The sequence below is a fragment of the Onychostruthus taczanowskii genome, unplaced genomic scaffold (genome assembly GCF_017590055.1).
Source record: "Onychostruthus taczanowskii isolate IOZ18803 unplaced genomic scaffold, ASM1759005v1 scaffold62, whole genome shotgun sequence".
Classification (NCBI taxonomy): Eukaryota; Metazoa; Chordata; class Aves; order Passeriformes; family Passeridae; genus Onychostruthus; species Onychostruthus taczanowskii.
Genome location: NW_024503901.1, coordinates 359,307 through 647,664, shown reverse-complemented (window position 1 = coordinate 647,664; position 288,358 = coordinate 359,307). Strand labels below are relative to the sequence as shown.

Below are 288,358 nucleotides of genomic sequence, written 5' to 3'. Positions count from 1 at the left end.
ATCTCACAAACTTCATGGTAAAGAAATTTCATAAAATCATTCTAACAGAACCATGTCCAGTGCTGCTGAAGGATGGTTTATTCAAATTCAAAGTTCCTAAGCCTTAATTTTCTTTGCTATTGATTTGTTCCATAACCTCACATTTTTCTATGATTTAATTGGCTCAGATTTACTTTAGATTGATATTATCTAATTCAGTGTGATTCTTCTGAAGCCTTAGTATTGTTCATGACATGAAAAGAAAAATGTTACATGAATGCATATTATTCTGTTTAGATGCTTTGCATCAGCCTGCTGCTTGTTAATGTTGCCTATAAGCAAGAATGAATGACATAAACTGTATTTGACAAAAATCTCTTCATGAATTGCTGGAAGTAGTGCTATAAATATACTAAAAATAATGACGCTGTCATTGTATTCAGGCTGACAGGCTTTGCTAAGAGGCAAAGAATGCTAACAGGGTTAGATTTGTTAAAATGTATTCTGGACATGGCATCCTATGTTTGGTTGCTTTGTTGTGCCAGCAGGATGAGCATCTGACTATCTGCAGCAGGTAAAGCCTGTGACCCCAAATATATTGATCTGCTCACGCTAATATTTATTTGGCTACTGGAATCAATATGATTTATGCCAAGTTAGTTCAGAGGACTTACTCTGTATAACACAATGCATCTATCCAGAACTGTCTACATTCATCTGTCTAAGCTTTTATCATTCACTAGCCTTCCAGACTGAAGGAAATCCTTTTTTATGTTTATTTCAAGTCTCAATTTTATCCTTTTTTCTTGCATTAAAAGTATAATATATTTCATGTTATGCAGTTTAATTAATCTTAGACAATATAAGCTTCTGAAGAGATTTTACCTAACCAGAATCCTTAATCTGCTTTGATATTTTAAATAGCACTTTTTTCACTCATTAAAAAATTAGTACTTAATTGGCTCATAAACAGCAAAACCATAATCAAGTCCTTTTTAAAAGATTTTATATTCAAAGTGCTTAAATTTTGCTTCTGCTTTCAAAGATACAGAGAGACAAAAAATGAAAAGACAATGGTTTATTCTCCTCAGAAGTTCTATTTGAATATAAAATGTTCTTTTCAGCAAGTTTAATAAATATTTGTAAGTAATGTACATATGTTTTAGGTACTGCAATAAAACTGTATATTCTGAGCACTTCACCATGATCAATCATTTCTTTACTAATTCCTACTGAGAAGTTGTCTGGGAAGCATAAACTTCTTAATTGTGTTTTGGCATATTTATTCTACAATTTTTTAGTATTTTGAGACAGAATCATTTCCTCACTGTATCATCTGAACTCTACTTATGCTCAAATAATCCTTTCTTTCTTCTAAAATTTTAGCATAGTTTTTGACATCTCCTTATCTATTTTGCTAGGATCCATTTAATGGATCCAAAGAATTCCACTTCTGTCTAAAAAAAATCTCAGTAGATTAACATACAGCTTCAGCATTTACCCATAAAAGATCTTCACTATAAAAGATGTGTTTATATTTTATTTCTTCTTTGGTAGTTCCACTCCTTCTTTGTGGGTTTTTACAAAACAATTTTTTTTCTTAAACATTTTATTTGTGGCTGTTTATGTGTGTTTTTGCTGCGAGATCTCTTTCTGTTTAATTTGATTTTTCTTCTGGATGTATGATGAAGATTTGATATATTTTTTAATCTTAGAAAAAACAAAATACTTTCTCTAACTTTAAACCAGATTTTAACAGTCTTTCCTGCAGTTTGGGGTCTCAGATTACTACTAGAACACTGTTCACTGAGATTCTAAACACCTTCCAAAGATCCCTCACTATTCTCAAGACTTTTTTTAATTCTTTCTTGAGTTTCTTACAGAAGGCTTATGAAATACAGACAACATTTTTTTTAGAGATTTAAATTTTCTTAATTGTGTTTTAATTTCTTTTGCACTCCTAACAGCTATGAATGTAATGTAATTGCACAAGTTGGAGTTTTTACCTGTGAGTCCCTTATTTAAACCTTTTATTTTTTCCTATAGGTTCACTTCTCATTTCTCTCTGCTGCTGCTACTTTGTAGTGCCAAATTTTGCTCTAATTTACAATTTATAATTACATCAAATCCTTAAGATTATGAGAAATGAGAACAGTATGAAATTACCTCTACATAGACCAGGATAGTGTCGAGGTTTTGGGTTTTTTTTCTAGTTTGAACAGTTCATTATGTACAGGTTATTTTAATATTTTTCTGCTCTACAACAATGTTTTTAAACTTTTCATCAAAATAGATAGCATGCATTTTTTATAATAGTATCTATTTAACGTTATACCATAATCCAAAAATATGACAAAAAAAGTGCACAAATGTATATTAAAAAATAAATTTAAACATGAGATATATGAGAATCAGTGGAATAGAAGAAGTTTAAGGTTTTTTTTCAAGTGTGATCAAAGATGATTGACCACTATTTATTGGTCTGCAGCTTTAGGTGTGAGAGAGAACAGAAAAAAATTGATCATTAGAAGATTGGAAGAAAAATGAAACTGTGAAGAGAAAGGACTAAATTGAATGCACTGATAAGAATTAGACAATGATGAAAATCAGGACAAGAGTAAAATAATTTCACATGAAAGTTTCTTTTAAATGATGAGAAATGCTGCAGTGTAGACCTTAACAAGGGATAAAATTCCTTCCTCGAATCTGCACTGCAGCTCTTAATGGTATATTCTCCAGCTGTCCTGTACACAGGGTTCCCACTGATATTAATAAATGCTCTTTTCATAGAACTATTCAGAATATGAATAGAAATCAAGAAGATAAAAATTTTGCTGTATAGAAGGGTTTCCTGATGTTCAGAGGCAACCTCCTGTATTTCAGTTTCTGTCTCTGCTCCTGTCACTGGGTGCTGCTGAAAAGCCCCCGGCTCCATCCTGTTTACACTTTTCCTGCTTCAGATATTTAAATACATTGATTTCTTTCCCCCCAGCCTTCTCTTTTCCAGAGTAAACAGTCACAGCTTAAAAATATAATTTAAAAAGATCTAATTAAGGAGTTTTATTAAAGAATTTATAGAACATTAGGCAAATTATTTTTATGATGTATTTAATTTGAAATTAATGCTGGTCTCAATTCAAAAAAGCTATGATATGTTAGTTAACAAAAGAATTGCATTTATGCATGTGTGGCATGTATATATATTTAGATCTGAATGAATATATAAAATTACTATTAAAATATAGCTTCATTTTAAAAAGAAAAAGAAATGCAATATTTGATTCATTACTTTTGAGGTATTTCAATCTGCATGATTCCTAGCATTTCATATATGATACAAAGTACTCAGTAATAACAGTGAAATAGAGTTTCAAATATGTATATAATTTGTATCAAAGAGCAGATAATTTTAAAAGTTATAGTTAAAAGAGTAAAACTGCATATTTGGTAGACAAAGAAGGGGAAAGGAAAGACGGAATTTTAAAAATTCAGACTACCTTAATCTAAACTAACTTTGAGTCTAAAATAGGTGAACGAGGTGGTTTTTTTTGTTGTTTGGGGATTTTTTTATCCAAACTAAGATAAAGACAATAGAAAAACAGATATTATAAAGAATCCAAAGGAATTTCTGCACAGACAAAGCAAATAGCTTATTCCAAAGCATAGTAATTAGTGAAAGGCCTTCAACTTCACATCTAACTTCAGGCAGTCTGCTTGTCTCTTTGATGTATTGATACAAGGATTTATATATAATCAATACAGAGTAGCAGGAATTTTTAGGCTGTGTTTTATCTTATCTTAAGTAGATACCTTAATTCAGAAGAATCACACATTTCAACTGTCTGTTTTCTTTCATTAACTATAAACAAACTCCTAGAACAACTAGCTATGATGCAGACTTCTCCCTTTAATTGGATAAACCCCACCCTCACTTCAGTGGGTCTTAGATTTCTGGAAGCAAAAATATGGGGTTTTTATAATTCCCTAATGAAATGTATCAATGTGCCAAATTAATCCAAAATAATGCATGAGGGGAAGTGATGCCTAGTAACCTGAACAGGAATGATTCCATTCACTCTAGGACTGATTCTGCTAATTTCTCACTAAGACAAATTGATCTGGGGATATTGAGCTGACTAGCTTGTATTTAAGTAGGCTGAAGTCCTTCGTGCAATAAACTTTCTGTGCAAAGCAATAATAAAAGCACTAATTTATTATCTTCAAGTTTCTGAATACAGTTACTTTCAAATAGTTCAATAGTTAAGCAAACAAACACACTCCCCTTCCCATGCACCCCCTTTCACGCACACCCAGGCACACACAGAGATGAGCACAGCAGATCATTAACACCTTGGAAAAGACTGAAATGCTAAATGACTCTCCTCCTGTGCAAAATATCTGGTACAACCATTCAAATATCTAGTACAAAAATTCCGTTTAATATTTAAATCATATTTAAAAGACAGCTTTTTATTTATTTTTATTTGCAGAATATTTTCATTTAATGTCTTTATTTAAAATTACTTAATTCTCACATATTGTATTTCTATGAACATTTTCTCCTAAAAATAGAAAAAAATATATTCTATATTTTCAGAATAAAACATTGGTTTATACTATTTTAAACCACAAAGATATGGAAGAATGTATTTGTCCCTCACTAAGGTGGAATAAGTATTTTAATCACAGATCATTTGCAATGAAATACTTTACATTTTTAAGATGGTTTCAATAAATTTTGATCCTCATTGCTTATTCATGGCAAACAGTAATTTTTCAGTGAATTGAAAGTATGTGTGGTATATTTACATTAGTTAAAACACCAATTAGTACTAAAATATATAGCCAGGCTGAACTACAGTAAATGATGCCCTGAATGATATTTTGCATTCTTCTTTATCATTTCATGAAATCCTAACATGATGAAGTGTTGAAATACAGAGATTTTCTCTTTGATAGTGTCTCATGTTGAAATCCATCCCGTGTCTTTTTTGTTGCAATTCTTATCTATTTTAAAATTTCATATCTTCTGCATAGTTTTCGTTAAGCTTTCTGTTACAGCAGTGAAAATCACAGATAAATGCAATTTTATACAACTTTGAATTTACACCAACAGCTGAAAGGAAAGTTGCTCCTATGCTTTAATCTGAGTTTCTTCTATATTCTTATATAGGAGAAACTATGTTTCTCTACGATCAAGAATCTCATTTGTGGCTGCTCAAAGCTGCATCCAACCTGACCTTGAACACTTTTCAGGGATGGGACACCCATAACTTCTCTGGGCAACCTGTTCCAGTGTTCCACCACCCCCACAGTAAAAAATTTCTTCCTTTTATCTAAAATATGTCAGAAATAATAAATCTAGACATATGAAATTTGAGGAAAGATTTGAAATTATTTTGACTTGAAACACATTTTATATTAATAATAACTTACAGAGTACTAAAATATGTTGATGGGCATTTCACCTTGACACTTTTTGAAAAAGTGCATGGAATTTTAAATTAAAACCAGCAAAATTAAAAATTCTTGTAATTTCCTCTTTCCTCTGATACTCAAATTGCACATGTCAAATATCTGTGCTTCATACAAATCTCTCAGACACTCTCAGAAAAAGTTTGTATTTCAGATTAAAACACAGTTTATGCAGAACACAAATACTAGTGAAGGTTTTTCGGGGCATAGGGGGAACGTCTTCTCATTGGATTTGTGTGCACAATACATTTTATCCAAACTGGAAAATTCATCCCAGGTGTGTTCTATTCATCATTCTTACTGCATCAGGCCTCAAGATTCTGTGAAAAGGATCCTGTGGACCTTGAACATGGCTCACGTGAAACAGGTGATGAAGAAGTTGAGGGAGAGAATAAAGAGCATATGGCCCAGTACAGACACCAGAAAGTACTTTTTCGTGTGATCAACAGCCTGAAAAATTGTTTAGCACCATTTAAAGGCTGTGTTTGACAAACAGGGCTGAAACAGATCTTCAAAATATCTTGTAGATCAAAATCCATTTAAGCAAATTACCCTGGCCAGTCATCTTGCTGCTGATAATTCACCCTCCATACCAGCTGAACAGGCCTAACAATGCCACTGCAAAAGTATTGTGAAAAAGGTAGCACATTTTCACAGACACAGGGGAAAATCCCCTTAGATGACGATTCCTCAGAGAGGTGTAGCAAGTTATGTACCCTTATCTACTGTGTAATATCTAAGTAGGTGAGTTCACCATCTGTCAGCATCACTTTATAAAATAAATGTTTGATCCACAAAAAAAGAAAATTTCATATGTCCTGTCTATCTGCTTCTTTTCAGCCAATGAATAAACTATGTTCCATCGGCAAAGTGTTTATGGTCATATGTTTCTTTAAACTGTGATAATTCTTTATTTTTTTCTAAATTAGACACTGTCTATTGATAATATTCAGATGTACATGGTAGGGGTATAATTAAGTTTCATGTTTACCGAGTCAAAAAATATCATTCTCCTTAACTTTTTGATTAAATTGCTGACAGGTAACGTCAGTCTGCGAGCTGGAAAAAAAAAAAAAAAAAAAAAAACAACCCTAATTTGCTGTTTGCCAAGTATCATCTATGTGATACAAATGCTATTTGATAAATCACACCCACACATTGCCATATGATACTACTAGCAATGCCTTCACAACCTTTTCTTCATCATTAGGTATTTTGGTGAAGTGAATGATTAGAACATAAGCAAGGGCATTTGTTCAAGATGCTCCAGAAAGAGCTGCAGTCTGTTCTCTTCTTTGCTGCCTATGTTAGCACTGTGCTGTAAAAAAAGAAAGATTACTAGGAAGAGTGTTACTTTTAGTCTAAATTTGTAAATGATATTTGGAATACCCTGTTAAATGACAAGATGCTATTTTAAAATACGGCATCTTAAAGAAAAAAAATCAGGTCTAAAGAGGTTTTGAGATAGTTTTTTCCAGGGGAAAAAAAAAAACCAAAACAATTGGAGGCATCTAAGGTCTTTAGCCATCCCATTTTGAAGATGGATTCAAAACACAGTTCCTTCATATAGGAAGAACATAGGACAATAAATGCAAATTATTTCAAAATGGAGTTATATATCTGGTTGGGATATATATATATATATATCTGGTTGGGATTACTGGACATAATTTCTTGTAAATTCGAGGCACTGCAGTTAGCTCTCCAATACTTTCCTTCACTGAAATTCATCTGCATTTACTTCTTTACCCAGTCTCCATTTATTAGTGATGGTATACTCCATCTATGCATTGGAATATTTCACTAGAGTGTATGTCTCATACTTTCTAGTTAAAGTTGGATGGAACTGAATCAGTATTTACAGTTGCTTATAAACAATATTCTTATTTTGACAAGTTTTCTTTAGACAATGTTTAAGCAGCAATAGCAAATAGGAAGTACAGCTTGCAGCAGGGAAAGACAGTCTTCTGGTTTCTCAAGTTTCCTGTAGATAAATACACGCCAAAAGGCTGCTCATAGTACTATTGCTGTCTTATAGGAATACTGATATAATCCTACCTTTGATAAGATTACTAAAGGGTTACTTTTCCACAAGGCAGAAAATTTTTCTTTTAGTAATATGTTTTTAATAAGTTGGAAACATGAACTTGTGCACCAGATATGTGGAATGCACTCCTACTTCTTAATAAGTTTTACAACTTAATTTAGAAAATATTCAATGTAACTTAAAAATAAGATTTCTAGTCATCTTCATTCTATTGATGTAATTTTTTCTACCATGCTATTTTTTTTATATTAAACTCATTTTTACAAATAGAAATATTTTTCCACAAAACCTATGGAAAATACCTCTGTTTACTCAATACTGCAGTGTAAGTACATTGTTTATGTCAACATGGTCCCAAACATGTCTGACAGCTAGACAGCAGAGGTTAGCAACAGTGAATGGGAATAACTTCTGAAGATTTTCAGTAGACTTCCTAGGAAGGGCTTGCTTTCTGCCACTGCAAATTTTCCCAGAGATATTGTCTGGTTAACAGTTGCATCAAAAGAGTATTTCTGCACAAACCTTGGGGCAAGTTCTGTCTCAGATTTACTAGTGAATGCAAAGAGGGTAAAAGTGCTGCTTCAAACCCCTCTGTGCACTTTCTGTACCAAGAGGGGGGTGACACCAGAAATAAGTTTTTGATCTCTCTTCAGAACACAAGGCATATCATCACCTCATTAATCTTTTTCTGGGACTCACAGCATCTAATGACTGAGAGGCTCTCTTGCTTGCTAAAGTGTGCTCAGCAAAAAAACCTTGTCCCATCAGCAAATTTGAACACAACTACAATAGAGTCAATTCCAGTGTTGGCAGGGCAATACTCTACCCCAGTAGTAACATGTCATTGGCTGTGTAAAAATATTTGCGTACAAAGTACACAACAGAGAAAAATATAATTGGGAAGAACTGCACATTGTTCTAGAAAAAGCTTCCTGGAGCAGTCTTAAAGACATCATTTGCTGGTATAAGTTTTACTAGTTGGTTTTTTTTTCAAATTGTGTATAAGATAAAATATTATTACACCTTTATGTTTTCTTAATAGAATTGTACATATTGCCTTTTTAAATATATATGGTATAGCACACTATGAAAGTAATTAGCTATAAATAGAAATTAAAATATTTATAACTATTTAGAATAAAGTAAGCCTAAGGTGATATAAGAAGAAGAAAACAGCAGTTTTCTTCTTCTGGTGAAAAAAAATTTGAGGAAATTGTATAGTATAGGCATTTTATTTTACTTCCTGAAAAAATGAGTAGGTTTGCCAGGGCCAGTGGTTTTCATTAGGAAAGAAGAGATTCCCTTTGAAAAAAAAAAAAAAAAACCCTTGAAATTGACTTTAATGTTATGACACTTCATTTCATCAATCATGAACAGAAATTCTCATCACTTGATATGGATATCTATATGGTATAGCACACTATGAAAGTAATTAGCTATAAATAGAAATTAAAATATTTATAACTATTTAGAATAAAGTAAGCCTAAGGTGATATAAGAAGAAGAAAACAGCAGTTTTCTTCTTCTGGTGAAAAAAAAATTGAGGAAATTGTATAGTATAGGCATTTTATTTTACTTCCTGAAAAAATGAGTAGGTTTGCCAGGGCCAGTGGTTTTCATTAGGAAAGAAGAGATTCCCTTTGAAAAAAAAAAAAAAACAAACCCTTGAAATTGACTTTTTATGACACTTCATTTCATCAATCATGAACAGAAATTCTCATCACTTGATATGGATATCATTATGGTAATGGAGACAAGGATATCTAGGCCATGCATCAGGAACATAAAAAACCACTGGAATGCAGGTAAGATTGAGCTCCTGTACTAGTGAGAAGAGAATGCAAGAAAGACATTTTCCTTTAAGAGTCTTCAAGATTAACAGCAGATCAATTTTTTTCATGTGAAGTATTTATGAATATAATTAACCTTTAAAATAACATTGTTTTCAAAAACCACTTGACAGTATATCTTATAATGATACACAGTTATTATCAATAGAAAAATAAAAAAACATTTTTTCAAACTGTTGCCCACTCTAAAACAATCTACAACAAAACAGTATTTTTTTCATGCTGGAAATTATGTTAATTACAAAATGCCTTGTAGCATACTTGGCACTGTAGTATCTTGATTAGCATAGTTTTTTATTCATCTAACAAGTTCCACACTGACTATTTTTCAACTTTAATTAATGGTGTCTTTGTACTTATACAGCATCCATGAAGAATTTCTTGGGTTCTATTTTGTACTCAATCCTAACTGGCAGGTTCTGCATTCTGCCATCTGTCTAGCTTTCCTGTTTGATGCAGCTTCTGAGCAGTATTTTCAGAATTGAGGACTACCTGCAAGAATGATGCTAAATACATGCATTTTACTCACTGGTTAATGAAAACTATTTTTCCTTTACAGCACAATAATAACAGGAAAATAATGATGGTAAATTAAATTCTTATAGTAATGCAAAGAGGACTATTATCATCATTAGAAACCAAGCAAGTCATATTTATTACACATGCACTACAACCGCTAATGCAAATTACCCTGTAAATTCAAAACGGATCTGTATCATAAGAGTGGATTGAATTTTTCTATTGATATTTTCTTAAACCAGAAAATTAATTATTTTGACAGCCAACTCACAATTGCAACCTAACATTCAACTACTGCTTTCCAACAGTTGAAACATGTCTGTTTATAAAACTATACGGTATAGTACAAAATACCAGATCAGGTCATACACATTAAAAATAAAAAAAAAATCAAAGGACAGATTCATTCACATCTGCAAGCCCTCAAGAATGTACAGGTCAAATGTCCCCAGAAAACTGGTGGCACAAATTCTCTATGCCAGCACCAGCAGAAGCAGCTGCTTTCTTTATAGGATGCAATCTTGCTTACATCAGCCTTCAAAGCAATCTTCTGTACCCCTGCCCAATACACCTTCTGCTCTATTCTTTGGACTTCACATTTGCTTTTCTACAGAGTCCTGCAAACTGACTCAAAGTTCAGGTAATAGATTTCCTAGGTTTAGAAATGTTAAGTTTATTTGTTTCATATTTCATCCCATCTAAGCATACTGTAACTTTCTGAAGTGAAATATGTACGGAATGTCATGTGTATTTTGCATCTTAGTTCTCCTTCACATCAAAACTTCTCACAGACCCCTGTGATGCCTTACTGCAAAAATATATAGCTGAAAAGAGTGGTTACAGCAAGTTAGAATAGCCAGAAACTATGTAAATAATCTAACAATAGATCCTTGAATTTCTGAATATAATTGCACCATGTAAGGTCAAAATATAATATTTAAATTATTTTCATATAATAATGAGTGTGGGGAAGAGAGAATCCAGGGAGGGTTTTTTTTTTTTTTTTTGGTTTGGTTTTTTTTTTTTTTTTTTTTTTGAAATGGTTCCAGGAAAAAAATAGTCTTATTTTTATACAACATGAGTCCTCATTACCTAATAATATGATTTGTATAAATGAATTAGAAATAAACTATGAAAGAGATTGAAGCTATAAAAGATGTGAGTTTTATCTTACAGTTTATTTTTTTTTATATATTTCAGATTAAAAATATTACATAGCTAAATGGTCACCCATTATTTTAAAAGCATCTGGACATAAAAAATATTTTCTGCAAGACTTGGATGTCAGGTATTTCTGAAAACCTTTATTTCACTGCTTCCCAACACTGATTCAGTCCACTTAAACCTGGCTGCATTTCAGATGCTCAGTGAAACTGTCCATGTAATGCATATAGTTTACAAATACTCTGCCAAAATAGCTAGGAAAATTTAAAGAATCTTTTTCTGTAAACCACATTTAAATTATTTGTACAAACACACAGATGGGATTTCTGCTGTCTTCTTTAGGCCACCTCCTCCAAAGATCTCTCCATTAAATCTCTATAGTTCTGCTCTTCTGGTGATCCAAAGTCAGCATTGGGATTCTCCAACCATGTGTAATTACTGCATGCTATAGCTGCACACTGAGGGGTTCTGTGTGCAGCACCACGTGAGCCGTACTAATGTCACCCTGTTGGTATAAACTGAGCTAGCTCAGCTGGCTGACAGCTGGACCTTAAGGGACAAGACTGTGCACTGGTTTTGTAATACAAATTAGGTACTAAGGAAGGAGGCTGGAGAATTTAAGTATTTCTGCCTCCAGCTTAAGCAACACTAAATCTTGGTCTTTATCTGAAAAACCATGCGAATTAACCCATTCAGCATTCATATGCTAAAAATGTGATAATACACTAAGAACTGTCAAAAGAGTAACAATTCCAATCATTACTTTATAAAAATAATTCATTTTAAGAAGTCAGGAAGAAGGACTAATCATGCAAATATCCTACCCTGAGAATCATTCTATTTATTTACACCAGTTTCTTACTATATGCCCATCTAATGCAGTGGACATGTGCGCTTGTGGTGACACAAATACTTGCAAAGCTTACCAGATAAACCATGTGTTCTCTTCAAACAGCAAAACATTTATTTATGGCTAGATTTGCTAATACATTTAGACTCAATGTTTTTAAAGGTCTTTTCCAAACAAAGTGATTCCATAATTCTCTTATGTTGCACATCCTGCTCTATTGAGATATGTCACCAGACTACGCTAAGACAAATTTTTGGAACTGCTAATTAAAATTCTACAACCACAGTGAAGCTGAGAAGGAAAGATAGATCATTACAGTTACCTTGTGGCATGCCAATACTTCATTTTGTTGACAATGTTTTTAGTTTTTAAATCCATGACATCACAAGCATTAATTAAATATCTTTCATGCAGGAAGGAAGATATTCTTCTTCTCATTATACTGATGGGTAAGCTGAAATGCAAAGCAGTTAATTCAAAGTGAAAAAGCAATAAAAGCAATAGTAAAACTCACCAGTTTTGTTTACTATCCTAAATCCTTACTATCCCAAAATACAATAACAGCTGTAAAAACCTCTTGGCTACTTCATTTTTTCTTATACCTGCATGGTAGGGTAAGGGATAGATGATCCAAACAATGTTAATCAACAACAAAGCATTCTTGACATCATGTTCAGGTTTTTCATAGCAAACTTTTCACCTGATAAAGTTAGTCCATTGCAATAGTTTGGGAAGTATCTTAAAAGACTGGGTGTTGTTTGGTTTTAAACCATCTTGATGATTCAGGAATTCAGTAGCAATGAGAAAGTTTAAAATAAGATAGTGCTATGCTCTGATCTACATATATGACAGACATAATTCTACAACACAGAAGGCTGACCTAACACTTTACTACATATGGGTGAAGTGGCATCCTGTTCCCCATAAGTTTTTCTGTTTATTTTTAACTGCTTTCCTACCAGACTAATGAGCTGAACTAGCTCAAAACGGAATCAGATAAGTGACAGTGCTTTCAAACAAAAAAAAAAAAAAAAAAAAAAAAATAGATGCAAAATGGTGATTTGTAAGGGCATTTGAAAATATAATTTTCTTGTACTTTTCACAGATACTTGGCATTCTCTAGAATGATATTGCTCCAATGTATTTTTTTTTAAATATTCTAAATGTTATGCATTCTTTTTGGCCATTTTAGTGAATAGATTTTCTGATATGTTCTTTCAAGCTGAAATTTGTTCTAGTACATATAAGCACACTGGTAGGTAAAAGTAGACTATAAAAGATAACATTCAGAATGTATTTCCCTTGACTTTCCATTAAAGCAAGTGAAGAAAGCAGACGGGAGATCTTCAGATAACATGCTATGTGAATTGAAAAGAACCTGTCCTTATTTGAAGCAACTGAGAAACTCACACAATGAAATACAGTTCAGACACATGAAATGGTCACATATGATGTCAAATCTATACTTTTAATGTTTGAATGAAACAAGATTTCTTTAAGTACAATCATGTAAAATAAAGGTGAATTTGCAGAAGCAATTGAACTGGGTCTGTTTTATAAACACAATGTTTTCTAATTAAACTAAGGATTCAGGAAGGCAACCTTGAAATGAAAAGGAATTAGGAACATACAAATACCAAGACTGGCAGTTCATTAGCTTTAACATTCTCTTTACAATAAGATTTATTTTTAACTTCTGCTTGTAGTGGATCTGAAGCCATTAGGAATGCTGCAATATAAAAAAAAACAAAAAAAAACCCAAAAAAACCCCAAAAAAACCCAAAAAAAACCAAAACCCAAAACAACTTTCTCAAAAAGCTTTGACAAACCAGAGAAAATATGATTTATAGGGGTTAAGTACTCCTTTAAAAGTTGTCTCTGGGAAAAGAGATAAAAAAAACCTCTAATGACTGTGGAGTAACAGCAATGAAGCATGTAAGGGGCAAGAGCCTGTACTAAAAATACTGCGCTGGGTTCATCTGTTGAAAGCATTCCAGAATGGTCTAAATGATGATTCATATGTTATGGGAGAAAAAAAAAAAAAAGAAATCTCAAGGTAAAAAATATTTCGAACGTAGATATGTCCATTCCAAGATGGTATAATGGCTTTATTTAATTTTGTAACTAATAGTATTTAATATCTTATTAAATGTTTTACAATAGAGAGTGAGAGTGTTCACACTAACCATACAATTTTGATGGATCTCTTTTATACAGCAGCAGATATGGTTTAACACTCCTTCACAATTTAGTCTCCCAAACTGAATGTTTGCGGCAGATTTAACTTAACTGCTCAGTCCACCAGAATCCTTAATTATCTTTAAAAATGCTTTGCCATATCTCGTTATCTGGACATGTCTCCCTATCTCCACTTTGAGCTCCTTGATCTTTCATCTGCAGAATGAGATCCAATTTAGCCTAGCAAGGATATAGCCTTTCAAAACCACATATTTTATATTCTGTGTTCTTACAAATACATTTATACTGCAGGGAACAGTTTGGAAGATCTTAGTATTTTTGTTTCTCAGATATGTTGCTGTGTAAAATAGTTCTTATTTTAATTTTTCCCTGCTAAAATATAAGGTCTGTGCTTAAATTATTGTCATGCTAACTCATTATCATGTATTCTGTAGTCTTACAGAGTATGCAGCAAAGTTTTCTGTTCTTCCAAGGATATTTTACTATTTTTATCAAAAATGTTGAAGGTCTGAATTTAGTTGCAAAGGCCACTGATTCACAGATTGTAAAATTGCTAAGTCTAGTAACAGTAGGAAAAGTGTGTTGTTGCTGTGTGTGTAAATGTCATGTCAGCGGCTGTAGGGATAAAAAGCATGAACATAACCAAAGATATCTGCATGGGTATAAAAGAAAAGAATAAGAAGACATTTGTTTTGATTTCTGCACTAGAGAACATGAATAAGTATGAAGTGCTAATATCGGTGGCTAAAACAGTATCATCCTTGGGCCAGTTTTCTTCAACATCTTTTTAACAACCCAGGCACAGGACTTGAAAGAATATTAAGTAAGTATGCCAAAGACACGAAATTGGGAGGAGCTGTCAACTAAGTCCCTTGGGGGCAGAGAGGCCCTGCAGAGAGTTCTTGACAAATAAGAGAGATGGGCAACCACCAACCACATGGAGTTGAACAAGGGCAAGTGCTGGATTCAGCACCCGGGAAGGGCAATCCTGGTATGTATAGACTAGAGAGCAAGAGGCTGGAGAGAAGCAGTGCCCTGGCAGCCAGGAGGGCCAACCCTGTCGTGGGGTGCATCAGGCACAGCACCACCCGCCCGGAAAGGGAGGGGATTGTCCTGCTCTGCTCTGCTCTGTGGCAGCCTCACCTCGAGTGCTGGGGGCAGTTTCACGTGCCATAGCAAAAAAAGACATTAAGGTATTAGAAAGTATTCAAATGAGGTCTACAAGGAAAGGACTCAAGGAAATGGCATGCAGCTGAGTCAGCGGAGGTTTAGGTCAGATATCAAGAAAAAGTTTTTTATCCAGAGGGTGGCTGGGCACTGCAAGACTCTCTCCAGGTTGTGGTCACAGCATCACGCCTGTCTGAGTTCAAGAAGCTTTTGGACATTTCTCTCAGGCATATGGTGTGATTCTCGAGGATGGTCCCATGCAGGGCTAGGAGTTGGACTTGATGATCCTGATGGGCCCCATCCAATTCAGCTGATTCTATGACTCTATGGTTCTGTTCTGGCCACTCGAGGCATATTGCTTGGTCTCAGCAGATTTTGATCTTCTAATGTTGGTGAGAATTTGTCACTAGTGATATTCTGTAGCATATACTGGGTAATGATATTTATCACATAAAACAAAATGCCTTTTCTCAACAGAAATTTGAACACATATCCTATAATCCTAAAAAAATCTTCTCCTTGAAACAACACTGTCTTATGCCCAGTATTCTTTCCAGATCTTAAGGAGAGAGAAGGCAAAAGAAGGGGACATATTACAATGAAGCACTGTCAATTTTCCGGTTCTTTAACAGTATATTTGTACTTCCACTGTTCTTTTCTACAAAATCATGGTTTTGTATAGCAAGAAATTTTCTAGCAAGACACATTTTTTGGAACTGAGCCCATCAGTCTTTGTGAAAATATATTTTAAAAAAGCACAAAACATATGAATAGGCAGTGACAAGTGAGGGAAAAAAAAAGAGAAGCAGCTCTGTGATACTAAGGTGAGAAAAGAAGGAGGAGGAGGTGCTGCAGTTGACAGAGCAGAGAATGCCCTGCAGCCCCTGGAGAAGCAGGTGGTCTCCCTGCAGTCCCTGGAGAACCATGGAGGAACACATACTGACACTGCGGCCCATGAAGGGCTCCATGCCACAGCAGGTGGATGTGCCTTGAAGGTAGCTGCAGCTTGTGAAGGCAGGACCAGAAAGCCATCATTGACTTCTTCTTTAGTGGAAGAGTATGTGCAAATATCAAACAGCTGCTAACTCTAATTATTCTCTTTCTAGATATTATCATAAGTAGGTAAGAAGACAATATAAGAATTAGAAGTCTAAATGCTTTAGCTTGAGGCTCCCATTCTCTCTGTTCCCCATTTAAAATTTAGTTTTTTATGAAATAAAATTCAATATAAAGTTCTTACGGCTTGATGTTCAGGCTTTATAGAAAATAGGGAATGCAAATAACTCTTGTCACTGTAATTATTTTTATAGAACTAAAAAAATAGAATTACTGTTTTCAAAGGACTTATGGAAATCTGTTGTAGGGGTGGTGAGACTGAAGAGTATAATTAATCTGAAAAGAGAATATCATTGAGGTACCTCAGTTGTCTACAAGTTTTTTACTAGGGACCCTAGACTTTTAAACAGGCTTAGGACACAATAGTTATCTCTGGGAATATTTTAGTATATATAGTACATACATCTTTGAGTAGCTCTATCTGTTTTATAGTTATGATTTACATTTTAAATTTTATTTGAAAAGAAATATTTGTGATTCAGATAATTTACAATTCTGAAGCATTTCTGTTGTTGACAGTTTTTGCTGTCTCCTGAGGGCAGGGAAATAGTCTTTGTACCAATACTGAAATGAACTAGCTGGAAAAAATATTTGTCCTCATTATTTTCTGTCTATTCTAACAAGCACAGCAGCAAAACCACTGCTATGAGTCTGAGTTGCTCTACCATTCATGGATGGCAAACTTGTAGTGGCTAGTATTTTATTTGCACACCTTTCTGATGCTGGTTGTTAACTGTTGTGCAGAAGGATCTGTAACCTATTTTCACAGGAGGACACTCCTGAATTGCTTCACTTGTCTCTGAAACAGAGAGCTAAGCTGGCACTCAATTTCTGAGATCTTGCTGTGCTAGCCCCAAAACAAATTTCCTTAAAATGCTTTTTACTTTAAACCAAAGCACTTCATTACTTTATGATGTAATCCATTGTTCTTAATGTTCAGGGCATTGTTTTATAACCATAATAATATATTCTAGTAAGCAAGTATAACATCTGTCTTAACTAATATACATCACTTTGCTTTGTTTCATGGATCATAACATCTACAAGGAATGTCATTTGCAAGAAATATATGGGGTGGGGTAACTGACTACAGGTTTAGGAGTCTTTCTCAAATTATTTTGCATTTAAATTTAGCTCTTATAATTTCAAGTGTGTCTTTATTAAAGCAATCAACTATTTATTACCTTTACCACAATGAAGAACAATAAACAGTGGCTGACCATCACACAAAAATTCTAATAAGAATAATGGTCTGAGACCCCAGTGTAGCACAGGGCGTCTGTAATCAAGCCAGAGTCCTCCAGACATCTTCTCAGCCTGGAGAAGAGCAGACTCTGGGTATCTGGTACAGATACTGGTACTCTCCAGTATCTGATGATAGCCTTCTAGAAGGAGGGAGATAAGCCACACAAGGGCATGTGGTGATATGAAAAGTGTCAGTGGCTTTAAAATATTGGGAATAAATTCCTTGCCAGGAGGGTTGTGAGACACTGGAACTTGTTGTGGGTGATCCATTTCTGGAAGTCTTCAAGGCCAGGTTGAATGGGTCTTTGAGCTTAGTGTGGTCTAGTGGAAGGTGTTTCTGCCAATGAAATGGGGGGTGGATTTAGGTGAATTTTAAGGTCCCTTCCAACCCAAACAATTCTATTTTTCTATGATAATATTCATACTTTGCAGTAGCAGTAAGTAGTTTAAGATAGAAATAACAGACCGTATTGATTCTGAGAAACCTCCATCCAATGAGTTTTACTGTTTTGGTCTCACATATATGTTCAATTTAGCATTATTATTTCCAGTAACAGTCTTGGCACTTAAATATCATACATACAAGAGTTTTATAATTTTTAAGATTTCTGTCATGTGGCTTCTCTCAACTTTGATGTTAATTTGCAAACTGTGAAGTAGTTACATTAAATTACTCTTCCCTAAATATAATTTTGAAACATAAAAATGGATAAATATCAAAATCGTGTGAAGACAGAGCATTTAAAAGTGATTTTAAAGTGAGAATTAGAGTTATATATTGAAAACTCAAAATTACAACATTGAAACCAATACAGGCAAACTGTAGGTATAATCTTGAAAATAGGTTTTCTTTTATGAGAGACTGTATTTTTACAAATATCATTCTTATACAAACATAGTTAAAGATAATATAATATAATAATAATTATTTATAGAGATTTTGATTGCTAATAAAATGAGAAATCTACTATGGAAATTCACCTAAGCTCATTTGCTTTTCAAAAGGTTTGTGAGAAGTGGAATGTAGGCAACAACAATGGTGAGAAACCCATTCCAAATTTACCAGCTGAATACCTTACATGACTTGATTTGATGAACTGAGAAAATTCCTAAGCATTATTAGTAAAAATATGGCTTGATCAGACAGATTTCAACAGAAGAAAGAACTTGATTTTTTGTTCATTTGTTGAATTTTGGGAGGTTGATATTGGAAGCATAATCACTACAAATACAGTGAAGCAAATATCTATTGATTCCTCAGACCCATAAAAATGTCCAATAGACGCTTGGTTTGTAAGAGGTATGTAATAAATACACACTTAATTAAATTACAGACACATACTTTTGAATGGAAAATCATAAATTTACCCTCTTGAAAATCAGGACATCAATCATAATAGAAATTCTATGAGCAATGAATGAAATTGCAAGCTGGTTTTAATTAAAAGGTAATAGTGCAAATATGTCATGTATATTTTTTCAAGATCATATTGCAGTGCTTCTGCCAAGTATAAATGCTGTCAGAAAAGCTGAAAATAAATACCTTTCATTGCACTTAGTTTAACTACAGCAGTTTTCACAGGAAGCACTTAAAGAACAAACAGTGTATCAAAGTTCCTATCAAGCCTTCTGGATTAGTTCTTGCAAGTTTATAAAATGTATGAGCCATAAAGTAATTTGGTGTGAAAAAATATGTTGAGCATATATGGTGCCCTGTCCATAATTTCTAGCTTTTAAAATAAGAAAATAACCATTATTATGAATAGGCAAATACAGCATATGCAACATCTATTCAAAGCATGCACTATAAATTCAGGTAGAAATTATGATTTGTTAAAAGGCTGATTACTGAAGAGAACAGAGCAGAGGCTGGGCTAAAGCATGTTGCTGCAATTCTTTGTCCTCATCTGGCAGAAATCTATTGAGCTGGGAGCTCATTTTAACCTTAATTTAAGTAGTGACTACGAGCACATATATTTAAATAACCTTCTCCAGATCTTTCTATTTCTTCTTTTCTTTTAGAATATGAAGAACTTATGCTACAGACTGCAGAGGCACTAAGTAGTGACTAAAGGAACTTGTCTATCAATTGTTTAAAGGTAGGTGGTTTTCCCACCATCCTTCTTCCCTTCTCCTTTGGAAAATCTAAAATGTTTTCATCAGAAACAGTAAAGCTGTCTATCAGAATATCCAATACATACTATGAATAATGTAGAATAAATATTGTTCTCAATAATATCCTTATTTTGCTCTTTTAAAACTTGACTTTTGGTGGGAAAATTTACTAATTTAATCTTGGATATTTAGACTCAGTGAAAATTAAGTTCTCCACTTTCCAAAAGTAAAGTGTTAGGAACTGATGGTTAGGATTGCTTCTTCAGCAATGTTTTAAAAGTTATTGCTAAAATATAGTAGTGAAACTTGGAGTGTAGGAAAAGTCTACTAAGCAAATTAAACAAATTAAAAGAAACTAACCTGATTTGTACAATAAGGTACAGAGACATATATATATATATACACACATAAATAAATATGAGCATTTTATTCTGTAACAAAATAATCTTGCACAATTTACGTTTTTTAAAACCGTAGAAATAAATACAAATAATATTTTCAATTACAACTGATACAACAGCAGAAAGTGCTGTTACTTACTTAGAACAAAAAAATCATATGAGAAACAAAATTCAGGCCAAAATATTTTCAGATGCAATATGGTTTCAAATAGACTTGGATACTTTCTGTTCCTTAAATTGCCAAGACCTACCTTTGCATTGTGGAAGATAAGTGAAAAAATGGCAGCTGAATAAAATTTTTCATTTGGTAGTTTGTTTGTGAGTTTAAGGTTTTGGGTTTTTTTGTTTGTGGTTTTGGCGTTTTTTTTCCTTTGTTTTATTTTGTTTCTAACACAAGATATATTTATTACTTATAATGTTAATTAACTTTATCAGGAGATATATAGGTTTTGATTTGGAAAATATATAAAATTTACAACAGTTTTTATAGAAGTTAGTGTCTAGAATGCAACATGAAACAACTTTTCAGATGTGACCAAGTAATTGTACACCTTTGTTTCTAGATACTTGGAACTAACTATATATTTGCAGCAGAATTCTTTACATTGCTTGGTGAATGTGGCAATTTTTTCCAAAATATTTTGACTTTTCTGAAGAATACTGGAAACCAAAATCTGTGACAATCAGTATCAGATCATTACAAATTAATTCACCAGGAGAAAGGACTAGATGGTAGATGAGGAGATGCATTTTTTTCAAGTCTAGATGCTAATAGTAGGGTAACTGCCCTTCAAGCAAGATGGTAGAAAGAAACATATGAGCATGTTGATCTTAAAAGTCTAATGAGAAGTCTATTTGATAAATTATGAGTGTGTTCTGGGATTCTGGAAATAATAAAAAATTGTCTTTGATCAACGGTGGGAGAAATAGTGGAGAAGTATAACGGGAAGACTCTTTTGTTTAGTGGGTTTGTCTTCTATAGACAGCACCATAAATGCTTTATAATATGGTACAAATGACAGAGCAGCCAAATGAACTATTTCTGGAAATTTTTCCCTATGTTCCAAACAAGAGAAACTTATGCAAATATTAGAAAAAAAATCAAAAAAATATTAAATTATACATTGTAAAGGCTATTAAAAATGAAAAAATTGCTGATGGGAAGCTAATAGGTGGCTAAACATGTGTTCACAGGGTACATGTCTCTGATGAAATACTCTAACTAAAAGCCATTAATTTTTTATATCATAATCTTATCCTCTTTCGTATTTTAAATGTGAATGAAAAACATAATTATAGACTCTATATGTATATATCAGATTCATCTTACATATAAAGCAAATTTTTTTTCACTGGTTTTCTTTAAATTCTGCTGACTGCATTGTGCATTTATTTGCATTCCATCTACAAAGAGTATGATTTCTCTCACCTAAGCAAATGAATTTAATCTTTAGGATACCCTTATATTAAATTGGCAGAAAAGTAATTGATTTATTCCACCTAACATTGATTCTTTTGGTAAAGATCACCTTGAGAAAACTTTTTTCTGCTAGGATTCAACTCAAGGATTGGAATAATTGAGAAGACTGGTAGGCACTGGAGCATGGAGAGCCCTTCAGCCTCTGTGGATATATACTACAGAATAAAATTATCAACTCTCTAAACTTTATTGACTATTGAGCAGAATTCTGACTATAATCTGTTTCACACATAGATACCCCTTTTCAAGACACATGATAAGATGAATCTCACCTCCTGTTCTGTGCAGGTATTTGTATTTCTATTGACTGTTTAGGATACCTAGATGAATTTCAGATGTCTAAAGTTAGGTGAGAGAAAGCCCACTCTCAATATCTAGAAATCTCTCCCTATAAACTGCAAAACACACGATGCTGGATTTCTGTAAAATTTGCCAAAGCAATGACTACAGCATTAACTGTGTGCAAAATACCTGCACACAGATATTTTCAAGATGTTCACAAGGCATTCTTGACACACGAAGATTTTAAGACACATCTTTTGTCTCTACAGTGAATAAAACTGACAAAATACATTAGTTTTTTGAATTTAACACTCTTCCTGTTACAATTATTTCACTTCACATGTCTTAATTAAAAATCATCCAATTCAGAGAAAGATTGCTAAAGCCAGATAGGTAAGAAAATCAGAAATTGGTTACTCAGATTGTGAGTAGGAAGATAGGGAAAGATTTAAAAGAGTAAGGAAACTAAACAGAAGAAGTGACAATGAGAGACATCCTGCAAGTTTCCTGAGGGGATTATGTATTATTTAATCAGTGACAAAATTATAAGAGCCTGCACATTTGATGTCTCTCCACGGGAGCACAATAGCCATTGTGCATGCTCATAATTGCCAAAGTAACATGGCAAAGAGAAGGAAGTACACAGAATAATAGAACTGAGTAATAAGACTTTTTCAATAATTGAAATTCAGGTGGTAAATTATTCAAATAACCATTTTTATACTGTAAAACAGCAGATATAGACTGTCTGGTAAACTGCATATATGTATCACCTATACTCAGAAAATGATTCTCAGAAAACTACAGGTTCTAGTTTTGATCAAAAGTTTCTGAATGTCACATAAGAAAGTATAAAAATGCAAATCGGAACATTTGGGTAAAGTACCAGGATGCAGAGATCAAGAAATTTGTCAAGGCTGAAAAAGCACAGCTGAATCCTTACAGGCTCAGCCTATGCTAACAAATCATTATGAATCAGAGTTTTGTCTATTACTGAGGGCAACTCTGTGGAAAAACCTGCATTCATACTATTAAACTATTCAATTCCTTTATGCTGCAGGACATCATGAATACATCCACAGTGCCTTTTGGGGTCATCCACAGTCCTAAGAAATGCTTTAGGAGACTGTGAATGGCATAAGATTTTCAGTGACCATTCCAGCAGACTAACACAATATGAAATAGTGTCCAGGAGCATTTTCAGGATCTTTATTTAATAATATAGATGTGACCAAAGGCTTCACTATTGATGTTTACCATTTCATTTACTTTTCAGCTCTTTACTAGAAGCTTAGGCAGCTTGCACAACTGTGCATCCAATAAACCTCTCTAGCTGGACATTCTATGATTTCTCAGTCTGATGCCCTTGAATATTAAGTGTGTATATCTTGCTCTCATTAATAACTTTCCTTCTTACAGGCTGCTTCTCTGTACACTCGGGTATATTAATTGGAAACACTTCCTATCTATTACACTGGTTCATAATCCCAGGCTTACTCGTGAGGTGTGAAGACTAAGGTATGGCTCAAGAAGGCTTCATTAGAAATGCCTGGTAGTCCACTATATGATTTTCATTTGAAGTTGCTTAGCAACCTTCCTCTGGTATCAGTCCCTGAGTACAGATTGGCAAAAGGCTCTACAAAGGAAAAACAGATAATCAAAGAACGGGAGAGATATCTGAAAGAAAAATCAGCACATAAAGGGATCCATTTATTATTTTTGTGAATTTTTCATGCCTTTTCATTTGTTCACTGATTATTAATAGAAGAGCAAAGATGCCATTGAGGTCTGGGCATCTCTGCAGCTTATGATGCCAGGAATGAATGAAGTTAAAAAAAAAAATAAGAGAGAGAGAGAAAAGTATTTGTGACATGACAGTTGTAGACTGAAGGATCTAAATGCAAAAATCCATCCACTCTTCCCTCAAATTTCCTGGTGAGCTATTTAGTTATTACTGCATGCTTTTCTCAAGCTGATAATGAAAGACTCATGGTGTTGACCACCTGAAGCAAACATTTCCTGCTTAGGCTAGATGAATAAGTGCTGGTTTCTTGTGGCTTGTAGGCAGGCATCCACAATGCTGTGCATCTGGTACCTTGGTCCATATCACTGATTATCCACGGAACTTGAGCAGTTTACCTGGTCAGATGTATGCTGACAACACTATAGGAAAGATCAGGCATTGCTGTCAGGTCTGTGAAGAGATTGTGTCCTTGTAGAAATCTGTCAGTACTGAATTCTTCCAATATGTGCTCTCAGTGAAGGCATCTATTGCATGCAGTACTTCTGACTCCCATCTTCTTATCCTGTATACAATGTGATGACAGTGAAGAAAGAGGAAACTGTGTCTATTTATCTTCCCAGGCCCACTCAGAACATCCTTGATCTGTTTTCCTTTGACAATCCCATCTATTCCTAGTTAGCCCCTCTCCTCCAGTCAGAGTCTTATATTATAGGTCTTCTTCCACCTTACAGGACAAAGCATGAAAACACTACCATCCTACATGCTACTCAGTGACAGAGCAATTTTCAGCTGCCAGCATCTGTGGACTCTTATAGCAAGAAGATAAGCATGTAAATCATCAACCACACTGTACATATAACAACTGCAATATTTATTGGCTGAACATATGTGATGTGTGAATGACCCAGCGAATTGGTTTTGGCTGTGACAGATGGGAACCGTGGTGTCCATGTGTGCTGGGTTTTGCAAACTTTCTGCTTCTGTAAGACTAGAAGCTGTGACTCTTATCTCAGAATTGTCTTAGAAAGACAACAGATTTTTGTCCATGAAAATTGAATCTTCTGCTTTCTAGATAGTTCATCTGGGGTTAGGGGTAAGACGTCTTGCTAGCAGAAAAGAAAAAATAAACGTCCAATGTTTGTGGTTTTTTAAAAGCTGGGTACTAATGGATTTGAAGAAGTAGCAACACTGAGCAGAAATATGAAGGAAATGAGTAGGAGAAGAACGTTTTAGTGCAATGCCCTGCAGCACTTTTCCTTCATGTTGTATTGTCAGCTTGATAAAGTTGAGTCACCTGAACCACTCTAGCTGAAGGCTGTCTACCCATAACACCTTCCATTCTGTAAATAGGGAAGAGGGAAGTAAGATGTCTGCCTTTAGGCAGCTATCTCATGATTAAATGCAATTTTGAAAAAGCACTAGCCTAAACTGAGATCTCTATTTTTAGGCGACTGGATCACCTCCCAACAGAAACTAATGTGGAAGTAGGAGTGGTCATTGTGAGCCAAAGGATCACCTTGCAGTCTCTCCCAATTCTCCTACAATGAATATGAGAAGAGTACTTTATAGGATCACAAAAAATATGGTTGATGTACCATGGAACCTTGGAGGAAAAGAATCCTGGGGAAAAATAACAGGGAAAAGAATCATTATGAGTTTAACAATTGGCAACTGAGAGGAACTATGAAGTCTCTGAGTCCTACTTTGATATTGCATGTAAGAAATGTTAGAAGGTGGTGTCAATTAATGCATTATAGATGCAGTACAGCCATCACATCTCTTATTATCACATTTTCATTTGCTGCATTTGGCTAGAGTCTGGAATGCTGACATTTAAAACAAATCTTTTGGGAGAAGTGCTTCGTAGTCTAAAATTAAAATTGTGCGTATGTTTCAGGAGTTCAGTTGAGAAGCAAGATATTGTCTAGCATCTAAATATGTAATTAAACAAAGACTCCTTAATTATACTATGCTCATTAACTCATACCTATAATAAATGCCCATCTTTAAATATTTATATGATTGAATTCTTGTTGCTGAATAATGTACTTCGAATGATTTCTGCTTAAAATAAAATCATTATTGTGCATATTGTGTGGATTGTAAATCTGGAGAGGTGGTAATAACTCAGTGGATTGCAGGGCTTAGGGGTCTTTTTTAAAGATGGGCAATTACAAATTATATTAGTGTAATTTTATGTCAAGATTTACGTTAATGAGGATGACTAAGAATGCTCTGCAATAGGGAACCAGGAGATTTATTTGAGGGGACTGTTCTCAATAGAATGTTACTTCAGCTTTTGGTCAAAGCAAGCCTTGTCATTGCAGACCTGCAAGCCTCAAGGCAGGTAGGTGTTCCTCCTGTCTTATTTTTCAGTATATCCAGTCTTGCTTTCAGCTACATTAAGGAGATATATTCAGTTATATATATGATATATTCAGATGATAGCAGTTAAGCTGTTACCATTCTGCTATTTTCATGACCACAGCATCAGCAGAAGACTTCATTTGCTAGTTTCTCTCTTGTTTGTGAAAGGTATAAAATATAATATGCAAGTTAGACTCATATTTGTTCTTCAGCTATAATTGCTGTTTAACAGGGTATGAGTTCTGAGCTTTTGTGCACACCCAATGCACTTAAGTCATTAGTTCTTGGTGTGGTCCAGAAATTCCCTGTGAAGCTATCTGCATAGCTGAGATAATGGACTGACCAGAGAGAAGTTCATTACTGAAATCTTAGTCATCTTCCCAAAAAGCCATTGACTAATTTGCAGAGGACCTCTCCAGGTCAGAATTTCAAACTGTCCCTAAGATTTGCCCAGGTGAAATATGCTGTCTGTACCAGTGTGTACATGCAAAATATTGACAAACACCTTGGGTGAAAAACCTGACCTTTTCAGAAACTCCAAATGGTTCCTGTACAGAAGTGACCAACCTTTTAAGAGTAAATAAGACCCCTGTAAACAGTTACTGTTGTGTGGCACAGATACAGAAATGGCCATGTGAAAATCTCTTGTGTGCAATGAGGATAAGCAGGAGATGTTTCACATGTGATTAAAGGATTGGATTGTACACATCCTGGTCATGTGGTCGTTTAGGTCAGGGAGCAGCAAAGAGCAGGGCTGCTCCCTGAGCTGAGCTGGAGCCCTGGGTGACCCTGGCAGAGGCCGTGGGCAGTCATGGCCAGAGCCAGTCCCATAGCACCTGATCTAGGCAAGCAGAGCAGGGCTGGAGGCGCTGCTGGAGAATGCAGGTGAGGCTGCTGGGGCTACTCATGCACAGTGACTGACCATCTTGTTTGAAATTCCCCATGTTACTCAATGCAAGGATCTCAATATTCAGTTTGGTTTATTTTTTTTTTTTCTTTTTTCACTTTCTTCCTTTTTCTTTTGTTTCTTTCTTTTCCCCCCTCTTTTTTCCCCCTTTTTCTTCTTATTCCTTTTCTGTGCAATACTTAAGCACTGCTGAAAAAGTGTTCTCATTTTATTTCTCTGACACCATTATTTTTTATATTTTTATTTACTGATTATGTTTTATAGTGAACATTCAATTGTTTTTCCTGGTTTTTACCATTCTTTCTGAGAATGAGGGACTTATTCTTTTTAGCTTTCCATTTTATTTTTTACTTGACAATTTTCCTCTCTCATATGATTTTAAAAATTAAATAATTTTAAATTAAGCTCTGTAAAGTATTAAGTATGTAAATAAAGTATCTCATGGATGTATGACACATGAGATAAAGTTATTTCAACTTTTGAAACATAAATTATTGGTAATATAACTAATGATATCCATAATTCATATTAATTAATACACTGAGATGAGCTTGTTACAGTCAATATTTTACAGTAAGACTCCAATAATAAATATAAATATAAATATAAATTATCTACGGTTACTAGTGTGTTGTATTATTAAGCCTGTTATAAAGTTGTGCAAATAAAGCCCACATAGAATTAGAAAACTGAATAGTAATCATGTAGCACAGCCAATTGAGAGCCATCCCTACTAAAAGGGAGATCCTGGTGTGCAGTCCATGGTTGTGCAGGAAAGCTCAGTGGGTCCTGAGCTGCCCACTACTTATAGAGTAATTTTTGATCTATAGTCATACCTGCATACCAACAAGAGGTCTGGGTCACTGTGTCCAGACAGCCCTTGCCTACCATGTCGCCATTGTCACTTGTCCAAAGTGATCAGGTTGCTCAGGTTGCCATTCATAACACCATGATGCCTTAGTGTGATCAACTGGCTGTCCTGTATGTGCCATATGAAGGCACTCAACATGACCTTTTTACACTAAGTGCCAATATAAAATAGGCCATTTTTTGTCTCACCAAATCTGCTCTCTGAAAGTTCAAATTTAGATGTTAACTTTATTCATAGTCATTCCATGCCCATTTGTTCTTGCATCAACATTTATCCCCTAACTTTAATAACCCTTATTTTTATGCTCTACCTTTTAGTACCAACTTTTCCAGCTTCATTTTACCAATTTTAAGTGCTAGTAGCCCCTGTAACTGCTACTCTTTAGCATAACTTTTATAGTCTCCTGTCAAGTCATGTGTCTCTGGGCACAAGTATATATCAGGAAGAAGATTGGCTTGAAAGCAACCCTGCATAAAGGGATCTGGGGGGCCAATTAACAGCAGGCTCAGCAGGAGCCAGCAGTGTGCCCTGCCAGCCAAGATGACAAAATGCTTCCTGGGGTGCATCAGGCAAATCATAGCCAGTCAGCCCAAAGAGGTGATTATCCATCATGCTGTATTCAGCATTGCTGTGGCCTCATTCTGAGATGCTCTGTGCACTTCTGGGCCACACAGAGTTAAGGTAGTCCAATGCATCCAGAGGAGCTGGAAGGAATTTCTTCTGAGGAGCAGCTGAGGACTTTGTTTGTATAGTTCAGAGAAAAGGAGGAGGCTGAGGGGTGACATCAATGTCTGTAGGGCTTTGCGAAGAGACGGAGAGAGAGGTGCTGGGCTGTTCTCCTTGGTATCTAGTGATAGGAAGCATTTCTTTACCAAGGAGTGGTCAAACACTGGGACAGGCTTCCTAGAGAGGTGGTTGATGCCCCAAGAGTGTCAGCATTTAAGAAGCACTTGAATAACTTAATAACTTTTATTCAGTAGTAGTAGTCAGGGAGTTGGACTGGGATAACTGTTGAAGAGACCTTTCAACTGAAATAAGATATTCTGTTCTACTCCCCTTTCTAAACCTTTGTGTAATAATTGTGATCTACTGGGAGTAGTAGGGTACTTTTTACACTTTCCCTTCATTTTTACCATATCTGTATTAATTTGGCAGAGTACAGTCATGGTCAGGGAAGTAATATTCTACTGATTAGCTTTCAGTTAATCTAGTAGAAACTCACTCTGTAAGTTCCTATACACATGACCCCACTAAATTTTGTCCCATTTATATTCCTGTATTCTGGAAGTCCATCTCATTATTTCCTTATATAATATTCAGGTCTTGTTATGTATTAATGATGTCTCCAAAGAAAGAGCTCAAAAAAGACAGAAGCATTAACTGATATTTTTTCTATTTTATTAATATGAAACAATAGAGAAATAATAAATGTTAGTAAATATAAAACTAAAAGTCTAACATTATTAGAAATAGTATTTTCCCTAAATGTAACTTTATTCTCTTTTCAATTCCTGCACTGTGTCTCCCAGTGTTACATCTATCACACAGCACTTCTAAGAAGCATATGGCTTCCACTCATTTCTTTCACTACTCTGCCTGAGGATACCGAACTATGACCCTAAGTCACTTCCTCCACTAATTTTACAATTATGAGCTACAGAGCATGAGTTAAAAAGTCACATTTGAACTAATCTCTGTTCTTATTCATGCAGACTTGGAAGTTTACGCGGGATAGATTCAGTGTAATCCTTCCTAATGGATTTGATAAATACAAGATCAAGCAGAGAGTCCCTTGAAGAAAAACCCTGCTAGGATAAACAAACTACAGGGTGTTTAAAGAACACAGTATCCTGACTGCTGCCTTGACATCCATTCCACTAACCTTTTTATGGGGTAAAGCAGCAGTCCATGATAGTGTCTGATATGGAATAGCTGAGAGCTGGCAAATAACATGTGTTTTGCAGGCAGACTCTTTTAATACATAACTGATAAAGAAGAAACATCCTTCTGTACTGTTATTCAGCCTGGGGCCTGTGTTAAAAAATTATTTCAGAAAAGTCAAGATACTAAATGTTTAAAAATGGATGAGTGGGAATCCATTTGTTGCTATTCATCACTTTTCTAATTTTCAAAAGCATTTTATGAGCGTTGGTAGTCACGTCCTTAGCACTTGCTGAAATAAAATGTCAAGAATGCTCTAGAACTGGAGTTCTTAGTGGAGTAAAATGACACTTATGAAGGTATTAATTTTATTTTTGCAAATCTTATAGAACACTTCACTAAATACTCATAAGAACTTAAAATTAATATGAATTCTCTTTAACAAAATATTTTTGTGAAATATTGATAAATTTTTTGTACTGTTTTTGAGTAAAGCTGGCAAATGCATCATTTCAAATATTAATGCATAAAACAAAAGATGCAGTTCTTCTATAGTACATGATTAATTTTTTAAAATAAAAATAAATAATGTAGTTATCATAGGTTTATGTATAATTACATTTTTAAAAATCAAAATAATGATCTATTTTCTAGGAAAATACTTTAGATAGGGTATGTTGGTTTTCCATCTTATTCTGTTACCACTGAAGTAAAATGAAAGTTCTGTAAAACATTATGTGGCATAAAAGATCTCACAAAATCAAGTATTTCAGATACACAGGACACTAGTAAATTAAAGAAGACATATAACTTTTTTTTTTTTTCCTGGGTTACACTGGCATGCCTTTAGCTATGGACTAGTGTCAAAAGAAATATTAATCAACTTCCCTGTAATAACTCATATTAAAATACTGCAGTTGGACAGGATATGTTAATTATTTTGCCTTTTGTTATTCTAAGAGTAATTTTGAATGCCATTTTGAGATGTATTTTAAATATCTGTATTGGAGTGAAAGAAATTTGCAATTTGTTGATATGATTTATTAGACTTTTTTCTTTGCATTCTACTTTCCAGTCAGATTTCTAAATCTGAAGGGACAGAATTACACACTAAGAATAGGGCTGCTCAAAAAAATCCCTTTCAAATCATGACCAAATTATTGAATCTACATGCCTATGTGTTTTGTTTTGGTTTGGGCTATGTTTTTTCTTCCTTTCAGGAGTTATATGACAGCGATGGAGGTGCTGATACCTACATGCTATCTGGTAATAAAAAGCCATAGTGTCAACAGAGCTATGGAATCTAATCTCCTGAACTTCATTGTTTGAGATGACATTGGCAGATAAAAAGTATTCTCATCTCAGACACATGTGCACTTCTAAAAGTTACATAACGTTGCTGTCTCAAGGGGCAGACCGGGAGGAAGGTCAGATGGGTCAAAGCAGCAGTCACAGTTGTGTGGCTAGTGACCAGGGAGCTGGGCTGTGGGCTCCTGTGGCTGTCACCTTCGTGCCTTTCTCTGCAGTCCTATCAATCCTGGGTTGGGCCCTCTCCTCGAATCTCACCCCAGGAATCTCTCTTTCACCAATATCTGTGTTTCTGCCTGTTTCCACCAGCACCCTGCACAGCCTCCACACATCTCTCTGCAAGCACCCTGTTATGGTTGTGTTTGAGGGTACCAGGATGAGGGAAGAGACAAGAATCTTGACCCCATGTTTCAGAAGGCTGATTTATTATATTATGATATATATTATATTAAAAATGCTATGCTAAAACTATACTAAAAAGAGTGGAGAGAAAAGATCCATCAGAAGGCTAGAAAGGACAAATAACAAAAGCTGGTGACTCTCAGAGAGTCTGAGCCAGCTGACTGTGTTTGGCCATTAATTAGAAACAACCAACATGCACCAATCACAGATGCACCTGTTGCATTCCACAGCAGCAGATAGTTATTGTTTACTTTTCTTTCCTGAGGCTCCTCAGCTTCTCAGGAGAAAAATCCTGCCAAAAGGATTTTTCAAAAAGTATCAAAGCTACACCCAGTCCCACCTGTCTTTTTCCACAAGAGTCTGTCACCATGTTCTCCCCAGCTGCCTCTCCGCAGCACGTTGCCTCATCTACCTCTTCACATACATTTCCCAAAGTGTTCCACCCCAGGGTGTCTCCTGTGTCTCCCTCTTTCCTAAATACAGGTGAGCCAGAGCACATGGGGCTCCCCTGCCTGGCTGCAGTTTGGGGTGCAATAGGATATTTACAACAGCATCAGTTGAACTCTCAGGATCTCCTCCCTTCAAAGCACTTGGCAGCACCTAGCTACCCAAATCTGCCACTTAATGTCAGATTTTACTCTCTTTTTTCCTTCCATCCTCACTTCTTTCAGAGCTCAGTCTCATACTTTGCTGCTAAGATTTAAGACTTTCTTAGTGGATGATGATTTTCATTGTTTCTACTATATGTGAAATACTGACTTTTTCCTTGTAGAAGGCAGATTTACAGCTTTTATTCACTTGTAAACTAGTTACTTCCTGATCTGAAAAGGACTGTAGTTTTTTTTTTTTTTCTCTTTTTCTTCCAAACACATAACTTTCCTTAGAGCCAGGAATTTTCTCCTTTTCAGTCAGTCCAAAAAGGTGCTTTAGAGCAAAGTATTAGCAGCCAGAGCTAGTCAGGACAGAAGGTTCTATACTGTTAAGGTTACTAGTATCACTATTTTGCAAATCCTTGAAAAAGATGTTTCGGCTGTTTTTCAGGGATAAGTTGGAGCTGGACAAACACAGTGCTAAATGGCATTTTTAAACTTTTCAAACATATTTTATGGTTTTTGTATAGATATATCTTATAAGTAAGACATTAAAAAAAGGAAAAGGGAAAATTATTAGGATTTTATTGGAGCAAACTACTAAATAGATTCTTTATATAAGGTTTCTGTTTTAGTATACATAATCACATTTTTTATGCATTTCTTGCTTATAATTTTGTGAACATCAAACTTAAATGAAATGAAAATGAAGCAAGCAGGATGTGAAATTCTCAGAAGTGCCCTTTCTTGCTCTTAATGGTTGGTTTTGTTTTATCATGATATCTGTCTTTACTTTTTGATGTTTGGCTTAGGGAAGCTGTAAATGGCTGACAGGTTCTTTTTACATTTATTTAGATTCCAGCTGGGACTTTATGTATGAATTAGCTTGAGGCCATGATAGTGAAAAAAACCACGAAATATAAAATGCTTTCTTAGCATAGGAGGCCACCTTCTACAGAGATTATGTATAAAGTCAATTAAACTGTCAACAAATATTCTGCACGTGACAAAAATTTCAAGAAACCCTTACTGTCAGATGCAGCTTCATATGCATTGTATAAAGATGTCTATCTATTAAAGAAAAATTGAAGTGTTCTGTGTGAAGCAGTTTTACAGTGCTTTTCTCTCTAAGTGCTTCCTGTCTTTCTGACTTACCTCTTTCCTGGAGAGTCTTAAGACACATGAGCACATGGACTTTTCTTCATCTTTGTGCAAAACCCTTATTATTTATATCTTGAGGATTTAGACTATGAGTTGAAGATGTTAATTTTACATTTCCAGAAGCTCACCAGCCTTAAAGAAAAGACATTTGACAAATCCTCCCTACAGAATGACTGTGATATTCTAGTTCTGGGGTTTTACTCTAAGTGAAAAAGGCAGGAAGACATCTAATTTTTAATTAGTTCTCCCCATTTGGGAGATCATCTGATTTTACTGGCAGAATTAGCAAGTGAAATCACTCAAGAGCTGCCATGTAAATGTCCCCTACCCCTGGGACTCAGTATATTAAATGAGTACAGTGTTAACCTGGAAACATTATTATTGATTTTAAATGAGAGCAGCTCTTAAATTTGGTCAAAAACATTAAGTTGAAATAATTATTTTGATTCTGTCTTTGATCACTGACAATGAAAACTAGACATGTATATCCATTTTATGCAGAAAAATTTCTGTCCCCCTCCTGCATTTTGTTAACTATAATAAATAATTAAAATTAATTCCAGACAAACTTCAGTGTTTTCTTACACAATGTTTTAACTATTTCACAAAGAACAACTTGAAGGACATATCAGAGAATAAAAAAGGCCTTAAATCTTTTCCTCCTTGGTATTTATTTTTTAACTTTTTTTGCTACCTTATACATGGCATGAAATTTTGCTGAAAGAATTTAGAAAAAATATTCTGAGGTTTTGTTAATTGGTTTATTTTTCAAGCACCATTTAATTATTCAAATTAAACTGTATTTCTATGGCAAATTTTCAACACTCAATTTAATTACAAATGAAGACCATTTCTGGAGTATCAGTATGGAAGCTCATTTACTGCAAAATTTACAATGCTTATGTAAATTCTAAATGACTGCACCCTGGAGCCATACAGACAGCTGTCACATATTTAAAGCACAGACCTCCAAAAGTTCTTGAGTAAGGACCCCAGCCTTACTAGCCTGAATAGTCCTACAGAACTGTCATTCTTATCACTCATCCTTTTACTACTTGAGAACAAACAATGCCTAGAGATGAGCAGAGATGTGAGTAACTATGCTTCTCAGCCACTATTTCATAAATTTTACTGCTAATGCAAAAGGCTTCCTTAAAAAGAATCAAGCACTTCCAGATAAATATAAGGACTGAAAACTAGTTAATGTAAAAATTCACCACTAATGATACAGTCTTTTAATGTTTTAATGTATATACATATATATATATATATACTCACATATGCATATGGATTCATACATAATCATAGGCTCATAGGACCCTTTAGGTTAGAAATTGCCTTTAAGATCATTGAGTCCAGTAAATTGTAGCAAGCATATCTGGTAGAATCACAAAAGAAACTACATTCAGGCATAACACTATACTGCAGCTTTCCTAATTCTCTTCTATCTTTTACTTCAAAAATGACACTCCTTAAATAAGGATACATTCTTACACTTTAAAACATAAATTACTGTAAAAAGACCTGCAAAAAGAGGTCTTAACTTCACAAAACCACTCTAAGTCAATGGGGAATACATCTTCTAAAATCAGATAAGTGGTATGCAAATCTAGCACAATAATGCAGAGGACTAATTTTAAATGTAAGTACTCTAAAAGGATGAATAAAAGCCGCGGCAAAAAATTTATGTATTACATTTATTATCATAAATGAAAATACAGAAAGTACAACAACTCTTCATGAAACTTTGCAGTCTTTAGAATTACAGAGAACTAGATACTTGCACCAAGGAGAAGTTTATCCAGTTTTTGACAGCCTCAGAGATACATTCCTTCCTTAGTCACCAATTATTTTAGAAATCATGTATAAGAGGAATGAGGTTGAAATAATGACAATGAAATACAAAGAAAAGAAAATAATTTTTATTTAATGCAAATTTTAAGATGACATTTTTCAAAAAACAGATTCAGCTAGAAACTGAATCATTTCTTGGACAGCTTTATTGCATATAGTCCTACAAAATTTAGGGAAGTGTTCCAAGATTTGTTGTAATAGATTTTGGTCTTCTACAACTAATACATTATTAACACCATTAATGTTAATAAAGGAAAAAAAAGAGGCAATTCTATCAAGAAAATATGTTGTTATTTTCAGTAATATCTGCATCTGCTATCAATGATTAAAATCAATTGTCACTATATACAACACTATACCTAAAAATGGAAATTTGTTTTTAAGAACTATCAAGGAGGATACGAGAACTCATGAAGAGTTGAAAGACTTTTGTTAAACAGAAGCAGAGTACTTGAAAATGCTTAGAAATCAACATAACTATATACAGCCTGCAAAAATATATTAGTAAAAGAGAAAGAGATTCAATTCTATAGTGCTTTTGATCATGCAGTCATTTCCAGCTGTAGAATACTGATGTAAATCATCATCATTTTAATATTTCTAAGGTAAGTATGTATGTATACTCAAAACCAAACTCACTGGAATCTGTGAATTTAAATTTCTGGTACTTTCTATTATTTCTTTCTATTGTTGGAAAACTGAGTAAAAAAGCAGCTCCTTTATCAAATTTTCAGATAATGCTGACTTGCAAATAAGGTCCAAAATGTCAATATTTAGATGGCTCATAATAAATGTATACTTTCTGCATATTTCACTGAAAACATAGTACCTTTTACTGCTTTTGTCAGAGCTTAAAAAAGAAACCACTTTGGCAACTACTTTGACAATAAGCTTCCCTGAATAATAATTCAGTGAATAATGTTGGAATATATAAAGAAGTGATTTATTTATATAAAGGACCATTTATTTATATATATATGTCCTGAGAATATTAATTCCAGTTATGAGAGAATCTGCCTGATTTATAGGCCAGTCAATATGTTTGTTTACAGAATAAAGGAATCATTAGAAGTAATGACTTTCTCTTAATTTTCTCATAATTTCAAAGTTTTCTTGTCTTTTTCTGTTATGATTTCTCAGAAAGTTGTGTCTTATGCCCCTTCAAAAAAAATACACAAAAAAAGTATTACCCTAACAAGATAGAGACATTTAGAAAATGTTTATGATAGAAAAATATCTCCAATTAGCTGTAACTCAACAGGTATAATCAAAGAGATATCTTGAGCAGAAGCTCTTTCAAACACTTGAAATGTACAGCAGTTTGTTAGTGTATGTTCTCCACCTGGCTACTACTGGTTATTTTGAGTTACTGATTTTCATCCAGCCACAACAACTTCTAGCAGAATTATGTTTTATGAACTATGGCTAAGTCACAGGTCTCAAATTGTTATATGCAGGCATACTGCTCCCATTTACTACAGACTAACATACGGAAACTATCTAGTGAATCTAGATTTTAAAGTATGTACAAACCTTACCATTCACAAGTGCTGTGAATAGATCATCTAAACTCACTATGTGCCTTCCTAGCTCTGAATTTCCACAGAAGTACCTTGGTGTGACCTCCTTGGGAACCTTCAAGTAAACCAGCATATGCATCCCACCGACTTAAAGTGTGGTTGCAGTGTTATTTCCAAACCATTGGCAAGACTTGAGACTTTTTGAATTTTACATAACTGCTGGCAGATAAACTGTTACCTTTTTTCTAATTTACATTATTTCTTCGCAGCCAGAGGAGTAGCCCAGGCTGTCAAACAGCTTTGTTAACTCCACACTGTACACCAACAGGGTAAAAGTAACATCCCGGACATCCCAGGAAAAAGCCTTAGATAATATATTAAAAGATGTTGGGCTAAAGCAGATGAACTCTCTTGGTTCCTTCTTTTGAAGTGGTGCTTTTATGCAATAAGAAAAATAATATTTAATGTATTAGAAGGCATACCATCAGTGTGAAAATAACTCCTATATCCTCTCAATGTTGATATGACTTTGAAATTCTGAAATGGGAGGGATAAATGAATGCTGAATTTTTAATTTCTCTCAGCTTTTCAACTGCTGCACTATTATTGTGAATTACTTTACTAGTACTGTAGAGATAATATTTTTTGAATGTCTATTACAGTTTATGAGGGGCAAATATGGTGGCAAACTTTGTTCATTGTGGTTTGAGATTTCTGTAAGGCCATTCAGAAGGCGCTGGATTCAGTACACAACTTCGAGGTTAAAGAGATTGGTTCTGCAAACGGATCAAAATGATATTCCCTGCAAACCTGCACATAAACAAAGCACAGTGATACTAGTGATTTAAAGTCAAAAAGGGATAGAAATAGATCTACCTGTCAAATCCATATTTTTGGTTTGGGCAAAGCCAAATTTATAGACCCCAAATTAAGACCGCAAAGCATCCCATTGTGTCATGCCTGTAATCAGTTTTCAGAGGAAGCATTTGTTTCAGGTTGCATCTATCAGGTACTTATGTAGTTACTACTTTAGAAAGGTCCCCAGAAAACAGCTATTTTCCAGCCTGGATACATGGATCTATGCATCAGCTTGTAATAGTCAAATCTGTATGCCAGCATGACTTCTAGGACTGTACACTATAGCTAATTTCCACAGTAGATTTTGGGAAGCATAATTGAAGTGTGTTCTCTGTCAGAAGATGTGAATGGATGAGAAGATAACAAGAGACTCATCTCTGCCACTGCAATGCAGAGAAAATATATCTATGTAATTAAAATTATCTAATTATAATCTAATGTGGATGTTTGTTTATCAGGATTAATTGTAACACACAAATGCTATTTATGGTTACAACTACACAATTAAGGACAACATAGTATAAAATTCAAATAACATACAGCATTTGCAGAACCAGCAGTGTCACCAGAAAAAACATACCAGTTGTCATATTTTATTAATCTTATGATAAATTATTGCTGCATTGTAATTAAATGAGCAAGACAGTCAGCCAACATCATTATCAGAGCTCCTGTTTTCTTTGAATCTCTTGTAACTTAGCAATCCAATTTATGAATATTACATTGTTTTATTGAATGTGAATTACTGTAGGGATAGTGGGCTTGAGTTATTCTCCAGTAATATTGTTCCAATATAGTGATGATTTATGCTAGGTATTAATTTTGTCATGTTTCATATTGCATCTATTTATGTGTAGTTCTTGGCAAGAATAACTAGCCCAATATTCCTTAGGTAACGAGCTATTAAGTTCAACAAGTGAACTTACAGTGCCCTTTGAAATATAGCATTCACATTTAGCTCTCATTCATGTCAGAGGTTAATAATTTCACAATTTAATAACTTCCATCTATCAAAGATAATCAATATTATTTTGTTTCATATGTTTTAATGAATGTAAAGTTATCTTGGTAGCTATCATTTACCAATAGAACTCAAAATTTAAAATAAATATTCTTTTCAGTATCCAATAAATTTTTAAGAATTAAAATACCACTGAAAAGGAAATGCATTGTGGAAAGATAGCCCTAATTATTTTCATTACAGAAGCTGGAGATATAATCCAACAGCAGATAAAGAATCTTAAATTCATTTTGTGTTGCAGTGCTGACCACTCTTTGGATAACTAATCATTAAAATAAAGTAGAATCTTATATTACTGATTCTTCTCAGCAAGAACAAAATTCAAGAACCTTAAATCTGTCAGGGTCATGTACACACCTTGTAAGCACTCATCTTGCATTTAGGGGCACCAGATAAAATACATTTTGTCCCAGAATATCTTCAGTATTACTATGCAGACACAGCTAAATAAACTATCAGCCTATTTTGATTTCAGAACTCAACAACAGGTCAAGTAGACACTCCAATTACTTCACTGAGAAAAAATCATTTGACTTAAAATGGGTTAACTAGTTCAAATAGAAAACTAACAGTTGCAAGAACAATTTCTTGGAGATCTGGATGTAAAAAAAGAGATTAATTACAGGTGAAATACTGAGCATATTACAACCAAGAAGAAATTAAGCAGAATTTTAAACTTTGAGGACTGTTCTACATGTTTTCCTTGTTCTCAGGTAATAGAAAAACATGGGCCACAATTCAGTTCTCTCCATTCAGAAGTAACAATGTCTAATTTGCTTATTAAATGGCAAGTAATTTCAAATTACATAATTATGTGTAGCTAAATCTATTCAATTGACATAAGGTGTCAGTTCTTACAGCAGAATCCTTTCTGGATAGGGCTCTGTAAAGGATTTATCTGAAATCAAAAGGACTGTGGGAGAAGCTACGACACCTGCATAAATAAACAAGAACAAAACGGGTCACATTAAAAAATCCCACGAATTTTTAGCAAAACCACATGATATTTTGTCTAAAACTGCATTAATATCTGGATTGCAAAGTAAACCTGTGTAATTTAATACATTTTCATGTGCATGCAGAGAACTACACCTTTATAATTCTTATACCAAACAAATTAAGATGCTATGAAGGACAGAATTAATTTATATGTGGATAGATAAGATCATTCAGTAGATTATGTATGCTTGCCTCTTTTTATCAAGATAAAGAAGTATTTAAAATCTCTCTTTTCAAATTGCATATTTATTCCACAACATCTATTGACTGGAGGACAGGGCATATGACAAACAAACAAACAAACCCAAACAAACCCAAACCCACCAGCAAAAAGTATGTTTAAAACTGAATCTACATCTACTATATCCAAATAAACTTCTGTTGAAAGGGAAACAAAACCCTTCTTGATGTGCTCTGTGTCTTCAGAAGGACTGTTAATCACATATGGAGCATACAGCCCCCCGGGGACTGGTATTGTCTGAAGGGTAATGGCACTGAACAAATACTTCTCACTACTGGCTAACTACTGGCTCATCATTAAGCACTCCAGTCAGTCTCAAATATGTAAATTTGTTTAGGAAGCTAATAGTCCACCAAAATTGACTGGGATTTCAGTCTACAATGAAAATATCTGCAAATAGATTTAAAAATGAGGAACCAAAATAATATGCTGCTGTGCCTAAATTCCTTTCCAAATTTAAATTGATTTCACACAACATTTACACTGTTTCTTTCTATTAATTGAGTATGTTAATCATACTGGAAGCATGTTTGTTATAGCAATACTTTGTGAATAATATTTTTTACTGTTTCCAAATTAGCAATTCATAAACAAAGTATATTAAGAGTAATTACATGAAACAGTTTTAGAACTACAAGAGAAGAGAATTTGCTTTTAACATAATTGAACTAGTTTTTGTCATGAAATTGGATTGATATATTTTGGAGTACACAGCTATAATTGCTTCTGCAAAAGTAAGCAAACAAACAGAAATCAAACCAAATAATCAAGCAAAAATCATTCCTTATCTGCCCAAGTGGTCTGGTGAAAGTGAGAGGAGATGCCTAACAAATGTGACTTATCTAGCTGGGAGCAAGAAAAGGGATTTGAGCTCTTAGAAAACTCAGAAGGCAGTCTTGAGTTTTCTGGTCTATACAGCTCTGGATAAATTATATTTGAGGATCATAATGGGAGACTTTTATATGACAGAAAAATGTATTATTTTTATTGTATGTTGTGTTATTAATTCAAATTTCTATACAAGCAGAGTGTATTTGGACAGCTCAAACAAGAATTGAAAAAAAACCCAAACCATAATTCTGTGCTTTTTTTTTTTTATGATTCTGAGTTATCTCAAATGCCAGGCTAACATATTGCAAACCACCATTCTCATTTTTCAATGAAAATGAAATCCTGAAAAATACTTCCAAAACTTTCTGCATAGGTTTTTAAATATAAATGAAACCATACAAATTACATTCAAATAGAAAGAAGAAAGAGTCTATAGATCTTTGTCAGTGAACTCATGCCCAACTCTAACAGAAGACATATGTTTCATGAAAAGGTTTCTTCTGTCATGTCTTCTGACACAATTTCTCCCAGTTCCTTCCACCATATTGCCAAAATACTATTGCCAAAAAGAGCATGAAGATCAAAAAGCCTTTAGAACAACAGAAGGAACATAACAATTGCCAAATGCAGTGCAGGAGAAGGGTTTATTTGCTTATTTTTTGTTTTGTTTTGGTTTTAATTTCCCTTCTTAACCATTCTTTATCTCATCATTTATATGGCCATTTCTGTAGCATCACTTTTCAGTCATAGAGGACTTTTAATTCTCAATCTCACTTGGCCAAAACTATTCCATACATGATGCACTGCAGGGCACATTACCAAGTTAGACTTTTGTCCACACAGGTAGCTTTCTATCAAGGAGGAATAATATGACATGGAAGTCTAACGAGGTTAGTCTGTGCTTCAGTCATTTCTGTTGGACACTTAACTTCATTGAATTTGAGTTTTTTGCCCAGTTATTCTTTCTAGCATCTATATAAATCCAAATAAACAGTTTATTAAATTACAAGTAAGAAAGTACTGACAAGAGAATGTAGTGGCTGTGGTGCCATCCAACTTTGAAGCACATCTGAGACTCAGACATCATATTTCTGTCTGTCCATATAATACACTTGGTTAAGAGCTATCACAGCATTTAAGAATTTCTGCAAACACAATGCACAGGCAAATCAAGAGACTTCTACAGGGTTTAAATACACCATAGAAAAAAATACTTAAAACAGTATATGAAAAAATTCCTAACAAATAGGCACTAGTAAATGAAATATGTCAAATATAAAAAAAAATAGTGTCAATAGAAGATGTGTCTTTAGGTGCCTCACGCAGCTGTAATTTGAAGGAGGGAAGGAGGAGGACAGAGGGACTGTGTTATATCTGTCATGTCACTTTGAATGGCATAGCAACTGACGACACCAAATCTTACCACTGACTGTAACACAAAGCAGAGATTTAACTTTCAAAACCACGTGATATCTGAGCACAATAGATTTTTAGTGTGTGCAGTCTGGAACTCATTTGCAACTTGCATGACCTTACGCTTACTCTATCTTATGTTCTTACCAATTTCTGTCTTCTGGCCACAGAATTATCATTTTAAAACTGCCTTAGAACCTAAACTACATTTGAAAAAGGATCTGAAGACAGTACAGGGGAACTAGAGATTATAAACTTTGCATTTTCTCTGTTAGCAGTGAACCCAAAACCACTTTAATTGCTAGAAATACTCAGAGAAGGGTCAAGTTCCAGACAATATGTGTACAGAAAACCAGATTCACTGATGGTCTATTTCCACACTAGGAAAATATATAAATATCTTGTGGAGTTTAATGTACAAAATCGTAATAACAAATAGGTATGTTTCAGCTAAATTTTCTTCCATAAATAAGTAATAAAACGCAATACATATCTAAAATACAGATAATAATTTTAAGTTTTCAAACTAAAACTCCAGCAATTGGTGATAATTTTCTTTATAGCTAAAATGAAGAGCACTAAAGGAATAATCAATACCTCTGAAAGCAGAATTGACTTCGAATGCATTTTTTAATTAACTTCTTAAATCACATTTTGCTTCTAACAACATTTTAACATAATGAAATATCATATTGTGTTTGCAGTGTTGACAAATGTAGACTATTTTTTTAATTAGCTAAAATCTTTCATTCTCATACTTGATGACAAATCTTGACACAGAAAACATAAATACAATGGACTGCAAAATTATCAGCCACAGCTTTATAACTTTTTTTTTTCCGTGTTCAAACTTTGTAGGGATCATTTGCACTAAAAGTCTAGAAGAGAATTTTATTTTTCCTAATAAGAGATGTTAAAGTATGTTTTTACAGTATGGATAATTTCAGTGAGAAAATGATGTCAAAGTTGATAAAAAAAACAAGCAACAAGTAAAACATTATGTAAAATTATGATGTATAAATATGATAATAACATAGAAGTAACATTTTATGGAAGGCTTGAATGTTTGAGAAAAAGAATCAAAGCCAGATGTTCTAATAGTTACCTGACATCTCTTAATGCCAAATACTTTTAGTGGTGTTACTGGAAAAGTTAACTGGCGACAGGTATGTTAGGAAGAGTGGCACAAAAGTGATGGACATTTATCTCTATCTGTGCCATGAAAATTTGTATTTCTATCATTGGAATTTTAGTCCCCTTAGTTGCCTGTGTTAATAGTATAGTAAGAAATCTGTACCTAAGTGTCCATAGACATGAAGATTGGCCTTAAACAGCAGTGAACTTACATAAAGGGTGGAATCTTGTTAGGGCTGCAAGCCCATGACTATGCTGCTGGCTCTAACCGTGCCCTGAGATAAAGTTAACTGAGCTGGACAAGGCACAGCATAGGAAATGGCTGGATGTGACAGATAACAGTATGAGAAGCTGAAATAAATTACAGAGAGTACCATGAGGCAGAATTACCCAAGAAATGGCCAAACTTCACAGCTAATTGGAGGGATAACTTGGGACCTTCAGGATGGCAGTTTCTCACTGGCAAGCAGTGACAAGGTGACCACGTCAGCAGTGACCTACACTGAGGCTGAGGCAACATAAGGAATGGGCACAGAAATAAACAACTGGGATAAGGATGCAGCAAAACAGGGATCAATAGGGAAGAAGTAACTGAGGCCAATTAGGAGGAGATTGGGGCGTAGAAAAGGAGGTGGCAAAAAGAGTCAAGATAAAGGAAAAGAAGTAATACAGTATGTTAATGTTGAAATTTGTGCTGCCTGGGTGTATCTTCTGGGCAGTCCTGCACTTGATCATTGCAGCCTAAACCAGGACTAAAAACAAAACCTATTCCTCTGAGCACAACAGTGGAGTCAGCCCTGCAGGAAAGACACCTTAGAGGACCACACCTGGAAAACCAAACCAACAGTGTCTCCATGTGAGTTTTTGTCCTGACAGCATCCAAATCTGTCCATCACTTCTAACAAGAAGAAAATTTTTACACAAATATTTCCACACAGAACCTGCAATTCATATTTTGGATCTTTCAGATGCAGATATGATTTGAAATAAGAACACTGGATCCACTGGAAATATGATATCAACATTTAATTATCTGGAGAGGTCAAAGCAATATTTTCTTAATTTTGATTTTTTTTTACTTGCTGGTATTCATAGTTTAGGATTCATCCAAGCACAATTAACAAGTTGTGCTTTCAATAGTACCAGAATGCTTCTTTTTTTGACTTACAAGAAGATGGAGATGGGAAAAAAAGCAAAAGGTAGACAACAGAGACTGTGCACACATATGGCATAGATTAAACTGCTAGGAAAACTTTGCCTGAGACCTGAAACACTTGGTTTCCTGTACCTGTGGAAGAACTTGAATTAGTATCTTGAATTTATTGTGATTAATGGCACCTACTCACCTTAATATTTGACAATGCATGCATACACATATACAACATTGTTGGACTGCAACTCTCTTAAATGGTGTCAGCAAGAAAGCTATAAAACTTAGGTACATGAAACACACACTAGAGAGAAGAAACAAAATTCTTTTCAGAAGTATTTGTTAAATTCCTTATTCAGTTTGCTTTTTTTTTTTTTCATGGAGCCTTTATGATCAAAAGGATGACTTTAAATATTTACTGCCTACTTTTAACAAAATACAGAATAAACTACAAAAAATATAATTTACTGAGCTGAGAATCAAGTTACAGAATCCATTGCTTCAAGAAGACTAAATATGCATTACCTTTATTATCAAGTAAATTTCATCAGAACCCAACCTTCTACTCATCCATCTCTAAATCTTATGCCTTCTTTGCAAAATTATTTTTTATAATTTTTTATTAAACTAAAATATTTTCACTTCATTTGTCTTAGATTTACACCTCTTGCTTCACAAAAGGAGCAACACATGATGAACTCTGGGCAGGAAAAACATGAACTTTCAGAAGGAAGCAGCAGAAGTCTATGGCAGTAATGATAATTTCTTTTCTTGATTACAAACAATTAAATATGGATCTAAAGAAACGAAAGCTCCCATCTCACCTTCTATCGATTAATCCTTCCTTTGTAACATTATGAATTCCAATAAGGATTTTGTTTTATAGCGCTTCAGTGTATTCAATAAAAAAGCAAGCTTATCAAACCATGAAGTATTTAAAATTTCATACAGTACAGGCCAGATTAAAAAAGGGTTACTAGGTGACCAAATTAGGGGATGCTATTTAATTATTTTAAGAGATGAAGAAGGAGGAGTTTATATGCAGGCAGATTTAAAAAAGCAAGCCCAGTATTATCTGGAATGGTTTCAGTTTTAACTATGCAGGCAAAGCCCTCACTTAGCTGTCCATTATTGGTTTCTTTTTCCAAGTTAGCATGAGTCATATTCATTAAAATTGTCATACTTCAGCAACTCTGACATTCAGAGACAGTTTTCAAATGCGTCTTTGAAACAGTCCCTTCTGTTGTTAAGATGCCATGGAAGTTACAGCCTCAACAGCACTCTACACTCAACTGATGGAGACATGGATAAGCATAGGAATGTGGCAGTGACTTTGGAACTCAGAAGCAGGCAATGCTTCACAAATTAATTCTTCTCCTTGCAAAAGTGCCTTGTGAAACACTCCAGCTTACATTTCTGGAAAGAAAATGAAATTACGTGGAAAAAAACAGAAATCAATCAAAAAAGACATGGGCTTAAATGCAAACAATGACTTTTCATTTCTTTCAGCATATTCCATCAAATTTTGTGCTTTGCATTTGTATTCTTAAATAAATATCCTAGACAGTTTATGACCCAATTTAAAAAACATGTTGCACCATTAAGTCTACTGCAATTTGGTCAAAAACTTATGGTGGGATTTTCAGCTCTGAAACTCTTTCATGAAGATGCCTAACTCATATCCATCTAGATCTACCTCAAATCCTGTAGACAACACTTTCAGTTAAATCCTTTTCTTAGCTGTTATTTTATATTTTTATTGTCTCTAGGTTTCCTGATCATCAGGATTCTTCATATTTTCAACCATTTGATATCTTTATATATACTGTAGATGTAACTAAGATGGTAATTTAACCTTAAAACTTACTGGATCTATACACCTAATACAGCGGCAGTACTAAGGCTTATAAAATTTCTTTTCTGTCTCTTCAGTGCTTTGCTTATCAGTTGTACTGAGATGGAAAACATGAGGCAAATGCAACACACTATTACTTCCCATACAGTTTAAGTTAATAAAAATTGATGCTATATTGGGATATTTTCCAAGAATTATTTACTGCCAAATGTTAATGAATACTAATTTAAATTTAATCAGGACAGGATTTCACATAAATTTCCAATTAAAAGGAATGTGTTCTTCTATTGCCAAGATATAAGTGGTGTTCAACAAAGTTTAAAATAGATCTAAAATTCAATTTTTATTTTGATACACACTTTACTAAATACTTATCAAGAGGTATGAAAGCTAGTTTATTTGAGAATGGCATATAATCCACTTAACAAAGAGATTTAATTAATAATTAAATGTTAGTTGCTTTGTGAATCAGGTATCAGTGAGCAGCTATCATTAAAGGTACAAAGCCAAATATTCACTAATATAAAAAAGCATATTTAACATTGAGAAATTTATTTCAATTTTTTTTTTTTGAAGATGAGTTATTCCTCAAAAAATAAATAAAGTATACCAGTATAATAATCTAAAGACAAATTTCAGATAACTATTGAACCTGAAATCCACATAGAACCATAAAATGGTTTTGGTTGGGATGGATGCTGATCTTTTCCCCTCTGCCATGGGTGGGGAACATTTCATTACCGCAGGTTGCTCAGAGTTCCATCTACATTTCCAATAATAGAGCATTCACAACATCTCCGGCCAGTCTGCTGTAGTGCTTTGCCACCCTTACAGAAAAAAAAAAAAAAATTAATATCTAATTAAACCTTCCTAATTTCAGTTTGAGCCCATTCCCTCCCTGTCTTGTCACTCCATGCTCTTGCAAAAAGTGTCTCTCCATCTTTCTTGTAGGCTCAGTTCTGGTACTGGAAGACCACAATTAGGTCACCCCTAATTCTTCTATTTTCCAGGCTGAACAAACTCTCAGCCCTTCCTTGTATGAGAATGCTCAATCCCTCTAATCATCTTGGCTCTCCTCTTTCATCCAGAGGTGCCTCTCTGGACTCGCTCTGATGGGTCAAAGTCTTTCTGTACTGGGGACTGCGGAGCAGGACGCAGCACTCCAGGTGGAGTCTCGCTAGAGAGGAGTAGAAGGCTCTTGACTTGCTTTTGATGCAGCTCAGGGTATCTATAGCTTTCTGATCTAAGTGCATATTGCTGGTACATTTCTCATCTCTCATCTACAACCACCACCACCCCCAAGTCCTTCTCAGCAGGGTTGCTCTCCATCAGTTCACCCCAGCCCTCACTGATACTGGGGATTCACCTGACCCAGCTGCAGCAGCTTGCACTTGATCTTCTTGAACCTTACGACATTCCCATGGGCCCGCTTGTCAAGCTTGTCCTGGTTCCTCTGGATGGCATTCCCTCCTTCAGCACCCCTCAGCTTAGCATCATCTGCAAATTTGCTGAGGGTGAATCTGATCTCACTGTCCACATCAGTGATGAAAGTATTAAATAACACTGGTTCCAGTAGGGACTCTTGAGGGACACCACTCATCTCTGATGTCCACAGGGACTCCGAGTCATTGACCATTTCTGTCTGGATGCAACTTTACAACTGGCTCCTCATCCATCGAACAGTCCACTCAACAAATCCATCTCTCTCCAATTTAGACAAGTGAATGATTTTTCACTTCTGTTTGTCTGCAATGCTTTACTGCTGAATTACTTCTGGCTCCTTTCTGCAAATCTGTCACTAGTCATCTTCAAAACTAATTTGTCATTAAAATGGCTATGTTTCAGCAGCCTTTCTCCATTTGGTCACTGGGCTACTTATAACTTCCCTGTCTTCAGTAAGTTCACAGTACCCAAGATAGCCATGGCAAGGGAGGGAATACATACTGTCAGTTTATCAGAAGCAAAAAGATAAGCAAGGAAGAGCTGAGTCATTATTAAGGGGCACCAAATATTGATGCCGGGAAGGATGAAGTGTCTACACTTTTGCTTTTGTCTGCTTTCATTAAGGAGGTTAGGGATTAATGGACATCACACTAAGACAAAATAAGGAAAAAAGTTACTTAGATACAGGTCAGATGAAATTTCATCAAGTTGGTGAACTTTTCTGCAGGGGATTTAGAAAATTGGCTAACAAAAGAGAAGAAATGATCTTCCAAAATATTAGAAAAGAGCAAAACCAATATTTTTTTTTAAAGGAAGGAAAATTTCCCTGGCAAAGTGGGTCCCATTGAGGAAGAATATGTTAGCATAAAAATATGGAATATCAAAAGGTGTTTACTGTCAACATGTACATTATGCCCTAACAAATTCATTCAGCCAGATACCTCATCTCATTAGTATGTTTGAAATATTAGGGTATTTCAGACAGTGCCTTGTGCTATTTTCTTAAATGGCCTAGAAAATTACAGTAAAGTCTGCTGCAAGGTAAGAATATAAATGGCTGGAAAAATGTACTTGGCTGCTATTCATTGCATGCAGTAGTACAAGAAAAAATGCCATGCATGTTTATGTCATATGTATTTGTCTTTCCTTAACAACTATTTAATACATTTATTATTTTATAACAGAAAATAGAGTACATTATTCAATTTGCAGACTTCAGACTGGACTGGGCTTTGGAGACCATACTAAAATTCAAAGAGACTTGAGAAACTGAAGTTGTTTGTCTTCCAAAACAACTACAAACTGAATGTTTGCTGACAATACTGCATTTTTAGCTTAAAATAATAGGAAAGATAGCCATTGTTCTCACTTAAAAACTACATCCTGATAGTCAAACTGCACATATGAATATTTGAGCAAATAAGAAAATTGCCCAAAAGTTTACCATAATGATTCTATTAATTGGTATTTTCTTCAGTCCCCTTCTTTAGATTACCAGAAATAATAAGCCTTCTCATTTTAGGTAGCAGTGCTTTGTACTGCCCATATAACTTCTACTGGACTAGTAACACATGTTCTGATGATCGCAGCATCCTAATTAGTGACTTTTGTTAATTATGCTTTCTTATTGTTATATGCTGTAGCAATCAAACTGTCAAGCTCAGGTTAGAACAAAAAACTGAAAAATATTTCAGTCCTTATTTACACACTTGCAGCTACAAGCAAAGTTGTGTCTGGATTTTACATTTAAATTTAATTTATATGTAATCTTATGGAACTGCTAAAACCTACTGGAATAAAATGAAAAAAAATATATTGACTTTGCATTAAAAGCATATTTTTAAAAACCAGAAAAATATCTGTCAGTTATAATTCACTCAAACTTGAGGAGAAATTTGAGGGGAGAAGGGGAGAAAAGAAGGAGAGTCAGAGAGAGATGAAGTAGAAAGACATCATCACCACACAGATTTTTGTGGCATCCTGCTGGTCCTTCTTCACCCCAGTCTTCTGTGGTGGGGTCATTCTTCTGTACAAAAACATTTCTCTACAGTCCAAGTCCCAGGTATCCACAGGGTAGAGATGCCATTCCCACAACCTGGGTTGGCATGTGTATCCTTCCCCACAGTTTGCGACCATATGATTTTTTTTTTGTCTGGATAAGTCTTATCTCAAGTTCCTATAGTCTGCACACTCTGGTGTGCTGCTTGCAAGTCTTCACCTTTGTTAGACGTGGAATTAAGGCCTTCCTGTTTTGCCACTAGCGCTTATCTCAAGTTCCTGATATGGTGGCTTATCTTACGGGAACTTTCCTCTTTAACATTTTTTTAAGAAATGCAACTGCATTCTTTAAGTTCTCACAACATTCTACCTCTAAAAAAATCTGTGAGCAAGGGATTAAATATGTGACATAGTTTGTCAGGTAAAATCAGAGAAAATGCAGTAGGAAAACAATTCTGCAAACAGAAATAATTATAATTATGCGAAACTTCAGATATATACTAATGTAAAAAAAATTTTAGAGTGTCCATAACCATAGAATCAAGTCTTTATGTTTTTGTACTATGAACCTAAAGCCAGGAAATTTCAAGCAATTTTTGATCTTAAATTGTAATGTTAACAGTTATTACTCATTTGGATGGAAAACTATCAAGTTGTTCAAACAATTACAATACTCTAATCTGAACCAAATAGCATTTTCTTCCAAGGGAAAAAGCCCCAACAGTATACACTTTGGGACACTCAGTTCAAATGAAAATGTGAATAGGCAGATTAAAAAAAAAATTCTCAAATATTTGATTTTTTAATTTGGTCAGACACTGAATGTAAGCAATCAAAAGATCATTTGTACACATAATCATAGACAAAGCCCCATCTTTCCTTTTCAAAAGGAAGGACAGGAGAAGTGACAAGGGCTTATTTTATTGCCTTATATTCAGTGCTGAAGAATTCTTTTGAAGAAATTCTATATTTCTGAAAAAAAAACCCCTGTAACTTCTTGCTTACTCCTTTTTAATGCATTATTTGATTGTGATAGGAGATGTGAAATAATGAAATGCATTGTAAATAAAGATTTCCTTGTCATTAAAGTTACTTTAAAATTAAAATGGCAGTCAGAGATCCCCCAAGAGCATAACTACATGTGTATTTTCTTGTAAGGATTCCTAGAAAGAACATGAAGTCAGAAGTTGTCCAGACATCCACCATTCCTTGAAAACAACAGAAAAAATCTCTAACTAAGCAATATAAAACTCTAAACTGCTCTTACTCATGTGATAACAAGGCACTTGATACAAGCAACAAATATCTTGACTGCAACTAGAAAGTTTAATATTGTGGAGAAAAAGCCAGTAGCTTCCTAATCTGGAAATAAACAATTTTTCAGAGTCTGGGAATCTGTCTACTGAGACTAGAAAATACAGGAAGCATAAGGTACTAAAAGTTTGATGCAAAATAGTAAGTCAAGTGAAAGAATATACCTCTGTGAGGGGTCTTACATACTATGAGAGATGGGGAAAAGAGGGAAATGCTTCTCCTGTTAGTGTGTGTATATTGTATTTTCAATAAAACAACAAAGAAAATCATAAGTCAGACTTATTAAAAAACTTCCAAAGTTTCTTTTAAAACAACCTGCTCACAGAGGATCCTTACAAAATATATGATAAAAGGTTTTCAATGGCAGAATTACCCCAAAATAATATTTTTTTTTTAACTTCAAAAGAACCTGTGAGCTGAAATATAAGCATTGTAAGGTCCTGTGTAGAACAGTAAACAAAATGTCCCTGAGCCTGTTCTCTGCTCTGTTTAGCCACTGGACCCAGGCCAAATGGCATGGCAACATTTACCTCCATATGGCTAAATACTCTTTTCCTCCAAAATGCTGGCTGTATTCAAAATGCCCACTGAGTATGTTCCCTGAATTATGCTGACTTCTGAATGAGGTTGAAAGATGCTGGTTTGTACAACCAAAAACCATTTTAAGGCTGTGATGTCTTATCAGTATTGACCATCTTATGCCAGTTACATTGGCTCTATTTAATTTAATTAAGTTCAATATAAATTACTACTACATGTGTAGTTGCAAAATTTTAGCAGTTTCCTTTTTATAGAGACTATTCTGCAAACCACCAGTGTCTCTATTACTGTGATTAGCCAACATATATTTGAAAGTTTTCAATTCAGATTAAAAATAAACATTGAATAAAAGATCAGCAGGAAACTGCATTTTTTTTAACAGAACATGAAAGCAAACTGATTCTAAGAGGATTCTGAATCACAGAAAAATGACAGCAACTATTATTGAATCTAGAAAAGAAAAAACACCCTATTTTCTTTGCATCACCAGAGATTGATGTAATTCATAAAAACACCACTAGAAGTGTTAGTTTTAGATCAAAACAAAACAACATAGTGATTTTTATAAGATATTCTAGCACTTAAAATATATAGTAATAGTGTCTACGTGAATCACCAAGTAGTATGGATGACTGGCCTCCAAAAGCCTAAGCATATCAGGTGGAGTGCGGCATAGGAGCAGAAAGGCGTGTGCTCTGCCAAACCTGTAGTAGATGGAGTTCAGCTGCTTCCCTTGACCATAACTTAGGAGAGAAGGCATGGCATTTTCTTCAAATAAGGGAGATTTATAGGCAACTTGGGAACTGTGGGTAAAAACTATGTATTTCACAAGAGAACTGACAACTGTTACACCCAGAGGACTTGTGGGAAATTATTTAGGAATTTAAGAAATTTAATATTCTTTAACTTCCCTACTTTTTGAAAATAATTAGTCATAACTTCATTTTCTCCAGCCTTAGTTTACATGTGAATCTTTACCCACAACAAATCCTGCAGCACTTAAATGAAATTTTCTGACCATTTAAAAACTGCTTTTAGGGTGTTTTTATAAAACTCCTTGTGATTCTGGTGAAATGGATTAAGAAATTGCTGTCCCTCAAGCTTATATAAGATAAGCAACTGCTCTTCTCAGCTCCTCCAATGCTGAATAAAATGTTCAAGTCACCACTAGGGGTAATTCATATATCATTTTTTAATCTGGCATTACTAAGGAGACACTCATCAACAACTGTGGAGAAGAAATATTTTAAAACCTGAAATAAATGCAGTTGGTCATGTCACCACACTTTCAGAAACCTAGCCTGTGCTGTGCTAGCTCGCTTTTAATTTTGAGAAATCACACCATTGAACTGTTTAACTTATTGAAGGCAAAATAATTATCAAAAGTTCAATCTCAGTTGAAAACTCACTGCAAAAAAACCCCATACATAAGTACTGACAAGTGAATCAGCTCTGGTTTGCTTTTTGTCTGGTTTTGTTATTCCTTTATGCCATTAGAAAACAATCATAGTAAATAAGTGTAGGCATATCTACAGTATTTTAAATATGATTTTGCATACTATTATGGGAGGAAAATCACCTCAACAACTTGGCTCAGAGGAATACCACAGCATTATGTGTATATATTATAAAAAATATAAGAGTTTAATTTCTCCCAACTACCATCTATTCCCAAGGTTTCTCAGTTTACTTACCAAAATAGATTCAGAATATATCTACATATCATAAAACTTGTTCAAAGGCTTTGTACACACCAAAAGTTTAAATAATAATTCTAAAGCGTTACTTATTTGCTTGAATCACTTAGCATACTGACATTTTCTGCACTGAGTTTTGATCTCTCAATGAATCTCCCATCCCATCAATTTCTTTCTCCACTTTCTTTAGCTTGAGTATTCTGTAGTTCTGTTTCACAGCATCATTTTAACACTCTCTAGCTTTGGAATGTATAATTAACCACCCACAAAATAAGCATCTTTATAGCTGAAGTGCATGTTCATTCATGAGTTTGAGAGCTCCCACATTAAAGTGAGAATTGTTGTAAAGACTATTCATTCTAGTATCATCCTTACCCAAGGCACAGTTCTCTCTTCCTTTATTTTTTTTTTTCTGTGCTTATTCTCATCAAAATGTAGTGTCTTCTGGATTAATTTATTGACAGCATAAAATTCAGTAACAAAATTATGCCTTATCCTTATAATTTGTCGAGAGGAATATCCCTTCTCTTATTGGTAACTTTCCCAGTACACATAAGCTCATCACTCTTAGACTCACTTGCTGTATCTTTTGACTTTATGGAATGCAGACACTCACACAGACTAAGACTACTCTTAACCCTAAGGGGTTTCTTTGCATGATGTTTCCTCTGTTGCTTGTTTTATCAATCAATAACCAACTAAAACTCAACTTCAGTCCTAATCCACCAGTTCTCCCTGGGCTACAACATGCAAATAGCTCCACATAAATCATGTGCCTAAAAATAAACAGTACTCCAAACCTCTGCAATGGAAAGAAGGAAAAAAAGAGGGTTAATAAAATCTTACTCATTTGGATACCTACTTCAAGCTTTTTTTCTTTTCAAGTGCTTTTGACTATTTGAAAGATTTATTAAAAGGATATATATCCCTAGGCCATTTTTCCTATAAAACATGAGCATGAGACTTCCTTAGGGACATGACTATGTGAATTTATTTCATTTGAAGAGCATTAGAAAGGCAAAAACACAAAGAGAAAGTGTCAGGAATCTGACTCATAACAGGAACATAAAGATTAACCACTTTCATCTGTTTGCCTGACTAATAGACAAAGAAAAAGCCTTGAATACTTTCAAGCAAAGTCTGTAAAGTTATTCAAGATTTGAGTGGCAATGAATAATCCAGGGAAACTACATCGGGGGTGGAAGTTGAGAAATGCTGCTTAATAAACAAAAATACAATGTGATACACAAGTGTGCAACTAACAGACAGGAAAGTCTACCTGTGATCATTATTATTTTGGCTATACTTCATGGAACACATAAGACACCGACGGAAGGCTGCAATACATCAAAATGTTTCCTTTTGACAACCTAAAAAAACAAGTGCAATTTCATAGTTCTAATCATATGTCTATGTCAATCCCAAATCAGTAGACTAAGACATATTTGACTAGTAAGCTAATTATTTTAGTCTAATTCCTATGAGTAAGGTCCCCAGAACTCGAGTAGGAGAACTAATTTTTCTTCTTCTGGATGGAGAAGCAAGCCTAGACAAATTACAGAGTTAAGTTAATATTTTTATGTACCAGAAGTTTCAACTGAAACTCAAAAGCATTTTGTTTTTCTTTCATGTGATAATCCAGAATATGTTCTTTGCCTCCCCAGCATATGTCAAAAGCATTCACTGGGAAATATGAAGATAAGATTCTGTGAAAACCTATCAAAACCAACCTGTTTAATTCTTCTACTTCATGCTCAGGAAACCAATTTATTAATTAACTATAAATACTGACAATCACTGCTTCTTCAATATAGCTTTCTCGGGGGGTAGCTCTTTTTTACTGTATATTGACAAAATAATTGTGATCGTGATATGAACTAAGATAATCAAGACAGTTTTCCAGATTTCATTTTATAATACTTAAGTGTTCATACATCTTCATGCAGGAAAAAAAGCCGGCATGCATGCCAAATTAATGCATCTCTTACTGCAAAAAAATATTTATGTACTAAAATATGAAAGGATCAAGTAATGTTAAGTATTCAGTGCTTATACATGATATATTGAAGAACCGAGATTTTAGTTATTAAAAAAAATCCAAGATTTTATTTCAGTTAGGGACACAACTGAAATAAAAACATATGAATAACAAATAACCTAAAGTATTTTCCACCTTTTTTTCTTATAATTGCTTGATAGCTTGTACTGCATGGACAGGTGATAAAAAACTCAAAATCACTTCCTTGGGTTGCACTATAATATATATTCATTGAGTGACCTCTGAAGTATATTTAGAAAATATACTTTTTTTGAATGTACTTTCATTTATTTTTATCTATTTAGGTGAAGTAAAGATAGAATATCTAACTTATCAATGGTTCACATCAAATTATCAATTTAAATATTAATGCAGATTTAAAAATTACTAAGATTTATAACATGGCAAGAAATGATGCAGTCCTCCTCAAATCAGAGTATCTGAATAGGCCTAATCAGTTAAGAGCTATTAAACACAGAAGAGATAGCATTCTATCTATCTATATATTAATTGATTAAATCTATTTTATATGAAGATACCCCCATCTTTTAGACCATGTAACTAGACACTAAGTAGCCAGTATTCACTATAGATGATTTCATGTATTTCATCATAACACATGCATTTCTACACTCAGAAATTACTGAAGTTTCATCTGTCCTATTCTAGATGAAGATTTCTAGGCATTTCTTCCTGCGGCTCTCCTAAGCAGCACATACTTAGAACAGCTCCTGGATAAAAGTGAATTGTGTCTTCTGTTTGATTTAGAATGGTTTTTGTCTCTTTTATCAGTGAATACTGAGAAAAAAGTTGAGGCACCAGGGAGTTTTCAGTCCAACTGTTGTGGTACAAATCAATATTTAAAATGCACAGTGGCAATTTTTCTTCCTTTGAAAGTAGGACTTGGTGCCCTGAATTCTTGTACTGTTAAATCCAAGATTTTATCAGTGTTAAACACAAACCCTAATATTGTTTTTTATCCAGAAGCACTACTCCACTGACAAATTCAACAAAACAGTAATATACTTCAGTCATGAAGTAAATATAACAGTAATAAAATTTTTAATTCATGTTTGACTTTATGTGCTTCCCTGGAGGAATTTTCAAGCTATAATACTTTATGAATGAGGAGTTAAAACATTCTAGCTTGAGGGAAATAAGTCCTTCAACCTTATTTATTGGTTTTACAGAGTTAGAACAACAAACTTTTAAGAGCTCATGGGTGCATGGGTAAAGCTGGCCAATGCAAAAATTCCTCGTTGAAAATACAATCTACTTCATCGTTTTCCTAGGGATAAGTCCTTTTCTAAAACATTACTTAGTAAGGCACAGGTGAATTGCAGGTATTCTGTGTATCATCTTATTGCCACCAACTTCTCATGCGTGGGGTTTACGAGCCAGGTGACGATATGCAATTTCGCTGCCATATCCCTCTCCTACATTTCACTGTAAAGCTTTTAATTCTGTAATTATGTCCCCGATGCAGTGTACGCTGTGACACCCCTCCCAAGTGGGCAGATGTTCCTAAGCAGATCTCTTATGTTGTGAAAGGAACCTCCCTTGGGTTTAGCACTGTCAGGCTGCATTAAGAGCAGGTATGAAAGGTAAGAAGCAGATGTGTTGTGCTATTTCTGTTTGGCACTGTACCTCCAGCCAATGTTTTCTACTGGTACAGCAACACTGAGCCAACAGGCTAATGAATGGAGCCTGCAGAATACATTGTTAACCTGCAACCTCATCCAGTCTGCATGCAGTCTATTAAGTCAGTACTCCTATTATTCACATTTTTGTGTTTACTGCTGCTGATACATTTGTTGTTGTACTTTATTTTGCTTCCAGTAATATACAGCTGTCTCAGAACCAAAATATCAAGGTGAGTAGACCTGCACTGGAGGGAGAAGAGGAGGAGGCTGTGAGGGCAGTGAGTGACCTGCCGACTTACTTGCACGACGAAGCTTGAAGCATCTTTTTTCCCCCTCTGTCTCTTCACGCTGACGGCCCCAGAGCACATCTGCGTCACATGCATGGGAGGGGGCGGCTTGGTGAGAGGCGCCCAGATAGACAGAAAATTGTATACTGAGGACCTTGACAGCCTCACGGGCGGGATTTTTTTTTTCCCCTCCTACGTACAGTGCATATAAAGGAGCCCCGATTTCTTTCTGTGCCAGCTCTCAGGCTTTGCCATCCCAGATAACGGCAGGCATGGGACTCCCCAGAGAAACGGGATGGGAAGGCGGGAGGTGGAGAGAGGCTTCCAGGTGACTTTTTCCTCTCTGCCTGCACTCGGTCACGGAGCTCTAAGAGACTGAGGAGGTGCCACCTGCCCCCCGCTGCGGCTGCTGCCGCCGCCGCTCCTCTCCGGGCTGTAGCTCGCTCCCCCGTTAATCAGATTAGCGCGTCGTAGCAGCCTCCCTCGCCCGCTCTTCCCTCGCAAGTGTCCGTCTCCCCTGAGAGCTGTATCTCAATTTTGCCTCTCTCTCCTCCCCTTTCCACTGATCACCGTGCAGTTCTCGTCAGCTCTGGGCATCTCTCCCTCTCTCTTTCTCCCTTTCCTGCTGCGTGTCTCTACCTCCTCTTGGCTCTGTGCATCGCTCCATCCATCCTCCCTCTCTCTCCGCACTGGTGTGTGCGCGCATCTCTCTCCGCCCGGCGGCTGCCACCCCTCGCCCTACAAGCCCAGCGCTGCCCGGAGGAGCCGCCGCTGCCGCCGCCGCTGCCGGAGCGGGGCCGCCCCGCGCTGCCGCCGCCGCCGCCACCACCGCCACCGCCCGGCCCTGCCTGGCCGCCGCGAGTCCCGCCTCAGCCCGCGCCCGTCCCCCGCCCGCCGCGGCACTATGTCCGGCTCCGGCAGGAAAGACTTCGACGTGAAGCACATCCTGCGCCTCCGCTGGAAACTGTTCAGCCACCCCTCGCCGGCGGGCGGCCCGGCGGGGGGAGGCTGCCTGCCGCCCGACAGCAGCTTCGAGCACTGGGGACCGAGCCAGAGCCGCCTGCTGAAGAGCCAGGAGAGAGGCAACGGCGTCTTCTGGAAGAAATCCGCCTCCTCCGCCTCCTCCTCGGCGGCCACCACGGCCAGCCCGCCCAACGGGACGCTGCTGCCCGCCGGCGGCCGGCCGGCCACGGGGCACGGCCCGGGACCGCCGCCGCCCCGCACCGTCTTCTACGTGGAGTCCCTGGAGGAGGTGGAGGAGGAGGCGGTGCCCGGCGGGATGGAGGTGGCCCGCGAGCCCGAGAAGCCCCTTGCGCCGCCGGAGCGGGAGGAGGCGCCGGGGGGCTGCGCCGATGGAGGCAGCCGGGCAACAGGTGACGGAGGCGGGCACAGGTAGGAGAGCGCGGCCGCTCCGGCGCCACCTGCGCGGCAGGCACGGCCGGGTCCGGGGAGTCACCGCGGGGCTTTGCGGCCCCGGCGGGCAGTGGCGGGGCGGGGGCTCAGCCGGGCCGGTGTGCTGGCGTTGTTGCTGGAGGGTGAGTGTCTGCGCGGGGGACCGTTCCTACAGTTTGAATTGGCAGGTTTTGGAGGCGCTGGGAAGGGCGGCTGGAGAGCTGCCGAGAGTCCCGGGAGAGGCCGGCCAGCCTCATGGTCAAGGTGCCGTGGACCAGGGATGCTGCCCCTGGCCTGCCCCCGGCCTTGCCCCTGCTCCTGGACTGCGGCTGCCCCTGACCTGTCCCTATCCCTCTCCTGTCCCTGTCCGCCCCTGGGCTGCCCCTGCCCGTGGGGCTGGCCCAAGAACAGGCTCCTCTCAAAGCCGGCGCTCCGCGCTGGGGATCGTCGCTACCCAACTTTCCCAGAAGTTTATTAAAACGTTAGCGGGAGGTGGTGTTGTTCTGGGTACTGGGATGACAGGTGAAAGCTCGAAAGTAAAAGCGTCCACTTTCCTGAAATTCGGTGTTATAGCCTACCTCAGAGAAAAATAAGACTCTTATAAGAGTTTTATGAGTCATCAACCGAGTGACAAATGAGAAGATGTAAGAACAAGAAAGACACATCCAGATTCTTGTGTTTCATACAAATGTGTTAAAATTGAATTGCTTTTCCTTCCCATTCCCTGCCCTCCTCATGTCCAGCTGAAACAGAAACTAAAATAATTTGAAGAAGGAAATGTAGCTAACAGATATCTTTTAGAAAAACTCTGATATAGATAGTCCTAGGGGTAAAATGCCTCATTACTTTAACTCTGCTTGCTCCTGCCTCCCCACAGTTAAGATTACTTCATTTTCATTTCCCTTGTCTTTTTTTTTTTTCCTATGAAGAGAAATGTACTGTTCTGTTTCCAAACATGAAAAGAAATAAAAGAAATTATTTGGTTTGTTAGTTTTTTTCATATTGAAAGTTAAACATATAGTATTAAATATTTTATGACATGAAGGAACAGCACTGTGCATATGTCTGAATTAGTGCAGCTGTAGATAAACATATGGATGTGTAACTTTGATTATGTTACGCCTTTCCAGAGAGCCCTAAAGCATATATTCTCTCCTTGAATCTCTTATTGTTTTGCCAGTTAGCATAGTTGATTTCATAGGAGCTACATAATTTAAACACATGGAATAGCTGCTAAGTGAGTTAGGGTACATTTTTAAAGCGAAAGCAATATGGAAGTGTTATGAACACTGGAAGTTGTTCTGAGCAACAAGAATGTGTCCTAGGATTCAATTCAAATTGTTATCAGATACACTACAAAGACAGGTAATACACCAACCCTAAAATTATATCTTCAAGGTTTTTGAAGAGGGAATGGGAAAGTTAAAAACCATTACAAATATAGTTTCATTCTATGGACTTTTCATTTAGGTGTGTCACTGATCTGAAATTCTGTAGAGATCTGCATACTAACAGAAACTTACTGAGTGGCACCACTTGATTTGTACAATCAAGTGAGTTGACTTGGTAGAAGTATGTACAAGTGTACAACAAGGAGTTGACTTGGTAGAATGTATGTAACATTATGTGACTCTGTGACATTATGTATCTGATTACTGCTCTTACTGCTCTTGATTTTCATAATCCATTTATTTCATGCTCTTCATTCATTGTTACTGAAACAGCACATCTACTCACCAGTAGCTCATAATCCTGTTGAAGAAATATGCTCAAATTTGTCCAGATTTAAAATAACTGCTTCAGGAGATGTGATTTCATTATTAGTGAAAATGCCAGCTTTTGAAGTATGAAAATGTTTAAGAGAGTTTTAGAGTCTAAGACTTGACTTTCTGTTTCTTATCAAAGAACCTTTAATTTACCTCTACAAACTTTGTATGTTATGTCAAGAGGTGGTCAAGTGCTGCAAAATGAGAATTCTGTGCTTGAAAGTTCTATGATCCAACAATATTCTGATGCCCGGGAAAGTTATGTCTCCCTTATTCTGTAGACAAAAGTTTTTTATAAATGTTTCTTTCTGCTATTGACATATATGTAGAAGTGAAAATTGCGTTTTGTTTTTTATTTTTAGTGCCTACTTTGTATCATTGTATCTCCAAAAGAGTGATGGTTGGATTCGTTTTTGGGGTTTTCGTTTGTTTGTTTCTTTTTATTAAGTTTTTTCCCAGTTGGCCTTCTCAGCTTGGTATGTGAATTTTGTACTGGTATCCTTTTTCAGCTCAACCAGATTTGTTTTTCACTCGAGTTTTAGTTACTGTTTCTACATCTAAGCTAAACACAAAGCTGGAGGATCTTAAATTCTTGGGTTTAATGTTCTTTAGATATTGTGGGATTTATTTATTGAGAGATTATGGTTGTGTAATAATAAATACATTCTACTTCACTAATTGGGTCTTTTGCATGTTTCTGCAGAACATCCTCTCATGTCAATTGCACAGTCTTTCTGTGCAAAAGTAAGGTATAAATGTGGATAGTCCTACTGTCATTAACGAGACTGAAGGGTTAGATAGGGCATGTTATAAAGTACTTACCTAATTGTTCTACTTTCCATATTGTATCTGTAAAAAAAAATGGTTTACAGTTAACAATTAGTGTTAGAACGTGGTGTGATTGCTTGAAATTGCTTGGAAACATGCATATCAAATTGGTTTAGAGCTGGCATGACAAAATTGTCAATAGATGCAGTGAGTATTTAAAGATTCTTTTTTTTGATCTTAATTTTCTAATACAAAACTGTTAGGGAAAAAAATCTATAACATGAATTTATAATTAAGATTTACAAATCAGCCTCAAAAGGCTTGGAAAATGCCAGTGCAAAGATTTGTGATACATCTGTCAGAGCCTTGAAATTTATAATGGAGATTTTACATGCTCACGATGACTCTTTTCAGATGGCTTGTTAATCAACCCCCAACATGAATGGGGTTCACTTAACAGGCAAAGAGTTAGTATTTTAACCCCTCCTTCCTGAGTGGGTGGTAGCATGTTTTGCTTGCCTCACACTGTTCAAATCCTATGAAGATGTAATTCCTCATGAGCCCTTGGCACTGTTCACCACTACACTCAGTATGTTCCTCACAAACTAGTAACAGGTTTATTTTTACAACAGCCCTATTTTACAGTGGAGGGACAAGCCAGAAAGAGAGATAAAAGAAAAAAAAATTGAATTGATTTATTTCAGTGCATATAACAGCAGCCCTATTTTACAGTGGAGGGACAAGCCAGAAAGAGACATAAAAGAAAAAAAAAATTGAATTATTTCAGTGCATATAGCACTTTTCTCCCACTACTTTCTCTGTTCTCAGTTGCACCCATAAATGATGAGCCCATCTGCAAACCAGTCCCAGACTCCTCTGGTTGTGTGTGAGAGGAGTGGAGAACACAGCATTCAATTAACAGTTGCTTTAAGAGACGGTTCCAAGAAGAATATGCCAGATATGCCTAACCCATGTAAAACAAGCACTGACAATGCAGAAGTCTATGAATGTTTCATAAAACATACAAGAATTTGAAAATATGATATTTCTGAAAGAAGATGGAAAATCTTCCCACCGTTAGATGCTTTCTAATAGTGTACCATAAAGAAAGAAACAAAAGGACTGAATACTGTGCCTTCCTCACACAACAGAGTTTCATGCCCAAATGTTGAGTTACTAGAAAAGTAATGAGGAATGCATTTTACTGTGTTTCTGTCGAGTTTTGTCAATGGAAAGTAAAAAATTCAGTAATTATGGGAATCCAAAAGGTTAATAAGTGAGAGAATGATTTTCTAATTCAAACATTAACTGAGAAATTTAGTTTGCAAGTCTCTGTGGTCAAAACTGTTTATTTAAATTAAATCACTGTGATCAGTGTAGAATCAGAAACATAAAAATGTGCATGGTTAAACTATATGATCAAAGCTTTTGTATAAGCATTTCTTTTGTATTTTTCTGTCTGAGCCCACAAATCCTGCATTTTGATGCTTTTGCCCATTAGTCTCCACTTCCAAGTCTTCCTTTTCTCCTAGCAACCGACAACCTTGTGGTTTGCATGCTGCTGTAGAATGTTATGAATTTGAAACCTATCAAGATGAGCAACATTCTCAATGCAGCTTTCTAATTTAATGAGAAAATATTTTGTCCATTTTAGAAAATGTGGATAAAGCTGTCATAAAAATTTGCTACTTGACTACTTCATGTACTACTGTAAAGTTATCTAGTCTTAGGAGAGGATTCTGGTCCCTAGTTTCTAAGTAAATGGAGCTCCCTGTTTACAGCTTTCATCTTGGCACCTGAACTTACAAGAGGAGAAGAATGAAGATGCCTTTCTCTGTCTTAGTCTACCCCGTGAGCTCTCATAACTTCAATTATTTTAACAGCTGATCATGTGACCTTTCTCAGGTGCTATCCATATTTGAACCATAGCTTCCTTCTCCTGTGATAACCAGATCCTAAAATTTGATCCTAAAGAACTCAAATTAATAGCTGCTTATGATTTTATATTACCTCATGTCGACTGCTTTGTTATGAAGGTAATTTAATTCTTGGGGTGGAATATAGATCACACAATTTTGCATTTCTAGGTTGTGGAATCAGAAGAGGATAATCAATTTGTTTTGTCATGAGCCAGTTTTCAACTTTATTATGAAACTTATAAAAATGGTTATATAACTTGTAGGCTTTTATATTTATGCTTTTAACTTCACAACAAAAGAATCAGGGTTCCTACACAACACAGGCCACAGACCTTTCTCCTCCAAAGCTCTTATTCATTCTCAGAGGATCTATGCTCTGTGCATGGGACGCAGAAACATCAGGTGATAAAAATAGTGCAAGATCACATAGAATTAGATAAGTTATAAAGAGAATCTAGGTCTAGAATTTCCTAACTTTAAAAACTGTCTTTGGTACTTGTAGAACAGCATTTCTAAAGCTTGGCTGTTTGTTTTGGTTTGGTTTTTAAAAGATAAAAGAAGAAGAACACATAAGTCACTTCATGTACTGTCACTTCTTTTGTCCAGCACTTGAATGCAGAACTGAAACTTGAGGATTCACTGTGTATCCCATTGCCACTTGAACTGATAGAATAACTGACATCAAAAGAAATATCTTAATTTTTACATTGGTAATTACAATGATGATTGTGTACTTTCTCTGCAGAAAGATTGAGGATTTCAACATTTCAACAGCAGAAGATATTGCAAGTCTTTAGAGTCTTACTCTGCATTTGGAATTCTAGTGACATTCATATATCTTTTTTGTTACCACAACAAAAGAATCAGGGTTCCTACACAACACAGGCCACAGACCTTTCTCCTCCAAAGCTCTTATTCATTGCAGTCTTCTTCTGCATTTGGAATTCTAGTGACAAGCAGATTCATATATCTTTTTTCTTGGTGCTCCGGAACTTACTGTCTTTTGTTACATATGCTTTTTTTTTTTTTTTTTTTTTTTTACAGCTGGTTTGTGGGTTTTTTAAATTGAATATGTATTGTCCTGGACCGTATTCTTGCTTTTTTTTTTTTTTTTTTTTTTTTTTTTCCCTGCTTTCCATGGTCTCAAAGGATTCCCAACTACCTTTTTCAAATCTGAGGTTCCTTACCCAGAAATCATTACTTGGTTTTACCAACTTCTCTTACCATCTGCCTCACTGATTTACTTACCAGGTTACTTTCTGTCCAGTCTTGCCTGTACCTTGTCCTGGATGCTTCCAAAAATAAAGATAAAGTCAGATTTCCTCTAGTTCATTAACATCTTCCTGGACCTCTCATTCTTGTCTTTCTCCCTAACTATCTTATATTCTTTGAATATAAGCATCATTTGAACCTTCCCTTATATCCTTAGTAATTTTTCAAGAAAATCCTAATAGAATTCCCATTCCTATGTTTTTACCTCAGCTTCCTGTTTTACTTTGTTCTCTGATTTGTTTTATCACCAGCTGCCAAGCTGATGGTAGTATTTGCTGTGTTTAATGGGTCAGCAAGACACTTCAGTTTGAGTAACTCATTCAGTCCGTGATGGGGATTTATCTCATCTCATCTCATCTCATCTCATCTCATCTCATCTCATCTCATCTTTATCTTAGATGCACATTTTTTAATAAAGTGAATTGTCTTTCTGATGTCCCTATTTCTCTTCATTGAGTGTAACAATAGTCTGAAGTGGCTTGTTCAGGTTCAAATGTTTGATTTAAATGTTTAACGTTCAATTAAATTTGGTAAAAAGAACACCATTTGAAGTCTGCATTGCAAATTCAAACTGTTCTAAAAAGATAGAATAAATGGATACAATTAATTGAACCAATTGTATTTTCACAGTGTTAGTAAAAAGCATATCACTCATCTCAATAAAAGTAAGGATGCTGCTAGAAAACATGAGACCATTAAACACACTAGGAAGCAAAGGACTTGGCTAGTTTTTTGGTTGTTGTTACCCATGTACTTTCAACATTGACAAAACCAACCATTCTTTTTTTTTCTCTGGACTAAGTTGCACTGTTTTGCAGGAATATTTAAAAAAATACAACTTTAAGATCTGGCAGTGAAAATATCAGTTGCACAGGGACTGACTGAATCAGTGAAATACCTCTAAAACTATGGACCTCTTAAGGGTAACATCAAAGAACATTACAAAAGGGAAATGCTTTCCAACCTTTTCATAGTCAAAGTAAAAGAAAGAACAGAGAATAGCCATCTTGAAAATCCAATTGATGGTGAATCATTATAGATAGGTCTGCAGAAATACTGTTGGCTTGAATATAATTTTTTTCCCTTGATAAAACCATTTCTGGAATAAAAATAGTAGGGACAGATATAAGTCTATATATGCTTGAATAAATACTATCATCTGCATTTCTCTCTTAATAGAAACATAATAAGATTTACATATATTAAAAGTGCATATATGTATGTCATTTATATAGTTCTTAATAAATAAATTAGAATTTATTCCTATATAATATTTTTTGAACAGTGAAGTTCATTTAAATATTGTACATAGAAAAAAGTTAGAGCATATTGTTGGAATGTGTTAAATTCATAAGAATGCTGCTGATACATATAGATAACCATACTCGTAACACATAATCATTGCTTTCTAGCAGCTACTTCTTATCCTTGTGACACATTTTTTTATACTCTGTTGGAAGCAGTTTAAGAATTTGCTCTTTTTCTATCTCAAGCTTGCATTTTTTAGGTGAAAATTGCTCCTGAAATGTTATGCTATAAGGTTTTGCCAGAATTTCTTAGCATACAAATTTCCTGGTGTTGTTAGAACAATTTTTTAGAATATAGAATAGATAATCTAAAGTAAACTATTTACACTAGGGAAAGAATTAGATGTTATTAAAAGTTTCAGAAAGGGAATTTATCGTGTAAAAAGTTGAGAACTGCTGCAGCTTGTTCAGGAAGACAAGTAACTTTGTAATCATCCCTAATAATACTAAAAAAAAAACCCAAAAAACCCCAAGTCCTCAAACCTCAACTTTACCAAAAATTTAATTTCATCAGTATCTAAAATTTCTGATTTTTATTTCAAAAAGTCATAACTTACCAATAATTTAAGATGAACATAGGTCCAAAATACTAAAATATTTGGACTTTTTAGTAAGAGTTTAAGTAAAGGTTATAATTTGGTTTAGATGGTTTTCCATTAGTAATTTCAATATTTTATTTCTAAATTTTTTAATATATTACTTTTAACTGTATGTACTGTATATACGGCATATACAATTATTATACTGTATTTACAGTTATTTAACTGTATATAGAGTATATACAGTATATATACTGTATGTACTACTTATACCAGGTTGAAACATTGTCATCATTTGCACTTTTAAAAAGTCTTTTAAGTGAAAACAATTTTTTGCAAAATAAAAGAAAGTAACTTGCTCCAAAATTAATGTTAAAATCTAGCTAGAAGTTTCAATACATGCTCCAAGCTTATGTCATATTGTTCTATCCATATCTTCTATTTCCAGCTGACGTCTTGAATATTTGTACTGGCTATGCTGAGGATTAGTTAGTTTTAGGCCAGTATTACAGTTCTGTAGTCCTAATGATATATATTCAAGGCATCAGAGGTGATTGTCATGAGTAGCCTGGTTTTCCAAACCACATTTGTAATCATATCTCCTGTTTCTTCACTCTTCAGTCTTTTATTGCATATCTCCCTGCCACATTTTGGCTGTCACACAGACCTTTCCTACCAATTAGGGTCCTGAATCCATTCCTTCCTTAGGCACATCTTATCTCTTGTTTTCCTTTTTCACTACTTTATGTGAAATTTCATCTGTTCTACTTGACTCATGAAAAATATTGACTTCAATTAATGAGATAAAATGGAAGATAGATGATGGTTATTTAATTCTCAGAAACGAGCCAACAGAAAAACACGGAGAGAATTAAGACTTCAATGGTTCAAGACTTAAGAGACTTAAGGTTCAAGACTTAAAGTTCAATGTGGTGTGTATTACAAAGTTTGGACTTCAGCTTATTATATTAAAATGGAAAGTTAGAAATAAAACATGTAAGATTATGTAAAATTGAAAAATAAGAGGTTTTACATTTTAGTGTTTGCCATTATCTCAAAATGTATTTGTGAGATTGAAATGTCTTGTTCAAAACTTAAAAATTATTTATTGAATGGAAACCAACAATCCTTATCACATGGGATTAACTTTATGAATTTAATAAGGCAATGATTTTCTTATTCTTTAATAAGTGGCTGGGTGTAATTCATGGAACACATCATCTGCAGCTAGTTTTTTTTTAACTGTGTCAGTCAAGTTTTCTGTTTGACTATGTTTCATCAACATTAAAATATTCAACCTTTTGTAACATTTGTATTTTCCTGTCATCTGTTTTCATCCTTTCTCCCACTCTTACCATATGGAAAAAACAGCACTGTTTTGACCTTGGTGTCTTTTTGCTGCTATGTAGATTTGCTTTGTGCAAAACTCATGAAGGAAAACAAAACCAAATCAAATAAAAAATCACAAAAGATCCATGACTCTGAATGGGTATAATCACCTGCAGCATCTTTGCCAAATGTCGTTCTAGGACGGAATCCTATTTTGCCTCCTAATTCTTTCTAGAGATTTTTCAGTGGTTTAAGTGATCCATACCTAAAAATAGTGTTAAATTATGTAAGGAGGAAAAAGTATATAGGATGCATACCTCATGCCAAATTCTGTTGTGCTATGTGATTTTGTTTGAAACTACAGTTTCTGAGATTATATTATATTCTAGCAATAAATAGAGTAGAAATATAAATAAATATAACCTATTCCCTGGGAATAGGTTCTTTCAGAGTGTAGAAGTTGTTTTACCTTCAGCAAGTGTGGAGAAAACATTATAAAAACCACTGCAACTATATTTACAGGAATGTATGGCACTTCAGATACTCAACTTTTAGTTCTTGGATGGACTTCTGATTGCCTAGAGAGAATTCTAGTGAAAGATATAACTTCTTTTCATGTTCTAGACAAGTCAGGTGCATCACCTGCCCAAGCCTTCAGGACAATCTGGTTCACCTTTTTTTTTTTTTTTTTCATATTTCTTGTTATTTCTCTATTTATAAATTGGAATGTGTAATATTAGTGTACCTCCATCCACTACTAATTTCCACATGCATTGCTATATTTTTATTCATGCAGTCAAATGAAAATAGTTTATGAATGTCCAAAAGATTAAATTTATAAAATTATTTCTGTTATAGAGTTTTGTAATGCTAATCATCATGTTGAATGCAAATCTTCTGTGTGTAATGTCTGGTGGGTCTATTTATGCTCTATTTATGTATTGAATTCTCTTCTGTCAGTTGTTTCATCAAATTTTTTCCTAGTAACTTATCCATAAAGATAACTGCTTCTTATATCAATTATCAGAAGTTCAGAACATAAAACTCCCCTTCAAAGTAGCAATAGTAAGAGTAACTCCAAAGTAAATGAGACATCAAATGAGGGAAGGAAAGAGGAGAAAAAGGGAAGAGAGAAAGTAAACAATATCAAATAAACAACTCCATATTTTCAGTTAGTGGGAACAGTTTTTTAAACTATTTTTAGTCTTCTATTGATAAACATAATGACTTCAAAATTCTGTCACATCTCAGAAGTTGTTTTTTTAATAGCAAAAGCTTCAGTTAATAATTGTTTGTTAATCAACAATGCCTTCACCAACATATTTGATGATAATTAATCCTCCTGAGTTAAGTTTTTGTGTATCTTGACTCTGGTATTTTAATTTAGAAGATTAATGACTTTTGTTTGAAAAATAATAGTCTTTGAGAGGATAGAAATTTAGATGAAAGTGAATGCTTCTGTACACTGTTCATTGGAGATGTAAATGGAATTTATAAAATTGCCATAAAAGGGATTGAAGAGGAAAGCCTTGGCATGCAAAATTAGGAACAGTAGTTGTATCTGTAGGAATTCAGATGTTTCTTTTGCACCCAGTACTTTCATTCTAGTCAATAAGGACTAAATAATGAAGTAAAGCATATGCTTTTTAAAAATAAAAATGAAAATATTCTTAAATCATTCACCCATATGTTATAGGAGAGAATTAAAATACATGGAATAATCTCGAAAGAACTAAAAGACCTCTGAAAAAATGAATATGGAATAGTGCAACTTGCTGTCCTGTCACAAAAATAATCAGTAGTGATGTGAAGTAGGATCAAATGCCTAGATAGCATTCTGCAGCAGTGTTGCACTTAGTACAAAGCAAGTAAAATATGAATGATGTATTCCATACTGCCACTAAAATTTAATCATAAGCTTAGATGAACAGACACATAGCCTGTGAAAAAAGGAATTTCTTTCCTCTGATCTGTTTGGGTAGAGCCTTAGCTCTACTGTATTATACAGAACAATCAAGAAATGCATGGATTGTTTGAAGAAATTCCAGGTAAAAAAAAGTTATTATCATTTTAGAAAACATGTTGTACCAAGAAAATCTTATCACAGGAAAGAAATGTTACTGTATTTTTTAAATACCAAACAGGTTTACTGTTGGTAGTGTGTACTCTTTAATATCTTGGATTATAAGATTATAATAAACTGGACAAACTTCTGTCAATCATGACATGTTTAGGCATGACAATCTTTTTGCCTTGAAGAAAGAAGCACATTCAATAATTTCCCACAAACTGTCAGTAAGTATCTTTCTTTGAAAAGGTTACCTGCAGATACTGACACAGATAAAAAAAAAAATCTAACCTTTTGTATGAGGACTCAAAGTTTTTTATCATTCACTTTTTACAACAGTCATTGAATATATCTTTTAGAATTTAAGTACATCCTCTCTTTAAGTTTTATGACTTCATCTGACTTGCTGTTCTGCTGGAGTACTGTGGTGTGCCAGATCTCATGACTATACATAATCAAAATCAGTACCCTTCATTTAGACATTTAGCATAATGCACAGACTAATATCTTAAAAATCTTAGTGTTTAAAGAAATTCCACTTATTGAAAGTAAATACCAGTACTATTATTTGTAGGGGGTTTGTTTTGTTTATTTGTTTTCTGGGATTTTTGGTTTGTTGTTTTTTAAGAACACTGAAGGAAAAATAAATTAATTACATGGACAAATTTATAAACTGAAACTAGCCTTTATGAGTCTGAGACCTTAAAGGTAATATCCTAAATCTCCATTAAGTAAATATTACAGTAAAATAAATTTATCCACAGTACTCATAAAAAAGAAACTTAAGTACATAATGAAAACTTGTGTATTTAGTTCATCAAACTATAACTCTTTTAATTATGTAAAATTTAGTGTGTTCCTTTTTGTGCACAAGCTTTGTTGTTATCCCCCCTAACTATCCCACTCTATGTCATATTTCTCGTTACATTATCTTAAAAATATTATGGAAAATCTAATGAGGTTAAATGCTTCCAGACAGTGAATTAGATAGAAAATAAAAACTTAAAGCAATTTTGTATCGTTCCAAGTAATGGCTAGTGCCATCTCTCTCACCACCATGAAAGTTGAAAGGCTGATTTTTCTTCAGGTGGCACTGTTTTCATGACAGGCTTCAAACGTTACTAAAACTGAGAGTTGAAATAAGATCTTTTTATGTGTAAGACTCTTAATCCTCTCATAGTAAAAGAGTCTACATCATTAAATGTGTAATGCATAAAATGAAACATTGTCTAATCAGGGAGATTTCTGACTGAAGTGTCCCATTTTCTTTGTAGTGGTGAGTGGGAATGTAGCAAAAAAGAGGCAGTGAGTAATTAGGAAAGGAAAAATTGTGAGTTATCGTACGAACTCTAATGTAAGAGGCTTACTTCAGAGGAAGAAGTTCATTGGAAGGTTTCTTTCAAAATTTTTGTCATTAAGAAATGATACAGATGTTTCTTAAATCTTTGGTCTGCTGTTGAAATCAATTCCTTTGTGTATGACAAAAAACAGTTTGAAAAGATCAGTGAAAAAAAGAAGATACAAAAGCCTAAAAAATTTTTGAGATTAATAAATCTCAAACTAAATTTGGAAACTATCTTTTTTTTTTTTTTTTTTTTTTTTTTCCCTGCAATCTAAGTGTTCTTTTACAACAGAGATGTGTCTAGGCATATGTTATTTTGCAAGGTGAAGTCAAATAACATCTCTTTTCAGGGGATTGTTTTTCTCTCTTGGCTTTTTGTGTAGTCTAAACAGAGCCACCCATGACTATTGTACTGTAAGAAAAGCTCAATATACTGCAGGATCTTTACTTAGCTTGACTTTTTATGTTCGCATATGAAAACAGAAGTTAAAGAAAACCAACCCAATCCAACAGATGGTTTGTGCATTCTGCTACAAGCAGATATAGATTCTCTCTCTAGTGTATGCATTGTCTGCTAAAAGTTTTCAAGGAAGTATGATTATGGCCTAAATTGCTCAGAAAAATGTCAGTGTCTTATTTTTTAAATTTATGTTAAATGGTGAGGAGTCTGCATATTTCAACATATGTACAGTTGTATGCTTCTATCATATACAGAATATAGATATTTGGTATCTAGATATAGTAAGACAAACCAGAAAAATGCTAATTTCTGGAAGTATTGCTGCATCTCTTTGCAAATGTCATGTTTTGACTATCTGTTGCAAACTTTGCTGTCAGGGCCACAACACTGTAATGAAACTTTTCTCTCTGTATGTTTGAGCATATTGAAATAACATGTAGATGGGTCTCACTTTCCTCACAGATTTGTATTGATCTTTTAATATATATTTTTTATTATTTAGTCCAAAATTTCGTGGAGAATACACAGGTAGTCATATTGGCCTTTTTTATCTTTTGAGAAAAAATCCACTACATTGGAGGAGAGTGTGATGGAACACAGAAAAATACAATTCCCTTTTGTGTGCAGATGAAATTTAATTGATCGAAAACTCCTTACCATTACCATAAAAGGCAATCTTTCTGTTAGAAAACAAAATCTAGCATCATATCAGAGTAAGCAGCAGTTGTAATTACTCTCTTTCCACTTTTGTAAAGGTTTTTCTCTTCAGGAACAGAGCTTTGTCTAAAAATGTCTAAAAATACACCAAACACAAACTTTATGTCATGTAAAGTAGACAATTTTAAGAATATCAAAATTCTGATATCAAAAATCTGATATAATTTAAAGATATAATTTCTGATCTGATATAATTTAAAGATAAATTATCTATCAAAACCAGATATTGGTTTTATATATGACTATTCATGTAAATATGTTACATGCCTTGTCTTTGCTCTGTGGTGTTTCAGAAAATCTTGTAAGTTTATGTGGGTTTTTTTGCCATAACCTTTGTCTTCCAATCCCTGATTTCCTTCATCTCATGCTAATTCATACAAGAATGTCTGATGAGTCCACATAGCAAATGATTACCGCAAATTAGTCCATGTAGCAAATTTCTTTAGGCTTGTTTGAAAATTAATGGAAACCGAAATGTGTTCAAAGTTGGAAAAAAAAATCCTTGTGTGTAAACTTTGATCATTCTATTCTAATTTAATTCAAATGAATGGAAGTGTCAGTCGAAAAAGATCTGATGCCTCTTTTCTGTACACAAAGCAGGGATTAACATGAATTTTCCATGAAAATATTTTTGTGATAAAATCTGTTTTATAAAAAATAGGAGTAAGGTATTGTTCCACTGCTACCATTTATTGATTAAAATTAATAATGAAGATTTTCAGAATTACTGAAACTTCCTATATGGCATATGGAAAAAACCCAGTCTCATTAAAAAAAAAAAAAGTTTTTTTCACAGATCATAATTAGATAGTTAAAAAGCCTAAAGAATATGACAAGAACTGATACTAAATTATATATTTGATTGAGCTGATGAGGACTTTTTATTGTATAATTTTTGCATTCTGGTTCATGAAATCATCAAGGTTCTGATTGCATTGTTAGAATTATGGAAAATTATTTGTCTCAAAATCTCATCAGATGGTTCAAGAGATGTTTTCAAATTTAATGGAAGAAGAAGGAAAATATATTTTATTATTAATTCTCAGATCACAGACCATGTTTTTGGGAGTTTTGCCACCACATGAATGGTTTCAAATTGAATACATTTTCTGAGCACATAAGTTCTTCCCTGTGAACAGTTCTCTGGCTTAAGTAATCTTCTGGGCTTTAGAGTCTCCTATGTTTGCGTAGACTTGCTATATGATTGAGAACAGATAACGATTTCAATAACAGTAATAAGTTTTAGATGGATGAACTTCACAGTATTCCATGCCTTTTGAAGAAAATATGCTAAATAGTCTAATATGCTAAATTAGTCTTATATTAAAGTTTATAATTTACTCTCAGCATAATATTTCAGTCTGATTTTCCATTACTGTTGATAGCTACTCAGTAAGATGTAGTGTCAAAAGGAAATGAGCCATAGTAATTTTATAGACAGGAAATAATATATTTGCTAAAAGCATAATAGGGGCAAAAAAAGTAGTATTATTCTTCTGCTAAACCTTTTCTCACACGCTATGTATTGTCCCTGCTTTATGACCTTTTCAAATGGCATTTCATTTTAAATCTCCACATTGTATTAGAAGCTAATTTCTGAGATGAAAGCAACATCACTTAGGTTTTATAATTAGAAAATTTAGGACAAATGGCACACAAACCAAAGGAACTAGATTTTTAGTAAACCTCCTCTGACTTCCATAACTTTTCTTACTGTTACTATTGTGTATTGGATTACTAGGTCAAAAAAAAACTTAACAACTTTTCCAAAATGTCTTTGCTAAAACTGCAGGCAGTAAGCTTTGGTAAACCTCTTTCAGCCTTGTTTTTCAGGTGATACATTAGTTTCTTCGATTTAATTTTACTCACCTAATAGAAAGACACCTAGTTCCATAATCATCTAGTCAATATAATGTACTTTGTATTTGAATATAGCTTGTCTTAAAAAAGAAGATGTGCATATACTGCATGTGATGAGTCCTCTGTGTGATGAGAGGGAGGCAGGATCACAGTTCTTGAGTGAGGTCGTTATTGAGGTAGAGTATTTAAATGCATTTTAGCTATTTATATTTAGATTACACATTTTGGTGTATCTGTCTGTATTCTATGGTAAGTGGAGAAAAATACATACTTTAAGCCACGGTTCAGCTGACATACATCAGATGTCTACAGTAGTATGGACTGGACTGTGCTTAAAAGTGCTTAGATTTCTGTACTACCCATTCTAAGTTTCCAAAAGATTGTCCATGAATAGAATAATGAAGTATAAACTGGGGCAAGGCAGAATCTGAATTTTACTCTTCTAATGAGCTTAAATTTCTGGGAAGGCAGCCCAAGCCTGACCATCTGCACCGAAAATTATAAAAAGAATGAATTAAAAGAGAATAAATACTCATTTAAAGGTAGAAATGAATAGTTTTTAGCTGCTTTCTTTCATATATAGATGGAGTTACTTCAAGTTACATCTAATACTCTATAAAAGAAGACATTAGGATAAAATAGTAGTAACTTAGTAACTCAGAAGGTTCTAAAAGAGATGCAAAACAAAAATTGCACAGTGCTGCTAAAGAAAATGATATAAACTACTTTATAATGAAAATTTTACAAATTAGAAAAACAAATGCAAAATAAAAATTTCAGAAGTTAAATTACTCTTGGAATTGAAAGTGTTAATTTCAGTCCAAGGCACATATTTTTAACATTACTGAACCACCTGCTGAAGCATCTATTTGAATTATTTTCAAATTTGCTTAAGAGCTGCATATAAGAATTTCATATAGAGATACTGTTGAGAGATACTGCATGAACATTTCTGAATTCAAACAGAATTTATTCAGATTGAAACTCAACTTTCCTGAGCCCCTTAGCTATTGATGGAGCTACTGGTATCGGCTAAATTATTTTTGATGTCTGGTGACTAGTAGTTCCTGATCAAATTTTGAGATTAGCCAAGACAAACTCATTGAAAGTTTTGAAATAAAGTTTCTAACTATTTCATTTTATTGGATCTCAATGGTTATATTCCTTCTTTTTTTTTTTTTTTTTCTGTTAGGAATTGACCAAAAATAAATACCCCACGAGAAAGGAATATCAGAAGAGCATATCCATAAAGCAGCAATGCAATAAAATCTGTATTTTTTTACTTTCTGGTAGATACACTTGCTGTCTTTTAAACAGAAATTATCACAAGCTCAACTCTTGTCTTAATATTTCATAACCTTAAACCTTATAAAACTTTAACTCTGATATAAAATTTTAATAGATAGCAGAAGATGCTGAATAAGAATGTTTTGAAAGGGGTTCTTTAGCACAAAGAAAAAAGTACTGAAGTAATTGTGAATATTTCATGTTGTAAGAACTAGCTTCAATGTCAACCTTCATTTTTTTGAGAAAAATATTCCACCAAAAGGTTAGTTATAACCTTTGGAAAAGGTTACTTTAGTCATACCAAGCAGGGAAGCATATGAAATGTTTGCAAGCCTTTGTGGTTTTTTATGTGTGTGTCTCAGATGTCAATTAAAAATATCATCACTTAGGCAATAGTGCACTTTGAAATAAACATTGGCAAAAGATTTATCCTTCAGAAAGTATATTAAAGGAAAACAAATAAGGGGAAAATGATTCACATGTATTTCAGATTGAAGTCTGCAAGCCCCATTTTATTGTAGGAGTTAGATAGTAACATTTGAATTTTCAGTTCTGACTGACTATACCGTTTTGCTGGGCTTCATTGGTTCCTCTAAACTTAGAAACAGAAGTAATGAATGACAACAACAGAATTTAAGGAAGTCCACCTAAAGAATCATGCCCGAGATCAAGAGTATTTGATCACAGCTGGATGGGGTAGTCCATTTATGCCAAGTTCTTACAGCCACAAGTAGGTTGCTTAAAGCTATATGTGGTGGCACTATATTAATAAATTATTGGCTAACTAATATGATTGATGGGTATCCAGTGTTTTTGTGTTTCCTATCTTCAACTCAGATATTGCTTCAAGGACTGAAATGGGGGACATTTTGTTTTGAGCTGTCATTTCTTTGCTTCCTATCCGTGCCCCAGTTGCTCTGTAGTTTACAGCACTGTCAAATATGGGTCACCTTATCACTGACTATACAAGCTGTGACAAGCATTAATGTGAAGGAGAGTTTTATTCAGAATAAAGGAAACAGCTTCTCAAATAATCTTTTCTTCTTCTTTTCTCTCCCCCTTTTTTCTCTTTTCTTCTCATTCCTCAGCATTGAGCTGTATTGCTGTCATAGCCCTGTGAAAATAATACTTTGTAAACTGCAAACATAATAAAATTGCTGGTCATGACAAATGACTCAAGTCAGTCTTTCCTATTAAGTCCATGTAATGGCTGCAGTAGGTACTGTGCTGTACTGAGGAATTGGAGTATAGCCTCTGCAGGAATTAACCGACCAATTTTTAACCAGAAATAAATCAGACAACAATGAATTGTTTTCTTCTTTAAGAGTATTCATAAAGTCTCCACTGTGCATTTTCTGTGGAGGCAAAAGTTTCCCAGATTTCTGGAACTTTGTGCAGCTTCTGTGTACTAGTTTTTCTTTTATCAGGTTTTGTTTCTAACTTCATTGCATGCAAATTTCCATGGGGACTTTGAGATAGTTTGGTTCAATAAAATGATTTAAAATTGACCCTTCATTTTATGTCTGGAAAGTGTGGACTTTAGAGACATTACCAATAACTGACAAGCATAAGACGCTGACCAAGGTGCCTGTGCCCTATTATCTTAAATGTATGGTATCTGATTCAAGTCGTGGTTATAAGAAATATTCCTTTTAAATAATATGGTGGTGGTACATTATGCATTCTAGATTACATATAGACACATGGACAAATAGATGAATTTTCCATTCCCACAGAATAAAGATAGTGAAAATCTCTCAAAATGAAACTGTGCCTTTATTTCAAAGTATTAAGAAAAGAATGGTCTTTATTATGAGAATGCTAAAACAGGAGTAAAATTAAGTTACTGTCATATTACCTTTTTGAGAAGTTAAAGACAAAAACTCACTGCCAGATCAAAGATTCCAACATCTGACTTAGTAAGTGGCTGATAAGCATATATTAACACAAGGAAAGAGGATCAAATGGTATTCTATATTTATTAAGAAAATAAAATTGTCGACACTGAATCCAGAGTTATTGTCTAAGTGGTAATAGCCAGTTTTTAGCCAGTCCAGAGTTATTGTCTAAGTGATAATAGCCAGTTTTTAGCCAATTTAGAGCCTCTTGTTTCCAATATGTGGTGATTGTTCCCCAGTCTCCTTGATTCTGCAGTTATCAACACTGAATTTAATCTACTTTTGTTGTTCAAATGTATTACTCAGTCATTTAGAAGCATGAGATCTTTCTTATGCCTCTATGATCAGGTTAGATTTGATTATCTTTAATAATTTAAAGGAAATATTTCGTATACTCATTTTTCCTGGGTAAACAATTAACAACAAACCCAGCACACAGATTGTTCAGGGATATTTCTGTGGAGATCTCTTCAGTGTGAAAAATGACCATTCATTTCAATTCTTCTCAATTCCAATCTTTTAGCTGATAATTAATTCATTAAAGATCTTCTTCTTCCTTTAAAACAAGATAGGTTCTTTCAAAGGTGCTGAGGGGAGGACTTAACCAAAGTTTTATTGAAAAAAAAAAGAATATATTGTTCATATCATATTCATATAATTGCTGATCCCTTTAGATACTAAAACTTGTAAGCTCAGGGTTTCTTCCTTGTAACCCAGGTTGAAACTGTAACTTAGGTATTCATGTGCATATGAATCATGATTCTTATTTTATTTTTATACTAATTTCTTTGTAATAGAGCTAAGACAATGACTAGATGTTTTCTTATAGTTGATGTCCCACTAAGAGGTTCTGCCCATTATTCTGATACCAAAGGTGGTTTAAGAAATGGCTTAAACCACAGCAGATTGCTGTGTATTTCACAGAAGATTTGTGGATAAATAGTGAATTATACAGACAATTTATTCTTTTCTATTTAAAAAATCCTTTTCTTTTAGCAATTTCATTTTGGGACTGCTTGTCAAATTTTGTTTCCAGTAAAAAGAAGACATCTGGTCAGAGAACCTACATGTGTCCCTCTGTGACTGAACTCTATTGTAAATAGCAAATTAGAAAAGATACATGAAAAAAACCCAAAATAAAACTGAATGAAGCATAGGCCTTTTCATATTTTTAAAACCTTGAAAATTGCATATTTTTATGCAGCTTCCTTGCAGGTATGATTCAGTCTTTTAGTGTGTGATACTGCAGTATTTCTACTATCCATTTCTTGTTCTTTGCTAGAACTATAATCTTCATTTCAAGAGAGTCTCAAAAAAAAAAAAAAAAGCAACAGGCATCTAAGGATATGAAACTAAAAGATTGTTCAGTTTTAGAGCTGTCATTCTGTCAAGCTTTTTGAAAAATGCATCAAAAATATGAGTTCATTATAACAGAAAAATAGAATGGGAAGGAATAATTTATTTCCTCTTTTTTTCTTTCATTTTCTATAATTTTCTATAATATACAAGGCTAAGTTAGACATATGATAAAGACTTAATTTTTAGTAATAGTTAATCCAAAGATTAATTTTTGTAGAAATGCATAATTATGAAATTAATTATATTTAATGTGTGTTATCAGATGTTTAGTAATGATGTTTAAAGCTCAGCAAAGAGCCTTCTGGCTTTGTTAGTACAAGGAGATAATGTGACATCTCACAGATAGATCATTTGATGCTCAGTGAAGCTCATTTGAGCTACTTAAGTTTCACCATTTATTTGGGAAAAGGATTAGCTTCCTCACTATATTTCTCATATATAACAAAGCATCTAAGAAGACAGAAGGAAGGAAAACAGGAGTAATTTAAATGCTTTTTAAATGTCCTCAGCATTTGGCTATTCTCCGCATGAAAGGTCTACTGAAGTATACTGTCGCCTAAGACAAAGGTCAAAGTTCCGAAGACAGTCCAAGCCCAGGACATACATCAGAACATCAGCATGCCTCTTCCTGACTAGGTTGGATGTCTGAACTCTCTGGGTTCTGGGACTTTTGGTTGGTTGGTTTTTATTTATTTAGCTTCTAAGTTACTCTGCAGAAAGTAATCTGCTTTAATGCTGGAATTCTGATAAATACTACTATATAATCACATTACCTCTTGAGTATTCTGGAAGCTTCTGATAGTACAGAAAAATAGTATGAGAAAGACTTTCTCCACTTTGAAGAAATCAGTTCAAGTAGTTTGATTATTAAACTTTCCATGTTGATGTTTGTGCAGTACTGTAACGATAAATAAAGAACTTGAAATATGATGGTGAATTATGCTGCTACTGAATTCTGTGCCCAAAATTTTCCTGTGAAAATTTTAGGCAAATAGAAGTCAAAAATAATTCTTCAGTAAAATGCAGACACCTACATTGTAATTTTATTTCCTTTTTAAGGAAAGTTTGAGCGTATCTCTGAATCACTTGTGAAAGATTGTCTTTATTCTTTAAACGGTTTTTAAAAAATTATTTGTGCTGACTAAAGGATTATAAAGGTCTTCATAAATTTAAGAGACTAGATTAAAAGCATAATTAGGGAGTTACGTAATCACACTTCACTTCCTGCTCACTTTTAAATGCACCTACTAGGAAAATTCAAAGTTATAGCAGACAGCTAACAGGAAGCACAGACAAATCTCTTTAACATAAATATTTTTTTGGGTTAGTTATATACAGATATGTGTGCATATATATACACGCATACATATGTGTCTATATGATCAAAATATACCTCTTTGTTTAGTGGCAACTCTGTATGGGAAATAGGCTTGGATGTTGTTACAGTAACCATTCACTTCTGCACATTAATGATCATTCCTCCCCCACCACACCGGCCTGAAAGACTGGGGAAGAGGAGATTCAATAACGCCATCCTGTCCTGTAGAGAATACCAGAAAGTTTCATCATATCCATGATGCATTACGAAAAAAACAAATCAGTTTTGGTAAAAAAAATATTTTCTAATAATTTACAGTACTACTGTACTATGCAGTACAATAGTACCATAAATTATTTCTATAATTGATAAAAAGACTATGACATTCAATGCAAAAATTCCCATAAACCTCATAGAGTTTTGAATGAAGAATTCATCTCTAGAAAGCATTACTTACTTCAAAATTGAGCATGTGTTGTTATTTCAAAATAAATTCAATGTGCTAAAATTTTATTTTAAGAATAAGATATATATATATATATATATATATATATACAGAATATTAGAAAATATGGGGTTATTTGTTGTTATGCAGTACTTGATATCAATATGTTTTACTGAATATATTAAAATCCTTTAAATCCTTTAAAATATTTATATAATTATGAATTTATGACCTTTTTAATAATTGTGATTTAAATTAAATAGTAAAATGTTTGGAAATAATGCCAATTGTTTTGACTCTCCGAAAGATACTATTTTATTAATTTTTGCCAGCCCTGCAATGCTATTGAAAGTACCATCTTGACTTCAATCTAAGAAACATTATATTACCTCTATGATAGTTCAAGTTTTAAAATTTTTCTTAATTATGTTATTGATTCTGTATTAACTGGATAAATTTAAATAAGAATGTATTTGCTTTCCTTAAGGAGATCTTTCATGAACAGTATCTTCATTACACTTGCTCTTCAATACATAGGAAAAAACTAGCACTGAAGAATCTATGATACGTTCTAAGATACTTACAAAATAGAGCTAGTGTTTTCATTCTCAAAAATTTTATTTGCAACTTTTGACTACTGAACCAAACAGACTTGAAAAAGCCAATCCAATTCCTTCATAGAAGCTTTACACAACAGTAGAGTTAAAAAAGGGGACAAATAATTAAGAGTTTAACTTTTTAAATAGCTACTAATGTTCAGAATGCTCTGTAAACAAAAGCAGAATAAGGAGTCACCAGAAAGGTCTCATAAAGATACGAGTTGGAGCCCTTATTCTATAAAGTAGGTACAGCTGTTTAAAGTTATCCGTGTTGTCAATAAGTAAGGTAAAATGTGTGTGTATTCAAGGACCAAAAGCATTGTCGATTTTCTTTATACTACTAAATAGGGAAGTGAGAGCAAAAGATGTTTCCCTCCTATGTATCTCCCCACTGTGTTCACAAAAGAGCACATAATGGCCCTTAGCCTTGCCTAAGCCTGGCTTTAGGCATCTAGTTGAGGAATAAAAGTTAGGAGTACAAGAACTTGCCATAATGGGACTAGAAAAAAGAAAAGTATTTCTAGGTAATCTAGCACATTTTCAGTCCATTACAGCAGCTAACTCAGCGTGATAAGTGGAACGTCTCCCCATTATCACCTTCAGCTTTGTGACTCCTTCAAAGGGAGGCAAGAGAAGAATTAGGGAACATATGGTAGTGCTGTAAAAGGTATGGAATCTGTCTTGATGGAGGCCAGAGGAGACTGAGAAGGTGCCCCCAGCAGACACCTCCTAGTCTATTCACTCTAAGCAATTGCTCTCAGGTCAGTATTAGGCCATGAAATGTGGTTTCCTACTTGAAGGAAATGTGCAGTAGTGGCATACTTCCATTGAGTCCAATATTATTCCAGAAAATTAGATTTGCTGTGGTATTAAATTAGTTGTATTCTTCTCTTGCCGTCTTTCCTATGTTCTACATTCACATGAGCCTGTGACATGAACATTAAAGGAAGATGCAAGTAGAATTCAATATCAGGCTGATGAAGTGACATTTAGAAAGAGCTTTGTTTTTATTACAGACAAAAAACCAAATAGGTATAGATTTTTACATTCTAATTTAAGACCATAAATCTCCTGCCCTTTAATGAGACTGTTACTGTCACTGATTGTTGCAATTTCAAATACCATTTTGAAAAATGTTTTTAGAAACTCAGAAACAATCATGTATTTTTCTACTAATTAAACTGAACAAATTTGGTGTGTCAGCCACATTTAATTGAGAGTGTTCTGCATGCGTACGGGTTCAATACTGCAAAGCTGTCATCCATTAAGATGCTTTTTCTTAGCATATTACCAGGATAAACAGTCAGTGTGCCTAACACAAACAGGAATATAAATATAAAAGAAAATTGATGGCCTTGTGCACAAGCATAAGTAAAGCATTCCAAGGAACAACACTCTAAAAAGGCACTCTTTGGAGATGTACTGAAATGTTGCAATGGTTATTGTTTAACAATAGACTGGAAAAAAAAGTATTTCTAACTTGAACAGCAGGCCTGCGAACACTTAAATGTTACTGAGTTAATAAATCTACAGTAAATGTAAGCTGCCACATATTGGAAATCCTTGAATTAGGGCTGTCCATTAATGTCTTAAAATTTTCTATGCATAGATTGAAGTGAATGAACTCTCCCTTCCCTTTTCCTGTTTTCTTTGCCTTAAGGATTGTTGATCGGTCTGTCAATCAACAAGTATTGCAGATATCCCCTCAGAATAAAATTTGTAGCTATGCTTGTTACCCTTAAGCATTAAGCTAGAATTGCACACAGTTGTACTCAGGCAGCTAAATGTCAACATGTCAGTCAGGCATTGATCCATCTAAGTCTCTTCAAACATCTCTGCTAAGACACTTCTGAAATAGCATTGCTAAGATTTCATTGAAGAGAATAAAGCACTTAAATTTTTTATCATTATTCTTTTCTTTCATGTGATTTTTTAGAGCAAGAGAGTGTACTTTGTGATTCTGATACAGAGAATATACTTTAGAAATACTCATTTGTTGATCACTCCCATGAAGTGATGCATGGGAAATCATAATATTGTCATGTGCTTGTTATACAAGACAGCTGATGGTTTGTGTGCCACCGTCTCCCAGCTATATACAAATAACTGCTGAGGATGACAGTTGTGGTACTCCCACTTAGCAGCTTTGGTGGGACCCTCTCAGCTTCAACAGAATGTCTTAAAGAACATTAATGACGTGTGAGCAATTAGGAGAATATTTGTCCTTTGGCTACCCTATCTGGCTTTTTGAGCCCTAAGCAGTGTCCGTACTTAATGAAATCAGGAATTCCTTTTTGCAGGCTTTACACAAATCCAAAGCTCAGAGCTTATATTTCATTATTTATAATTCCTGTTGCATAGCTGGATGCAGGTACTCATCAACAGAAATGCTGTTGGGTTTTTCTAATTTTATTAAATCTATTACTAAGAATGAGCAGTAGCAATGTAACTATTATACTCAAGAAATATTAAAAAATGTATGTTTTGGTTTGCATTTAACGGTCAAAACAATGCCTGCTCCAGTTCCTTCTTTGTGCAAATTTAAATATTTTTACTGTCTTTTCAGGAACAGTAAAATTTTACTTGCAACTTCTGACCACTGAACCAAACAGAATTGGAAAAGCCAGTCATTTTATTTTACTTCAGTTCCTGTGATGCAGACATTTGAATGTGGTCAAGCAATTAAGGACACATTGTTAAAAGAAAAGCCAGATAATGCATTCAGAGACCTCATAATATCCTTGCTGAAGAAAATGTCAGTAAATGTCTAGATGAATACTGCTCTAAGCTCCACTAACAGCTAAGTTCCGTTTCCCCTGTGCAGATATCCAGTGCCCTTTTACATGCCTTAAGATTTCTGAGATATGTTCCATGGGTTTGACAGGTACTACACTGGATCTAGAGGAGACCATTCTTTATGTGATGCCATCTGAAGACCAGACAAGACATGTGAGAGCATCTTAGATTGCTTCAAGATGCCGAAATATGGGCAGCTGTATTGATGCAGCATAAAGAGTGCCACAGTAATGCCTCTGTGCTCAAGGCATAAGGACTTTTGTCAGTAACAAATAATAATATTAAATACACAGGTTTATCTTGTGTTTACTTGGAGAACAAATGTACTACAGGAAAGATAATTTCATAATCACACATGTAACATTACACATTTTACTAATTTCTCCACTTTAAAACAACATAACAGGGTGATAATTAACGTTACAAAATACTAATTTCTTACTTAATATACACATACAGCAGCCTTTGTTTCTAATATTAAAAAACCAAACAAACAGAAGACCCCCAACGTATCAAAGAGGAAATAGACTGTACTGTAATTTGGTTTTGACTATTGTAATTTCTTTTCTGGAAAAAAAAACCCCACAGTATGAGCCATACTGAGATTTATGATGACATAGCTGAACTATAGTATTGAAAAAACAATGTTCTGATAGAGGAATAAAAATTGTCAATTGTGATCATGAAAAGAAAAAAAAAAAACTTCCTGAAAATATTTGAGATTCTTATAGCACTTCTGTTTCCATTTATTTTTTTAGTAAAAAAAAAAAAATATATTCTAAAATAGAGAGCAGACACATTATATAATTTTTACTGTGTTTCTTTACATGTTCTAAGTTCTTCACTTAAATTGGTCCCTCCATCCTGAAGTTATTCATGCTATATATTCACTTCAGATGCCTTGAAATTTCAAATTTAGGGAACAATTTTTGAAGATTATTTCACTTTCAAGAGGCACTCTACTACAAAGGTTTGTTTAATGATATAATCATTGACTATGTTGCTTGAAAGAAATACTGTCTCTTCAGGATGTGGAAGCAGAAAAAAATGATGGATTTATAACAAATCAAGAAGGGATCATTGCATAGGCTTAAGACACATGGAGCACTTACACAAGGTACATTTATTTTCAATAAATAAATACTTATAAGATTGTGATCAAGAGATAAAACCTATCCTCCTATCACCTGTATTTGAATAAATCATGTCTAACCAATCTCTTTGTTAGATTGACTTTCTCAATTAATTAAAATCCAGGAAAGACTTTGGCACTTTCTATAGTTCTTTCACAATAAATGAACTATTGATATATGATGTAGGTGTAATCTGCCTCTGGTAAGTGTTTAACTGCTTAAAAATCAATCACAGGGTAGTTATTAAAGACTTCTTGTAATCTAAAAGGACATTTATTACATTTATGTTCAGAATATAGTTTCATCCATTATTCTAATAGCTTGAATAATAAAATAAAAATTAATACAATCTGCAGGTGAAAGACAAAAGAGATTTAAAAATATTTCAAATATAAAAGTCTGATCTCCCATTGATTTTAAACCATTTGGAAGGAAAAAGGAAAAAAAAAAAAGGAGAAATCTAGATTCTGAAACACAAGTCTCACACACACAAGCAAATTACCCATGGGTACTGTTTTACTAATCACAGATGTGTACATCCCACAACAAATTCAAGGTAATTTACTATTAACATATTTCTCTTGCAACAGTGATAAGCTATTCCACATTTCTAGTGTCTGTGGCTAAGAGTTGAGATTTTGGTCAACTGATATGTACTGTCTTTTGAGAACATGTTTAGCCTGAGATATAAACACTGAAAGCGATTATTACAGATATCTCTAAATCTCATTCACTAAGCAGTTTTGAGTTTTGAGAATTATCCAGATATCTTTTAGCAATTTTCTAGGTTTGCAGATAGTTAATTTTTTTTTTTAATTTTTAATTTCAATATTTAAATCACTTTTATTTTAGCTTTTTGCCCACTATATCAGAATCATTGTCCACTATATCAGAATCATATATCTTCCCAGTACAGTTTATATAACGAGCATTTCTCTTGTCTCTTGCTTGGCCAAATGATGAGCATTTGTACTGTTCAGCAGAACCCTTCTGACTCACCCTGAGGAGTACACTCTCATGTAATTTACAGAGTGCACCAGGAAGACCAGGAACAAGAAGGTGACCTCTGCCACCCATGTTCTGAATTTATTGGGCTATTTACTGTGCAGTTGAACTAATCTGCCTTGTGTTCCTAAGTGACATGTGTGCACAAATGCTGTCTGGATACCAGTGCTATCTGAGAGACACAAAGTCCTCAGCCTTCCCCAGCAAGCTGATGCCAGGTCTCCTAAGCAACCTGCTATGACTTGTTTACTCTTCCCCTGCCTCCCATTAGCCTTCACAACCTGCTGTCCAAGGACACTGTGAGTGGTGTACCTCTGAAGTGGCACCTCCTGGTGCACAGCTAATGTGCATGTGCATCTCCTGAGTAATCTCAGGTCAATTTAGAATTGTTCTGCTTACTGACAGTATCATTGTACAAAGAAATGCACTGCAGCAGTACTGCATATGAGAAAATAAGGAAACAAGATTGGCAAAACAAATTAGTATCTTTTGAGACCATGATAGCAGTCTCCCGTGGCTGTGTGTTTTTTCTCATCTCTATATCCCAAGTCACACTACATGCCAGTTCAGTAATTTGGTGCTGTGAACATTTCACAAGAACTTATCCACAGGCGTCAAAGTCACAGCTGTCATTATTTTTATGAGCCATTGTCCCTTCTGATAAGTCAGCATCTGTCCTGCAGACTCACCTTTCCTTCTGCCTGACTGTCAGCTTCTAAGGATTGCAAGTAGCCACTCTATTGTCTTCTTCAGTAGCTCTAGGTTTCTACATGCACTTGCCATTAACTGCAGGAAAAGAAGCAATACCTCACCTTACTGAGCAGGAGGACCTCAGGCACTGGAATCAGCTGGAAAGGAAGGAAGTGGTAGAAAAATATGTGGTATTGTTATTGTCAAGCTAAGATACTTCCAGATTGAAGCTCAAGAAAAGAAGATTAATTCTCCCTCAGAACTTGTGCAGTCATAAGACTGTCCTCTCTTCCAATTCAGGGTGTAGTTCTGCACATATGCATGTGTGTATATGTCCATGCAAGGAAAATTTGTGCAGTGCAACTGTAGTGCAGACCATCTTGGCAAAAGTTGCTGTCTACATCTGGATGAGGTCTGCACTGTTTTGAATTTTTTATAAAGAAGGAAAAAGGAAACCTGGAATTAGATGGGTTTTGTTTTTGATCTTTAGGAGTTCAGAGCACTCTGACAAAGCTATTTACCACACAGTGAAAAACTTCTGCTGCAATTGTGACAGTAAAAAAATTCCTCTGCTTATCTGCTCTCTCATTCCATACAGACAGTGATGATAGGACTTATTTTTCAAGAGTAAACAATTTTTGTACTTACCTTTTCTTATTTATTTTTATTCTTCAGCTTTATTCGAGCGTTCTTACTTGTTTTTTTATTTTATACAGATTTCTGAAATCTTTGCAAGAAGAAATGTTTTAATGAGCATATAGGTTTCTACTTTTTAAGATACAGCTAGATAGCAAAGTAAGCAATCAATCTGTGGATCATCTGTTTTCTCAGTTCAGCATATTTTTTTCTAGGAATCAGCATGATTCCTGCCATAACAGTACTTGATTAACCACTACTTCAAAGCCCTTCTATTTGTTGTTATTTTGGCCACTGGTAAGTAGGCTATTGCAGCTAATGCTTAACTGTGGCCAAATCTATCAGAAGGAAATGACAGTCCATATAGTTTTATGTAGTCAGCAATGAATTTCACAGAAGTTTAAAGGTCTGGTTTTTTTCTGCAAAAAATCAATTGCAGCTAAGCAGTCCTGTATTTTTGCTGTTGCTGTTGTTAGATCTATGCTGAATGATTGCCACAAGTTAAGAATGCACATGCTAACCAGAAACTGTTTCATGTAACATAAATGCAGTTTTGTTTTAAAAGAGATTATAATTTTATAGCTAGCTCATATTAACAAATGTAGATAGTAATAAGTAATTTATGTTACTGCTTGTCCTCATCAAACTCATTACTGCTGAGTCTTTCATCCCTCTCCCTAATCAAAAATATGAAAAATTCTCCCAAAAGGCCATCTTCATATCTATTCCCTTTCCAACCCCCACAACTGAAATTTTCATATAGAAAAGTAATGAGAACAATCTCACAGGACATGAAGTAAACAAGCTCTGGAAAACAAGCTCCAGCTTTCAGTTGCCATTCTATTAAAAGTAGTAATTTCTCATGGTCAGAGCATAATTGAAGTGCATGGAGTTCCCTGTGAAAAAGCAGGGGGGAGTAGAATGGGAAGAAAAAACTTTACAGAATATTTCTTCTTCTTCTTTTTAATTCAAACAGAAAACCAGTGGGTTGCCTTAAAATTTTCACCTTCCTTAACTTCAAGACTGGGTCTTCACAAACGGTTTTGCTGCAAAAGTGTAGCTCATCTTTTTAGGAGAAGGGAGGTCAGGGACTGATGCCTGGGGAAGGGGAGCAGTAAGCAGAGGGTGACCACAACATGGATGCTGATGGGGTACAGCTCCAAGGCATCTGAACACAACAGACAGAGGCCAGGGCCTGTCACTGGGTCTTGTCACTGCTAACCCCAACACAGCAAACAAGGAGCCACAGCCAGGGTGCTTCAGAGGGATCAAACTATAAGGAGACAAAGCCATAGAAAGACCTGGAGACAAAGCTACAGTATAGAGAGCAGTAGAGTTTTACTTTTAAAATTATTCCATTTTCTTTTTCATTATTTTAAATATGAACTACATTCCTCCATGCCTACAAAATCAGCAATAACTCAAAAAACTTGAATCAAGCCTCTATGACCACCAGTCTCTGTAGACATTAGAAGGAAGAGTGCTGCCTTCCAGTTTTTATTTCCCCATGGAAACAGTCTTAAGGTGCTTGTGGGTCCTTCAATTTAGATCTAGTTTCAGATCTTAGAAATATGCAGTCAAGACTACGGACGTAGAAAGGCGGTTAAATATATCCATGAAAAATTCTGAACAAGACTAAGAAACAAAGAAAACAATATTTTAAATATTAGGAAGAAATGTACTTTGCTTACATCAAAACCTGGTAGGCAGGGCATACTGAAAATACAGCAGTCATATGCCTGATATGGTGCATTTGTAAGTTTTCTTTCATTGAAATGCTATATGATCTGGTTTTAATTTATGAGATGTTAATATTGAACTATTAAGAGTATATAATAGATAGCAGACATACTAGCAATATGTTTATAAAAAGTGAAACTCTTGATCACATCCTTGTATTAATCTTTATAAAAAACCCAAACAGAATGTTGGATCATATGTCGATGTCTAAGGAAAAGTTTGTTTCTTCTACTAGTTCAAAATGGCAGCTACATGTTACAGACAAACTAATCCCATTTTAATCCTAAGAAAATATTAGAGAACTTGATATTGTATGCACTATGAATTAAGTAGTTCAAAACAAAAGAGCTTCATGAAAGATAAGTTTTACCAACTCAATTAATTATCTTTCTTCAAAAGAAGAAATGGATACAGTTTTGTAACGCACTAATAATACATTTTGACACCTGTAAGGTTTTATGTTAGTCTTTCATAAGATTCTAATTTAAAAGAAAATAGTTTGGTATGGGAGTTTTTTACCAGATAAATGAGGTGTGACTTTGATTGAGTTCATTAATTTTTTCGGCTCTAGACTTTATGCTCTCAACATGCATAAATATATAATTATTTTAAAGATAATATAGAAATTCACTGATGAAATCTGCAGATGATTCTGAAATTATAGAATCTTACATAATAATTACAAATTAATATGGTCAGCATCCATGCTAGTAATGGAATAATGCAAAGGGAATATTTTGAATACAAGCTCTTTCAAGGTACCGATGTATATCTGCTAAGAATATGAAAATATATTCCTATGATAGGAAATAGAATCCTGGATGATAAAAATAATGTAAAGAGAGGATCAACAAATTTTGAATGCACAAAGAAGAAAAGATTAAGTAAAAAAATGTATGGCAACTATAATGGCATCACAAGAGGTACACATGCTATGCTGGTATGCATTTTGAGGAGAGCATGGGTGCAAAAACCAAACAAAACAAAGGAAAAACTTTAGGAAAAAAAAAGGAAGAATGATCTGATAATCATGCATTAGAGAAAATTAATAAGCAGGGTAATATTTTCTTGACTGGAAGAGAGGATTTACAAAGAATTTCATGATGACAAGTATTTGTACACAGGAAAGCATTTCTTGCGTACCCTAGTCTTTGTAAAGCAAAAGCATCACCATGTGATTTCTGGCTTTCTGGATTTCAGAACTGGTATTTGATTTGTCTTGTAAATCCTGAATCCTTTCTGAGCAAGCGAAATAAGTAGGAATATTACTCATTTGATGCATGTGTGTATTTCTACTGAACTCCATTGAGTTCTTGTGTGTTTTTGCAGATGGCTGTGGGGAGTTCAGTACTAAGCTGAACTCCCTTCTGCATCATGTAATGTGTTCCCATCTGTATGGCTTCATTCATCTTCATGTATGCTGGGGCTCTTGCTGTCTGTTGCTCTCAGGCATGTTGGTAAATATGCTTTTAAGGACAGCTTACTGTACCTTTGACTTAGTAAAATGTTTCTTCCAGGGATATTAGTAGCAGTTTGGACTCTAGAAAACATTCAAGGAGACATAATCCAGCAGGCTGGTCTGAATCAGTTTGGAAACCCCTGAAAAATGTGCACAATAAATAAAGAAGCTGTGGGTTAATATATATTTTGAGATAATAGTATTTTTTTCCCATTTATTCTTTTCTTTGCATATTGTGGCAACAATTCAGTTGTTTTGGTTTTGTGTTTCTAATGCCAACAGATTCCATGTATGTTGAAAGGAAATAGTATCTCTAATCTAATAAAATTTATTAAGTGTGAAAAGAGCACATGCTTTTTTTTTTTTTACCCCTCCAACTCCCCCTGCCTCATATTTGCCCTGTCACTGTTGAGCTACAGTCTTTTTTAGATGAAACCAGGAATTTCTTATGTAGAACCCCTTAAATAACATAATTACGCTGACTGGTAGAAGTATGGGCTCTGAGTTTTATTAATATAATCCAGTTCTACTTTGTCTCCAGAGAAACAATGGAATGTGGAAAGGGACAGAAGAAAAAATAGAGTACAATTTATACTTATCTCTGATTCTCATTACACCGTAACCGAGAGACCGTTTTTCTAATGAAAAGCATGTGTGCCAAGCCACTGTAAAGAGTTTTACTTCAGTGATTCTAGAAAAATATTTAGCTAGGCTTTTTTGTTCTTATTGGTTATCATTAACTTAGTGAAATACAAGATTTAAATGAAAAGAAAGGATGGTTTTGTTGTTGAAACATTGTATTAATGTACAGGAGATTTAGGTTTAGGTTTAGGCTTTACTTCAAGTCTTCTGTGTAATTTTGCGGACAAGTCAATCTCAAAGCTTCCACATGAAGATATGATATAAAGATATAATAAAATATAAAGATATATATAGAATTATATAAAAGATATTATGTAAAATATTATATATACAATATATGATATAAAGGTATAATAAGATATAAAGATATAATATAAAGATATCCTCATTTTTCTTTTTATTAGGCTTGAAGGGTAGTATTATTCTAATAACATGTGATATTAAGCTCCTTGAAAATAGGGGGGTTTTTTGCCAAATATTGCAAAAGATATAATTCTACAACATTGTAAACTCTTTATGTTTTGGTAAGCTGCCCGATAACTTTAAAAAAAGAAGGCAAAAAAGATTACTGTAAAAGGATAGTTGTTTAAGAATTAGAAGAAATCTGATAGATTGTTCTTTTCATATCAGAGGAATTTCTTAGGATACAGCTATGAATGCTGATGTGTAGACACATTTAGACATTCTTGTTTCTTCTACAACTGATCTGTTAAAAGTTGTTTTAAACACAGGGAGAACCTGAATCTATAGGATCATAGGATCATAGAATTGTGGAATAGTTTGGGACGGAAGGGACGTTAAAGATCCTTTAGTTCCAACCCCCCTGCCGTAAGCAGGGGCACCTTCCACGTTCTGCGTTGCTCAGAGCCACATTCAACCTGGCCTAGGACATTTCTAGGGGTGAATGGAAATGGTAGAATTGTGATTTGTATGCACTATCAGTGAAAATGTTAATGATTCTGATAAAAGACTTAACATTGAGGATATTAAGTAATTGTGCAGCCAAAGGCATCTTCTCACCATAAAGTTATGTTTAAATTACAATTGATAATATTTTAAATATTTGATTTTTTATTATTCTTTCCAACATATAAACAAATCAGCAAACTAAAATCTTCAAATATGACAGAATAAAAGTGAAAATGAAGTCTGAGGTTAAATATAACTGAAGGATATATTGGCATAATTTTTAACTGTTGTACCTTGACCTGCTTTTTGGCTGTGTATTACATGCATTTGTGTAATTAATGTTTGCCCAAACAAAACAAAGAAAGAAAAGAAAAAAACTGATGACACATAAACTGCTTCTTTGGAGAAAAAAAAGAGAGCAATAAGAGATCCACCAGAAGGTACTGGAAGGATATTGGCAGTGGGGCAGATTCTTGAGGAATAAAGTAATGTACTTGGATTAAGATCAATGCTTGCAAGTGTAGACTATTTATAACTCCTGTTTATCATCTAAATTTTTATTTCTTTTGTTGAGGGATTGTCTTTAAAAAAAAAATATTTTTGGTTTATGGTTTTGGTTTACAAAACTGATTTTTAATCTAAGAAGATGCATTTCAAGCAATGGGGAACACTGCTCAAACCTCATTTTCTCCAAAGAGCAGTGTTTCTTGATCTGAATAAGAGTGCTTCATAAAGGCATAAAATCAGACATGCATAAAGAATGTGAAGACAAGAGATACAGTTATTTTAAACCATGTCATTCAATATTTATGCCAAAACATAATTGTCTATTTAGAGTATCCCCTTATGTATTAAAACAGAACTTTCAATTAGTTGCATTCTGTCAAGAAATCTTAAGGTTTTGAAATGGTTAATTCTAAGCAGATAATGTGAAGTGGTTTTAAAGAAAGGGAAAAAAAATGAGGTGATTCAGTTGAGCTGAAAAGTGAATACTAAAGACATATCTATGGAAGGGCAGGTAGCTTTGAAGAAAAATAATTGGAAAAAAGTGATTATGATTAGAAGGATTAAAGCATATTTAAATATGTGCAGTATATTAAATAATAATTGTGTCTTTCTAACATTTGTAAAAGGAGTTGGATTAATTGTTTCTGTCAAAGATGTGTTTGCTATTGACAAGATGGTACAGAACAGCTTAAAGAGCTTTCAGAGATTAATTATGAATGCCAGTTTGAATCCTTTACAATATATATCTTATGAATATATATAAAATGCATGAGGTAAGGAAAAGTCTTTTAAAAACACATTAAAAGCTGAGGGGGAATAACTCAGTCAATTGATGGCTAAGTCATTATTTCTACAAAGCTTAAAAGTAGTGTGGGGAGGCTGGGGAAAGCACACTGTTTCTGGTCCTTAATCTTGAAATTAAGCATCCCAAAATTACATGTTATTGTAATTAATTTTTTTTCCTCAGCCAATGTTTAACTTGACATTATATGCATTAAAATCTCAAGATGAATTACAAAGGCAGAGTTGTGAAAATGCAGTGTAGTAAGAATTTCTGTTTAAGAAGCAGAATTTGTGGTGACTCAATTTCAAGTGACTATGGTTTGGAAATGTGTAGAGAGCAAAGTAGTGTGAAGTGCACTGAAATAGGCTTTTGGCTTTTTGTCCACGTATCAAGTGGGAGAACTATGAATGTGCAACAGTACAATATCATTCCACAGAAGAAGAGATGCTGTTGCATTTTTGTTCAGAGAGATGTAATATCACTTATGCATAATACTGTATTTCAATATTAAGAACATAGCAAGTTCCTAAATGAAATTCCTTCTTTATGATCTTCTCTAGAGCCATAAATAACATGTTTCAGTTACATGATGTAACATAATCATTGTCAGTGGTCTGTGTTGTCTGGAGAGGGCTTCCAGTACAGAATAGTGTCTAATCACATGAACAAGAAGTTTTCCTGGGCTGGCACCTACAGAACTTGGAGTTCTGGGCGTAAGGCCCCCACATCTCCCACTGTCTGAGGAGATTCCTCTTACCCTGAGCCATTACAGACTGTTACTCTTAACAGGTGGACTGAATGATGTTAAAGGTCTTTTCCCAACATAAGTGATTCTATGATTAGTAAGTCCAGAGTGGGTATGTGTCTCTTCATCTCTTTTTTGTATTTATGCTAGTCTGGAGTCATGAGGGAGTCTCTCTTATGCTCTATGACTGTCTTTTCCAGTCCTACAGCATTAGGAAATTCAGTCTTGTTTCTTTTGCTGGTATTCCATGCTGGCTCAGTTAGGTGCTCCAACCTCTGGTTAACTTAACTATTATGAAACAAACAAGTTTTTCTGTCTTCCACAACTCTACCTGTAATTAGTTATTAGTTTAATTTCTAGAAGTATTAGGCATACTGTTAGACATCTCATTACATCTATGAGTGTAATGAACTATAATTTAGGCTTAAATCCTTTGGATTTTGTTCACCCTGCAGCAGATTTTACCTGGCATTATTTTATTATCAGCTTAGCCCTCTTTGGTCAGTCAAGGATGAACAGATCCAAGGTTACAGTATCTGCTATCTTGGTTCTTAAAATCTGCTAGATCTCTGGTTTTGCAGGTCAATCAGCCAGCACACTTTTGCAAAATTTATATAAGAGGCAGGTCACTGCTGAGGCAGTATTTCAAGAAACAAAGAGAAAGGGCAAATTTGTGTTTGTTTCAGCCATTGACAGGGCATGGCAACAAACAGCTGTTAAGTTCACTAGGGGTCATTTCCTATAACATGTTTCATCTGTGAATTAGTATCCTTTTTAGGCAGCATAATAGAGCTTGATAGGAAGGCTATATTGGCTCTCTTTTTGTGTCTCTTAGGTTTAAAGGGTTTAAAACTCTAAAGTATAATAATTTGAAGTTAGTAATTTATCATTGAGAGCTGGATTTGAATTAAGGTGCAAAGGTCACTTTAAAATATAATATAAATTTGCTCTTCTGTTTCATTTGGTTCCAAGAGTCGAATAGTTGATGGTTAGGTATGTAAGGATGAGTACTATACCACGATTAATGTGTATGTGTATATTATCAAAACATTATTAGGACAATAAGAACCTTTTAATGATAGGCAGGTTTGGGGTTTATTTTTAATTGGGAAGGATAAGGGTGGCATTTCAGTTGAGTTATTTTTAATTGCCTTTTTTTTCTTTAACAACAGTAGCTTGTATTTCCAATTAAATTTTTATTATAAGAGCTTCCAGCATTTAAATGCATATCCATTTCATCTGACAGTAGAAATTTTTGGTATATAATTGTTTTTACTGCCAAAACCTTTAAATAGATTAAGTAACTGTATAATCCTTTTAAAATCAAGTAAAATCTTTTTCCAGTGATACAAAGTAAATTTATTTTAAAAGTAAAATTTACTTCATAATAATATAAAACTTTATGTATCCCCAAAGTTGGCCTACTAGATTTGCAGCTCTGACACATAGCAATTTTTCTTGTGTGTTGATACTATAGTTATGCAAAAATCTGTTGTCATTCTACCCATTTTAAATTATTTCACAAATCTGGATGTAAAGTACACATGTGCTATTGAGTAAGCACTGGCAGTGAAAAGTGCATATTGGACTGTAAAGGAAAACCTTGCTAAGCAGATTAGTGTTACAAGGTCTGAGGAATTAGGAGTCCTTCCTTTCCCTTTGCTAATAACTAGCATTCTCTTTTCCCCTTTCCTTCTTGGAGAGGCTCTGTGGGGGAGGAATCACAGCATGCTTGTAAAGATATGTGAACATTCAAGGCTATGGCTATTTTTACCTAAATACATTAAGTCTTTTAATATGATTTAAATACTTTGATTTTTAAATGTTATTTTCCATACATTATTTATATTATTGTTCTTTAAATTGGCTCCTTGGTTTAATGTACTTAAGCTAGTTGCTTGTGGGCTTTGAAGCTAGTTTGTCTGTAGCCCAGAATAATCTGCTGGTATGTTTGAACACACAGGCTTTCAAGAATACACAACATGACAATTGAGACAAATCCTTTTTCTTTCTGTAGAAAATCCTCCAAGAACTTTCAAAATATAATCCATCCCACTGTCAAAATACTAAAACCTGTTGCTTCTCACCTCAAGCAGTGATGGAACACAAAGAAGAAATCTACCCAATGATCCCAAGTATCTTTTCCAACCTAATTAATTTTATGACTCTATGTTTTAACTATTGCAAGGCACAGTTTCTGATATATTTTGTTCACTAATATTTGTGCAGCTATTGAAATTTATTACATTTGATTGCCTATATTACATTATTTACAGAAAATACAGCATTTTGCTAAGCTACAAACATGATCTGGTTAATTCTGGCATTTATTGCTTCATTTTTTATTGGCCAGGATTTTTTCAAATACCACTTCATGTGTTGATGACACAGTTTCTCCAATACTAGAATGCAGTTAATAATGATAGCATTTTTTAAGAACAGTGATGTTAAATGTGCAGACTTTGTCTAGTTAATATTTGAGTTTAATAGAAATATTAGGTTGGTAAGAATAAATTAATATGAAGGGTCATATAAAGTCATAATGTGCTACATTACTGTTAATCTTTTAATCTATTTTCATTTTGAATGTAAAAACATTAAAGCAGTTAGTTGCTTGCATATTTATGTCTTTCCTAAATGTATCACATTGTAAGAAACTGATTTTTTTATTTTTCAGAATTAGGTGAGCAAAAATCTCTGGTTGAGAATAGTTTGACATAAAATCCAATTGAGATAATGGAGCCATGAGTTCAGTAACTGAACTTGGCTGAACTGATGTACTGTGCATTACTGGTATCTTCTGGGAACTAATGTCTTAACCATACAATCCTTGAGACCCATAATACCATCTTGAACTGTACCTGGAATTTAATAGGCAGATGATGCAGCTTTCAATGCAGTCAGGTCACAATGCATCCTTGGTAGTGTATTGGGTTTTTTTTTCCTTTCAAAGCATTGTTAAGAATAACTAACTACAGCTATCCAAGCTAGAGGAAGTCAAAAAGCCATGCTCTGATCTGATAGCTAGGGTCATAATTATTGTGCAAAAAGCATGTGAAATAGATGAACTTCACAGTGAACCACTTGAAACTTCACAGATGATCACTGACCTTGATGAATTCCTCCTACATGTGTAGCTCACTAATACTGCTAACAGCACTTGATACAATTATGCTTTCACTCCTTTTAAGTTGCACTGATTATTTTATTTTACTTTTGTTAAACTAAAAGCTAAATGTGATATGGCAAAACTCTTAATGAGTGAATGCATCTGTGTGGATGTATGTTTGTTCATATACACATGCATGCACATATGTACATATAAATATGAAAACTCACACATACAAAATGTATTATGCACAAAAGTATATAAATATATAAATGCCTAATAGATTAAAGTCAAAGGAAAACCCAGAAGAGAAAATGTTCTGGCACATCGGATCCCTGAATGGTCTGTTCCCACTCTCCATTCAGTAGTTTTTCTGGAGTGTGGAAAATGAAAGGTAAAAGGCTAGGTTTTTACTTTTAAGAAAATGTACCCTCCAGTTTCTGTGTCTCAAGATACCACTGAAGGACTGTAAGAATAGTGTTAATGCTGTATTTGTATGTCTTGTCCTCTACTGCTTGAGGAATCTTATATGGTGCTCATGTGAGGAAATCTTGCTTAGCCTGAGGATTACTGCATTTTTACCTGAGGGAGAAGTACTCTTATGGTCGTTTTTCCACTAATTGCTGTTGACATATTTTTTCCATAACTTTTTAATGTGTCTTACATTAAAACACTTTGCATTGGTAAATAAAGTCAAGGTTTTTTGTGGTGTGAGAGAAAGAATGAGGGGGCTATGCTAGCAAGCAGAGTGGCCTTTGACCATGGTATGTCCAGGTGCCAGCAACTGAGGAGTTGGTGTCTCTGAGTTTGGTTCCCAGAGACATCCAGAAGCTGCATTGTGCATAACTTCCTTCTCTTGAGTTTTGTTATGCTCTCTTTTATTTTAATCACAATGTTATAATTATTATTATTGCTATTATAATTATTATTGTTATTATTATTAATTTTAATAATTAATTGGAATTATTATAACTATAATAATTATAAACTGTTCTTATCTCAACGCACATGTTTTACCTTCTTCAGATCCTCCTCCCCATTCCAATGGGGAGCAGGGTGTGGTGGGGAGTGAGGTCAAGGCGACACAGCAGTGTGCATTCAAGCATTTAGAATTTCTATTAGAACCAAAGTGTTTTCAGAGATTGCAGTTGTATCCTAAATGTAACAACACAGTATTGGAATTGATAAGCACTTAAATGAAAGCATTTTGGTATTAAGGTAAATTTGTGATGTGTGATTTGTAACACAAGAACATGGAATGGATACACCCTTGTGTTCAGTGTTAGTTTAAATATATTTTGCATTTCAGCAACGGTCCAGGAGGTTTTCCACAGAATTAGGAGTTATGTCATGTATAATCAACTTACTAAATAAACTAATGTGTTAAATGATTTTCTAAATATTTTTATAATCTGAGATGCTTGCAAAATTATGTAATAAACTGATTTTTCTTAATTTGTATTATAACTGGGTTTTAAATCATCAGAAAAGATACTGCCAAGGGAAAAAAAAGAATAGATAAAATGCAAACCAATAACCTTTTACTGTCTTTTATTGTAAATAGAATGATATTGTGCATTATATTTTTAAACTATGTACTTGTGCTAGCCATGCACATATGTCATTTATTAATAAATTTGCATAAAATTAGACCCATAATGATAAAGTCATCATTAATTGCTTAAGGAAGGTGAGCATGCTATTTTGAAAGCAAGAAAAGTGATAAGGAAATGTCATTTCAAGAATTTTTTTACAGAGGCAGCATTTTACGGCAAGCATAATGATTGGAAATTAGGCTTTTTGAGTGTTTAGGTGTTCTGGTGATGTTTTAGGGATAACATTGTTCCATACATGCACAAGTAGAATAATCTTGAATAAGCACAGTTTTGGAAGAAAACTCACAGAGTTGGTTTATTTGTTCTGTTTTGTGGGTTTTTTCCCCCCAGCACTGCATGTACCTTTGAAATAACTTCTGCTGATGCCTTGTCAGTGGTGGTGTTTTAAATCAGAAAGGTCTGTCCAAAAAGAATGACTAGTATTTTACAATCTGTCGCAATTTCATGTTATGATTGAGAGATTTCATATCATTATAGGATGAATGAATCGCTCTTTTTGACAGTGAGAAAAAAAGATCATGTCAAGCACACTGGAAAAGTTTCAATGAAATATGAATCTTGGAAATCTGTGCCTGCCAATAGCATAATGCGTCCTTGACAGATGCCCAAATACAAGAACTGAGAAGCCCAAAAATTAGTGGGCTTGCACACATCAATATTTTATATTGAATTTTCCATCACAGCAAGTCTTGGCAGACATCAAAATCATTAGCAGGTGTATTTCAATAATAAGAGCCAGTCTCATACACAATTTTACCTAATTTCATTATACATGATATGCAATGATTGCAATTATCCAACAAACATTTATTAGTAACTGTTATATTATGACCACACAGTCTACAGAGAAGATCTATTTGTTGTTGTGTTTAATAGTAACTCTTGTTTTAGTTTCTGGCTATTAAAATGCGATGATAATGAATATTAAGATTGTCAAAATAATTTGGAAATAAAAAAATTGTACTCCACAATAACATGTATAAAAAATACAAGTGTGCTGCTTTAGTCTTTCATTAGGGAGAAGTTAAAGGTTCTCTCTACTAAAAAAAAATACCAAAAAAAACCTGTGTCTAATTGGGAATTTACTGATGTGGAGTAAATTTTTTTGGCTTTAAACTGGAACTGTCAGTGTCTTTTTTGATAAACCATGAAAAAATGCATAATCAAGCAATTATTGTTAAAGTAATTATAGTTGACATTGCTTCCTGTTAAAAGAAAATATTGCGTGGTGTAAAGTGGTAGACAATTTATCCTTGCTTCAGAATAAGATGATTGGCAGAAACCTTTGTGTTTTTTTTACAGCAGTCCTAATGAAACGTGAGTCATGCTTACAGGGATTGATTTGTCTGCTAAGTTTATGAATGCAAGTTGCTCAGGTACAGGGAGAAAGCTGTCAGCAAAGCTCTCATAGCCTACAAGTCTCTCTGGCCAAGAGACTGAGCTATAACGTTGCCAAGTTGTCACATTCTGCCCTTAAGCATGTGTACGATAGTTTGATGTGTTCCACTTATAAAACCTTTTCATACAAGTTGGGGTTTTAAGTGACAATTAAATGAAGTGAATTCCACAATTAGGGCTGTTTAACTATACATTATGTAAACTACTCATCCAAGGCATCGGTTTCAATGGTGAAAAATTGTCATAGCTATGATCATTCTTAGAGGTAGGCTAGTAATTACAGCATTAATACCTTATCTTTTGTCTTACAGCTGCCAAAAATATGGCAACATTCAGTCATGACTGGAAATGGCTTTTCAGCAAAATAATCTCAAGCAAATAAATGGATATGGTAACAGATAATGCTTCCTATAGCTAATGAATATTAGCTGTTGAATTGAATAAATAATAAGCCTACCAGGGCAGTGCACAGGACTAGGCAGTCTGTACAAATCATAGAGCTATTTAAAATGTTTCAGATGCAATCAATTACTTAGAGTTGGGCGTTTTGGTCTGGTTCTTTAATTTTCTTTTTTAAATTGTATTTAATTTTTTTTAAGTAAGGGCAGGATTTCCTGTTAACTGATTTGTTCCCTCCCCCTCAGACTTCTGATATGGAGGAATACTCTGGTAGCAAGAATTTTGGCACACAGCAACAAACCCTGAGGAGATAAACCCACCATGTCCCTTTTCCTGACATGAGATTGCCCTAGAGCTATTAAAATTTGAGGACAGAAGTGAACAGTCCCAATAACCTTACAGACAAAAAGGTTTCTCAGAGATACCCTATGCTAGCATATTCATTTGGGTTCTATATGAAACGTGGTGAGGTCAGACATGAAATAAGACTAGTTTTGTTGCACTATTGTGAATTAATTGTAATAAATTCACTATTATTGTACTAGTATGTCTGTAGCTTGACTGGATTTAAAATGGTTAAAGAAGAATGTTAGTTGAGCCTCTATATTGTTGTTCTATATATTACTGTATTTGATTTGTTGAAAAAGCAAATTTTTTTAAAATCTATATACCTTTGTGCAACAACAGCTTTTCACTTTTTGGATATTTTGATTTGTTTTAATTTTTTAAATTTGTTTTGATTTAATTTAATTTAAAATGTTGAAAGTGTACTAGAAAGCGCAGGTGAAGACTGTAAATATATATATACACACATAATTTCTATTTGAACTTATGTAGTGAAAAAACCCAACATTTTAAATACAAATCTAAAAGACTGTGGTACCCACTTGATTACATTCTTCATGATCTTTGGTTGTTTAATCCCAGAGGGATATTGGTAGTAGCTTGCTCAAGTCTGAGGCATAAGAAACATGCTCTTTGCAGTAGGCAGGACTTTCTATATCTTCTGAGTCATATGAAGGAACAGCACTAAATATCTTCTTAGAGCTTTTTTTGTCTAAGTAGGATTACTTTTATCTAAATAGGCTTTAAAATGTCAATTATTACTGAATTTGGGTAAGGTCTAGATCCTTTCTAGTATTAAAAAAAAGTTTGCATTTATTTATATACTTATTTTAAAGACACGTAGATGTGTTCTATTGTGTTTGGATTTCATCCAAAGAATGACAAATCAGTGAAAATCTATCTTTCTTTCTAATCTTGGGTACAGACATAAGCAGTGTTACAGACATTTTTAAAGTAGGTTGATTAGAAGTACTTTCTGTTCTCTGTTTTTATATTAATCTTCTCATTTCTGAATATTAGATTGCTCAAGAAAGACTAATAAGTTATAATATTCGAGTGTACTGTTACATTTTGTAACATTTTAATATTTATAACATTATAATATTTTTATAAGAGTATTATCAATGCAATGTATTTTAATACCTAATATTGTGATGAAGAGAATATTCATGAGTTATCATTCTAAGATATTTTTGCACAATTTCAGATATTTTTCTTTTAATAAGTTTTATGTCTATAGAACTGAAGTCATATTCTACAATTAGTGGTAATTTTTAAGTGTGTTTCCAGAGATATTGAATCTGATGGATATCACATTAATTATGTTGAATAAAAATCCCATAATAAAACCATTTGAGTTATTAAAGAATGATCTCAGAAGTTTCAGAAATTATTCCAAATTTGACTTTGTCACTCATGTCTTGATGCTGTTTGATAGCTTTATAAAGGCTGCAGGAGTTCTTAAAGATGTAATATTTTTAATTATTTTCTTAATGAATGGTTGAACTTTAATTTTTTGTCTTTTCAAGTATACTTGAGCGAGAATTTTAATTTATCCCAAAGCTAAAGATATAAGTATTAAAAAACCTATCAGTCACAGGTCTTAAGTACTATTTGAATAGTACCATAATTCACAGCTACTCTATTCTACATAGACAAAGTTTGATTCAGATAGTCAGGGAATGGAAGGCTCTGCAAATTAGTCCATGTGCATTGAAATTAGCTTGACATTTGAAAGCATATATTCAGAAAGCAAAAGTGAGTACATGCAACAAAAAAACAAGTAGTCTTGAGACTTGACTAGGCAGGCACTTTTTGAGATGCAAACAGTTGCAGTACAAATTAGCTTGGTTTATAAAGAGCCTGTTTAAAATAAATCTTATTTTAGTCACTAATTCTTAATTTTGAAATGGTGTGGGGTTCACTAAAGCTAGTTGGGAGTGGATGCTAAGAATTCTGTAGACCTGAGAAATTAGGGGATTACATATTTTGTAGTACAAGTCAGTATTTTTAAAACACTTAAATTCATGAATATTCCATATGGATTAAAGGAAAAACATAGCCAAATAATCATTGCTATCTATCATGCTTTAAAGCTGTCCTGGGACAGATGTGACAGAAGATTCACAAAAGATGTGAATGGATTTTATCTCTATGTATATGACCTGCAGTTTGTTTCTCTTGTTCTCTGTCTAAGTATAAAGTGGGAAAGAAAAAGAAAGGGAATGGCCTCAGAACAGTTGTTGTGATGTAATAGCCTAAGCACAAAATGGGAGCCATACACAGCAATCAGTGTTGTTACAAAATACACCTGGACACTCCTTTTCACTTACACCAGTGTGGCATTGTATAGAATGTAGGTAGAATTGTAGTTATTCTGAAATCTAGACATTCCTTTTGTCATCACTGGAGCTCAACTTACAAAGGAGACTGTTGCTGCAATGTTGAGTACTGAAAGGCCTAAGGATGAGTACTGTTATGAAAAAAGATTCTTGGGTTCCTTAAATGTTTAATGCAAAAGGCTAAGTGCCACAAAATGGAGATCCATAAAAACCATCACACTTAGAGTCCTCATAAACTAGCTAATTTAGGGCAGGTGAAAAAAAAAGAAAAAAAAAAGATATACCTTTCTTTATATCTTGCTTTTTTCTCATGTGTATGGCTGGAAGTACCTCCACCTGTGTCAGACTAGCAGGCAGGACTGTCTCATATCTGTATCACTCTAAAAATAGGAGAAAAAAATGTGCAAAATTCCTGATCACTTAGGTCTGACTTCTTTATGCTATTTGCAATTAATTCAGTGGTCAGAGCATAATGATCTGGTCTTGATTCCTTGTCTAGGGAAAGGTCTTACTTTGGTTTTTGCAGACTGATCTGTGAAGGAGAGAGTAAAAGTATTTCAGCGACTTCATCCTTCAAGAATAATTAAGCAAAAGGCAGAGGGGTACAAAGAAATACCTTTGCTTTAATGGAAAAAAATCGGAATTCTAAGTTTTGTTTTTAAATCAGAATTCTAAGTTTTGTTTTTATGTTTGTGTCACACTTTGGAATTTAAAAAGAAAAATTAAACCACAATTAGTAATATGGAAAAAAATAACACTGGAGTTTTGTTTTTTTTTTTCAGTTCTGTGAGGTAGTCGTTAATTATGCCACTGGCTGCTCTGTAGCTGTCTGTAACTGTATATAATATTGAGGCTTTGACTTGGAGGTTTCATGCCTACAAGTTTGAAAATTAAGGGCAGTATTTAATGTGGATATATGTGTACTTACCTTTTTATTTGGTTCAGTCTAGCATATCACTCTTATTGCCTGATTTTGGCCTCTCTAGATTGTAATTTTATAAATACTGTGGTAGACAAAGTCAGTATTAATGGTTAGATGTTTGTGCTACCATGCTTGCATATGAAAAATTCATTAGACCTTTTTCATATTGATCATAAGGTGAAGAACGCAGCTTGGGTTTGTGCTGGGTTAATGAGTGGTAGCTGTTATGAAATATGTAGAATTTAATTGCTTGCGAGTTAAATTCACAGTGTTGTAGTGATCCTGCAATGTGGAAACTGAAACCATCAAATTTGTCCTAGACAGGATTCACCAAATTGTCAATTTTAATTGCTGTTTTCAGGATTAGCAAAAAAATGTACTGACACTTCAAAACAGCAGGGCAAAATCACCTACAATTTATTTCTGTATTTCAGACATATCTTTCTCACTGATTTACTGGTGCTGTGAAATTTGTGAGAGTCACCAAAAGATATATGACACTTGATGGATCTGTAACAAATAGCAGGAAGAGATTGTATGCTGCTTTCCACTGAATGCTGCAAGCTCTATAAAATCTTGTCTTGCAACAGGACATGGGCTGAATCATTCGCACAGTTTACTGAAGGGCAGAGTGTGCACGCATGTGTGTTGTGATCTCCCACCTCACCGAGTGCAGTACTTAACTGAACTAGAATTTTAATCTGGGAATTTTAAAGATTCAGCCTCCAGTGGTCTTTGACGTGATTTCCATCATGTGTGATGTCATAATGTGTTTTAAACTCTGACATGCTACCTATGCTGTGGAATATCAGACATAATATAGTAGCACAATGAAATTTTATTGAAATGTATCCTAAGCTCAATATTCATAAAATATTTGTTTATCCTTTCTTGAATGTCATTGCCATCACTCACATATATAACTTCTGTTTATATAAAGTCCCTATGTCACAAATTAAATTTCGGAAGAAAATGTCTCCTAATAAAAAAGAGATCTGCATGCTTGTGTGTGTTTGTGCCCTCTCTGAATGAGTAACTGTGTCAGCTAATTTACTTAGTTTATCCATATTGATATGGCCTTTCATCATGACTAGATAGTTAACACATGACACAAGCATCTCTCTTAGGCATAATGCAGGCCATCCATTCAGAAATGAGGGCACTGTTGCAGAAGGAAGCAAAAGCAACTCTGTCTTAGGTGTTTCACTAATAAATCCAGCACTGCTCATTTATAATCTGAAGTTGGATTATTCTGAGTAGCATGGAATAGAAGAGATCTTCTATGTCAATGGCACTGGCATTTTATGAAGTTTTAAAGTGGCAGTTCTTGGAGAATTACACACTACTGATAGCAGCTGCTAACGGAATTATAGCCAGAGATGCCTGAAAGATATAGGAGTCTTCCTCCATAGTTTATTAGAAAACTCTCCTGTGCATAGTGTTAGCTTCATCAGTTTCTGAATGTGCAATCTTTAAATGTTTGTAAAAATCTCATTCTCTTTGGAAGTATATGCATAAATGCTGGGTGGTGATACTTAAATGATATAACATAACTACTTTGTTGAGTTATGTTTGACCACTTAGGTAAACCACAAAGGCTCAGTGCAGTTTGTCATCTGGAATAGGATGTATTAACAACTGGGCATCAAGGAAACTGAGTCTGTGCTTTGTGAGAGTGTGAAGCCTGTGTTTTTGCTAGCGCTGCTCAGTTGACAGTGCACAGTGGTACACAATACATTTCCATTAATTTCTTGAGCTATTAAGAAAGGAAACGGAATTTTTCTTATTTTCACTGTGGCACCAACTGCTTAGTTTTCTTCCTCTGCTTGTCAGGCATTCAACTGCTCAGGGCAGTAATATTAACCTCCTGTACAACAGTCTTTACCCTTTGTCTCAAACTTCCCAGATGATAACTCCCACTGGGAGGACTTCCACTTCTGTAGGGAATTTGAGGTTAGGTTAAATTAAGTTGTGAATTTCTGAGTACTAATAATTCTTTTCATTTTACTTTCAGTTGATAGAAATGGGGAATCATAAAATGCTAGAAAATATTTAACCAGAGTGTTGCAAAAGTCTTATGGTGTCAGTCTGTCTTCATGATGGAACTGGTGTATCCCCGTTGTATTAACAACTGGGTAATTAAAATATGAATGGACCATGAATGCATTGTGGCTACTTGATGCCTGTGATGGATGCAGGACACTTTCCTGTTTTATATATTTATTTGCTATATAAGCATAAGAGGCTTGGGAGACAATAAATCAACTTTTGGGTTTTGTTTTTTTTTTTTTTTAATGAGAAGCAAACTGTCTCACAAATATAAGGGATTTCATTTTTGTAGTCGTGCAGTTTTATTTATTTATTATTTCAACTCAGAGTCAAAATCTTCATTAACTGAATATGGTGAATGAGGGCAATGATTTTGATGGGATTAGGGAAGAGTGGAGAAAGAATTCCTATATAAAGGTAGAAGCCTTACTTCTAAAAGAAGCTTATTCCTGGTCTAAAGCAAAGTTGTTTCCTTTCAGCAGGAATTTTGTCTACTGCTATGATAGTAAAAGGAAAGAGGGAAGGAAAGCAGAGCAGCTGGGTGGTACTCTGATGAGGCAGACTCACTTGGGTCATGACCTAGAAATAGAGAAATATTACTGTCAGCAACTTAAGAAAAGGTGGTTGTGCTTCTTGATTGTACTCCAATAGTGTATGTATTTAAAAATTGTGGTTTCCTGTGTAGCTTGTTCTCTATTGTGTTTTCAGAAAGAACAGTTTGCCTCCTTTCAGGAAGCAATTTGCCTTTTTACTAAACTTGCATTTTACTAAAAGCATGCTCTGGGGAATTTTGCATAGCATGAGCAAACAGTTGCTGAAAACTTTTTCTACTGGAAGGGTTATATAAAATGGATATTTTCTCAGTAATGGCACCATTTCTGTCTGGGCTATCTTTAATTTTCCCACTCAGAATACATAAATTGGAAAGGAAATGTTCCCATTAGTAGTACAGACCTGTAAATTTTCAATAGTGTAGGTTTATATGTACGTAGTATCTGTTTGGAGGGTTTTATACTTGTAGGCTCTTTGTTTCCTGTATTCTCCATGATTCAAAAAATAAATTCCTACAGCAAGATCCAATATAATAGAAAATTCTGTCAGCAATGTGAAGGTGTAAAATATATCAATATGTGTCCCAGTCATTAAAATGTGACTGTGGGTAGCTAAGACAACTCTGTTCAAGTTAATCATTGGTTTTCCATGAACAGCTGGAACAAACTGCTCCCTCTATTTGGGCATGCAAAGCTGAAAAAGCAGTGGATACAGCATTAGCTGTGTGTGGGAGACAGGAGTTCAACCATCATCTTTTTCTGTTGCATAACAAGATTATTTACAGGCAGAATAGGTTGAAGATATGAGGTGAAGGGCAGAAGGTGTGATTTGTCAAGGAAGTGTGATGGCTGCTAACTTGTGACAGAGGTTTCTATTGGTACCATTATTACCATAGCTGTTAGGTACCTGGCACAACCAGTATGATGAACCTTAAAAAATCAGCTTTTCTTCAACAGCTTTCTCTGGACTTTAGGAATTGCTTGGAACTTGAAATAGAGTTTATAAAATTATCATCTTTGTGTTGAAATGAGTTTCAGAAAGGGTGAGAATGATTTTAGGTATGAATTTTCTGCTGTGCTACACTACAGTAAATTGTTGTATTTTTTCATGGTGAGAGAAACACTATGAGATCTTAGTTACATTTTAAAGACATTGGAAGAAGCAATGAATAGATTTGAAAAAGTATTAAAAAATAAAATATTCCTTTGATTGGTGGATATTGTGCATAACAGAAGAAAACAGAACAAAATATTCAGTGTCTTAAATCCTATCAGGCAACTATGCTGTCAGTCAGGGAAAAAAACAAACAACCTTTTAGTTTAGTTTTTATTTGTATTAATCATCTTTTAGTCGTGATTTAGAGATTTTGGATTTTCAGGGAAAAAATAAAAAGTGAGGACATGTGAGAGAAACAGCCCCGGAGATGCCAAGGTCAGTGCAGGCGTGGGAGGATGTGCTCCAGGCACTGGAGTTGAGATTCCCCCAAAGCCTGTGGTGCAGTCCATGGAGGTTCATGATGCAGCAGAGATCCACCTGCTGCTGATGGAGGACCTCAGGCCAGAGCAGGTGGATGCCTGAAGGAGACTGACTCTGTGGGATGCCTGCTGGAGCAGGCTCCTGGCAGGACCTGTGGACTCATGGAGAGAGGCACCCACACTGGAGCAGATTTCCTGATGGGACTTGTGACCCTAGGGGTCCTATGCTGAAAGTTCTCAAAGGACTGCACCCTATGGAAGGGACCCACACTGGATCAGGTCACGAGTGTGACCTTATTCCTCTCTACAACTTCCTGAAAGGTGGTTGTAGCCAGGTGGGGGTTGGTCTCTTTCTCCAGGCAGCAACTGGCAGATGGAGAGGACACAGTCTCAAGTTGCACCAAGGGAAATATAGGCTGGATATTAGTAAAAAGTTTTTTACAGAAAGGGTGATAAAGTTCTGGAATGGTCTGCCCAAGGAGGTCATAGAGTCACTATCCCTGGATGTGTTTAAAAATAAAGACTGAATGTGGCACTCAGTGCTACGGTTCAGTTGAGGTGTTAGGACATGGGTTGGACTCAATGGTCTTGAAGGTCTCTTCCAACCTAGTGATTCTGTGAATTCTGTGATTCTGTGTAGGAGTTTTGCCCCTGAGGAGGAAGGAGTAGCAAAGTGCGATGAACTTACTACAACCCTCGTTCCCCATCTCCCTGTGCTTCTGAGGGGGAGAAGGTGGAGAAATTGTGAGTAAAGTTGAGCCCAAGAAAAGGGAGTTATTGGGGAAGGTGTTTTAAGATTTGTGTTTTATTTCTATTATCCACCTCTTCTGATTGTTAGTAAATTAAATTAATTTCACCAAGTTGACTGTTTTTTGCTTGTGATGGTGATTTTTGAGTGATCTCTCGAGTCATATTTTGAGTCTCAAAAGTGTTAAAATGAGATCTGAAATTCTGAATTAAAGCAAAAACACACACACACACAAAGCAAACAAAAACCCCCTCCAAGATACATAAGTAATCTTAAAAGACCAAATTGATTCAATTATCATATATGAAGCTAAATGAAGTCAGTTCCACAAACTTGCTCTTTACTAAAAGCATTCTCTGGGGAACTTTGCATCACTTGAGCAAAACAGTTGCTAACAACTTTTTTTGACTGGAAAGGTTATATAAAATGGATATTTTTCTCAGAAATAGCACCATTTCTGTCTGGGCTATCTTTCGTTTTACCTCTCAGGATACATAAATTGGAAAGTAAATATCTCCGTTAGTAGCACAGACGTGTAAATTTTCAGTTGGAAACTTCCATATTAGAGTACTTTTATGTATTATTTCTTCCTGAAAATTCATAAGTGAATAAAATTGATAAAAGCTATCCTTATATGTATTTTGATATGTCTTTGAAGACAACTGTCTTAGTTGTCTATAGTTGTAATGTAAAACAATATCAAAATGAAACTTTTTTAACCTTGTCAAATAAAAGCATTACAATATGTAATTTCTTTGTCTTTTGAGGAAAAAAATCCCCATCATCCCCACCCCCCAACCTCTGACTTGATTTAAAACCACCAAACCACCAAATGTCAGATGTTACATATACTTAATTTTTCTGCAAGTATTATATTGTGATATTTTAATATTTTTTCAAAGTCTGAAATCATTCTATTGATAATTGTTGGTGCTCACTCTCCGTCTTTATTTGGAAATTCCAGTTTTTGAACATCAGTCTAAACTGTGTTGGGCTGATGAGCCCATTTAGTTGTTCATCCATGGAATCTAAATTACTGGGAACTGTAAGTATTGGAGAGAGATGCTGAAAGTAATATTGACAGAAAGTGGAGCACAATATTGGTAGGAGTACTAGTAGAGGTGAGCAAAAGCTTGTGCTATTTTTAACACTGGGCACTGGACTGTGGAGAAAGAGGAGAGGAAATAGGAAACTTGAAGTAGCTGTTTAGAAAACTGTGAAGGATAAAAGATGAAGAAGTATGAAGAGAGAAAGTATAAATTGTATATTTAAAGAACGAACCAAACATCCTAACAGTTTAAGTGGTTCTTAGGGCATAGGACATAGAACAAACTTGTTTGATCAGTAAAAGTAATAAAATCTGGAAAAAAATGGGGGAAGACTGACAGAAGCTAAAGCATTTGTTGTCAATATTACTGAATTCTGTAAGTAATTGCTTTCAGAACAATGTTTTTTTTCATAATTGTTCATTAATTAAATTAATTTTATTTGACATTTTATTTTTACAACAAAAAAGGCAAAAATAAGACATTTTAAAAGTAACTGAAATCTAAAAAACCCCAGTATTTCAGGAGGCTATGGAATTTTATGTGTTGGTTTATCACCACTGGCAATAGAGAGGTCTATGCTTGTAGCTTAGGTTAGGTCTTTATCTGATGAATAATCACAGATAAGAAAAAATCTGACTGAGAATGTTTTGAACTGATTTTCCCTTTCCCTGGAGACATTTCTCGATGAAATTCACCACCATAAGTCCATCCCACAGTCAGCGGTTCTTCAAGAGTTGCTGCAAGCAGGTCCCTCTCCCACAGGCTGCAGTCCTTGTGGCATAGGCTACTCCAGCATGGGTCCCCCTCACAAATCCTATGAAGGAAAATCTTCTCCAGCATGGGCTCATCAGTCCACAGGCCTGCAGGTCCCTGGCAGTGCCACAGGGTTCCCACAAGTTCATAGCCTCCTCTCAGGCATCCATGCTGTGGTGTGGGGCTCCTCCATGGGCAACAGGTGGATCTCTGCATCCCTGTGATCCTCCTTGGGCTGCAGGGGCACAGCTGCCTTGTCGTGGTCTGCCCCTCAGGATGCAGGGGACTCAGCACCAGAGCCTGGAGCACCTGCTCCCCCTTCTTCTCCACTGACTGCAGGTGTTACTACTGTTTCTGATTTGGCCAGCAGCACGTCCATCTTAAAGTTGCCTGGAGTTGGCTTTGCTGGGCATGGAAGAAATTCTAGCAGCTTCTCACAGAAGCCACCCCTCTACCCCACCCTCACCCACACTAACAAAACCCAATACAGCTCCCAAACAAGGGAACTGTTTCTTCTCCATAGAAGCAGTTTGGTGTGGTACAGTAGACCCTTCTCATTGTCTATTCCATGTTTCTGAAGAGCTCCTCAAACAATTCTTCCAGGATCACACAATAAACTGATAGCTAGTATTTCGTTTCTTGTATCTGGTAAGATTCTTAAGATGTACAGAAATACACAATAGGGGATTCAGCTGTACTTTTGCTGGGCACACAGATCTCCTATGACTGTATTTTGCCTTATGGTGTTCATCTTGATTCACAAATTGCCTTTAGGAGGAGACACCATTGTAAAGTATACATCATGCAGGTTTATCTATCGAATGAGTTTATAATATGCAGTGGATGATTTTTTATTTTTTTATTTTATTTATTTTTTTTTTAAGAAAAGGTATCTCTGAGACAGCACCAATACATCTCTGAGCGAATCTGGTAAAATTAAAAAGTCCTATTTGGTATTCTGTTTATTTTTTTACCTGGCACTTCTGCTTGCTGAAACTCTGGGCAGAGCCTATAGTTGCAGATATGATTGCTGCTGGCAGCAGAATGAAAAGCATAGCTTTTGTTCACAAACAGAACTTTAGCCTTGCTGTTGCAGTAAGAAATCTTAAAGCCTTATAAAACTCCCTCTTGCCTTTTTGCAAGTAATCACTAATGAGAGCCAGGCCTTCTGACAGTCCATCTTAGATGGTGCAATTCCACAGGCTATTGATTTCTAAGCATTCAATAAGTAATTTTTAGAGAAAGAATTGTGTGAAGTTTTTTTTTTTTACTCTTACATATGGAATACTTCTGGTTTTGCAAGTTATAAATAGCAAAGCAATGTTTCTTTCATTGAAGAACTGGATATATTTTGTTTCTTGACTATATATTTTGGATATGTACCCGATAATATACACTAAATTAAACTGAACAGGTTCTGGATGAGTTTGCACAATCAATCCTGCATAAGTGAAAATGGAAAAAAAATGTTAAATACAACAGGATTTAATATTCCAGTGTTGATGAAATTGTATGACATTTTCTGGTTAAAGAGTTCTTTATTTGGGGTGAGGGCCTTCAGTGGAATGAAGAAAAAAAAGTATTCAAATTGAGTATTTAAAATACATAAGTACTCAGTAAAGTTTTCTGTTATACACAGTGATATGAATCTGTTGTTTTCTGCACCTCTATGAATATAATTTCCAGAAGGGAAGCATTTATAAATCTAAGTCTCTGTTTATGCAGAGGAATGTGGTATAATTTCAAGTCATGTAAATTCTCTGTTTCAAAGTACTTCTTGTTATTCTTTTGTTCAGGATATGGTTTAACTACTGGTTTTACTAATTACTTAACAAGAAAGGTATTGGTAGCTAAATCTGTCTGTGAAGTCCCTTTTTCACTGGCATTTTCTCTTTAAATCCTTGACAATATTACTTTAGCTTAATGGTTTTAATTTCTCCGTTCTTCAAATCAGTGTTTTTTCTTGTAGAAGAGGACCATTTTGGAGTCAGATGGTTTAGATTCTCTATTTTTTTTTCATTTTTGTTTACATTGTTTTAATATCTGAGATGGCTCAAAGACTGGATTTTTCTCTACACCTGCAGGCTCTTTAATAATTTATCTTTTAAGAGCAGGATGCTGTTCTTAGCACTAAAAATAGTCTGTACAAATATGCTAAAGTATATTTTTTCCTTTTTTGTTTTTTTTTTTTTTTTAATTATTATGCAATATGCACTCTGCTTTGCCATTTCATAAAAAAAAAATCCTTTTAAGATTATTGGTTATTTGCAATGTTGATAATTTTTGTGAACCTTTTAGCATTCTCATGCTGCAGTCACCCTTCAGTAGTATTGCTATAATCTTGGGAAAGGTTTGATTTCCTTATTTCTGTGCTATTAACTAAGTTATTTAAAGTGTTTTAGGCTGTACAACTCCCAAATGTTTGAAATTTCCACACTGAGTTCAGGTTTTGCACTTACCAGCTGAGGAAGATTATTGAAAAAGTCCACCTGGAGTCTGTCCAGTTCACTGATTACAGGCTTTTGAGTTACACAAATGCTAAAAAGGGTTTTGAAAGACTTAGGAAATTTTCAATCAAAATTGTGTTGGAGTTGCTGCTGAAAGCAATCACAAAGCCTCTCACTCCATTTGTGGTTTGATTTGCTTGCACCTAAACAAGAGCAATATATGCAAAGAGAAAATGTGATTTTCTTATTGCTATTTGGCTCTGAGTAACTAGATATGCCTTTCACAAACTGGTAATTGGTAATAAATGGTATTTGCTTTAACTAATTCCGACTTTAACAAGTTGCTATCTGAATTTAAAGCATTGATTATGCACACAGACCATTTGTAACGAAACAGAGATAGCTCCTGAATAGGAGTAGCAGACTTTTTATCTGGGCTTTCTTAGAAAATAAATAAAAGATTAACTTATTGTCTTCTACCAAGCTTATTGCTTGCTATTTTTCATGATAATATTTAAAATATGCTTTGGTTGTTGGTTGCGTGCTTTTGAGCAGTCATTTATTGACTTGCTAAGTGACAGATACACTGAGTTAGTGGGTAGAAAGAGTTGCTTATAAATGGCTAGCAGGAAACAGCAAAATTTGTGGCAAACACTGCCTAGCAATTCAAGAACAAAATAGACTAAGCTTGTTACAGTGCAATCTTACTTCACAGGACCAGCCTAAATTCAATCAGGGTAGTTCTCTTTTTCTGACCTGGAAAAGACAGCATTTTGAATAGCCAAAAAAATTCAGGACTAGTAGCCTGTCTGTTAAAATTTAAGCTGACCTAAACCTACCTTCTGAACTAACAAACAGTATGAACCCATTAAGATCTGCTCATTCCTGTTACTTTCCTTTCTCAGACCTGCTGTTGTCAGTTCTAAATTTCTCATAGGAGAGGAGGAAACATGTCTGTTTAAACCTATCAACCTCATTTATTAGGCATTACTTTATTTCTTGTGAATTACTTGACATTCTAATTCTCCGGCAATAAAACTAAAGAAATCTGTGTATGGCTACAAATGTAAAATGGAAAATAAAAAAAAGAAGAACTGAAATATCTGCCCTCTGCCCATTCTAGTGAGCTTAGCTCTGTCAGTAGAGTTTTGTGGGAAAGCATCTGTTGATCAACCAAAGATGTGAAAATAAACTTGGATTTCTGATCAACATGGTTGATCCAGAACACATAAGCAAATTATGTCACTCACAGAATGCATGTGTTTGTTTTATCCTGGAGGAAATATCTGGCCTTAAGTACTTGACAATATAACAATATTACCTGTAACAGAATTAAGCAAATGTTTGTTTCTAAATCACCATTTTTTAACTACTTCTGTTGGGGAATCACATTTAATAACATTTTGCCAGTTCAGTTTCCTATAGACAGTCTCATGCACATTAAAACCTTTGAAGCATAAAAATAAAAATATCAATTAATTTAAAACAACTGATAATTTTTCACTATCCAACTTAATGTTACAAAAGTGAATCTACTTATTTTAAATGCAGTTTAAGTAAAATGAATTTTAAATAATAACTCATTCTGTTAAGACCTGTACATGGCACATAGGTGGTGAGGGGAGTGAGATACAGAAGTACCTGTGTTGGCTGCCTGTGAAATTATCTGCATGTCACCTTCAATCATGCAGGATTCCAGCTACATTAAAGGAGTGCTGTGAAGCCTAGTGATTCCTGTGACAGAAAATGGACCAGCCCTTCTTCCTTAAACCTGCTGAGCCCTGGACAGTGTCTGTAGGAGACTATGTGGAATGCTTTTGTACAAAACATAATTCAAAAGCAAATCACTAGACTAGCATGTCTCAAGGATTTGGGGGGTTTTTATTATTTGTATTTTATAACTGCATTTCATTCTGATTTTCAAGAATTATTATGTTTAGGTACTTTTCATTGTTTTTTTCCACCACCAGGAGTGTTGACTGCATTTTCTTAGGCATCTTTTGATGTAATTTTTTGAATGTAATACATACTGAATTCAAACCTGGAGTAAGGAAACTGTTGTATTATTACTGTAAATAAAAAATTTAAAAAAAAAAAAAAACAACAAAACATTTCTTATGTGCTCCTTAATATTTATATTCCAATAGAATATATAAAATGAGATTTGTTTGAATTTATTTATAATATTGTTTCATGTGCTGGACTATGATTTGTTGTCTACTGCTCTTCTATTGATTATGTAAACTCTCTTGTATATATTTATTTAAGAAAAAAATTAGCTTCATTTGTGAAATATTTCATTTTCAGCACTATAAGTTATATATATAATCTTAAGGCTTTCATTTGAATCCATCTCATTACATATTTGTAAAAGAAGAGGGTATCTTCTGTGTTGAGAACTGTTTAAAAATTCTAACATAGTTTCCTGTTTTCCTCGAGGACTAGTGCTTCCTGACACTTTGATTTTCCACTGCAACACTTAACTGAGTAACTTCAAACTAGGAATAGATGGCTATATAATGCAAAACAGAACAAAACATTTTTCTCCTGTTTATTTTTTTTCCCCTTTTAAATATAGACATAATTATCTTTGCAGGCTAAATTCAGTTTTTATTAATAAGTATTTTGGATAATAAGTAGGTGTGTAATTTTTCATTGTGAAAATAATCAGAATACATTACAGATTAAGTCAATTAGAGTTTTATTTTTCTTTCCCAAGGGGTGTAAAATGAATGTGATTTTGAGAAAGTAAACTAGAGTATGTGCTTAGAATCAGTGAGAGATAGGATTACTTTTTCCATTTGTCTCCCAATGCAGTAAGGTTTTGCTATCTTGTACTTACAGTGATGAGAACAGGGAAAGGTTGTACTGATTTACATGTATCAGATTCTAGAAGCTGTGATGGAGTCAACACTTGGTCACATCTTACCAACCTGGAGTTTCTCTTGTTCTTTACAGACTGTCAGGAGCCAGCCACCCCTTGCCACCCCACTGTGACATGGACTCATGTAGCTCCGAGGAATTCTACCAGGCTGTTCACCACGCAGAGCAAACCTTCAGGAAAATGGAGAGCTACTTGAAGCAGCAGCAGCTCTGTGATGTTATCCTGATTGCTGGGGATCGCAAGATACCTGCACACAGGTAGGATATAGGCATAAGACAGAAATTAAAAAAGTTAATATAGTTTTGGGTATCTGTATTTCTTAGAACAGTGTTTCCTGTTGCCCCTTATGATTGTTTCCTCTTTCTTTAAACACAAGTGTAAGTGGCTGGAAAAGGTGGGCTTGAAGATTGGGGCTTTGAAGGTAAGGGTTTTTTGTACAGATTTTAAAAGTTCAAGTAGCACTCAACTAGCAAACTGATGGTGAGTGTGTCTAACAATTCTCCCTACTGTGATGTTATTCTTATGTGAAGAGAATGTGAATTTCTGAAATGGTGTGCTGTATAGCTGCACTGAACAGCATCATTTCTAGCTTAAGATCCTGATCCTCTGATAAGTCTGTTGTACAGAGTCTCTCAGACACTTATAGTAGAATACAGAATACTTTCTTCCTATGACCTATGCCATTCAATGACCTAAACATTTCTTATTTATTTTTAATTATTGGGATAAAAATTATAGTACATTTTAATTTCTAAAATTCTGTAAGATTGTCTGATATTAAAGCAGCTGGTATTTATGAAACTATGGTTTCATAAATAATTGGTTTTGGTTTTGGATAAAACCAATTGGTTTTGGACAAAAATTAAACTTATAATAGTTATTCTTCATTGAGATTTTGGTCTCAGAAATAGGTTTTCATTTAATGCATGAAAATAAAAATATGATCCTAGAGTTTAGATTAAAATACAGAGAATAATTCAGAATTTCCAGGTGAGCAAGTATTTTTGCATCTGAACTCTGCATAAGGCTGCAAACCAAGGGTAATCTATTCCCTGCTTGTGTCCTGATTTCTCTGGTGAGATACTAAATTCAGAGCGGGATTATGGCTCCGAAGCAGGAAGTGAGAAAAACAGCCAGTGCATTTCTGAACTCATAAATTAACTTCCTGGTGCAGAGGAGTACTCTAGGGGCATCTTGGCAATTGGACCTTACAAAGTTCTTTTTGCCCTGAGTGAATATGGACACAGAGACTATTTCTGTTAAACAAAGAAGCTGGACAGTCTATATTCCAACTCCTATAACAGTAAGTAAAAGAAAAAAAAAAAAAAAACTTGCAATATACAAGACTGCAGAGCCAAAGTTATTTTCCAAATGCTAAGAAGTAAAACCAGACAGAATCTTCATTAATATATTTAAATCATGGGGATTTTAAAATTAGTTTTTTCATTTCCCCTATTATTTTTAATAGAGCTGTTCATGTTTGGATGCACACCTTTTAGTAGTAAATTTAATTTCACATTTGTCATTTCAATTCTACAGTATATATAGATCCTTCCTGAGCTGAAAACATGCCCTAATAAGAAGACTAACCATGAAATAATACCCATAATCCTATTTAGATTTTCTAATAAACCTTTGGACACCTTTACATGTAATTTTCTACTTCTCTGTGGTCTGCAGTCAAAATTCCAAATCTCAACTGCAAAAGTTTTGATAGTGTTTATTCTATGTTTGTTTAGACAGGTGTGTCTGGACAAGCACAGTGAGTTGCTTATTTTACTGTAGTCATTACAATCCTAGAAATTACAGACTCAACTTGCCCTGCTCAAAGTAGGGTCAACTGCAAGGTTAGACCATTGAGGTCATACACAGCTAATTTTTAAATATCATCTCTTGTGGACATTCCTCTCTTGTTGGCCTGTTCCAGTTTTTATCATCCTCATTGTTTGTAGTGGTGCAGGATGTGTCATCCAGGCCAATTTGCTCCATGATCTTGATGAGGCAAATAAGTCTGTAGGTGCCTATGTCCTTCTTAGGGGTTTACATGGAAATTGACTTTTCCAGTCTTTAGAAACTTCCTGCAATTATCATGATCCATTACAGATAGGAGAGAGCGGCCCTTGAGTAACACTGCAGAGCTTCCTCCAGTAACACACCTTAAACTTGTCCTCAAAACACACCATAATATAAAAAAAAATAATATTTAAAAAAAATCTGAGACAAATAAAGCTTTTTTGAGCAGTGCACAAAATCTTTCAAAAGTTTTACATTTGCTTCCAAGGTACTTACAGAAACACTTCTTTACTATTAAATCCCTTACTGTCTTCATCTGTACATGATATTTGGGCCTCTCTAATTCAGTTTTTTTATGTTTCTGTATTTCTCTCACATCATTCATCTCTGCTTTCCTTTTCCATGTACTCCTGTTGTGCATTTGGGAAGCAAATATTGTTCAGAACTATAGTGGCATGATCAGAGTAAATGAAATTTTTTAATCAAGCAATAATCACATGGGTCAACATAAAATTAAGAATATGTGTTTGCCATCATTGATTTGGTTGTTCTGAGTGAAGTCAATTTACATGAATTGCACTGGTTTTTGATAACTGCACTAGAAATGCTGTATTCTACAGCTGCTGAAGACACATCAAAAATCCTGGGAAGAAAAGAGCTAAAGTGACTGAAAATGATAGATGGACCTTAATATTTGTGCTGGAGAGTTCATTAAAACTTCCATCTAGGACTGCATAAATATTAGAGCATCTCTAAACTCAGACTGTAGTTTAAGACATTTTGATTATTAATGCTGCACAAAACAAGATAGGAACTCTATGCTGAAGGGAAACAAAAAAAGAACAAATGTGATATAAGGCTAAAATTCACTTGCCCCTATCCAATTAAAACACTCCCATATAACAGAGACTGGATTCAATAACAAAAAATTCAATAGAATCAGAAAATGCAAAGAAGATGTAGAAGGAGAGTTACATCCTCAGCTTATATTTCTGACTTCCATTGCAGTTGTTGAGAAACCAAGAAATCTACTTTTGTTGTTGTTATAATATAGTCAGATATAATTGAGTGCATAATGAGAAATACAAGTTTTTATTTACTGTTTTCTCTTAATTAAAAAAAAAAAATAAAAGGTTTTTTTTTTCTTTCCAATACTCAAGAAAAGGATCATGGGGAACTCCTACCATGGCAGAAAAGGTAGTATAGAACTATTGGAAAATTACCAATAACATATGAAACAAAGAAATACTTTTGTAAGGTTACCCAAACTTTCTACTAGTATTTGAATGACATAAATGAAGATAAATTTAATAAAACTCCTTCAACAAAAGGCAGTTAGCATTGTCTGTTTCAGTGCCCTGGGTGGTAACAACTTTTTCAATCCATTTTGAGTTCTAGTGTAGTCAGGCAAAGTTAAAAAAATAGTATAAGTAAAATGAGGAAAAATTAATGGAGAAAGTTTAGCTGAAAGGCAAGATAAAAGAATAAAGAACCAGGCAGAAAAGAAAGGAGAACCAGGCAGAGAAAGAAGGAAAGTCTAGAAGAAGAGAGTGAAAGAAGAAAAGTGCGTAGAAAACACAGAGTAAAAGCAGTACAGCACCCCTATGTTATTCCCAGATATCTGTAAGGTTTGATGAACTTCCCATAAAAAACATTGCATCTAAAAGAGTTGTTTAACACAACCCATTGCCCATGAGTTTAAAAACAATTCATTCAAGTAATGTGGTTGGGAAAGAACAACAACAGCAAAAATTCCTGCTATCAGAAGCAGCAAGGCAATTTAGATAAGCTTTTAATATTAACCTTGATTGATGATCTTGATATGGGGGTTTGGGTTGCTGGCAAGTTGAATGAGTGTTAGCAGTGCCCTGGCAGCAAAGGGCCAACCATGCCCTGGGAAGGACCAGGCACAACATCACCAACCCATCAAGGAGTGATTGCCTTTATCTGCTCTGTGCTGGTACAGCCTCACCTTGAGTATTCTGTGCAGTTTTGGGAGCCACAAAATAAGGACACCACACTGTTGGAGCATGTCCAGAGGAGGGCATCCAAGGTGGTGAAAGGTTTTGAAGGAAAAATGGACAAGGAAAGCAGCTGAGGTCACTGGGCTTGTTCATCCTACAGAAAAGAAGGCTGAGGGATGACCTCATCACAGTCTACAGCTTTCTCAAGGGGAGCAGCAGAGGGGGAGGTGGTGATCTCATCTGTCTGGTGACCAGTGACAGGACCCAAGGAAATGGAATGAAGTCAGGGGAAGTTCAGATTGGATATTAAAAAAAGGTTCTTCAGCAGAAGGGTGGTAAGTCGCTCCAACAGGCTTCCCAGGAAAGTGGTAAAAGTTCAAGGAGCATCTGATCATGCACTTAATCACATGGTTTATTTTTGTTTTAGGAGCCTTAAGAGTCCTTTTCCAGCTAGAGATATTTTATTACTGTATTAAACCAGAATACTAATACTATTACTTTATGGACTGGAAAAAGGTGCAGTAACTGAAATGGACTTAGAAGGGTGAAAGAACGTACTCTTTTACTTTAAAACCATTCTCACTTGTCCTGTCACTACATGACCATATAAAGAGTCCCTCACCATCTTTCTCAAAGGCTTCTTCAGGTACTGGAAGGCAGCAATTAAGTCATCCCAAAGTCTTCTCTTTTCCAGGCTGAAAAAGCCAAATACCCTCAATCTTTTCCTGTGGAAGAGGTGCTCCGTCCCCTAATCATTTTGGTGGCCACCATTTTGGTGACTCACTCTAAGAGGCTGATGTCCTTCCTGTGCTGTGAATTATAGCACTATTCATTGAATGTGAGATTTTATTCCTTTCAGAACTCAGAGCTTAAAATTGCAGCTTTTTTTTTAAAAAAATAATACTTATGAATACATATATATGATTATATATATATATATATATGTATATATATATATTTACACATACTTTCACAATGCCATCTGTCAAAAGGTAAATGAAAATTAAAATTTAGTGTGGAAAAATTCTAAATATTACCATTTTTTCCCCTAGAATCTTTGTAAATGAAAGCTGTATGAATACTCCAGGTGGGGTCCCACCAAAGCAGAGTAGAGGGGCAGAATCCCCTCCCTCACCCTACTGGTCACCACTGTTTTGATGCAGCCCAGAACATGTTTGGCTTTCTGTGCTGTGAGTGCACATTCCAGCCTCTCATCCAGAAGCATCACCAAGACAGTCTCAGCAGAACTGTTCTCTATCCATTCATCCCTCAGCCTGGATTGATACTGGGGGTTGTCCTAACCCAGGTGCAGCACTTTGCACTTGGTCTAGTTAAACGTCATGAGATTCTCATGGACCCAGTTCTTGAGAATATTCAGCTCCTATGTGTATTAGCATAATATTCGTGGAGAAAAAATAGTGTCTTGCCTATGATTTTTTGGTCTAAATAATATCTGATATTCTACTCCGCTGGCAGTAAAACATTATAAGAGTTTTCTTGAAGATTTTAAGTGATCAAGATTTGTTTGCTTCTTTTAATTAATAAACGCACTATCAGTGTTGAGGCAATTCTCTATCAAAAGTGTATATGAAAACAGTTGTGAAAGTAGCAAAGAAATATTCTATAATAAACTAAAATAAAATCTGATATCCTTTGAAGAAAGGTCACAACTCTAATCAGTAATATGGGCTACGTATAAAAGAAACCAGAAATTGCTCAGTTGAAATTAGTTGTAGAGAGAAAGAAGTCCCTTAATCTGAAGAAAATCTTTCTGGGTTCACAAACTCATTTTAAGCCATGAGTTACCTGGTATGAGTCTCATGGATGAAAGAGTTTATTATGTATTCTCACTACCAGATCCGAAGTTGAAAAGGTGACATCCTCAGCCACCTGACCTTTCTTGATTAATAAGTCAACATGCCTTTAAACGAAGATTTAGGGCTGTTTGGAGACTTCTGAACTACAAAAAGCAGCAGATCATTACAAATTAATTGATCTCTTTGATTTCTCACTTTTGATCTTCCATCTCAACCCTGGAATACAATAAGGATTTACAAAAGCTGTCACCTTTCAGAGTTAAGTGTAATTAGCAAGTTCCTCTCTCTTCGGTTCAACTTGCAGAGCACTTCCCAAGGTAAAAGTTAGTGTCTTGAAACTTAGTCTTTTGGTTATAGTAAGGTGATGAAATAGATGATTCAGTATTTCTGTTAACTATTGATTAGTTAACATAAAACACTTAAAAAAATAACCCTGTTTTTTTTATCACTATGTTCAAAAGCTTGTCTTGCTTCTGTAGGTGAGCTGCTACATCAGAGAACCTTTCTGCTCATTTAAGCCATCTTCTTTGATAGGTGGTACGAACCAGTAGGGATAAACCTCTAAGAAAAATGGGTAATGCTGAGGACCTTACATGTGTCTTATTTATTTTTCTTTTTTTTCCCCACTTTACACTGGCTTTTGGATGTTCCTGTAGTCTGGATGCTCCTTTGCAGCTGAAATCCATTACATAACATCTTTGATTTTCCTCACACAAACTGTGTAAAATCACTTATTTTTATACAAGTTTATGAAAGAGATTTAATCTTTCTGTTACTTATTTTCTGCCCTCCCTCTGTTGTTTTTTGTTTGTTTTATATTTGACCATATATATGCAGTAAGATTATATAATAAGTAACTGCTGAACATAAATAATGTGAATATAAAATACAATATATAACTGTTTGAAAATATTTCCACTGGTCATTAACTGGTGTATTAAAATTTCTGTTCATTCATTTGTCTTTTTTTTTTTTTTTTTTTTTTTTTTTTTTTTTTTTTGATGCAACCAAGGGTTTTGGCTTTGCTTTTGGCAAGTGATCAAATTGAATATCCATAGATGAATTTAAATGATGGCTAGTAAATCTGAAGCAACAGCTAATGCAAAATGAAATTAAATTAAATCTCCATGAATGAAATGGTCTCCAATGAAAATCTCCATCACATACCTAAATTACACCTCTGCTATCTGTGATCTCATAGGAAATCATCATGTTTTTCCTTTCTGTGATTTTTTTGATGCTTTTATTAAAGCATCTATGAAGAATAAAGTCACTTATTTATAAGTGGTCAGAAAAAGTACTAGAAGAAGATTTACAAATATAATAATATATAAATAAGCAAACATAGAAGTAAATGTTCTTCAATGATGAAAAAATAGTAAATTAGGTGTTTCTCATGGCAGCACCAAAGTCTATTTCTAAGTTCATCTTTTTGTCGTCATCCATTGATGTTTAGTCATTACATAAATATAAATGTGAACTGTTTATGAATTAGGATGTTGACTTCTAAAATTCATCACTGCTGGAGTTGAGCACAACATGAAAAGTGATAAAAGTACTATACCTGTTTAGTCATTTCCCATCTTTAGAGGAAAGATTATACATATATGTCTTCAATCTCCCCTACTTGCTGGTAAAATATAGCAGCTTAAAGCACTGTAAAATTATGAAGCTAATTCAAGCTGTCATGTTTTACTTAGCTATTGGGGTGAGATAAGAGTGCAAAAGCAATCAATTACCATGGTGGCTGATAAGACTTAACATGTTTATCTTCACTATATTTTTAGTAATAATTTGCCCTGCACAAACTAGCTAAGAATATACGAAAGGCTAATTGTTTTTCTCTTGGTTTCCATGTTGTCCAGTTGTAATTGTAGTGTATTTTATTAATATGTTTGTATGTCATGTTTTCAAATTAATCCAGAAATGTGGCCATCATAATGAAAGCACATGGTACACTATTTATATCTGTACCACATTTCTATCTCACGGTCATCTGTGAATATTGGGTCCTAACAAGACCAAAATTTCACTGTAGATGGTATTTGGAAGAATGCCTTAACTTAAAGCCCCAGTAATTACAGTCATACCTGATACTGCAGTGGTATTGATTTATCTATATCAGATCCCCAAACAGCAAGCTATGATCATTTTGTAGGTATTTTCAAAATATATTCAAAATATTTCTTTGGACATGTTTATCAACAAAAACATTGTATTACACAGTGATTTTATTACATATTTTTAGTGAGTAGCATGTTAAGCTACTAACAGTTTAGTAGATTATATTTAGTATAAATATAGATTGTCTAATGTCACATTCTATTTTTAAAGTTTATAATAAAGAAGCCTTTAGGAATGAAGAAGAGTACCTCTGGATTATGAAATGCCTGTCATTATTAAGTTGATGATTTGCTACTGAGAGATTATCTTGTTAACAGTTGGGACATCTGCATGATTGAAAGATTATCAGAAAGACTGAGTGATAATTTCCATGTCTGTTTTATAGTCATATGCTAAAGTACCACTTGGTTCGTATCAGAGGATGCAAAATCAAATTAGAATTAAATGTCATTCTGTGTTTTTCTGCCAATGTCCATTAATAATATATTCCTTCTAATAATTTTTAATTATTATGAAAATAATTTTAAATAAGTTTATAAATATGTGATATTTCTAATACATATATCCAAGCAAATTACACCAGTTTCTTACTTTTTTTTTTTTGCAGACTTGTCCTCAGTTCTGTCTCTGACTACTTTGCTGCCATGTTTACAAGTGATGTTTGTGAAGCCAAGCAAGAAGAGATCAAAATGGAAGGCATAGACCCCAATGCACTGTGGGACCTTGTTCAGTTTGCATATACAGGTATCGTGGTGCATACATTATAGACTTCCTATAGAGGCACATGTGGATATTTTTGTTTGCTACATTCCAGTTAATTGTATTTTTTATTTAAATATTTTTCTTTTTAATCTTAATCATCAAAAATGTTTATTTACAATTTCTAGGGACGAATTCAGATTGTTCTCTCATCTCCAAACTGTTTAATATTTCAGACTTGTCAAGTTCATTGGGACAGTCAAGAAAAGGATATATTTTTCTTGGTCTTCAAATAGTTAAAAAGAGTGTCTCATACCCACATGATTCAAATTACATAGGATCACTGAAGAAAGAGTTGTATTTTTTGAAGAATAATCCTATGTTGCTGTCTGAATCAAATCTCAGTTTAAATAATTGCATAAATCTTTAAAAATTTGAAAGAATAAAAAATTAAAGTTTAAATAAGAAAATGTTTTAAAAGGTTTTATTATGAGCCTGATGTTTTCACTTTCATTTCCTTTCATATGCTGGTACTCTGTTTTGAAGTGTGAGCTTACGAATAACTCACAATTCAGAGTTAATAACTCAAAGCTCTCTTCTGAATAGTTTTTACATTTTAATACATTATAGATTTAGGTTTTATCCTTCTTAAGCAACTTGTTATGCACATTGTAACTGAAGTACATTAATCTGACAGAAAGAATGCTAATGTTACAAAATAAAGTAATTAAAAGAGTGGAACTGCCTATAAGATTTACCTCGAATCACATAAGTATAAAATATATACTCTTTTCTATATGTTTCCTGAAAGACTTCCTTATATTGTTTAAATTAACCATATTTTATAATGATGATTCTATCATATATTTGATTTAGATTCAATTTTAAATCGATGCCCCAAACCCTGCAGTTTTAATCTGCTCTAAATACACATATAATAATTTAATCACAAATTCCTGTTTGCTTTGATATATTTAATCAGGATATGTTCTGGGTTTTTTATGACATAATAGCTGTACCATCTTAATAGAAAACAGAAGCGGCAAATAAGCATAATTTAAGCTAAAAATACTCTTTTTGAGAATAATGTTTGAGAAATAAATGTTCTAGGAAGGTAAGACCATGATTTAGGTAGTACTCTACATATTAAAAGGGTAATACCTACTCCCTCCAGCTGTGGCTTTGCCACTCAGGAATGTGCATCATCTGGAGGGTTTCAAGCTAGGGATCCATAAAATGAAATAGTTCACATAAGAAGGATACAATCTGATTCCTTGGTGAATGAATGGCACAGGAATACCGGGGCAAAATCAAGAATACCTTGGCACAGAACAGCAAAAAGACTGCGGGTAATGTTAAATCATTTTGTAGGAGGAAGGTTAAAGATAGAGGAGATAAGAGAAGGGACAGTGTTGTTCCCCTGGAAAGAAAACTGTGGAAATACTAAAGTACTGTATTGTACTTTTGTCTCAGTATTCATTAAAATATCACCCGGAAAGATACAAAAGAGTTGTTATTGACAGGAAGAGATAGCATGCAAGTGTAGATTAAGGAAAGGAAATTCAGAAGGATGGGGTGGGGGGGGTGGGGGGGTGGGAAACCATTTTCAAGATGAATAAAGCTATGTAAGAACTTTATGGTTATCTCTGAGAACTTTGGAGACTGAATGAAGCAATGAAAAAGTAGAAGAAGCAAGCTTCTGCTTACCAAAAATGTTTAAAATTTTCAGCTCCTTTATGCTCCTTGATTCTCTATGCCATGCGATGTACTCTGTTCATTATATGAGATGTAAAATTCAAAAGTTTCTTTTTGCTGTAAGGCAAATAAGGGCCAGACTTCACAAACGGATGAAAAGAGAGCTCCACAGCTAGTATAATTTGCATGTTTTCTAATTTGCCTCATATGACCTTGCATCTGTAATATTAATTCATTTAAACAGTCACACAGTCCAAACTGCCACAGAAATGGCAACATTATGTACTATTATAACATCACCTGGAAACATTAGAAACCTAAGATGATAACCAAGATCTCTAATATCATTCACTTGAAATGGTAACACACCATTATTCTTTTTTAATAACTCATTTTGGAAACCAAATAAGAGTTTAAAATGCCTTAAGTTTACACTTGCAAGTTTCACAAATACTTAAAGACAATAGAAGAGTGATGAGGGTCGGGAAACGTGAGAAAATTTTACATGCTGAAAGATTAAATATATTGGATGCCATAGATCATTATGGTTTTTATTACTCTGTCTTGCATTTCTCTTCCATCAGGTTCTTTATCCTGATTTATTCTTATTTATCCTCATTTATTCTTAGCTTGTGTCCTTATCTCCTGGAGTTCATTTGGGATTATTTCTTTCTCTATTCCTTTTCTGTGCATCACATATCTTAGCAGACACCTGAATTTCCTAGCTACAATTATGCTAATAAATTAAACAACACTGGGGAAGGTTTGCAGGCACTGGAACACAATTGTCTCTATTGATCCTGGAAGTTTTAGCCAAATCCAAATAGCTCCAAATCCAAATCCAATAGTTTCTCTAACAAATGGTGGGTATACCTTGGATACACAGCTCGTCATTAATGTGGCTAACCTTGCACAGAGGGTAAGGGCATTAAAAAGTGCTCTGGGGGATTCAGTGATAACTCACGTGATTCATGAATTCCTAGAAAACAGTCCCAAACTTATTCCGTTTATCGAAATTAAATACAATCTAGGATTCTCAGTTAATGACTCTGTTTTCCCTTGACCTTCTAGAGCAAAACCTTAATTTTTTCCCCATTTTGTTTTCATCATCTCAGATGATTTATCTAGATTCATAGTTTCTTATCTCCTTTCTTGCACTCTGGTTCCTTATTTACCACCAGTCTAGCTCATGTGCCTTTTCCCTTTGAGTCAGTTCACTTTCCTTATGCTGCATGGATGTGGATGGACAAGTGGAAATTTAAGAAAATAGCCACTGTTTGGATATCCAAAAGCACAAAGGCCAACAGAAATTCCCTTTCAGACTTTTGATTGCTAATCTGGAGCATACATCTGTCTAGATTTAGGCAGAAATCTGGAGAATCTGGCTGCCAGATTCTAATTACTGATTGCACAATGTGTGAAAAAGTTTTCAGCAACTCATGTCTGTGACCACTTTAGCTCTTTATTGTTTTACCTCAGGAATAGAAAACAATTTTGACAAATGGGCAGTTATTTACTCCTATTTTCTTTTTCCTGTCACTAACTTCTTAACTCAAAGAGCTTAAAAAAAAATCACCTATAGTTGCTGCTTGTTACAGAGAAGATTTTCCCTGGGGACTACTGAACAAATCAGAAAAAATACAGCTGAACATGGACTTGTTTGCAAAAATGTAGAAGCTAAGAGTATTACAGTGCAAATATGTTCAGATGTGATTTAAAAGGTGGAACAATTTCCACATCTTATTATCTATAATTCAGTCAAGTTTATATATTTTTTTATAATCTAGTAAAATTATAGCATTTTTACCTATGAATCATACATATTAAGGAGGAGGTAAAGAAGGATAAAATATATGTGTCTATCTAAAGCAATATTATAGGTGAAGATATCATAAACTGATGCCACAACCTCCACCAAAATAATCTAATATGGTTGCAAAACATCAGAATTAAAGTTCATCAAAGGGGAAATTTTGTACAGCAGACACATAAGGAAAAATAGTCCGGGGGTGCATCAGGCACAGCATCACCAGCTGAGCATGGGAGGGAATTGTCCTGCTCTGCTCTGCACTGGGGTGGCCTCATCTAGGGTCCTGTGTGTGGTTTTGGGCACCACAATATTAAGAAAGACATTAAATTATTAGAGAGTGTCCAAAGGAGGGCCACAAGATTTGTGAAGGGGCTTGAGTAGCAGCTGAGTTCACGTGGTCTGTTCAGCCTTGAGAAGACTGAGGGAAGACCACATTGCAATCTACAATTTCCTCATGAGAGGAAGAGAAGGGGCAGGCACTGATTTCTTCTCTGTGGTGACCAGCACAGAACCCAAAGGAACGGCCCATAGCTGTCTCAGGAGAAATTCAGGCTGCATATTAGAAAAAAAAAATTTCTTCACTCAGAGGAGGTTGGGCACTGGACGAGGCTCCCCAGGGAAGTGGCCACAGCATCAAGAGTGACAGAGTGCAAGAAGCATTTGAACAGTGTTCTCAGGCACATGGTGTGACTCTTGGGGTTGGTCTTGTGCAGGGCTTAGATCAGTGATCCCTGAGGGTCCCTTCCAACTCAGCTTATTCTGTGATTCTGTATGCAAATAGATTTCTAAGTAATTGGTGAGGTAGAATTACATGGTGGCCAGCAGAGCATTAAGTCTTGTACAGCCTTGATTGGAGCAGCTCCTGAGTGAAGGCACCTGCCAGTCTAAGAGTAGTAACTGGAAGACAGAAAATTAGACAACCAAAAGTGTTGATTTAAAGATAATAAAGGGTGTTGAAATTTCTGTGAAGATTCAGTGTGAATAATTATGTAATTTTAAAGTTATGTGATTGATGTACCTGTAAAACATAATTTCGTTAAAGGTGAAAAAATTGGCATGTGTTAAAATATGTACTATAAACTCTGTGTTAGGTGAGTCTTGGAGTTGTTTTGGAAGTGTTTGGGGATTTTTTAATATGTATATTTAACTTATATTTTTTGTAAACAAATTAATAATGTAGTGACTTCATGTTGTTTTATCTGAAATATGCACAAAGTTTTCTAATGATATGGCTACATTATAATGTAATTACAACTTGTATAATTCAAATTATGTAGATGATGTGAATTTATTAGAAAAATACTCCAACAAAATTATATGCTTCTTCTTCTATACATACACTCACAAGGATAAATCAAAACACCTTTACCACAGTTTTTTTGTAAAGGATATATTTGACCAGTAAAAAATATGGGACTTCATTAGTCTATCCACGCTTTGCTGCATTTTTTTTGGTTTATTCAAATAGACAAAGTATGTTTTGTCTGTGATATAGTAGAACTGTAACTTAATAGGAAACAAAATTTCCTCTTTTGCATATGTGCTCCCTGTGAGCCAACTGAGCAAATGAGAAGCCAACACTTAGGTGCAATAGCTATGCAGAAAGTATGTTTCATTTTTCAAGCAGAAAGACGATTGATAGCAAAAAAATCTATGATTGAGATCTTAGTGCCCTGGTATAGATGGATATGTAATCTTTGATATTTTAAGAATTCAATATAAGCAATTACACAGATGAGTGTTTCTACACCTTATTTTCTTAGGTAGTGCTTCTTTCTTGATCTTAAAACTTGAGTTTTCATTATTTTCAATTTTGCTTCAATAGTTCAGAGAAGACTGAAACTACAGATTGATATTCTGTTGTTTTTCTCCTATTGGTGACTATGGGAGCTCTCCTTTGAAGATACAAAAGAGCTGTGAAGTTACTATAGATTTCCTGCATCGGGAAATCTAATTAGCTTCAGGATATCTAATTAACATACATTCCCGACAGTGATCAGAAGAGTAGGTTGGTGCTTTCATACTGTTAATGAAACTGGAAAAGCAAAACCCATTTAAGCAATAGAAAACTAAAAATCGTTGATTTATTTATACATCTCTGAAAAAAAAAATAGAGATTTCATACATGGAGGAGGTTCAAGCCCTGCTATATAGCTTTTAATTAAACTTTATTTGGGAGATGCTTTAATTAAAGTACTGTCAAGTGCCTTTGTCAGTGTTATAGCTAATAACACACACAGGGCAGACAGCAGGGATGCAGCAAGTAGGAAAGTGCCTTTAAGCACAAGACCCTTTGGTTCTTGCACCACAGAAACTATATTAATTAAATATCTCAAGGAAATTTCTTTCTTGGTTTTGGTTTGGGGACTTCTTTTTTTTTTTTTTTTAATTGGTCAAAGTAATTTCTTTACGTGAACAAACATTGAAGACAGCTCAGCATACTTTTGGCTTGTGCCAATTATTAGTGTCAGAGTGCAGGGGTTATCACAGCCACTGGATTATGCTACAATATGCTGTTTGAATGTGACTGCCATTGTTTGGAGGATGACAGTGTTTGGAGTAAAAATGAGGCCATTTCATTCCCCTTTGCCTCAGTGCTAGAGAGAGTTCCCAGACAAGCTTAACTCAATGGATACATCGTAAGGTATTTTATTAAAAGCTTCTGTTCAGGCAAATAATGCGTGGAATTTAGGTACTGGTGGCATTTTTTTACAGTGTTTCAGGCTACTCCTCTCTAGTATATATTAATCACATTGAGAAGTGGAGCTACCCTGATATTATAAAGATCATTGCCTCTACTTCTCTGACATGTTGAGTTTGTTCAAGAATTGTTTGTTCTGTAGTGTCATGTTAGAGATCCCTGTGAAGGTGGACCATGTCTAAGTAGCACTTTTTGAAGGAGACTATTACCAACTGCTGTCTCACTACATTTTCTCTGCCATGTATTTGATGGTTGACTTTGCAGTTGCAGAGAATAGGCCCTTAAATTTCCATTAATTTCAGATGGAAGATCATTTGTTCCAGGAATTCTGGGATGAGTGATAAAAGGACAAATTAAGGTAAGTGAATTGATCTGAAAGATTTTGTCAGCTGTTGTGTAATGGAGAGTACAGAAAAATGGTCATATATCATACTAAGTGCTCATAGACCTTGAATAAACTTAACTTCTGGATATGGAGGATCACCTGTGAACTCTTTTCTAGAAGCAGATACTTGTCATGATATATGTCATACTTTTCAGGAGTAAATAAAGAGAGTGTTGCAAAGAGAGTTATCCAAAGAAGCCTTCTTTATCAGGGCTGCTCCAGTTTAGGAAGAAGGAAGTGGTAATGATGGCACAATCTATAGAGCCATAATTCAGATTATCTGTCCATGGATGTTCCACATTGACTACACTTCGAAGTTCATATGTACCTTTGCCCCAGTTACATTTCAGATTGACATTTTGATATATAGTGTTCCTCATAAGATTCTGATTTATGCACCTGCATTAAATTCTCAACTATACTGCCCATGTGTACAATGCAAGAATCTTTCAAAATTCCTCAATGTAACTATAGGATCAGACTGTTATCTTCTGTCCTCTGTGAATGTCAGCCCACTTGGATAAAAATACGTTCCTTCACCAAATATTTTTCTGATCCTAAAACAAGCAGTGGGCTTTCATATAATTCAGGTCTGTAGGAAAGAACTTCAGAGACCCATTTATCGTGAAGAACTGCAGAGATTGACTGCCTCCTTTGTTTTTTTTAAGCCCATCTCTGAGGATCTTGTTTCCATCTGCAGCAGATATTTTCCATTCCTGTCACTGAAACACAAAGTTCTTGCTCATTCCTGCAGCTCTACACTATGCTCCAATGAATTGTTATTCTTTCTTTTGCCCAGGATACTTCATTAAGGAACAGAATTGGCAATTATGTACCAGGAACCAGCTGTTGTCTCATTCTTTTGGCAAAGTATATGAGAATCGCTTAGGAAAGAGCTCTGAATTGGATATCCATAAATTCTGAGTATTCAGAATGATCTAGAATATTATGGAGAGATAGATAGTGGCTGTGTTTCCTTGTACTGTGATGCAATCTGCTATTCTGGAGAAGTCAATAAAAATAAATTCAGGCAGACACAGGGAAGCAATGAGTATGGAGGGGAAGAGCAGATAACTGGGTACACTGCAGGGTGCATTTTTAAAGCTGTCCCTTGCTAGGCTCAAAGCTTTCATTTCCAAAGAGAGATTAAAACAAGTACTAAACATTAATACAGGACATGGCTGGAAAGTGAGTGTTCCTTTGAATGGAGTATCATCCCTCTGTGTTGCCATCTGGGACATGCCAGTCTGTTGCTTAACTGGCATCAGTGAAGTGATTAGACAGGCTGCTGCCTCTTTAATGTGCTTCCTTCTGGAGCTCCTACACTGGAGATGTGTACCCATATCCACTCTCTTGAGCTCAGCTGCCCGGCTGTGTATCTCCTGTTCCAAAACAAAAGCAAAAGAATAATGAAAATTGCAATGGTAGTTTGTGAAAGAGGTCTTCACCTTTCAGGTGTTTACTCCTGCTCCTGCACTGTAAAACACCTTCACTGCCTTTATGTTCTGTGCCCATCTGACAGCAGCTGTGATGAAATGTACCCTGAGAACAGGATGTGACTCGAGTACTCACTTCTACCACCAGTGCAATCCAACCCAAAGAAAAGTAGATTTCATTAGGCTGTAGGGTGGACTCATAAGCAAAAATCTTTTCTTGGCAATTGATGCCTCCATTTCTGTAATTTTTTGTTCTCTAAGCATGGATTTGGACTGCTCTGTGCTGTAGCACAAGCTGCCAAATCGTTGCCTGAGAAGTTAAGAAGCTTATCTGGCAGAGGTGAGTGCTCCTGCTTCTGAGCTAGCTTCAGGTGTAGAGAATAAAATACTGCTCCTTCAAACCTGAAAGCTGAGCTCCTTTGTCCTTGAGACAATTTTTTCCTTTTTTCTTTAATTTTTTTTTTCCTGCCAGAGGCCAAATCTTGACTGTGTTCAGTCTAATAGAAAGGTTGTATCTCTCCAAGACGTACTCAATATTTGGAACAAGTCTTGTGGAATGAAACTTCCCTGCCTTCTCAAGCTGAAGTTTACTTTTGTTTACAAACATAAATTTCTGGAGTGCCTTTTGATGTGTTCAGCATGATGAGCAGAACATACAGTCTGGAAGCAAACATAAGTACTGAAGTCCATTGACTAAAGCATGAAAAGTTAAGAGAAACTAAGGCCTTATAGATTAAATGAGCTTTTTGAAATAATTGTTGTCATTTCCCATCTTATTTTGTGAATGAATGCAAGATTTGTGTTGTTTAAAATTTAATTAGGAAGTGCTGTTTATATTTATGTATTTTTTGAGGTAACTTTTATCTTGGCTTTTTCTTTCTTTGTTTTAAGCTGTGAGTTTTTATACCTCTATTTTTATACATAATTCCAAATGCAATGCCTGTATATTAGCAGAATTATTTGTGACAAAATTGCTAGCATAATGGTAATCTGTGTAAGTACAAACCAGTAATATTTTGGCATATAATCTCAAGAATGATATCCATATTTTAACAATTTTTCTATAACTAATGGAAAAACACATTTTCTATCTCAGAGTGCTAACATATCATTCTTCACAATTGATTAAAAGTTTTTATTAGGATGAGGCTCACAGCTCAAATGATTTGCTGCTTTTAGTCCAGTTATTTTTATATACATCTTAAAGGTGACTAAGTTCAAGTATATAAAATGAGCTAAAACGTCTGAATGGTATAAGGAGAAAATAACATTTTAATGTCTCTCTCTAAAAAGCTGATGTGTATAAGTCAGTGGACAAATTTTCTTTAAAACTTGACTTTCAGTTATACAACAGAAGTGTTTTGGTTTGCAGCTTGGAGGTTTGTTTTTTTTAGAGCAGGAGATGAAAAGGTAACATGTAACATGTTGTGGATTATTTAGGTTAATATAGTTTTCTGATCTTAGCCAGACATTTGTGAGAAGTTTCCTGCTCAGGGGGATTTTAATTGTTTATAGCATTTCCTTATCACTCTGCAATGGTGTAATTTTCCGTGCTATTTAAAAAAAGGGGACTGGCAGTACTGACAGTCATGTGATTAGGCCTGTTGAGTCCACTTATTTAAAAGATGCCATTACAATGCAAATAATTTTATAGTATTTTAAAAGACTGAATCCAGTTAATTTATAAGAATTCTGATATTACTGTGATGGTGTTTTTTTTCATTTTTTACAAGCTGCATGTTTATGTCTCTGCATATTTATGGAATTATTTTATACATAATAATACTTAAATAAAGGGAGCCTACAAGAGAGGTGGAGTGGGAATATATACAAGAGCACATAGAGACAGAACCAAGGCTTCAAACTGAAGTACAGTAGGTTTCGATTGGATAATAGGAAGAAATTCTTTACTGTGAGGGTGTTGTGGTACTGCAGCAGGTTGCCTAGAGAAGCTGGAGATGTCACACCCTGGAAGTGTTCGAGGCCAGGCTGGATGGAGGAAACCTGGTCTAGTGGGACATGTCCCTGCCCATGGCAGGATGGCTGGAAGTAGATGACTGTCATGCAAATGAGAGATGGAACTTCAAAGGAGGGGTACAAAAAGTCATCCAAGCAAGAAGCCAAAGCCTGAGCAAAAAAAAGCCGAAGTTGGAGTTGAAGTCATTGAAGTCATTTATTGAAGTTGCAGTATTGTTCTCACAGTGCAGTTTTATACTTTTACAGCTCCAGGCAGCCACAGCTTTTAGCAAAAATTTCCCACTAGCTGCAGATAGCCTATTGTTCACATTACTTGGCAGCCTTACTAAACTACGTAATTTCAAAGACCTTGATAGTTACATATACAGTTCTTTTCCCAATTATTTTTCATATCTATGGTCTCTTTTCCCAGGGTCTGTATCCCACCAAAGCCAGAACAACCCATTCCATAAGCTCCACTACGCTCTCTGTTCTGTCCCCTATTTGTTCTCCCATAGATGATCTTTACAGTCCCCTCCAACCCAAATCATTCTGTGATTCTAAATAAACACAGACATAGAATGGCTTCTTCCTCAAGTACAACTGATGAATGTGGTCTGCAGCAAATAATTAATAGAAAATAAAACACAGTTTGATCAGAAGAAACCTCTGCTAAGTGAATATATTGCATCCTCTTTTCTTTTCCAAAAATATCTTCACCTTTATAATAAGCATGGAAGACAATACAACGTAGAATTTATCTTTTAAGGCATAGGTCAAACTGGAGACCAAAAGATGTTTTGCTACACAGAAGATAGTTTTTATAGCATTCTTCATTGACTGGTGCTTGTGGATAGACATAAGAGGTGATTTTACACACTATGTCACTACCAGAAATTGACCATAACAGACAGAATTGATCATCAGAATTGAACCCAAGGAGTTTTTTATCACCTGAAATCTGATGGCTCTAATGAGTCCAGTGCAGTGTTTGGGAGCAGAGTAACTGAATTCATATCAACAAATATGAATATCAGTAGTTGTCTCAGTAAGTCAAATGAAGAGCTCCTTTTGTAGCTGAAATCAAGAAATAGCCATTCAGGCAGTGATTCATCTCACTCTGCAGTACGTGACTGAAACGGAGCAGGTGAAAACTGCTCTAAGGCTTCCTATTTCTCTCCGTGAACTGTAAAAGGAGATCTTGGGTGATTAGGTCAGGTGGGTACCTCAAAGTGCCTAAGATTTGGAATGATTAAGATAAGCAATGGCAAAAAGGTTTAATACAGCGGTGTGAGGCATAGCATGTTTTTAACAAACTTTTTCAAGTCTTCAATTGTATTAGATGCTTTTTCAAGAAACCAATTTCTTATTGTAGTCAATTAATCTACTATGCATAAAATGAATAAATATTATCTTGATACCATTTACTGCCTTTAAAAAAAAAATTGGACCTCCTAAAACTGATTAGTCTCCAGAAATAATTTCATTCAGCAACATTTCAAAACTGCAACACAACTGATCAAGACACATGAAATAGTAAGATTAAAAAGATAAATACATAATTTCAAGGAATTAGTTTTAGCCTTTGTTTCTAACTCCTTGACACTTCCCATGATTTCCCTTGGACACACAACACTTAAGAATTTTGAGGAATCTTGCTATGAATGGGTAAGTGTGTAATTACAAAAGAGAAAAAAAACTACTATGAACATGATGTAAAATGATATTATGCTGTGTTACAAATGTAGGTAAAAATTCATTGCTTATACATAGAGTGAATGATCTGTACCTAATGAGTTGTCCCACCACAGGTCCAATCTGTTGGTCAATACATGTGGGAGGCTCTTCCTGTGATACAAACTGACCTTATTTAACAGCATACAAAGGTGGGCAAAGGTGCAGTGGTTCCCTGCAAACAAAAATAGTTCTAAAGTATAGCCACTAGTGTAGCAGAGAGAATAAAAAAGAAGAAAAAAACCCCCAAAAAAACAAAGAGAAGAACCCAAAAACAACAACAAAACCAAAACCAAAAACATAAATAAACAAAACCCCAGAAACCAACTCCAAGATGTAACTGTCCCTGAACTTGGGAAAAGGTTTAGCAACAGAACAAGAATATCAGAAAATGCTTGTATTATCTCTGCTTCACATTGGTAATGAGGTAATAAAATTTATGTAGTCATTATGAGAATGCATGCTAAAGGCAGGCATTTTAATTTCTGCATAAGCAATGCACATAATTTTTTTTTTCTCAAATACAGCTATAATTTAGAATAACAATTAGAATTCATTAAAGTTCTTCTGATTGTTTTTTCCCCATATTTTTTCGTCTTAATTAATGTAATACAAAAGGAAATTTTAAGCTCTAGTTAATTTGTTTTTCTCAGACTAAGGCACTTGTGCAAGCTTTTAGTGCATAAAACTGAATTGAAGAAGTAATATTAATGCCCCTTGAATATCCCATCAAACATTTTTAAATAGATGCTTGGATCTTCTAATTGCCAATGTGAAACTGTCTGAAGATTTCATATTTTGTGTACAGAGCCCCTTAACAACTTTCTTTTTTCATACTCTGACCACGCTAAACATTTGATATCCCAGAGGAATTTGAATAAAAATGTCATAGCACTCTTCTGAAAAAGGGAATACAGACTTTGTGAACAAATTTATTAAGTTGTCTTGATGTTTAGAAAAGAAGATAATTAAGATTTGGAAGACATTTAGTTGGATTAAAACCTATCTGTCATTGAAGCTAAAAGAATGAACAATAAACTCTTTAACTCATACTGAGTGTATTTTTCTAGCTTTTATCATAGATATATTAAGTAGTAAATTAGTATTTCTGAATATAGTTTAAAAAAGTCAAGCTATAATATATTCATATGCCTAGATATGCCAGAAGTGGTTGTATGTTTACTTCCTTTATTAAAATGTAAAGCAGAAATGTCTTCATGCTCTTTTATAAAAGTGTGAAGCATCTTCTTCAAAATGTCCATGTTAGTTACATAAAAAATAGATGATTCATAAAACAGATAATATTTTTTATTGTTTTAAACTTAGTTTCATCCTACTATTTCCCAACTAATACTGTACCAGGACTAGTGTACCTTAAAGTGAACAGAAAATATCTCAGTTTGAAAACAAATAGATTGATGTGTTTTCAACTGATCCCTTTGGGTTCTTCTCCTAAGGGTAGCTACCTTTAGCGATAAAAAGGCCAAACCATGAGAGTGTGACCTTTCCTCATAAAGTTAGGATATCAAAAGTGATTCTTTCTACACTTACATTGCTTTGCAAATGCTCCCTGGAGCGGTTTTGTAGGGCCAGAGACTTTTTTGAACTCATTGTTGAAAAAGAAATAGCATATAAGAAAAGGAGATTTAGATTTTTTTTTTGTGTTTTTTTTTTTTTTTTTTTTTGTTTTTTTTTTTTTTTTTGTTGTTGTTGTTTTGGTTTGGTTTGGTTTTGGTTGTTTTTCTTTCCATTTCTCAGTTCATCCAATTTTCAAAGGTGTTTTGCACATTTTTAGGTTTTTTACTTCTGTTACCAGGATGGTCAGTTTTAACCTGAAAACAACTATCTTTTGAATGCTTCCACTTTACACACTGGAACTGTCTTCCAGAATTGTGTGTTGAGCCAGCCATTACTTGCAGGCATGCAGCAAATATGGGAGTGTCATTGATGAATATATGTGTCAGCCAAGAATCTGCTTCTGAGTGTGCCTTCTGACCACACTGCATAAAGATAGGGTGTACAGAAATTGTGAGAAAAGGTTAGATAATATAAACAAAAACTCAAGTGACATTAATAAAAGAATAAAAATAAGGAGAGGAAACCCACTAAAATTAGGCTGTGTGCGTGATCTGATGCTCTGACCTTTGCAAAAGGATGTATTATAACTAAATTTGGTAAAGTATAACTTCACAGTTTCCCTGTAACATTAAAAGCTTCAGATATAGTGAAAGGATAAAAGATCAGATGTGCAGTGTTAATGTTACTGTATTTTGGGTTTGGTACTGCAATATAAAGTGTCTTTTCAATTTCAATGGCATGCTATTATGAAATTGAGGATTTTAGAACTCCTTAGTGCAATGCAATAGATTAGGATTTTTAGATTTTTTTTTTATGTGACAACAAAGATTGTATGGGGAAAAGAGTGAGTTTATCTAGGTGTTGAACTATAATACTTTTAAGAGAAAGATCAATATGCACTTAATCCTCTTAGAGACGGAAATTACTTTTCTGAGCACAACACAATAAAATCAGAAGTATTTCTTGGCAATTTGTATTAAATTTGCACATTTCATTTTCCTATTTGTTTTTTTTTTTTAGTTCTCCAAAACAGCCTTGTAATCTTTAGTTTGAAGATTTTTAAGTTACTAATGTAAGAGATTTATAAGATTCTAATATAAAAATAAATTTAAATATTATGGTTGTGGGGAGCATTATAATAAGAATTACATATTCCAGCATAAAATAAATTCTTTTTGAAGTTTATTTTATTCTATTTTACCTTTTATATATTAAAAAGTGTGTCAGTTGGCAAGGTAAAGTTAATGACTTGTGAAATTACAGAATTAAGTGCCATGTAAGTATTAATTAATGGTTCTTTTCCCCAATATAAATTATTTTAGAGGAACTATGTGTTATGAGAAGCCTGCCAGATGTTACTCAGAGAACATTAATCCTGAAGTTACATTACAAATAATCAACACAATGTTTGAAGACTGTTAAGCCTTGTATTGAAGATGCATTTATGAGTTTATTCATACTATGCTAGACAGTTATTTCATTCTTTTCAAGGAAGTAAATGGCTGTGAGGTTTGCTCTGTGCCACTGAAGATAACACAAGTTTTATCACACATTTCAATGAGAAAAAAAAAGAAACCCAACAAAAAAAAACCCCATCCACAGCCTGGTTGATGTCAAGATATTCCAAGTCTTCTCTTCCATTTGATACAGTACAGTCTCTCTTTTTATGCCTGTTATATAGTTGAATTAATAGTATTTTAAAAAGAAATATTTCTAATACTGTAATTTCCAGGTCACTGGGGTGTTCAGTCAGGGAGATTAATCCTTCTTTTCTTTGCTTTTGCTGTAGAGTTATTTATATAGAGCTACAATTATTTATAAAAACATCTTTCGATACTGTATATTTTTCAAATACTAATAAGTTTGCATTTGTTATCAATACTTTTATTTTAGGCTGCCTGGAATTAAAAGAAGACACCATTGAAAACCTCCTGGCAGCTGCTTGCCTTCTCCAGCTCCCCCAAGTAGTAGAGGTTTGCTGCCATTTTCTAATGAAGCTTTTGCACCCATCCAACTGTTTGGGAATACGAGCATTTGCTGATGCGCAAGGGTGCACAGAGCTTATGAAGGTGGCTCACAACTACACCATGGTAAGGCAGTTTTGGAATATCTAAATTCGAGTCTTGTGAATCCTATATATCCTCTACAAGTAAAAAAAACGTGTTAGGATTTGGATTGAAACTATTCTGCATTATATTTGGTATTTCTATGGAACTTTATTTCATAAGTGGAAACCATTGAAGTGGGGATTCCTAATAACTTCAGTGAAGTTATGACAATTGGCCTTCTATGATGGAGGCACTGTTTGCTGGGTCAGAACAGTATATAACTTATTTAGATGCGTGATCTCATGCAGGTGAAATAGTAAAGTGTATGTAAATCGTTATAATAATCTTTAATCACTTTAGTTTAGCTTTAGAGAAGCTTTGTAATTGTCATTGTTCTGCATGGGGACACTATGAAGGGAAGTTGTGTTGGGTAGTTGGTTTTGGGTTTTTTGTCAAGAATTTTAGTCATCCTTTTAGTCATCTGTGAAGTAGATTACGACAGGAAGTTCTAGAAATAAGGAATTTTTATCTGGTAATATTTAATATTTTTCTAGTTTCATCTGACAGAACAGGTATGGAATTAATGTCAAAGTTTAACCGGAATTAATGAAGCAGAAATATACTACTTATTCAGGAATTAAATCATATTGATTTTTCATATTTTGACAAAATTAAAAACATCTGGCTCATGAAATTAAGCTTACATAAAGAGTAGATTATATATAATTTATGAGAAATAATGGTCCCTTTAGATCTCTACTGAAATGATTATTGAAGTAATAGAGCACATTTCAATGAATCTCTTTCTCTTGTTCAGCGTTTTTCTCCTTATTTTATTTACTCTTTTCTGTAACTAACAACACATTACAATTCACAGGTTTAACTGTGTTTTATACCACTACAGTTCAGGCAGTTATACCCATGTTACATTTCTGGAGCAAGTTCTGTGATTTCTCTGTATTACAGGCCCAAGCTAGTCAGGTATACCTTGGTCTGTCAGTAGAGATAAATAAGCTGTAAAAGCAGAATTCATATGACCTTCTTTTGAATGAAATTATATTAGGACTGAACAGATGTGTTTTGAAAAATCCAACTTTTTTATCAATATATTTCTTAGATTTACATATTACTTTTATATTTTCAGTCTGTTTTGTTGTATGAACATGAGAAAAATAGTGAAAAATATTGATTTCAAAAATTTTTAAAACTGTTTATGATTCTTTAAAAGAACTTACTGAAATATTTTTGGGTGAATGAAATTGCTCATCATAGTACATTTGAAGACTTGTGACTAATACATATCTAATGTATCACAATGTTCACAAAGATCTGTGCCATGTCTCAGATATTTGGTATATAATTTATTATTCTTTTAATGCTGAGATCTAAAATCTGAATTATGTGTAATGGGAAAATCACCAAAAAAATGGAAGATCATAAAGGAATTCAGTTGTAATTAATAAGCAAGCTCTGATTTATCTTCAAGGGCATTTGCAAGCATGAACAAGTCTTGCTTTCTCTTTGCAAGAAAAACAGATAATCACCATGAAATGACAATATTTTTTTCTGACCCAGTGAAAACATAACCCTAAAAGATAAGCTTCATAGTGTGTGATATTTTCACAGGCTTTGTGTTGCTTCTTTTAGATGTGAGCCAGCTCACATCTATTTGCCTTACTTTTTTGTGTTAATGTGTGTAGAAGACCAGTTGTGAGTGGGGAAGGAGTTCCTTATTGCCTATCTTCATTACAGCACTTTCAGTCAAAGAGAATTTACATAAGAGAAAAGTGATTAGTTCTTCTACATGGGTACAAAACCAGGAAAAAACTTACACAGTTCAAGGAAGGTACCCTGAGTGTGATAGAGGAACACTGGAGACCTGGGAATATGAAGAAAGGGGAGGAATGTGAGAAGCACAGGCAAAGAGCAGATGCATAGTCTCTGAGGGGACAGAAAGCATTATTTTTTCCTTCAGACTTCAGGACAGTAGTATGGACTGTGATGAGGGCAAAGTAAGGTAGGGAAAGAGGGAGTTTCTTAATAAACTCCTCCAGTCTTGTGCAGAGGACTTGAGGGGAAGTGGTGGCTAAAAAACTGATGGAAAATTCACTGTTTCCTTAAAAAATAGTTCTCTTGCTTTCCAGAGAACTTCAAGGTCCTTTCTTTAAAGGTTTTCAAGAGTTCAAAGTGGTGTATCTCAAATTCTTGATAAGTGAATCTTCTTCCATAGTGTTATTGCAAAAGTTTGTTATGAATAGGAAGTAAAAGTACTCCCTTAACTCTGGAAACTTGTGCAGTTTTTTGCTTGAGATAGAAACCTCAAAGAAACAATAGTTCTATACTGGTGTAGGAATGGGGAGGAAGACAAAGTTTTTCAAATAATCTTGCAAAAATAGATTTATAGGCATGGCTTATATGATTGTGTAATAATTTTGAGATATGACAAGTTAATTCTAATCTTTGAATAATTTTGCTTCTTAGCTAATTACATGGTTGAAATTAAACATACATTTATTCATTTGAAAAAAGCAAGTAATAAAACAATAGCTCTCTGCTTGCATTATACCTGGCAAATATTATACAGCTTTTCTCCACCAATTACTTTTAAGTAGAAAGTCACAACTGTCTTCACAATAGCATTCTAATGAAAACCAATATATTTTCAAGAAATATTTTGCTTCATTGAGTCTCCATAAATGTTTTAGTCTTCATTTTTCAAAGAAATCTTCTTGCCTAGTCTCAGACTTGATATAAGTTCTAAATTACACTGCTGTTATATGTCACTTTGTGATTTCATGTAACATGTTATGAGGGTAAGACATTTGAGCTCATAAACTTCTTTATACTGAAGAAGGAAAAGCTCCTGAAGAGCAGACCAATTAATTTAAGAATCCTGTTGACAGGAGATATATAATTTCAGGCACGTTTACTCTCACACTGAATAACTTCTATTTCCCTAACCATGAAATCTGTGGAAACAAAGAATACCAATTTTTATTTGCACAGTGCTTGCAGGTATGCCCTATATACTGTAAATAAAATTTGTTGACTATAAAGTTAACATAAAATTTGTTAACTATAAAGTTAAATATACCTTTCCATGAGCAGAGGTATAATATCTGTAGTGTTTACTGGGATATTTAGTCATAAGTGTCAAGTATCAAATTATTATTTTGAAATGCAAAATCTAAGCAAGGAAGAGCAAATGTGTTCATTGTAGAGGGGAGAAAGTGAGGAAATGAAGATAAGAAAAGCAGTGAAGGAAAACCAGATAACATTTGAAAAATCCTAGAAAATACATTTGCCATATAGCAAAATATGAGATTGGTGGAAGAAAAGAGGAAGGTAAATTTCATAAAATTTAGTGAGCTATGAATGCTTGTTGTATTATTTAGAAATGGAACTTGGATGGCAACATTTTAAATGAAAGCTTTACAAGGAAGAAGTTAATAAGGGAAAAATGTAAATCGTCATTGGTTTCCTTTTTAGGCACATCAGATTTAATGTAGTTTGTTTTATTTCTGAGGTATGAAGTTGCCCTACCAGTGTTTTATGGTGAGATATTTTATTTTTTTAATTATTTTTAATGGATTTGCTAATTTAAATGGCAGCACAAATATCCATGTCTCTTGATTTACGACTTCTGTACTTCTTAATTGCAATCTGGGTTGTTACTAGCTTGTCACTTTCTGAAAACTTTCAATCTGCAGAACCATATGTCTGATAAGTTTAAATTCCTAGTTTATTGCCAGAGTTAAGTTAGATGATTGTAGAATGAAATGCATGTGTGATGTCTTTAAAAAAATATATAAAAGCAGCAAAATTAAACATATTAATAAGCTGAAGCAAATGATTTCTTCAAGCAAGCATTATTAGTGACAGTTCTTTATTCTAGTTATAAGGGGCTTCATATATAGGGAAGCTAACCTCTAAAGTCTGCAATTTATCAGCTTGTCATACTTCTCAGCAATTTCAGTCATACTATATGGACTTATCTGTCTCTTTAGAAAACAGAGTTAAGTGTAATTTGAAATTGTGATGGCCACCTCGTTGGGATGCAATTATTTTTAGAGTAGAAGATGTTTTCAAATATGTTCTAATTTGAACCATTGTGTGTTTATTGGTGAAGGTTTGTAATAGACCATACTAGATTAATAGACTCTGTGGCTTTAATGTGCCATTAGCCCTTACAACAACTACTTTGGTGCTTTGGTAAATATTGAAAGAGGAAAAGTATGTCATATTTTTCCTTAAAAAGATAATTGCAGTTTGGTTTTAAAGCCTGGAAAATTATTTTTAAAAATTCTCATACTTGGTATGGTTTTGAATACAAATGCTTTCTTTCTCCCAGTAAAGGCCACGGTTCTGCTTGTGTTACAAGGTACAGGTAATGTTTAGAAATTGAGAATGTTACCTTCCAAGATATAGTACCAGATTCTTCATCTCATTATCATGCCATTTTACTTAAACTTGATTGCTTCAAACAGAAAATTGAAATACCTCATAGATATAGCTATTTAATCTCTCAGTGCTTCACCTCTTAGGAACCTTCATTTAAACCTCAGTGATCATTTTGCATCTTGAAACTGCAGTTTGAGAGTTGAAATGATAGAGTTTCTTCCCTGTTTTTATTTCACCATATTTCAAAATGAATTGCTAAACATAAACTTGTAAAATCTTCAAATTACTTTGATGCACTGAGCAGAAGAAAGGCCATAAGTAAAAATTCCTTGACCAGAAGAACATGAATGAATCAAGTGATTGATGTGTCTGTAACCCACTCATAATGTTAGCAATATAAAGGACCCTAACATATGTTACAGTTCCAAGCCTGGGAGATGCAGAATGTTTGCAAGTGCCTTTGAATGAAGTGGTAAGAGGTGTTTAGCTTCTCAGAGATGCAGTTCTGTGCTTTGCACTGCAAGGGTCATTAGTCAAAGCACAACAAAACATTATTCAATCTTAATTATGAGCACGTATCTCAGTGACATGTGCTGACTCTATATGGGCTCTTTAATTTACTGAGACTTCTGATTGTACTGCAGATGGAGAAGCCATTTCATTTAGTTGAAGTGTATGCCTTATGCAAATTTTTAATGGTCTTTTATGGTGAAGAGCTTCAGTGATCATTTTATTAGTTATGTTTATTATCTAGGTTACAAAATTTCACAACAGGTTAAAACCTGTTGGGCTGGAGTGGGGGAGGAGTGATATGTAAAAGCTTTCCTTTCCATTTACAACAGTCTATCCTGAAGCCTGAAGCATATTGAAATATTGTAACATTACTCCATATTCAAATTAAGAAATATTATTGATATATTGATAAATGGTCACAACAGTCATTAATGAGTTGTGGTTGTACATCCAGACATCAGGGGTTTATTTCCGTGTTAGTTTTAGTAAAGCTTTAACTAAAGTCAGATAACAAGTGATGCAAGAAAACTCTTTAGTATTGCAATTTAAATATAACAGTACTTTAGTCATGGTAAGGAGTAGTATTCCTCAATTTAGTGTTCCCACTAAATCACTCCAAACCATGCACTGCTCGCTCCCTCCCCCTTTTCTCTCCCCCTCCCCCTGCAGCAGGACTGGAGAGGAGAACTGAAGGCACAAAAGGTAAAGATCATAGGTTGAGATAAGAACAATTTACAGGAAACAGCAATGAGATAGGAAAAGGAATAGTAGCAGCAACAATAGTATACGAATGACAAAGTGTACAAGAAGAAGGCAAATGATTCACATGTTCACCATGGGGAAACCCCATAACAATACTCAACTGCTCCATCTACCACACTAGCTGACCTGGAAGGTCAGCTTTTCCCAAGTCCCTGGAAAATTATATGAGGCAGTACAGAATAACCTCCAGGTCCTTGCTACCCCTCCTCTTGGCTGCTACAATTTGTGACCACTCATCCCCAAGCCTGCAGTGTTTAATGGGGTTGTTGTGACCCAAGTGCAGGACCTGCACTTTGCCATGTTGAGCATCACACCACTGGCCTTGGCCCATCAATCCAGCCTTTCTGATCCCTCTGCAGAGCTTTTCTTCCCTTCAGCAGATGACACTCCTGCCCAACATTTTGTTTCCTGCAAACTTACTCAGGATGCACTTGACTTCCTCATCCAGATCACCAATAAAGGTATTAAAAAGGCCTGGTCCCAAAAGTGAGAAGCATCATGAAGTTCAGCAAAGGCAAGTGCCAAGTCCTGCAATCTAGGGACAAATTACCCCATGTACTGCTCGAGGGTGGAGAGCAACTGTCTAGGAAATAGCTCTGCAGAAAAGTAAATCAAGTTGAGAGTAAACCAGCAATGTACCTGTTCTGCAAGAAGGCCATCAGCATCCTGGGGTGTATCAGTGAGAGTGAGAAAGTTGGAGAAGGTGATCCTTCCCTATTTGGCACCCATGAGACCAAATACAAAGTGTTGTGTCTCATTTTTTATTCCTCAGTACAAGAGAGACATGGATATAATGGAGTTAGTCCAGGGGAGATCACCATGCTGATTGGATGCTGGAAGTCTGAGGAAGCTGGGCTTGATGAACCTGGTCTACTGAGGGAGGCCTTTCTGCACTCTGCTCTACATGACTGGGGGGATACAGACAAGGGTCCAGACTGTTGTTGAGGGTGCAAATTAATAGGCAACAGACATAAATTAGGATATAGATAATCCTAACTGGATATTAAAATTATTGTTTTAGAACATTGGGAGTAATTAAATACTGGGAAAGTAACAATCACTGGAATTTCTGGGATCTGTTCTTGAAGGTATTAAAGACATGACTGAAAATGTTGCTAAGTAACATGGTCTAGTTAAGACAGGTACTGAGCTGGGACTGTGACTACATGAGGTCACTTTGAAGCAAAACTATTCTGTAAGGCTATTAAATATATTTCCTATATGTTTTTAGTGCTAGATCTGAGCTATGTATCTAGGGATGACATGAAGCAAAAGTTCAGATTTTTTTTTTTTAATTTTACTTCTCAAGCAATGTGCAACAGATGGGTTTCCCGGAGCTAGCATTTAATTGACTTTATTAGCAGTAAGCTACTGGTAGCATGTTAGCAACAAGTTAACAGTAACACACTGATATTTTAAAACATTCTGCAATTTTCTGTTTCTTATGCTCAGAGTACTAGCTTGGAGTAAAAAGATTAATTATATCTCTATTTAAAATGCCTCCTTGATCTACATAGAATGCTAATTTTAAAGGAAACAGGTCCCTTCACTTGACTAGGTAAATTCTGATTTTCAAGCTGTTATTCTGATACTCTTTTTAAAGGCTGGTTTTTTATAATATCATTTCTCTCTCTACCATCCCTTGGACAAGAAAAATTAAGTTGAAAATACTCCAAAGACACAAGAATAGAAATAAATAATATTACCAAGATACAAAAATGAAAACCATTTTGTATTTACAATCCAGTATCAATTATGCCTGACTGATATTTTTTGAGGTTCAGAATTTTCTCTATTTTGCCCCTTTAAAGCCATACTAATTATACACAAAAATGAACAATTGCAGCAGTGCAAACACAAGCAAGAGTGACAGAATCCTTGCCACTTTAAATTGAACCACAAAATTTGATCTTTTATTTCTCTTGATAGGATGACTTTCTCAAAATATTTCAGTAGCTTTTTTCTATATAAACTATTATTGCTATTATTATGACTCCTACTCTCCATTTCTTTTTTCTTTTTTTTTTTGAGAAGAAATTGTACTTTATAGATCACCTTTCATTCTTTCAGTATTTTTAAGATTCTTGTTTGAAAGCAATAATCAGCACTTAGCACAGTGTGCTGCTTTCATTTTAAGTTCTCCTTAGTACAGCTGTGACATAGCATGTTACAGTAGCACTCCATCAAGACACAGTTGGAGAAGAGGAAGGTAAGAGCATTTCAAGAACTAGCATATGGACAGCAAGATAATTAATGGAAAATAGAAAAGACAACTGCTGGTAGAAAAATACTGTGAAGTCTACAGGAAAATAGTTAAGGAAATAGTCTATAGTGCTTTAATCACAATTTGATGGCTTCACAATCACCAGGAACTTCAATTTTGTTGCCGAGATGCTATATTTAAAAGGTTAGTATGGCAGAATTCTGTATTATTGCTAGAGACGGATGGTCTGAAAAGCAGTGTTCTCAGCTAAATAACATTTTTACATTATACACAAGTATCAACTGTTCCTATAGCTTTAATTTGTTTTTCAAGTTTATTGTAGTTCCAGGAAACTGAATATTCAGCAGCAATGTTAACATCCCATTGAACTAATACCTTTTATGCTTTAGGCATATATTTGCATACTAAGGGTACTCTGGTAGGTCTCTTCTTCTTCATATGGTAATTGTCTGTGAGGTCAGCAGATCTACAACTCAATCTCTCAAGAGAAGAATATATCAATTTATAAATCCTGCTTTTTCTGACTGAACTGTAGGCAGCAATAAACTACTGCTCTTTGAGGTATCTTGGGGCAAGCAGACTTAACCTAACAAGCATTGGTGAGTGCCTAAAATCAGCATGAATCTGTTTCAATATGTACAGAACTGCAAACTTCAAACAGAAAAAGCACTTTAAAGACAGTGAATCTTGGAGCATTTTCATGCCATTCATGGAAAAAAATGAAGGTGAAAAACAAGGTAGCTCAATTTTGTAGCTGCAAATTCAAACCTTTGAGTCTGCATAGCAGTGTAAAATCAAATACTTGGCACTTTTGCATGTCTTTGATAAAGCATGTGTCCCAGTATTAGGGATAAGCATTCTTTCTTTGTTTTCATGAAAGTATTCAAGGGTGGGTAAACAAAAGCCCTACTTGAGTTCTTAGACTGTGTGTGTAGAAAATTGGTTGATGTCTAAATTCTCTGAAAATGCAGTATGTATTGAATTTCCAGTTCAGGGGTACCAAGAAAGCATGACATAAGGTTTAAGTGCATTTTCTCTCTGCTATTCCCAACACTTTAACATTGAGAAGTGGTTCTTTAGGGTAGAAAGAAGATTCACTGTTGCTTTCTGTGGGCATCTCAGACAACTAAGAATATAGTCTAACTGGAATATGTAGCTGGTGGGAGGTGAAAAAGAGCTAACATTGGACAGGGTGATTGAGCTTATACTAGTATGGGGAACTCTGGTAGGAAAAACAGAAGGAAAGATACAGGAATGAGACATGATTGAAAAGAGAGTCTTAGTCGTTGGACTATGGTTAAAGCAAACAGAACAGTATATGACCAGTAGAAATTTTACTCTGTAGAAATTCCATCACCAAGATTCTTTTTCCTGTTCATTGCTCTGCTTTCTGAGATCATCAGTAGCTTTTATTGTTAAAATGGCTTGAAAATATTCAGTCTGATCTTATCTGACAATAATGTGTTCAGTAAAATGCAGGGCAGACATCTAATTTCTCTGTTGACTAAGAAAAAATTTGCAGTCTTACAAAAATAAAGTCAAGGAAATCTCAAGGAATAGTACGCTTTTGATACTTGCAGTACTGGTGGAAAATAAAGATAACACTTCAGAGTAGAGGTTTGCCCTGGTCTTTCCTGAAGCAGTCTGGGAAACTCAGGCTTTACAGTGTTCTGTCAATGTACTGGAACCCTTCAATACAACAATGACTGATGTTAGAAAATCTTAACACAGAGATACTGAGAAAAAAAATCACCTGCAAGTATTTCTTCCTAGACTGCAGGCAGGGGAACAAAAGAGTTTATGTTCTCACTTAACACCATTGATATTTAAAGAAAAAAATATAATTAATAGACAAGATTTTGGTCTTTCCACTTCATTGGCATGTTGCTCCATCCTGAGACTTTTTATATGCTGTTCCATAAAATATTCCATTTTATTCACATTCAGAAAACTTATTGTTATTGCAAACTTTCAGAAAATTTTTTTCGGTTGTGGAAACATCACAACCTTGCCATAATAAAGACTTGGATGACTGGACACAATGAGCTGTAGCTGACAGTACAATGACAATACAACTCACTCAACAGAGCATGATAAGCCTTGGTACAGGCTGTGGGTCAGCAAGCAAGAGAAAAGCAAAACCTGAAGCTGCCAGAAACTTACATCGTATCATCATGAACTGATTTTATTTGTGGCCTGTGTGACACCTCAGTGTCAGTAACAGGGATTGGGACCAGAAGGGAAGGGGAAGGGGCATATTGTTAATGCAGGCATCCAACACTGAGCTGCAGAAATTACTGCATTTCCCCAGGCTTCACTGTGTCAATTCACATTTAGGGCCAGCTTTGGTAGCTGGAACTGTATGTGGGCTATATGTGTGGGCGTGTAAAGTTTTTCCTGACACAGCTTACCCGCTGCTTTGGTTCAATTATTAAATAGAACTTTGCAGCATCACACTGTCTGGTGGTCTTTCTCCCTGCCCCCTCCTCCTTGACAGCTGTTCATGGTGAATTTTCTGCTTGGCACCAAGAAATAACAGATAATCTCATAATGATTAGAAAATATTCTTACCAGAATTTTTTTTTTTTATGGAAACATATAACTTAAAAACTATTATATTTTTGTAACTCGTTTAGACTTAGAGGTTTTAATGGCATTTTAATACATGATAGCTACAAAAACCCCATATATATATATATATATATATATGAAACTGAATATTTATCTACTTTTATCTAAAAATAATAAGAAGTGCAATTGAATCTTTATAGAAAAGCTCATCAACCACATTGGATCTGCTTTTTTTTCTTGCAACCTGTTCTGAAAAAGAAACAACAAAACTATACAGCAACAATAAGTTGTGGTTTTTATATGGCCAACATGTAAAATGCAGGAGGCTAGGCCTGGAAATATAGCTGTACATAATGAATTACATAATTTCATTTTTTGCCTCTCCCTGTCTTTCACAATATCATTCATTTCTTTCAGTTTCCCTGTGTTCTTCTCCTCTCCTTCCTTCCTTCCTTCCTTCCTTCCTTCCTTCCTCTGTTCCTTCCACTCTCTCCCTCCTTCCACCTTCCCTATGTCCCTTTCCTCCCTCTTTCTCTTCCTGCTTTCCTGCCTTCTTGTCCTCTCTGCTTGCTGCTTGCTTTCCTTCCTTATTTCCTTCCTCCTTCCCTCCTTTTTGATTTCCATACTTTACTCTCTTTCCATCCATGATGGGTTCCACCTCTTGGTCGCATAAAGTAGACACACCCTTAATACTTGTCAGTAGTAATTCTGTTCCACACAGAGAATACATAATGAAACCTTCGAAATTAAGCTGGAAAGGCAGTAAATATTGAAACATCCAAAAGGATTACTGGAAATGACAATATATGTTAGCTTCACTGTTCAGGTATGCTGTTCATTCATAAGTATATATATATATATATATATGATATAAATATGTAATTCTGTACGTATATAACACATAAACTATACTATATGTACTTATGGTTGTCAGGTTCAATGTAATGCAATTTTAATTATGAAGGCCTTGATGCTGTGTACGCACTTCTCAGCAATAGCAAAAACATCCCTGTGTTATCAATGTTGCTTTCAGTATAAATGCAAAAATCATAAAAATGTTTCCCAGATTTTCTGAAAATGTATCCAATGCTGAAATGGAATGAAAGCAGTAATTATTGTTGCAAATGTTAAAATTTTCTAGGGAATGGGAAGCTTCTATCAATTCAACATTCCCCTAGGCAGAGAAGACTTTTTTCAATTAACGGTTATAGCTGATCCTCACTCCCAGGAGGATTTGGAATCTGGAGATTCTTTTTCTTTTTTCATGATCAGGCTTATCTTACTACTTTGTGATCCCCCTTGTATGTAACCCCACTTTTGTGACATCCAGTGTACTTGCAGCCTAGCAGTGAAGAGCAGCTGTTCTATAGAATAAGATGAATAGCTCAAAAATTAAAGGAAAGAAGGGAAGAAAGATGGGAAGAAGGAAAAAACCTCTTTGTTTGAGTGATTCCTTTAAATAACTTCTAATCTTTCGGAATTGCAGTTCCAAAAGCCTGTTTGAAGATGAGTGCTTCTGGATTACTTCAAAAATTAAAACATGCTTCAAAAGAAGATGAATCAGTTACTTCTTAGAAGGAAATAGCCTTACTTGATTTTGAGATCATTATCACATCTAGCACTTTAAAAAGTATTTTGAGTAGTAAAAAATAATGTAATTTAAACAGACATAATTTCATTAGAGTCATTAAAGCTAATGCTTATTTATACCAGCTGGCAAACAAATATACTTCTAGAATCACCCTATTAAGACGGTTGCAGCTTTTTTTAAGGGTATTGCATAATCCTTCATGACTCTCCTTATATTGTTTCTTTGCTTGCAACCCCTGGAAATATTTGTTCAAAATGGTGCCACATTAACATGTTAATGTTAACCTGTTTAGCCAGTGTGTTTTACAGGGTTGAGCATATAAAAATATGGTATAATCTGAGTGTCCTCCATAAGGGAAACACAGCTGAGAGCAGGGTGTAGAGAACTGTGTAAATATTTCTTGGGGTGTTTCTGTGGGATGAAAAAGTTGGAAAATCTATCATTTAATACTGATGTTATTAAAAACCAAAATCTTAAAAGGATATTCTGTATGGCCAAAGTGCCCATAATAAGGCACTGACAGTTGACTGAAGGTTAAATATAATTTACGTCAGTAATTACTCAAAAATACTCAAGCCACTGAAGATTAGACTTAATATCAAGTATCTGTTTTTCATTCTCCCCTAAGCCATTGTTTTAGAACACTAGAATTTTCAATTTCAATTTGAATTCATAGTTACTGAACTCTCCTTACATGTTATAGGCTAGACTGAAAATTTTAGTGCTCAACAGAAATTGTATGTCATGGCAGTTGGGTATTTAAATTCTTTTTTTCAGAGTTCATGTTTGTTTTCAATATTTCTATTTCATTCTTAGAACTCCCCCTGGTGGACTATGTAAAACATAAACAGACAGACTAAAGAATTTGCCTCTAGAGGCTAATTTTACAATTTTCAGTACTAAGACTATTTCAGTTACCATTTTATAAATACATGTATTATTTATCTTGACAGTAGCTATATATATTACTTAAATCGATATTAATTCTCAGAGAATCTCTGAGGTTTTTTTGCTTGTCTATAATGTGGGTGTCCTCAAGCATAAAAAGGAGAGTTTATTTTAAAAAAAGAAACAAACCCAAACAAAACCCAGTTCTAAGAAATTGAACAGTCTAAAATCTGTCAAAGATAAAATGATTGTCAGGGCATTCATGAGAAATACCAGCCATGGAGAATTGCCTGGGCTGGTTATTTAACACTAACATTATTTTTAATGTGCCCACAAGTGAATTAGGTACATATCCTAGGGAAAAAATGATAAAGAGTCTGAATTTGAAAGTATATACTAAGTAAGAAGGACCAAGAGAGGATTGCTAGAGCACAGGAAACTGTAAGGGACAAGAAATATCATACTGATATGTAATTACCTTTGTACCCAGGTTAAGACAGAGCAGCTAACTGGAAAAGTCTTTCTTTAATGTGTGAAACTGGATTTTATAGAGATAACAACAAGTTGATTATTGTGAATATCTTCCATTCATTCATGGTTCATTCATTAAAGGAAGAAAGTGAAAAGTAGTAATGGTAAATGGAGTGGCAGGCAGGTAAATAATAAGAATTAGCACTTTTCAAAGAAATTCTGATAAATTGAAAGTGTAAGAATATTAAAATAGTGAAAAGTGTCTGTTGGAGACCTGTAGAAGTAGACTTTTAAATAAATGCTAAGCTGTAGAAGTGAGAGATTTTGAGAAGTGAGAGACGAGGGATTGTCATTATGGAAGATTTGAAGATGTAAAAAATGTAGCACGTGAGTATTGGTAATAAAAGTAGGGGCCAGTCATTTCTGGAGATAGTTGCCAGGTTCCTGTACCAAATAATTACTAAGCCAAAGCAAATTCATGATCTCATGACCTCATGGTTTGAGAGCATCATTGAAACATTGGTTCTCAAAGATAAAATTGATTCATGTGATGACTTTACATAAAAATAAGGATAACCAAAAAATCAGTAGCACTTAACAGTCTTGATTAAAAAAGTAAAAAATCATTATAATTAATTAGTCAACTTGACCAAATAGTTATTAAAAATCAAGATAGTAAGGAGATCTAGATCTTTAAAATCAAAGGTATAATACAAAATTAGGTATAAATCTACTTAGATTTTGCATTATCAGAAAGAGGGGAAATGCTTGCACATAGGATTCTAACCAAATAAATAATTTCCTCAAACAAAACCCCACAAAAACAACTTAAAAATGAGCTAAGAAAATATAAGTAATGAAAAAATAAGTGCAGAAAAAGTAGAAATCATTAAATACAGGCATACAGTAGAAAGTGCCAAGAGCAGATTTTAACTATTTCAAGAAATGCAAGAATAAAACTGGGATTTTAATTGTTAAATCAAGAAAATAACAATGTAATTACAGTGAGATAGTACATGTATCTACCACTAATTGTATAAATGTCATGAAATGTAACAGAAACATGAATTTGCTTATAATAATTACACTAGTTTCCCACATGTAGACCAGAGCAGGATGTGCTTCAATGAAAACTGACGTTCCTGAAAGGAAATTTACCACAATAAAAATGAAGGCAAAATTTGGAGTTCAAAATATATTCTAGTGATATATGTATATATATGTGTCTATGTACCTACATATATTTCCACATATCCTTATATAGATATATATATGCAAATATAATATATAAAAATATGTATATATATGTGTGTGTGTGTGTGTATTTATATATGTGTATTTATATATGTGGAATAGATAAAGAGCTCCCTTCTGTGTCAGTCTGGTGCTGTGGGGAAAAAAAAACCTAATCTCTGGATGCAGTGGTGGTTTTTGGATTTTTTTTGTATAATTCTCATATCACCACTTTTAAATAGCGCTTGACATTTGGAGGGTGTGAAGAGGGGAGACACATAGGATTATAGGACAAGAGAAAATGTCTTGTAATAAATATCTTAGAGTGCTCAGGCTGTTTCAGCTTATTAAAAAGAAAAGAAGACAGGGTTCTTGATGACAGTGTATCTCCACAGGGAGAAACTAGTGAGAACTAAAGAGCTCTTTAATCTAGTTGAGAAATCTTAGTAAGAGCCAATTCAGTTTAGATGGATTGGAAATAAAGTACTTTTCCATCAACAAAATTGCTTAAACACTGGAACAAACTGGGATAACTGCAGAGAAAGGCATTGAATTCTCCATCTTTAGGTATTTCCATCTCAAGACTGAATATGTTTGAATAAAATTGAGACAAAACTGAAATTATTCTTAGTCACAGAGTAGTTGGTGGACTTTATATGCAGAATATAGTTGATTAACTAATTTCCTGCCTTTAATTCTAAATATCTGTGTCATGCTAATCTATTTTTTTTTCATTGTTAGAGACTGATATTTCCTGCTAAAAAGGTGCAACAGAGGAGCAGGCTGCCATTTTGTTAAGTCATGAATACTGAAAACTGAGTGAAGGGGAATTGTGTGGGACAAAGGCCAAGTTCTCTTTAACTGGTTGCTCAGCAGGGGGAACATTTTAGAACTTTAGAATGTCATTAAATTTTGCTAAGCAAGGAATCCACAGAGAAGATAGGAAATTCCTTAGCTCAGGAGGAAGTTAAAGTTTAGAGGCAGTGGACTTTTTTTCAGGGCATTCCAGAATATTCTGAGTTGGAAGGGACCCACAAGTTTCATTAAGTCCAACTCTCATTCCTTTAAAACACCATTCCCAAGAGTCACACCATGTCCCTGGGAGCATTGTCCAAAGGCTCTTGAACTCTGCCAGGCTGGTGCTTCCCTGGGCAGCTGTTCCAGTGCCCAATCACCCTCTGGAGGAAGAGCTTTTTCCTGAAATCCAACCTAAAGTCCTTCGACACAGCTTCAAACCATTCCCCGCGTCCTGTCATTGGTCACCACAGAGAAGAAACTTCTTGCAAGAGATAAATAGAATTTGTTGCTGCACAGAAATGTATTGTAGTTCAGTCAACAGGAGTAATAGTTGGTTGCAGTGTGCTCACTAAGGGAAAGATGCATTTACCTCAGTGCTCCAGTGATTCTGGAGTTGTAGTTCAGTCAACAGGAGTAATAGTTGGTTGCAGTGTGCTCACTAAGGGAAAGATGCAAGGAATTTACCTCAGTGCTACAGTGATTCTGGAGCTTATCCTAATATCTAACTATTCTTTTGAAACCTTCATTGTCAAGTGTCATGAGAGCATGACATGCACATATAACTCGTGTAGTCTTAAATGAACTTAAATAGACTAAATATCATACTTAGTTTGAAAAATACTTTAACATATGGAATAAAAAACCCTGAACAGAAATATGTGAATTCGTGTAAATTCCCATAGGGAATCCAGGGAATGATTTATATAAGTGAAATTAAGTCAGTATTTCTGATACTGGAGGTATGAGCTACTTACATGTTACACATTAGCAAGTATTGAAGTTTAAATTCAGATGATTAGTAGTTTACATGAGATGCAATACTTCTAACTGCTGCCATTATATCCCAGTGACAATAATGAAGATTTTTCTTTCCATTTAAGAAAGAATAGCAAGATTTGTTTATAGTAAAATATTTCTAGGGAGAATTTATAAAAGACAGTGCTTCCAGGTGATTTGCTCTAAGAATACCTAAAACTTCCTTTTCTTCTTGTGTACTTGGGAATTTGTCTTTCCATCTGAAAATATAGAGACAGGTTAAATGTGTACAATATGCAGCATCATTTAAACAGAACTTCAATCCTTTTACAGAATTCAGATGGTAAATTTGGCTTATTATTAAACTAGTAGAAACAACGATGATTCATTTTTTGTGTGTGTTTTTTTTTTCTATTAATGTCCTTAAACTCTTGCATCTGGAGCTGAAAAGCACTGTAGAAAATGAGACAACATTAGACCACCAAAATGTCCCAATACTTCTAATATGTTTAAATAAATGACATGGCATTAAAAAATGCATACAGCCCACATCTAATTTTCAGTTTTCCTTGCAGACATAATTGTCAGTATTGAATAGCCTTATCCCAATTAAAAAAATATTAATTCATCCATGAATTCATACTTACACCAGTGCACACTTATTATTCACCTTTTAAAATTCACACTATAAATGAAAAGCCAGAGTTAGCTTGCATGACTTGGTCATGTTAATCTTGGTTGCCTGGTCTAAGCTTGTTTTCCAGGCCTCTTCTGTCATCAGTGGAGAAATAGAAGGTTCTCCAAAGGATGTTTAAATGTCATCTGTTGTCAATCTCAGCAACAATAACTACTTAAAGATCAAATATTAAACAATTCTTTGTAATGGTTATATAAAATGTGGCTTCCACATCCTCATTTATGGAGAAAAATGAGAACCACTTGTTCCTTTCAAAGAGTAATTCTCTTGCTCATCATCCTGCATCCAAATCAGGGATATGTGACCAGTCACCAGCAAGATGTAGCCTCATTGCTACAACTATTCAAATTTCACTGTTTAGATTATTTTGTAAAATAGAAATCCTAAACATCAAAGACAGGTTCCTGAATTGTGTTCCAGAGACCAGATACTTAAGAAATTGTCAAAGTATTTAAATTATTTTTGTTGCTTTCAGATTTCAGTGGAAAAGGTCATTCTTTCAAAGAAAGACATTAAATTCTGGTGGTGTGTACAGTTCCACATAAACAAGGATAGTTACTCTGTTTTCATTAGTTGAGTAAGCAATGGTTTCTTATTTGCTATAGTGATTTAATATTTATTCAGTACATTTATTTGTTTTGTTAGGGAGCAGGTTGTAATTTCATTCATCCATTCCTTTCATAATAGGAAAACTATCATGGATTGATTTAAGAAAAGTGAGGTGTAAACATTGTAATGTATAATGTATTTTCTTCATTGATTAAGCTTAGAATAAAAAATATGCTTTTAATTTCCATTTAATTTCCATTATATATCCCTTATATATCTTTATGCAACACACTCTTGTTAATAAGAATAAAATAAACATAAAATAATTGGACATTCTTCAGATTTGTTTTATTCTAGGCATTGGCTAACATTTGTATTTATTTAGTCTATATCCTTTTTTTCATTATGAGAAATGTTATATGCTTTATAATTATGCAAACTTCATCTGACAGGTTTCTAGCCTGCTGAGATTAGAGGTGCCTAGGTTGGGAAAGCTTTAAGAAGGAGACTTACAGGTTTATTTAGCTACTGAATGCAAGAGACAAAACAATGTTTATTAGTTCATATTAATGTAGATTTAATAAATAAATGTAAACAAGAATTTATTTCCTAGTGTTTCGTAACTTTCTTTCTTATCTTTTAGATTGTGACTATTCTGGGTGGTGCTGCTTTAATGTGATGGCAGTAAAAACATTTTATTTTTACTTCGCCCGGTGTTTAATATTCATTTCTGAATTGACACCAAATTAAATTTTAATTTAATCAGATATGTGGAGTATTCTGTGTAAGATTAAGGGTGGTTATTTGTAAGTGAAGGACTGCTGTTCAATTTTTTTTTTAATTTAACTAATTATTTATGTTATGAAAACAATCTTGCAGTCTTGTAACAAAGCTTAAGCTTATGTGTCCTCTGAAATATTTTATCATAATTAGAGTCAATAATGAAAAAAGACTCTTAAGTTCTACCAACTTATTCTATGACTACATCTTAATTAAATTATTAATTATAAAAACTACTTTTTGGAAGGTCACAAAATTTCTTTTTATTAACTTTTTTAAAATTTTAACTCAGAAATTAGTTAATTAGGCTTGTATATTTTGATAAATTAATCATGAAAATGTGTATGAAACTCATCTTTCTGAACCTTCTCTCATCAGCACATTTCCATCAATGTCTGTTATATTTCTTTTTTTTTACAACTGGATTAGAAATCTATAGTCTTCTCTGCTGGCAGTGAGTTACCTAGACAAGGTTGCTCAAGAAATTAATCTGATATGATTTATACAATAGATCCTACTGAAAAGACATTATATTAAAAATAACAATATTTTCCTCCTATATTCATTATATAATTTTGAGATCCTGTCAATTCTGAGATGTTATTTTAAACTTCTTATGACTTAAATTGATCTTTCTAAATAAAAAGTTTGACAGGCATACTGTACCCTTTGGCATAAATACTGCTATTCTTGTGTATTGATAATTAGTAGAATTGCAGAGAATCTTTTCCATTTGTAAAACTAAGCTACATCTGGACTTTTCATGTATCACTTCCTATTGCAGTTAAGGAGTTGAATTGTGATTTCTGTTTATGCTAATTAAATATTTTTTTAAAAAGAAATTATGTAAATTGGCAAAATGTGTTTAAATCTGCAGTTTCACAAAACCAATTTTGCCAGTGGCACTGGTAGTTCAGTATAGCCTTCTGCAAAGTCTTAAATAGATCTAGATCTGTCAGATTTTTTTGTGGTTGTTGTAAGAGCAATATATTGTGCTTAACAGTAATATAATTTTTAGAAGGCGAAGTGCTGTACACTACTAACATTAACTAAAGAAACATCCCTCCCTTCAAACCCTTTCAGCAGGGTTATATCTAGCCAGTGTAGCTGCTGTTTGCAGTAGGGTTAAACAAAATACACTAAAGCCTGAGGATGCTGCTATCACAGCCAGGCAGGAAAGGAAATTGCTTTTCCTCAAAATATAAAGGTTAATGAGAATTAATAGTTTCATTTCTGTTTCATTAAAGACTTCCCTAAAGGTAGTATAGTCTAATTCCCTTCTTCTGTATCCTACACTGAACTAGGCTTTTAAGATTTTAGTTGAAAGTTAAAAGCTGTTTCTCAGACATATATCCTTTTCATTTTCTTAAACTTCCAGTATGTGCCAAGAAGGTGCTGATACTTCATCTCCCCAAATATTTAATTTATACAGAAGGCCTCTTAGTCGGCATGCAGTAATATTATAGTTTGCTGTGGATAAATTCATGCTGAGTCAAAGCTGTTTTCTTTTATTGTATCTCAGATGCCTTATATTGTTTATTGTTGGCTTTGCTGTTGTTTGCAGGGGTGGGGAAAGTTTGTCCTTTTTTTACTTTCACGTAGGGTGCTTTGTATTTTCTGGAATGCTCCTAAAGGTTAATTAGTGTTCCTGCTTCACATGTAAAATATACCAGAATATTTTGGATTTATCTTGGTTTATTCTTACTTGAAGTATTTTCCCCTAAGATTTTATTTTAAAATAGTTATTATACTAGTCTTTGGATTGCTCACTGGAGAGCAACACACAGAGTCTACAGACATCTGAATGACATGCAGATAAAGTCAACATTATCAGTTTTTAACATGTGGACTCTCTACTGAAGTTATTAAAATATTCTCTGCTGATGAAGCTGTGTGCTGCATCTGTATGAAGACCAAGCATATACTCAGTTGCATTAGCCAGAGGGTTGAAAGAAATTATTACTCCCCTCTACTCATGATGCCAAAATGGAATGCATTTTCCAGCTGGTGGCATTTCAATTGATGAGCAAATTGAACCAGCTATGAAGCTGAAATGGGAAGCACACGATATATGAAGAGAGCCTGAGAGGGCATTCACGAAGAAAGCTAAGAGACGTGGTATTTTCAGCACCCTATCAGGGGTTATGGTATAAAATCATTCTTTTCTTGAAGGGGCACAATGAGGAGATATTGGGCACCAGTCCTAAGTTGTAGTTTCCAAGTGAAAAACACGTCTTTAAAGGGAGAGTAGTACTCATTGTAGCCACTTTCTCTGAGAGGCTGTGGAATTTCTGTGCTTGGAAATATTCCAAGCTATACTCAACAAGGCTATGAGCATCCTGCTTCATCAGTCAACCTGATGCATTTAAGTCTGAATTTGCTACATTCCATTGCTGTGCAATCAAGGGAAAATATAATATTCACATAACACTCAGATGTACTTATTTGTGGCGTTATGCAATTTTCAATTTTCAGTAGAAATTTCATGAGATTAGAGCTGTGATTCAGATCAGATTCAAAAGCCTGTAGTGGAATGTCTTAAACAAGTGTATGTTTATACATCCATATGCATGTGCATTTGTATATCTATTTATATATTTGGGGCATTGCTGATCAAGTTCCAATTATGAAAACCACCATTTAATCGATAATGCCCATAATTATGGACATGCCACTCATGTAATTGAAATGAAGATAATTTAAAAGAAATGTGGTAATTCTTGTAAATTATTACTAAATAATAGCCTCTAGACAGGTGACATTATAAACTAAGCACATTCAGCAGACAAATTTGTGGCCAGAGCAACAAAAACTATATCTGTGGCTCAAAAAAAAGATATAGTTTTTGTTGCTCTGGCAACAAAAAACCAAAACTATCAGCCTAGGAGTGTAACTGCAATTCCTATTGTATCCTCTAATGGGCTTACTATGGAGTTAATAATTAGTGTTTCACACAGAAATTATGCTACGTATTTAGAAAATAACAACTTGTACATGCAATCTCTTCACATAAGGGAAAACTGTCAAAACTGTGGAAATCATTGGCTGTTATGAAATGTCTCCTTCTACTTGGAATTGGACCTGTGACAAGATTGTATCCAAACCCAATCAATTTTCCATCAGTCTTGTGCTTTTCGTAAGACTGAACACACTGATTGTTTTGACTCTGAAGACATGAGCCATGTCTGACACATAGAGCAAGAATTAAAAGTATTGCTAAACTTCTCTGCTACTCTTCTGAGGATCTGTATTTTAGAGTCATCCGAACTTTTTCCTTAAACCAGTTTAATTCAGCTGTAAGACCTATACAGAGTTGAGAGCATGATGGTTGTATGATGCTTGGCATAGGTTTAGACAAAATCTGAGCAGTTGTGAAATTCCTGGGGGAATAAATAAACTTTATGTTATTTAGGATTTGATAACAATTTTAGAAATATATTATCTTAAGAATTTATTCAGAAGTATACCTGATAGTTTAGCTATTTGCAGTGAATCTTAGAAATGTATTGCTATGGCTTCCTCATGAAAGTTATCAGAATGCATATCCAGAAAGGATTTTGCAATCTGGTTTTTAAATACTTGCATTTTTCTCATTACAAATTTTATACATACCAGCATAGATTATTGAATTCTGTAGAATAAATTCCTGAATTGAAGTCCACCCTTTTTTTTTAACATTTTGGTAGCTAAATTGCATTTGAATAACATATGTTCTAAACATATGTTCTTATATCTTAAGATTCTTAATCTGTTATGTTCATCAGGACATGCTGAGATATGCTGCATCTGCCTTATTTATTGTATACTTGGTAAAAACCTCTTCCTTTTAAGAAGTGAAATCTGGAATATATTTTGGAAATGCATTACATAATTCAGTACCTCTTATTAAAGAATTTTTTAAGGTACCTGCTGGAGAAAGTGGATATGTATGAAAATACAGATACTTCTATTCATTTTCATTCAGAATGTTGCTGTACAATGATGCAGAACTGCAGAATAGTATCTACTGCTGTCTGGTTTTATGTTTAACTAAACATAAGAGAGAAGCAAGACCTTCCAGAGTTTATCAACACTTCCAAGTTTTCAGTAAAATTCAGAGTTAGCTGAAAATTTGCTTATTTTGAATAAAGTTGTATTTCCTTTGCAGTATCTTTCTTAGTAAGAAGAAAAAAACTTACTGGAGAGGCTTTAAGAGACATTTAAGACACAAGTGACCTTGAAAGAGAGAATAGGATATTATTTCCCTCAAGTCAAGAATAGAGATTTCATCAAATCTATTTCAATCACAGGTTTAAAAGTAAAACAACAACAAAAAAAGGAATATTTGCCATTTATGGGCATGTGCTTAAATTGTATATTTGGCTGCAAGGGATTCTATGAAGGCAAAACCTAAATAGATTTGAAGAGAACATCCCAAAGATCTTCTAAGCCTCTCACACAGGAAATCACTAAAATCACAATTTTCAGACTCTGTGATACATGGAGAAGATAGAATATTCACCATTTAAACTCCTTCTAATAATTTCCAAAATTACATTTGGTCACTGGTCACAAATGTATCTCTTGCTTTAACCTGTGCAGCCCGTTTTATGTCCCATGAACATTTAAACACTGTGTATCACCTAAATACCTGAATTCTGTGCAAGACTTTATCAGGTATCAATAAGTTTATCTGAATAAATACGATTTTAAATATAATTGATAGCTTCTAAAGCTACAGAAGATCCGCTATTAAAAAATTAACAAATCCTTATATAATTTCAAATCTTCATTTTAAAGAATGTTTCTGTTTCTATTCTGCTGTGTTAGGTAGCATGATTTCAGTGTAAATATCATGTAATCGTTTCTGTTTATTTCCAGAAAAAAAGATATATATATGTTTGTGTCGGGTCCTGCACTTGGGTCACAACAATCTCATTCAGCACTACCTTCTTGAGGAAGAGTGGCTGGAAAGCTGCTCAGCAGAAAAGAACCTGGGCCTGCTGGTCAACAGCCAGCTGAACATGATCCAGTGTCTGCCCAGGTGCCAGAGAAGGCCAGTGGCATCCTGGCCTGTATCAGTGTGGCCAGCAGGAGCAGGGCAGGGATTTCCCCACTGTACTTGGTGAGGCCCCACTTTAAATGCCATGTTCAGTTTTGGGCCCCTCACTACAAGAAGGACACTGAGGACCCGAGGCATATCCAGAGAAGGAGCTGGTAAAGGGTCTGAAGCACAAGTCTTATGAGTAGGGTTTGAGAGATCTGGGGTTCCTGGAATAAAGGAGGCTCAGGAATACCTTATCACGTCCTACAGTTCACCTGAAAAGAGGCTGCTGTGAGAAAGGGATTAATTAAGGTAACAGGTGGCCTCAAGTTGCATGAGGGGAGGTTTACATCAAGTATTGGGAAAACGTTCTTCACTGAAAGAGTGCTCAAGCATTGATATAAGCTACCCAGGTAAATGGTAGAATCATCAACCCTGAAAGTGTTCAAAAGGTACGTGGATATGGCTCTTGGGGATTTGGTCTAGTGGTGAACACAATGGTGCTAGGTTCGATTCAATAATTTTAGAGGACTTTTCCGAGAGGACTCAATAATTTTAGAGAACTTAGTGATTCTGTATTTCTATGAACTTGAACACAGGATAATGAAAAAAACTCCTGAAAAATCAACAGCAAGCCACAGCTATAAAGTTCTCTTTGCCTCCTTCCCTTTCCAAATAAAGAACTTACACTAAGAAATTAATGCATATTACAGTTAGTTGACAGCATGAGATTATTTGATGTTAACTCTTGGAAAAAGTGAAACATAATGTCTGTTCCCTCCAAATTCGTAATTTTCAAAGCAGCAATAAAACAAGAATAACTGTCAGTATAATCAATATTATGTGCAGGATGACAGATGTTTTACAGTTTCATTTCAGTCTGGAATTTGTCTTTTGGGATTTACACAGTAGATTAATATATTTTCAGCATTAATTTAATAGTTTTTTAAAGTGTTTTATCAAGCAACCTAATGTGACAAGTTTTCAGCAGCCTTATATCTTGGCAATCACTTAAATACTGCGCTTATTTTACATTATATACCATTATTTTAATAATGGTATATAATGGTCAGACGTCTTTGTGTGAATCATTCTATTTTGTGAAATATTGTGGAGTACAAACATTTTACTCATCTATCTTAATTGAATTTGTATCATGATACTGATTCTTGAGCATTATCCTGGATTTAATAATGTACTTATGTGAAATATTGTGGAGTACAAACATTTTACTCATCTATCTTAATTGAATTTGTATCATGATACTGATTCTTGAGCATTATCCTGGAGTTAATAATGTTGAAGGTTGTAAGTGCTGTCAGAAAATGATTACCATATGAGTTTCTTCAAATGTACTTATAGTGTGAAAATCTTTGGAAGTCCCCTTTCAGTTGAAAGGTGGTTCTTTCCTAGAATCACATTTGTGTTTTGATGTTGATCTAATTTGAAATATATTCTCTTTTTCCATACTAAAATTCTCAGGAATGCTTCAGTTTATGCTGGATGCTAGTTGAAAAGGTGAATCAGAGTTCAACAATGGAAAAGATAGCATATCAGGGAATTATTCAGACACATAACTGAGGCCTCTTCTGAACTTTTGTCTTTTCCCTGCAATGGGTTTTTTGTTTCCTAGAATGCTCTTGGCCGGTATATACATTTTCAATACGGTGATTTATTATAAATTAATCAGAAATGCTAATATTTTCATATGTCTCTGATATGATATTTTAAATATTTGTTTTTAAATGGTTAAAATGGTTATTTGGTTAAAGTGATTACTGTATAAGAAATACTAGCATAAACTACCATTTGTAAATATTTCACTCCTCAAACAAAATTTTAACTGAAACATTCTCCAGAAACCATGTACATGACATGACCCAAAACACATAAGATTTGAGATGCATAGTGAAGATAAAAGAAACAGTATTGTTTCAAATCTTTATGGTGTGGAGAGTCACAGAGAAATGCATTTTTTCCTCTATAATCTTGCAATTACCCATGAATGCTTTTTGATTTTAATGGCTGCCTGTTTTAAATTCAAATCTGAGGAACAGAATAAAAAAAAAATCACTCCAGTGCTCTGACTGATGTTCCAATTACCTTTTAAAATACTATCTTAATTACAGTATTTATTAATATTTTATTAAAGTAGAGGCTTTCTTTATGGACATGATCTTGCATATGCCTTCAACCCTTGCTTTGTGCTGTATTCCATCACATAGCAAGGCTAAGTAGGGTCAGAATAGGTCAATGGATGATTGTGAGATTACAAGTATATTTTTAGGTGCTACCACAAAGAAGAGCTCTAATGATTAAGTATCTTGTTTTCACTCCTGAATGTTACAACAGTTACGGGACTGTGAATGAATTGTAAAAGCAAGGCCATAACCACTCAGCCCCTTTGAGTTACTAAAAACGCAAGAGATTATTTTGAGGCTTTTACATTTTGGTGCTAATGGGCTCATTAATCAGACTGAGAAATTCATAATAAGAACCAGAATGTATGAGTAGAAGACAGACAAGTTCAAATGGGGTGTTAGACATACATTTTAATGTTCAGAATGATTGCTTCTGAAAGCTACTGTGAAAGTGGCAAATTATCCATCTCCGCATGTCTTTGAGTTGATGCCTTTATAGGAAGAAATCTTCAGTGAATCAGATGTTATTAGGCTCAACAGAAGGGTAACTGGGTTGAACAAAAACTGAAAGGATTCCAAGGCAGCTTCCTGCTTTGAGATACTATTTAACGCAAAGCTGAAAGGAATTGCTGATACACTAGAGAGCTGTGCAGCTCTTCAGAAGGACCTGGACAGCTTGGAGAGAGGAACTGTCTGAAATTCATCAAGGGCAAAACAGAGTCCTGTGCTTGTACATTAATAATCCTGTGCACCAGCACAGGCTGGGGGCTGACCTGCTGGAAAGCAGCTCTCAGGCCATGAGAAGGACCTGGGGATCCTGATGGACAACAAGCTGTCCATGAGCTGGCAGTGAGCTCTTGTGGCCAAGAAGGCAAACAGAATCCTGGGATGCATGAGGAAGAGCATTGCCAGCAGGTCAAGGGAAGTGATGTTTGCCCTCTACTCAGCCCTGTGGTGAAGCCATATCTGGAGTACTGTTTCCAGTTCTGGGCTTCTCATTACAAGAGAGACATGGAGCTCCAGGAGCAAGTTCAGCGGAGGGCTCTGAAGATGATGAACATCTCTGTTATGAGGAAAGGTGGAGGGAGTTGGGTCTGTTCAGCTTTGGGGAAGAGACAGCTGAGAGGGGACCACATAAATGTATATAAATATGATAAGGGAGAGTGAATTAAATGGTGTCAAACAATAGGACAAGAGGCAGTGGACAGAAACTGATTAGCAAAAAGTTCCCCAAATATGAGAAAGAACTTCCTTACTGTGCAGGTGACAACACATTTGAGCATGTTGTCCAGGGAGCTTGTGGAGTCTCCCTCATTGGAGATATTTAAAAACCATATGGACACAATCCTGTGCAATGTGCTCTAGGATAACCCTGCTTGAGCAGGAAGATTGGACTGGGTGACCTTTCCAACCTTTGCTTTTGTAAACTGTATCCTATGTTATTACACTGATTCTAACAGACATGTTCCCATTCTTTCCACTGGAAATTTCTCCCACAGCTGAATGCTTTAACAGCAGGGAATACTTTTTTTTTTTTTTTCTGATTTCCAGTTTTATTTTAATTTAATTAGATTAAATTAAATTAATTTACAGATTTAATTTACATGAGTTTCCTGTTAGACTTGTTACCCTCCATTTTCCTTGTTTCCCTCTTCTGTGCCTGTCATCAGTATAAACAAGATAGGGGCTCTATTAGGACATAAATGTGCTCACCTTTACATAAATCAACATTATCATAAATCAACATGTTATCAATGTTATTATTCTCATACTGAGTGCAAACAGCAGCACTGCATCAGCTAAGAAAATGAGCTCCATCACAGCCAAAAGCAGTACAGTAGGAAAGAATGAAATGTTGTGCTAGGAGAATGAGAAACTGAGATTGTCATGGTGACTACTTTCCTGTAGTGTTATAATTTAAACCCAGAAAATTGGCATTCTATTATCTACGTGAGAAGGGTTGCATTCCTGCTGTGGAATCAGCACAATTTAAACAGCGGGGGCAGCTCATATTTTCCATACTTGGGAAGTGGTAGGGGTAAATCTTAGACAAGTAACAGCAAAACCAGACAATCACCAGAGTTAGTACCAGTATGTACCCAGACTATACAATACTGCACTATTGTGACAATTTGCACTGTGATTCTGTATTTTTGCTACTTGCAGCCTTTTAAATCCAAAGTGCCTCTGGATGATTCAGAGTACTGATCTCTTCTGCTATTTACTTGAAATTGTGCTGTGAACCTTTCCAATGACAAATAAATCAATCTGGGCCAATTCAAGTCAGACAACAGAATCATAGAATATGTTAAGTTGAAAGGGGGTCTCAGGGATCATTTAGTACAGCTGCACAGGACAGTCCACAAGAGTCACACCATGTACCTAAGAGCTTCTTGAACTTTGTCAGGTTTAGTGTTTTCACCACTACCCTGGGGAGCCTGTTCCACTGCCCAAACACCATCTGGGTGGAGAACCTTTTCCTGCTCTCCAACCTAAACCTCCCCTGATGCAGGCTGTTCCTTCGGGTCCTGTCACTGGCACCACATCAATGACAGCCCCTCCTCTTCTGCTCATGGAGAAGTTGTAACTGCAATGATGTCTCCTCTTAGTCTCCTCCAAGCGGAACAGACCAAGTGACCTCAGCCAGGCCTCATACAGCCTTTCCCCCAATCACCATCCTTATTATCCTCCACTGGATGCTCTGTAACAGCTTAATATCTTATATTGTGGTACCCAAAACTGTCCTCAGCACTTGACGTGAGGCCACCCCAGTGCAGAGCAGAGTGGGACAGTCTGCTCCCTTGCCTGGCAAGTGAGGCTGTGTCCACTGCACCCCAGGGTTGGCCCTCCTGGCTGCCAGGGCACTGCTGACATTCAATTTGCCATTGACCAAGACCCCCAGGTCCTTTCTATGACACTGCTCTCCATCATCTAATTCCCCTGTCTGTTTGCACATCCAGAGTTATCCCATCCCAGGAACAGGCCCTTCCTCTTGTTGAATTTCATGCAATTGATGATTGCCCAGCCCTCTGATTTGTCAAGGTCTCTCTGCAGGTCTTCCCTGCCTTTGAGGGAATCAACAGATCCTCCCAATTTTGTATCCTCTGTGAATTTGCTTAGTGTCCCTTCCAGTCCAGTGTCCAAGTTATTTCTGAAGAAGTAGAAGAGCACAAGGCCTAAGATGGAGCCATGTGAACTCCTACTAGAAACAGATTATCAGTCTGATGTCAAAGATGGCATCTTTTCAAGTTAGCTCCCCTAGGATCTTCCATGAAGTTCTCATCCACGCATTTTAGGAACCTTCTTGCCTGGGTTATACCAGCTGTGTGATGCACTCAGTTAATTGTGGCAAGTTGAAGTCTAGGGTAGCTGACTTGGAAATGTCCCTTAAGTTCTCAAAGGATAATCCATCAGCATCATCATCCTGGTGAGGAGGTCAGTAATAGACTCCTATGGTGACATCTGAAGTATCTGTTTGCCCCTTGATTCTCCCCTAGAGGCTTTCAACTGTGCTGTTGCCAGCTGTGAGCTTCATGCATTCTAACCCTTCTATTACACACAGTGCCACCCCTCTGTCTCTTCTGCCCTGCCTTTCACTCCTGAAGAGCCTGGAACCATCCAACAGGGCACTCCAGTCACAGTACTCATCCCAACAGGTTTCACTTATGATAGTGTCAAATCCCTGGGACTGGGTCAAAGGTGTCAGTAGACCCATCAGATGTCAATAGACAAAGTGTTGAGTACATCATCCCATCATCTGGGAGCTGCAACCCCCAGATTTTTCTGCTTGCACCAACCTCAGAGCCATGCATTGACCTGATGGATCTGCCTCTTGCTATCAGTATTTTTTAGGTCCCCAAGCTGTGCTCCCTCATTTTACTAACTTTATTTTGGAAAGATAAACAAGCAATAATAAAGACCACCAAAAAAGGGAAAGAATTAAAAAAAGAAAAAAACAAAGGCAAAAAAAAAAAGAAAAATAAAGAAAGCTGAAGTAATTAATAATGAATTGGTTCACAGGCTGCTGAGTTTTGGTTTTCCTAGATACCATGGTAAGAAGGAAATGTTATCCATACATTGAGAACTAATGCCAAGAAGTTCCAGGGTTTGTAGGATGCAGGACCTTCCAGGACAGTGTTGGAAGATTTTTTAAGTCAGGGGGAGCAAGATGTGTACATGTCCTCATCCATATAGCAAATTGTGCCTGTTTTGTGTACAGGTTTAAGCTTCTTGAATCTTCTTGGATGTGAAAAAGACTATATGCACAGTGTGAGACAAGATCTTTCCCCAATACAGGAGAAAAATGTTAATCATTCTGACATAGCTTGAAATTTTCAGACAGTTTATCATAATAAACCATCATATCAGCAAATGTCTATGAGCAACTGGTTTTGAGCTATCCTTAGAGTGTGAAATCCCAGAATGCCACATAATATTCACAATAAATTAGACTATAATATGGCTAATTCTGCAGCCTCATATCCTGAACTCTATTATTTTTTTAATGAAATCATAAGTAAAAAAATATATTTTTTTAGATTGTGAAAGTCTAACTTAGTTATCTAGAAGCCTCATACTAAGATTTCAGTATGCTGTATGAGACTGTACCCATAGACACAGTCTCTTCTATCCTTAACCTGCTGTCTCCTCTCCCCAAAAGCAGCACTTGCTTATCTCTCTTCCCCTGGCAAAGTTGAAAGAGGAGGATACACAGATACATAGGATCTCTTTCCACTGTCCTTTGAACGCCCCAGCCTTAATACCCCTTTTGTAATGATGATACCAGGCTGGCATGTGGTGCTGGAAGAAACATAGCTTTTTGGATTGCACAGGTCAGATGGAGCTCACTCTCAGACAAAGTCTGAGATTTGGTTAGAGATTCAGGATCACAGGTTCAGGTTTCCAGATGGAATCTGGGGTTTGCCTGGGGAACCAGACCACAAGCATGGTAATAAATACTGGTCTTTGTCTAATGGGAGTTCATAATGGCCTAAAAAGTCCATTCTCCTTAGGGAAGAAGTTACACAGTATTGTAAAGGAGGTGTAGTCTTATATGATACACAGCTGATACACAAAATGGAGCATAAAAACAAGAGGTGTGAATTCAGGGTAGCACAGCAGCAATAATTCCAGACTGAAATAGCTTGAGAATTGGCTAAAATCAAAATTTTCTTTTATGCCTTATCACTTCAGAAAGTATATTGCCAATATGATTTAATATGAAGGTCAGATACACTATTTATTCATTTATTTAAACATTCTCATGAAAACTTAAGTTCTAAACTAAAAGTAGTATGAGCTTAAAATATCATAGACATTAGTTATGTACTAAGTGAAAGCCTAGTATATGGATATCTATTTTTTGACATTGTTTTATGTGATTTTCAATTTTTAATTGTTAAGGTCACAGCATCCAAATCACAAAAATATAAAACATTTTAAATAAGACCCCTACATCCAAAATCAAAACACCTGCTAAGCATTTTACTTCCTTGGTAACTCTGATGTAGCAGGTTCGGAATAGCACTCTCAGAACATGACATTCTTTGTCAACATAAGGAATTATTTAATATATTTCAGGCTCTTCATTATAACTGATACATGCTGATTAGTGAAATCAATGACATAACCATCAATGAAAACTAGCTTTTGCAGGATAATTTGATTCCATGCGGAATAATAATCATTACAAGTTAGGAATTTTTAAAAATCTAATTTAATTGTGTTGGTGACATTATTATAAAGATATATGGTATTAAATTCCATTTGGTAATAGTTTAATTTTATTAGAGACTTTGTGTTCCTCTGATGCACAATCTATTAGATACTTGGACAATTGCTTATCTACCTTTAAACATAGATATATTTTGTTTACATGGCTCTACTGTTCTAATACTTCACGCTTATTTAATGCTAACCTTGTGTACTGCTGAAAAGGCTTAAAAGTGAAACAGCTGTACCACTGAAATGCTATAACCCCACAGCAATGGTTACTGCATGGTCATTTTTAGAAAGTGGAAGGGCAATCAAATGACACAGCTTTGTCCAAGGGGGTTGAGAGACTGTCATACTTTATACTGTAAGTTGCATTTTCTTAATTAAAAGAAAAAATCTACTACTCCACTTAATTAAAACATGGAAAGTCTATGTGAATGATGCATGCAGAGCAGATCCAGTGCATCTTATGAGACTTACGAGATGGTGAAGACTGATATACAAAGCCTGTTAGAGTCAAAAATTACTGGTTGTGGAGACTTATACAACTCTGTCACATAATCTTCAGTATGCTGAAAGGTTCAGTACCCTTGTTCCCATAATAAAGGTTTTGTGCCCATGAGGACCTAGGCATTCCTGAAAGGACTTCACTAGAACAGGATGAGAGGAAATGGCCTCCACTTGTGTCAAGGGAAAATGCCATTTGATATTAGGAAAAATTTCTTTACTGAAAGGGTGATCATAGTGTGGAATCACCATTCCTGGAAGTATTTAAAAAATATTTAGATTTGGTACCTGACACATGGTTTAGTAGTGAAGATGCCAGTGTTAGATTAATGGTTGAACTGGATGATCTTGTCTTTTCCTGCTGTAATGAATCTGTGATTCTGTAACTGTGTGCCTCAATTCCTACCTTGCATCTTAAACTCAGGAGAATTTAAAATGTATTTAATGTATCCCGAAAAGGTGTCACAGATACCTGTTGCATCTTGTTCCCTAAAGTGCAAAAAAGAAGACTAGTCACATTAAAAAAAAAAAAAAAAAAAAAAAAAAAAAAAAAAGAAAAAAAAAAAAAAAGTGGATATTTTTTCTATTATTAGCATATGAGAAATTATTTAATTATTACTGTTATCTTAGAACAGCTAGCCATTGAAATATGCTTTGCTGCTCCAGATGAAATGAACGTTAAGGAGTTAAAACATTATCTGGAAAGATTTAATATTAATTAGTCAGCTCAGGAAGTGCTAATAAGTTGAAGGAGAGAGTTTTTACCTCTGAAGATCAAAAACCTGGATTTCATATATAAATCAGAATTATCTATATTGCAATTATATTCTATACAAGGATATATATGGTATATTTATAATATATATATAACATAATATATAGTTATTACTTTCTGCAATACTCATGCCCAAGTAACATGAAATTTATGTAAGTCCTCATGTTTAGAAAAAGAGATTTGAGCTTACATGTTTTGTCTGAAAACTTTGTTTGATTCTACAATCAGTACAGAGGCTGGAATAGGTTCTCTTTATGTAGGCAAATAAAAAAACAATTTAAGATGACCAAAAAAACCCTTAATCAAATCTAAAATTATTTTTCTGAAGTTAAAACTCCTGCTTGGATTGTTATTCTTAGTAAATCAAGTTCTGTGGATTCATGAAACATGTTGCACCATCACAATGCTACTCTATAGTATTAGGCCTTTGGATTAATATGCTATTGCAAAGTTTGATGTTAGTTCCTATTAAGAGGTAGAACTATTTCTTTTTTTCATAATGGGATTTAATGTCAGTTGAACCAGGCTTAATTAAACTTTGTCTTATAAATCATTTAATTGAGAGGTGCAATGAAATCTTGTGAGTTTTATGACTTTTTAATTAAAATTAATTAAGCCAGTTTATGGTTAAGTGCTTCCCTGCAAACTAGCTCCCTTACATTTCCAAGCTATTCTAAAATGTTCTAGATGCACAATTTAAACTTTATCAAGAGATAATGGTTTAAAACATCATTCCAGAAAAATCTACATTTTTAGGGACCTATTGACATTTATTGTAGCAATTTTAAAAAGAACTGAGTCATGTTTTGATCCAATTATCATTTATGTTAAGGTAGCTTAACAGCATGGTTAATATAGGTCATGACCACATATACATGTTTGATTTTCTGTTGTGTCAGCATCCTATATATGTTGAGTTAAAAAGTAGCACATTGAAACTTAAGTTGTACATATCAAACCATTCATATTTATAATAATAAGCAAAATTTTCAACTTTGTCAAATTTATTCTATCTGCACTTACGCATTTTGTCTGTAATTACATTACACATTTCAAGGAACTTCTGTCTCATGATTTCGTCATGTCTATGTCTGCAATATTCATCTCTGCTTCCTTATATAAAATAATATGGAGTTAATTTTTAATAAATATGTTTAAACAGTACATTTCAAAAAGTATTAATTTGGAGAATTAAAATAAGAGTTTCCTTCTATTGAATAAGTCAGGGAAGGACAGCATGTGACACACAAGAGCCAGAGTATAATTCTATTGTTGTAAGTCTTGCACATTATTTTCTTGTATTTGTTATGATGTCTTCTATTTCAGTTTTGATGACCAGTCAGTCTTTCCCCTGGTTCAGACAAAATCAAGCAATTATAGGCAGCCTTGATTGGATTTTCATGTGCTAAAAACTGAATTTAGAGTGTTATCCACTTCTCTCAGTTTTGATATTCTTACATTTAAGTCTTTGACTGATGTGTTGTCATTCTTTCCCACTTCTCATCTTAAAAATTCTATCCAAAACAGCATAACAAAATTAATTATTATTTTTAATAAATTAGATGTTGCAACTTACCATTCCCAATATTGCTTTTAACATTTTCAGTTTACATTAAAATTTAGTTCCTTTTTTTTCTTTGTACCTCCTGTCTTCAATTACTTCACTTTCTGTCTATAAATTGAGAATATGAAAATACATTTACAATTCCTCCACAGAGATAAAGCACCCTAAAAGAAATATTTGGAGAAAAATATCTATGGAATTGTGATTCTACAGTGTCCTGTTGATGTAGGGTAGGTAGTTCAGGGAGTGCATAATTCAGTCCTTAGTATTCAGACAGCTAAATGCAACACTTTTTTTTTTTTAGGTTGTTTGTTGGGTTTTTGGAGGTTTTTTTTGGTTTTGTTTTGGTTTTGCTTGTTTGTTTGTTTTGTTTTGTTTTGTTTATATGTTTTATTAGTTTATAGGGGTTTTTTTAATGGTTTTTCAGTTATTCCTCTTTTTATTTGTCCTGGTTCTGTCCAGGACAAGGTTAATTTTTTTTGCAGTAGCCAGGAGTGGGGCATAACTAGGACACAGAGGTTAGTCTGTAAAACCTTATGGCATTGCTGGGAGTGGGGGGGAAAGGTCTCTTCCAAGGGGAATGCGTTCTTTCTGGTCAAGTAAATACAACACCTGGGATCCACCTGGTGTTGTCTCTTGGGGATGGGGGGAGTGTGTGTGAGAGCTGTGGTTCTGTGTGAATAATTTCCTTTCTTGTCTCTGTCATTAGTGTAGTTGCCATCTCTCTTTGTTTCCTTGCCTCATTGCTGTTTCTTGTAAATTGTTCCTATATCAGCCAGTGAGCTTTACCTTTTGTGCCTCCAATTTTCCTCTCCAGCCCACTGCAGAGTGGAAGCGTGAGGGGAAAAGCAGGAAAGCAAGAGAGTGTCAGTAGTTTGGAGAGTCTCAGAGGGGGGCACTGAATTGGGGATTATTGTTCCTAAACCGCAACAGTACAATAGTTTTCAATACTGTGAGATCTTAATTGCTGTAAACTATTTGCATGACAGCTGGATATTAAAAATCTGTTCTGAACAATGTAAAAAAAAAATAAATCCTTAATTAATGATGTTGATTGTCCCCTCAGCCTTGTCATATATGTAGATGGAAATCTAGATATTTCTAATATAACTATATGACTGACAAGTTATTTAAGGAATAGTGAAAGAAAGACAGTGAAAATATCCAGGAAAATGTAGTATGAGCATGTAAAGATTTACAACATATTTGATGTGCTCAATTACAACTGAGTTTATAAAAATTTCAAACAGTAGCCTTTATTAATACTGACAAATTTTAATTATGACGTTATCATATAATCCTCGTATTGTTTTCAAAATATATTTATACGTGAACTGCAACTATAGCTGTTGAATTCTAATAATTTATGTTTTGTTTTTCTCATAAGCTGCAAGGATATGGCAGAGCATACCCATATCTGGGTATGACAGATACTGACTAATTCTATGCCTTATTAGCTTTAACATGCTTTTTAATTTTCTTGCAGTATTACTGAATCTGAAATACTTTTTTCTTCTCAGGAGAATATAATGGAAGTTATAAGAAATCAAGAATTTTTACTTCTACCTGCCGAAGAACTCCATAAACTTCTTGCCAGTGATGATGTGAATGTTCCTGATGAAGAGACCATTTTCCATGCCTTAATGATGTGGGTGAAATATGATATGCAGAGGCGATGCAATGACCTAAGTATGCTGCTTGCTTATATCAGATTACCACTCCTTCCACCTCAGGTATTTTTAAAATTATGTAATCATCAGCATCATAACAACAAGAACGTCATTGTTATTGTGTCCTTGTGAAAACTCTCTCAGTTTATAAACTGCAGCTTCTGAATACTCTGTGTGTTTAAAAACGAACCTGCTGAGCATCAGAAAAAATTAGTGGTATCCTTTTACCCAGGATGATCTCAATAAACTTGAGGATTGGACTAACATATTCACAAGAAGGGCAGAATTCTGAAACTGAAGAGGAGTAACTGCACATTTCATAACATGCTAAGAAAAAGCAGGCAGAATAATAAATATTCTCAGAAAAAACAATAGAATGCAAACAGAACAAACAAATCAACAACAAAAAGCCCCCAAACACATTGGATTTATACAGATACCAGGCTGAGGATGAGTCAACAGTGTGAATTAAGAAAACTGTATTGTTTTACAACACAAAAAATTCTCTCACCAGGAAATGTGAAGTTTTTATTCCCATAATGCCTGGTGCTGCTAAGACTGCACCTACAAAATTGTTTCCAATTTTGTAATCCATGATTTGAAAGGCATAGGCACAAATTTGAGAGGGTTCAGGGATGGGCTACCAAGATGGTATGTCTAGAAAGGAGAAGCAAAAGTGGACTTGTTCAAACTAGTGAAAAGAAGGCTAAGCAATGACCTAGTAGCAACTTAAGACCTGAAGATAAGATCATGGAACCACATTCCTGGGCACACCACAAAATGTAAGAAGAAACAAACACTCTTAATTTGTGGCATGGACAGTGCAGGTTGGACATTGGCTTGGGGAGGAATTACTTGGAATGCAATGAACAAATGCAGCCGTTTTTTTTAAAGGTCAAGTGTGCTTCTTCATTGCAAGTTTTCCTGAATTAGCCAGACCAGATCACTAAATCCAGTGTTGGCAGAAGCCCTGATTTGAGTGAGCAGACCTAGTTGACCACTGGTGGTCATTTGGATCTCTCTCCTATGAATGTTTCTATCAATCTGTGATTCAGGCAGCTAAGTAGCAATTCTTTTCCATAATTCCATACACTCAATCATTCTCCTTTCAGTTAGTGTAATGGGCCTGGCTGGAGTGGAGTGAACTGTCTTCATGACTGCTGATAATGTGCTGTGCTTTGCACTTATTGATAAAACAGAAGGTGAGAGTAACCCTTCCTGTTAATAGATCCTTTGGGGCAGATCAGAGTGAAACAAGGCTGAATGACTGGTGCTTTTAAACATACACATGTAGGCTTTATTGGTGAACAGTTTGGTTGCACAGAAAAACAGGTATATAACTAGTTACAATATAAAAGAATAAAAATAACACTTAAGAAAGTATTTAAGAAAGAGAAGGAAGGCATAAGAGTTAGAAAGACCTTACCACCCGTAGGCCTCAAGACAAGACTTGTTTGGGGCAATTTTGATGTCTGTTCAAGTGATGGTCACTATCTTGGTCGAAGTGACAGTTTCAGACTCGATCACCAGGTGATGGAGGAAATCCCAGTGAAATCCACAGCGCAGGAAATCTATTTGGTTTATATACATTCAGGTAGGAAAGACCAGGTATCTCCCTTGGAGTGGGGAATTTCAACTGGATGATGTAATGTGGATCATGGGACACTTCTGGAGTCTTTGACACCTTCTAAGATACAGCTGCTTATTTCATCAATGAACTTGAGTCCCTTGAGACCCATTATGGCCCATCAGCAGAGACTGATATTTTCAGGCTCTGTGTGAATGCCCCAGTACTTCCCTGAAGGGGAGTTATCACAGCTGAGTCACTTGAGTAGGGACAAAGACAGAGTAGTGTGCCTCTCAGGATTTCCCTCTGACCTTATCTGGTTCAACACCAGCTGTAGCCTGAGGTGTCAGGTGTGCTCTCCCACTGCACCTGGGTGGCTACTTTGCACATCAGCAGCTTGTCCCTGATTGTTTGAGCCATCAGCATTCCAATGGCTCTTCCAGTGTCACTTCTGGGATGCCCCCTTTATCTCATTTCAAGTTCTCACAGTCCAAATTCTGGTTAATATGCTTATTTAGGGAGACATGGATTTTGATGGTTGCAGATGAACAGCTGGATCTTTGCAGTTTTCTACAGTGGGCAAAAGTCCTCTGATGATTTTAGCAGTGTTTAAGCCATTATCCATTTCAGTCTTTACATGTTTTGGCTATTGCTGAGCTGCATTTATATAGCAAGGAGGTAGATGACTAGGGCACTGGGTGCATGAAAAGAAAAAGGTTTAAAAACCTTTTTAAAGGTTTCTAAAAAAGCTTTTTTTAAAAAAAGGTTTTTAAAGCTTTTAAAAAAAATTTAGGAAGAAATGTTTTATAGTGATATACTGGCAATTCTCCTGAACTTTCTGTTCTATTTAATCTGGAAATTAAGTCTTATACACTGGTGCTGGTCTGTAATTGAGAACTGCATCATAAATGTGTCAACAATAATGCTAAAAAAGCAAAGTCTTTTTCAAATTAGAATTAGGATATAACAGAATTTCAGCAAAAAGTTATTGAGAACTGAAAGTGAAATTTTAGTTTTTATTACCAAAAGGGTACTTTTTTCCTGCTGTGGTTTGTACTTAAATATGTATCAAATAAAACCCTCTGTCATTTTCATTGCACTGAAAATTAACTGAAGATTTCTCTGGAAAGAAGCCAGGTCAAAATTAGCAGCTCATCATTGGACCTTTGAAAAAAAAAAAAAAGTAAAAAAATCTACATTCCTTACTTTTAAATTAACTTAAAAAGAAGAAGTAAAAGACTACCAAAGTTATTGACAGACTGGAAAGATTGTACTTAGATCCACTTAAAATGAAGGTTTAAATTTATAGTCTGAGTTTCTGTGATACCTCATTTCACTCTCAAGTTGCAGTAATTATATTGGCAATGTAGTCAGACTTAAGTAGTACAATATTAAACTATGTAATTCATAATCCAGTAAATAAATTTAGCAGAAGGCAAGCCAATATTAACTTGTTAAAAGGAAACTATCATGAAGCTGAAAATTAAATAATAGAACCTGCAATGTTGCCACAGAAACTTTTTTGCTTCTTTGATTTTCCTGGAACCATCTTCTAAACTAAAACAGTTCATATTTCTCCATTCAAGTCAAAAAAGAAAGACTGGTGGCTTGGCCAACATAAAAATTTATTTCAATATTTTATTTATTTATTTATTTATTTATTTATTTATAATAGGTAATAATATAGGTAATAGGTAATATTATAATAAGTATACTTAATAATATAATGAAAACACTTTAATTTCTAAATAATTGCATACCAGGAGATTGTAACTTGAATCTGAAAGGTATGATTCAGGGATGATAAGTCTGAAGGTGTTTCTATTGAAAACACACAGAAAACATCATTTATGCTCATTTTTGTTCTTAAGGGATTTGGAGAGAGTGAAAATGTGGTGGCATCCTTAAACCTTGTTAATGCTGAAGTTTTTTAGATCATTTATTTGAACTGTTAATTTACAAGCTTATCAAACATTTTCCCTGTGACTTTTGATAGCATTCTTTACAGAGAGTAAGTTAACAAAGAAGTTAAGAAACAAGTAAAAACTGTATTTAAGAGGACATTTTTTCAGTTATTCAAAAAGTATAAGAAACTACTTTTGTGGCTGAATGGTGCCACTGTTGTCCTCAATTTTCAATTTTTGAAGGCAGTTTCAATAAAACCCTTTTAATTTTAAAAAAACCCAAGAAAATTAGTACATGTAAAACCATACAGAAACCCTACAGATAATTTATATACAGGGGTGTGTACATGTGTGTCTGTGTTTGTATTTTTTTACGTGATGTGATAAACATATACGTAATCACAGAATCAAAAGAAAGGATGCCTGAGGTTGAAACGGACTTCTGAATAACCTGTGGTCCAACACTTCTGCTCAAGCAGAGATAACCTAGAGCCATTTATACAGGACTCTGTGTAAACAGTGTTAAATAATTCCAAGGATTCTGCGAGTGCTTAGTTCCCTAACAGTATTAAAGTGTTTCCTGATGTTCAGAGGAAACCTCCTGTGTTTCAGTTTGTGCCCATTGACTCTAGTGCTCTGGGCACCACTGAAAATAGCCTGGATCTCTCCTTTATGCACCTTCTCTTCAGTTATTTATGAACATTAGTAAGATTTCCCAAAGGCTCCTCTTTTCTGGGATAAGCTGATCCACCTCTCTCCACCTTCCCTTATAGGGGATGTGCTCCGGTCCCTTCATCATCTTTGTGAGCCTTCATTGTATTCCCTACAGTATGCTCATGTCTCTCTTGTACTGAGGAGTCTAGAATTGGACACAGCTCTCCTGGCTGGACCTCTCCAGTGCTGACTCTAGGAGAAGAACCACTCTCCTTGACTTACTGACAATATTTTGTGTAATGCAGCTCCAGATATCACCTGCATTCTGAGGCGAGGGCACAGTGCTGGCTCCTGTTCTACCAGGTTGCTTTCCAGCTGGGTGCCCCACAGCATCTATTAGTGCATGACTGTACATTACACATACACATATGCATGGACATACAAATATACATAGGAATTTATTTAATTATTTTATAGTAGAATGTAGTTAGGAACCCTTTTCTTAGAAGTGGGAACCTACAGTTGAGGAAAGATGTATCCAATGAAGTACAATTAGAATAGTTGAAGTTGTTCTTACCTAGTTCCCTGATGACATGTGATATAGTGATTGCCATTCCCACCCCTCAGGGAGCAAAACAGTTCATCTAAATCCTCACTAATTGTGTATAGACAAAAGTCTAACCTTGTCTGCAGCTGAAGCTGAAACATTAACTGGCCATGAAGGCAAATGGCACAGAAGAGATTATATCTACGTCCCTGAATTCTCCTTTTCTTTCTCTCCACCTTTCCCAAAAGACAATAATTTATTCTGTGTTTGTATCTCCTGTTCCCTGATTCAAGCTGTACTGTGAAACATTCTATTCAATGCAGCAGCATAGTTGAGCCTCTGCCTGTTTTGATTACTAATGATGTAATCACATTTACTAAGATGAAAAGTCAGTATACAGTGTAATGTGTCTGTTAATGTTGACACTACAGCATGAGCCAAGAATGTGTGCGCTTCTGTTGGGCAAAACATCATTTTTATGGTGTGAGAAGTTGATAATGATACCTGGGCTGCTGAAGAAATTTGCAAGCAAGAGAAGTTAACACGATACTGAGTACCTAGAATAGAAAGACAGTAAAGATGAGGATGTTTAGTGTTTTTAAGTGAAGATGTGCATGATGAAAACAGCACAAATATTTCCTTATAGAAATGCTTAAGTTAAAACTAATTTATATTCCACCGGTGTGCTGGGTTTATAAAGGCTGTTATTTGCATTTGCCTATAACAGTAGATCACTGGTTTAACGAGGAAAGTTAAAAAAATAGCATAAAGCAGAGATATTACTGTCTTTTCCTCTATAACACTTTTAATAATATCACTTTCAGAGGCTTGCAAATCACATCAGTAGGATAATGCATAGTCTTTGACTATTAAATACATTGTGGCTCAGATCCAGTGAGTCTGTTATAGGCATCTAAATTAGATTTCTTGCCCAGGAGCAGAAACAATTCAGTCCTTATAAAATGAAGTACTTAAATACTGTGTAAGCCACTGGAGAGGAAGTGAACAGATCCACATGGGTTCTCTTATCTCTACAGAGATGCTGTAGGTAAACTGTAGGAAGTACTGAGCCTCGAAATCCCCTTAGAATTCATACATTACATCTGACTACGTGATCTTAAAAATGTTTATGAATTTGCATGTAATAATTGAGTAGAAACCCTTGAAATCTTAACTTAGATAACTGACATGATTATGTAAACCTGTAAATTCCTTCCACAACTCAGTTAGCATTTGGCAAAGTATTTCTTTGTGCTACTAAAAAACCCCAATTAACCAGGCAGTTGTCAGACAGGTTCATTAAGTTTTGACCTTTTCAACATATATTGAGCTAGAGGAAACAACTGAAGGTTCCTTTGCTTCGCAAAAATGAAGGGTATCGTTCTATGTCAGTCAATCTTTAAATTTGTCTTTGAGAGCAGTGTGATTGATAATATGAAATGAGAAGCTTCCTCAGTTCTCTAACTGTCTGCAGTGTCACTAAATAAGTGCAGCTGATAAGAACTCACACCTGAGTAGAATTCTGGGCTTTTAAGGTTGGCTCCTATCTGCTGGTCTGGAGTAAATACTAAGGGTGAGTGTAAGTTCTGCCAGCCTCTGCAACATTTTGTGAATTATTTCAATTATTTCTAAATAATTGCATACCAGATTGTAACTTGAATCTGAAAGGTATGATTCAGGTATGATAAGTCTGAAGGTATGATTCAGTTTCTGTTTTTGTGCAGGCTTCTCCACGTCATCTAGATTCTTAACCTCTCAGTATAGGCAATGAAGATCTGGTGCAATTCCCAACACACAGGAGCAAACCTGTGTGTTGATTTGAGAAGTTCCATGGATTACCATGTTGCCTGGCTCCAAGCAATTTTTCTAGAAACATTCCCTTCTAAATCCAGTACTATATTTACTGGCTCTGTGTGGATTCTTAGACACCCTGTGGCACCTCAAATGGTGCTAAATGCTTGGTTTTGTGCAAGTAGCTTAAACCAAGTAAACCAAGCAGTATTTTTAAAGAAATGTTTATGTTACTTTCAAGAAAAGATAAATTAATTACTTTAAAAATTAATAACTTCCCAGTCCAGAAAAAATAAATTTCTGGCAAGCTTCTAGGAGGATTTCCATATTCCTCTCTTAAGTTATCAATGCAATAAAAATTTGGGCTTGAAATTTCAGTTGCCTATATGACAATTAGTTGAGTATAGCCAGTAGAAACAAAATAAGCTGTTATTTCTTTATTTTTCTTATATAGATCATACAGTAAAGCTAGCTTTTTAACTTTTTTATAGCAGCTTCTCTGGCAGCAGATGTAGCTTGTCAGCTGATACTTTACCTGAGCAAAGATATAATGCTTCAATGCAGTGTGCATGATACAGTCCAAAGGAATTTTTTTTGCCTTTCAGGTAGTTCTAAAATTGTCCGAAAGTCCTGTCAATATGGCTGGGATTTTTTTGTGTAGATAAATGACATGTGAACATCTGTAAGTAGTGAAAATGATAACTGCTTAACACAGTTATCTGTGACCTTCATTTACAAATACATTTTATTATCAGTAAAGTTTAGTAAATACTGGTAAATATCAGTAAAGTTTCAGCTGTCACAAGGTGCTGTTCAAATAAAAGCATGTGACAACAAAATTCTATAATACTATTTCTTTATCCAACACACAGGCAACTTACCTGACTTTTTATTCAGTTTCTCATGACATACTGACCACATGGTTCACTAATAAATATTTTGGGGTAAATTTATTTAATGGAAGACTGGATTTCCACTAATTGAATCACATTTTCACATGGTCATAAAATACAAACTTGGCCACTTAAATTTATTCTGTGTTGTGAAATATTTAGAAAAACAGTTTTATAAAGTATGTTTCATGCATATCCCCACTAGAATGTATAGACTGTGTCCATATAAAACCACATATTTTTGAATAAAACATATTATATTAACTAAATAATCAATTAGAAGCTCTGGTCATATAAATAAGAGGATATCTTTCCTTGACCTTTGACGTAGCAAATGTAAATGACTTACATTCATAGTACAGTTACATGCACATAAGATGATGTCTTCTGTTTTGAGAAGATACATTTTGCCTGTTGCTTATGTTTTTTACAAGATCGTATGATTTGTAGTAATTTTTTGGCAAGTTTATATCTTTTTCTCGCTTACTGATTGTCAGATTGACAATCATATTGTTGTGCGTTACCCCTGGCTGGATGCCACTCTGCTCTCCCCTCCAAAACTGGACAGGGGAGAGGAAGGACTATGCAAGGCTCATGAATTGAGACAAGTTTTGCTGCTAGCTGTTGGTGTTCCATAAACCATGTCTCCAGAGGTCATGCAAACATAATTTACTGAACATAGTTAGGACAAAGATTGATGCTTTCAGCAATTGTTAACAACAGGTAGTTTTAGAAGCAAAAACCATTATTGCTGTTGATGTCATTGAAATTTGTCACTCTTAAGTAAAGAAGGAAGGAAAAAGGGAGGGCTAAGAAATGGCTTGGGCTTAGCCTCCGTAATGTTAAGTCCCTGTTTTTTGTAGTGTAGTGCTCTTTTCTGCTTTCTTCCTTGTCCTTTAGATTGATTTAACATAATAGACAAGCACAAAATAAGACAAGTTTTCTTTTCTAGTTTTTTTAGTTGAGTCATCAACATTTCAGAGATTGTGAATGTCTTAAAAGAATTCTTCCTAAATTCTTAAAGAATTCTTCCTATTCAACATTTGTAACATTTAAACATTAAATATACTGTCTGGAAAAGGTGCTTAAATACAGTCCCCCTTCTGTGATGTTTTCCTATCTGTCTTTTTTGCCTACTTCTAAGACTGAAGATCATATTTGAATCAGGAAGGCATTATTTATGGAAAAAAAATGCTTCTTTTATGTTTAATTTCTTTGTACTTATTCTCATATTAGAATTTTATAAAAATTACATCAATTCTGGCAGACTATAGCTTACTGCAGTTAAGAGGTAACTACAGTAAAAAAAATAAAAAGCCAGTAATTTTCAAATATGTGCTGTTAGTTGTTATTGACTGAATAATGTTTGTATTCCATTTGTTAGCATCTGTCGTGCTTTTACCTAATCTCCTATTTATCACTTTTAGAAGAAAAAAATAAAGAATTCAGTTCAGAAGAACTTCAAATAAAGACATCTGTCTTCAAACAAAAGGAGACCAGCCAACATTTTAAAATGTCAAAGGTCAACCTTTTTGTTGCTTCTAGTGTTGGGGTATTTTTTATATTTTCTCTTATTTTAAATATGATTGGGGTTTTATTAAGTTTTGTTTCACTTTCTTTTGAATGCAGTTTGACCTTTTGACTGCAATTTGACATTTTCTTATTTCTTACGTAGTATTTTAATACTATGGCAAAATATACATAGCTCCTGGAATTATGAATTTAATTTTTTCACAATGAGTAGAGAAGAAAATGTGAAAGGTAGTCTACAAGACATTAATCTTACCTAACTTTATCTAGAAACTTAATATTTACTTTAAGAAGCAATTTATCTTGAAATAAATATATTTTTCTTCATTTTCTGGAGAATAAGCATACCATGGTGAAGTAAAATGTAGATCTGGGCATCAGCAGAATTGTGTAATAAGCTTGTGTCTTAGATTTTGGCCTTCTTATTTCAACCTCTCTGTAAAATACATAGATTGATAAAATTGTCATGAAAAGTTGTTACTGGAGGAAGAAGCTGGGGTGGGAGGGTTTGTAACAATTTCTCTTTTCCTAAACTGAATAAAATTTGATCCATAATACATCTGGTTGATAAATTAATTGGTCAAATTAGTACCAGTTTCAAAGAGAGACCTGTTTGTACAAGGAGTTCAACAAAAGTCAATACGTGTGTCAAAAAAATGTGCATATTTATAAATTAAAATTTTAACAGTGTCATAAAAGATAACATGGGTTTACTTATAGAAAATAATACTGAAGAATATAATAAATGAGTTTGTTAAATAATGAGCTTTGGAGAAGAGTTAATGTTGTGAAAGTGATTTCAATACCACAGTTTAATTACTTGCCACAGATGCTACCAATAAATGTTCCAATTCCATTATGTAGCTTATTTGAGAGGAATGGGGGGAAAAATCAGTTTCTTTATTTCGGTATCAAATGTACAGCCTCTGGGAATGTGTCTGTACATGGTTGATTGTTTCTCTAGTAAATTCTTTAGGGTAATCTAATGGTAAGTTAAGGAAAACAAACTTCAACTATGCTATATTCATATTTTTGGTTTGGATTTTGTACCCTGATGTGGGGGAGGAATAGAGAGAACTTGGCTGTAACTGAAGGGTAGAAAGCCAGTTTAAAATTTCTTCTGAATATGAAATAATATTTAATATGTTGGGAAAAAGGAATTACAAATCAAATGAATATGGAACACGTTTCCTCTGCCAGTGACTGTGGTCAACGAAAATGCAAGCTTAGCAGATGTCAGAATTTGGATTTCAAACAGAAAACACAATTAGATTTTTTTCCAAAATTCCAGTCAGAGACTAATCCTTATTGCTGCTATGTGACGGATCTCTCTGCAGTATATTAGCACCTGCATGCATACAGAGATCAGACTTGCAATCAGACTAATGAAAGTCTGTGGTATCTAAAAAGTAAATCCTGATGTAGATTATTTGTAGTATAAATTATTAGCCACATTTTTCTAGGAAGAACTGGTTTTTCTTAAAGATCCTTAGTCTGCTGCATCTTATTGCGGAGGAGAAAATAATCTTTGTCTGAGAATACAGAAATCGAAGGGATTTAGAATAGTCTTTCTTCCTGAGCTTGTTGAGCAGCTGGCTTGACTAACACATCATGAATAATTTAGTCCATAAGCAACACAAATATTGAATTTCATATACTGAATATTTGTTGTACTAAAGAAAAAAGCCTGGAAATCTCTGTGCTAAAAAACTTTACTGAAATCATTAATTAAACATGAATAAGAAGAACTTAAAAGAGATCCAGAATGTTCAATGAGCTGAAAAAAGATGGTAGAAAACAAAATGAGATGTGCTAAATTTGAGGTATAATTAATTGCAGATATTTTCTGTTATTTTATTTCTAAGACAAAATATTGGAATTATTGTTTTAAAAGCTAGCAAAACCTCAAATAATAAATTAGAAATAAACTTTTTAAAAAAAAATTCAGTATAAGGCTTCTGATTACGACTCAAGTGAGTAAAGCAGATGGTTATCTTGGATTTAGCTCAATACATTCAATTCCTAGCAAAACCCAAAGGTCGTTTAATAATATTGCAAAGGTTCATATGGATCAAATGAATTTAGTAATGGAGTTGAAACTTCAGGTGCATACAGGATCAGTTTAAGGCCTTGTGTTCTCTATGTTTCGAAGTACCCAAAAAAGTTTACAACTTCTGAAGTTTTTTCATTGTTTAAAACTTAAATGGGAGCCTGAGAGAATGTTTAAGTGTTTTCATTTTCTTTATATAAAATCTATTTGCAAATCAGGATCTGTATAATAAATGACACTATTGATAATACCTCAGAATGCAAAAATTGGCAGAAAATTCTATGACTGCAGTGCATTTTATTTTCAAGATACAGTAATTTAAAAGAATGAGTTAAGTGATATATATCTTTGCAGTAAATTCACAATTATACAATTCTTGATGTTTTACCTTCTGTTATGGAATGCTAAGAGGTTGTTTTCCAAATTTTTAAATTAATCCATAATTTTTTATTTTTTTAATAATGACTATTCAAAATTTTAGTTTTAATTTTAAAAGTTTTTAAATTTTTTTTTGTTCTTTGAGTATAATTCTTAAACATTATTATAATGTTAATGTTTAATAAATAGTCCCAAATATTTTCTCACATAAACAGTGCAAACCTGCTGCTCTTCTTACTCCTGTTCTCTTAGGATTTTTTCATGGATACTTAATTTAGTATGTATGAAAATAAGATTTGCTGTATATTTTTCCTTTTTGAACGTATTGCTGATGACTGAAATATCTTGCTGATTTTACTTTCCTTTACCTTTTTTTTTTACTTTATTTTTTTTTGACTAGTTAATAATATTACTACTGGACATCACTTAAATTTCTAATGGAAGCATGTAAATTAATACCTTGCATTGTCAAGACGGCCATAATGATCTCATACTAAAATCTGTTCTTTTCAAGAATAAATGTTAAGCAGAATAGTTAGTTAATATTGAAATATCAAAAATTAAAGTGATATTGAAAGAAGCAAACCATTCTTTAATTCTGTTCCCCAGTACCTGTGATTAATTTTCATAACCTTATCCCAGCCAAGACCAGCAAATTGGTTAGAAAATACTCTGTAAATTTTCAACTGAAATTTTCAACTGAATTTACTGAGTTCACTATTATGCCTACCCCATAAGTTGAATGGTTTTAATGAAGTTTAAATACACTAAACAATAATCTTTATACCAAGAGAAGTGCTATCCAACAGATGTAGCTCATAGTTTATTCCTTTTGTAAATAAAGAAGTAGCACTTCTTGGGGGACTTTTTTTTCTTTCGTATTTGCTGTGAAACATAAATAGCCTGACTGATTTTTCTTAAAATGGGTATATTTATATAAAGCTTTAATCAGAATAGCAATTAATTAAGTGGAAATTTGCAGCTGCAATAATGTTACAGGCATTTCCTTCAACTATCTTATAGTCAGAAAATACAAAATATCAAGAAATTTATTCCTTTCACCACATTAATCAATAGAAATGCTTGTATTCATATGGTAATATTTTGATGTAGAAATCATGACCTCTACCAGCTTTAGACAGATAAAAATTCTTCAAATTGGAGCTTTGTCCATAGAAACCCAGCATTTCCTAACGTCTGGAGCAGCTTGAGCATGGTAAGAATTTGAAAGTATACTGACAACTGTTTTTGTAGAAAGTTTCAAAGCAGTATTTTTATTCTTTCCAGAAACTCATATAAACCCTTTATTTGCTTTTCATTTTAATCTGTACAAAGAACAATCATGACCTTACAATTCAGAAGTCTATTCTTTCCTAGCAGCAGCATTAATGTGATCATCAATAACCAGCTGTAACAAATCTGTACATGGAAGAAGACTCATAAAAGGACAATGATGGCTAATCAAACTTCTCTCTTGAAAAACATTCAAAATGCAAACTTTAGGTCATTAATTCTTCACATTTTTTTTTCATATGGTAATGAGATTCTCTGACTCAAGGTTGTCAAGTGACTTGGGATATATTTTGGATCAAGGAAGAGACTTGTGGACTTTTTAAAAATGAAATGTGCCATGAAAATCCACATTTCATTTATTCACAATGCATTTAAAGGACTTTTAACTTTTTGTTCTTCTGTTATAATTATTAATACTATTAAGATAATTCTAATCCTCTGTTCTGTGTGACATTGGCATGTAAGTTTCTAAGGGCAAAGAACTCTTTAGGGCTTTTCAGAGGGAGAATGCATCTAGATACTGGGATAGTTTTTAGAGAACTGGAAGCAAACCTCATAATGCATAATTTGGAATGATGCTGTCCCAATTTTGGAAACATCTATCTCTTAGATTACAGATAAAAACTTTTGCATGTGCTTAGTATTTAATTTTGACACTCAGGGAGTACTTTCTCACTTTGTTCACTTTTATAGCTCTGATATATGTCCTGGAGGAAATACCTTTTTTTTTTTTTTTTTTTTATCATTTTAGTGGTAGGAATCAAATGGTGTTTCATCATCTCCCCTTTTGGACAATTACTGTGTCTGAGGCATGTATCAAGGTGGAAACTGAGGTTACTTCATCCTGAGTGAATATTGCCACACCTTGCACTTTTCACAAGATAGAAAGCTCTATCTAAATAACCAGAGCATGTTCTCTGCATCTTCAGAACTATAAGGTGACTATGGAATCTTTGGTGAGGCAGCTCTTTGCTTCTTCCATTGCCTTGTAGTCTCTCCCAAGAGTAGAGTAAAGGAAAAAAAGTGGTCTTTTTCTTTCCAGGTAGGTGGAAACTAGTTCCCTAGTAGTGGCTGAATTTCATCCTAGATGACACAGGGTAGAAAGGGACCAGTTCCATCTCTCAGATGATCGTTTATGTAGAATACGTGTGACTTTGCTTAAGGTCATTCAAATCAAGAATTCGGATCCCCACAATCATAGCCACAAATCACTGGGGTAACAGAGAGGCTGGGAGAGATCTGCCAGGAAGCAACAAAGGCAGAGCTGCTCATCAAGGAAGGAAGGAAGGAGGGCACTGAGGGTAAGAGCAAGGCAGGCAGCAATCTGTGCAGTCCTGTGGTGCCCCCATGGTCGGTCACTGAAGCAGTACCCAACTACTCCTTTTTTCTCATTAGACTTGACTTTCCTTTTGGCAGTGCTTGAGTGCTTTATGCTCCAGATCTCAAACTGAACGTGCTTCACTGCGTTGAAACATGCCTGCTCTCTGCGGCATGGTGGTGGAAGTCATTTGGAAGTACATCTAAGAAAGGACATTTTGGGGCTTTTAACTGGGAATAATGAGAAACATGATGGCACAAAGTGACAAAAAATTCTCAGGATATTGCTAGTCTGATAAGTTCTAGTAATGGTAAAATTAACTATGCTGGCACTGATATTGTAGTCATTTGAGAAGCTACAACTCTGTGAATTTCCACATTACAAAGCCCAGCAATATTCAGTTAGTATTAGATACAATTCTCTCTTAATGAATTATGTCATAGACAGGGAAGAGCAAGCTGAACATAATATGGTTTCCAGGGAAACATCCTTATTAACTGAATATCCTGATCAAGTGCATCCTGATTTAATAAAAATATATTGATTGTTGTGACATAAAATATAATCAGGAAAGATAAATATGGAGTAGAAAAACTTTGAAGTAGATTACTGAAATTTAGACAACATGAAACAGCTTTATATAACTTCTGATTTCTAAATAGTAGCTTAAATTTTTTTTTCTCCTGTTATTCACAACTTCTAGCCTTTAGGAGATTCAGAAATAGAGTGTTTTTCACAAGTTAGCCTATGTTCTAAAAAATTTAATAGGAGGAATGATTTTTTTTTTTAAGGGATATGAACAAATGTTTCTGTCCACTTTTAAATTTTTATTTGCATCTTTTCTGGGGGTTTTTTCCCGTTTTTGATTAATTTTTAAGGTAAATTTCTAACTTGAAAGAAAAAGAGATTCAGCTTTTGTTTGTGGTTGGTGTATTAAGTCTCAGAATTTTGGGACAAAATGGTGTTCGCAGATTATTTCTTCTTTATTTGAAATATCTGGAAACTCAGTTGAAAGATTTCAAAGATAAATATTTGCTTTAAGAGCCTAAGCATTTCTCGGTAAAGGAGTAATGGTCTAAAAAGAAATCACCAATATTATTGTTGGACTTTGATCCTTACAGATATAATAAGCTTGCCATAAAAACCTTTGTCATCAATTTCATTAATTCCATTAAGCATTAGAAAGTCTATGTAACTTAATATTACCTCAAATTTGTGCAGAGAAAACTGGTAATTTGATTTCTTAGCTCTCTTGTGCCTGTATTCTATTTAGTTAATGTTGACAGAGTACTCTGTTTGGTTCTGTAGTCCTAAATGTGTGTTAAATCATTTTGCAATCATCCTGCCTAAGATTTGGACATGATTTGTCTTCAGATGTTTGATTTTTTACTCTACTGAACAGTGTGCTGAACACTGTAAAGGAAAAAAATCACAAAAAAGAATATATGAAAAATCTTAAGGTTATGAGATAAAAAATAATCTAGTGTTATGAAATAGGCCTGTCACCCCTGTTTATAAGCATACATTCAATATTCTTATTTAGTAATATTAATTGAATAATGACCAGAACAGGCACACACAAATACACAGAAACCTTTATCATAGAATCATATAGAGTGGTTTGGGTTGTCAGGACCCTTGAAGACCATCTCGTTCCAGCCTCCCTGCCAAGGGCAGGGACACCGTCCATTACATCAGGTAGCTCAAAGCCCCATTCAGCCTGGCCTTGAACACCTCTGTGGGGACCCTAAGAGGCATCCCCTGAGTTAGGGAGACACAAACCACTCCCTCCCAGCTCCTGCATTTTTACACCTCCAGGGGTGTGGCATCTACAATTTCTCTGGTCAGCCTGTTCCAGTGCCTCATCACCCTCAGAGTAAAAAAATTTCTTCTTATATCTGATTTAAACCTACTCTCTTAATGTGAAACCATTCCCCCTAGTTGTGTCACTGCATGCTTTGTAAATATTCTTGCCCCATCATTCCTGTAAATTCACTTGAGGTACTGGAAGGCTGCAATTAGGTCACTCCAAGGCCTTCTCTTTTCCAGGCTGAACAATCCCAATTCTCTCAGTCCTTCCTCATAGGAGAGCTGTTTCATCCATCTAATCATCTTGGTGGCTGTCCCCTGGACTCTCTCCAACAGGTCCATGTCCCACCTGTGCTGGGATGCAGGGTTCCAGGTGGGCTCTCAGCAGAGCAGAGGGGCAGAATCCCCTCTCTGTCCCTGCTGCCCATGCTGCTTTGGCTGCAGCACCGGACACGTTTGGTTTCTGGGCTGTGAGTGCCCATGGCTGGGTCATGTCCAGCATCTCACTCACCAGCACTCCCAAGTCCTTCTCTTCAGGGCTGGTCTTGAGCTGTTTATCCTGCATTGATACTGGGGGCTATAACTTTCATCTATTGCCTTTCTTTCAACCATCAACTCATTTCATGACTAATGCCTAAAATCAGAAGCAGACAACAGCTGTCTACATGTGCCACCTGTTAATATTTCAGATGTCACAGAAAATGTGTTATCTGCCAACGGCTGACAGATTGACAAAGGACATTCAAGCTTCTTCTGCAGCCATTGAAGTCTGGATGAAATAGCTGAGAGCTCTTAAAAGGAATCTAAGTTCCTCTCTTTAGGCAACTGCAAAATAATTTGCACATGTTTGCATATATATATCTGTGGGAAGACATCCTCAGACTCCTAAAATGAAATTCTTCTGCTTGTTGGCCTTTAGCTGCTTCTCTGAATATTATTTGATCTCCCAGATAGATGTTCTATGATATCTAGAAATTTACTGCACTGTACAGATATGCTGTTATATGCAATTAAATCTTGCTCTAATTTGGGTGTCTTAGGTTGTCTGATATACCTCTATGGGTCTGGCAGACATGGCACAAAATCTGCATGAGTGTTGCACTCTTCTGGCCTGACAACAGTGAGATCACAGAATCAGAGAGTCATTCAGGTGGGAGCAGGCCTCAGGAGTTCTACAGTCCAACTCTTGCTCAGAGCTAGGTCAGTTGTGAGGTTAACCCAGATTACATAATACAATGGGATCTTGAAAACTTACACGGTAATTTACAACATCTCAAAAGCTGGTAGATATATAGGCAAGTGAATCAAACATGACATTTAAAACTTGCAGCCTCCTTCTTTGGAATCACAATAGAATATTCTTTTACCTGTATGAACTGAGAATTGTTGGTTTTCAGGTAGGAACATTGTTTTGGTTTGATTTTAAAAATAAGGGATGTTCCTGCAAAGAGATACCTTCTAGGTCCTTTCAGTGTTGTGCTGGAAACCATTAAAAATAAGCCTACAAGAGAATATTTAGTTCTTATCAAAACATTTAGTAAAAGATTAGTAAGATTCTAGTCTTAAGGGCTGGTGAAACACTGGCTTTTAAAATCAACTCTTTAATTTTCTTTCTGTGTTCCAAGAAAAAATAGCCCTGAAAAACTGTATGTTCTAGAATGAGGAAATACACTTGTGACATCCATTTTTACTTGTCTCTCGTTGCATGGTATGGCTTTTCTAGGAATTTCTAGGATGTTTCATTTACTTATTGTCATTCACAGATATTGGCTGACCTGGAAAACCATGCACTTTTTAAGGATGACCTAGAATGCCAGAAGCTTATTCTGGAAGCCATGAAATATCATCTTTTACCAGAAAGAAGAACTCTTATGCAAAGTCCAAGAACTAAGCCTAGAAAATCTACAGTTGGAACACTTTACGCTGTTGGAGGAATGGATAACAACAAAGGTATTATGGATATTTTTTGCTTTATGAGTTATACTTCATATTTTCTTTGTCAGATAATGGTGAAATAACTTTCTATTCCAAGATTGGTGGGGGGATGTCTAAATCAGTCAAGAAATGTTGCCAAGATCTTGGTCCAATGAAAATCTACTGATATTTATGGAAAAGCAAAATACAGTTAGAGAAAAGAAACTGAGTTTTGAGTTCATTCTTTGTTCAAAATTATTATAATTTTCAGAAAGAAATTTAACAAAGAAACTGGAATGATAGTAATATACCTTAGTTATGGATTTCTAGAATTTTTTTTTCCTTTCTAAGTCAAATACTTCTCTCAATTTTTTAAATCTTTATAAAAAGCAGTTTGATATGCAGTGTATTTGATCCTTAAGTAATTGTTTGGAACATTAATGATTATTCATGGGTCTTCCAATGCATAAATTTTTAAGTCTTCTAGAGAAAAAAGATAACTAGCTTCAACTAGATTGCTTGTTTGTCAGCAGATAAAGGAAGGTAAAATTAGCCCCATTTTTCTATGAAGTAGGAAGAAGTGGAAATTTTATTAAAGCTTTTTGTTGTTATTTATTTGGAATAAGAGTTATTATGATAGGTTGTGCTTACATTTCTGGTAAATTTAATCCACTGATTTGAATGAAGTGAAACAAAATATTTGAGCTAAAAGCTAGCTATATTACAAGTTTATATACTCAAAAAGGCTTTATAATTTTTTGGTGATATCCCCAAACAATTCCACAGCATTTAATTTTTCATGTCTGTATTCAGAGTGAAGACTCTACCTCCATAAACACTAGTTCTAATATAAAATAAACTGCACTTTTTAAAAGTATCATATAAAATTATATCTTTAGTGTTTCACAACTCTTTGTCTAGGTGCTGTTATTGAAGTTTTTTCACTACATAGCTGTGACAATATTGTTTGCAGAATTCCATGGCATGTTGTTTCCCATCAAGTTGTACCAGTGATTAGAGTGTATGACATCTGTTCCTGTGTGAAAGTAAATGGATGGCATCAAGAGAAATATGACAAGCAAGTCGAGACAGCTTCATGCTTTGGGAATGAAGCTGTGTCAGAGAAGGTTTAGATCAGCTATCACGAAAAGGTTTTTCACCCAAAGGGTGATTGGGCACTGAAAGAGGCTCCCCAGGGAAGTGCTTACATCACAAAGTCTGTTGGAGTTCAAAAAGTGTTTGGAAAACGCTCTCAGGCACATGATGTGACTCTTGGGGATATCCTGTGCTGGGCCAGGAATTAGGCTTCATGATCCTTGTGGGTTGCTTCCAACTCAGCTTACTTTGTGACTCTGTGACTGTGATTCTGCCTTTCAACCCCACTTTCTTGAGGCCCCCCCCATGGAGTATTGCATCCACCTCTGGGTTCCCATAATGACACAGAGCTTCTGGAGCGAGTCTGGAGCGATCAGAGCACTGGAGCACCTTTCCTGTGAAGGCAGGCTGAGAGAGCTGGGACTGCAGCACAGAGAAAAAAAGGGCTCCAGGGAGACCTTATAATAATCCACCTTCCAACACCTAAAGGAGCCAACAAGAAAGCTGGAGACAGTTTTTGCAAGGGCCTGTAGTCATAGGACAAGGGGCAATGACTTTAAACTGAGGTCATCCGTTCAGATCACTTATTTGGAAGTAATTGGTTACTGAGCGTGGTGGTGAGACACTGGCACATGTTGCCCAGAGAACAAGTGTTGAAGGTTTGGATAAGGCTTTAAGAAATGTGGTCTAGTGAAAGGTATCCCATATCATGGCTCAGGGGTTGGAACTAGATGACTGTTTGGGTTTGAAGGTCCCTTCAATCCCAAACTGTTTAATGAGTCTATGACAAAAAGAAATTGTTGATGAAATAACCAATACATATATACATACATATATATATTCTTAAAGTAGCTGCAGATTATTTTTGTCCTTTTAACAGTAATAAACAATTGTGTAGCTAAATGTTAGTTATTGATGTGCACAGAACATTGGATGATAAAATACAAATTTCCTCTTATGACAAATTACAATAAACACAAACATTCAGGTAGGAAATGACCCAATAATAAACCCAATTTGGGTGCAGCTGTATTTGTTCTCATTTACTATTAATATGTGTTTCTCAATAAAAATACAGAAATATTTAGGATGACAGCACGAGGCAAAACACCATTACCACATCAACACTCAGCCTGTTTTGCAGATTTAGGTCAGGCAGACACAGTTCATTTCTGTAGCAGCAGGAGAAAACACAGAGCAACAGAGGTTCAGCCCTCTGTTGCTGCAATCTCTGACTGAAAACTAGCAGGACTTTTGCACATTTACAGTGGATAAAAATTGATTTGAGAATGGGCTGGTATAGCAGAGGAGCATCTGCATAGCAGGAGCCTGTGTTACAGCTGATGCAATATGTATTCCCAGCAGCTCAGGCTCTGCAGCTGTGCTGCCTCAGCTTGCATCTGTTCAGCTCATCCCTCTTGAGATCCTGCTGTCTTCTTGACTAGCTTTTATGCCCAGTAAGTCTTGTTTCCACACGTCCATTCAGGAGACCTGAGTGCTGTTTTCCTGCTTTCAAGAGTCACTGAGTTGATAAAGCGATCCTGGGCTGGGAGATGATGCTGACACTTACTGTATTATTTCTCCTAAAGAATTAGTAATTTGGTTTTTTTCCCCATAACTTTCTTCACTGAAATGCTGATATAGATGGTTGAACTTCACAAAGATGTATTTTTAATGCTTCCTGATGTTTGCTGCTAAATGTGAAACCATTGCAAATAATTGGATGAGTTAGACAAATTAGCAATTTATTAACTAGTGTATAAAACAGTGGCTAAGTGCAAATATTATGAAAGCATTTGAAGGTTATATGGCTCATCACATAAAAAGTAGCCTAGCATGCTAAGTTTGTTTTGAAGTGTCTTCTATAATTATCTTCCTTTCCATAAAAATGAAGTGATAATTAAACTCCAGCAAACAGCAACTGGAATTTTGCCTGATGTGAGAAATTAATGCAGCTTAGTACTAAATGGATAGAGAGGAATTATCAAACTTAGATGAATTTGTAATTTTAATTCCCTAGACAAATTAAAATAATTTAAATCTCTTTTTCCACGCACCTTTGCTTATTTATTAATTTAATTTTAAAGGCACATATAAGAAACACATTTTCTCAGTATGTCTGCATTCATGGAATGGAATGCATTAATAGATTGCAGGTACATGCTGCTGACAATGTTCCATTCACTTTACCCATTAATATAATCACACTGAGTTCTCAAATTTGGATTAGCAATATTTAATCATGTAATAGTATACAGAAGTCCATAAATAGAGCAGGATGATTGAAATAAATGAGTAATTGAAGAAGTGGACATACAGGAATTTTTTAGGAATGATTAAGCTCTGACTTCCTGCAGCCATCCTAGAAACCCAAATATAGAGCAGAAGCCAAGTGGTAGAACATGATGTATGTGGTCTATGTTAGATGGTGCTATAGATTATGAGCAGGAAAATATACAGCATATGGAGATTGGGATCAGTAATCAAGCAGTGCTGCAATTATATCAGAATGCTGATTAATTTCTCTTGAGGTGTTTTAGCCTGTCTCACTCTAGGTAGCAGTTAGAATAATAAGGGAAAAGGAGAATTTGCAGAAAAAGAAAATAAAGGTATTACAGTAACCATGATCCAAAACCACTGGTATATATTATTTTTTGAATAGCTGTAGACTAGTTCCTCAAAGCCCTAGATTAGTTATTTGTTTATTGAATCCCAGTCTAAAAGTAAATACAAGGGAAAAATAATGAAAAGCTGCATGAGCAGGAAACTCTTCCATAAAAAATGTGGTAGGTCATTTTAAAAAGTGATGGAATAGTCAATTTACTGAAGCACTGATATTATATATGTATTTTTCATTAATCATATGACTAGACATAAAACCTGCTGCCAAAAGTACCCTGGTGGTAAACAGGTAATGTTCATCATTAAGCTGTATCAAACAATAAAAGTTATTTTATTGTTGTATAGATACCTTGTAGAAAGATCTCTTCTATTGCCACAGATATATTTAAAAAATTAACGTTTTGAAATATGAAATTGAGGCCTCCAGTCATTCTTCCTTATACACCCATGTCGCATATTTTTATTTTTCTTTAATATATTTTAAATCATTGCAATAATCCTTTTTGCTTCACAATTACATTTTATCAAATATGGTTTATTACATATTTATATATATATATNAGGAATGCCATCTAGCTACATGAAGTTACTCTTGTTCTAGTGAATTTTGGAGATGTCCTTGTCTTTCTGGACTTTTTTAGTTTTGATTTTGCTTTTTGTTTTGCTTCATTTTGTTTCTAGCAAGAACGTTTCTCAAAGCAGATTTCATTTAAACTTTATTTTAAATTTATATTTTTTCATTCTCATATAGGCATATTTTTTAAATGCTGAAAGAAATATTCAAAAACCTATTGTAGATACTCTAAAAAAGGGGCAAAAATAGGGAAAGATCATGTTTCTCCTCTTAGGTAGTTCTTCCAGCTTCTTGAGATATATCTGAGTTGTCTGTGGCTGGAATCTGCCTTCTTCCTCTTCAGTTTAGTGGGAATTTGTTAAAAAATAAAAAAGAAAAATAATAAAAAAATAAGAAATAAGAAAGTTAAATCTATCAAGATTTTTATATGGCACTTGGCAAGTTGTAAAAATTGCTATAAAACCACTTTGTCTTCACATACATAAAACGTTTGACAGCATTCATTATCTATCCATTTGATGCACAAAACTATCTTGAATAAACATCTTATTTTCATCTTAGCTGCATTTTCCTTCTAAATATACAATGTACTGTAACTGTGTTTAATTTTCAGAATGTGGGTGCTTAAAGTCCTGTGTTTGTATAATACACAAACAGCAAAATCTACTTATGAAGATAGAGTATTTTCCTTTAAAAGAAAGAAAAGACCCAAGTGTTTATTACTGAATATTTCTCCCTGATGTGCTTTTTGAAAAGTTTTATATAAATATGCATGTTTTGTAAGTGTACTTATGTATGTGCATATATCAGCCCTGGTCTGACTCCAGGAGCAGCCCCTGTCAAGCAGGAACATAAACAAACATGCTGTTGTTACCCGTTGCATAAATAGATGTTCACAAAAGAACTGAGACGTGAGAACTTGATGGTCCTTCTTGCAATCCTACTCTTTTTATTGATAACATCACATATATGTCATTACCACTCCTCTGTATGAATTTCTTCTGCCTTTGGTGCTAATTTGTTTTCACCTGTGTATTCCATGAGGACATTTGTTATCTTAAAGAATGTATTCATAGCCTTAAAATACCTCAGAAGGACAATAAGCCAAAATAAATTGTGACTCTGACATCCCAAGCAGCTGTCAGTATACCACTTTTTATTTAGACACCTTCAGTTTTTCTCTGATATCTTGCCTGCTCTATTTAAGTAGCAGTTCTATGTCGGTCAAACAACTGCAGTGTTTTCAAGTATCAGAAGTGAGTAATTTTGCTGAGATGGATGTGAAGGAGCAGTGAAGGGTACTGGGGTTGTTTGGGCTGCAGAAAAGGAGGCTCTGGAGAGACATATCACTCTGTACCACTACCTGAAAGGAGTTTGTGCAAGGTGGGAGTCTAGGGTGTCTTTTCCCTAGTAACAAGCAATACAACATGAGAAAATTACACCAAATTTCACCAGTGGAGGCGTTGACTGGATATTAGGAAAAATTTTTCCAGTAAAAGAGTTGTCAAGCATTGGAACAGACTGCCCAGGGAAATGGTTGGGTCTCCATCCCTGGAAGTATTTGAAAGATATGTAGATGCAGCACAGAGGGGCAAGGTTTTGATGTTGACTCAGTAGTGCTGGGTCAAGTGTTGGCAATCTTTTCCAACCAAAATGAGTCTATGATTTTATGTTTGCTCAGTTCCATGTAAAATGTTTTGGTATTCTTTCTTATACTTTCTGGAATTAATTTTTTTTTTAAAAATTGACCCATTTAAAGGGTTTTATTTAAACATAAAAATGTGTGTTGGCATAATCCAGTGTTTTCCCAAACATTGTCTAGCTAGGTATGGACGACATTGGAAACGGAAAACAATTTACCTTAAATCTAAAATGCACTAATAAATAAGTAACATTCCATTAGCTTTAGGTCAACATTGTGCCAATGACCTGTTTTCCTTTTTCATGCTTTCTGGAAGACTCAACAGGAAAATGATAATGGAATATATAAACAGAGAAAACAACACAGAGAAGTATAGTCTTGTTGGAGAAATCAAGATAGCATAGTAATGTCATCATGGTCGATTTTCATGAGAAAATTAGAATACCAGAGTAAGTGGCAGGCAGGCTCTGCAGAATGAATAAGTAAAATTTTCAGTGCCTGTATTGCAAATATACATTGAAACTTACTTTTTCTTATACGTTCCTTAAACAGAAAAGATGTAATTCAGCTCTAGGTGGGGAAGTGAAATCCACTGCTTTTTAAAACAGAAAACCAGACAATGGATTTTGGGAGAATTAGGTATCTTTTACAGAAATTCATACTTTTTAATATAGCCCCAGAGTTCATTGTTGAATATATGCTTGATAAACTGAAAGAGAGTCTGATTTTTAGTTTGATTCACACAATAATAAACAGAAAAGAAAATGAACTGTTTCAAGAAATATATATATCTTCTATTTAGCTAGCAACAAAACATTCTGGAGAGAGAAACTATAATTAATGCAACAGCAGGAAGTAACATCATGAAGTTCAATATGGGGAAGCACAAAGTCCTGTGTCTGTTCCTGATAAGAACAACCCCTGGAACCAGTGTAATTTGAGGGCCACCCAGCTGGACAGCAGCTTGTCAGAACTGTGCCTAGGTTCGTCTGCCCCAGTCATCTGCCTAATAATTGTTCAGATATTTGGGAACAGCAAAATTGCACATGCAGATTTGGTCCCTAGTAACACATCTAGGGAGTAGAGGAAGCTGTACAGGGAAGTCACCCTCTGCATTCACTGTCTGCTTCCTGGGAGCCCTGACATGGGAATTTTAAAGCATGTGCTGCTATGAAAGAGGAAGATGTGAGGGGATTTTTTTTCCCCCTGCTTTCATTTGCTTTTGGTTTCTCATTAAGGCACCAAGAAAGATTTGCCTCAATACTTACTGCCGAGGTGAGAGATTTTCCCAGAGGATTTCCCCCTGGCAGCTGGTACCATGAGAGGTCACTTTACATGCCTCACTACTAAGGCAATGCTCTGTATCTCTTTGAAAATTGGGGTTACGTCAGGAATAAGGAAACAGTCTTTTTCTAGGTAGTTATCAGAAAAAAAAAGATGGGCAAAATACCACTATTTGAGGTTTAAACCGCCCTTTATCCCTTCTCTTTTCAGTCATCAAATTGCTTACAACTTCCTCCTCTGGTCAGATCTCACTGGAAATACTGCTCAGTCCTTTAAGAGCATCTCAGGTGATGAAAGGACTGGAGCCTCTCTCCCATGAAGAAAGGCTGAGAGATTTGGGACTGCTCAGCCCAGAGAAGAGATGACCTCCAGAGGTCCCTTCCAGTCTCAACTGTTCTGTGACTCTGCAACATGTTAATGTAATTGTAGAGTAAAAGTAGAGCCTGGCTAATTCCTTCACCAGAGGAATATGAAATACACTGGCTAATCACTAATGAGATAATTAAATGTATAAATCACACTAAAATTCTCTTCTCGTCCAGTTCTTATAAGTATTAGCATGATTACTTCCTTCTTTTCACTCCTATGATTTTCAATATGTTCCAAAACATTCAGTCTCATGGGCTAATTAGCAGTTTAAGTACTTTGATTTAGCAGAGCATTTCAGAATAGAAAAAAAAACAAACAAACCAAAAAAACAAACCCACCATATTTTAACACCATCTGGTACTTTTTCAGTACTTATTTTATATCACTAAACTTCTGGCTTTTTTTCACTGCAATTATCTTCTGAAACTGCTGATTCATTTATAGTTTGAAACAAAAAGAAGATCCTGAAATGACTTACTCTGAAGCCTCCATGGCTTCAAATGTGAGAGAAGAGCAAAAGTTATCACACAAAAGATAAACTTTATAATCCCACAAACTTCTTACCTTGTCAATCTGTTGCCCTGGAATTCACACCTGTTGGTACAAACTATGAGATTGTGCAGACAGCGCAAGAGGGTTGTGAATCATTGGTTTGTAAGGGGCATTGTTATCCCAAGAACAACCCTCTGCTCCTCCTAATTACTTCCCTGCAACTTCATCTTTTGTCTGACATTTCCAGTGCAGATACCTTATCACTTTAAAAAACCAAAAAAAAAAAAAAAAAAAAAAAAAAACCAACCAAAAAAAAAAAAAAAAAAAAAAAAAAAAAAAAAAAAAAAAAAAAAAAAAAAAAAAAAACCAAAAAAAAAAAAAAAAAAAAAAAAAAAAAAAAACACAACAAAAAAAAAAAAAAAAAACCAAAAAACACCAAAAAAACCAAAGCAAAAAACGAAAAAACTACACAAAACCCCCACCTTTGTGTATGAGTTAGAGAAGACACATGCCTGGCAGATGGATAAATTAGAGAACTTCTGTAGTAAGAAATCAGCTTTTTCTATACACTCATTGCCTAAAATCACTGTTTAAAAGCCGTTAGTTCTGATACACTCAGAAATATCCAGATTTGTGGGAAAAACTTGTATTGGTTTTAGAGAATTCTGCTCATATAGTATAATTAAAAATTCCCAGAGGTTCTCTGATTTTTATTTCATATCACTATATGGAAAATCCTTCTGATATTTAAAACGTGTTTTCACAAAAAAAAAAAGATTATTTTTGTGAATGTGTTATACATTTTTGGAGTGCTTAAAGGAATTTGTAGTAGTCTTATTATAGAGTAATGAACTGCTACCCTCTGCTACCATTTTCTGTATAGCTGTTTCTTTACCAAAATAATCTCCTTGGTATCTGCATCAGTAACCTCCTTAGGTCATGTTCGTTCCACTTGAGTCACCATCTTTTCAGTTCAAAATGTAATGTTGCAGATCACTAGATCAAGATCATCATTTTACGCCTACTCACAGCAGCATCTCTAAATCTTGAACAAAATGATAAGAGTACATGTCAGCAACAGCTTTAGTAATAGCAAAATCAGCAGAAAGTCTTACAGGGGAAAAATGTAGAAATTTTTTGTTGATAAATGTAAAACTCCTAGCCTTCTCCATGGGTTTAAATACTGGAGCATTCTACCAATAAGGGGGAAAAAGAGGCATTTTGTGTGGAAATGTTTACACCAAATACAAAAATAGTTGGACAAGGGGGATATGTTTGGGATTTTCATCTGCTTCTGAAGCAATTTTCACTTTGTTTATACGAAAAGTCCTGCATTTATACCTAGCTAAAATAAATACATTGCATTCATAGTCTCAGACAATCTTCATTACTTCATGTAGCCAATGTCAGCTTGTTCAGCTTCTAGGTATTTCTGTTTGACTTAAAATATTGGGTGGCAAATAATATTGCTATTCAAATATTATTTTTCATTCAATGTCCTTGCTGTGTCATTAGTCGTTAGTCATCAACAATGCAAAAAAAGTGAGAATGTCAATCAGGTTTCTACAAAAATCTTGATTTATAAGTCATTAGCAAGGAACTGAAATATGCTTAATTTTAGAAATAGACAAAGTTTAAGAGCAGATAATTAGATGATCATGTGAAGGATTTCACCAAAACAGTTTCACAAATTCATGTGATTACAAATGGCAACAAAAACAAAGAAATAAAAATTTGTATTTAATGCAATGGTGTACTGCTCTGTTGATAAAGGTGAAATTGTGAGAGCTAGTACCTTAATGTTTCATCAGAAACATGGAGTGGTATGATCATCTTCATCCCTGATGCATGCACAGAGGAATTGTCAGCAGCAGTTGGACATTAATGCAAAATTAACCTGATCATCTATGGCATTTAATTTCTGAAGGTTTCTTTCTCTGTAGGTTTCTCATTACTTCATAGACTTTGATTAATCAGGGTTTATAATGCCCATATGCACAATACACAGAACTAATTTCATCCAATGCCCAGCTGGGTCCTAAGTAGAATTTAAGTTAGGAAAAAAAAGTTTAAATGTACCCAGAACATCAAGAAATATTATTATGTTCTTACCAGAAATTATTTGTGCTGCCACAGTCATGGAATAGTTTTTTAATTTACTACACACTTTTCTTTATCATGCAAATAGCTATTAAATTAATTCTATCTCACCTCACTATGTCTTCTTCATATGCTCTCTTCAGTGCTACCTCTTGAAATTAGTTAGTTCTAGAGCTCTATCTATCTGAGAAATAGGAGTCTGTGTGTGCCTAGAGGAATTGTCGGGGTGTGTAGTACTTTTATGGTAAAATCTTCAATATTACGTGTATTTGCTTTTCTTTCATCTTTACAGTTTCATACCTAGTATCTTAAAGACAATCTGGTAAGTAATTTATTTCCTCTTTATTAGACCACTGAAAAATCACTAGTGATACATCAGTGAAGGAAAAAAAAATAGAATAAATTGTAAAATATAATTTAATATACTTTTTAATATAATTCATATTTGTATTTGGATCTATGTGTGTGTTATTTATTCTGTGGTATTCCATCTTTGTTTTTTTGTTGGAAAATATGTCTATCTCTGCATAATCAGCAGATATGCTTCGCCTCAAAATGAATAATGAATTTTTCTTTTATTTATTTTATTCATATCTTCACATTAAACCTGTATCTCCAATTTCCATAAATATATATACCAGTCACTTCCCAATTGCTTCCTACCGTCCTCATGTTCTTGGGAAATTGGATTTTCTGATTTTCTGAAACACGTAATCAGAATTACTCCGGTTTGTTCATGGGGATTAGACAAAACTCCTCGTCTACAGATTTCTGACATTGCTAAAACATCCTTTCACAGCCCAGTACAGACTGGGGCTGGCAGTATTAACCAACAGAGCTCATTTCTTTGCATTTGTACAGTTTGGAAGTTGCTTCAGTTAGGAGTTGGCTCTGTTGACTGCCATCCACTAGTTATAGTAGAGAGGAGAGTCAAAATAATTACTGTTATTTAAGAGGTCTTTTCTTGTCTGAATTGCAGTCTAGTATTATATTCATATTCTTGATAAAAATTATTTTATAGGACTGACACTATTTCACTTTGTGTTGGTGATTTTTGTCCTTATTCTCATTCTCATTTTTATTGTTAGTATTCTATTATTCTATCATCCTCATCCTCATCCTCCTCCTCATTATCATTAGAAATTAGCAAGGCACTTTATTGGATAAACAGAATCTAAGCAGTCCAGAAACTCCTGGATTATGTTCTCAGTTTATAATATAATAAAATATTGTGGCAACTCAGACTTAGCCAATATTAGAAAATTTGTAGCTAAGCATAATTCAGACTGTTATGCAAATACAATTTTCTGAAATCAGAAGGGGAAAACTTTTAAACTGTACTTTTTACCATTGAAGTAAACAGCTTTACAAAATTCATGCACTACAGGTCTAGCTTTTAACATAAATAGATCCAACATATAAAACATTGCAACTTCATGAATATGCATCATAATATGCCCTGCACCACCTCCAAGAAACTGTATCAAATAAACTGTATATTTTGTTCTTTCAAACCCAAGTATTAATGAATTTACAGCTGTTTATTTTAAACTAGGATCAAAAAGATGTCTCTCTAAATTGAATGCAAAATTTTGTTCATATGTCTTGTGTCTTAATAAAACTGGAAGGGAATTTAATACATCCAGTTGTAGTGTACATTATTGCTCCTCTGCTACACTTATATACAAATTGAATTTAAATTATGTCTTTTTTAGTCCAGTTAACAAAACTATTGCTTTCATGATGTTTGTTTGAACTTGGTTCATTGCTTGTTGGTGCCACATAATGAATGAATCTTAACAGAATTATTTTCCATGGAATTACAACATTTTATTATAATCTAAAGGGTTAGTTCCAAAGAGTAAAGCTTCATAATTATGTTGATATTTTTGGTAGAATTTGTAGGATATTTAAATTTTGAAAGTGAAGCACTGTTATGTGTATGTTAAAATAAAGTGTTAAAATAATTTCAGATGAATTATTAGGTTATTCTCTTAAGCATTAATTTAAATGTATCTATAATTTTGATATTTGTAGTTCTGCTTTTGTGTCTTATCAGGAGCTACAACTATTGAAAAATATGATCTCAGAACAAACATATGGATTCAGGCTGGAGTAATGAATGGCAGGAGACTTCAGTTTGGTGTTGCTGTCATTGATGACAAGCTGTTTGTCATTGGAGGCCGGGATGGTTTAAAGACATTAAACACTGTTGAATGTTACAATCCAAAGACCAAGGCTTGGACTGTGTTACCACCTATGTCAACACATAGACATGGCTTAGGTAAGAAAAAAGTATTTTTAAACATGACACTTTTTTTTTTTTTTATGTAACTTTTATTGGAAAACTCAGTACTTTTAAGCTCTGGTAGCATTCCGACCAGTAACAATAACTGGGCTTTGCAACATGATAAAAAGAACTATCCTGCCTCCGCAAGGTTTGCATCTTATTGGCATCCAGTGGTGGGTGGTCACCCCTCTGATTTATGTCGAGCAGAGGCTTCACCATCACCCACCCAAAAATTCACCTCCTCCCACTTGGGAGGGTGCACCTTGTGGGGTACAAACCTTGGTCTAGCAAAGCACCCTACCACCTCACAAATGGGAAAATGTTTGACCCATTAACCATTAACATCTCAGACTCTCACAGACACATGTGGGGATAAAAGTGTTAAAAGTGGGAGAATGGCAAGGAGGATGTATGGCAGATTTGCTCAAGTGTCCTTGCTGCCTGGAATGCCAAGGCTTGGAGAATGACACTGTGGGAATGCCATATATATGTTATGACTGCTGCTCTATCTATCTATCATCTATCTATCTATCTGTTATCTCTGTTTTGAGAAGTAAAATTTCTGTGTAGACATAACATAGGTGTTTGGAGAGGCTTATGGACATGTTTGAGCTCCCTGTTTTTGGGAGAGAGGTCATAAAAAGCCCAGAGGAGATCCCAGCACATTGGTAAACTATGCATGCATGGATGCTTAATAAATGGGTGCAAGCAGCAGCCCAGCCACCTGCTGGGATTGCATTCCTGCCTGTGTGTCTCTGCCTGGGTGTTGCTTTGGCATCCACTGGTTAGGAAGGTAATAAATAGGAAAGAAATTTACTCTTTGCATTTCAGCAGTGGTTTTGTGGTTATTCTGGCTGCCTGCCAGTGTTGACTCATGCAACACATGATGTTATCCTGTCCATTCCCCTGAGCTGCAATGAGCAAGTTCTTTGTTGTACTATTGCAATATCTCACAAAATGACCATGCTTTCCTGCCCTTCACTCGTGTCATTGGACACTTGCAATATGCGTATGTACTGTTGCTGTTAAACAAGTCTTATAATAGAAAATAGCAATGGGAATCTATATCAGATGGCATCATGGCACTGAATATCTCACTGATTTAAAAGTGTTTCCTAAGTTTAAATTTAATTGTAAATTAGAAAATACACGAGAAAATACACTAATTACATGCAAAAATACATCATGTCTTTTCTGCCAATGCTCAAGAATTTTACAGAATCAGTGCTGTTTCCCAGGGTGGTAAACATGCCATGGCTTCAGCCATAACTACAGGAAAGTAGTAATACAACATTAGGGTATGCTAAACAGAGAAAATATTTGTCTCAGTGACAAAAGAGATGAATCTATGATTGAAAACCCTTGGTGATCAGTTAAAAAAATTAATTCTGGACTATAATTGTGCAGATGATTTTGGTTAACAGATTTAAAAAATACTATTGTAGTTTAAGTTGAGGAATGTTGAGATTATGACTGGAGAAAAACTGGTATACTTTCTATACTAGGAAAAAAGAAAAAAACTAGGCATTTGACCATTTGAGGGGTTTTTTTCCTTTACTATAAAATAATTTTTGAATTTTTATGTTGAAGTAATTCAGGCTTTTTCTAAACAACATGTAAAATGAGAAAAGAAGTCTAAATTGGGATGATTAAATGCAGTTGTTTGGGAGGTATTAGAAAGGTGTTCTTTATCTGCAATTATGTACTAATCACATTATTACCTGAGAAGTTTAATTGATAGAATTTAATTGCTTTTTTAATTTTAATTTTTTCTAATAACCCATAAAGTTATTTCATTAAATGCCTTTTATAATGAAGGTTAATCTGAAGTAATACATCTTTTTTTTATTTGTTTTTTAAACTATGTTATGTTATATCCGTGTAGTAATAGTGCTAGAGCAGTTTGAATTGGATTTTGTATACAGGATGGAAGCACCCATCCTTTACATGGATGGCTTTTTGTTGACTCAGCAAAAAAATTGTCAGATGTACTCCATTGTAACTAAGGGCACAACCAAATAACACAATTCACTTTCTCCTGTATTCATATAATCTTCAATAGAAGCATGTGTACAGAAGCTGATGCATGTAGAAATGAGGAAATAAAAGTTGACAAGCCTTGTAGTGAAAGTCCATAGTGTAGGAAGTCATATGTTAGGCAGTTTCAAAGCTGCCAATTGAAAATGATTGAAAGCTCTTTTAATGGCATTGTTTGAAATAAGTGGTACTAAAGTGCAAAAAATAAAGGGCACACTGTGGGATCCAAAACTATTATTTAAAGTAATAGTGATTCTAATATCCCTGTTGAGTAGTCCATAAAACAGAATGGAGTATGAAAGAGCAATAAGACACCAGAAAGATGGTGAAAGGCAAAAAAGTGAAATATGGGAAAGGTGAAACCTGGCAAACAGGAAGACGAAATCAAAATCCGTATAGAAAAGGAAGAAAGAGACTGAAAGGACAAAGATGTGAAAAATGTAAAACAGATTCTGCTTTATTAATTCAGCAGTTTTATGAAGCAACACTGTATCCACTTTTTCAATTTCTGTGCTGAACTTAATAGTCTACGTAGAAGAGGAGAGAGAAGGGAAATATGGAACCAATGCTAGACTAATGAGAATTTAGATATCAAATCCAGTGAAACTGTGATTTAAAAAAAAAAAAAAAACAAACCAAACAAAACAAAACAAGACCCCAAAAAGCTAGAAAAAAATTGGTATTTGGCTTATCTTTACAAAAGAAATTATTTAAGTGCCACAGTGAGAAAATTAGGCTTCCAATATAATTAGGGGAGAATAGTAGTTTTTTCATGTAAATGTTCTAAATTATCCTTTCCATGAACTATATAAAGTGTGTCTAAGCTTCTATTTTAGGTTTTTGGCTTTGAAAATATACTGATCTCACTATCCATAGTCGAACACCTCTTTGCAAGATGACCAGCATGGGAAGGAGGCTGACAGGTCATGGTATTACCTCGTAAAATCCTGTGCAGCTTAGAGTGGAGGCAAATTTTCCTCCTCCCCTCTTGGAAGAGAGAATCTTGCCAGGTGTAATCATCTGAGTGAAAGTGCTATAAAAATATTAATAGCTGATGGGAAGGCCATAGGTTTGTTTACATATTATATAGGCCTACTGTAGACAGAATTCACTCTACCCAGAGTGAATGGTCATAGAAGACTTAAAGAATTTCTAATTCTCTGTTTATACAGTGGATTAGGCTTCAACCTATTCTTCTGAAGAAACAAAATATGTAATGTAAATGCATTTTAAGGGACCTGAGGGTTATGACTGAAATTAGAGTGAAAACTTGCTTATAATGTGGTTGTCATGAAACTGGTATGTGCAGGAATGAATATCTAAAAGACTAAGTTCAAAACACAGAAGTGGAAAGAGAATACATGTAGTTAGGGAGTAACAAGACAAAGTATCCCAGAATATCTCAGATATTGCTAACAAAATATCAAATTGCACTATGGGTTTACACAAAGGCCAAGTTCTATATTTCACTAAAAGGGAAATACACCCAATGTGCTTCTTAGACCTAGCTTGATTCTCAATTTTCACGCTTTCTGCTCTAGCGTCCAACTCATGAGTCAGAGGGAAGGAAAAAATTTTACTTGGGAAAAATACAGGAATTCCTCTCTACTTTTCAAGTAGAAATGGAAAATGCTAATAGAGGGAAAGATTGTGGGAAAACTGAATTATCAGTATTCTTACTACATAGTAAATCTCAGAAGTAAAATAGATGTATAAATATAAGTAATAAAAATAACACAAAAGTATAAAAATCTAGACATATAAATTACTTATTATCTGCCTGTATATTTTTTAACTCACTAAATTATAATTTAGAAAATATTTTATCTACCTTTAAAAGTATTCAAGTGTTGATTACTTCATTGATTCAAAATTAGTGAATTCTTTAGAAGTAATGTTTGTATTTTCAAAAGGAATTAATACTTATCAAATAATTTTGCATTGTGTGAAAGCTTAGAGCATAAATACAACTGCACAGTTTTAGAGATCTAAGAATTTGTGTAGGATTCAGCAGCCTAAGTAGGTATATGTACAATGGAGTAGAGCAATTGTGATGGCATAATCTGATTTCCATGGGAATAAGAAGTGTAGCATGTTTAGAATTAAATTATTTGTGGCTTGGAAACAGTTCTTGCTTCTCAAGGTGCAACAAATACATTGAGTAGACTGGAAACTAAGAATCTGGTAATGCAAAAATAACTTAGATTCCAGTTGCACTGGCACTTTTAAAAAGAAAGCCAACGGTGTTTTATTGGGTATTTATGCCTGTATATGTGTATGATTTGAGAGATGTCAAAAATATTGATTCTAGAAAAACTATTGAAGATACAAAATTAAACAAAAAAATACAGTAAATTTTTATGAACACTTCTATTTAAATAAAGCTAGCATAGTAACGAAGTACATAATGTCTTAAAGAGCTAGCAGTAACAATGTAGCATCAATGGAACTGCTTGCTTAAATTACAGTTTAGTAATTTCTGGTGGAATTATTCCTTCATAAAGCAGTAAGTTGAACAAATATATTCTGTATAACATTTCTCTGTATATATTGACATGAAGCAGATATTTTTAATCCCATTGCTCTCCCTTGGTGAAGTAAATAATTTCTGGCAATAAATTTGTAAAATTTCAATAATTTTTTAAAATAAGCCTGCAGCGCAATAACAGAAAAAGTATCAGATACTAGAAACCTTAATAGATCCATAATAGCAAAACTAGTATTGGATTGCACTGAAACAAGTGAAGGAGAAACACATAGGTAAATCATATTTGATACTATAAATTTATAATTAAAAGGTCATTGCAATAAAATTATATATATTAAAGATGCATTTTACAAGATGAATGTGGAAAGTAATCACCTCTAATTTATTTTATGCCAAATATTTTGTTAGGAAACAAAGCCTTTGAGGAATGAGTGCTACTAAGTGATTTTTTAAAACAGTTCCATCAGGAAAATGCTGTAGGATTCATGAGCAGAGTAGATCACATACACAGCAAAGTACTAAAACTATTAACTGTACAGGCTGTCTTGAGTTTTACCTCTTTCATGAAGCATTATATAACATAGATTATTGCTTACTCAACACCGAAAATCTGATGATGAATAATACCTCTTTTTAGACTTGGTTTGAAAGATAATTTTGAAGCCAGTGAAAGCTGAACCTTCATCTACCATTTAAAAAACTTTTGCTATGGCAGTTAAGCAATGGTGTTATTTTAGAAAGTGCTTAAGTCCCAATAAAAACATGTTTGTCTGTGGAGTTAAAGCCTGTCAGAAAGCATTTTTAAAGAGTATAAACCATTAAAATAGGCTGGGAATATAAATAAAAGCCTTAACACACCATCCATGGTAGCTGTAAAATAAACTGTAAAAATATTGAAGGTAAAAGGGATCATTGTTCTTTCTCTGCTATCTTGCATGATAGCTTCTTCTTTTTATGCATCACCATTCCTGGGCTACTAAAGAGCCAAAAATGGCAAATTTACATCTTCGATAAACCAAAAAAAAAAAAAAAGGTAGGCATTTTTTCTAGGTTTGGATTTTTTTTTTTTTTTAATTTTACAACCTAATGAATACAGATTTTTTTTGTATGTTCTCTGTATGTAAAAGAAACCACTCTGTGGAGATTAAGAAATACAGAGGTACAGAGGCAGATGCATGAGAATCTGAGATTCCATTCTGGATGTTAGGGCACATATGAACCTGGAGGCCAGAGACGAAAGGCAGGAAGAAAGAAATGTCAGTAAAATGAAGAGAATTGAATTAGCATTGAAACCAACAGATTAGGTAATACCCTATTAATATGATAAAACTGTATTTATTTATGACTGATTAATTTCCCAATATTGTGGAGCAACTATTTATAAATAAAAGAATTATTGAATGATATAATAATAATATTTTTGCATAATGTTTGTTACAGTGCCAAACAACTGGATAAAGGAAACGTTTCCAGACAGTAGTTTCTTAGAACATGCAGGCAATTGAAAATATTACAGCACTTCATGCGATCACATGTATTATACTGACCAAATTCTGCTGAGCTGGGCAGTGATAGTCCAGATTTCCAGAGCATGATACCATACAGTATCATTTTGATGCCATATCATATCATTTTGATCAGCTGTGGTCAGCTGAGAAAGATTTATGTCCCATAAAAGTTCAAGTTGAGATCCTATTGTAATTATCTTATTTTTCTGCAATGGTAAATCTTTCTGGGTACATCAGCACCTCGTGAAAGCAATGCTATAGTTAAGGTGTGTGTTCTCCATCTTTATGTGGTGATTTCTATGCACAAAAAACCCCACAACCCAAAAAACACAACAAACAAAAATGCTAAAACCTATTGCCACCTAAGCATTGAGTGGAAGAGTTCCACATCAGACTGGCTTACCAGAGCACATCAGTCTTCTGATATAGACGTATTTTTTACCCCAGAAGCAGCTGTTAAGAGATTAGTTTGAGAATTTTTCTTTTATGTAATATTGACCAGTACTAAGTGTCTCTATGTAGTTAAATTATAGTTATTTTTTCCATGTGAAATCTCAGGAAAAATGACGGCTTTCACTGTGGGTTGCAATAAGGGCTGAACGTTTTAAAGCATTATCTCTGAAATATTGATTTGCATGTATATTAGATTTTTTCTCCTAATCATGGGGAACATTAGAGGGATTTTTTTTTCTGAGTTATTAAGTATGTTTTCTTTGTACTTTGCACCTTTACTAAGTAGTATATTGTGACCCAATTCACTAAAGAGTTACAAATAATAACAGCAACACTTATAATAATTTCTCAGTCATGTTCTCAGGATAATAGTGTGGCAGAATTGAGTGCTTCTATAAATTTGCATTATATTAACAAGTTAGTGTAATATCTTCTGGCCCAAGAGGGCAGTGATATTGCTATAATTCTTTAAATCAACCTTGATACTTCTGAATTTATGTAGGAATAGGTACTTTCAACGTTGAGTCGCTGAATATTCTCTAAGGAAGGTAAGTCAGGTCCAATTCTCCAATTAATGACACACTAAATTCCAAGACTGGTCTATGGCAGTCCTATATGCAGCATCTAAAGAACAGTATTTGTATTTCCCACCCAGTTAATATTATGGCTTTGAGAACTAAATACAAGCTTTAATCATTTAATTCATGATGCATAATTTAAATCAAATTGGACTTTACTTTCTTTGATACCACTACTATGGAAGAAAACTGGTTTAACACTTAAAGAGGGAAATAATAGAGTAAGGAAAAGCAGCAACATTAATTACGATTAATACAAAATTTTATAAATATGCTTCTGTGGGTATGGGTGAGAAAAGAGTCTGTTAAAAATGTGCTTATACCTGGACACTAAATAAATGCACAGCTTAAAAGGGTAGAATAAAGTCTGGATGTTATTTGATCAAGTTTTATACTTGGATAGCAGACTACTGTTTTGTCTGCTCAGTTTCAATGTCGTGATGTAGTGTATGTCTGTTATCTTCTTGAAAAGTAATGTCCTTATTTAAAGTTGTTGGATACAAGCATATCCTTGCAAGTTTAAATTTCGCGTTTGCAAATATCAAAATGCAGAGACTACAGTAAAGCTAGCACCACAGATATTTCTTTCTTTGACATTTTGTATCCAAATGTCACTATGAAACTGTATTTACAATTATTTTATTAAAAAATTACACTTTTTAAAATTTTACTCTGTAAAATTAGGTCCATCAGGAAGATAAGGAATAGCAGAATTAAAAATGTTATAGGCAGTGCTCCTTTATTTTGTAACATTACAGAAAAGCTATTTAAAATCCCATTCCAGTATTCAAGTATAAATAATTGGAACTGTACAGATTGAGCACCTAATTAGGCATAATAGGGGTTTTTGCTGCATAGCTTTGTGAAGGCAATCAAAAGGAAAATGCCTGCTACTGCAAACTAGACAATTAATTTTTTTTATCTCATTTAGTTTAGAAAGACTACTGTTTGCTTTTATAAATTCCTAGGTCAAAATGCTTAGAAGAATTATTTTCCAGGTACTTTTTTTGTTCAGGAAAACATTAAGGTTTCTCTGCACTGTACTTACTGCACTTACCTACTCAAGATATTGCTGAAAACGTATCTCCTCTTAAGAAAACAAGCTGCTTCTTAAAAGGCATGTTCGTAGCTGGTTCTGCTCTGCAACTCTGTGAGAACTAGGAAAGTCAAACTATTCACAGTGTCAAGTAAATGAAAGTAATCAATCAAAGGATGGGTAGAACAAATCACTCCCTCAGGGACAGAATTATTATTTTCTACAAATACAAAAACAAGAAAAGTAAGATCTGATTCCACCTGTTTTCAGTTTCTTTGTTCAGATAAAGAATATATTTTATTATTTAATGTAATTCTCTTACAGTAAAATACTCCCTTTCTGAATGTATTATTACATTTGTCAGAAAACAACAAAACACTAGTATCATGTGGCAAATTAAATCCAAGAGGATTTTTTCTTTTCTCATGGCTTCTCTTTGGTTTTGCCAAATGGTTGAATATGACATACAGGAAGAAAAGGTATGAGGGCTTTCTCACCTTTCTCTTCTCTTAGCAAATTCTCCTGAAAGAGCCAGCATTACTCTTCTGTGCAATTTGATAAATGACAAATATGAGTTCAAGTGTCAATTGGAAATAGTTATTTTCTCATTTAGAAACAGGAAAAGCCCATTCCTATAGATATTTTTCAATGTCTACATTCTGAATGTAAATCTAGGTGGATGTTTATTATCTCGTGGACAGAGATGACAGAAAACAAAATTATGTACTCTGACATCAGTATTCTCTAGGATATATAATGAACATGAAAACCTGTCTCATGAAGTTGAAATGAACTCTGATCTTCTAACACACTGTTCAGTATCTTGACTACAAAAAGATGAAAAATCTTATCTCAAGAGACCAAGCAGAAATTGGCTGCACCATTTAAAAAAAATAAAAGGTGTATAGAGTTCAGTACCTTTGCTCTTTAAGGAGGAGGAATTCTACAGTGTGCTAATAGTATTGGAACTGTGACATTTCAACACAGACTACTTACAATGAATTTAATTTTTTTTCTATTAAAACAAATGACCTGGAACATTCAGAAAAGAGAATAGTCTTGCTTCATCAATTTTACTGGAAAATATTTTGCTTTGTGATCTTGGGGAATATGTCCCTTAAGATTTTGATTGTGGTGTTGCCATTTGCTGTTATCATGCACTGTTCAGTAATTTCAGTCAGAGAAGAGGTGTACTGCAATCCATCCTGCGTGATAAGGAGGCTACAAGAAATACCTCTGGGAATACCCTTTGGTCCATATGTGTGATATAAAAATCACATAGACATTCTCGCATGTAAGTTTAGAATGAATTCAAATGCTTGAATTCAATGCTTTAATATTGAATTCTTCATATGAGACACAGTCTCTCTAATAAGAAGTGTGTATTTATATACTTACTTATATAAGTGATTATATAAGATGATTACATTATCATTACTACTCATTAGAATATTTTGAAACATATGATTCAAGCACTGCTAATGAAGAAAGAAAATACTTCTGTGTAGCTTAGACCATTGCCAACGTGCCTTCTTAGAAAACATAAGAATCAAATGCAGGGCTTCATAGATAAGTGGGTCTGAACACAGATAACAGAGATGCAACCCAGCAGATGCAGCAGTTTGTGCAGCAGCTTCCAAAAAAGGGCACCAGAAACTACTGAGGGCAGTATATTGGTTTCTGAAATGGGGAAAAATCAGAAGGAACTGTGTGTCTCACAGGGTTCAATCTGAAGTGCATAAACTCAGAAAAGTTCTGATGAGAACAGAGAAGGCATTGAAGACTAATTTCTTTATAAAGTGCAGTTACTTAATGTTACTTTTCTCTCTTTGTAAGAAGAAATGCAGAAAGTAACATTATATTAATGCAATGAGCTTATCAGTTTTCATTGTCATAAAAAAAAAGAAGTAAAAATCCATGAAAATGCAGGAAGAATGGTATTTTGAGTAAGGGGAAATCAAATTTCCTACAAAAAGTGAATTAAATAAGTGTAATGGCTTAATTTCCAGCAGGAAATAGATGAGAATAAAGCTCAACTATGAAGGACTGGAAATAAAAAAATTAAAAATTAAATTACTGAATAAGATAAACAGAGTAATTGAGGAAAACACTTTCTATCCTAGTGAAAGTGCAAATAGGTTATCTGAGGAAGTAAAAGCTGGAAATTTCAAAACTGATGAGATGTGTTTTTTTATGTGCATTATAGCTTCCTTGTGAAATTCACTGCATAACAATACAACACTGGTTATGTGAAGGCGACAGAGGGTTTGCATGTTTGTCTAGACACCAATTATGTGTACATGTATGTGTATAAAAACTTTTACCCCTCTGAACTTCCTTTGCATATGATTCATTTTTTATCCCAAAAAATAACTTGATTTTCTATTTAACTTTGCTTTTTCTGGAGAGTATATAGATGAAAAAGCTAAGGAGAACCATGTTTTTATAACAAATCATAGTAAATTTTTTTTTTTTTTTACTATGTAAACCACTTTGTTCAGGATTTAAGAATATTTAAAAATATTAGATACTAGAGTAAACAAAAAACCACCCCCAAACTACATATGTTAGCATATAGTCCCATAATTTTTATGAGACCACTGACAAATCTTCCCACATATCATTACTGGTTGCTGGTTGTGTTCTGAGATTAAATATTGAGCTACATGAATCATTACTTCAGTTTAATATCCACTTTAATATTCTGGAGAAATTATAACTGGAACATGTGATTGAGTAGAAAGTATTTCTAGGTAAAGAAATGAAAAAAATTGGAGAATGAGTTCTATAGAAAAAGAAAAGGTTCAACCTTCATTTGGAGGAAAATTTTTCTAAGGGTTAGTAGGGTTTTTTGAATTATTTTCTTTTTTCATTTAAAAAATATTGATGAACGAAAATCAACACCCAAAGTTCAGGAATACTTTCTGTGAACACTGAGATGAAACATATTCAAACTCATTGATAAATATAGTTTTAAAGTAAAATAAGCTTTTAATGAATTACTTTTCTGAAATAGAACAAAATGTTCCTACACAGAAAGTGGAGACTTCACTTTGTTTAAAATCAAAGATAGACTTTGCTGCAAGAAAAAAACAAAGCCATTCTCTGCAACTTTAATGATCTATTGTTTTCTGACTTTTTGATGAGTTCAAATCGTGTGAAATGGAGTGAGGAAAAAAAAAGACATTGACTTGGAAACAGGACTGGATTTAGCCTGAGATTTTTCAGAGCAATGTTCATTTGGGATCTTGGATTCATAGAATGGAATTACTGAGCTCACTGTCTTGTAACAAATGGTGCTTAGCTATAACTTGTCTTCCAGAGCCTTCTAAGCTTAACTGAAGAGACTGTGAAATAGAGAATTCATCAATTCCTCTGACTGGGTGATTCAAACCGTTCACAGTTAAAAAATTGTTTCTTATGGAAATATGTTGACTTCAGTTTTCACATGTTACATTTAGTTTTATTTTTTTTCAGTAGATAAAAGAATGCTCATATATCCAACATTATTTTTTCTGTGAAGGTGTGGGGCTATTTCTATCTTTTTTTTTTTTTTTTTAATTTTTTATTTTTTTTGGTAGAATGAAACTGAGGAAGCAGTTTTTTTTTTTTTTTTTTTTTTTTTTTTTTTTTTTTTTTTGGTAGAATGAAACTGAAGAAGCAGTTTAAATTTCTCAGTCTAATTACTTCTTCAAGCCTTCAAATGTGTTTTTTGATTCTGTACCAGTCCATCAATCTTCCTGCTACTGATGAATTGTTCATTTTCTTCTACGTGATTGACAAAAATGGTGCCAAAACAGACTTCAACCCCTCTAGAATAAATTCCATTCAGTGAAATCCCCTTTAGGTTGACAATAATCAGAGATCTACCAGGTATCCAGTCCCTACTTTATTGTGTGCATTACTGCTATTCTAAAGAGCTAATTCATGATTAGAATGTTATAAGAAACTAAAGGGAATACAGAAATCTAAGAGGATCACATCACTGGCAGGTTATTCTCTGAAGCAAACACTCTTCTCGAGAAATTAAATTAAGTTTGTTTGACATGGCCTGTTTTTCATAGAGCCATGTGGAGTGGCATTAATTTTATTCCTGTGTGTTGATTCTTAATTAATCAAATATCAAATTGGTATTTCCATTTTCATTTTGAATATATAGTTCATTTGTTCTTTGTGTTTTAGGAAACTTTTTTTTAATTTTTACTACTGATAGAGGAAATATATTTTTATCTTCTCTCACTTTGTCCTTCATTTTAGGAGTTACAGTGCTTGAAGGACCAATTTATGCAGTGGGAGGACATGATGGTTGGAGTTATTTGAACACAGTTGAGAGGTGGGACCCTCAAAGTCAGCAGTGGACATTTGTGGCAAGTATGTCAATTGCCAGAAGCACTGTTGGAGTAGCAGCATTAAATGGCAAGTGAGTAGGGTGTGCTTGCACAATTGAAACACTTCTTTTGAAAACCAATGAAGCTTAATTGTCATTGCTTTCCCTTATTTAGTTGCAGTGGCATTGAAATGTTCCAGAGTAGATCAAATGGTCAAAGCTGCTTTAATAGCCCTGTTCCTCTACAAGAAACTGGTTTCAATGGTTCACAAGCCATGCAGCAGACTAGCAACATCTAGACAAAAAGCCCTGGAAAAATTGATCTGAAGTCATGAAGAGCAGCATATGGTCATGCATATCTATGCCAGTTTTGTTTCTTTTGCACAGCTGACCATATGTTTAATGCTTCCCAGTTAACAGATACTCAATTGAATTTTGCATGACTTATATCAAACACTTTTAAATTAAAAGAGATGTTAACTGTGTCTAAGAAAGGTAGGATGGATGCCACTGAAAACTGAAAAGCAGTGGTTTCACTGCAACAAGTAGAAATACGCCATTGATTTTTATTCTTTTTGTCTGAGTACCCATCTTTAAAAAATATCCAATACACCAAGAACTGCAACTTGAAAACATACATAAGGACTTCTCAACTTCCTGGTGCTATTCTTGCTACATTGCTGTTCCACACAACTGACATTTCCAATATCCTGCATTCCTCAGGATATTGGAAATGGATTTCTTATTGAGAAACACAATTATGAGTTTAACATTCAGCAAAAGAAATAATATTTTAGTATGGAAGTTCTGAGGAGTTTTTTCTTGGTTATTCATTATGATTTCTTTCTTCAGCAGTGAATTGCATAGGTAAATAAATGAAATGCATTAGATGCTCTTTGAAGTGAGAGTGCTACAAACTATTCTGCATGTGTATCTCTCACACTGTTTCGGGCACTTTAAATAAAATGGATACTGGATGCTAAATATTTCAAATGTGAGTTTCTTAAGAGACTTGAAAAAGTATAGCCACTTCTTTTGTGTTTTAATGTGAGAAACTGTTCCATTTGGTCTTCCATTGCCCTATGTTTGGCTGAATTTGTTTTCCATTTAAATTAATTTTATGCAGAAAAATGAAAATTGTATTTTTCTATAGGCTTATGAGAAATAAATAAAAAGAATTAAAGCTTTCATATTCTGATGTCATCAGGATCTGAGTAAGGAGATTGATTTGTAAGTAACCTCTTAGTAGTTCCTGATGTATTAAAATGTTATGGAAGCTAACTTGTGTAGACCATGCAAGTAAATTATCAATTATTTTGCTGCTCAAACGAATTGAAAACAATACTATCTAAATTTGGCAAAACAGGGTGCACAGAAATGAATGTTTTTTCACTGAAATGCATTTTTAAATTTAAACTGAAATTCTTATATCAACATCTTTCCTAAAACATGAAAAGGATTGTGTCAACATGTGCATCGTAATCTACTTTGAAAAATATTTAATTATTGAAGCAATAAAATCCTCTGAATTTAAAAAAAAATTCTGAATTTCTCAGAAATTCAGAAAAATAACTATCTGAAGTTTTGGAATTTTTTTTTTTGATTTTAAACTTAGTCCATTTGCCTGGAGAATTTTTTTTTTTTTTTTATTTTAAACGTAGTCCATTTGCCTGGATTCTTTTCTGTAGTCATGCTGCCTTATTACATTTCTAAGTTGCAGTACTGTTTCACCCAGGAGGGCTAAGTGGAGTATCTTCCCCTCCCCACACAAAGGTCACCTGGTTGTTACCTCCAGATTTCCCAGAGTAATAGGATACAATAGTTATCTCTTCAATGAGGAACACAGGCAATATTAATTTCTTAAATGTCTTCTTAGTAGTAAGGAGAACTAGAACAACTAATAAAAGACACAGGTGTTTTTTGAGATAAAAGAAAGACACATGACAAATTTATTTTACCAGGATTTCAATGGAACAATTTATCTGGTGCTAATATGAAATGAATACTTAAGATGAAAAAAAGATGTATTGTAGAGGGATTTGAAGAAGAAAAGGACTGTATGCAATAACCAGGCTGTCACAGTTATCCCTGGAATTCTTTACAGATCTGTCCTGGTTTAAAAGAGTATAAGAGAAAGAGCAAGTTAGTTAAATTACCAGACCATTCAAAGTGGCACCAAAGGGAATAATATCATATGATTCATATTGGCCACATGAATACAGAAATATTTGGATGACCTTAAGAAGCAACACAAATAGAATATTTAGTAGTTTATGTGTGAATTAACAAGCCTTGTGTTTGAAGAAAATTAATGCTAAGAAGCAAAAGAAGAGGTGAAAAAAGCTTTGTATGTTGTTAGCACAGAAAAAAAGAACAGAAGAAGAAATATGGGGGAAAAAAAGAAAGGCTACCAAAGAACACGTAAAGTTTTATTAATATTGGAAATATTCATGTTGTGTTAATGTGTGGAATTCTTATCATCCATATTGAAGGAAGTTCAAGTGAAATTGCAAAGGCTGTATAATGTGTACCATGACTGTCAAGAATGCGTGTCATACCAAAGAAAACCAACAAAACTGATACAGTACAGTTGCAAAGAAACAGGCACAAAATAGCTGCAATTCAGCTGGGAAAGTAGAGATGAAATAAAAGTAAAACAAGGACAATAAGATCATGTCCACAAACCTCTCATCAGGTTCTAAATGCCTGTTTATTGGTTCATATGAAGGGTAATGTTATGTGTTTTTATGTAACACCAAAAACTGGAATATGAGAATTTTCCTTTTCAGTAATATTTTTGTTTTCCCAAGTCAACAATAGGTTCTGGGTACCACTAACAGTGTATGCTGAGGCATCGGAGATTCCATCTCCTTCATCTTCAAGTGTTTCTCATAGTCAAAACAGTAACACAAAAGTCGAGTGTGTTATCTTACTATATATAAAATTATTTATTTTTAACTTGATGTTTTTATCAATTTTCAACATATTTTGGTAGGTGTTGTAGGACTTGCCATGGCTCTAGAATTTCCTGGGATGAAATATGGTCAGTAATTCCTTCTGATATGGAAACAGCATCATCCTCTCTGCCTTGTTACTCTTAACAACCCTGTTGCAGAGAGTGGAAGAGAGAGAGTCCTCAGATCAGCAATAGAAATGGGTGTTAAAATATTAAATGTGGGATGGAGATCTACAATTTGAAATAACTGGTAGAGGATGGTGCTTTTTACATGCAGATAGTGAGTCAAAAGTTGGGATGACTTATTTGAATCTTCTTTGGGGCTCACATAAGTGGTGTGTAGCTAGTGTGCAAGTTATACTATATAAGACCAGCATTCTGTGGTTTTCAGCAGATATTGGTGAAGCAATAGAACTTTTCTGCAGTATGAGTTAGAAGCACCAAGGAACGAAAAGTGTGAAAAAGTCTATATTTGCCAGAAACTTTTTTTAAATTATCTATTATTAAATTATCTAATTAAATTATCTATTTTAAATTAACTATTTCAAGCATTTCTTAATTTTAAACTCAAGAACAAAAAAATCTAGTTGACATCTTCAATCCAATAAATACTAATCCTTTCATTAACTTAAAATGTAAATGCCTCCAAATTTAATACTAATACTATAGTTATGTATTATCCTTCGGTTAAAAAACTCTAATACATGAACTGCTCATTCCCCAAGAACACTAAACCTTTCCAATAATTTAATTTAATTTCAGAACATATTTTATACTAATGGTATAGCTCTAAGTGAAAATTTAGTTTACACATTTTCATCAGGAGTACATACTCCTCAAAGACATTCTCTGTATCATAGAGATTTATGTTATTCTAAACATTTTTGTGTCACTACCATAACTGAAATTTTTCTGTGTTGCTCTATTATATGTCCACAAAGACAGCATTACAAAAAATATTCCTTAGTTTCTACTGGTATGTTTGAAATTATCAATAATTTTTGAAGAAACTATAGCTTTCATGACAGAAAGCCTGGCCCTTAAGTCTTGATCCCTTTAGCGAATATCAGTAAATCTGTGTTACAAAAGCATAAAATGCTCAGCTGTTGATAGGATCCACAGGCTGACTTTGAATGGTAGAACATCACAGTAGTGCCTGAAGTGCCAAAAATCATGACTTTGACACACACTGGCAAGCAGTTCAATCTCATGCTAACTTGTGGAGTCGAGGAAAAGGAGTCCTGCCCTTTATTGATTGCCACATCCTCAAATATGTGCTATAGTCAACTTGATATTTCCCCCTGCTGCTGTTGTTTTTATTAAATACCACACAATGCTGTTGATATATGATAGATGACAAAAAGCGAGGAATTGTTTAATCTTAACTTTTAGAAATACAACTGTCGGTATTCTTTTAAATAATATTTTACTTTTATTTAAAGAAAAGTTTTGTACATATTTGTTGTCTCTGAAGGAAAGTAAAAGAACAAGGAGAAATGTTATAAGAAAATATTATTCCCCGCCAATATCCATCTGTCTGCTTACCATTTGCTGTCACAGGAAAAATAGGCTTGACTTGGAGAAAATTAATACAATTCATTAGTAATAAAAATAGATTCTGGCTAGTGAGAAGCAACCCCAAATTTTAAAATGCCACCTTTCTTTCCCCCCCTTTCCTAGGCTCAGTTTATGTCTTGTATGACATTATAGTCCCACACCTGACTGGGGGATGGGAAAGGGGGCTTGCGGTCAGACCTTATTTTTTTCTCTCTGCTGTTCCTTCCTCACACATTTCCCTTGCTCCATGGTGGGCGTTCCATGGGCTGCAGTCTTTTGGGAGATGACCTCCTATTGCAGTGTGGTGTCCTCCCTAGGCTGCTGTGCCTGTGACTGGTGATTATCTTAAGCAGGAAAGTGCAATGCCAATACTACAGGAAAAATGCATAAGCTGACCCAGAGATATTTTCCTTTACAGGAACAAACCCCTAAGCATAGATCCTCTTAATCAAATCCAACATCTTTAAAATTGGAGTTGTTTGGCAAGCCTCATCTCTCTCCATCAATTATGTTGAAAAAAAGTCCTTTTTCCTGTTTGCCTGAGACACTGATATTTTTTTTTCATAATATTGTTGAAAGACAGTCCAACATAAAAAAGCACTGTTTTTCTGGTTGTATCCTTTAAGTAATTAATATCAATTGGTAATGTCAAATTTTGTCTCTTAACTGCAACAGATCAGATTCCACATTCTATTAATTCTGCTTAAGTACTGATAGAATATACTAATTGTTATTTTTTTAAAATGTATTTGTATATGCATATTTATTGTTTTTCCCTTTACACTCATGCAAATTAATTTGTTACATTTTCAATTTTGCTAGTTAGGCAGAGAGACTTTAATAACTATGTAGCTTTGGGATTTTTTTAATAGTTATTTATCTATTTATATTCAGTTACATTCATTCAGTTCCACCACTTTTGCAATAATTGGATTAATTTAGCAATGGATTTTCATAAATTGGATTATTGTTTTGGCAGTGCTTTCCCAGCTATTCTCTGTTTCATTTTGAATGGGAAATGCAGAAAGCTACCCAACAAAGATGTTGGCATATGCACAATGGAATGTTTTGTTTTCAGGTCATTTAATGAGAAAAAATGGGAAGAAACTTGTGTTATTTAGATCAATATTATGTCTGCTGTAAATAGCAGTTACTTTAGTTCATTATGTCCCTTATAATTATTATGCACTATTACAAAGTAACTATCAGAAAGTTTAGCCTGATGAATCATAATTTTTAAGAAAAATAGCAAAATTCAAACCAAATTAGTGTGAACACAAGAAAGGTTCTCAAAATCATCTTATAGTTAGTGACTCACCAGGAATATAATTGCTTTGAACTGACCTTGGAGAGATAAAGGTTAATAATTCCACAAAGTCCTTAATAGTAGCTCAGTGTTTGGCATGAGAGAATTAGGAATGTATTACATTCATATAACCACCTACAAAACTTGATTGTATGGCTGATTACAGCCTCCTCCAGGAGTTCTGCTCCTTTGGCTTTCATGCATCATATAATAAACTATCTGTGGCACTTTCTCTTAGCAGAATCATTAAGGCTGATTACTAATTCAGTGCCCTGGTCTGATCTTTTGTGCTTTTGCACACAAATTCATATATCCTACATGGGGATCTCATGCAGCTCAGTGAATGTTTCATTTAATTTAAAGTGCATCATATTCTCTCTTTCTCAAGCAAGATTTAACTTGTTATTTTACATCCAGCCTGTAAAGAGAGAGACACTGTACAGGTCTGCTTTTCTTTCTGTGGGGCTAGGCTAGCTTAAAAATATACAAACTAGGTAAATACATGTCACTGTTAGAAGAGAAAAGTGAAATCATTAATCTTTACTGAAATCATGAGTCTTTAATGCAAAGCTACTATATTTCCTGCAGTACAAGGCAGACATATATGCAGCTAAGATGCCTTCCTCTTTAGAAACTAATTGATTGGAGACACAACAGATGCTAAAAACATTGCTTATTTTCAGTGTGGGAACTTGATGAGCCTATTTTCTGTGGCTATGCTGTGGCCAGGGTCCCAGATTCTTGGACCACATTTCTATTTTGAATGTTTACTGCACATCTACATCTTTTAGTGTGTATGTCCCCTCTATGCCCTTCTCTTCATCCATAACCCACACAACAAAATTTTCAGACTAGCTGGCTGTTGACTGTTGTACAGCTGGAATGACTGTAATTTGTAATAAGGTCTGTTATTCAGGTTTTGTAATAGGAAATCATTTGTCTTTACTACATAATTCCTTTTTTTTTTTTTTCCTTGTAAGTTTTGTAACAAATGATAAATTCCACATAGATTATGTATATGATCTAGTATGGTATGAATTAATTTGGACATGTATGGGTACTTCAGGCCAAACAGACATAGTGAGTTAACTTTGTCCTAATACATGGCAGAAAAAGGCAGTAGTGTCACACCATCTAATTTAAGCTTTTAAATGTAACATATGCACCAGTCTAGACAGTGGGAAGCAGTGTGGATAATGCCAAGGAAAATTCACTGCCTATTTTTTCAAATGCACAGCTTCCACAATTAAGCACAGATTTTTTTAAAAAAACAGTGAGATGTTTTCTCTCTTGTGGTCAAGACTGAAAAAGGTATTAACATCCTATATTTTTGATTATGACTAAAGTTTGGCTTTTCACTATTATCTTTAGTGGGAGATGAAGTATGGGAATCCGAACCTGTCTCACATGGTTCTTGGTGCCTACATGCTGGGGCAGGAAGGAAGCCCTTGTGCAGTGCAGTTGGAGCAGTCTAGAGATCCTCCCACACCAAATGTAGGCTTCAACTTAGACTGCACACACAGACATGTGTCCACATATGCATTCCTGTGTGTTATCATCTGTATTCACATAATTCTTTATTTCCACATACGTGTAATCTGGAAGGATATTTAAATATACACATCTGACTGAAATTAAATAAAGTTAAATATTAATTTAATACTCAACTAAATATCTTTATGGGCAACAGCCATTACAGCAGCTACCAAATATCTACTATACTCAGCAGAATAGAATACCAAGCCATCTCCACTCTTAACTTCCTATTTTTCCAATTTGAAACTTGATTAACTTTTTAATAACTAATATTTGGGTAACATGACATTTCTTTTGACTCAGTAGACCAGCTTCAGATAAATCTTACATTATTGGTTGAATTTGTTGAACAGAGAAGGGTTTGTTCATGGTGAAGATCACAGGCTAAATGACCTAAGACTTTTTTGCAAGTCAGCCATATAATTGCAATGCATGGATAATTTTCATGCTTCAGCAAAGACTAGGGAACTGCTCGAAATTATTAAATATAGGAAGTATTAAGATGCATAGTTGTGTTTTTTAAGGCTGAAGTATCAATTCAAAATTTCATGCCAAACTAACAAGACAAGAAAGTATGACCAAAACTACTATATTTCCCATCAGTGCCATTTTTTTTCTCATAGCTTTTGTTGCTTGAAGTTTTCTTTGCTCTTATGCCTTATTGGTGATTCACTTATTCTTTTACAAATCCATTTGAACTAAGAGAAGTACCTTGATTGGCATACATAGCTACTGTCGTGTAAGGAGAAAAGAAAATGTTTTAAATTACACGCTTTCTGCCTACAATATTCTCACTAACTGCAAGCAAATCAGTAAATTAAGTGTGGCATAGATATTTTGCATCCTGCCTAATTACAGCAGTGCTTTTTTTTGTCAAAAAAATTCATGCTGTCACAAGTCTGTTTTCATCTATATAGTTTACCTAACCAGACAGTGTCTCAAATTTGTCTTAGGAAATTATTAGCTATTATTAATGAATTTTGTGAAACTCTTTTGCAATGGGAAGAATAACAAGCATACTTCAAAGATACTTCAAACATACTTCTTAGATCACCAGTTATCAGCCTTTGAATTTTTTGATTGAAAATTTTGTCTCTGTTCTTACTATATTTTACTCTAAATAAACTTTCACCTATAAATAGTTTTATAACTTAATTTGATTCCTGAGAAGTTATTTCAGTTTATTTTATGACAGTTTTTATGCTGCTGCTGTTTTATAAATATGATGTTTGTTAACTTCTGGTTTAAATCAAACTCTTTTTTTTCAGAAAAAAACAATTATTCTGTATCCCACTATAGGGAAAATGAGACACATTGAAATTATTCTTCCTCAACTGTGGAAGCTACAAAAAGTGTAGATATTTTTAAATATTTTAGTCAAAATCATTAAATAAATGGATACTGAGACAAAAGAAATGGAACAACTGTATGGTCTAAAATTATTAAACTCACAAAGAAAATTAGTATCATAAACTTTATCTCAGTCTAGAAGAAAGTAATTCTATGGATTCACTAAAAATTCTTATTTAATGACAGGTTCACTGTGTGTCTTAATAATACAGCTAATAAAGGGCCTCATGCCCAAGCTATAGTAAATGATTAATTTACAAAGACTATTTTTCCTTACCTACTTTATTGCTTGATAAAGTCAAGAATGTTTTTCAACGGGTGGAATCTGCATTGAGTCAATGGTCTTGTACAGAGAATGTAGCCCATATAATTCTGATTACAATTAAAATTGCTTGAAACAAGTCTTTCTATTAGGGAACTAAAATTTCCAGTGTAGGAAGTAAAACTTTTTCATAACAATATTGTCCATGAGAAGGGTGTTTTTCTCTCAATGTTTTATGTCACAGTATCATAGAAGGCCTTGGCTTGGAAGGGACCCAAAAAGATAATCTACTTCCAACTCCTCTTTCATGGGCAGAAACACCAGCCATTAGATCAAGTTCTCAGGACCCCCATCTAACTTATTAGTAGTTACTACTAATTTAATTCCAGGAAATTACACTATGACTATATATTTTTCCATTTTTGGAGGGTCAAATTCTACTTTTAATTTACTTCCCTACTGCATTACAAATACTTGAAATGGCCTTCCAAATTTACACGCAGAAATACGACTTCATTAACTCATTCCATTCACAAAATTATTGTATTTTCAGCTTTTGCCAGTGAACTACATTGGCTTAATCAAGGCAGCATGGATAAATATCTCTCTCTATATTCTGACTCCTAGGTCAGGTATGGACTGATTCAGAAATACAGTAGTCCAGCACTGATGAAAATTATTACCGTCCCTCAGTCCTACTAAGCAGATATCTTTTGTGCCAGAGTAATTCTCTGCTGCTCTTTTAGACACACTGAAAGGCCAGAAAAGGGTATAAAAGGGCCTAAGCAAAAGACTGGATAAGGTCTTTGATATTCATAGTGAAAGAATTTTGAAAGGGAAAACCTCATTAAGAAATGCAGCAAGGGCATGATTCAACTGGTTTCACAAGCCATATCCACCTCACATCAAAGGCAGTCTGGTCTTTTGAGGTTGGCTTGTCAAACTGAATTTAAAACTGTCTTTCCTGAGTAGTTATCAAAGGTTTGTAATGACAGAACTGAGATAAATGCTTTTGATCCAGCTGGTCGTGATTTCTCCTAATGTTTCTTACTTTGAAACCTCTACCTCATTTTTCTAGCCAATTATACATACAGTTATATGTATACAAATGCTCAGGAATCCCTCTCCATCTTAGTAAAAGTGACAAAACCCTGAAAAGACAGAAGAGGCTGAGCTTGGCCTAATTTGTTATCCATGCACAGTGTCTAAAGCAGCTGAAATGTAGACTATTTAGGCATAGAAATCTATAATATCTCCACAGACAAGACTTTGACTGTGGAGATAAAAGTGCTCAGTACTGGATGATTTCTTTTCCTTGCTGGTCTTGCTCTCTAAGCAGGGACATATGATTACTATTTTTATAATAATTCTAGTCTTGACGGGATACACCATGAGGAGTAATTCAGCTAATTCAGAGAAATGCATTCTATTTTTCCCTATAGAAATTGTATTACAAATTGTTGACAAGTTAGAGAAAGCTGAAAAAATTTTTTAATTTAAAGTCATCAAATAAAAGAAAACCGTAAGCTTTAAAAAGAATGTAAAACTATTAAATAGCCTTAATTATAAATATTTCCAAATTTTCTGATAGCTGTACAGAATCCTGAATATTTAGTACCTGTTGCAGAGCTGTTCCCCAGTCATGTTTGGGCCTTTGTGAACATGGATTTGGAAATTTGACTGAAGACTGGAAGCAAATTCTGACTGAATTGTTCAAACAGCCACGACCAGAGCTTTAAAGCAATTACTCCATTTCCAACTTTTCCTTATGTATTTTTATTTTACCCTTGGGAAAGTAAAAAAAAAAATTAGTAATGTTTCCTTAGAGAAAAAAAAGATAGAAACACAACCAAACTCAAAAATGTTAGCTCCTAAATATGATTTTGAAAATGAATTTTGTTCTGAATAGCTGAGAGCATTTCAGCAACAGACTAGGTGGCCCCAATCACTTTATGAGGTACTTATGAACAGCATTTGCTGTCTTTTTACCAGCAACTCAAGAGTGCCTTCAGCTATATTTTGTTAGCTGTCTTAATTGGAATAGAGGAATGAGAAAGTATGTTTTACTTTCAGTGTGCAAATATCAACTTATTGATTTATTTCAGTTGAAAGACAATGGAATAAATAAGAACTTTCTATGCCAGAAGAAATATCGAAGTGGTAGGGATTTTGATTAGGGGTACACAAGATTATTTGCACTGAAGTCTGCAGAAGTTTTGGTTCTTTGCATTTTTTAAATGGTGTTCAGTGTTTACGTGTCCAAATATCTGCTTAGAAAAAAATTTAACAATCTCAGAAGTCTTAATCATGGTTTATGATTTTGGGAATCAATTCACTTACCGACATATAGTTGTCTACTTACATTTAAATTGCTTCAGGGTGCCAGCAGTCATGTTTTTTTCTACTGGTTTTTCTACTGTACTATTTTCCATATCTCTCAGCCTGGAAGGAAAGTCAACATAACTTAAATGTCACAAAAAATGTTTTATCACTGTCTGTGGATAGCTGAACCAAGTCACATCTTTGAAAATAAAGATAAGATCCTTGCAGACACCTATATGTAAATGTTTATATTTACATTTATATTACTGTAACTGTTTTTGGTAAAATTTAAATATTTTTAGTGCTGTTCTTTAGGCTCAGATGACTTCTCTGAGTGTAACAGCAAGTTGGACACTGTAGACATCCACAGATTAACAGAATTGGATGCTTTAATATTGATTTCATCTGTAGATATCTGATAATCATAAATAAAGTTAAATTTGTTAGGTCTGGATCCAAAGAAATAATTGTAAAAAGTGTATTTTTATAAAAGTGTATTAATATCTCTCACAGTGGAGTATGGATTCTCCTGGGTGTTTTAGTCAGAGTACAGGTATGGCTGTCAGGCACTACCAAAGTGTTCTCAGGCTTCAGTGACATATTTAGTGATTGTACAGCATTTCCTTATTCATCAGCATCCATACCAATGAAATGTAATGGCAAATGCACATTTAAATGGCTCTGAATTCATGGAGTGCTTAGGACAGTAAAAGCTTCCAAATGAGTAATTGCTTTACAGAGACAGCTTTCACATCTGAAATTGCTTAGTGGTTGGACTTTAAAATAGCCTGTGTTTCTATTAGTTAATCTCCAGGCACTATATAAAAGGCAACAGACTGCAAAAAGATTCATACAGAATGGATACAGCATGGTATTAGGGGGAAAGAACAATCAGAACTATTTCCTCCTGGGACCCATTATAAACAGCAGAACGAAACAAGTTTCTTGCCTGCAGATGCTTACAAACATAACATCATTTTTGTTAAACCACATTTTTATAAATTCAAGTTTAAAATACTCTTCAGAAGTTGTCCATGACTTTCCAACATAACTTTATCCTCATAAAACATTCTGATGAAGAAAAACAACACACCGTGCTTGGGGGTTATAATTTTCTTGCAAAGTAGACATGTTGCTGTTAGTGTGGGTAAGAATTATCTTCAGTGTAAGCAAGAACCTTGAAACTGATGTAGCAATTTTTAAAAATCCATGTTTAAAATGTAATGTGACACTCCTATCTGCAACACATTTCATATTTGATCTCTACTATATTCTAAGTGTAAAATTCATGCTGGAAATGTGTTCCTATTGATAGATCTTTATGTGGAATTTTTTGAATATCAGATCCTGTTTTCCATATAGTTTGTGCTTCTTAATAATTTGATGCACAGCAAAAACACAGAGAAACTATAATAAATGGATTGCATATTTCTTCCTTGTCTGAATTACCAGTTATAAGTTTGCACTTCCACTCCTATCTCATAGATGGTGAGCTTAGGCAGCAACCCTGCTTAGGTGATTTTCAGCCTATAGAGATGAACCTGCACATCATTTGTGGTGCTCTTGACTGAATATGCAGTAATGAAAGAATGAAAATATTCATTAGCAGAAAGAAATATCTTCCTTCCTCTTCAGGTGGACAAAGTACTAAATAGCATGTGAGACTGGTAATAATATTGAAAACTGTGTTTTTTCACTGTATGAGACTCACATGATTTCAAATATTATGTAATTTTTTTTTCTATTTTCTGATGTCAGATAAAAAACCAGATACTCATTGTTTTTACTTCTGCAATTCTGAGCTCTTGTTTTGTTAACCTTTTTATTTGTGTGGACTTTCTTAGGTTATATTCAGTTGGAGGTCGGGATGGAAGTTCATGTTTGAGCTCAATGGAATATTATGATCCTCACACAAATAAATGGAATATGTGTGCTCCTATGTGTAAGAGAAGAGGAGGTGTAGGAGTGGCTACCTGTGATGGCTTTCTTTATGCAGTTGGAGGTCATGATGCTCCTGCTTCTAATCACTGTTCTCGTCTGCTGGACTACGTGGAAAGGTATCAATTTATATATGCATGTTTTAAATACAAAATAATATCTGGTTGCATTATTTTCTTAGCTTAGTGATGGTAAATTCAAACAGATGTTCTTAATCCTAGAAATGTCTAATTAGTACTTGAAAAATTCTATAAAGGTGTATGAAAGACAATCTCTTTGAAACTTATGGTAATCCCTTTTTATTCACAGTACTATCATATATTACCACAAACACAAAAAACCACCCTTTACACATCCACTTATGTAATTTTAAAACACTGTTATTTGTGACACTATGCATTGAAGTGTCACAAACCAAAAATTGTAGAGATAAAACTTTTTCCTTGAAAAGATTTTATAACACAAAATTGAATTGCATTTAGAATATTTTCTAACTCCAAAAACATAGCTAAGCAACGAAGAAATAAAGAACTGTCTACGTGATGGATATTCACAGTACAATGAATTCCTTCGTTTATCAAAATTGTTGCTTTTTAATGTGGTGGTATAAGCCTAATACACTTCATTTACCGTACCCTGAATTTTGCAAGTAGATTTTCTACAAATCCAAGAATATCTAGTAGGGCAGTACAGCACAGATGAAGTGATTAAAACACTCAATTTACAGGTATTCTTCAAATTTTTCCTGAATGTTTTACTTTTTTTTTTTTCTGTTTCTCAATACTATAAAATAATAATGAAAATATTCACTCCAAATGTGTACAGATTGCAAAAGTTAAAGTAGGTATATTTGAGTAATTGCTTTATCTTAACATATAAGATGGGAAAGATTTATCTCATTATTTCTTTTCAGAAGGGCTTGATTAAATGTCAGTAATTTCCTCTGCTAAATACAACTTGGTATTCAATATTTAATTGAAAAATTATAAGTGAAAACTCCTTATGTTATCCATATGATTTTGCTCAGTCTTAGACTCATTGCCATCTCTGCTGTATGTAAGCAAAAATCATTGGCAAATTCTTCTCATCTGCAACAGAGGGACAGTTAATCAGGGAAATCCCATGATGTCTGTACTTACAGAGCCTATGCTTGTAGACCTTTATTTATAAGGAACAATAAAAAGAATTTTCACTTAAATAAATTTATAATAAGACTACTAGTGGCAGTCCTGAGATATTTTCAACTGCTTCTGCTTATTGGTACTCAGAAGGGAGTTTATATTTAATTTTTCTTTCACTGAGAAGAAAACCCTTCTGGTGTTGATGACAAACCATACTCCATTGCATTCGTCTTTCTCAGGAGAGACTGCAAAAATTAGCTAAACCTATCATTATGCTGTTTTATGTACTTGTATTAGAGTGACAGTATATAGTATCCCTCATCTAGATATTTTTTCCACTGGTAGCAAAAGGTGTGGATGATGTACTTCATCAATAGTTAGCTTTGAGGCTAAAAGTTCGGGCTAACAAAAACTTGTAAGACTATAAACTTACTTTGAGTGGATGTGAATTAACTGGTGGACTCCACTGAAATGTGAAAAAACTCTCATGGCCCTCACAGTGATTGATTAGTTTATAGGATGGCTAGAATGCTATTTAGTGTGTCTGGTTTTTTTATTCCAAAATAATGCATCATTTCCAAAAAATAAAAGCCCCTCAATATCTTAGGAAAACAAATAGTAAGTGATGAAGAGGTCTATTAGTCTGAGTAATTTTACATCTCTAAAAGTTTTTCTGTCTGTAAATATTGAAGGCTTGTTTTTTGACTAAGTCTCTTCCTCTTCAGGAATGAGTCTGCTTCAGTCATTCTGATGCAGACTGGTGGGATGTGCTTTATTCCAGTACCAATTTCTTCCTGGAAGACTGTCAAACCAGACATAATATTTTAAAATCTATTTTTTGACATTATGCAAACATAGTGGAGCCAGCATATATGTGTTTTCTTATGCTACTGCTAAAGTACTGCTCTACAGTAGTTAGGTATTCCAGTTTACGTTCTTCTAAGGTTGATGCAGTTTTAAAGGATTTCCTCTGGATTCGGGCATTCTCAAATAATAGTTACGTTTCACTCATCTTCACAAGTTGGCAAAGTGCAATCTTCTATTCCTTTTTAAAGGCAAAACAACTACTTCATAAGAATTAAAAAATTTTCAAGATATTTTGGCAGATTTCGTAAAGCAACTTTTCTTTTTCAAATGTTACTCAAAACTTGACAGATGCTAAAAACATAGTCATTTGACCTATAGTTTTTTCCCCCTTTGTCTCACTTTGGTTTCAAAATTGATTTCTTTCCACATTCAGGAGCTTTTATCATAACTCTATTCAGCCTGGGGCATACTTAGCTATTATAGAGATGACATATACAGTTGCTTTTTAGTGGCATAAAGGATGTAAGAAATCTCAGGTATTTTCCTGGAAGTTACAAAACCAACAAGTTCTTGTGCAGTTCTATTTTGTTGACAGAATTAAGTTATAAGAATTAATTTTAGCCTTGCATACCAGTTTATTGGAAGAAGAAGAAGAAGAAAAAATAAAGGTCAAATGATGATGTCAGTTGTATTGTTTTCCAGCTTTAACTTTTGCACCTCCTCACCTTGGCCCTTGTAATTTAAGAGATGTGTATGGAGGAGTCTATTAAACATTTATTACCTTTAGGTAGGCAAAGATACAATGCACACTGGTGCATTTCACTGGATGGGAAATTGTTTCAGCTAGAGGCATATGATGCTGTTGTTGAAAACTCACACAGTCTTTGAAAAAACTCCATTAAAAATATTTTTTTTGGCTTGTTACCTGGTCATTTCACTTCTAGATATTCAAGCAATATTTTGCAGTATTTTCCTCTAAAGTTAGGAAAGACGTTTATCATATATCTAGATATTTGACATCTTATTTTCTGAGAAGTCCCCCAAATGCCAGGATTAGCAGCTAGCATGCAAGTAGATTGTTTTCTTAAAATGTATTTACCTCTCAAGAACAATATGAACAAGATTACAGACAATTTTTTTATTGTCCAATTTAAAAGTTATATTTATGAACCAAAAGGCTGGTAAAAGCAAAACACTGTAGCTTTGCTGTTTCAGTGCTTGTACTAATATATATATATGTATAATATTTCATTGTTCAAATATGTAGGACTTCAAACAGTATCCCTCCAAGCTGCTTATTGATAATATGGCTTATGACTTAAATACTTACACATCTAAGCAAATTAATAAAATCAGACTTTTTAAAAGATTTGTAGACCAAAACAGCTTATTTTCTCCACTGATCACATGATTCTATTACATAGTAGACTGCTTAAAGACAGATTAAATTAATGTTATTACACTGTAATACACTATTCTGTTTTAGTAATGTTTAACATCTAAAAATGAGGTATCTAGTGTAACCTAATACTCCAGACATTCTTGGTAACAAACTATCAAAAGATAATCAATTTCTGGTTTTTGCATGTCCAAAAGAGTTACAGTGGAATGACTTCTGAAATCAAACTATTTTACTTTGTTAAGGAATATCTAAATGAAAACCTAGATTAAATATTTTATTTTTAAATTACCTTGATTATACGAAAGGAATTTTACCCTCTGTTTTAAAAATTCAGTTGTGATTATGACTAAAAAACAGTATTGCTTTATCTACTTGAGCAAATATTAGGAGGAAACACTAATTCTAATGCAGTTAAGCATGAGAATACATAGGGAGATTTTTACTGTTGTATAGTATAATTTCAGAGATTAAAATATAGTGAAATTTAATTTTAGAAATAATATTTCTAATATTTTGGATGTGCTACAGGAAATACCCCACTTTTAATGTATACATAACATATAAATAAAATTTTATACCTATCAATTCAGATATTGCTCATATATCTTTCTCAGATCTCTTTATGACACACTATCCTACAAACAGCTTCGTTTATTCTAGAATGTTAGCTGAGCAAAAGTTTTCTAATCAACATCTAGAGGGTTGAATTGTGAACACAATAAATCTGTGTTTTCTTTTTGATAGGAAGAATTTTTTGGATAGGATATTAAAGGTTTGGTTTTCACACCCCAGGAAAGGACTATATTGAAGTGAAAATCAACATGGATTGATGCTTGTCTTCTCTCCACATACCCAGTTTCATTTTTATTTGCTCAGGTATGACCCAAAAACTGATACATGGACAATGGTGGCTCCACTGAGTATGCCTCGAGATGCTGTTGGTGTTTGTCTCCTCGGTGACAAATTATATGCAGTAGGTGGCTACGATGGTCAATCATACCTGAACACTATGGAAGCATATGACCCTCAAACTAATGAGTGGACGCAGGTAATTATAAAGTTTTTTAAATATATACACATGTGCACATACACATATGTATGTATGAATTAGCCATTAGCCAAGCTTTCTTTAAACCTAGTGCAGAAAGGTTCATATTTTGGAATCATGATCTTAAAATAAGCATTTAAAATAGGTGAGATGTATTCTACTCAAGAATGCCCATTTCCTTTTATGATTGCAAGGGGGAACTTCTGTTGACAAGCTTGAATGCAGACACAAATGCTTTAAAGCCCATCTTTTTGCCCATCTTTTAAAATTTACTATGAATTACTGAGAAGAGCATTTTTATGACATTCTGTAGGAGATATGAAATTAATTTGGGAATATTCTCTTTTTGCAAAACCAGCACGTTAAAAACCATTAATAAACATGATTATTAACATAGGTAGTTTGGAGACATATACAACTACAGAATGTTGCTACATACATATAAGCTGACTCTACTGTGATAGTTTCAGCAAGATTCAGTCCCCTGAAGCTTTTAATCCTTGTGTTGTCTTGAATACTGTTTAAAATTGCCAAACATATTCTAAAGGATACTTGAACCTGTTTAGGAATACTGGAACAATTTATGTATTGGTAGCTTTCACCTTGCCTCAAGGACTGGAGTGGAAGCATCAGCCACAGTCTACAGACTACAGAAACCCCTTGCACATAAATGGTTCACAAAATTGATGACAACTCTAAAATTAATTCCTGCTTTCTGTTCTCAACTTTCAAATGAAAGATGTCAGGTGTGAGTAAGCAATTTTAAATTACAATAGTAGCATAATGTGGATTTTTTTTTTTTTGTAGCAATTTATACTCCCATTAGTTTTGACCATTTTGAAATAATTTTGACACAGCACTTTGACACAGCACTTTGACAAGTGATGTGGATTTTTTTTTTTTTTGTAGCAATTTATACTCCCATTAGTTTTGACCATTTTGAAATAATTTTGACACAGCACTTTGACAATCTATGCATGGCTTGTTCCTGTTTGGCAATCTTTTGCATTATTTTCTCCTATTCAGTTAATTTGTGTCTGTTTTTCTGCAGATGGCTTCCTTAAATATTGGAAGGGCTGGTGCCTGTGTTGTAGTCATCAAACAACCATGACTTTGTCAGCACTGCTTAGGATTTTACTGACTGTGAAATGATTATTTTTCTATGAGACAAAGAGAATGATAACTTCACAAGAACAAGGATCTACACAGTGAATACACTGTTGATCACAAACTTGAAGAAGTTTGGAAGTGACAAAGATTAAGTATTTATGTCCTATAAAATCAGAAAACCGTTCACAGTCAGTGAACAAGAAAAAAAGCCCCCAGAGTATTGTAGGCGTAAATATGTGAATGTAGAGTAGTGAGTTCAGGTATTGCTCTCATGAATGTGTCCTGAAGAACTGGATAATCATGGGAAGTCTACACAAAGAGTGGAAAGGAAAATGAGAACAGTTTTCATGGCTGCAGGAGAACTGCAGAAATATGAGCATATATTTAATCAATTTTAAACTCTGTTTTTTAAGAGAGAAAAGTGGATAGTAATATAATTTTTTTGCTGTTCAAGTCTTGTCTTCAAATGGGTTATGGTCTTCTCATTTAAATGAGCAGTTTGACTTTACTGAAGGGAAGAGGTCAAATGGTCTGAATATTCATAATGACTGAGTTGTGACTCTAAAGCAGGAAGAAACACAAAACTAAAAGTAGGCTTTTTTTCGTAATTTCAGATTGTACCTCCTCACCCATGTTAATGCATCTTATAAATGATTTTATTGAGGGGGAAACCTGTGTGTTTAATCAAGTAATATAAAGCAGTCCTGTGGCTGCAATGGGGCTTTGTTGCAAATATGGGAGTCAAAGAAACAGTGACCTAATTCTTTCTTAATCTTATATTCAATTTAAGCATGTGGGCTCTAACCTCACTGTTTAATGCATCTACTGCATGTTGGGAGCTCATGACAAGCTGGAAAATTGATCCCTTTATTTCACTGCATCATGTTAATGGATGAACCGTGACAACAACAGTCTATAGAGACTCTTCTAACATTTCAAGAGGGAGGAAAAATCCTGCATTTTATTTCTTTCTGATTCTTGTAGATACACAATTTTGCCTACTTAGAGCTGCAAATTTATGACTTTCCACTTATGAATCAGAATAAATGCAAGTGGAATAAGGAAAATTAGACCATTTGATCGAATACATTTCATATGGTAAATATACTAGTGTCATCTGTGCTTCCCTTTAGGAATTTCTGCCAGTAGTGATAGTCTGAGCTTTTGATTTGGCAGTAGATTTGGTGCTGATGCTTTCTGTCTGCTCAGTTGAATCAGTTAGGACCTAAGGCCACTACTGGAATATGAAATTCTGCTATTCAGGGATGCACAGCTTCTGGGAACAGTGCACCAAATATACTTCTCTAAAGCCTGGCTGATCCTATAGGAAACATTTCATGGCCCAAAGCCAGAAACTTCACAATCCTCTGTCACTAGCAATTTTGAGAAGGAATACTGGTTGCACTAAAATGAGTTCTCGTAGTGGAAATCTCTGCAATCATTTGAGATGAAAAAAATATGTAGAGTTTCCATCATTTGATTTGAAGATGTGCTTTCCTTCTAACTTCATCAGTATGCATGGAGGTCTTTGTTTACTGATGTAAGTTGAATTGCAATTCTGAAGTCTAAGTATATGGATTTAAATCTTTTTAATATTTCTCTGTCCTCATTTGGAATCAGCTGAAAACACTTCAACATTAATTTTCCACAGCCAGTTGCCTTTTGAATTGCAATTAGTCTTTCACAAACAAACATATGAATTTTTCTCCAACTACAACAAGTTGTTGAATAAAAAATGTTAAGTCTCTAAATATTTTGCTTCACATAAACACAAGTTTTGGAGACCAAATTAAGAAGATTTTAGAATTATAACTGTAATTAAATATAGATATTGGCATTCAGAACTCCTACAGAGATAGCTAAAGAACTTAGAAATTGAATTTTAATTCTATTCCCAGAACTTTCTTTTTATTTCATTATATTAATATATAATAGAAATATTATTGCTCTACCTATACACAGATCTCAAAGTTGGATTATTCCTATTAATTTAATTCTGCACCAGATTCGTTTTAAGTGCCTTGATCATTATTTTCTTCCATTTGTCCTCATTTCATTTTTGGTTCTCAATTGCCTTTTTTACTTTTTCAATTTGCTTTTATTTTACCAAAATGATTCTCATGTGAATTTTTTCAGTCTATTCCTCTTATCTTATTCTGAAACAATAAAATTAGTATTTGTTTTATTTTGATTATGTAAAATCTAGCCACAATAAGAACCACAATTGACTTTCATATTTATACAAGTGCTACAAGTGTCTTCTAAAGAGAATTTGTGAAAAATTTTCTTTTTTTTTTCTTAACCATTATGTTTACTTTCAGTAAAAATATTGATAGTTTTACCTTTTTCTCAAAAGGAATGTGTTTAAATCCAAGTACTATGTAATTGTAGTCTTGATTTCTGTGATTCATTAAGACCCATTTTTTTATGTATAAGAGATAAAATCACTTCTGATGCACTAAATTGTGCTAAACAATGTTAAGTTTACTTATTAAAGAAAGCCGCTCTTTTCAAAAAACAGGTGACCTTGTTCATCTACCATGATTTCTTTTCTCTCAGATAACCTCTTCAATGTCAAAGTATAGAAATCGCAGTGAAATCAGAGCTGCAACAAACATTTATTTCACTGAAATCAATGACTAAATTCCTTGAAATGTAGATATTTCATAATATGTTGGAACCCTTGTATATCTACCCATAAAAATGTCAATTAATAGCTATTCTTTAGTGGAGCTCTTTAGTATTGACATTATGTGATCCAATTTTATAGAAAAGTTTTGCATTGTTGTCAAAGTCACAAGTAAGCTATGAATATTGTTTAATTGGCTTCAGTTACAATTGTTCAATAATTATTTTAATATATGTTCTTGTAATCAAAATACTGATATTGTTTAGAAACCATAAGTAAATTTTAAAAACTCCTTTTACATATAGAGCAGCCTTTTTATTCATATGAAAATTCCAATTATTAAGGCAATATTAGGATGCTTTCAGGGAGTTGCCTGCCTCATAATTTTACTCTGTTAAGCTAACATTAATTGATGTAAGGGAACCATTTTAGCATAGACAAAGAATCATTTCCTTGGATACCACTTTCTTCTACAGAAACCTGCCGTCAATTGACCATTATTTTAAAATCACTTAAAATATATCTAGAAATAGATATTTATTATATCTATAATCTTATCTGTATATATTATTCAGATACTTTCAATATGTTTAGAAGGCCCATATAAATTCCCTTAAATATGTTTATGTCTTAAACATTTTATATTATTTCAATAAGAGTAACTCACAAAATAAATTTGAGTTATGCAAGTTATATGCAAGTTTTAATGGCTCAGACCTTGATGTCCATGAGCAAAAAACCAGAAATGCTGTGCATTGTGATTATGAATCAAATACACTTTTTCCACAAGGGAATTTACATTCTGGAAAACTTTCCTTATTATTTTGCCCGCAATGAGCTGGGGAAAAGAAATGTGACCTATGACCTATGTTATCTATGAATTTGCATTAGTTTTTCATGAGGAATAAATAGAGAAGGCATTTCCACAAAGGCTTCATGAAAGCTCTTGTAAATTTTAACAAATAGCAGTAATAGACTGGATCATTTAAATTTTTAAAATACCAAATTATCTGATTTTTGCATTTACTTTACCAAGAAAATGTGCGTACACTAGGTAATGCAGGCTCACTGGCAGCTCAGAATCTCAATGTTAAAGTAACTCCAGATATATTTCTTTAAAAACAGATTATCCATGCAATATATCTGTTCTAACTTAAATGACAATACATAAAACTTTCAGCAGAATAATTATTCTTCAGCATTATTTTAAATCCAGTGTAAAGCTACTCAAATTGGCATAACCTTGCAATTCATTGCAAATTCCCTCATTATAGCTCTGTTTCATAGTTCATGGGGACTGAGTACACTTTGGGACAAAGAAACCACTGAAAATCATTATATCAGCATAAGCTTGATTTCCACATGCAGGACTACAGCTGTCAGACATTAAACCACAAAGAAAATTACTAGCACAGGTAAGAATTGCAGTGACAGGGAACAATACAGTTTCGAATCACTGGCTGTTCACAGCTTCACCTTGGGGAATCTATGCAGCTGCCAAATTCATCACCTGCTAAGAGTTGCAAAAATAGTCAAAGCTGATGTATAAGCAACTTAACACTTCTATCACCCCATACTTTCCCAGATTTCCCATGATGATTAAAAAATGCACAGAAATTAAAATAATGATGATAATAAATCCTCTCTTGCAGAAGTCTAGTACTGCTCAGAATTAGGTCTCTGAACCAGGCTCGTGTTCAATATTCTTCACTTAGGTGGCCTATGTTGTGTGTTATGTCTGGTGACATCTTTAGTGAACTCTTTCTAATGTCCCCAACAAAAGTGTTGTAAGAGGGCTGTCTTTAATGGCCTCCAGGAAGAAATGATGTTTCAAAGGTGAGAGGTTTCCATTAAATAGATGAGCATTCAATTTAGCACATAAGTGTCTGATACCATGTGAGATGCCCAAAATTATCTAAGTTGTCCACACTGGGCTGGCACATATGACACAGATGAAGTTGTGGAGTGGTAACAGGAGTTTTAATGGGTTGTAAAGTGTGCCAGATGATATTAGATACCTTTTTGTAAGCAGATAGAATCTATGATCCCTCATATATATATATTTATATATGCATATGCACCCAGTGACACTAATTATTTGAAGTTATTTTCTAACTACCCACCTGTGTGATGGGACAGCCTGAATTAAAAAAAAAAATATTTTCCTTCAGGCTGCTTAAGCTTGAAAATAATAACCTCGATTGTTCAATGAATGATACAAATAGTGAACATCAATGTGATATCCATTAATACTCATTAATGTTGGCAAGTATGGGAAATGCTAACTTGTCGAGATTCTCTTTATATGGAAGATTTTTTTTTTGCATCACTTCAGTCAGAAATGTGTTCTGTAAGCAAATCAGGAGTAAATCACCCTTACTCAGCAGTTATTGAAAAAAATCACCATTAGTTGCTATCACCTATTGTAGACTTTTGGTGGCTTAATGGTGTTTTTTTTTTTTTTTTTCTTCTGTTTTAACAGTAAAATGTTTCTGGCTGCAATTTTGTAAAGGTTTGGGTGGCACATTTCAGTCATATAGTGGAAAATCTCACATATAGGCATAGTGTGAAAACAGATTATTTGGCTTAGGTTTTTGGGTGCTTTATTTTTCTTGTTTGTACATCTGTATATTTTCCAGGATATCAGTTAATTTTAAATGGTTATTTGTTCCACTTGAAAGGTAAAAGAGAAAGAAGACTTGCTATAGCAGGCTGAATGGATAAATATCCATGTTGTAATAAAGAGGGTTCTACTGCATAAATGTCCACATCAGAGTTATACATCCAAAGGATTTTCTTATAGCCAGACTAGAAAAATCACTATTTCTAGGACATGATTCATCATGTTAATAGGTGAAATAAATCACACTTTAAAAATGCGTTTCTCTCCATTGACTGCAAAAGTGCTTAAATTACTAGATCAGACAGAATTACTTAAGCTGGATAAGATGCATCTCTACCCTTTAAGAAATGCCTGGAAGGAACTGGCCCAACAAACATTTATTTCCAATAAATATGACAGGAATTTAATTTAGAATAGAAGTCCAAGACTCAAATATGCATTGAACAAAAAACAATTTCCCTGTTCTGAAATCAAAAACTCTTATGATATTCAGAAAGTGGATAATTTGGAGCTTTCAAATAACAGGCAAAGGAAGCAAAAGATATCTTTTATTAACCTAGAAGGAGAAAAAGTGTTCAGAAAATTACAGCTGCAGCTCCCGGTTCCCTAAATTTTTAGATTTCCTATATTTGAGGGATAAGGGAGCAATTCAATACAGTAACCTACAAGATATATCTATATAATTAGACTTCACAAACTTTCAGAATATGAAATAGGATTATTTACAAACAGGATTGCTGCAATCAATGGGCATCATTATTCCAGGCCCTTGGTTGGGAAGAGAAAAACTGGGGAAAAGCAGACACCTCCCACCAGGTGGTTCATCTCAGCCAAATGCAGGCATACAGAAAAATCACCCGCTTGAAATACATTGTTTTCCTCTTTGATTTATAAAGGTGCCAATGAGAATAACCAGATTTAGACACCTAAATTAATAGAAATACCAATAATGAAGTGTAGAAAAATGCCAATAGTGTTATCTATCTGAAATGGTAAATCCAGTTGACTTGTTTATAGACTTATCCGCGTTAACATTTATCTCACAAGTAGTTTACACCATACTACATATTCTTTGACAGCTCTATGTATATAGACAATAAAGAGATATATTTTATGTGATCAAATTCAACTTCTGAAATAACATTCATTGTACAGTTAATGTAGGTGAATTTCTTGTTTTTAAGTTCAGTTTTGCACAGTTCTGTACAAAGTGCAAAAGCACCAGATGAATTGTTCATTTCATTATAAACTGTGTGTGTTTAGCACCTTCTAAAATCACAGGCCATATTCTTTGCTCTTTAAAGTCAGATGGCTATTTTTTTTTATTCCATTTTTCAAAATTGTGGCTATATTTTACATAAAACATTTTTATGAAACATATGTTTATGTGTCTGAAACCTTGCAGAAAAATATATGTCAGGGCTCTGCTGGAATGAGATTAAAAACTGCACAAGTTTTATAAATGTATTTTCTATGTCACATACTTAACATATCTTTGGTTATGTTTAGTTGACTTTAGGAAACTAAGTCAGAGTTCTTAAAAAATTTATAAAGAGAATGAAACCAAGATTTTGTTTTAAAGAAATTAAAGAATAAATTTTACTTGCTTGACTGCTATCATTCCTCTCTTCCCTCCTATAAAGCAACCAACAAAAAAACCAACCAAACAAAAAAAAAAACAACCCAAAAACAACCCGAAAAGAAGAACCGTGGATAAGATCTAAGTCCTTTTTAATTTCAGTGTACATTCAGTAATTTATATTGTCATACATTATGGTTATTTGTAAAATTAGAATGAGAGGAAGAGCTGCAACCAAACTGACACAGAAATAACTGTTATGCACAGATTGCAGGTCATCATTAATTGGGGAAATAAAAACTATTTTTTCTAGAATGGTCTAGTAAACACCAAGTGTCAGCAGACTTATGCTAATGGATGGCTCATTCTTTAACTAAAATGCTTCTGCCTTCAGCTTGCATACCAAAAGAACTTGTATCAGATTATGGCTGCTTGCTTTGAGGAAGAGACTGGAAAATGAGGTCTGAGTCTTTAACACAAGAGGAACATTGTTAAAGTAGGAATGATGTGGTTAACAGCATGTCACAAATATAAACTCTCCAGTGCTGTCATATAAGCATGCAACTGTTTGCAGATGTATTATAGGATTTTTTGCATCAAATGGATCCAGTCAGAAGTTTTGAAGCTTTAGTCAAAACCAAAATCAGTATTGAAGAAATATGTTGGGATGTTGACGTATGAGTTCACTTAGTATGGAAAAGGAGTACAGAGCAAAATATGTGTACAGTGTTTTGGAATGTAAGACAATAAATACATTAAGAAAATGTATAAATATGGTTGTAAATACATTCAATAAAGCTGTCCTAAGTTTTGCAATATTTGCAGAGCAGTTTACTGAATGTTATGCTTATACCATGGTTCCGTTATATCTTGGACATGTATGTATAGAATGCAAGTGAAAACAATAGAGCACAATGTTAAACTCTTAACCTTTGTTTGGCACAAATTGTTTCTAAGAAATTTGAATATTGAAAATGTCACTGTGCAAAAATAAACATGCCTGTTTTTACGTGTTGCAGAGGTGATTCTTTTAAGTGAATATGATAACACAATTAGGGGTTCAGCTTGAATATTTTAAACTTGCCCACACACAGTTTCACTGATGTAGATCCAGAGGGCAAGAATCTTAAGACTGTAATAAATATTGTTATTTGTTGTTTATCCTTTTCTTAAGTCAGACTATCAAGAATATAATGGGATGGCAGATAACGTCATTAAAAAATCAGAATTTCAAGTTTATTTGATCACCTTTTATTGGAAACAACAAATTAACTTCTTTCCCTCAAAAAGAAAAAGAAGTCTATGTGCAGAGCTATGTGATTTAAGTAGAGTAAGATAATGAGCTGCAAGTGAGTCTTATATGCTGTTTAATATGATCAATAAGAAAAATTTTCAGTGGAAAGAAATGTACCTGTTCAAGCAAAACAGCTGTCTTGAGTCACGTGTGTTTGAAGAGTTTTCTTGAATCACGTATATTTTAGTGTCCAAAATGTTAACCTGGGGTATAAAATAAATCTCTGTTATAAGACTTTGGAGTAATTAATATTTCTTCAATCTACCTCCAGATTCCGGATTTGTTCTGAATTTATCTTAGAGTGAGATCCAGCTGCACTTTACTGTCTGGGTAGACATTTCAGATTGACTGAGATTCAATCAATTTGTTTTCCCAGTTTTCATGTGTCATTTGGGAGAATCATGTATTCTCTCTTCTTTAAATCTATTCCCCCATTCTGTGAAACATGGATCATATTATATACTTAAAATGCACAGGATTTATGAGAAGATACACTAAAATATGTTGAAGAAGGTATGAGAGGGATGCATGACAGATGATAGGTTGAAAATTCTGCCAAAGTTAAATTTGAATAGAGACTCCTGAAGCATAAAGAATGCAAGTACTAGAATTTTCATTAAGTAATTTCAAACTCCTTGGAGAGACAAATACTTCAGACATGAGTGCACCAATAAGCACGAGTTTTGAATAACTGATATCAGGCTTTCTGCAGTGGACAGTTTAAATGCAGAAACTTTGCTGAGAATGTACTTCTCTTTAACATTTATCTTAACCTATATTGGATGAGGGTTGAAGTGTTAAAATTCTTTTTTATAAGAGGTGCTAGAAAATATTTATAAGACGTGCTAGAAAAGAAATTCTTTTTGTGTTCAGCTGAGTTTAACTTTGGATACAATGAACCTTTGACACATAATTTACTTTTCTCATGGTCTCAAGATTTCTCCTGAGTAATATACAATCAAACAATGGGTAATTATTTATGATTCAAATTAATGAAAAGGATGTTTTCAAAAGCAATCATACATTCTATGTCATATTAGTTAATAAAACTTTTGATCTGCCAGTAGAGTACGTGGCCAAACCTGTCTGACCTGTTGACATAACTTTCCAAAAGAAATGCAGGGGTCTTGAGCCCTGACCACTGTATTTTAGATCATAAACAAGATAACGAGGTTCTTAGAATAAAAAAAAATTCTCTAATAGGAGGAGGGGTTTTATTTATTAAACAGAGATATTGAATTATTTAATACTTTATGGTGCAAGATTCAGTTTTGAATCATCATATGAAAATGTCAGACCTGTGAAGAAATTACATCTATGCTTTCTTACTACTTACTCTTTTATGCATACTTGTCTCCTTTTTTTACCCATGTTTCATCCTACTCTCAATTCCACCTTTCTGTCCCATTCATATGATAATTTTCTTCCTTTCAATAAATGCTGCTGTTTTGTGTTTCCCTTCTTTTCCCAATTTTCTTCTTATTGTAGCTTTCTACCTAATCTCTGGAACTTAATTTTTCTTACTGATTTTTATTGTCATGGGTTGCAATATCTCCTATGTCACTTTTAGCTAGACCTCATAGATTTGTTCTCCCTCTCAGTACTTTTCCTTCAAATTCCTCTATTTTTCTATGTGTGTACATATACATAACCAAGAAGTCCTGCTTGCATTTTCTTGAAAAATTGTTATATTACAGCCATCCATCCTTTAAAATTCTTTCATTTTGTCCTATTACAAGCATTGGGAAATTATTTTTTTGAGGATGAATTATTAGCAATATTGACCTACAAAAAATAAAATAATTGCTAATCATACAGTCATAAAGGCTTTGTTTTTCTTCATACCGTCCTTCATACTATAACTTTGTATACTCATGCTGCACAACACATTGCATAATTTGCTTGCCAGAATGTGTGTCATCTATGTAAAAGCCAGCTGTTTTACTGTTCATTTTCCTCTGATAATTGTGTTCAATAAAACTGAGAGGAGTTGAACAGGGGGATTGAGATTCTACAAGGGATTCTTGTTAAGCACAGTGAAATTAAGAGCTAAAACCACTAGCTGCAAAGAGACGTCAGGAAAAATTGGTAGCCAACTAAGAGAAAATAATTATTTACAGGGTCAAAATGGGCAGGAAAAAATACATTTAGAGGAGTTAAGAAAAGAATGTACAGAGAAAAATAAAAAAAAAGATGCTTAAGTAGGAGAAGACTAAACTTATGGAACTACCTTTTAACAAAAGTGCTTTGAAGTTAACTGAAAAATTGATTAATAAACTCCAAAGACATAAACCCTACATTACTTCTATATCAGATCACTTTATCACATTTTAGCCAGGTCCCAAATTGTCCTGAGAGGACTCTGCAACTTCAAAAAGTAAGTTTTGGAAGTTTGGCAATAGGAGGTACCCAAAGATGTTGCCATTCCTTGAAAATTGTAAACATACATGAACATTCTCAATATTATAGCAGCTTTTCTAATAACATCCACATAGTTCTCTTGTCCTCTTTTTACAACAATATATTATGTCTACTGAGAAAAAAAGTGCAGAAATAAATCACGCTGGTATCTTGATCCACAATTTCCTTTGGCCCAAGGACTGTAAAAAGTGTTACTTCGTGAATTCATGGTGCTACACTCTCTCTGTACCTCATGTTTAACTTTTACACTTGCTATACTCATCAACCTTGCAGCTGGTGCCCCAGCTATGATGAGGGCACTTCACAGAACACAATCTCCACATTGCTGCAAATGTGTCATTAGGCAGCAAAGAATGAGAGGTTCATTGAGCCAGAGAGAACTTGAGCACCAGTGTGAGACTGAACATGACTTTCTAATCTATTAATCTGGGCATTCATCATACAAAATTTCTGGGGTTTAGCTCTGCATAAAATATTTCATAGATTACATTTTGTAGTTTATGATCCTTTGACATTAAAAAGATATTAGGCAAAATAATCATCAATGAAATGTAGTCCTGGATCTTCCCATTTTCAGAATTTCTTCTCATCTAATTTAGGTAGTTCTAATCACTTATATGCTGATTGGCCACGTACCCTGCTTAGATTAGCTTAGATTCCTGATGCTGGGGAGTTTTAGGTACATGAGGTTATATTTACACTCTCTGTGCAGTTATATTCCTGCTTTGCCTCTTAAAATTGCTTAGGGCAAATTGATGAAGATAAACCCAGATATTTGACTTCCAGGAGATTTACTAATGGAAGTTCTAAATAATTTTGACACAGTCCCACAGACCTGCACTTCATCAGAGGAAGTTCACTTATAACCAATACATATTTTATAAATCTAGTCTTAAAAAATGACATAGCCCCTCCCTTCACCCCCTACAGTTTCACTGTGGATAGGAAGTTTAAAGTTCATATAGTATTTGGTAGCCAGACAATTTCTTAAGTAGAGAAGCACAGCAAAAAAATGGCAGCTTAACAACAAGAATTCCTACTATGAATCTAAAGGAATTTCCAGAATTTTAAAGGTCCAAAAAAATAAAACTGTGGGTAAATTTCTGAAGGCAAAGATGGTATCTTTGAAGCAATGGAAATAAATTTCCTTTGGACCTTATCCAAGCTAGAAGATAAGAATGTATTGTAGTGAGTATGCTTTTTTGCGCCGTCTAACCTACACTACTAGGATCAGGAAATTGGTAAATCTCTAAAACTAAGAAAATTTGTTTGAATTATAAAACCTGGCTAGCAGGTTAAAAAAAATAAAATATAGAAATTATTAATTTCTTTTTATCAGAATCTGTGTGGCACTTGTTTATAATGGCAGCCTGTGACCTATAGTGAGTCAAAGAATTAAGCAGCTGTCTGGGTTATTTTTCATTTTTGTTGTATTTTATATAACCTAACTACCTACCTCACTCAAGCAGGTTTTACTGGTGTTGGTTTTAAAATATAGAAAATTAGATTAATTCAGAATATTAAATAACACAAAATTGGTGTTTTTTTCTTCTCTGTCTCTTTTTTTATTTTTTTCTTTTTGATGGTATTATATTGCAAGTCAAAGATATTCATCAAACAAGCAAACATGAAAGAGGCTGTCTGACCACAGGCAGAGTTCCTCAGAGTCTGAGAGATGCCTTCATCTGATGCCTGGTACCATTACACCAAGATACATTTGGGGGATAAATTACAAAAACAAATACAAAGCTCAGCCTGCCTGAAACTGCCTTTGAAGACTTTGATGAATCCCATGGTTGTATAACAAACACAATAGTGATCACTAAAATGTCTCAGGATTGCCCTAGTATGACAGTAGAAAGATATCTAGAACTTCATTAAGTAACTCAGGCCTGTGTTGAACAAAGAGTTTATACTAAACATCAAGGGGCTTTATGTGTCTCCAGTGTATACAGAAGAATCAAATGAAGGGCTTTCTGTTGTATCAGAAAGAAAAACACAGGTTACCTGGTGGAAGTTAGTTGGGAACACATCATGACAGACTTCCAGTTGTTTTGAATGTCTCAAAAAGAACAAGAAAACCTTCCTGTAAGAACATAGGTTTATTTGCAAGGTGTTTTCCCTAAGAATAGATAATTTATAAATGGTTATAATTTGTTTTAATTAAGACCATTTTCCACACTGTATTATATATATTGGCCTTTAATTTTGTCTTTTTACTAAGTTATTAGAACACTCAATTCAGGATTTGGTTTTACAGTCAAGCATATTTTTTTATCAGTTGCGAATGTAATAATCTTTAACCCATTTTCTTCTTTATCCCTGTTGTGATCTTGGTTTCATGCCATGATGGCTTAGTTTCTTTAATAAGATTTACAATATCATCTTAAAAAATTTTGGAAATCAAGATGCTCTTTATTCTAAAATGCCTTTCAAAGATTTCAAATTTATTTTTCCAGTGTGACTTCCTTTAAAATAATAGATATTGACTTTTCCTGATATCTTTAAGCTAATAATTTTATTCTTTACCACAATTTCCAACAGTCATAGTTGTGTAAAACTCAGACATAATTGCATGCAGATATTCGTATGCCCCCAAATCTTATTAACTCGTGTGTTACTTTTCATATGTCTTTCCTAAAGGTACATTAAAGCCAGCCTTATTATTTAACAACTTTGTATCCGGCTTCTTTTAACACTGTCGGGTGAATACCATTTGCTGCTGGAAATCTGAGTATTTTATTTTATTGATTAGCACTTGGTCTATTCTGGTGACACCTGTCTTTAATGAATAGTTCTATCTCAGTAAAGGAAAAATTCAAAGTGGCAAATTTCCAGAACTCTTCCATGAGAAATGTAAGCTACTGAAATAGCTCCTTTTTCTACAAATGTGAACTTTTTTCATAACTCTTGCATGTTCTTTTATATCCTTATCGTCTGTGCATATGCTAAATTCTTTTGTCATTCTTCTGGATCTGAACTTGTTTCTATTAATAAGATTGAGGAAGTATTTTTTCAAATTTTCTTCTGGCCAGTTTCATTAAGGATTTATATTTGTCTCTTCTGTTTTCTTTGTTTCATCATATCTTTTACCAGTTGAAGATTTCTTTTATTTACACACATCTCTTTTTTTCCCCAACAATTTAAATTTTAGGAGTTGGTTTTTATAGGTGGCAAATATTTCCATTGAGGAGTCAACGCAGTTTCTTTAATAATATGTTTAATTTCACTTTGTTTAAAATAGTCATATTACATAACAACTTCTCACTAATACATTACTAAGCCATTGCAAAGCCTTTTATGAAAATAATATTTTCTCCTTCTGCCACAAATGGCTGATGAATACCAAGACTAATGCATGGTCCTTTATATGACCTATGAGACATCTAAGAAATGCCAACAAAAAGTGGAGGAAAAGGTGATTTATATATTCATTTCCTGAGATTTATTCAGTAGTATGTAAATTGTGAAGTCATATAATAGAGTCTTTATGTCTATGTTGCTCTTTTTCTTTTTCACTGTGTGAAATTCTCCAGTAGCACTAGGAAGATACTGCTTGCTTCAAGTTGGTATGATAAACATTTGAAAGTATTGTATAGCATCAAGTATTTAATCTTTCACTTTTAAGCTTTACTTTCAGAAATGTAAAATGCATAATGTGAAACTTATGTGTCAATCTAATGACATTAATCCTTGCAATAAGAATTACCATTTCATAAGAAAATTTTCAGTAGCAAGTATGTTGCTTTCAAATTACAGGACATTGTAATGGTCACAATGGTTTCATAAACCCTTATATCAAAAAGCAGAAAGAATTTATTTAATTTAAGCAGCAATTATTAAAAATATGCCAACAATGTAAGACACATGGCTGAAGGCTTTTAAACCCTAATACAAGACAAATATTGTGGTATGACAACCTTTGCTATCAAAGTTAATAATGAATATTGAACAGGCTTCTGATGCATGAAATACACAATATATGAAATCTCATTTTAGTCAGTTGCCTTGAACTAAGAAAAGAAAAATGTAAATTGAGAAAGACAAGCTCACTACGTATTCTGTGCATGAAAATGAGCTGGATGTGGTAAGTTTGACCATAATCTTTTCAATAAGTATTCTTACATAAAAACTCATAAGGCCATAAAGATGAGCTTGTATTTTTACAACTTCAAGATCAGTTTCTTAAAATGAACAATAAGATATCAGACAGGGATATATCTGGTGATACTACAACAGAGAAAAATTCAAATGTCTCACATTTTTGTTCAGAGGGTGTGTCTGGTAGATTAAAGAGAAGTCTTAGCATGAGAAGAGTTATTACATCTTGCTGTGGAAAGCATAGTAGATATAGGAAAATCAGAATTCTTTCTGCTTTGTGTTTCCTTAAGACTATCTGAGTCTTCCTTGCAAGTTTGTGTTAAGTGCAGAGAGTAAAGAAATCATTATGGAAGTGTAGAAGTGACATTGAGCTATCAGGAAATATGATTATTTGAAATATGAAATAAATTCCTTTTTTTTAAAGACCTTTTAGATATGTCAGCCATGGGACACTGTTTTTTTTTTATAGACCAAAAAAGAAAGTTTAAGAAATAAATATTATAAAGTACTTTAAATGTAAATAAAATTTGCATTAGTATGTGTACTTGCCACTTATAAAATTCTATGATGAGACTCTTATTGAAAAAGAAAAATTACTGTACTAAAAAATTAAATTATTTTATTAAATGACTGTTTTTCTCTCTATTCCTTAAACGCCCCTCAGCAGATCACCCCATTTCACAGTTCTCAGTCTTGTCTTCATGATTTCTCCTTTCCCCTCAAAGTTTTTTTGGTCTTCCATTTCTTCAGTCCCTCCTTAACACTGAAGGAGAAGTTACTGTATTCAAATTCCTTGTTACTTATATTCTCCTCTGAAACTCCATGTTCCACAATAATCCTCCCTTCTCTGCCCGTTCCATTCTATAAAGTCTCTTCAGCTATATTTTAGCTTATTAATGTTAAGGCATGGAGGGAAAGTATTCTTCAAAGCAAATGACTTTCTTAGGCTGAAAAGGAAGAAGTAATAAGAATATTTCATAGGATCTAGCCATACCTCAAGGCTGTCTGATTTTTTGCATAAGGTGAACTAATTTAGATAGTTAGGGAAAGAGAAATGATACTAGAAATTTCTCTTTCTCTTTACTATTCATAAGGAGAGTCTAATTAAATAGCTCAGAAACAGATGTGTGATGCATACAACTAAACTTTAGTGAGAGGGATACTGCATAAATGTCAATTTTTATCATAAAAACAACACAGTAGCAATCTTTAATAATTAGATTTTTTAAATTTGACAGTAGATCTCTTGACTCAGAGCAGCTTCTGATTTCAGTCATTTACAGTAATGAAAACTGACAGTCATAAAATTAGTCTCTAGAAATGTTCATACAGTAAGATAATGACTACTGGAAATTTCTGTGAAGTGATTTTTAAACTCATTCCTCCATGATTTATACCCAGTATTCCTTGACGTTTCTTCCTCTTCCAAGTAATTAATGGCTCATCTTCTCCACTTGGACAAGAAATGTTCCTGATTGAAAATTTTCCATAGCAACCAAGTGTATTATATGAGAATGGAGTATTTAAAATAATAGACATATAGCTTAAAAATAAAACTAGAATATAGTATAATTACCTTTCCAAAACAGGAACATTGGCTTGTATCTCTGTTACAGAAAGGAGGGAAAAGTTCCTTTTTCTTGTTGCAAGACAGACACATTAAAAGACAGACTCCACTACATGGAAAATCTGAATTCATAGAGACATTCATGCAAGGAACAAAGCTATTCATGCAAGGAACAAAGCTGAATCCCACTGGGAAGAAAGAGGAAGGAAATTATTATGTCTAGGATTTTCAAATGTAATCTTAAAAGATGCAGATGCATGAGATCCACATAGGTTCTGAAGAATCATGAAACCCTGTTTTACTCAAGGAAGAAGACACTGATTGGAAACTGAAAATTTTCAGTTTGATAGTTTTGGCCCTCTTTGAAATTTTTGTTTAGACTGTGGTTACCCCAGCTTGAGTTTTCACTTGGAGAATTAAGATGGCAACCAGTGGGAGAGTATTTAAAGCAAGGCTACTCATCCTTAATAGTGAAATGAGAATGTTTTTATGTGTAAACTGTTTGAAAAGCAGAGACAAAACTTCTATAATGGTACTGCAATAGTCTCAGGCATTCTCCCCATTGCTGTAATATCATAGAGGCACATAAGACTAGAATCCTGAAAGTTTTGTGCAACATAATAAAGAAGCCTCTCCTGGATATTTCTTCAGTAAGACCTTGAGATATTGGTCAGATGACCACGCTCTGAAAAGCCTGAAAAGTCAGAACAAATATGAACGAATATCATTTGGGATTGTTTTTGGTTTGCTAACATTGCCGAAGCAACTTCTGAGAGCAAAATGTTAAAATAAGTAAAGAAGTAATTTGTTTGCAGAATTCAAACACAGATCACAGAAATAATTTTCTAAGAGGAATGTAGGGGTTAGTAAGAAAAAAAGCATATATATATTTATATATATATATATATGTATATATATATATTTTCAACCAATTCCAAGTATTTTGGATTTGATAAATAGCTATATCTTGGTGAGATGAGACTCACTTTTATTTTATAGATTCAGAAAATATTTATGTGCAATTTTTATATATGTTAATTTGTTTTGTATAGAAGTACTCTTTATCCACATATATAAATACAAACATGGATGATACTCATTCCATAAGTTGCTGGATAAAATTTGAACAGATGCATCTGTACTTCCAGGGTAGTCTTACATGACTACTTACCTCACTTTTGGGGGTGACCATGCACTAACACACACCATGTGATAAGACTGAAAATAAAACTGCTGATTAATTTGCCATGACACCTAACCTTACAAGATCTAGCAACAGAAATTCATAAGTATTTTTAAAAGGATAGACTGTCTTTTCTTACATAAAATTTCTTACACAAATTTTATCAAGCTGCAGTCAAAGTTTGTGTCCTAGGAATTTTTTAAGGAAAATTTTCATTTTTGTTGTCTTTAATCTCAGAAACAAATGAACATAATTTGCTGGAAGATATTCTATGATCATCCATAAGCACTACATCTCCCTTTTCTGGAAAAATCATTTAATTTCATTCCATGATCTAAGGCTTCATCTAAAGATTGATTTTTTCTTCTTGGACTTTGGTTTGCTAAATAAACTGATGGATTAGTATGTACTATGAAAAAGACTACATATTTACAGTGGTATATTGATTTGGAATTCCTTTAATCCAAATATATCAGGTAACTATAATACCTGGTTCAGCAGGTACTTAATACCTGGCCATATTTTCCTGACAACACACATTCAATCTTTTGGGCTCACATACACATAACATACAGTTGTTTGATTAACTCGACAACAGCAGTGTAAATTTCAGAATTTCTGAACTCCTAAGTAATAAGATAATTTTTTTTAATAATTTGGCTGGGGGAGGTTGTTGTTTTTTTCCTGTCTGCCATCCTGAGGTAAGAGGTTTCATCTATATCACACATTGTCTGAAGATTAATGAACTCAGGAAACGCACACAAAGAAAAAGGGAAATTTGCTCATGTCGGATAGGAATTCTATAATTCTCTGTGACTCAGAGAAAAGTAAATTGTAGTACTTACACTGAAGTGTGTGTACAAGTCTTTCAAAAGTTGTACTGAAATAAGGCAACTGCCAGAGTAATATACTTTTCAACATTAATACCTTCTTCAGTTATGATTTTGTTAATTTTGTGAATTTTTCTCTCACCTCCGTATGTATTATTAGTAAGTGCTCAGAAGGAATTGCATAGGAGGATAGCTCACAAATATATATTTTTGAAACAAATTATAGTGAAACAAATGCAACCTCAATAGAAGGACTGCTTGCAGCTCTGTCCTCATCTCCCTTCATTTGCTGCTACATAAATTTTCTTAAATTTACATTTTATTACCTTTGTCCTTCATCTCTGCAGAGGAGCACATTCTCCGTTAATAAGGAGTAGAAATTGAACACAGTCCCCGTGAGTTCCTGATTGCCCTGGGCATAGCCCTACATATAAATGTGGATTTAATACTGCTGCAGTTCACTGAACATCCAAAAAGATAAATGTTCCCTACACAGACTGCTGTGATGACTTTGACATTGCTGGACATATATTTCCACAGGAGTGACATTCACTGAGGAGACAAAAGAAGGACTAAACATTACAATTGTACTTTGACAAGAACATATGACTTCTGGGATGGATTAATAATCCTGTGGAGGATTTTACTACTATGTCTGACAATACTGCCTCATGAACTTTTATTCTGGGTGCCTTTTTTCCTTCGCAGAAAAATGATGCATGAAGTGCTCTGAGGAAACCTTTATCTTTATTCCAAGCAAAATATACTGCAAATTTATGAAAGGTTATCCAGACCTTTCCACTGCTAGCAGAATTTGGTCATCTCATCTGCCCTTACAACAGGTCAGAGATTTTTACTTTTTATCCTGAGTGACCTCTTCTTCTGCCTATTAATCTCAGATAACTGAAATTTAGTTGGATTTTTTTTCCTGCCATGTAGGTCTGAAATCCATATAGACTCCATTTAGATGATTGGCCAAACTATATATAAGCAGAGTTTTTCTGGTCATAATTATCATTTTTCTTCTGAACCTTTGCGGATGGCCAGACTCATCTTACAGAACAGTAACACGGCCTTCAGTGGTCTCTGAATCAGAGTGATTTCAATGGGATCCTTATTTACACAAACATTTCAATGAGTGATTTCAATGGGATCCTTATTTACACAAACATTTGAAGCAGAACTGACTAAATCCTTTCTTAGAGAATATTACCAGAGTAACAAAATTACCAGAAAGGCTTTAAAACAAAATTAGCAAATCCACTTCAAAAGCCACTTCAACTCACACCCTGCCCAAAACCCAACCTAAAGAACAAAAAACAAACAAACAAAAAACCCAAAAAAAACCCCAAAACCAAAAAACCAACCAACCAAACAAAAAAATCAAAATCCACAAAAAACCAAGCAAGGAAACAAACAAACAAACAAAAATAGAAAAAAAAACCCACAAAATAAAAAAATCAAACCCAAACAAAAAACCCAACGAAAAAAAAATCAAACGACACCCCTCGCCCCCACCAAAAACAAAAAAAACCCAACATAAATGAAAAGAAACCAAACAAACCCAGAGCAGAAAGTATGATTTGCATTTCATTATATTACAGAAAGTCGAATCACTGTTTTCAGACAACCTTTCCAGCCCTAAGGTTAAGGTTAGTCTCTTGGCAGTTCCATCAATGAAAACTGACTCTACGCAGTTCCACTTGGTTCCTTTGAAACCACCTTCTGTTTGTTTTGAGTTCTAGTCCAAAGCACTGCTGTCTGCTCTCTTCCTCCTAACCAATGTCTTAGTCTGTGCATAAGGGGCAACCTCGTTGTCCTATGCTAAACTATCATTTCTCCTTTCAGTACCCCAGGAAACCCCTTTTCCCAAAGCATGCCAAAAGAGATATAGAAGTTCATTGAGTTTCCCGGAGCAGCCGGGGGCTCCACCTGACCTTCTAATTCTTTCCTTTAAGGAATACACCACAAGAAGAGTAAATAAAGATATTAGCTGTCATATTGATACTGCAACCATGTTGGTCTCTCAAAAAAAGGTGCAGAGTAAACAAGGTAGTTATCTACAAAATTCTGGTTTTGCTTTTTACCAGGACCTGTAGTGACAGGACAAGGGGCAATGGTTTTAAACTAAAAAAGATTTATATTGGACAAAAGTAAGAATCTATTTTAAAGGTGGTGAGTCACTGGAAGAGCTCACTCAGAGAAGGTGTGAATGCCCCATCCCTGGCAAGATTTAAGACTCAGGATGAGACTTTGTGAAAGATTTAGTGAAAGATGCCCCTGACCATGGCAGAGGGGTTAGGACTGGATGATCTTTATGGTCCCTTCCAAACCAAGCCATTCTATGGTTCCATGATTCCATGATTGTTTGTCTCTGACTCATGTTGGAAATGAATTATTTATGCTGAGTTACAAACAGAATTACAAATAATTATTTGCATAATTGTCTCATTTTATGTTCCTATAATTTTGCGGCTGATGCTTTTTCAGAAAAAGCTATTTCAATAGATTTTGAGATGTTAGTGGTTCTTCTTCATAGCATTATAAGAATTAAAAAACCTTTTTAAAGAATCTTGAAAATTTTAATGATTACCTGAGTAAGAATTTCTTATGTTTCTGGAAATACAACTTTTCTGCCATTATTAAAGTTATTCAAACTCCTATTAATCAAACACACGCACCAAAATATCATCATCCCAGAATGCAGTTTGGTTAGTCTCAGGATTTCCCAATAGACAGTGCATCAAAGCTTTCAGACACAACAACTGGAAAAGAAAGCTCTCAACACAGAGCAATACACCCACACCCATGCTTCAGGTCTGTTTGAAGGAGATATTTTGAGAGTCATGCACTGAAAGAAAAAGATCATTTCAGTTGTGCGACTTCAAAGTTTCTCTAATATAAATCAGATCTTCACAAATACTAAATTCCCAAAAGACAGAAAATGCCTTTTGGCAGGGAAAATTTATGTCCACTTTGAGAGAGGGAAGTAAAAATATTAAAGTTTTACTTGTTAAGCAGCAATATGATGGTAGTGACCCCATGTGCAGACTGACACTATACCAAGAATAAATAATTTATTTAAATCAAAGCAGTATTCATGCCAGATGGGATTTTTTTTCTTTGTTTGTTGTCATTGTTGTTGTTGGTCTGTTTTCATCAGAAAATTTGATTAAATGATAAATGTATTTGTGTCAGCACTCTCCACCACTCAGATCACAATGACGTTTTTGTAGCTAATTATATTAGTATGTGATTATGTGCATGAATGAGGCACATTGTTATCTAGCAATCCTATATTGTTAAAATTCAGGACAATTTTGAACATGTTCAAAATCCACTTACAACATTAAAAATTGCTGCAGAATTCAATGTATTATTAATCACTGACATTTTAATGTCTGTGGGGATTTGAGGAAATAGAGAATCCAGTAGGATTCCAGACCTGTTTTTTGAAGCAAAGATGAAAGAGGTTGAGAACCATACACCCACATTTTGTCCATGCTTCAAAGGGAGCAACTGAATTGAAAAGAAATCAGGTATTTTCTTAAGGTAATACTAGGATATAAATCATCAGCAGTGTCCCAAAACAAACAAGGCAAACAGAATCCTGGGCTACGTAAATGGAAGCATTATCAGCAAGAGTGAGTGAGGTGATCCCTGTGCAATAGTGAGACACATCTGGTGCACCAGGTCCGGGTCCGGGCTCCCCAGCGCAAGGGAGACACGGACCTACTGGCACAGATCTAGTGAAGGGACACCAAGATCATTAAAGGACTGGAGCATTTGACACCTGAGAAGAGGCTGAGCAAGCTGAGACTGTTTCTCCTGGGGAAGGTTCAGGAGGTCTTATCAATATGCATGAATAGTTAGTGGGAGAGTTTAAAGGAGGCAGAGCGAAGATCAGTGGTGCCCTGCAACATGAAAAGAAACAAGGGGCATACACTGAAATATAAGATACCACTCAAATATTAAAAAAAAAAAGCCAAACCGAAAACAAATTAGTGAAAGGATGGTCAAGCATTGGAACAGGTAGGCCAGAGAAGTTTTGTGTGTCCTCAAGTTTTCATGGGTAATATTTTGCTGCCTAACTGATTTGTATTCTCTCTTTCTTTGTCCAGATATGCAGCAAACCCCTCCAGACACTTCTTAATTGATTTTCCTTAGCATAATGACCTTTTCTGGTAGAGTCTTTCATGTCTGAATTCTTACCAATCCCAGGTAAAACTGCTGAAAGTCATAGCATTGGTTCATTCACTTAATCACAAATGTGCTGAAAAAACAGTGCTCATCTTCTATCAAATCTCACCCAAACTGAGTGGAAACTCACTAATTAAAACTTTCTGCAGCTCATTTGCCATTCTGTAAAAATGGGAATAATGCTATTACAAGACAATAAATGAGTGTAGTTAATATACATTAATAGATTCTAGTCACATGGTGATGACAGACAGAAAAATTCTGAACAAAATTTGCCATTTATTTTTAGAGCAATTTCTATGCACAATTTGCACTGGAAATTTTATTTGAAATTATGTTAAACATTAATCAGTTTGACCAAAAAAAGAAAAAAAAAGAATGGTTCAATTTCATGTCCATACTAAGCTTTCATGTCCTCTGATTCTCTTAAGATTTGTCTGAAGAAAGATGAAGAAGTAAACTAAGTAAGACTGTATTTTAATGCAGAAGCATGACCCTAAGACAGTGAATTAAAATTTCACAAGCTTTCACATGTGACATTAATTTCGGTATTTCAAGTCTATTAAGCTCTTGACCCTATGAAGTAACTTAATGTTTGTTTAAGATGTTTCTAAAATATTTATACAATCTTCAACAAACTTATTTTCCTATAAAGTTACTCTGGTATTTTCTAAAAATTTCAAAATGGGAGAGGGTTTCTATTTCTGGATTTATTATCTGGATTTCTTTTCTTTTTAATATCTTGTTTCCTTAGAGTTGGGTTTTTTGCTTTGTTTTGGGTTTTTTTGGATAAGTAATTTACGTTTTTTGTTTACTTGGGTTCTTCCCTAAAATATACATTGTGTTTGTCCCAGGATACTTATTGGCTAATCTATAAATTTTCTTTGCATCTGCAGTAAACTGGAAATGCACATAAGCAGGTTATAACTAAAAATTATGTTTTATTTTCTCAAATATTTCAAATTTCGTAAAATAACTGGGAAAAACTAAATAGTAATACTTTAAATAAGTAAATATTTAATGACTTTGGAACTAAAAATTTAATAACTTTGGAAATCTAGTGTTTAAATGCACTCTTTTAGCTATTTTACCAAATATTTTACCATTTTAAAAATCTTTTTTTACCTTTGCTAGAATTCCTTTCCATGGCTGCATATGTGTCCTCAGGATTTTACCCTCATTTCAAAATAAAATTCTTACTTTTCAAAAAAGCAATAATAATAGATGTTAGTATTATTGTTCATGAATTACAAAGAATAGCCATAGAAAGTGTCACTATATCTTACTTATATATGTATAGAGATGCAGGTATCTTCCCTGCCCCACCCTCCAAAAAAATAAAAGAAAAAAAATGCATAGGGCAGCTTTAGAAATGCTTATCAAAATGTAAAGCTCCAATGTTTTTTCATTTGTTGTATGGAAGTCATCAGTTTTTCAGAGAAATCCAGTTCCACATGCAGCAAAGAAGGCTGAGTATAGAGGAAACTTACTCTGCTAGCCATATCAAAGCCTGATGTGAAAGGAGGTGCTGTTGCGTTTCATACTTGTGTGCAGTCCTTTGCAGCTTGGGATTGTGTCCTGTCAGGGAGTTATCTATGACTTCTAAAGGGCCAATGAACATTACTGAGAAATGCAGATACACCAGAGGCAGGCTTAAATTCGGCAAGGCCTGAGTTGTTACTGTTTTCTTTTATGGATTTGTAAAATAAGATTATCCTGAAGTAGAGTCTGGCATATTTCTAATATGTATGGTCTCTCTAGACTTTTTTCATTTTATCTCATTTCCACATAGTTATTGATATTGTTTTTAATTAAGTATCACTAAGACAATGACTTCCATAAAGCTCAGCAGGTTTCACTGTCATAAGTGAAAGTTTTCTTCTTCATCTCCTCCTCAAAATTTATATCTAAAAGTAGTAGTTGAACAATCTTAACAAAATATATTGCAATCCAAGTCTCAGAAGGCTAGTCTTTTATTTCTTATACCATTTAAGCTTACTATATCTAGGCAAAAAATCTGTAAAATATTATCATTAAATAAAATTGTGTCCATTTCACAGCATTGTTTTCCAATATTTTATTTATATATATTTCATAAGGTAATATCTTTCCAAGCTACTATCTTTTCTTCCTAGCACTTAACTAAAACAGAATATAACATCTTATCCTATATATCCTGTAATATTATTTTTAATTCACTAGTTGAATCCTATTGTTTTGGCATATATGTGGTTCAGTTTACATGTTGCAAGTGACCTGTAGTAAAGCTGATAAACCACACACACCAACAAGGTAAAGCTGCTGAGAAAATCATTATTGGCTCCAACAGCAATTATCAGAAATAGTGGCTACCAAAAGAATGGTGAATATACCAAGTCAAAGAGCCTGCCATATGAAGATTTTTTCATTTTAAACTAGGTTATGATACAAACAGCATAGAGACAAAGAATGTTAAGCAGGCACAGTTTAGGCAGTCAAAAGTGCAGCATCCCCTAACAACTAAGACTGAGAATACTGCTCTACAGAATCCAGGCTAAACAAGAATAGCATTTCCATATAGTCTTAGGACCATAGCAATGTTAACCATTGTCTTGCACCAAAAATTATTAGTCATGTTTCTTGGCATACCGGCTTGTTTCGAGTGCAACAATGAAAGTTATAAGGTCATAAGCCTACCGATGTGGTGAATAAGCAGCTGCTATCATTAGTCACAATCTTTTTCTTACCTCGGGAATATTGTGTTTGATTCTACCTCAACTCTTTTTATTCTACAAATTTCTGTTTATATACTAAAGTAAACACTTCTGGACTGAAACGGAGTTATATAAGAACACAAATTGCAGTATAAGTACATCTATATCTCTGTAAGTATATCTATAAATACAACATTTTAATAGTGCAAAGGAAATTCACATAGGATGTTCCTTCACTAATTTTTTTCAACTATTTTCCCCTTTGTATTTTCTTTTATTAAAGTGAACACTCTTCCACAACTCTTCACCTTGAAACATATTAGCCCAAAACTAAACAAAAATACTAACCCTTGTGATTGATATTCCATTCCTTCAGCAACCTCAGTTAATTAAAACTTCATTCTTAGCTCAACTTGCATTTAAATTCACCTTGAAAACATAGCCAGGTTACACTTTATTTTGTATTGCATAAAAGGCTGTAGATTTACTATACGAAACTAAACTGACAATCTTTTATTCTAGTCTGTGTCAAATAGAAATATTTTAGACTGCACAATGATATGATAATTAATATGGGAGAATATGATTTTTTTCCCCAGCAATTTAGGGATTATTAAAGGTTAAAATTTAACAGACTGAAAGTGAAATACATTTTTTTTCTTTGTTTGAATTTACTATTTTTTTTTCTTATTCCAAGAACATGCAGTTTTGTGAAATTGTGCTGCATTATTTTGTTGAAAAAAATCAGTTCAGGGAGGATCACAGTTGCACTAGAGAGGGGGAGGCTTAGTTGAAGAGTTATCAAATCCAAATAGAAGACAATATAAGCTGCAAAAGAGTCGAGCTATGTTCATAGGCTTGCCTCAGGCAATCCAAATGTTCAGTTAACTTTTACTCCTTATTTGCCACAGAAAGGGACTATAAAATCTAGGGGGAAAAAAAGTCTTTGATCATACTTTATTCCTATGGAAACTTGCTGTATCTAAAGTAGAATGATCTCTACTATTTTTGATGGGAAGAATGCTCTGTGGAAAGCATCAGGTCTGTTCAAACCCCCTGAAGTGAAATTTTCATATACAGCTCTTTTGAAGGCACATCTCCATTGGAAATGCCAATCCTCCATGGTACAGCTAAGATTTAACTAACATTTTGTTTAAGTAGCTGGCTTTAATATGCTTCAGTTGCTTCTGGAGGGGGCGGGGCAAAGCATACTTTTATTAAAAATGTGTATTTTGAATTGATCTTCCTGAGTCTTGGGAGGAGTTAGAACCCGCTTATCCCCAAGCAGAGATCTGTTACATTGAATGAAGTACAGAGCAGATAGGGAAAACCACCTGCCCCAAAAACCTTTTTTTTTTTTTTTTGACAAACACCCTGCCCCAAAAACCTTTTTTTTTTTTTTGACAAACCCACTCAAAATAAATCAAAAAGTAAGAAAAGTTGAATGATTTCAAGTTTGTAATAAATAGACATGGATTATTTGTGTAGTCAACCTTACTGTGATTTTCCCCATCACGTTTGCAGAGCAGGCAGAGAAGGAGTGCAAGTATACAGTGTGCATTTAACCTCTTCTGCTACCCATTCTGCCAGTGAGACCGATCATTATAACAGGCAGCAAGGGAAACAGAAAGGGGAGGGAAAAGGGTATGACAAGTAAAGATAACATTGTCAAAGGCAGCATGATGCATAACTGTTAAATGAAAACACGCTCTGTAAGTGAGATTTTGAAAGATTGAAATGTGATAAAATTGCATATTGCCACAAACAAGGACTCTAGAGCCCAAGATCCTCTGGTAACTTTGCATACAAACCAGGCTGTAGCTGACTAGCTCAGAGAATACGCTCAAATTTCACCATCTGAAGCAATGCTGATGTAAGAGGATGTCATAACCAAGACTGAAATGTAATAGAGTGGCCAAGAGGATTTCTACTGAGATACTTGTGTCTGCATGAGATCCCTTTAGCAGCTGACAGGCCTGGCTATGTTTATGGCCCTGGCTACTTAGAGAACAAGTGGAATTAGGAGCCATTTGAAGAACTTTTCTGAGAACAAATTATTGTTCCTGTATTTGAATTTGATCTCTCTCTAACACTGATAAAAGAGCAGCTGTCTCCTTGTTACACCATGAGCATGAACTGATGTCACCTGTTAGCTGGCATAGATGCACAACATGTACATACATACTAATTGTCTTGAAACTGAGGTGTCTGTGGTATCTGAGAAGCCAGAGCTGCACCGAGAGCAGGGGTATGAGGGCTGGTTGCTGGAGGGCCAGACCAGAGGTTGCAGCCAGACTTGATGGCACCCATGCTGTCCCGTGTATGTGCCTCAGGGGATGGTGAGATCTGACCAGGCAGCAAGTAAGAGCAAGATCAGACCTTTTCTGTTGCTCACCCTTATGTCACTGATGTTCAAGTGTTATGTGCTACCAGTAAAGGCACCACAATTTATCAATCCATGGGCTGAGATGTGTGCTAGCACACATATGGGTCCTGCAGTCTACCAGATTCCGTTTGACATGAAGAATTTACACAAACATTGCTCTCTGCATCTCCATGATTAGGCCAGTGAGTCAGAAGTGATGCCAAACTATAGTAAGCAATCCACAGCTACTGCAACCCAGAGAGACAAGGAGGGAATTTAGATACTATGCAGAAAAGATTTAAGTAGAGTGAAAGAACCATGAATTAAAGATAAAAATGCGAGTTTTGAGTTTCCTTCAACAGATGAACACACTTAAATCCCAAACTGTAGCAGTGCTAATGAAATCTTGTGACAAAGCACTCTAATTAAATACACAATGTAGTAAATGTAAATGTTGACATGGTAATTTGTCATTTACAGTGATAAAATATGGAAGTGCAATATGTAGAAATATATTATGGAAAACCAAATTTTCCTGTGAAAATAATGTAATTAATCGCCATCATAATTTTCATATTTTCAGTGTTTTAGTACGATCATATGTCAAGATTTTTACATTATTCTTCAGGTTTTCAAGTGTAGAAGTTATTTTAGAGTAGGCTCACTAGTGATAAACCATAAGCCAAATGTATTAACTATTTTGCTTTGTTACTAAGGTAGATAATATTAGCCTCCTTTAATAGATAAATTTGAAAACAAAATTTATTGCTATTTGTTGTTTCTCTCAAGCATGATTAATTCTCTCACACAAATAATTAGCTATTTCTATATCTGTAGATGTGCCACATGCAGAATGCACTCAGATAAATTTAATTCAGTATTCTCTATATTTCAAGAAGTCTCTCAAATTAAGATAGCAGAATATTTTAACAGACAAAATCCACCTGTGTTAAAATGTATTTGGGAGTAGAATATTTTAGCATTATGATATTCCTCCTAAATTACAGAAGAGCTGTTGATGATGCTGGCACCTGGATTATGAGGTAAAATGGCAAATCCACGTGAAGTATATATATGGTCAAATTTAAATTGTATATGTGCAAATTTTATCTTACTTATTGTAAAAGATGTTTCTTATTTCCGAATAAAAGAATGCAATAAAAAAGTTATAGTTAGAAGCACAGAACATTAATAGTATTGATATTAAATAAAATGTCAGAAAAATAAAAAAATTGAATAAAATAAAATAAAATAAAATAAAATAAAATAAAATAAAATAAAATATATTTTCTTCATAATCAGGTGCTCAAAATCTTAGCAACTTCATCAAACATTCCTTAGTTTCTAGGCAATGCCTACCAAAACTCTGCAAGTACACTTTTTCATCACTAGCATTAGCTGGTTTATATCAAGAGTCTTTTGTCTAAAATTTATTTTGCTTACTAGGTGGTTTGCTTGCTTCTAAGAGCACACTTTCATAGTATACTTCATGTTTTGGAGTGACAAATGTCGTAAGATCAGGCTTGCTCAGCAAATGAAGAAAAATCTTGCATTTCAGTTTCCTTCAAATTCACTCCTTTGTACTTTGAGAGGGAAAATTACAAGCTTAGAGTAATTTGAGGATTTGAGGTGTATATCTTGTAATACCATAAACCTGTAAAATGTGAGTAGTTGAATACAGATGCTAGCTATTTCACAGCTCAGTTTTTAATATCATGAGGTTAGGTGCTAAATTTCCAAAGCAATGCAAGGGGATTTATTGGTATTACTACTGGATTTGAAAGCAAGTCAAAGGTTTAAACCCTATGTACTCGCCTGTTTAAAAAAAAAAAAAAAAAAAAAAAAAACCAAAAAAAAACCAAAAAAAAACCAAAAAAAAACCAAAACACAAACAAACAAAAAAAAAAAACCCACCCAAACGATAAATTTCTGAACAAAGAATGGGGTTTGTATGTAGCAAATTTTAAATTTTAACCTTGAAAGAATATAGAACAATCCTGTCATCTTATGCTTGTGTTATTTTAACAGTATATCTTGTTTCATCTGTTCACCATAATATGAGCTGAAGAGAGCTGGCAGGTCTTTAAGAACATTATTCTCGGAGTGAAAGAGCTCTAAATTCCCTCATGTAAGAAGCTGGAAAAGGAAAGCCGGAGACCTGCTGAAAGCAGGAGAAATGGCTGAATAAGAACCTCTTAGTTAAACTAAGGTGCTAGAATGAATTATACAGGGACATTTGTTCTGGGAAGAATATAGGGACATTTCCCAGATTGGTAGGGATGGGATTAAGAAGGCTAAAGTAGCTTGACAAGGGATGCAAAGAATAATAAGTACTTCTAAAGATACATTGGTCAGAAATAGAAAATTAAAGAAAACATACTTCCCCTGGTAAATAAGACAGAACAACAAGTAGCAACCAACATAGATATAGCTGGGACTTTTTTTTTTTCCTCAATTTTCTATGTTAGTTTCTTTTCCCATACCTCTAAAGTCCCTGAACGTCAAGGCAAGGATAGTGGGAATGAAGTCTCTCCCACCATAAGTGAAGATCGTGTTCAAGACCACCTGAGGAACCTAAGCATACAGAAGTCCATGGGAACCGATGAGATGCATCCCAGGGTCCTGAGGGAATTGACTCATGCAGTTGCTAATTCACTGTCTGTCATATTTGAAAAGTTGTGGCAGTAAGACAAAGTCGCCAGTAACTGGAAGAAAAGGAAATAGTACACCCAATGTCAAAAAGGGTAAAACAGAGGCCCCTTGAAACTATTGACAAGACAACCTCCCCTCTGTACCCAGCAGGATCACAGTACAGATCTTGCTGGAAGATATGTCAAAACATATGGAAGACAAGGAGATGATTAGAGACAGGTGACATGGCATCACAAAGGGCAATTTGTGCCTGAATCATCCAGTGCCCTTCTATGATGGAGTGACTGTATCTGTGGAGAAGGAAGAACTACAGATATTTTCTATCTGGACTTCTGTGAAGTGCCCAGTGCCAGACTGAGTGGGGTTTTGAGCAACGTGGCCTAGCTGAAGGTATACCTGCCTATGGCAGGGAGACTGGAACTAAATTGTCTCTATGGTCCTTTCCAACCCAAATAACTTTACTATTCTATAAATAATAATAATAATAATAATAATAATAATAATAATAATAATAATAATAATAATAATAATAAATAATAAAACTTAACATTACAATATAAATGATTTTTTGTCATCAGTCATAAGGGGGAAAATCCATAGATATTTAGAAATGGAGGCACTTTTTATTTTCTTATTTTGGCACCATAATTTTAATCATTATAAGAAGGTAGGTTTCCTTTTGTAAAAGAAATTTCTTTGCCCCAGGCTTCCCAAAGCAGACTCTCAGACCTCTGATTCCAGAAAAAAAGAATTAATAATTTAGTGGTACAGAAATAGGAACAGCTTGAACTGGGTGTCTCCAGAGAGGGGCTGAGAACAAAGAAATTCCTGGACCTTTGTAATCTTACAGTCTGTACTAGTGATCCTCACAGACTCTTCATGCACCTTACATGCGATTGTTGATGAAGTGGTGAGTTTTGGCCTATGGTCTTCTTTATGCCTTAGTGAATTTATCGCTGTCTTGTGGCAGATCATTATCCATTTCTTATCTGGACAGGTTATGCTTCTGATCTTAACCATGGCTTCCTTATCTCCCCATTTACACTACCTTCAGGACCTCTTTTGTATAACAGCTCAAGGTAAGTTAGAGGGAGCTGGGAGCTTCCTGCCTAAGACTTCAGCTACTTAATCATCTTGTAACAAATTTACTCAGATAAAAGAATGCAGGTGAAAGAATGAAGTTAGCTAAAATGATTTTATAACGTCTCTGTGTGTACCCTTTCTTTGGGAGATAGGGGATGCTCTGTTTTTAAATGCACCTCTGCTGGCATCATCACCTTGATGATGGATCTGTTGCTGAGAAATCACCCATACTTGCACACTAGAGGTGTGATTCCTGCAGTATCACCCTCAGTGATGCACCCTCCAGGGCCACTCCACTCAGCAGAGAGCAGTTGCACAAACTGCCCTATATCTGCTTTGTCCTGCATGGGGAGGGCTGGGGCACTGCAGGGTGGTTTCCAACACCGCCAAGACAGGCCTGACTGCTACTGCTTCCCTTACAATGTCTCTGAACTCTGATTTTTCTTCAAGTTTCTTCTGTTTGACAAGTCACTTGGTAATTCAGTGCTTACTGTTTAAACCAGTGGATTGGTCATCTTTATTTTTCACGTGCAAAAGCTTGTCTTTGGCAGGCATCCTCATGAGAGTTTTGGTTGTGCCATTCACTCCCCATTCTTTTACTCTCATTTCTACCTTAACAGCTTTGCCAATCATGGGCTGCATGAGCTTCCCTAGAAATTCTGTCCTGTACTGAAGTAATACCTATAAGATTTTTTTTTAAAAAGTATTGTTCAGACATGTTAAAAAGTCATTTAACATTTTGGAAAGTTTTTTCCATAAGATCACCACCATATGGATAGGCTTAATATGAAGAAGCATTTTTTAGTAGCAATATTTCAGTAATGTTTGTAAGAAGTTTGATAAATGATTTAAACCTAGAATATGAGCAAAGGTTTTAATTCTCTAATTTTCACTGAAAGTTGAATATGCACAGAAAAAGATAAAAACCACCTTTAATAAAGAAAATAACATCTGTAGAAGTTGTACTTCATACAGACAATTCCTGATATCTGAAAAAGTAAATTTAAAAATTTTGTGTTTCGCTTCTCCCAGATGATTCATCAGCTAGTCCCTTCAAGAAATCTTTTCCACTGATCGTGAGTTTTTATGGTATTATGTGAAGGATAGCTTCATCTTTTGGGTAACTCTGAGAATATTCATCAATTTATTTCTGAGTTTCAGGACTAATTCTGAAACATGTATTCAAACCACTGAAAAAGTGAAAATGTGTTGGTTGCCTCCCAGTGCTGGGAAAGGATGTGATCATACTTTACTCTAGTCTTTGCCAGGATAAAGTTAATGTCTTCCTAAAACACTCAAGTGACAAACCTATAATGAAAGTCTTGCAATTTCTTATCCCACAATTTTGTTCCAGGAAAGGAAAAACACCCAGAAATCCTGTATATTTTAATTCAATAAAATACATTTAATTATAGTTTGATACTATATTTTTTTTAGATGGTGTTTCCTACTGAGGAAGCAGTTTCCTCTTTTTCCAGCAAAAAGCTAATTTACAGAAGCTGTAGGGCTTTAGCCAGCATCACTAAATGAAAATCACCTGCATTACCCTCGCTCCAAAATATTTTCTGACTCTCCGTGGAATATACCCATGCAACAGACATCTATACTTTCAGTCCAAATTATTACCTCTTCTCATTCAGGTCTCTTTTACTCACACTTTTTGCCTAAGTGGTAACTGTTGCAAAACTGTTTTACACAATGTAAGCACCTTTTTAGTGAAGTATGACTAACAGAACATGACTCATGTGTTTAAAAGTTGGTAGAAAATATTTTTTCTTTGACACTGAGTTTAGAAGTTAGTGACTTCTACTGACTTTTATTAGAAATTATAAGGCTCATTCCATTTAATTTTAATCATCCAGTTGTAATATACTGACACCTCTGCTGCTAATTCTCTTTCACTCTATTAGCTACATAGGGAATTAAGAACTAATTTCCAAGTCTCAATCACATCTCAGTTACCTGTTTTAAGTACCCAAAACAGATAGTGTGAATAATGCCTTATCTGTTTCTGCTGCCACTCAAAACATGAGCTATCCTAAGATGACATTTACTACTCTCTTCTGTGCATTAAGAACACTGCTTTCAGAGACAGGGAGGAATTACTAAACTTTTATTTAGCTGGTGATTTCAGAATAGATTTCTCAAAATCTGGGATCCTGTGGGGTAATACTGTATGGTTGTATTGGTTTTCTGTGGCTTAGGTAGAGAGGGACTGTGGAAGTGGCTTCTGTGAGATGTCCAACAGAGCTGGCTGCAAGATGGACCTGCCGCTGGGCAAGGACAAGCCCATCAGCGCTGGTGGTAGCACCTCTAGGAGAAAGTATTTAAGGGCTTTGGAAAAGCTATGCAATTGCATCAGAGAGAGAAATGAAAATATATGAGAGAAACAGCCTTGCAGGCACCAAGGTCAGTGAAGGAGAGGGAGGAGGTGCTCCAGCACTGAAGCAGAGAAGGCCCTGCAGCCCATGGTGGAGATCATGGTGAGGGAGGTTGTCCCCCTGCAGGCCATGGAGGTCCATGGTGGAGCAGAAATCCATTTGCAGCCCAAAGTGAACTACGGGCTGGAGAGACTTCCTGATGGAGGCTGTGACCCTGTGGGAAGCCTGCACTGGAACGGACTCCTGACAGAATCTGTAGTCCCATGGACAGAGGAGTCCACACTGTATCAGGTTTTCTGGAAGGACTTGTGACCCTGTGGGGGACTCTCGCTTAAGCACTCTGTCCTCTAGGACTGCACCTCATGGAAGGGACCCATCCTGAACAGTTTTTAAAGAAGTGTAGCTGACAGGAAGGACTCACATTGGAGAAGTTAATGGATGACACTCTTATGTGTGAGGGACTACACATTGGCAAAGGAGCACAGAAAAGTGAGGAAAAGGAGTGAGGAGTCCTCCACCTGCAGAGGATGGAATGGTAGAGATGTATTATGAACTGACTGCAAACACCATTTCTCACCTCCCTGCATCAATGGAAGGGAAGGGGTAGAGACAATAAGAAGTTAAGCCTGGAGAGAAGGTAGGAATGAGGGGAAAGTATTTTTAATATTTTTCTTTATTCCTCATTATCCTACCCTGATTTAATTGGTAAGAAATTAAACTAATTTCCCCAAGTCAACTTCATTTTGCCTATGATATTAAACGGTGAGTGATCTGTCCCAGTTGTTATCCTGAACCTTGAGCCTTTTGTTACATTTTTTCTCCCCCTATGCAGCTGAGAAGGGGAGTGAGAGAGACTGACTGGTGGAAGGCTGGCATCCATCCAAGGTGAACCCACCACAATGTGATATAATACTAGTACTGTATATAGATAATGGATATATAAAATAATATATATATAATATATAATGTATAATGTATATTATATTATAATATATTATAATATATAATATATAATATGCAATATGTAATATATAATATAAAATATAAAAGATATAATATATAATATATAATATGTGATATATATTTACATTATATATTTATATATATATATTTATTAAATATATTATATATTAATTATATATATATAATATTTTATATATATAAAATGTATTCAGATAATAAACAGAAATTAGTTCCGGATTCTGTTTTTAAAGGACTAATCCCAAATAGATGATAATCCTTTTATTTGAAGAGAAATATCTTTCTCCTACTTAGCCTTCCATCTAGGTGCCAGTGAACAAGCCTTTACAAGTTACTATATGTGCTATCCATCCAAATAACTGGAGTCTGATCATTGCCACCTCCCTGGCAAGCAAACAAGCACTGTTCTTTCTGCTTTATATTTGCTCTGTTAGTACATTGACAAAAGAGGGGAACATTTTAGGGAAATGTAATTTAGTCATGTATATTTTAGGTGAAAGTGGAACAAACCCTAGCATACTTTTGGATTGGAACAAGTAACACTCTGCTTGACAATTTCTGGGCACAGCTCAGGAGCTGATATGAGCCAAGATCATCTTCCATATTCAGTTTCGGTGTTGCCAATTTTTTTTTTTTTCTGAGGTGAAGATGGATTAATAGAACAGATATGGGCTGTTGGCCCGAGTGCCAGAAAAAAAATCTGGGCATGTTTAACTTACTGACAGATGACATACTAATTTAGATGGATTAAATCACCCTTTGGAGGTCTTCAACAGAAAATATGTCTCTCATAACAGCATTATAAAAGTAGAGGTATAACATAGCTGAAGAATATGATATCCTATGATTCTACAAATATCATAAAACCAATTAGAGAGTTTTATAGTAAAAAGCAGAAAGATTGTCTACAGAAAAGGGAGAGAAAATTTTGGCAAAAGTCAAAGATAAGGAAGGCAGAAATAGTAAGAAGGTTAGTATATGTCACCTATAATTAAAAAATTTAGTTCAGGACTAGCCTGTATCTATAAAATAAACTTACTCATTAGAAATCGATAACTTACAATTGCAGAAATAATCAGAACCTGAAGTTGCATTATACTCACAGGGAGTATGCCTCACTCAGGAATTCCAGAATAAGGAATTCTGAGAGAAGTAGAACTCTAAATCTTTAGGGCTGGAAAGAAACCTCTAAGATCATTGAGACAGACCTTTAACCTAGTGCTGCTGTGTTCATTCACCAAGTCATTTCACCAAGTTCCACATCCACATATTTTTTTGACACTTCCTGGGATAGTGATTCTACCTACCAGCCTTGATTGATTCTATCAATCCAGCCTGTCCAGATCCCTCTGCAGGGCCTTCCTACCCTTCAGCAGAGCAACACTCCCACGCTACTTGGTGCTGTCTGCAAATTGACTGAGAGCGCTCTTGATGCCCTCTTCAGGCTCTTGATAAAAATGCTAAACATGACTGGCCTTAATGCTCAGCCCTGGGGGAACACCACCGGTGACTGGTCACCAACTGGATGTATATACAGTCACTACCACTCTGAGCCCAACTGTCCATCCAATTTTTTACCCATTGAAGAGCACATCTGTCTACATCATGGTAAACCAGATTCTCCAGGAGCATGCTGTTGGAAGAAGTATCAAATGTTTTACTAAAGTCTAGTTATACACTGAACTCTTTAATATTAGTGAGTTAAAGGGATATTTATAGAGAATTTTCTTAGCAGAATGCTTACAGATTTGTATTTTTTCCTTGTTTTCAGATTATATATAAAGCACTATATAGGATCTAGACTTGGTCACAGAAATTTTATCAGGCAGTAATTTTCTGTATTTTTTTCATTTTAGTGAATAAAATTTCTATATATAAGTAATTTTAGGTCCAATGGTCTTTCAACATCTTCACAAATATCTTGTATGAAGAGCTCAAAGGCATATTCCATATGTTTGCCAATAGCTGCCCAGGGACAGGCATTGGTCAGCAGGTGGTGACCAACTCCTTTGTGCATCACTTGTTCTTCTTGGCTTTTATTCCTCTCTCATTCCTTTTCATTACTATTATTATTATTACTATTATTATTGTTGTTGTTGTTATCATCATTACTGTTGCTGCTAGTTTTTGTTGGTTTATTTTCAATTGTTAAGCTGTTCTTATCTCAACCCAAGAGTTTTACTTTTTTCCAGATTCTTCTCCCCCATCTGGGAGAGGGTGAGAAGTAAGCAAGTGGGTGATCGGTACTTAGTTGCCAGGTGGGGTTAAATCACAAAACATATATCCTTTTAATCCTTTGGAAATCATTTCTTTTTCCTTATCTAAAGAAAAAGATGAAGATAAAATGTTCTCAGCTGTTCTGGACTGGAACAATTATGACCAAAAAGAGAAATGAAGAATGATATCAATCTTCTGAAGTTGAATTCTAGCTCTTCCAGAATTCCATGTAACACATCTTTCTCCAAAGAAAAGTAATTTTTCAGGAACAAGTTGAGAGATTGCTTTCTTAGAGGCGCAACATTCTTATGAGAAATGTTGTGCATATGAAAAGTAATGACAAGTGTTATTTCAGTTGGCATCCTTAAACAGAAAAAATTGAAGTTGTTCAAAGATGACTGTGGACTCTATCTTTAAAAAAATAAGATGATCTACCCAGAGCAGCAGTGAAGCTTAGTAGTTCTTGCATACACAACACTGTCAGAAGAAGTGGGTGTCAGCTGTTTTGTAAGTCTGATAGCTCAGAAGGATGACGACTTTTAGATCAACTAATTAGAAGTAAACTTGAACAGAAAATGGTTTTCCATGAGCAGAGAACTTCTGCAATTAAAAAAAAAATAGTGAAACATTAGGCAGTCTTGAAGTATTTTGAAGCATCAGAAATAATAGACTCATGTTCAAATCATGGCTCTGAGTTAGGTAAACTGTGGATCTAAAGGTGGGTTTACCATATCATAATGGTAGTGGTTACTGTGAGCTACTGGTTATTTCTGCTTCTCTATAGGACAGGTTTTAAACAGCAACAATGACATAGTTTAGTAATACTTTACCTGAAAAAGCTTAACTGCAGCTGATATGATTGTGAAAAGCATCAGTGATTTAATTAGAATTTAAGAAACAATAAAAAAAAAACAAAAAACCAGAAAAAACTCTAAAAAAAATCAAAAAAAACCAAAAAACCCCACAGAAAACACATTTCTTCCTTCCCTAATAATATCCTTTGAAATAAGTCCGTTACCTAAGTAATAAATGTTAAAATTCGCACAAATTAACCACATTTTGAAGAAATCTACCGTATTGTCATATTTAAACTACTATGTTGCCTATATATTGCTTCCATATATTTTTTTGGTCTGAAGTAACATAATACACAAGGATAACAAAAATGCATTAAATATTTAGTCTTTTGGTTTATTTATATTTATACCCACTCCTCAGAAAAAAAGTTTCTTTGGGACATTTTTTTTATATGGACTCTGTAAAAATTTAAGAAAAATAGTATCTAGATTGTGAGTTATGATTATGCTATCTAATGTTTGAACTTTGACACTTGTACTAAACTATTTTGCATACAACTTCCTTAGTTTACTCTTTTTGTCTGATTTATCAGATTTTGACCTAAGGAATATGAAATTAAGCCAGTGCTACTTATCAAACATCTAATAAAATATGAATATTCTAATTGCATGTAAGAGTGAATGAAGTGATTATTCACAGTAGGATGGCAATTATAATCAAACGCTGGTTTTTACTACACAAGGGAAAGGTCTTCATAATGTTAAGTATCAATTCAAATAGAAATAATGCTATATCAAATATATTATACTTCATGAACACTTGATTCTTCACCTTTGGAAGATAATAGTAAATTCAATTACACCTGGAGAACACTTACAGTATATTAGCTTTGAATTTTTTCAACAGTGAAGAGGAAAAATTACTTGGTTAAAGATGGGATTTCACTCATTTAAACGAAAAGCAAAAAAAAGAGAAAAGTTTTCTCAAAAGGGGAAAAAAAAGAACTACTAAAGAATCCTGTCCCTGATGAAAGAGACCTTGCATTTGCAGATTTGAAATAGATCACTAAACTTTAAAAACTATCTAAAGTAATCCCTTTTTGAGGACATGCAGGAAACATCTAAAGTTTTGGTGACACAGCAGGACTTCTTTAAAGACAAGCAGCTAGTAACCTGCAAGGCTGTGGCCAGAGAGTTTTTTTTGTGCAATCCCTACAGGGTGTTCTCGCCTTAGGAGGAACCACATTTGCAGTTAGAGCTGGCAGGAAGGGCCAGGGTATGTGTGTGTGTGTGTGTGTGTGTGTGAGACTGCCAACAAGACCTGGCCATCGTTTGTCACTGTCACAAAGACTAAATAGAAAATTTATTGGAGCGAAACTACATGGCAAACTTTCTTGGAAAGAGAGTGGTGGCCAAGGTGACCTCCTCAGGACCCTTCAGTCCTCTTGTCCAACCCCAACTGATGAGAACACCACTGATATAGCCACTAAGAAAAAGCATTTGGAACGCCCATGTAAAATTGGTTTTCTTACAACTAAGATATTTAAAAGCATCCGTTTTAATATGTTCATCTATATGTCTAGAAAAAGGACAAATTTCTCATCTGTCAGCAATCTAGAAAAATATTGTCTGACCTATATCCAACTCTCAGATAAAGAACGTGGTATTAATTTAATATCAGTGTGTTGTTTAACATATTTTTTCCTTTCTGTGAAGGTGTTACTGTTACCATTTCTCCATCTTTGGGATGAAAAAAATGTGTTCTACCCTGGCATTGCAGTAGAAATGGAAACATAGTGAAAACCAGAAAATTCATTTTTTCCAGAGGAAAAAACAACCAGAGATTAGGGTATGGAGGAGGTTGTGTAGGTTATGTAGTTTGTGCTGAAGCCATTGCATCATCTCTTCTGCCTCCTCAAACTGCCTCAAGTGAACATTTCTCTGGGAGTTTTAATAACAGATTTTTATGTCCCTTGGGTACACTAAGGCCTCAATAAACATACCATGCCAGGAGCTTCAGTGAATCCTCAGTCATGGAAAAACTTGAAAATGCTCTGAACTCCCAATGAGTTATGCCTCCAGATCTTTCACAAGGTTACAGTACATACAGGCTGCAGTTTAAAATTACTTCTGATAGATGATAATTTCGTCACTAGGGCCTTTCTGTCATGATCTGTGCTAAATTATCTTTGTCTTATTGGTTTGAAGAATTATCTGTAGTGTTTATTTAATTGGAGAGTTTCTGATTACCTTTTGTAAAAAGTTTTTTCTTCCTTCTATAAAAATATAATGATAAATATTCTTGCAAGGCTACATCCACCCTAAAAACTCCAATATATTTGATTTGAAGAATGTAACATTAGGAAAAGATCACATTAAGATGAGAACATAGTAGTTTTCAGTTTTTCTCCTTGGCAGAGAGAAATCATGCTAGAAAAATTCCCTTGTATTTCCATTCAGGATGCCTAATCTCCACCTTCTCAAAGTCTGCTGGAAGAAGCTTTTCCATGTGCACACATAGTTTTCAGTCAGAAAAATAGGAATCAAAGAGGAAATTGTGCAAAGTGGAATTTTTCTGCAAAATATTGAGAAATTAAAATAAATTATTAAGTATGCAGAGCATAGTATGAAAAAACCATGTTTGAACCCACAAGGCCGAAGAAGCCAAAGAAGTAATGAAGAATCAGAAACATGGTATAAGCCATGTTAAATGAAATTAATGCACAAGGAACAAACTACAAAAAAGATATCTAATCTATTTAATTATTCCTTTTTTAGTTGTTATTCAATGAGACAAAAACTGTTAAACAGTCGCGAGACACACCCCTTTCTTTTTAAGTAAAAAACATTTAGTGGAGCTATCTAGTCAAAACAAAAAGAAAGTGATGTGTCTTTCTCATAGTGAAGGGTGTATACTATTTTTATAATTAAATAAAATTTAATTTTAAAGATAAAAAAAAATTTTAGAATTCAATTATTAGGTTTCTTTTACTATGGTCTTTTCATCATTTAACATATTTTTCCAGTCAGTAGTAAATATTTTCACAGTGAAATTTGAGCAAATATTTAAGCTTTTTGTGTGATTAGTCCCTAATCACACAGCAATTTGGATGAACATATCCTAAAATTCAGGGTGGAACTCTGCTCTTATACAATGTTCACTGTAAGTATGAAGACCTACTGTTCTAACCATCTATTTTTCATCTATCTACATGGCAGGTGAATGGCATACAGGTCTTTAACCTAACCTAAATCATCAGGTAAATTGTTCATCACCTGCTTATTTTCATGGACATTCCACATATTCTGTAAAAGGAAAGCCTTTCAGGGAAGATTTTGGGCCAAATGTCTTCAACAATTCTGATTGGTGAAAAGAGAGATTAATAACCCTACAGCACAGATACAGCACTTACAAAAAGATACCTAACAGAAGGTGAACTTGCAGCCTTTTGAGGCATAAAATAAAGTAGAAGCAGAGGTCTGACTTTTTTTCTCTTTCTTTTCATTTTTTGATGACATGCTTTTCTAATTTGTCAACTTTTGTTAAACATAGCTATTTCTACATCTCTTGCAATGTGCGTTTTCCCAATAACTCCCAGAATGTTAGGACTCTGGATCTTTAAGAAGGCTACAGTCCACACAGGCTACAATTTAAAATAACTTTAGATAGACAATAACTTGAACAGCAGGGCCTTTCTACTCTGAATTGTGTTAAATTACTGTTGTCTTAATGGCTTCAAGAATTCTCTGTAAGACTTATTTCACGAAGAGTTTCTGATTGTCTTTTTTGCAAATTACTTATCCTCCTTCTATAAAATGTGCAGGTAGCTGTCTTTTCCAGATGAATTTCCACAGTTCAAAGCTTTAAAACAAATTCAGTCACTTCTTTCACTCATATCTTTTTAGGATATTATTAACCTATTTTGAAGTCTTTTGAGAAGCAGTGACAAATTGTCAAAAATATAGAAATGTCTCCAGAAGATTCAAACCTGTGTACAATTTCATTGAAACAAATGGGAAAAATTATACATATTTTAACCTTGATGAATTATTAGTACCCAAAAAAAAAAAAACCAAAAAACCTGAATAAAAAGAAATACTGCATACCCATACCAATCCAATTGTTTCTTCCAGAAGAAAACTACTGTACTGCTTCAACTATGACATCTCATAAATGTTTCAACTATGACATCTCATAAATGTTTCAGTTAGAACATTTAAGGCTTGAAACAGTGCTTCATACGGTAAAAAATTTGTAATTAAATCAATTTCTATTATAAAAATACATTTCACTTGACCCTAAGTGTCTAACCTAGGATACAAAAAAAAAAAAAAGTAACAATCACGCAGGAAGGTAGGTTTTTGCATTAAATGCCATCAAAGACACCTGCCTCTTTTCTTTGACTACATTTGCAAGTTAAGCACTTTTTAAACAGACTAAAGATCTATACTTAAGTTATCCATTCATTAGTATTGCACCCTATTTTTTGAAGAACTTTAAAGGATTTCCTAATCTATTTCTGTATGTCTATTTTCATATAAAAGAGTCAGGTAAGAATGAAAAAATCCTCAATTCTGTGTGACTTGGTAAGTTCCTTTTTTGCAGTTAAAATTGAAAATGTGACATGGACAGAAGATATTAACATTTACCAGTTTCTGTAAACAACAGAAAACTACCTGAGTCATATGCATCTCTGTAACAGAATTTTCAGATCATATTCATAGCCAGTGGATAAACAAGCAGTGGGTCAAACTGCCAAATAAAACTCTTATATCTCTGCAAATTATGTGAAAACTCTCATTGTCATTAACAAAAGAAAGAATTAAAATCCAAATAAGAATACTGTTCATGGCAACTTTATGTGAATTATCTGTGCTACAGTACAATGTTGTATTAGGTGTCACTGCCTTGTAATGTACATTAGAGTAATCTGTTGCAGCACAATAATTAGTCTAAAAAATCTGACTAAAATTGCACTCTTCTAAAAAAAATATTACTTCATGGTGATATTTTTACTTGTTTTAAAGTTTACTATATTCTTTTGGAATGGTTAGGCAAAGATTTACAATGTACAACTAACAATTTTTTAATACTGAAAAAGTGTATATAGAAAACCTCTATTTTTTGTTTTTAAAAACTCTTAGAGATAAGTGTAAAATGAGCTTGATCTTCCTATTTAATTAGTCTTTGAAGTTTGATTCTGAAATGTGACATGACTGACTTTCCATACTTCCTCTTCACTCATACCCAAAAATATTGCTAAACTATCAAGTCTGTATATATCAGCAAAAGTAATTAGTACACTTTAAGTCATCCACATAAACACATGCACATGTAAGTAAGAAAGTAACTACTAAATCATTACATAGAAGCTTATATTTATTTTGGTACACAAAGTAGTGTGTACATGTGAGCTCTTTTCAGAAGATGCTAATCCATGTCAGGAGAGAATAAAATCAATAGAACAAATGTGCTATCACTGTTTCTAAAGAGGCATTTTAGAGAGTTGGGAAAAAATCCCACAAAAGAAAAAAGATTGTGGTTTGCCTGACTTAAAATTGGACAAAAGCTTACAGTTCTGATTTTTATCTAACAAGAATCTTGATGTAAAACTTCACTTATAGAAATTTATAGTGAGCAAGTCCTAACTATACAAGACTAAAAAATAAGGATTTTTTATTTATATCATTACAAAACCTACAAGATAAAAAATATAATTAAAAGAATGCCTGCAAATTATTAACTTCAGTTTTATTCATAGAGAATATTTTCCTCAAAAAATAGGTTGTTTTCCAGAGAACTGCAGCCAATTTGTGTAACAGCTTTATAAAGTCTGTGTATATGGATCCCACATGCATCATAAATTCAATGACAACACAGTTCCTTTCTATATTCTTTACTTTTCTTCTTCTTACTGACACAGAAGAGGAAGAAAGGTAACTTTTAAAAGAACTATTTTGAAAACCCATTAAAAAAAAAAAAATCAATGGTTCCCTCCATAAAAGTCATGCAGGCAAACAGAAGACTGGAACACTTTGTGAGTGACTGTACATCAGAAGGAAAAAAAATCAATAGTTTCCGTAAAGAAGGTATCCTCAGGGACAGAAAGCTTCAAGGTATGAATAGAACAGTAGCTACAGTGCTTGAAATCTGGAGAAGTGATAATACATTTTCTAATCCCTGACCAAGAGTGGGTAAAAGAATACACTGTTTCAAAGTTTTAATGATCCGGGTGAATATATTACACTATCTTTCCTGCTGAGATGCCTGAGCTCTACTTTACCTGTGGGATATGGTAGGAGACAAATCAAATAATTCAGAAAACCTCACAGCTTAGCCAGAAATGTTGGAATGATGTTTACCCTTACTTCTGTGTCCTCTAATGTTTGCTGAAATCTCAGATACTTACCTCAGACAGCAGTTTGATATTTACTAGCAAATATTTTATTGGTAGGAAGAAAGAAAAAAAAAAAGGTAGTTTTTGTAAATCTGTTTTGTGCATTACATTCACTTTGAAGGACAAAAAAATACCAAACCAACACAGGAATTCCAGGAGTTTGGGATTAAGTGTTTCCACTGGCTGATAAGGTCCTGACTCCACACCTTCTTTATCCATTTCTCTTTTCCCTCTTCCAGATTCTAAGAGAGAAAAACTAGAATAGCAGTGTAATAGCATGCCCCAGATGACAACATCACATTCTGTTTACAAGAAATAAGGTGGGATAACTTAGACATATACTCGCTGTCAAATTTCATCATTGTAATTTTCTTTCTTGGTGATGTCAATCCATCATCCATGTTGCATGCATGGTAGTTTTCTTCAAGACAAAACAAATAACAAAAATATGACTTTGAGGACATAGTTCACACCAAAAATTGTTCTCTAAAATCAGTAAAAAGAAGTTCGACCTGGTGTAGGCACTTTTGTCTCTACAATATTACCCATGATTTCCTAGAAATACATTAAGAGAAGTCATTGAGAAAAGAAACAAATCAACTTGTATTGAGAAACTGCCCCAGGATACTAAATACATGATTTACCTCTCTAGTAAGAGTGCTGTGCAGAAGGAAGGCAAGGAAAAGCAAGTGACTGGAGAAAATGAAGAAGAGAAGAAAGGGTAACAGACAGTCAGATGAAGACAGAAAGAAAAAAAGACAAGAAAAAAAGATTGAAATAAAAACAGATGGAGAGCAAGAATGATGGAAGGAAAGACAGGTGCACAGAAAGACAGGCAGATGAGCAGACGGAAATTAAGTAGGAAGGCAGCAAGGAAGGGAGAAAATGTATTACATTATTTCAAACGTTTTAAACTGAAGAAGTTATGCCTTAGAATTCCAGGAATGCCACGGGGCTGAGAGGACTCGGGGCCAAATGTCCAGTAGTTTGGTTGTCTGACTTTAGAGATTACCTGAGAAATATGTATGAAAACCACTCTGATCTGCCAGACTGTGAGTGGAGTGTGTGCCCCTTGGGTTCACTTCATTTATACAGATAAATAGTGAATATTGCATAGGGATACTAATTAATATCCCAAACATTTTGAAGAGATTATTTCAACAAATAAAGAAAAGTTTACCTTAGAGATGTATAGATTGCCACCCTTTATCCATAAAAGCAGTGAAGACAGAAATGACAGTTTTTGAGGGGAAAAAGTTATCTGCCCTTCAGATGTGCATACCCCAGCTAAGTGAGACAATCTTCTGTTATCACATTTAAAATAAGCTGTGCTTCTGTTGAGTCTGTTAAATATAAACAGGCAATATCTGTTCAGCCTAATTCTTTTTCATGATCAAATGAAAAGCACTGAAGAAGATCCTTACATCTCTGAGAGGCTCCCTGCAGATCTGCAAATCCCAAGCAGGTGCAGGTGTCAAGCAAAATGGTTAAGAGCTGCAGAGCATTTTAAGTTTCAGCTTCGTTTTTTTCCTTCCATGAGTGCAAGTCAATTCATGCTGTCCATTTCACTATGGTGCTTAGGAAAAAAACCAAACACATGTGACACACTGCATATAAAATATCCTTGAATCTATGTATAATCTAAGCATAGGTTAAGAAAATTCAGAAAGATCTCATGGTTGCACATTAAAGTTTGAATGACTCAGATGTCATGTATTTGACACTCTCTTTTCCAATTTTATTTGCATAAACTTACTGCTACAACGTAATGCTTTCATTTTATTTAGTATACACAATAAGTTTCAGTCCTTATCTAGAGTTCTTTTAGTCAAAATTTATATGCAAAAGTTCCAGATAAGCAAATATTGATTCATACTTTCCAATCATTCTGCAGGTTGTCTTGGTGTTTTTTATGTGCTGTGTTAGTATTGCAGGTTTTATCTATAATAGTCAGGCTGATCTAAAATTATAAGCATTCCAATTTTCACATCTATCAGTTTGAGGTATGGTTTTTCAGTTGGAGAGGAAATCTGATCATGTTTAAGCACTAAGTTTTCTGTCATGTCTTTCTAAGGTGCCTATTTCTCTATTTTCAAAATGCATTTGGCAATGTAGCTAGCAATGTAATTGATTAAGTGACTGCAAGGCATGCTGAATGTTTTTCATTCTTTGAAGAGAAGCCTTCAGAAGTTTTCCTGCTCTATATCTCCTGCTGTGCTGAATAATAATTTTACTTCACAAAGTGAAAGTGATAATGATGAATCTTGAAGAAATTCCCGATGGCTGTTTATTTAAGTAAACAGAAGGGGAAAAAAAACCCTTTGGTTATTTAAAATTTTAATACAGTATTGCCAAAGGAAATGGTGCCATAATTAAAACACTAAATAATGTCTAATCTTGCAATGTAGAAGTTTGCTAAATTTCACACAACATATTTAAAAAATAAAATATACTTTCATAATGTACCATTGTGGGATTTTCTTGCTGAGTTTTCCCAACACAATTCAGCAATTTAATGTTGCTTTCTGTAATCATGAGAATTAATCCTAGAAATGTAAATATTTTCCGACATAAATTATGAAATCTATCAATTAGTCTCAGGATGCTTTGATACCCTACTTCTGTAGGGGGAAACTTAAAGATTGGTAAATTAAAGGAAAACACAACATAATAAAAATAGTCTAAATAATTTAATGGAAATTATATATAATTTCATAGTGTTTAAAGAAAATAGCATTTCTTTATTTCTTAGTACTTGAATATTTCATAAAAGAAATTTAAAATATTCTATGATTTTCCATACCATCAAACAATGTGCATCTGGAGTCTTGTTCTCATTTCCCAGTCAGTTGCAGCGTATGCTTATTTACTCTTAAGCTGTTATTTTTAATGAAGAATCACATTATCTTTAAGACATCACACAACTGCAGGTCTCAGAAAATTTCGTCCCCCAGGCACCTTCCATGTAAACAAAATGGAAAAATTAGCCCCAAATTATTCCCTTTACCATGCAGATTAGCAAACTCTGTGCTCTTAAAAACCACTGCATGCTATCAGATGTCATTTTAGGATATGTAATGTACATTTTTGGTATATTGTCCTAGTGAGATGTGATATAGCACTTAACTGAAAAGGTACTGAAGAAGTGATGATTGCTCCTGAGGGTATAGAGATTCTCTGGGAAAGTTCTTTGTAGTTGAATAAAACCAGTCCACCCTGATAGACCTTAACTGATGGCTGCAGACACAAGAAATTCTATTACTTTCTAGCTGGAGCACTAGGGATTTATCCAGCATGCCTTTAGTTACAAAGACATGGATTGTCTTGTGAACTGTACGACTATATTTGAAAAAGGTTCATACATTTTCTAGTAATTATTCAAAGGGCTACAAAACAGCAGCTGCTACTTTAAATCCAGATTTTTTCTTTACAGATACTGTTGAACAATCTGTAGAGCCATCAGAATTTACAAATGTGTGAGAAATAGATTCATTTTAAACAATGCCAAAGCAGAACATTAAATGTTACTATTAAATGATTCAATTGCTTTCGCAGCCTAGAGTGTCTTAGATTTCTCAGAAATATAGAAATACTGATAACTACTTGAACAATTTATGTTATTACTTGAGAAAGGATAAGCTTTTTTTTCACTGCATCAACACAGCCAATTTTAATTCCAAAAAACCAGTAGTCTTAAATAACAAGGGGGGGGAGGGGTTGGGGGGTAGGGAAACTAAACAACAAAACCCCAAACCACCACTAAACAGAAGACAGAAATAGATAGAATGGAATTCACCACCTTGCAGTATGATTTTGTGTGGTTTTGAAAGAATATTAAGTAAATTTCAAGATCAGAGGTAGGAAAATACCATTATGTGACACTATTAAACATTATACAAATGTGTTTTGAAATACAAAGTTATCAGATGATCATGTTGTTGTGCCTCATTTTATTTAATAGAGACATCCAGAAAATTACAGGTTTTTAGATGTCTTAATTTGCATTTTGGTCTTTAGCAACTTTCACAGTAATATTTTTTTGTTGTGATAGTATGGTGTACTAGAGGTCCTTTCTTCAGTGAGCTTTTTAAGACTGTACATTCTAAAGGAAGTGAAAAAGACATTAAGTTTTCAAAAATAATTAAGAACACAGAGATACAGATCTATCACAAATTAGTAGAATATTTAATAATTGTTCTCTCTAAGAAATCATCTCCTACATATTTTTTTCTCAGTCAAACAAGTAAAACATGAATTAATTCTATCAGAGTTTGGTTTTGTTATCATTATTTAGATAACTTGTGAGGTCTCCTTTGTAGTAATATTTCTGTTAAAGGTCTTGTAAAGAATTCAAAAGAAAAACATCCATGTTAAAAACCAGTTTTTTTATAAAAAAAAAGAAACACACACTGTTTTTAAAAAAGTTCTAGTCCAACTCTCTTTTTCAATTTTGAAGAGATTTTTAAAGAATTATTAAAATTTATTAAAATTATTATTTCATTTGTAGAATGAGTTTTCTGTAAGAAACACATGAAATAGGAGCTATGTGAACTCAAGACAATTTTTTTTTCTAGGTGAAGGATAGTGACTCATAGCTTCTAAAAGTACTTTCAGTGACAAAAAAATATATCAGATTTTGTTTTTTGTTTTCAGCATGAGAGTAGCTTTGGTGGACATTTCAATAGGAGAGACTTATATTCCCCTTATTTTTGTGTCAGAAAGCAGCTCTCTTGTGCCCCTCATAAATCTCTTGTGTGCAATGTGATATATCTATATCAGTGGTGAATCTTGCCTGGTAGAAATATGAAATGAGGTAAGACACATACCTAAAACTGTACAGAAGAAAAATTTTAGAGTATTCTGTTATTCATTAGTTCCTTCTGTGTTGTTGTGATTTTCTTAGATCTGCAGCTGACCTTGCCACATAAAATCAAAGAATTGTTTAGCCTGGAAAGGCCTTTAAGATCAAGTCAAACGATTGACCAAAACCACCACTAAAGCATGTCCCTAAGTGCCACATCCACAAGTCTTTTAAATACCTCCAGGGATGGTGACTCAACCACTCAGCCACACATTCCTAGGTCCATAGCATTGAGTTTCTTGGGCCCCAGTGCAGGATCCCGCAATTTGTCATGCTCAGCCCATAGATCCAACCTGTCCAGATCGCTCTGCAGAGCCTTCCTACCCTCCAGATCAACAACGTCACCCAAATTTGCTTTGGGAGCTTCATTCTGCCCCCATCCCCATCTTCAAGCTCAGAGATTTCAGTGCCCAGTAAACAACTGGTCTTGCTAGTAAAGACTGAGGCAAAGAAAGCATAAAGAACTTCCCTCAGCCTTTGTCCTTTAACAAATTAATTCTTATTAGTTTTATGTAATATATAAGTACATCCCTATACAGTGAAGCAGTATGGAAGGCAATTATTTTTTTCCCTAAGAAACCAACTTTATGAAAGCAACAAATGTTTGGTGTGACTATGCTGTACCATACTGCTAAAATAAATCCCAAATGAATACCAGGACACACAGTATTCATAATAAGGGACTTTCGTTCTGCTCAACAGAAACTAATCTTTTTTCCAACCAGAAAATGAATGGCAACATTTTGTTTAGGCTTTATTGGATTCCACAATTGTTGTTATTGTTCAGGGTTAAGAGTTCTACTTTAATTGCTGTTTTCACAAGAAGTTTCCAAGTCAGTCTTCATCTTTGCTAGTCTTTATACTTTTTCATATCTTTTCGTACCTTCTGGATTCTATTCAAGGCAGAGGGTCAGAACTGCATGCACTTTATTATGTACCAACATAGACATATTAAAATATTTTATTTTCTTTTTTTACCTTGATAAAGTTGGGTTTTTTTAAGTCGCAAAGCCCTATTTAGAGCTCCTCAATGTATGTTCGAGAAAGCTGGATTATATTTTTTAACGTGAATTTTGTGGGAATTATATTTCATAAGGTTTTGTCTCCATTTAATTTTCTGATAAATCCATAGCATAACAGCCTTCAGTAACTCTTTAGCCTTTGACAAAATATATAAATTTTATCTTTAGCAGTCCTTTTCCAGATCATTACTTATAAAATGCATATTTTTGACAGATATGCCCATACTCAGCACCCAAACATCCTCGTGGGATTGCATTGATGAATTTCTTTCAAAATGAAGCTTCCTGTCTACACCTACAAATTTGTCTCCAGTCTTTTCAATAGTCATTGTAGAAAAATTTTGTATTTCACCCCATCATACCTTGTTTTCTTCAAGTTTTGTGGTAAGGGCTCTATCCAGCACGCTTACTAACTACTTCAGGGAAATTTGTAATATAGAGGAACAGCCTTCCATACTTTCTGGCATAGATATGAAGTGTGACTTAGGCTTGCTCAAGCTAAGATTCAGAATAAACTGATATATTGCATGATGTAGAGCTAAATTCATAAAGATTGATACTGTTCTGATAGCAAGTTTTCTTCCACATCAGTCATACCAGCTCATTTTCTAGGCCACCATAGCACAAGAAATGCTGATCCATAAATCTCTTCTGTTCAGGATATCTTATTATTAATTGATTTTGCTATCTAAAATAAGCTGGAAAATATGTTGTTAAATAATTTTCCAAATATTAAAAAAACCCCAAAAAACAACAACAAAAAAACGCTCATATCCACCTTCTCTAGGAAAGCAATAACATCTCAGGAACATACCTCCTCATGTTTACATTTTATGACTTTTTTTAATATCACACAATATTTTGCTTGTTACAAAAAATTTTTTTTGCTTGTTACAAAAAATTCTTAAAAACTCAACAATTTAGACTACACAAAAGCATTATTTGAAAAAAAAAGCAAACAAAAACAACAACAAAACCCTACAGTAAACCACCAAAATTAAAGACAAAATTTCTTTTTTAGTTTAAGAGCAGTATTACCAATGTTTGTGAGTCTTAAGCCCCTGTCCAGTTCTCTAGTAACCAAATGTAAATTGCTACAGAGCCTGGAGGGGCAGCCATTTCCTGGAGAGCATCAGGCACAGCATTGCCAGCTGGGCAAAGAAGGGGATTGTCCCCTCTGCTCTGCACTGGGGCAGCCTCACCTCGAGTGCTGGGGCAGTTTTGACTTTCAGAATAAGATATTAAGCTATTAGAGAGCAGCCAAGACAAAACAAAGATGGTGAAGGGCCTTGAGAGGAAGCCATATGAGGAGTGGCTGAGGTCTCTTGGTCTGTTCATCCTGGAGAACAGGAGACTGAGGGGGGACCTCAATGCAGTCTGCAACTTTCTCATGAGGGGAAGAGGAGGGGCAGGCACTGATCTCTTCTCTCCGGTTACCAGTGACAGAATTTGAGGTAATGGCCTGAAGTTGTGTCAGGGGAGGTTTAGGTTGTATAGTAGGACAAAGTTCTTCACCCAGAGGGTGGCTGGAACAGGTTCCCAAGGGAACTGCTCAGAGCACCAAGCCTGACAGAGTTCAAATATCTGGACAATACTCTCAGGCACATGGTGTGACTCTTGGGGATGGTGCTGTTCAGGGCCAGGAGTTGGACTTGATGATCCTTCTAGGTCCCTTCCAAC

General features: G+C 34.5%; 1 protein-coding gene across 2 annotated transcripts; it reads left to right on the top strand.

The window, feature by feature from the left end:
- The first annotated feature begins 57,860 nt into the window (after window positions 1-57,860).
- KLHL1 (kelch like family member 1) lies at window positions 57,861-236,802 on the top strand. Of its 2 annotated transcripts, XM_041419927.1 has the most exons (11): window positions 57,861-58,348; window positions 115,810-115,992; window positions 124,261-124,397; window positions 139,541-139,737; window positions 175,394-175,606; window positions 193,041-193,227; window positions 205,429-205,653; window positions 218,017-218,179; window positions 231,220-231,432; window positions 235,520-235,691; window positions 236,743-236,802. In XM_041419927.1, exons 1-11 carry the CDS (start codon window positions 57,861-57,863, stop codon window positions 236,800-236,802), a joined length of 2,238 nt encoding a protein of 745 aa, XP_041275861.1. The 2 variants fall into 2 exon arrangements, with proteins under 2 accessions (XP_041275861.1, XP_041275862.1); XM_041419928.1 differs by lacking the exon at window positions 115,810-115,992.
- The last annotated feature ends 51,556 nt before the right edge of the window (window positions 236,803-288,358 follow it).

Bases quoted from the DNA above. Each gene is read 5' to 3' on its own strand.
- KLHL1 (XM_041419927.1), top strand. From the start codon at position 57,861: ATGTCCGGCTCCGGCAGGAAAGACTTCGACGTGAAGCACATCCTGCGC. The intron at 205,654-218,016 runs GTAAGAAAAAAG...CCTTCATTTTAG, and splicing joins AACACATAGACATGGCTTAG to GAGTTACAGTGCTTGAAGGA. The intron at 235,692-236,742 runs GTAATTATAAAG...GTTTTTCTGCAG, and splicing joins AAACTAATGAGTGGACGCAG to ATGGCTTCCTTAAATATTGG.